This window comes from Ictidomys tridecemlineatus, chromosome 6, assembly GCF_052094955.1.
Source record: "Ictidomys tridecemlineatus isolate mIctTri1 chromosome 6, mIctTri1.hap1, whole genome shotgun sequence".
Taxonomy (NCBI): Eukaryota; Metazoa; Chordata; class Mammalia; order Rodentia; family Sciuridae; genus Ictidomys; species Ictidomys tridecemlineatus.
This window is the reverse complement of record NC_135482.1, coordinates 54,050,976-54,339,333: the sequence shown is the minus strand read 5'-3', so window position 1 is coordinate 54,339,333 and position 288,358 is coordinate 54,050,976. Positions and strand designations below refer to the sequence as shown.

General features: G+C 34.0%; 1 protein-coding gene across 9 annotated transcripts; it reads left to right on the top strand.

Annotated features, from left to right (window-relative positions):
* The first annotated feature begins 101,308 nt into the window (after positions 1 to 101,308).
* Slc16a7 (solute carrier family 16 member 7) lies at positions 101,309 to 271,371 on the top strand. Of its 9 annotated transcripts, XM_013363053.4 has the most exons (8): positions 101,309 to 101,526; positions 105,546 to 105,677; positions 152,887 to 152,987; positions 192,509 to 192,639; positions 199,970 to 200,215; positions 257,341 to 257,484; positions 260,492 to 261,307; positions 264,658 to 271,371. In XM_013363053.4, exons 5-8 carry the CDS (start codon positions 199,999 to 200,001, stop codon positions 264,927 to 264,929), a joined length of 1,449 nt encoding a protein of 482 aa, XP_013218507.1. In that variant the 5' UTR covers positions 101,309 to 101,526; positions 105,546 to 105,677; positions 152,887 to 152,987; positions 192,509 to 192,639; positions 199,970 to 199,998; the 3' UTR covers positions 264,930 to 271,371. The 9 variants fall into 9 exon arrangements, with proteins under 9 accessions (XP_013218507.1, XP_040136333.1, XP_013218508.1 ...); XM_040280399.2 differs by lacking the exon at positions 105,546 to 105,677; XM_013363054.4 differs by lacking the exon at positions 152,887 to 152,987.
* The last annotated feature ends 16,987 nt before the right edge of the window (positions 271,372 to 288,358 follow it).

Below are 288,358 nucleotides of genomic sequence, written 5' to 3'. Positions count from 1 at the left end.
ATTTACAGAAAAATAAGGCATTTTTTAAGATAAGAAAAACCTCTTTCCCATTTAAGGAAAAATGATGTATTTGTTTGGGGGTTTTATTGTAAGTGTTTTATTTATTTTCAAGCACAGAATAGCATAGTTTCATTCACATGTTTTCTGAATATTGAATACAATGTATTCAAAATCAACAAGACCTTTGTTCACATAGAGATAGTGTTGGAGGGAATCAGAGAATGAGAATCAGACATACCATTTCTAAATTATAGACAAGAATCAAGTACCTATAAGCTTTTCATAGTCATTTTTCTATGTTTCATTGCCTAGCTGACCCTCCTAAGGAAATTGGTGGCACTGACAATGGAAAGTACTATTTTTTATCTATCTTCCAAATCTAAAAGCAATCTATTTGAATACAAAGAAATATTAGAAAATGGGTTCCATTTCTGAACAGATTTAGCTCCATAGAGGTTACATCACCAATGAAATCCTTCAGGTGTTGTGAAGAAATTTGTTTTTTTCTTTAGTGAAACTGAAATGTCAGCACAGAAACACACACCAAAAACATGTCTAAGAAAAATAACAATAACTCACATTTTGGAAAATTAAACATAAAATGTTTCTTTCATATTTGATTTCCAAAGTATGTTTCACCTCACTGTAAAACTGTAAAAGCATTTTACTCATAAACCAATAATGGTCTATGATTTATTAATGTGGCAGAAGATTCATTAATATGGCAGAAACTTAAGTGAAAACTGTGGACTACTTTGAAGTGTTATATAAAAATGTAATTTTAAAACTGCATAAAAAACTAAATAAACCCCAAATTAGCAAATTAGACATGAAAAAGGGAGAAGTTTTAATAACCCATTATACCATGAGGAAATTATAATTTTTTCAAATAAATCATGACTGCCAACTATGTCCCAATATCCCTCTCTCCCTTTCTCACTCTTTTCCCTCCCTTTTTCCCCCCTCCTTCTCTCTCTCTTCAATGGGAACATCATTTATAGATCATAAAGCTATGAAAGGATTCATTATGAAAAGCAGGAAGAGCCAAAATTTAAAAGCACTGCTTCTATTTTCCTGAACTCAACACTTCATTATTGAATTAATTGGACTTGCAAAATTGAGTAAGAAAATAATTTTACCTGAAATTAATTAATTTCATGTCCTTTAATTTAAATGTTCAAATTACCTAATTCAACAACAATTATAATGCACATGTAAAAAGGGAACTTCAGAAAAGACATCTTTAAAAATGTACTTCCTAATCTTTTCTCTGTTCATTTCTGATCTTTGTACAAAGAAAAAATGCTATTAATTGAGCCATTTTGTGGCAAAAAAGTAGCTTCCCTAATGCTCACAATGACAAAAAGAAGATTAATATTACATTCGTAAATGCTACAAGGCTTTTAGAGAAGTATTCATTATATAAAGAAGAGTCATTAGTTTTACTTTGTTTGTGACATAAGTAAAATGTTCTATGGTAGTATTATATTCTTAAATATGATCTCTCTAATCCTTATTAATCTAGAATTTATGTTTAAAATCTTTCTATCTCTGTTCCTTCTTATAGTATGTTGGATATATTAACCGATTTGAAATATTACATACAGGAATCCTGAGGCATACTGTGGTATGTACAACCATTCAAGCGTCCAGTTGGATATATTTTTATCTGGAACATGCAATGTATCCTTTTACCTAACAGTAAATGGTATCTCCTGGCTTAGCCTTGAAACAACAAATTTAACAGCCAATAGATGGCACTGGAAGTATTCATTTTCTTTATCTTTTCTGTCTTATTGAGTATGAGTATTTCTGAAAGCAAATGATAATTTATATAGTCCAATTAAAAGCAAAGGCACATTCAGAATGTCCATGTTGAAGAAACTAGTATTTGTCACAAGTGTTGAAAATCTTAACACCCTAATGCAATGAAGCAATGTCTTCATACTCTGCCATGTTGTAACTTACTCGTGTGTCATTCCAAGATGCTTTCCCACCACCTGCCAGGATTTCTGAGGGAAGTCTGTAAGCTCAATTGGTATGTGTGATTTCTGCAGAGATTTCATTTTTGGTACTATTTGCCTGCTTGTGTGATCCTGGTGGGATGAGGATTACTGAGAAATGTAATTAAGTCTTTTCCTTACTGGTCCTTACCTAGATTTTTCTAAAGCCAGCCTCACAAGCAACCTTTTCATTCTCTGTAAACAAGCCGACAAAATGTTCAGTGAATCATGCAGAGTATAATGCATGATAGCACTTCAGCAAAGGCTACAGTGAATAGAATAACACACATATAGGATGGAGCTAATTTCTCTAGAAATTTGGTTAATAATGGGCTGAGTCATGTACACTTGGCTGAAAAAGATCCTAGGTGGAATTTGATACCCACCTATATAGGCAGACCAACTAGTACTGTAACTGTTAAGTGCGATGCAGTGACTATATCTTAATCTGTCTTTAAAAATATTGTTATTTATACAGTTACATCAAGTCTCTCACAAAGCCAAATATTTTCAGAAAAATGTTATCAGCAGGATGCAGCATCAAACATTATAGCTATTCCATCTTCAGATTTTATTTTGATACTTTTTCAAAGATTTGTCTTAAAACTATTGAAAAGTCATTGCTTTAATCTAAATAAGTTTAAATCATATTTTTATGAAACTTCAGCACAAAATTAAGCTTACATATAGCTAAGTGAGACCACATTTGATCTATGTGCTTATGCATAAAATAATAAAACATCTGTTATAAATGTGTTGACATTTTATTAAACAATTTTATTCAGAATATCATGATGAAAAAATGTATACATACATATATTTACATTCACATGCATATTTCATGAGGATGTCTCACTCATGTAAGTATGTATGAAATGAGATCACATACCTAGAGCGCCTAAAACAGTGCCCAGATATTTTTTAAGTGCCTACTGTAATAGATTGCAGGGTGGAAAATCAGTGAAAATCATCTGTTGCCTGTTCAAATACTAAATATAATTTTTAGTAAAAATGTTTGTGCAACTCTCTCCGCTTTACTAAAAACATTCTTTTTAAGCATCTGACTTGAAAATTCTCTATGTATTGTTCCTCCTAGAATACTCAATGCCTGCACAACCATTGTATAAAAGGGATCACATTCCCCTAACTTCCTATAACCCTGGGCTTTTTGTTTTATACAAGGAATAAGTCAGTTTTAGAATTCTTCTCTACAAGATTAGATGTGTTTTCATGAGCTTGTTGACACCTGCTATCAAACTAAGGCAATTTATTCATATGCCTAAGGATGTCTGAAGTTAATATATAAAGGGGCACATAAAAAAGTGTCCACAGGTGATACTCAGAGACGTCTGTAACTCTGCAAGGAAAGCCCCTCATGGAGTACTGCGCACTGTGGCCTGCAGGAACTTTTATCTTTAATACAACAATGTGACTTTGATGCCAGGAGGGTCCAGAATGACAACGTTCATCTTGATGTCTGCATTTTAGACTCAATGAAATTTCTCTCCTTCTAAAATCATTGGGTTCTCTTTTCCAAAGCTTCTGAAAAAGCAAACAAACCACAACTATTCTCTTTTTTTCAAATTAGGTAAAGTTTTTAGAGCAAAAATCATTGAATTGTATGAAATTTAGTAATGAATATTCAGAAATCACACCTATCATCATGTTGTTAAATTAGTGTTTGCAGCAAATGAATGAATGGAAGGATAGATGGGCGGATGAATAATTATAACTTAGACAAATTTAAAAATTGTTAATAGAGTTAAAAGGAAATGATACTCCTAAAAGGAAAAAGGAAACTTGATTCTGAATATTTAGTTCATATTACAACAACAAAAGAAATGTCAACTTAAAATCTGTTTTATCTTTTTCATCATAGAAAAATACATATATGTCAGATTTGTTTTGCTACCTGTTTTTTTAGGGACTCAGACTTATGATTGATGAGGTCCAAGTTTAGTCAGGGAACCAACAAATTATAGGTGCTAATCTTCGGTAAGTTACTTGGCTTCTCAAACCCTCAACCATCTTCCTGGTGTAATAATTTTACATCTCAGGAATATTTTGAGAAGTCTGTTTAAGAATACACATGATGAACATAAAATAGTGCAACCATTGTTGGTAATCATTGGGCAGTATCTCAATAAATTAAACACAGAATTACTATATGGCCCCATAGTCTATTTCTAGGTATTTACCCAAAATAACTAAAAACAAATATACATACAACAACCTACATCTGAATATCCATAGCAATGTTTTTCATAACAGTTCAAAGAAGGAAAACAACCGAAGTGTTCAACAAATGATTGGATAAAATGTGAGATAGATTTTATATATATATATATATATATATATTGGAAAATTCATGGTAGATGATTGGGTAAGAAGCATTTCTCCTCATTCTCAAGGGCCTTTCCCATATTCCAGAAACTGATTTAAAACAGAGAATTAGAATTTATTTCTTATTCTTCTTACCAGTCCCCCTATTTCTTGTAATATGACCTCTATATCCTGTTTTGACATGGTGCTTACTGAGTCTTTTTTTCCTTAGAGTTGGCTCATTTAGAAGAATACTCTACTTTAAATCTTTCCTTGGTGGAAAAGTTTCTCGAATAGTTTCTTGAGGATATCAAACTGATTTCTCACTATGGGACTTTTGATAAATATGTCTAATAACTCATCTGCTCTACTCTTTCATTAAGTGGCAGATATGAATAATTGGATGATTCAGAACTATGGATTTTTCCAGTGCTGAAATAAAGGCAATAATCATTTATGAATAAATACAGCCCATAGAGTTCCTTCACCTTTCCACTCCTCCTGCTGACATTCCTCTTTTGATACCTGACAGCTTGCCTTGCACATAGTTATACCTCAGTAAAGGTTTGCATAATGAACAGAACATTGGATAGGAAATCTCCTTTGTAAGGGAATATAAGGAATATACCCTTTGATCACATCTCTCATCTTAAAGTCAGATCCTGATTTGCACAGAGTATATAGTGTGCAGAACTGTACAAGTTTCTGATTGTCTTGAAATCTATTCCTTAAATCCAGCTTTAATAATGTGACCAATGTCTGCTTCAACAAATATCATATTCCGTAAAAATCTTGCTCAAATTTAACAACAACAAAAACCATTGATTTGACTTGAGTTGATGTTTTCATTGTTATCTGATGGAGACTAAGCTAATCACACCTCAGGTATACATGGATTGATAGTTTGAAGAGTTACCACCCATTATTTTAGAAGCTATCATTACCAATGTCTTTTTAAAATCATTTAGCTTTAAAATAAAATCTAAATGCTTCAAAATAACAGGTTAGAAAATTTTGATTATACCTTGTGCGTAAATATTTTCTTGCTTTAAGTTAACATGGCTATGTGTTGTTAAAGTCAGAACTCAGACGAACAGAAATACTGGGGAAAGGAAAATACACAGTCACATGCCAAATTCCCTGAACTCTGACATGTTTTGGCAATATACTTCTGGTTTTCATAGAAAAAGATTAACTGCAGAAACCATCTTTCATATAACTTACTAGTATATTTCCATAAAGTATATGCTTACCAAATTCAAGCTTAAAGAAACTATAGTAATACTTTAGTCCTAGATTCACTAAATGATTTTGCCAAAGTCCAGGACTTAATCAACCAGCACTCTTTATATGTATTTTGTATTAAGTTAATTACACAACACTAAGATAACATATATCAAACCTGACCAGGAAATTTGCAAGAACGATTTACATGAGTACGTTTTCTTATCTTGTGTGTGCACTCCTGCACACATGTACACAGAAGCATGCATGCATTTGGTATCCACCAAAGGATAAGAGAGTGGAGGTATGGGAACAGGTATGAATAAGAGACAATCTATGTCCTTAAAGCCTTCTTATTTTGCCTCAGAATCAAATAAATTAAAAAAATAAAACTTATGTTCACCTTTGTGTAAGTGGTTTTGATCAATACCTGCTTAAACATAATATGAAAAATTCAGTCACTTTCTGGGCTGAGGCTGTAGCTTAGTGGTCAAGCACCTGCCTGGCATGTGTGAGGCACTGGGTTTGATCCCTCACCACCACATAAAAATAAATAAAGATACTGTGTGTGTTATCTACAACTAAAAAAAAAAATTTCAAAAATTCACTCACTTCGAGTGAACTCGGCATTTCTTTTAGCCATTCCTAACTGACTTACTACTAAATTTCTCCTCAAAGTACTTTCAAAATTTCCTCTAATCTTCTAAATTAACTTGATCTACCTGTTTTTTTTTTTTTTTTTTTTTTGCCCTACAAGCCGATGATGATTTCTGCATTGTGATTTAGGACATCACTCAACTCTTTTCCATTCATCAAAATTGTCTCTGAATTCTCACCCACACATTTCTATAATTCTTCTTGCTAAAGCACTGCCCTTTCTGATCTAAACCCCAATCTCTGTTCTGCACTAAACTTCCTCACTCATTCTTAGTTCTGTGCTCATTATTCTACATTGGCTCCTTTCTATCCCTATATGATCTCTTTGCCTTTTGTTCTCTTTCTCTGAGTTCCAGAGTTTAACTCCCTTGGACAGCATCAGCTATTCAGACCTTCTGGTATTTGACAATGAAAGGAGCATGTGTTTTGGGGAGATTGGGCTATTTATGGGCTTTTTAATTACTCTTTTGTAATTAAGAGAAGCTTGTTTCTCAGAGAACTCCTATGTTTTGATGTTCACATTCAGATCCTTTCCTTTTCTCCTGAGTTGAACCTTTATTTTTGAAGCAGGGACAAATGATACATGTATATGTGAACTATATGTATTTAAAAATTTTTACTTAGGCAATAAATTTAGGGACAGAATTAAGTATAACTTTTAAAGTCAAGTATAAGTATGGATTTTACAAACAGTTTTTTTCCCAACGTAAAAAAGCATTAGTTCAAAAATTATTAAACTGAAAACTAGAAAAAATACATAGTAAATCACTTAATTTTTATCATGCAAAATACCTCATTAAAGATGTTTTTCTAAAGTAATCATAATCTGTGGAAATAGGGCAGTATTTAATGTTTAGTCTGCAAATGATGTTCTTTCTAAAAACATAAGGACAAAAAAATAAAAATCAATACTCTAACTTCACTTAACACTTCAATACAAAGACTAATAATAAACATGATGTAATTTCACTTGGTAATAACTCTAAACATTCTGATCTCAGCTAAGCTCAAGGAATAATTCATTCAGTACAGCTGTTAGAATGAGGGCCACAGAGTTGGGCATGCTGATTAAATACCTACCACCTAGCAGTGTAACAGCCCTTTTAGAAGCAACCCATTTGTTATGTAAATTTAGTTCAGCTTCAGTAAAGCTCCTAAAAATTATGCAGATAGATGGATGTTCCAAGTTGTAGCAGAACAAATAAGAAATAAAAAACAGAGGAGGCAAAGTATAAAAAATTATTAGATATAATCTATCCAGAATAAATACAAGTAAAAAGCTGGACAGGAACTGCCTATTTTTTAATTCTTTCCACTGTAAAAATAGCAATATCTTACAACCACATATCTCAAAGTATGTAACTTAAATCTAGTTATTCCCAAGATCACAGGAAGGGAAAGTAACCACTGTGAAAACCATGAAGTCAGGAAACAAATCTGTGGAAATTAATGAAAATATTTTGGGAATAAGTGCTCCAGGAGAATGCAAACATGACAAATTTGATGGTAATAATTTATTAGTAGGCATGCTTATTAGCTTGGATTTTCTGTTCTGACCACATCCAGGCCACTACTTTTGAAACAAAATTTTATGAGGTACCTTTTAGGGCCTGGAATGAACAAATTGTAACTATCCTGCTCACCCTCAAGTCCACAGTTGTCCATCCCCAAGGACATGATTGTACTTAAATACAAAATTGCATTTCTTGTTACTTATTTCTTGGAATTCTTAGCATGTGACTAAATACTTGACCTTTATCTGACTTCTGAAACTTTTCTAAATCCCTTTCTGACATTTCTCATTCATTCATTCAAACCTTTATGAGAAGTCACCAATGTGCTAGGCACTATGTTGTGTTGTGAGGTTTATTGGCAACTTAAACATTCACCATCGATTTATAAAAAATAATAATGTATGGGATGATTCTTCAGTTCCTGTAGCTTGTCTCCTTTCTCATCCTCCTTGAAGGCATGCATATCCCACCAGACTTATTACTACCTTGCAAGCAGTAAATTTTCTAATATTTGTGTGTTAAATTAATAAAATCAAAATAAATGGTCAAAGAGAATTTGAAGTTCAATGTAAACTTGCTGGAAAAAATTCTAAATTTTCTGTTGCAAGTGTTACCTGTTTTTTTTTTTGTCTGTTCTATATTAGGGATACTAAGGCTTCTCTACTTGTATAGAGCGCCAAGTGCTGACAATACTCAGAAGAAAAAAAAAATCAAACCAAAGTAAACATGATTAGGAGACATTAATTTATTATCAGGACAAACTAGTATCAATATTTTTGCTGTTCCCAGCATACTTCTGACAGCAGGAATCCAAGTGCCTATCATTTATTCTTCCTATGACCCTTAATCTCACTTGAGTTTTTTAGTCTTTTAACATTTATTGATTAAATTTTAAAACAAATTAATTTTAGTTTAGAAAAGATACTTTTATGAGTAGAAAAAAATTACAAGATGATGATTTTACTTATGTGTTGTGATCACTCTTCTGAAAATACTATTATATATAGTTCTCTGGTCTTAATAATTTTTAAAACATGGGACCAAATGATACACTCTTTAAATAAAAATGATTTTTTTAAACAAAAGAAGGCTAATCAGGTACTAAGAACAAAGATGATCTCATACCCAATGTCTCATGCCTGTGATTTGTGGTCTATGCAGGTATGTGAACATCCTACTCTTTGGGTGGTTATAGAGCAAGAAGTCCTGAAGTAGAGTCAACTGCAGTTAAAATAGGAAGAAATTAATATTTTTTTAGAGACTTTGAGGATGTAACATAGTTCTTTTATTATGTAAAAAGATGTTCCATTCATGAAAGGCAAAGAGTAGGAATAAAACAAAAATGAAATAATTTACAGATGAGAAACTGTGGAAGCTTGAATATATAAAACAGCTTCAATTTTTGCAGAAGCAAAGATGAGTGGGGTGTTAATCACAGTACAAGGCTTCACTTTCCCATGGAAATCAGCACATAGTAAGCTCTGTATAAATATTCATCTCATGAATGAATGAATCATGTCAATTCAATTGCATGGTTAATACACACAGTGATGGACCACAACTTTTCACTGGTGGCCCAGTGAAATATAAGTAAGTAAGATAATATAAAATGCTAAGAATAGTATCTGAGACACAGGAGTTCTATGTAATTGTTGGCAATTGTTATTATTGATATTTTAATTATAATGTTACTAGTATTATTAACATTGGTATGGAAAACAGTGACATTCTCTTCTGGAAAATATGGTCTCTCTGAAAGGAGCTAGATTCAATCTTGACTAGTGGAATATAGAAGGTCAATGACTATTTGGGCAATATTGGTTAATGGGGGATGCTGAAGCTAAAATTAAGATCCTTTACCACCTCAATTTTTTTTTCTTTATAGGGATCAACAGGAACATAAGGAATCTTCTCTAGAAAATTTAATCCCATTTAAGGAACAGATCTCTTTCTTTGACTCAGCCTGATAACAAGGAAAAGACATGAAAGGGTACAGAATATTTGGTATACATCATTTGCAAAATGACAAAGTTGCTCTTGTATTAATGCAGAATAATAAAAGCATATTAACATTCAAACATATGACATTTACCATGTGCCAAAGACCATTCTAAGTATTTTACATATATGTTTGTGTCATCCTCATGAGAAATCTTTAGTATAAATACTATGATCTCAACTTTCCATGTTGGAAAACTAAGGCACAGAAACACTGACTTTTCCACCATCACATAGACGGAAAATGAGAGGACTAGGATTCTAGCCCAGGCAATTCAACTCCAGGGTCCATCCTCCTAGTAGATCACAGTTCCTTAAACTTGGGCTCTGGAATAGCAGTCAGCAACTCATCCTTGTTTCAAGAACAATATCCTACTTTAAGGAAGCCATTTTATTTTATTTTAATTATTTTGTTTTCTTTTGAAGTAACTGAGTTCTGCATTTATACTATCCTAAGGTGGTTAGAATATCTTACATCATATATGTATTATAGTGTCCACAAATTATCTCAAACCATATAACAAAACAAAATAATGTTAAAAACAAAATTAATGGTCAGAAAAGGTAAATCTTCATTAGACAGTCTTCAAACATGAGTATCTATAGACTGAATACATAAATTTCAAATTTTATCATGTGAGAGGCCACATTTTTTTTTTAATAAAAACAAGTGCTTGATAAAAAACAACAACAACAACAAAAATCAAAGGCCTTTGGTATGTACTTCAATATGCAGATTTCTGATTTTCTTTATAATTAATTAACTTTGTATTACATAAATATGAATTGGAGATCCACACTACTACTAAAGATATATGAGAAACTAATTTGAAAAAAATTTCTTATTCAACAACCTCTTCCACCTATAAAACAGCAATTTCATATAGATCAATCGAATAAAATCATACATACAAAGATATAAACTCCTTGAGGGCAGAATGTTTGGTTGTTTATGCTTTGTTTTTGGTTACATATCTGGAAGTTTGGGAAATAGTGCTTTAATATAATGAATAATAAATATTCCTTTAATTTATAGAGTAAATGTAAATAGTGGGTAAAAAAGGAAATGTGAATTAACAAATTTAATTTGCAATGAAAATAATATCTTGGACTTTTCTGAGCACTTCCTAAGAAACAGCCATGAAGTTCAGCACATTAGTCTTATGAAGTGGGCAATATTATCAGATAATATTATTATCCAACTTTTACAGTAATTTAGATACATTCAGCCATTTTCTCTAAGTCACAGAGCAAGTAAACCAATCTAGTAAGCTGCCAGGTAATACCTCCACTATATCACAGCAGATACTGTTTCTGCTCTTACCTTTTTTTTGCTAATTTTCAGCTTATTTTTCTGTGTCCTCCCATAAGAATATACGTATAAAGGAAATGAACGTAGAGACTTATCTGAAATCCTGTCGAGCCCATGAATAAACAGCTGCTGAATGAATAAATGGATTAGCAAATTGTATCTGAGTCCAAAGTTATTCAATGCCAGTGCTTAAGTTTTTTATTAATGTATCCTGCCTGTGAAACAGAACCATGAGAGTCTTGTTGCATATCCTCACCCTAAGGGATCAAAAGTGATCAGGCAACCTAGTCTTCCTTTAGGTTCTGATTGCTGAAGATATGGGAAAAGGTATTTGGGTCCCTGTTTTGGAAACACAATCCTGGGTTTAACAACTTAAAATAATATCTGTCTATTGTTATCATTGATTACATAAGATTGCTGGCATGGAAACAGAAGAAAAACCTGAAATATTTTTTAAATCTTTTTATTTGTTTACAAACTAGTTTAATTTAAACTGAAGAACAAAGACTTTTTTGCTCTTACTTGAAACTTGTTGGTTGCTGTATATTATTACTCTTGAGATCTTGCTATTATTTCAAAATTGTGAGCTATATGAAGCCAAAATTAGTAAGGGGATTTGAGTCTCTGCATCCTCCAGCTGGATTTTTTTTAACATGAATAATTTACATGACACTCTAGAGTTTTGATTCAGTAATTTTAATGCTAGTTATGACAGGCAGGTTACAGTGCTAACTTACTAAGTAGAGCCCACAACAGTGTTACAACAAGAGGGCTTTGGTGACATCCCAAAGAACTCAAAAGCAAAAAGTAATAATGTTTGCTTAGATTCAAACTGTGTGGGTTTTTAGAGTAAGTATGTTAGTACTCATCCAACATCAGTATCTTCCTTTGGTGTCTCTGGATGACACCTGGCAATCATAATTAGTTATGTTCTACTCTGCACAATAGTTGTCCCAGAGCTTCCTTCTAGCTGTTTCTTTACATATAAATTTGTTTAGAGCCTGATTTGATACAAAAAGATTCATGAAATTATACGTACTAGTTTTGCAAAGTAACACAGACCCTTAAAGATAGATGTAGGAAAAAACATTAATAAAATGGAGAATATAAGTCATACTATTTATGTGCTCCCCCAGACTATTATTCGTGGTAATGTTTTGACAAACCTAAAGTCTGTATCCTATTTAAAAAAAAAAAGCCAGAGATGCAGGTTTTCCTGTGCTTCTATCTAGTGCTTACCACTTTCTTTATAAAGCAAGCCAAAAAAGACATTTTTATTTTCCACCATAGTAAATGTCAATTACTTGAGACTTACTTGTCAAAAACTTAACTAAAACTATATCTAATTCTTATTATAAATATGCAATAGCAATAATTTTGCCTTTTCTTAAGAAGAAGATAAGACACTTCACTGGGCTTGGAAGCCTGGTTTGTCTTACTACAAGGCATATACAATACTCCAATAGTTAAAAGGCAGAGCCAATAAAACTTGTGGATTGGGATATATCTGGTCTTTTATTGGGTTACCTGCAAGACCTGTTTAATGATGATGATGAGCTTCATGACTATCATTTGGGATTCTTTTCTGAAAATAAAAATACATTCTCTCTTTATCCTTCCTAAGCTTTATTTTAATAGATATCTTGCTTTTAGTAGTCACATGAGGAAAGAATGAATAAATAAGGGCTTATCTTACATGAAGAAGTAGAATACAACTATAGCCAATAGTTTGGAGAATCAAATGGTGATTATTTTTCATGAGACAGCCAATTCTTCTTCCATGCATTCAGAATATTGTGAGCAGACACTGTGACGGGAAAGAAATGCTATCCCATCAAGAAGACCGGAGTCCTAATAGCATCAAAATGGATTCTACTATCAGGTATAACTAAGAATACAAATAACTAAGAATGCAACAAATAATAAACAAATGCATAAAATATAAAGAAGACAAAACTCCCATAGTAAAACCTCATGCTTTCATGAAAATGCTATTTCAACATTTATCTCATTATTTTGCATTATAACACAGCTTAGTGGAGTGAAGTTAGTCTTTGAAGCCAGAGAGACCAGAAGTCCAAATCACCTTTCCTTTAAGTTCAACTGAGAGAAAATGGTTAATTTCCTGGGTCTCCATAATCTCATCTATAAAGTGGAGATTATAGAACTTGACTATTGTGATTACTAAATGAGATGGTCTGTATAATGAACTTACACATAATAAATACAATTGAAGCAGTACTTCATAAAAAAATTAGAACGTTTAGAATGTATTTAAAGTTTCTTGGTAACATCTTTGAGTTATGAAGTGAAGTAGAGATTGTGCCCTTGACTACTGATCTTATTTTGTTTTTAAAAGAGAAACTTGACTCCTCATCTTATTTTGTTTGTAAAGAGATACCCATTCGGTATAGTATGCTCTTTACTATGCCAGATTCTGCTTCCTCTCTCTCTCTCTCTCTCTCTCTCTCTCTCTCTCTCTCTCTCTCTCTCTCTCTCTCTCTCTCTCTCCCTCTCCCTCTCCCTCTCCCTCTCCCCCTCCCTCCCTCCCCCCCATGGCATTTATAAGACTGAAAATTATATCAGAAAGTATCAAAGCAATATGAGCACTAGTGTCATTTTTTGATTGAGAAAATAAAGAGTGGCTCACAAAGAAGTGCAGGGGTCAGCTAACCTCTGAAGTTGGTAACTCCCTCACTTTTTAATCTGTCTTCTTGATCTCCTATTAACAAGAACAGGCTGGATCAAAACACCATAACTGCAGAGGTAATTCATAGCCACATGCTATCGCTCAGATCTTTCTTCTGTTTGGCAGCCTAAAAATGGCAGTCAGCTCAAGTTGAAGAACTCAAAATCATCTGGAAGCCTCTTTCCTACCTTGATCTCTTCTTTCTCAGGAAGCTGTTATCACCATGTTGTCCCTGAATGCACACTGAATTTCTGAGCATTTGGACTCCAGGGAGTTTGGGGAGGTCATGGATCTGGAGGAGCCATTCTTCCAATGAATACTTCTCATCCTCAAACATCTTGCTTCATCATTTGGAAGCAGACACTTCCACACTGGAATCTAATAGGTGCTGTATTTTCTGTAGATGTCATTAAGTATAAACTTTCCTTTTGGATTTCCTTTTGATGATCCTTATCCATATCCTTTCCCTTTTATAATTATTCATATCAATGATTGAAGCCAGACTCATTGTGCCACGATACATTTTATTGTAACATGATATGATGAGAAGTGATGTTCCAAAATTCTGAATCAATACACTGCATCCAGACTTGATTGCAAAAGTCGAATTGGATACTGAGGCTAATTTTTCATTTAAAATGCTAATGTAAGGGGAAGCTTCAATGAATAATAATGTTGCCAGATCAGAAAATTGTTTCTGGATGTAATATTGCCTTTTAGTATTTATTTATTTATTTATTTAGAACAAATATTAATATGTAAATAAGATACATATTTCAGACATACTCTGGTCCTTTAATAAGCTAGTCTTACAAGAATGTGAAAAAGAGATGCTAACATAGGCTGCTTTATAATGTTTATAATTATCAAGGACAATGAAGTTAATTTTTAGTATGCTTGTCAAAAATGGAAAAACAGTCCCATATGTAACACAAAAATGGAAAAGAAGAATATAGTTTTAAGAAGCTTACATTATATTTAGACAAATGGTTCATCATGGTTATTATGTAGAGAGAACTTGCTTTCATACCTAACTCAATGACCATTTATCAAATGATTTGGTACCCCCAATAAAAGTTATAGGCTATAAATCTATAAAGAGCATTTCTCCATTGTATCTGGACATTTCATGTAATTATATTTAACAGAAATACAGAACTATTTCTTATGTGTAATCTTCTAATTCAATGGAATAGCACATAGTATGAGAAAAACTAAGGAGAGACTAATTACTTTGTATTGTCAAAAGAAAATTTTTTTCCCTTTACTGATATAACAGAATACTTTATTGGAAACAGCCATAGTGCATATAAAAGAGTCTGGATTTCAAAACTCAATTCTACCCCCATGACTTTGGTGACTAGAGCAATTCATCTAGTTCCTCCTAAGTACCACTTTCCTCATCTCTAAAAAATGAGGGTATTCAATAAGCACGTTTACATTCAATTACATTTTACTACATGATGTTAGATTTTATGTTAAGGAAAGAAAGTAGGGTTTATTTTTTTTTTAGGACTTGAAATATGCGAACAGGAATTCAGCAGTCATCTCTTCATTGCAACAAGCTTGTCTCCCATCTCCTCCTGCTTTAAATTTGGCCCCATGTTCTAGCAGTAAGTGAAGGAAGCTGGCCATTTACACATCACTGATGATTTTCCCTTCATTCAAGTATAATATTTTGTGTAAATTTCCCTTCATAAATACTTACAAAGGCAGAAGTACTTCTAAATTGATGATATAAGAGCCTCTGAAAAATCTGATCCCCAATAAAGCAGAAAAAGAATGTTGGTGAAATTGTCAAAATCAGCTAACTTAACCAAAGGATTGTAGTCAAGGAGAATTTATTCAAGAAAAATTCTAAATCTCCAAAAGAACAGTGAACTTGGAGGTATTTGAACTTGATCTATTTTCCTAACCTGTCCTAAGCTGTGTGGTACTTAGGGATACTGAACTTTTTAAAAATTATGGTAGCTATGAAGACCTGCAGCCTAGCAATTACTGGAGGGGAGCAGAATAGATTTGGAACATCCTCCAACCCCATCTTTAGAGAATTGTCACTGTTTAAACAATATGACAGCTCTCTAGAAAAGTCTCATTACTGGATTCATCTTCGTTTGAACTGTTCAACAGTTCTCTTTTTGAGAAAAACCCTATATTTAGGATATTTGTGGAAAACAATCTGTGTCAATGTTTGTTAATGCAGCTTCTCATTGTAGTCATAACAATTGGAGCTATCATTGGAATTCTGGAAAGAGAGGAAAAAGTGGGGCATGGGGAAAGACTGAAAGAAGCAGTGACTATATTTGCATCAAATTTCACTCCAGTATATGGATTGAAGCTGAGCAACCTCAACCAAACAGGATAAACTCAAATAACTCCAGGACAAAACATTTTTATTATGCTTATGAAAACAATGTTAAAGAATTTTGACAGAAATTTGAGAAAATGATACCTTCCTATAAAGGACAAATTATTAGAATAACAGCTGAAGTTTTTTCAGAAATCATCATAGTCAGAAAGGTGGTACAATATTTTTCAAACCCTCAAGGAAAAGAATTATCACCCAGCATAATATGCCAGACAGAAAGGTATCCTTCAAGAAAGTTTTAACTACAGGGCTACAATTGCCCCCATGCATACTTTTTGGCAGTTCCAAAGGGAGAACTTGTAGGACACTGGAGAGGTTTTAGACATTTTATTGCTTCCTATTGACAGTAGACTGGGTCACAAGAGCTACACCATGCCAATAAGCATGGGGATATGTAGGATACATTGCATGCCACCTGCATGCAGTGCACAGAGGTTTACTCAGATGTTAAGTACATTCCTTTACTTCACAACCAGGGTCACTCTGTTTAGATCTTCGCTTAAAGATTGGAGATCAGAGAGGTTGCCAGCTTCTCCTCTCTGTTTCTTTCATTATCATATGCTACCAATAGATAGCTTTGGTTTTTCATTTAGGGTAAGTCTATCACCTTAAGATGAATAGTAACCAATTAGAAGAAACTGAAATATCAAGAAAAAACAAAATACAGTAAGAAAAAAATGTAGTTATATTAATAAACTTTCCTTTTTACATGAGTTTTCTAAATTATGTTTGGCAGTTGAGCAAAAATTACAGACTATCTATCATGGTTCTAAATATGTGTAGAAGAACTATTGACAACTATTTTATAAATATAAAAGGATAAAAATACATAAAGGTGAGATAAGTTTTCTTTACTTCACTTTAATTAATACAGTCCCTCAGAACCACAAAAAGTTAAAGGAGTTCTACAGACAAATCAAAATGAAATTCTAAAATATATTCAAGTAGTAAGCAGGAAAGCAAGAAAAATAAGATGAAACAATAAGAAAAACTGATAGACTTAAGTTTTGATGTAGCAATACAGTTATGAGTTACACAATGGCCTTTCTTTTTAGGACAGTCCTCATATACAGCAACACTCCCAAAGACTATAATGGAGCTGAAAACTTTGTATCACCTAGTAATGCCCCAGCTGTGATAGCACTGCACATTGTGCAATTCATTCCTTTAGTTGGTGTAAGTATGTTATTAGTTATATAAAGTATAGAGGAACAAGAACAGTGCATAGTACTTGGTTATGATAATAAACTATGTTACCAGAATAAACTGTTACTGGCTTATGTGTTTACTAGAGTAGACTCTTCATCCTTATTTTAAAGTGTTCTCCTATATACTAAAACAAAACAAAACAAAAAGTTATTTGCCTAAGGCTTATTGTTCAAGGAGGTAGTCCATAAGAAGGCATTGTCATATGAGATGACAGCTCCATGCATGTTATTGCCCCTGAACACTTTCTCGTAAGACAAAATGTTGAAGACTGTCATGCTGATGATCCTAAATGTTGGCAAATGTAGGCCGATGTGAACAGTTGTGGGTTAGTCTTTAATAAGAAAGCTTAAATAATAAAATAAAGTGAAATTTTTTAAAAAGGAAAAATCATATAGACATGATGAGGAAAGAATATTTTTATAGCTATACCATGTAGTCACTTTAAGATGAGTGTTCAAGAGTCAAAAAAGTTAAGAAAATGTTAAAATTCATAAAATAGTTATAGTAAGCTAGGATTAATTTGTTGAAGAAATAAATTTTAATAACTATAGTGTAGCCTAAGTATACAGTGTTTATAAAGACTACAGCAGTGTGCAGTAATGTCCTGGACCCTCACATGTACTTGTCATGACTTGATCAGAGTAACTAGTTAAGAGGTAACTAGTAAGACCCAGTAACTTCTGGTTCTATGAACTTCATTCATGGTTAAGTGCCATGGATAGGTACATCATTTTTTTCTTTTATATTTAAGTTTTATTGCACCCTTTCTACTTTTAAATATGTTTAGATACACAAGTACCATTGTGTTGCAGTCTCCTATAGTGCTGAGAACTATAACATATTGTACAGTTTGGTAACCTAGGAGAAATAGGTTACTCCATAGAGACTAGGTGTTCAGTAGGTTAGGCCATCTAATTCTGTGAACAAAACACTCTGTGATGGTTGCCCAACAATGCACTTCTCAAAATTTTCTTCCTTCAGTATTAAGCAACATGTAACCACACTTCCAATTATGAGAAGAAAATATGATATGTGGAAATTAAGCAACAGACTCTTAACCAATAACATAAACTAGAAGAAACTACTTCCTAGACAAAGAAACTACTAAAATTGACCCAAGAAAAAATAGAGAATCTAAAGAGAGCAATAACAAAAAAGAAAATTAAATCAATAATTAACCCCCCCCAAAGAAAGTTGTAGGCCCAGATAGCTTCAATTGATGAAAAAAATATTAACACCAATATCTTACAAACTCTTCCAAATGAGAACAAGGTACACATTTCAACTAGACTTTGGTGTTATCAAACCAAAGGTATTACAAACCAAAAGTATTACAAAGTATATCAAACCAAAGTTATTACAAAAACATAAAACAATGGACCCCAATTCAGCACCATTTATGGGTTAAATAAAAAAAGAAAAAAGAAACAATACTGAGGAATAGAATGGAAATTTCTAAACCTGATTTAGGACATCTACCAAAAAATGTATAGCCAGTGCAGCATTTAGTTCTTCCCAATGATCAGGAAAAGATGAGCATGTTCACTCTCATGATATTCAGTGCTATTCAACACTGCAGTAAAATTTCTGGCCAGGGCAATAAATGAAAAAAAAATAATTTATACATACAGATTAGACAGGATAAAATAAAACTATACCTATTCACAGATAATAATATAATCTTCATTGTAGAAAATCATAGTGTACAAAAATACAGTTATTGTTAATAAATCAAGTTTTCAAAACACAAACTCAACATGCAAAACTCAATTTTAAAACTAGCATGAAAAATCTGGAAGTGATAGCAATTAAATTTATCATGGTATTAACAAGAATAAAACATTTAGGGTAAACTTAAGAAGTACAAAACTTCCAAGCTGAAACAGCAAAACAATGGAAAGGAAAGCTCTGGAAGAATTAATATGAGGGTAGAAATATTATCTAAATGGACCTATAAATTTCAAAGCAATCCTTATCAAAACATCTGCTGACTTTTGTGGTAGACACTGACTAGCTAATCAGAAAAATTCATACAGAAATTTAAGGGACCTAGGATAGAGACATATTCTAAGGTAGAGAAACAAAGTTGATGACTTATACTCCCAGATTTCAAACTTTTTCTACAATTCTATAGTAATCAAGAGTGTGGTACTAAAGATCAATAGAATAGAACTGGAAGTAAAGAAATAAACTATTATGTTTACTTCATTATTTATTTATTTATTTATTTTAGTATGCTATCTCAACCCATTTGTGCTGCTATAACAAAATACCAAAGCCTAAGTAACTCATAAACTTTTGTTGTCTTCCCACTGTTCTGAAGGTTGGGGAGTCTAATATCATGGTGCCAGCACTTGATGTCTGATGAATGCTACTCTCTGCTTCTAAAAGAAGTTTTATTGCTGCTGTATCTTTACATGGCAACACACTCTTAACCAGTTAGGTAAACTAGAAGAAACTAGTGAATCCAATGTCCTCACACAGTATAAAGGGGTAAAAAATATCTAGCCAGTTTCCTCTAGCCCAGTTATAAGGTGTATTTGTGATGCCTTGATAAGGGCAGAGTCCTCATGATAAAATTACCATATAGAGACTGTACTAATACTATCACATTGTGGGGTAAGTTTCAATAGGAATTTTAGAGGGACACAAACACTTAAGCCATAGCAAATGCTGCGACAACATGCCGGGCAAAGAATAGTCTTTAATAATAATGATGCTGAAATAGGTAGATATCATATGCAAAAGAGTAAAATGAGGTACCTACCTCACTCCACATAGATAAATTAACTCAAAATGGATTATATACCTAAATGTAAGAGCAAAGCATTTAAAAATCTTACAAGAAGTGCCAGGTGTAAATCTTCAAGACTTTTGTGTAGGCGATGGCAATTCTTAGACCTGACACCAAAAGTATAAGCAACCCAAATAAGTGAACTTAATCAGAATTTTAAAATATGTGAATCAAAGGACACTGAGTTAATCAGGTTTTCACCACTGTGTTCAAAATTTGACGTAAACAACCTAAGGGTGGAAAGATTTATTTGGGTTTATGGTTTCAGTTCACGGAGCTGGTTTCATTGCTTTGGGCCTGAAGGGAGGTAGAACATGTGGCAAAGGAAAGATACTCAGCTTATGGCAGCCAGGAAAGAGAGAGCAAGGGCCAGGGACAAGAAATACCCTATGAGGGCATCCTCCAGTGACCTTCTTCCTCCAACCATGATCCACCCTCTCCCTGTAGTTCATTCACTTATCAGTGGATCAATCCACAGATGAGATCAGAATCCTCACAATCCAGTCACTTCCCAGAAGTCCCATCTCTGAATGTTGTTGCATTGGGGACAAAGCTTTCAACACAAGAGATTTTAAGGGACATTCTAGATCCAATCCATACTGAGCGGGACTCCATTTCATATTCACTAGGAAGACTATGATAAAAAAATATAGACAATTTACAAGTGTTGGCAAGGAAATAGAGAAACTGGAATGCTTATACATTGCTGGAGGAGATTTTAAATGATACAGCCACTATGGAAGAGAGTTTGGCTCAAATAGTGAACACTGAATTCCATATGACTTAGTAATTCCTTTCTGAGGTATATACCTGTTGGGGACCGCAAATCAAGTCAAGATGGCACCTGGCAGTTTGCCAGGAGGAGTGGTTTTTGAGGCAACACCACCGAGCCTTTAAGATGGTGAGGATTCCTTATTGGCTGACTGCTGTATCTAGATAATGCTAATTGAGTCAATGTGTGTAATCAGTTAGGTATATATACCTCGGCTGTTCCGCAATAAAGCGGTTCCCGTTACCTTGGGTTCTCCCTACCTTGAGTTTCCACTCAGTTCCTGCTGAGTTCCCCAGCAATCAAGCAGTTCCTGCTTCAGTCTTCAAGTTGCTTGTCACCTCCTGGTTATTTTGCCCAGCCGGATGCGGCATATACCCAAGAGAATTGAAAACACAAGTTATCAAAAGGGCTTGAACATGAAAGCACCATAGCAGCACCAATCAATACCCAAAAGGTGAAAAAAATCCAGATGTCCTTCAAATGTGTGTGTATACAAAATGTCCTTTGAATGTGTATACAAAAATGTGGTGTATCTATACAATATCCAACCATAAAAAATGAGGCACTGATGCATGCTACAGTGTGGTGACACCTTGACAAAATTATGCTAAGTGAAAGGGTTCAGACACACCAGGCTATAAGACACACCAGGCTAAGTGAAAAGTTTCAGACACACCAGGCCATAAGCATATCAGGTGGACAGAATGTAGTTTATTGTTTGCCAGGGGAAGTGATTGCTAACGAGGATGGGCTTTCTTTGGGAGGTGATGAATGTGTTCCAAAATTACAATTGATGATTGAACAATTTCATGAGTTGTACTAAAAAATACTGAATTGTGCCCTTTCTAAGAATGTATTTTACAATTTTATAAATATGTAAAAATATCTTAGTGATACTGTTGTATTAAAAAAAATTATAGGCAAAAATCACATCCTCTGTCATGATTCTTAATAAAATCACTATATACCTTCTCAGTACTCTCAGATACAGTGGAGTAAGCAATATTAACAAAGAATTTTTAATATTACAAAACAGCTACCTCTTTAAGATTTTAATAAACTACAAATTCCTTCTATATTATCTATGAATACAAGAATCTTAAATTTATTACTTGGCCTGCAGTGCCAATAGATGATGACATCAGTAATATTCTTAATGAACCTATTAACCACTTCTGGATTTTAACTAAATACATTTTTCATATAGCCAGTTTTATTTTACTATTCCTTTAAGTGGTTATAATTATGTAATGCTTCTAACAAATATGAGTCATACTCCAAAAAATGTGTTTATCATCCCATTTATACTTTACAGTTATTCCACTGTGTCCTACATCATAACAACATATCCAAACTAATACTCATTTGTGGTATATTTTATGATAAGGTTAGCTGTACTTTATCTTGAAGAAAATAGAAGATGCAACTTTGCGGTGCACTCTATTACTGTTACATTGTTTCTATTTCTTTTAATTCTACAGTAATATTTCAAGTACTCCAAATCTTAGAAAAAGAAAGCCTATTTACTTTATATTCTAAGGTAAGAGAGAAACCCAGAAAACAAGAATTACATTTTTCTATCATATAAAGAGTCCATGGCTGGTACTATGGCCCAAGAACCTATACATATAGTTTTCTGCTTTCCATTTCTGTGTGGTCATCATTTTTTTTTTTTTTTTTTGGTCAGAGATGGATGCTTGAACCCCAACCTTGATATTGTTCCCCGACTCTAACCATTATGGGCCAAACAGAGGTATAAAAATTCTGAGATCTCAGAAGTTACAGAAACACTTTTATTTACATCTCACTACTCAACATTTCGCTACTTGGCTATATTTAGCTTCAAGGGAAGTTGAAGTATATAGCACCATACACCCTCCTCTTGGAAATAGATCACATTATTACTAAAAAAAAAAGGCATTGGAGCAGTCTGTATCACATGTATGCTCAGTCATTTATTATTATTCATGTGATGATTGTTTTATACTGGTGTAGATTAATTATACAGAATGATGCCTTTCATTGTGGCATATTTGTACACACATAAATGCATAATTTGATGAGTTTCACTCCCCACTACCTACCTTTCCCACCCTCCCTGCTGCTGTCTCCCCCTGAGTCTTTTCTTCTACCCTACTAATCTCCCTTTTCCTTTCATGGAGTCCCAGTTATTTTTACATTCAAGCTTCCACATATGAGAAAATATATACTCAAATTTGTGATCTCCAATTCCATCCATTTTCCTGCAACCCATGTGACAATCTTTCAGACTCTGCCCAGACACTCAAATTTCTGTCCAAAGAAATATATATATAAAGGAATGAACATTGATTTCCTAAATGCCAGAGTACCTTAACCTAAATTCTGTTAACTGACAAATTCTATGTGAAATGAAAGAGGGTGTTTTTTAACCTGAAGCTAGCTTCACACCTGAAATCCTTAAGTGTCTTTCATTCAGTTGCAATTTTATACACGATAATTTCAAAAATGTAAATATAAAGAAAAATCTATATTGAAACCATTAGCATTCTTAGTTACACATACACAAGATGCATTCTATTTCTATTTTTAAAAATTTCATTTTAAATAAAAATATTGCATCTACCCAAGTTTAAAAATAAAAGATTATTAATATATTAACTAATATGTTTACTATTTTTAGTATATTTTGAGTAGCAACAAAATTGTTAATTCCTAAAACAGTCCTCTTGCCTTTCCCTCTTTAGTTATCCAGAGGCAACTACTTTGAAGTATTTTATCTGTTTGTTCTCTTCATTTATATTCATTTCTCTAAATGAAATATTTCTATTCATTTTTAATTAGTCATTTTTTTCATTATCAATATCCTTCCTCTTATGTTAGTAGAGAAAATATTTTTCTACTGTAATTCCTCAAAATTCATCTTTCCCATATCATTCTTTCAAAATATTTGTATCATTTGCTCTTTTTTCTCTTTTAATAAAAGCCGTAGTTGGAATCTATATAAAACAATGTATAATCTGTTAACTGATGCTTTCCTTCCTGGAAGAAGTTTATGTTGCATCTTGAGTCTGGAAACAGTCTGGAGGCAGGAAAAAAAAGACCTCAGTTATTTCTCTAAAGGATGAAGACCACCCACATTATGGAGGGTAGTCTGCTTTACTCAAAGACTACTAATTGATCACATCTTAAAAAAATAAAATAAAATAAAAATTTTTAAAAAACCTTAACCACATATTCTAGTCTGGTGTTTGGCAAACAAATACTCACCGTTTCCTAGCCAAGTTCACACATAAAATTAACTATCACAGAGTGTTTATGTCAGGAAAAGTGTTTGTACAGAGATCTTGTCTTTTTTTTTCAATGATGTGTTTCCAAAGAATAAAGATTTCCTCTTAAATAACCAGAAAAAATTACCAAATCTAGGGGCACATATTACCCTTAGCTGCCAGGCTCCTTTAATATGCATGGTCAGTCTTTCTTTGTCTTTTGATACTTCTTAAGACTTTTAATACTGGCTCTCTAACCTTATTTTGGTAATACAATGCTCTCTCTCTCTCTCTCTCTCTCTTTCTCTCTCTCTCTTTCTGTCTCTCATTTTGATGTTTCTTTATGATTAGACTTAGGTAATACTCTTCTACCTGGAAAACTACAAAAGTGATGCTGTGTCCTTCTCAGGGTGTCAAGTCTGTAGGCTCCAGTTGCTATTAATTTCATCACCTCTTCAAAACATTATCTACTATCTGTACTTTATAGTTACTATTTTTTCCTGTAATGAAAGAAGTGATCAGTTGATAGAAATTAAAAGGTCAGATTCCAACATGGCGGCGGGCGCGGAAAGATCAAGTCTCTGACCTCTTCAGCTGTGCAGGCATAGGGAGTCATAAACAGCCTAAATCTGTTTGCTCAGGATCACTAGGCAATGCTGAGCTGTTGTGGATCTGGGGCGAACAGTCTGGGCCTCTCAGAACACACACTGAGCCCGGATCGGCTGAATTCAAGCTCCTGTTCGCCTGCTTCCCGCAGACAAACAGCTGTGACTCAGCACTAATCCATCCGGCTGAAACAACCGGTCAGCCCTTCTGATCCTACGGAGGTAATGCCAACCGAGCCTTCATAAGTAGTGGCCACAGGTTTGAAATGGGGCTGAGCCTTCATAAGTAGTGGCCACAGGTTTGAAATGGGGCTTGGGAGAGACAGTAAGGACCCACCCATTGCATTGGTCACCCAGCAAAGGGAAAGGAACTGTTGCCATTTGCAAGAGATACCACCATGGCAGAGAACTGATGATGTCATCAGACTGTGGCAGAGGAGATAACTTCATTGAAACCTGCGGCTACAGGTGTGTAATTCCCTAGCCTTCCCTCTCTACATATCGGCGAAACCTTAAGGGCCCCTCCCAGCTCTCCCGTGAGCGTGGTAGCCAGACCGAGGGAATTAGAGGTGGCACGGGACCCACGGCGCGGAACTACCGCTCCCACCAGTGCTGACAGCTGAGGTCTCTTGCACCAGCTACCAGGGGCGTGGCTACCGGAGGGCAAGTAAAATTCGCTGAGGATTCTCAGCCCCAAGCTCCACAAACTTAGGGTCTGAGGGAATGGCAGACAGGGAGAGTGTGCCCAGTCGTTCATGAAAACTAGGCTAACAGGAGCAGCAGACCTGGCGTGTACCCAGTATTGTGGTGAGCGGCACCCGTGAGAGGGGCCTGGCTAGAGGAAAAGTGGGGAAGTGACTAGACACAAGAGGAGGCCCTAGGCACTCAGGATTGGAGACTTGCCCAGTCTGGGAGGAGGAGCTGCTGTACAGTGATTGGTTCCCGCCTATTGACAGGAGAAACTTGGCCTGGTGGGCACAGCGCCACCTACTGGAAGAGAAGTTAATCAAACTCTAAGACTGCATTTATTAGTTTTTTTACATTCTTTCTTTTCTTTTTTCTTTTCTCTCTTGTTTTGATTTGGGTTTTTCTTTCATTTTCATTTTTCTTTCTTGTTTTTTAAATTTTTTTTTACAATTTTTAAAAATTTTTTTCTTCCAATTTTAATTTTATGTTTTTTATTATTTAAATTTTTTTTTCTTTTTTTATTTCCTATTTTTTTCTTCTTTTGTCTTTTCATTTCTTTTCAATTATCTTATCCCCCCTTCCTTGAATTCTACCTGCTTACTCTCATTCTCTTTAGTGACTTCTTCCCTTCCCTTCTAATACCTTTCCTCCCAAGCATCAAATTAATTTATAGGAGTAAACAGTAACTCAAGAGTCAAACAGAACAAGAAGTAACATGAGCAGCTTCAAAAAGCAAGGAAGAAAAGGAGTACAAACAATGCAGGACAGCCTAAATATTCAGGAGGACCTAGAGTCATCAGAAAAATGGTCATATAAAGAACTCAAGGAATAACTTAGACAGATGGAATGGAACCTTAAAGAGGATACGAGACAGCAAATTCAAGCAGCGAAAGAACACATTGAGAATGAATTACATAAACAGATAAAAGAAGAAGTTAAGCATCTTTATCAGGAGATAGAGATTATAAAAAATAATCAAACAATAATTCTAGAAATGAAGGAAACGATAAACCAAGTTAAAAACTCAATTGAGAGTATCACTAACAGAGTGGAGCAAGTAGAAGCCAGAACATCAGATAATGAAGACAAAATATATCATCTTGAAAAGAATCTAGCCAACTCAGAAAGGCTGGTAAAAAATCATGAGAAAAACATCCAAGAGTTATGGGATAACATAAAAAAAACAAACTTACGAGTCATCGGGATAGAAGAAGGTACAGAGATTCAAACCAAGGGAATGAGTAACCTGCTGAATGAAATAATTACAGAAAACTTTCCAGAAATAAAAAAGGAAACAGATAAACAAATTGAAGATGCATATAGGACACCGAGCACACAAAATCACAGTAGACCAACGCCAAGACACATTGTTATGAAGATATCCAATATACAGAACAAAGAGAAAATATTAAAAGCTACAAGAGAAAGGAGACAGATTGCATTCAGGGGTAAACCAATAAGGTTAACAACGGATTTTTCATCAGAGACACTGAAAGCAAGAATGTCATGGAACAATGTATTTCAAACACTGAAAGACAATGGATGCCAACCAAGAATTCTGTATCCAGCAAAATTAAGCTTCAGGTATGACAACAAAATAAAAATCTTTCATGATAAACAAAAGTTAAAAGAATTTGCAGCCAGGAAACCAGCATTGCAAAGCATTTTGAGCAAAACACTACACAAGGAAGAAATGAAAAACAATAACCAAAACCATCAGAGGGAAGTGCCTCGGTAAAGACAGAGGGCAAGGGGAAAGATAATCATGGAGAAACAAACTAAATTTTTTTTAAAAAAAGGATAAATAATCAAACATGGATGGAAGCACAAACCATATATCAATAGTAACTCTGAATGTTAATGGCTTAAACTCTCCAATCAAGCGACATAAGCTGGTATTATGGATTAACAAAACAAATCCAACAATATGCTGCCTCCAGGAGACACATCTGATTGGAAAAGACATACACAGGCTGAAGGTGAAAGGATGGGAAAAAATATACCACGCACACAGTCCTCGTGAGCAAGCAGGGGTGGCCATCCTCATATCGAATAAAATCGACTTCAAGACTAAGTTAATCAAAAGGGATAAAGAAAGACATTATATACTGTTAAAAGGAACCATTCACCAACAAGACATAACAATTATCAATATTTATGCACCAAATAATGGTGCTGCGACATTCATAAAACAAATTCTCCTCAAGTTCAAGAATCAAATAGACCACAACACAATAATTATGGGTGACTTCAACACACCTCTCTCACCATTGGACAGATCCTCCAAACAAAAGTTGAATAAAGAAACTACAGAACTTAATACCACAATCAATAACCTAGACTTAACTGACATATATAGAATATATCAACCATCATCAAATGGATATACTTTTTTCTCAGCAGCACATGGATCCTTCTCAAAAAAAGACCATATATTATGCCATAGGGCAACCCTCAGTAAATATAAAGGGGTGGAGATAATACCATGCATTTTATCTAATCAAAATGGAATGAAACTGGAAATCAATGATAAAAGAAGGAAGGAAAAATCCTACATCACATGGAAAATGAACAATATGTTACTGAGTGATCAATGGGTTACAGAAGACATAAAGGAGGATATCAAAAAATTCTTAGAGATAAATGAAAATACAGACACAACATATCGAAATCTATGGGACACAATGAAAGCAGTTTTAAGAGGAAAATTCATCGCCTGGTGGTCATTCCTCAAAAAAAGAAAAAACCAACAAATAAATGAGCTCACACTTCATCTCAAAGCCCTAGAAAAGGAAGAGCAAAACAACAGCAAATGTAGCAGAAGGCAAGAAATAATTGAAATCAGAGCGGAAATCAATGAAATTGAAACAAAAGAAACTATTGAAAAATTAACAAAACTAAAAGTTGGTTCTTTGAAAAAATAAACAAGATTGACAAACCTTTAGCCATGCTAACGAAGAGAAGAAGAGAGAGAACTCAAATTACTAACATACGGGATGAAAAAGGCAATATCATAACAGATGCTACAGAAATACAGATGACAATTAGAAATTATTTTGAAAAACTATATTCCAATAAAATAGAAGATAGTGAAGACATCAATAAATTTCTTAAGTCATATGATTTGCCCAGACTGAGTCAGGAGGACACAGAGACTAATCCACAAAGTTACAACTATCTTATATTTGATAAAGGGGCTAAAAGCATACAATGGAGGAAGGATAGCATCTTCAACAAATGGTGTTGGGAAAACTGGAAATCCATATGCAACAAAATGAAACTGAATCCCTTTCTCTCGCCATGCACAAAAATTAACTCAAAATGGATCAAGGAGCTTGATATCAAATCAGAGACTCTGCGTCTGATAGAAGAAAAAGTTGGCTACGATCTACATATTGTGGGGTCGGGCTCCAAATTCCTTAATAGGACACCCATAGCACAAGAGTTAATAACAAGAATCAACAAATGGGACTTACTTAAACTAAAAAGTTTTTTTCTCAGCAAGAGAAACAATAAGAGAGGTAAATAGGGAGCCTACATCCTGGGAACAAATTTTTACTCCTCACACTTCAGATAGAGCCCTAATATCCAGAGTATACAAAGAACTCAAAAAATTAGACAATAAGATAACAAATAACCCAATCAACAAATGGGCCAAGGACCTGAACAGACACTTCTCAGAGGAGGACATACAATCAATCAACAAGTACATGAAAAAATGCTCACCATCGCTAGCAGTCAGAGAAATGCAAATCAAAACCACCCTAAGATACCATCTCACTCCAGTAAGATTGGCAGCCACTATGAAGTCAAACAACAACAAGTGCTGGCGAGGATGTGGAGAAAAGGGTACTCTTGTACATTGCTGATGGGACTGCAAATTGGTGCGGCCAATTTGGAAAGCAGTTTGGAGATTCCTGGGAAAGCTGGGAATGGAACCACCATTTGACCCTGCTATTGCCCTTCTTGGACTATTCCCTGAAGACCTTAAAAGAGTATGCTACAGGGATGCTGCCACATCGATGTTCATAGCAGCACAATTCACAATAGCTAGACTGTGGAACCAACCCAAATGCCCTTCAATAGATGAATGTATCAAAAAAATGTGGCATCTATACACAATGGAGTACTATGCAGCAATAAAAAATGACAAAATCATAGAATTTGCAGGGAAATGGATGGCATGGCACTAGAGCAGATTATGCTTAGTGAAGCTAGTCAATCCCTAAAAAACTAATACCAAATGTCTTCTTTGATATAATGAGAGTAACTATGAACAGAGCAGGGAGGAAGAGCAGGAAGAAAAGATTAACATTAAACAGAGACATGAGATGGGAGGGAAAGGGAGAGAAAAGGGAAATTGCATGGAAATGAAGGGAGACCCTCATTGCTATACAAAATTACATATAAGAGGTTGTGAGGGGAATGGGAAAATAAACAAGGAGAGAAATGAATTACAGTAGATGGGGTAGAGAGAGAAGATGGGAGGGGAGGGGAGGGGAGGGGGGATAGTAGGGGATAGGAAAGGTAGCAGAATACAATAATTACTAATTGGGCATTATGTAAAATTGTGGATGTGTAACCGATGTGATTCTTCAATCTGCATTTGGGGTAAAATTGGGAGTTCATAACCCACTTCAATCTAATGTATGAAATATGATATGTCAAGAGCTTTGTAATGTTGTAAACAACCAATAAAAATAAAATTTAAAAAAAAAGAAATTAAAAGGTCATGAACATATCCACCTCTTGATCAAATTTTCATCACCTGGATTTAGCATGGATCTATGCTTCTTGGAAGAACCAATGAAAGCTATGATGATTTCAAAATGGTGGTTTTCCAACTCGGGCATTCCCTTCAAATTTCCTTCTCCCTAATTTATTTGTTTAGCTATTTATCTACTTAATACTCATATTTTTGTAGGAATTTCTATTTCTTCAATGATTCATTTAATTGTAGTCTTGAGTGATTTTACATTCAAATTGTCCCAGATTTATTCAGTTGGAGATGTTTTGGGTTTCTGTGTTCTTGGGATATATCCCTACCACTAATTTTTAGGCAATTCTTTAACTTCTGATATAACAGATGGTGGTCCCAGCTAATCTTTCTTTTTCCTTGCCCTAGTACTGAAACGTGACATTTATTTGAGGAATTCTAGTTTGTTTTTTTTTAAGAATAATATTAGAAACCAAATTTGGGGCAGATGTGCTCATTGTCACTGGTGTATCTTTGGTCATAATTTGTTTTTCAGTGGAGAAAGCTAGGGTCTCCATTATATGTAATGCCTATAACCACACATACACTCAATAAATACTTATGCATGTGCACACATGTATGTGCAAACAATTATGAAATAATTTAAACACCAATTATAATTTATTGTCATTGGTTTTCCTTGTCTTTCCTCATTTAACTTTTATCTTACACCCCCCCATTTTTTGGCACTGGAGATTAGAATGTGGGGCACTTTACCCTGAGCTATGTCCCCATCCCTTTTTATTGTTATTATTTTTTTATTTTGAGACAGGGCCTTGCTAAATTGCTGATGCTGATCTAAAATTTGTGATTCCTCCTGCCTCAGCCATAAATTGCTGGAATTAGAGGAATGTTTCACCATACCTGACTTACCTCCCTTTTTCTATAGCAGAACCCCCTACAACTTCTAACATCAACATCCTTACTTATATGCTCATATTCCTATATCAAAAATAAGTTCCAATTTGCTTTACTCTTTCCATCACAAAAATCAGACTAGTAAAAAAGAGCTCAGGATTTATTTGTAGTACCTTTTATACTCTACCCAAAACTTATCAAGTAATGTGTGCATGTGTTATTGGTATCCATTCTCTTTTTTTCTAATTGTTGAATATATGTTATTTATTTGATGTACAATTGGATTTATTTATTTAAGATTGCTTTCAGTTTTGCCTTTCTACCAATTCATATTGATTAAATTATTTTAATACATTGAATATTAACATGCCTCAAATTTTAAAATGAGAACAACAACAACCAAAAGCATATATCTGTAATATGTCACTTCTTCTTGTTTTACTTTCTCCTCTCTCCTTTCTTCATCCCACCCTTTGTAATTTACCAATTTCCTTGTCTTCTGGTTTCCCAAGTTTCTTCTGTAAAGATAAGAAGAGCATGCATATTCCCTGATGTCTCTCTCTCTCTCTTTTTTTTTGGGGGGGGCACCAAAGTAGTATATTCTATATACTATTTTGTGGCTTGATTTTTACGCTTAACAACATTTTCTGAAAATGACTTCATACCATTCCTAACATACTGCCTCAATTATTTTATAGCTACATGTTATTTCACTATGTTTAGTACCATATTTTTTTCAATTAATCTATATTTGAGCATTTAGGTATTTTCCTATGTTGTGCAATTATAAATATAGCTATCATGAATAATATTTTTGCATAAAAGAATTTTGCACCATTGGAAGTATAGTAAGGTAAATTCCTAGAAGTAGAATTGCTGAGTCAAAAGGTAAGTGCATATGTAGTTTTATTATATGGTGCCAAATCATCCTTCATAATATTTGTATTCTTTTGTTTTTCCATAAAAATGTATGAAAATGGTTCTTTACACAAAATTTCCCCAATAAAGTATATTGTCAAACTTTTGATTTTCAGTCTCATTTATAAACAATGGAATTTGAGTATAATTTAATTTGCATTTCTTTACTAAGTAAAGTTGAAAAACATTTCATATTCTTAGGATACATCTTTGTATTTTGGGGATATTTCTCTATGTCTCTGACCCATTTTCTATAGATTTTTCATGCTTTTGCTTTTTAATTCAAAATCTATTTGTATAGTAAAGATATTAGCCCTTTACTTTTTCAATTGTTTTTATTTTGCTTTTGAGTATAATTATTATTATTCATGAAGATCATAATTTTTTAAATGGCATTCAAATTAGAAAATATTTTATAACACTCAATTTTTGGGGGAAATTATCTATATGTTTTCTACCAGATAAATTATGTATTATGTTTTACATTGAGAGCTCATACTTATTTGGAGTTTGTGATTTTTTATAAGATATCATAAAATAATCTAATTTTGTCTCAAACATATACCACCTTTTAGTACCAAGAGTGGTGGCACATGCCTATAATCCCAACGACTTTGGAGACTGAGGCAGGAGGATTGTAGGTTCAAAACCAAGCCTCAGCAAGGGCAAGGCACTAAACAACTCAGTAAGACCCTGTCTCTAGATAAAATACAAAATACAAAATAGGACTGGGGATATGGCCAGAGGTTAAGTGCCCCAGAGTTTAATCTCTGGTACTCCCCCAAAATATATATAAATATATATACAATATATATACACATATACGTATATATACACCATTTTAAAATAAATAACAGACATTTATTTTTTAAATCCATCTTTTCCTAGTGATTTGTGTTATACCCTTTATTATATACTTGCTTTCTATGCATTTGTGTGTGTTTATGCACATTTTGTTCTATTTCATTGGTAGGACACCTTTACCACACTGTCTTAAACATAGATGCTTTACAAGATGCCGTAATATCGGATTGGTCTCGTGCCTCTTTATGCCTTTTTCTTTCAATGTTGTTCTATTTCTTTCGATGTTGCAGTTCTCATGTAGGGTTTGTTTAAATACATAAACTTGAATATCAGCTTGTCTATCAATGAAAGAATGTGCTGAGTTTTCAAACATTTTTAGTTAAATTTGTAAGTAAGTTAGGTAGAATTGATTTCTTGGGACATGCAACCAAGAATGAGAAATGCCTTTCTGTTTGCTTACGCCTAATTTTATGCCTTTCGGAGATTTTTGAAGGTAATTTACCACTAAATGATTTTAATCAGTAGAGTGACATTAAACAGATGAATTTTAGAAAGTGCATTTTCAGGTTCTACTGTAGAGTTATATTTTTCTGTAAACCAGTAAGATGAGGAGGACCTGAACTACAGAATCAATACTTAGGAGATTGTACTAAGAACTTTTGTGTTTTTTTTTTTTTAATTGAAGTTTTTGAGAAGGAAAAGTAGCATTGATGACTACTCAGATTTCTGACTTGGTTATTTTTATTTTTTTTTTTTTTACCAAATAAGATGAAAACCAATAAAACAGAAAATAGAGGGAGAGTAGTATTGAAGGGGAAACAATTTCAAGTTCATTTCTGGCATATTGAGTTTCAAATGCCCATAAGACTGTGATGGTGAATTTGATGTGTGAACTTGGCTAATCTACACAATGTCCAGATATCTAGGTAAACATTATTTCTGGGTATATCTGTGAGAGTGTTTCTCAAAGAAATCTGTGTAAATACATCATGAATCTGTCTACCTACTGACTTAACTATCCATTTATCTATGTACCTACCTACCTACCTACCTGTCTACCCATAAGTTAATATATATCTTATTGGGGCTTTTTCTCTGGAAACTCCTGGCTCAACACATAACCTGCCATGATCCAGCTGCAGGGCCTCCTTGGTGCTTGCCCTGAATTTTGTGCTCACCTCTTTCTCCACCTGGAAAACTGTCCTTCTAAGTAATAGTGTGACTCTCTCCTACACATTATTTAGCTTTTTGCCCCAATAGCAACTCTTCAGACATTGCTGATCATCTGTTTAAAAAAAAAAAAAAGTCTCAGCCATCCTTTACCCAAAACTTGTTATTTCTCCTCAAGGGTTTAATGTCATTCAACATTATAATAAATAGCTATATATTGTTTTCTGTCCTCAGACAGAAACAGAATTGAACCAATGCTATGAAATTTTAAATATTTCATGGATAGCTCCAAATTGGCCTCTTTACAGAAATACGTTTCCCAATTTCTATTTCCATTGGCAGTGTATCAGAATACCTATTTCTCTCAAACTCATTAAAAAAAAACTTAAAAATTTTAATCTTTGTCCCAATCTGATATGTTGAAAATACAGTTTCAATTTCAACTATAACTGTTTTCAAAACACACATGGCTATGTTTTGTTTTGTTTTTGGTACCAGGGATGAAACCCTCAGGTTCTTAACCACTGAACCACTTTCCCAGAGCCCCACCCCGACCTTTATGCTAAATTTTAAGACAGGTCTCACTAAATTGCTTAGGACCTCACTGAGTTGCTAAGGCTGTCCATGAACTTGTGATCCTTATGTGTCAGCCTCCTGAGTCACTGGGATTACAAGCATGTGGCACTATGCCTGGTTCTATTACACATTTTTGTTAATGTTTGTTCTCTTATTTATAAACAATGATTATGTGCACTATAAATTCTCTTTTTAGTCCAGATCTATTATTTCTTGCCAATAACGTTTATGTCTAAATTCCATTTCTCTTTCATTTTCCTTGATTTTTCTCAATCTTAGTTTTCATATTCATGTCTGTTTCTTAACTATTTATATATGTATAATGATAGTGTTGAGTTTTTTATGTTGGCATTCCTTTTTCTTTTATTATTTTCTCCTGAGATCCGCTTCTTTTGGTCACATCCTTCTATTATTGCTATTTCTTTTTATTTCAGCTCATATTTCTTTTCAATGAAGCTATTCAATAAAATTATGATGTCTTCTGTTCCTTAGATCTTTAACATACATGTTTGGTCAAAATGTTCTGTGGCATCATTCTTTTTCTGAGTCTTTTGTATCTTTCTTCTTTTTATTTTTATTTTCTGTATCTATGATCATTGATTCTGAATATTTTAATATTTTTTCATAAGGAAGTTTTAACTGGTCCACATATTTGTTGAAGAACCTCTGTGATGGAGTGGCAAGCCCCAGAATAATGACTTTGTTCATGGAGTGTTTGAGCTCAGCTATGTTGTTATAGAATGGTTTTATACACATTTTCATGATGGGTATTTGGTGTACTCTTTGTTTTTGAATTATGTTCCTGCTGATTATTATCTATGTGGAGATACAAATTTTATTTCCTTAAAAGTAATTTGCTTCACATCTACATATTAATTGCCAGGCAAATACCTTCTCTAATACTTACTCATTCTGCCTCTTTATAGAAAAGAAGATATGTCCAAATGGCTTCTCCTCTTATATAGCTAATCTGATGCTGTGTTCTGTGAATTCAGGTGTAGAGATAGCCCTGGATTTAGCCTTCTAATAAAGGCCTCATGTATTATTAATTCAGAAGCCTTATCATCTATTTTAGTCACACATTGAACCCTTCATTAAATGTATTGAAGATTTTTGCTTACTCCCTTTTTTTTCTCTTAAGTTGATACAATTTTCACAGCTTTTCATTTTAGTTAGTCTGAGTTTATGATGTGGGGTTGTAAATGAATTTTGGTTTAGTTATAACAGTGAAATTTTCTTCTTTTTGCTCTCGGGGATTTTTGAATCTGATACCAAAAATAAATAAATATCACTTACTGTTGTCCCCCTCTTCTTTCATCATAGTATATAACATTTTGAAACATATTTGGGTTACAATTACTGTTTAATGATATAAAAAATAATAATTTTAAGTCTCTAAATTCTAGTATGGGAGAAGAAATGTTTATAAATGCAAGTAATAGCATTATAAATTCATATAAAAAAGGGTTTGTTAAAAATGGTACAGTTTATAAATACCATATACTGGAGAGTAGATAAATTTTCCAGCTGAAATGATCACAGATTTTTCATGGAGGAAAGACACCTGAACAGAATTTTAGAAAGTGAGCAGAGTTATCATAGACAAAATGATATGTAGTCAAGAGAATTTTATTACTCTTTCTCTGTGTTGGAATGTGGACAATCTGGTTTGCACATTTTTCAGCATAACCACTAAGTGACATATCTCAGTTACATACAGTAACTTTTTAAGGACGGAATGCAATTACTATCTTACTTTGTTATGTTCAAAATAATAGTTGTACTGCATGAGCTACTATCCTTATTTAAAAGGTAATACTCATCCAATGAAGTATAAATATCAAAATATTTGCAATTTAAGGAGCAAAATAAGCTTGTTATGAGATTTGTATTTTTCTCATAATGAAGTTTTACTTGAAAACAATTTATCAAGATTTTTAGTTTGGCTAATAAGAACAAATAAAAAAAGATTTTTAGTTTGGGCCACTATGATATTTGAACAGTTAATTTCTATCTAGGTTCTTTTGAGGAACCTTTTTGAAAATGGATAAACGACTTTTTATTACTGTGGTAAGAGATGCTCCTCTCAGAGATGCACACATCCTAAATTCCTATAATTTATGAATATATTACCTTACACAGCAAAAGAGACTTTGTGGTGGGGAAAATGACCCTGGATCACCCAGGTAAGCCCACCTTAAAAACCTTCTCCATTTGTTGTTAGTAGACATGACTACCGAAGAGAACTAGAGAGATGAAAGTGAAAAGAGGATCCATCATCCTTGACTTTGAAGATGGAGGAAGAGAGCCATGAAACAAGAGAGACAGAGAAGTTGGAAAATGCAAGAAAATGAATTCTTCCTTAGGCCTTCCGGAAGGAATGTAGTACTGCTAACACCTTAATGTTAGTGAGATGAAAGTCAACTGGAAATATAAAATAATAAATTTATATTGTTCAAACTACCAAATAGGTAGTCATGTTAGAATAGTACTAGAAAACCAATAAACTACCTTTAGCTTTGCCAAAGATCATAAAAACATTTAACTTAAATTTCTGTTCTTCATAATCCAGACATAGATTATGTTTCTGTGAATATTTCACAGAAGCAATAGTATTGAATTTTGAGGGAGGGAGGGGCAAGTTTTTCATTTGGTTTTTATAAGCCTTCCAGATGGTTTCTTCTGTCAGTTTTGTGTATATAAAATGAAAATACTACTTATAACAGACAGTAGTGGGAAAATTGTTTGACTGTCTTCCAGTTTAACAAGGTTATAACTCATTTACTATGCTACTCAGTTAATAAAAACTATTTATGGAACCATAATTACCTTAAGACAGTTCTGTAGCTACAATGAGAACATAAGTGGAAACTGAATTTTGAAATAATATTTTTCAAAATATCTCTCTACCCTGGTTTTATTTGTGAATAGTGGAAGAAGTGAACTACTCCTTTCCTTCTCCTCTTTAACATGCCTACTTTAGAACAGAACTATAACGGAAGTTATACAACAACAAGACGAATGACTTATTTTCAATTTAATATCTCATAGAGAGACAAAGAATAGCATATGAAAGTGCAATGCCCTATGAATTTTTACAATCATTAATAATATCCTGAAGGTACCACTTGACTTGACGATTCTATATTTGTCCTTCTTTGGATCCAGTAACCTTGAAAAGCTTATATGGACATTCCCTATTGCTATGCTATAAGTTAATCTTCAAAACTAAAAATCACTTTTTTTTCAAGACACAAAGAGTCAGTTTTATCAATTGCTGTGATTTCAACTATAAGTACAAGTAAACCCTGATTCAAAGTGTCTTTTGTGTAACGGGTTTTTTGTACATTTACTCATTTGACAAATATTACCTACTATGCACCAGCCACTATTTTAGACTTTGGAGTTATAATTGTGCCTTTGCTCCATAGAGCATTCATTTTAGTGGGGAAAGAGATAATAAGTAAATAAAATAAATGGGTATAATATATCGTGTAACAGGAAGCCCACTGTGGGGTAAGTTCTCCAAGGTAGGTTAATGCCATAGCCCCATCTCTCTGCTACAGATGTTAATTCAGAAAACATAGGTAAAAGGTGATGGATTGAAAAGAGATAGTTAGACATGAAGAAGCTGTGGCTAGATGGGACATTACCCTCTGATGGAGGAATAATTGCTCAGAGCTAGTATAGCACATTTGTTATATAAATGAGGTTTTATCAAGAGGTTATTTGAGGGAAAGTTTCAGTAAAGCAGGCAATCTGAAGGATGCAGGACTGGCAAGACATTAGGGTTTTCTTGTTATTCTCAGAATTCTCTATCCCCAGGAGTTGGTACTTGACTCAAGGTCCAGACTGATAAAGTTCTGGGCCTTTGCATGGAGCCTCCTCAGGCCAGGCATCACCATAGCAACTGGACAATCTTGATCTGCACCTTTGCACATGAAGTTCTCAATGCAACACAGCCATGGAGGAGGCAGTCAGAGACACCATGATTCAGATCACCGCTTTCCACAGGTTAATTTAGCTGTCAACAATGTCTCCACTTCCTTTGGTCTACATTGTGATTTGGGCTATTGATTTAACTTTGAGCAGGTTGCAAGATGGATGCAGAAGTTCGTGATACCTATTCTACCAGGGAAAGAAAATAAACCACGTTTTTCTTGTTACTTTCATTTTAGATCCCAGATCACTCAATTGACTTTCATAATTTCTAGCATGTAGACCAAAAGGCAAACTAATTAAATCTTGTCTGATAAGCATAAAATATAGATGTTTCATAGTAGAAATGAGTATATTTTTTATGTTGTTGAGATTTTATCATTTATTTTGTTTATCAGAGTACTGCCTTTTGAAAGCATTGAAAACTTCACATTTTCCTTGAACTCACTTTTGATAAATATTAGTTTCTAACAAAGATTCTCATTGCTAATCATAGTGAATATTTTTAAGTAAACTACATTGATCACATCTAAACAATGCTACGTTGTTTTTCATTTGGGGGTAGGAATGAAGAAAACATTAGTAATGTTGTCTAGAAGCAACTGATTTCCTACTCTTTAAAAGAGGGTATTTTTATTATGCTTGTTATTCATATTTATTTATCACAATATTTAACACAATAACTTCATTACTGGATTTTCAGTTCATAAAATGTGTCAGTAGGCTTAGTTCTGGGTAACATGCACATTTTAGATTTGAGCAAAGTAGTAGAACAGCTCTATGCTTCATTTCATCACATGTACTTTTTGAGTACTGTGTTGGGCAAGAGGTAGTGGTACAGAGCTTGTGAGTTCTTGGGGATTGCATCACACATGCATTCCTCCTAAAAATCAATGCAAAAACTGAAAACCAAATGAGCATTCTGCAAGGTATAAAGTCTTCAATGTCAGTAAAATTCAACTACCTTTGTTCCAGCTTTTCATGCATAAAATATGAGCTGAGAAAATGATGGTATTAATCTTATTAGAAACTTCATATCTGAGTGCTATGGAATACCAAGTAGGCATCTTGAAAGACAATGACCCTCCTTCAGGGACCTGCTCTTTTCCATATTACTATTTGGAATGCCTCTTATCCAAATCCTAATTTCATGTATTTTAGATACATACATAAGAAATCTGTCCTATTACTTTAATGTCATATCTTGAACTCCCCCCAATGTTATTTCAGTTTGGTCACCACATAACCATTAGTTTTAAATCTACCACATAATCATTAGAATTAGATCCAAGTGGCATTCAATCATTCAGAAAATAAATAAAGGAAGTCCATCTTCAAAAGAGAAAAGTTTATCTTGGTAATTATTTTGAAAAGAAATGACTCATTTGAATCTAAAAATGTTTAAAGTTGTGGCGAAGAGTCATCCTCAAATAAAACACTAGAACACATTTAAAAATGATTGTCTTAATTATATCATGATTATATATATTAAATACATGTAGATCATTCTTAAAATCATTAATTATGTTGATAAGGAGGATTAGTTGTGGTTTTAGTATTTGAAACAAATACTGAAAGCATCTGACAGGAATAATGAGTCTACACTTCTCTCATTAGATGCTTTAATGGATAGTCTTCTGGCCTTTCCAAGGATTGGGATTTATTGACTTAACTTTTTGACACTTTGTGGCATAGACAGTTGAAGAGAGAGAACAAACACTATTCTATTAATGACACACTTTTTTTAAAAAAAGAATACAGTTAACAAGATATGGAATTGAACAATTTGAATCTCAATTTGATTAAATCTCTAAGTCAAAATTTCTACATAATTCAGAATAAGATTGACTAAGCAGGAATTAGAAAGCTTCAGGAAGAGCATTACATTTTGACTTTTGGTTCCTCCGTCACCAAGGGTTTAAAGTGTAGGAGTTAAAACATTGGCCATTAGAAGAGGAGTTGTCCAGAGGAAGTTATCTATGGATTGTGAGGTGGCAAGGACATTTTAATCCCAGGAAAATGTGCTTCAAGAGACCCAGTTTTTCCTGAATCTTGAGTAATGTATGAAGTCATTGGAGTTCAATTCAAATCTGAAAAATGTAAAAAAAAAAAAATGTTCTAGCTCCTCTTATTGCTAGATAAAATGTTCTTAATGATGGTGTGTGTTCCCAAATGGAGGATCCATGGTTACTTTCTGTGGAACAAATCTGGGCCATTTGAGCAGCCATGCAGTGGGCCATATGGAAGTAAGGGAAAGTAGCAACTACTGGGAGCACACTAGGGTGCCTCTGGGTTGGGCAGATCCAGAAATGACTAACTGGGACAGAGAAATTAATTCATTTCAAGGGATCTGCCAGAGAGAGATTCACAGGTGTGCAGGGTCTCTGGGAAAATCCCAAAAGAAACCCACAAGAAAATGTTTCCGTTTCAAACCTCTGCCGAGCCCAGAGAGCACTATACCAGCTCACAACAATTTCAGTCAAGACAAGACTTAGCTGCCACTCACCTCTCCTATCTCTCAGAGGAATCGGAGGGATGGAATAGTGAGGAAGGGTCATTGTAGGAAGAAAAATAACAAGGCCTCCAGCCCTCTCTGTATTGCAGTTAGTGCCTTGACATAGGTATGTGTCAAAAGTCACCAGATATTCAAAAGTGACAGATCAAATCAAAAGCTCTTTCTAGGGAAAAAAAAAAGAATGAGCTGAAATCAGTGATATTGCTGGAAAGTAGCCAAAATAGAGTAGAAAAGACCTGACACAAATCACAAGTACTTACTTCATATCAGGTCTCTGCTGAACAGTATGTGTGTATGTGTGTATGTATATGTACATATATATGTATATACATCAATATCTATATACATATATGTATATATGAAATCTGATACTTGTTGTAGTTTTAAGAAAAGGCATTATAATGCCCAGTTTATCATTGATAAAAATCAAGCCTCAGGGAAGTGAAGTCACACATTTGAGGTTAAATATCCGGTTTCATGATAGAGAAAATTCTGATACAAGTCTGTTGACCCTTTTCTTTTTAAACCATGGTAGGAAACATGGGGCCCTTTGCATGGCACTTCATGATAATCTTTGTTATCTCCTATATCCTTACTCATGGCCTTTCTAACATCTATACTTTCTATAGAGTTAAACATTTTTTTTTGTTAGTGTTTTACCATTTCTTGGATGTATTTGAAATACAGTCAATCATTCTAGTTCTTGCCTTTTAGAACAAAAATAAATACAGAAAAGGACATGGGCATTTAGAAAAGAAAGTCAAAGGCAAAGATTCTCCTACCTCAGTACCTCTCTGACACTGTATCGTGGTACTGTCTCCATGACTAACCCTCTTCCAGGTATGCTGACCTTTAATGACTACTGACCTTTCTATCTTCCAGATACACTGACCTTTACCTGTATGCAAGTCAGGCACAGTCCCACCTCAAGCCTTGATCCAAGAACCTTCTCTTCCTCAAAACATCTGCACAGTAATTATCTCATCTCCTTCCTTAAAGACATAATATCACCTGGATTCTCCTGCACCTTTTAGACTTTTACTGATGATCCTATTTAAGATTTTAAGCTGTTCCACACTCAGTAAGTCTGATCTCTGTTGCCTTGCCCTATTTCTATATTTCCCACCACACTTACCACCTTCCAATTTTCATTATGTTTATTACTTAATTGTCTCTCCTTTCACTAGAATGTAACCATAGGTTTTTCATTATTGTATCTCAAGTACCTAAGAGTGTGTGGCACATGGTAGGAAAGTACCATAGATTTACTGAAGAAATGAGTTCTGAATACTTATTTTTACTCCCTACCAGAGCTTTCACATATTACATTGATTTCTTGGCACCTTGCTTTTCAATTTTGACTCTGCTTCCTTGCTAGTCTTCCAGTAATCATCTTTGGAAGGGCCTGTTTTTAAGTTTCCTCTTCATCCCATTAGACCTGTCTGGGTTTCTAGATTTCCCTGAGTTTGTTCACCCTCACTTTGACTGAATTTGGCCCTATTCTGACAGTCTTTTTCAAAGTAAATTATATTTTTAAAAATCTCAATTTTCTCCAGGCATGGTAGCCAACACCTGTAATCCCATTGGCTCGGAGGCTGAGGCAGGAGGACAGCAAATTCAAAGCCACCCTCAGCAAAAACAAGGCACTAATCAACTCAGTGAGATTCTGCCTCTAAATAAAATACAAATTAGGGCTGGTAATGTGGCTCTGTGTTCAAGTGCCCCTGAGTTCAATCCCTAGTACCAAACAAAAACAAAAACTCTCAATTTTATAGCACTTCATTGCCAACAGATGCCAGGGTTTATTAATTATAGTCACTGCTTTCTTGTATCTGGCAAGGATCTCTATCTACCAACGAGAAGTGATATTATAGATTCATATATGCTTCAGAAATAACATTGTGACATGTAGCCATGTGTGAATTTCAGTAAAGGTAGTGTATTTCATTGCAATTAATTTTGATAGATGAGTAAATTAGGTGGGCTTTTTTTTTCCCAAATTTTACTTATCAATTTCTGATTATACTTTGAAATTCTAATACAGGCATGAAAAACATTTGCATGTAATATATGGTAACTGTTTGTATAAAACTCAGAAATAAATGTGTGTCTGTGGTTGGAAGAAAATAAGTTTAACATTGTCTATGGCTGTGAAATTCATAATCCTTGATCCTACAATGAAAGATATATAGAGAAAATTATCTATTCAAGACTATTCCCATGTGGATCCATTTAGTGAAACTTCGCTTGCAAGAATCTGTAAAAATGCTAATAAACTACATTCTTCACCAGTTTAGGCTTAGCTCTTTATTTGTTTCTGGCTTTGAGATAACTTTGAATAGGCAATATAGTGTCACCATGGGTAATGAATGATGCATGCATGAAATTGTGACCTTAAAACAGCACATTTCTCTTAAAGAAATCAATTTACACACCACTGCTGCTTAAATTTTACGAGCAATTGTGTATCATGTCTTTCCTATAGAAATGATAGAAAATCCATTTTAATCAACATTAATTTCCATGAAATTGCAACTTTGTTGGTGTCCATTAACAAGAATAAACTAGATATGGTGATATAGCTTTAAGTAAACAAAGATTAAGGGAAAATACAGCAAAAACAGAAAAATATACTTTGCTTTACAAGTTAAGTGCTTTGGAAAAACAATACAGGAAATCTCATCAATGTGCCTGGGACATCATAAGACTAACAATCCTGGAGGATTCACCCATGTAGGAACATTCAGAACATACCTTTGTAACTTAGAAGACACACGAATACTTCTCCAACCAAGTGATATTATTACACTACAGGTAGTTAGCTATGTAGCATATTTTTATTCCCCCTTTTAAATACTTTCTTCCAGTTTCAATCTTACGAGAATCACAATTTGAAGCACTATTACTTTTTGCGTATACCCATACTAATTTAGTAATTCTGGCTGACAACAAAATTCAAGTGACTAAAATGTAGACAGTTTTAAATTTGTACAATGAATTCATTATTGTTTGCAAATATCCTTCAATTCCGTGCCAAAACAACAACATAAACACTCTAGCCCTTAATGAAACCAACCCTCTATTTTGTTCAAAAGGAGTATTGTGGAATGGATTCAATCACACAGTCAGTCAAACTTGTATAATAATTATAGTGCTATTGTTTTTCTCAAAAAACTCAAGTGAATCATTACCCCACATGAAAACCCCGCCATATATCTGTAAGCTTACTCTTCCATTGTCCTCAACCACTGTTTTATACATTCTTAAATGGCTCCTTACCTATTTCCTTACTAGAATCCCAGTACCTTTGAAGGTCAAGGCTTTCACATATCCACATTTGGGACACAGTAATATTTTCATCTCCAATCTCCTCATGTTTGAGTGAGCCACAGGTGATAAATGAGACTCTCTGCTCAAAGGGCACACTTATTTCCTTGTGAGATGTGGGTTTATCCAAGCTTTTCTGTGAAATGAACTTAATGTTAAACTTAGGAGATAGAAGACCAATTCATTTCTCAAAGGCGCTATTCATCAGACCTTGTATAAGTAGTACATAAATCTTGCCTCCTAGACCTGTGCAAACTCTTGTAGCTGGCAAGGATCTCTATCTACCAACAAGAAGTGATATTATATATATATATATATGCTTCAGAAATAATATTTTCTAGAAAAAAAGACCATTATCATTCATTAGAATGACACATAAATTTGCATTTTATAAAGGACATATTTCAGAAAAAGCATTGCGGTATAGTAATAGTTACAGTATGTAATAAAATTATAAATAAAAGGAAGAGTGGTGTAAACAAAAGATTTTTATCTGATTTATTTCAACAAATGCAAGAAAGTCACAAAAATGTTTACAAATTAGAGCCAAAATACCACCTTATTTTTCTTTAATATTAAACATTTTAAATATCAGTAATTTCACATGTAAAATCCATGTAATTGACTCTTTTTTAAGAACAAAAGTGAAAATGATTTAATGTCAAGTTATTAAGACAGTCCAGGTAAAAAAGCATACAAAGACTATATACATGCAAAAACATTCCAGAGTTGCCTGATTTTTTTATAACTATATGATTTATTTTTGCTTACTTCATGATTTATTTTTAAAAATGATTAAAATGCATACATTTATAACACATTGATAAATTTATAGTTCCAAGACACAGAAGATGAAATTATATGTTCCATCTTACTGTGTAAGTATATTTTCCCCAAGATGTGGGAACACTGTACTCTGAGCTTTGCATTTATAACTAAGATAATTCAAAGAGTCATTGTGTGTGGTTCGTGCACTGTCAGAATAAATATTTAAACTCTGAGATACTCTCTTGGATTCTTGCTTCTTGCTGCTAAAAGTAAGGTAAATTTTCACTTGTGTAGATTGAGGAATTAAAAAAGACTAAAAAACACAGGGATAAGGAGTGTTAATCCCCAAAATGAATATTACAGAATGAAAACATGTAATATTAAAATTAAATATTAACTGGAGAACTTTAGGACTCAATAAAGCAAAGGCAAAAATCTTGACTAAGAAATTACTAAAAGTAGACAGCTAAATGTATACAACAGCAACCACCTAAAGAACTAATGTTCCAATAAGGGATATAAAATAAATTCATAAAAATACTCAGTCCAAAAGAAGGAAAAATAGAATTAAGGAAACATAAATAGAAAACAAATAGCAACATATCTGATTTAAGGTCAATATTATCAATGATCAATTAAGTACAAAAAGTCTAATACATCAATTATCAGACTGATTCATTTAAATATTGCCTACAAGACATTCATTTTAAATATGAAGACCAAATAAATTAAAAATAAAAGAGTAGAAAAAACATGTCATATTAACCCAAATGAAAAAATATTTAGTATTTATTAAAATCAAAGGAGTAGATGATATATCAGTGATACATAAATTAACTTTTTCACAGGATATAATTATTCTAAACATGTATATACCCACCTGATAGAACTGGAAAGAGAAGTAGAATGTTATTTATAATCATAATAGAAACTCTCAAACTCCTCTCTCAATAATCGCTATAATAAATAGAGAAACCACTAAGGATATAGGGAATTTGAATATTATTCTCAACCAGCTTTACCCACTTGGAAATTTTTGAATTGCTACCCAATAAAAAGCAGAATATACATTTCTTAGAAGTGCATTAAGAATGTTTACCAAGCAAGAACATATTCTATGCCATAAAAAATTTCAACAAATATAAAAGCTTTCATTAAAAGTCCAAATAGATGCCTACCATATGGCACAGACATTATACTCCTAGTTATTTACTCAAGAGAAATGGAAGAACTGTAAACAAAAGTCCATAACTATTTGTTAATAGTTAAAACCAAAAGCAACCTAAATGTCATCAACAGATGGATAGATAAATTGCAATATATTCTAAATGGATCACTTTTTACAAAAAAAAAGTAATGAATTATTGACACAGAAAATTATGTATAAAATAACTGTGCTAAGAGAGAGAAGCCAGAAGAATGTAAAGTGTATAATTCCATTGGTTCCAATATTACAAAGAATTCAAAGTTATAGTTACAGAAATAGATTTAGTGGTTGCTTGGTAATGAGATAGAGGGTTGGGAAGGGAGAGATTACAAAAAGGCCTAAAAAAACTTTGGAACATGTTTAATAGATTTATTTTTTGATTGTGACAATAATTTTATTGTTGTATACATATATTAAAACTTTGAAATATACTCTTTAACTATGCATAGTTTATTGCATGTCAATTATAAATTCAACAAAGCTGTTACCATAAATGATCACATTTATGGTTTCCAAGAAAATTTCAAGGTGTTACTTGAAATATACAGATAAAAACCTAAAGGGTGCTATGGTTAAAAGAAATTATCAGTAAGAACTAGGGCTTTCTTATTTTTCTGAAGTTTTTCCTCCATTAACTTATCCAAAACTATTAGTGAGGTTTTATCATGATACCTACAAAGCATTCCCTGAAATAATTCAGATTTATAGAAACATCCTTTCATGATTTAAACCTCTGTTGTCATTAAGTACAGAGTAGAAGTGGTTCATTTAGTTTCCTTGGTGACTCAAAAGAATTAATACACTTGTCAATGTTTCTAACCAAGAAGAAGACTGATGGGACAAAAAAAGAAAGAAAAACCCCTAAATTTTAATTTTCACTAATCCTCCTAAAAGGCATATCAACCTAGTATTCATGTATACAGATTTACATGAATTACATACAAATTAATGTGGTTTATTTCTCTTCATGAATTCCTGCATGAAATTACTTTTGCTTTGGAGTTGTATATGACATTTGCTTTTCTTATACATAATTTAACATGTTGTTTTCCCTTAGATTACTAATTTACTTCAGATATTATAATAAGCTCATTTCCTTTTCCTTCTTTAGCTGTCGTGGTGCCAGATGTTAAATTCTCTAATAGAAAGATAAGAAATAAACATTTTTTAACATTTAATAGTAAACAGTCCATCTTTGACCTTTCGTATTTTGGTTCGAGCCAGCAACAAAGATCTCAGTGTCCCAGGAAATCTATTGTGTTTGATTATTACCATGTCATATAAGTTTAAAAGTTTTCCTTTTGCCTCATCTACAAGAAGAAATCTCATTTCATAACTACAGGACCGAAGACGGTGACCGTGAGAGAGGAGTGGGGAGTTGACCTGCTGACATCACTGAAGTCATTTTCATAGGAAAGGCACTCTTTCATAAAAAAAACAAACATAAAATGAGTCTTATCTGTAATTTATCTGAAACTCAACATTTTAAAAACACGTCTTTGTACTCTATGTTATTTGCAGAAGATTTGTTGTGTGCTAAGTTTTCAAGATCAAATGTTGATATGGAAAGTAACAGATACTACTTGGACTGACTTAACAAACTAGGAGGTGGATAAGTAGGACGAGTAGATAGGCAAAATAGGTTTGCCTATATCACTAATTAACATTCTTTTTATAGAGTATGGTAGGTAACAAACAGATGGTTTTCTTTATTGTGCCTTAATATTTATACTCACATGAAAGTTATTTTCTTTCCAAAAATGTAGACTGCTCTTGGAATTAGCCATATATAACTGACCAGAGCAATCTAACAAAACATAGCATAATCCAGACTTCATAATAAAACACTGAAGCCACAAGACTATTTTTGATTGATTCTAAAATATATCAAATCACTTTTAAATTCACAAAAATTATTATAAATTAGAATATGAAAATTATACCTGCTGGACTTTAACAATAAAATTATGATTTTATTTTCATAGATGAGAATAAGCAAACTATTCTTTTATGCAGGACCACACTATTTATTTTCCCAGTTTAAAAAATAAGATTATTATTTTCATAACTCTGCATTTTATTGATTTAATATTTTATTATAAAATTTAGCATATATTTTCAAATTTTTAAAATAAAAGTATTTTAGTAATTTCTACATAGATTTTATGTTTTATTATAACATTTTGGGGGATTTGATAATTTGGTCCATTACAAAACTTATTTGAGAATTTGAAAACATACATTAATTTGATAAACCAAAGGTCTTGATATATCATATTTTCCTACAATGTGCCTCTGACCTTTAGAAAAGATATGCTATTTTCTTTCTGATATCATATCTGATCTCAAAAAATAAATAAATAAACAAAACACAAAAAAGCCTTTGCTCTCTGAATCTCAAGGTGACATTTAAGACTGACATCCAGCTAGCAAAAGAAGATCTTGAAATTTATTCTTGTCCTTTGGGGATAAGCAAATCATTAATATAAGAAGGTATCAGGCCATTAAGTGCTTTAAACGTCAACAATAAAACTTTAAAATCAATGCAAACCCTGACAGGAAGCCAATATGAAAACTGGAGGACAAAAGTGATGTACTTTGAACAGGTAAGTAGCCTCACTCTCTGAATGAGCTGAACCTTGAAGATTGATTTATCAAGAAATCGAAACACCAACATGTTGAACCAGTCCAGTCTCAGTGATTATCACGTTGCAGTAGTTTCAGTACCATTTACACATCTTTACTCAAAAGGTGTGCTGTAGAAGTTTACTACCCCTAGACAAGAGCAGTATTTTATAATAAAATCAATAACTGAACTCAAATTACTAGTAATGCTAACTCTTGTACAGTACTTTAGAATTCATAACATGCTTTACCAAGTAGTGTTCCACATAATCTAGGAACACACAGATTCACAATTGAAAGAATATACCTATGGGTTACTTTGTGCTACCCATTATTTTAATGCTAAATTTTAAATTATGGAATACAAATGTTAAAAAGTGAGTGTAATTTAATCTGCAAATTTTCTAATTTATGGGGATTAGTTTTAATTCCTTTTAAATATATTTTTGTGCATTTGATATCTTACATAAAGATAATAATAAAACCTACTACTACTTTAGCACTTATGAGCCATGCATGGATTGATTTAGTCCACAGTTGCCCTCCACATTTTAAAGAAGAGGACACTGAGGCAGAGATAAATAATAGAAAGTGACTTAAGATTCCATAATGTAAATGTCAGAAGTAGGATTCTTACCCCAGAAAATACTATGCTATACATATCTCATATATACACATTATTTAAATATGCATGCTATGGTATTAATATCTCTCTTCTATGCTGTATATATATATATATATATAATCTAAAAAATCATGAGACTATTGTCACATTGCAAATAGAGAAGAAGCCAAGTGAATGGTTAAATATAGTCTTCAAACAATATCACCTTTCTTAGAGAATAAAATCTTACAATGCCAATATTCTTACACAAGTGACTATTTCAAACATCAATGATGGTAAAGTTATGTTTTTTTTCTCTTTCCCTGAAAAAATAGAAGAGTGTTTCCTTGTATCCAGGATTAGATAACTGAATCGACAAAAAAAAAAAAACAACGACTCCCCAAAGTATATTCACATAAGCCTTTATTAAAAACAAATGGTGTATGTAGTACAATGGGAGAAAGAAAGTACAGGCCATCAACAAGGAGTTCCTGATCCCAGCATCCTATCTCAGTCACATAGAATGCACTTTGCTTAAGATTAGGGAAAAAATAAAAATAAAAGAAATATGGACAAAGTATCTTGATTTTAAGGAAACCCAACAAAAGCTTGCAGCTGGCTCTTTCATGTTTCACTACCCGTGTAAGTAAAGCTAGTGCAACCCACTAAACAAGGTGTAAAACATCAATCTAAACATTTTTACACAATATAGTAGGCAAGCTTGCACCAGGTGTCTCTAGGGTAAGTACAAACTTCTAACATCACATTATAAAGCACTAGTTAATACATCACATCCTTATCCTGACCGAGAATTAGTTTTAAATTTCCAGGCAGCTACAGATATAGGCTTAGAATTGTTCTTGTAAGATAACCTCATTTAACATGTTGCTCATTATTGAATGTAGCAATTTGTTGAGCAAGTATTCAGTAAGTAATAATGGACTTTCTGGACACTTGGCTAAAATTTGATACTTCATCCTCTGTTTGCCCCACAGCCTATTAGAAATAGATTAGACCTCTCTGGAAAAAGTAGTGACAAAAGTTAGAAGTTGGTATATACTATAGATTTAAATTACAAAAATAAATACCCACAAACAATAACAATTTACAAACCTAAATGACATTTGTCAAAGGAGGAAATATAAATGGCCAACAAATATCTGAAAAAAATGTCCAATATCCCTAGCAATCAAGGAAATGCAAATTAAAATTATACTGAGATATTATCTCATTCCAATTAGAATGGCAGTCATCAAGAATACTACTAATAGTGTATGCTGGCAAGGATATTGGGAGAAAAGGTGTACATTGTTTATGGGACTACTAATAAGTACAGTCACTTTGGAAAGCAGTATGGAAATTTCTCAAAAGACTAGGAATGGAAACACCATATGACCCAGCTCTCTCACTCCTTGATATTTGTCCAAAAGAACTAAAATCAGATACTATAGCGATACAGGCACATCAGTGTTTATAGCAGTGCAATTCGCAATAGTCAAATTATGGAACTAGCCCAGGTGCCCACCAACAGATAAATGGATAAAGAAAATGTGGTATTCATACATAACGGAGTTTAACTCAGCCATAAAAGAATGAAATGATGGCATTTTCTGGTAGATGGATGGAACTGGAGAACATCATGCCAAATGCCAGATTCAGATGGTCATTGGTTGAATGTTTTCTCTCATATGCAGAAGCTAGAACAAAATAAGGGGAAAGGGAGGGAGTCATATCCCAGTAAAATAGAGAGGATATTAGTGGAGTAAATGAGGGGGGCTAAAGAATGGAAAAAGGAAGGAGCTGCAGAATGAGACTGACCAAATTATGCTGTGTACATGTATGAATATGCTGCAATGAATTTCCCCTTTTATGTATATCTACCCAAGCACCATAAAAATGAACAAACAAATAAATGAATGGAAGACCAGAGAATGAGGAAAGGGAACAAGAAGAAGGAGGAGGGAAAGAAGAGAGGAAAGAATGGGTACTAAAATGGAAAAAATGATATTCCGTTCATGTAAAAATGAACCCCACTATTATGTTAAATTTAAAAAATTATGAATGATAACATTACAGCCAATAAAAAAGGAAACAGATGTTCTTCTCTGGGATGAGAAGTTAGATGCAACTTTACTTCCCCCTTTCTTCATTTCTTTAGCAGATAAAAGCAAAAGACAAGAAGATGGGAATATCAGGTTGAAGCAACAGGGGATTAGAAAACTTGTTTGAGCAAGCAGGAATCAGAATACTCTTGTTGCTCAGAAAAGCTAATATTTATTTCATATATTTCCAATTTGATTGCTCCCAACCTGAATACCAGTGGCAGCTCAGAAGCATAATAGTTAGTGGGTGCAGAAGAGCTACAGCAAGTCAGAATGTTGTTATGGTCCCATTTTTTCCCTGTGTCATAAGTAATAAATCATATTGCTATAACCATACTACCTGCATCATAATGCTGACTGCTGCAAATTTTAGCAGTTTTGTAGTTTGTTTTTCCTGGAAGAAACTGACTTTTTCCATTATTCCAGCTGTAGGAGGGAACATATATCCATGGACTTTTATATATTTATTATTGTTGTGGTAATGTTATATATCTAATTAATATTTTAATGTAATGTTCTTTTTCTCAGTTTTATATAAAGTCAAGTCCAAAGATGTTGATTATTTTAATGTTACATGCTCATATGGGTTCAAGTCAATTGGTAAAGAAAATAGGGGTTGATGCAGGTGGTGGAATAGGGAGGTGGTACGCATGGAAAAACTGAGATGCAACTACCTGATTCTTCAAAGAGTGAACTATAGAATGAGATGGTCATCTGCACCATCACTCATAATACAGGAACTATACTTTAATTTAATATCTGATAATAAACTTGTCATTTGATAATAAACTTGTCACTTAAAGTAAGGTGAAAATATTGATATCAAGATGGATAGTAAACCGAGGGAGATAAGATAGAATCAGAAAATTATCTTCACTGCTAGAGAACTTCCATATCTTCATTTATATAAAACATAAATGTGAAAAAGCAGGTCATAAAATTACTTTTGCCATCCTATAGCCACACATGTAGCTTATGAAAAAGCTTATAATGCCATGAGGAATGTGCAGAAATGAGGCTTCTAAAATCGTGCTTATCATCAGTGAGCTGTATCTTTCACTATCATCTGTTCATGTTGTTACCTTTTTGGTAAGAAATTTTCTTTTTTTTTTCCAAGCCGTTGGAGGGAACACATATCTATTAAAATGCAAATGGTATCAAAAGGTTTATAAATGCTTTTAAATCTAAATTAGACAATGCTTATTAACAGAGAAGTAGACCACCCAGAGAAGATAGGCCACTTATCCATTAGTGAAGATTATCAAGTTTACAAAATTGTATCACAAATACATTTAATATTTTATTGGTTCACTCATGAATCTTTGACGTTTGATAGAATAATAACAGCCATGTGGAATGACATTGCCATTTCTCAGCAGGAGAAACTAATCATTTGCTTAAATCTGACAGTATTAATATAGTAGGTATTCATGTTTATGCAAGAAAACCAAGGTTCTTTTTAACCTCTAGGCTAATTGCAACACAAACTCATCAAGATGACTAAAGATTATTCTTTTATTTAGGAAATACTCTCTTTGGCAATTTTTGTGGTATCACACATAAATGGTAACAAAGTCAAAGAGAAATATTGCACAAAGTACATTCTAATAAGAATGAGATCTCTAGCCTAATTAGGCTATTAGGGTTTCAAGAAACTGATAATTTTTGGGTGCAAGGACTCATAACTTATTTGTCCATGCTTGATTAGAGTCAGCTTGAGCATGATACTCCTTTCTGAGAGAAAAACTAGTACCAACTACTGGGAGATTATCTACTCCTCTTGGTCATCCAAGTATTTTAGGGCCTTATACAATATGAAATAAATATTATTAGGGAAAGTTCACCTTTATTTATAGTAAGGGAAGTCCAGACCTTAAAATAGGAAAAGTTCTCTTTACCTCAGAAGATGTCAAGTGTGGTTCTTTCGTTTCTGACCTTGCCCCTTGTTGTTCTCAAATACTCAGACAACAAATTAATGCATAATAATATAATTCACTAGAAGGAAAAATATTATGCATGGTGGTAATACAAATCAACGGCACTAAAGTTGGAATAAGGATGGCAGTTTGTAACAACAGGAAAATCAATGTAGCCAAAGTAAAGTGGGCAAGAGGAAAATTAGCTGAAAAGTGTGAAGAAAAAATATATTTGTAAATACATTTGTGAAGACTCGTAGTCACTAGGGGCTTTGAATTTCAGCCATGGGTTCAGAGCAGAGGCATGATGTTATCTCACATTTTGTTTTAAAAAAGGAACTTAAGATTGTCACTGTAAAACATTTTAGACATAAAAAAATGTACAGTAATCATATAATAGTTACTTCCTAACTTTTTCAATAAGTAAACTTGGACAATATAGTTGAAATCTGCTCTGTAAGCTTTCTTGATCAAGTCATCCTCCTATCCAGTTATCCTCTACACAGATAACCATTAATCTGACAATGGCTATTGTAATTTCCATTTCTTCATATTTTTAGAACATACTAAACATTTATTTATATGTCATCAGATTTCATATTATTCAGTATTTTCTCATATTTACTCAACAATCATTCATGTGATTTTGAGTAGCTATGGATCATTCTTTTTTGCTACTCTTCATTATTTCATGGCTATTAATATTGCAATCAGTAATTCTATAAATACTCTTATGTGTTTCCTCATGTATTGTTATTCGTTTTATATTAATGCTGTAACAAATTATCACAAACTCAGTGGTAGCCTATGCAACATAAATGTATTATTTTGTAGTTCTTTGGGATGAAAGTCTGACACAGACCTCACCAGGCTAACCTGTGAGAAAGTGAAGGACTGTGTTCCTGGAGGGTTTGGTGAGACTTTCTTTCCTTGCCCTTTTGATATTGTAGAACTTGATTACATTCCTTGTCGCCTGGTTCTGCTTCCCCCACCTTCAAACCCTGTAATATTGGTCGAAGACCTTTTCCACTAGGCTCTCTCTCTGGTTCTGTTTCTGCCTTTCCCTAGTATTTCCAAGTTCCTTGTATTACATTGAATGTAGCTGAATACTTTGGGATAGTCTCCCTGGTTTAAGGTACATGGTTCAGCAATCTTAATTCCATCTGCAATTCCAGTTTCCCTTTTCAAGGAAATAACATATTTATAGTGCCCAAGATTTAGAAAAGAGACATTTTGAGGGCATTTATTATGACTACTAAATGGGATTGGAAATCAGCAACCATTATTGCCATTGCTAAATTGATTTTAGCAGAGATGATGTTGTTAGGGCCTGGCAAACGTCGGAGGAAGAGACCACCAAGAGACTTGTCTCATGCAAAAGCAAAGGGGTTTATTGGGGGGAGGGGAACCAGCATGCTGGGGCTCAGAGTTCTCCTGAGAGAAACTGGAGCCCCGAGTACAGCTTAACCAAAGTTTTTATACAGTGTTTAAACAGGGAAGTTCATATGACAGTTAGGGTGCGAGAGTGCGATTGTTACAAAATGACCATTACAGAATAATCATGCGTTTTGTCAGGGGGGTGTTAGGTCAGGGTACATTTTAACATAAGTAACTGTTTTTAACATAAGTTTCGGGTTCCAGGAAAACAGAACTTAAACTTACAGAAAAGCAAAACTTAACAGGAGAGAAAAACTTAAATTTAACCTTTACAATGTTCCATATCATTATCAATTTTGTTAGACACTAGTACTTGTCAATTTTCTGTGTGTGAGATGGGATCCCCTATGGTTTTAATTTTCAATTCCCAATGCTAATGAAGTAAAAAATTTCATAAGTATATGGGGCATCTGCTTTTCTGTTTCTATGATTTACCTGGTAATATCTTTGAACAATTTTTTGAATAACATATTTCTTACTGATTTCTAGGAATTATTTACATATTCTGAATTGCAGAAAAATAAATCTTCACTAAACTTTTCAGTGCTCCTGCAAAATGATCTACTCTCTTAAGATCTACTCTCTCTATGAAAATGCATATGATATGAAAATAGTAAATGCTTTCTTTCATTCTTCCCAGAAATATTTTACTCTTCACATACCTTGAGAATTTGGTATATTTCTTTAGTTAATTGCACCGATACAAAAAAAAAAACAAAGTTTCTCCTATCTCTCTGAGAGGGCCAATTTTTTACAGCCTGGGCTTTGTTCCGAAATTGTCCCTAATGTGACAGAAAGACTAGAGTACTATCTCCCCAGGTATTTTATTTCAAGGAAAGATAGGACTCATATCTTACAGGTAACTCTTGAGTTTTACAAAGCAATAACACATTTAGTTATCTTGCTGTTGTGGACATTTTGTTTATATAGTAAATAGCTGGAACAAGAAGGAGTTCCTTACAAGAAGGGTGGGACAACTGCTTCCTTCACCTTTGCAGGCAGAGAAAAGTCACTTTTTCCTCATCCCTCATCTATGGGGCATCTAGCTACTTGAATACAACATTTGACCTGAATTTCATCATGCTCTGTAGGGGTAATGACTAAGAAAAGAGGGACACATTTGTAATTTTGTCTGAGGCATTTAGTAAGAAATCTACATCTAATCCATCACCTAGTATGTATATATTTAGAATAAAATTAACAAAAATATTAGACACAATAAAACAATGTTCCTTTTAGTTATATGCTCTAAATACTTTCACAAAATATCTTGATTTTTTTCACAAATCTTTGTTTCATGTACAATTTTACATAATTATACATTTATTTTTGTTTAAGAATTCCATTTCTATTCCAAATCAATAAAATATTTTCCTCTAAATATTTTACATTTAATTCACTAATTTATTTGAAAGTGTTTTACTACCTAGTTGGATCTAATTCAATTTTCACATGTATAACAAATTAACTTCACCCTTCATTGAATTACTTACCCCTTCCTCAATATAATGTCACATCTTATTTCTCTACACTTATATGTATTGATATCTGGTAAATCAACTTTTCCCATTGTTTGCTGAACACGTTTTCAATGATTTTCTTCGCATAGCAATTATACTTCTCAAAGTTAGGAAATTTAACATGCTGGCATATATATAAGTTCTTTGAGCTTGGATATCATTAGTTTGTGTGTCATATACATACCTCAGTGTACTGACCAAGTCTCTGGGCAGAAAAGACAAGGAATAGTCTCTTGACAATGTCAAAATTTCAAAGATAAATGTTACATGCTAGTTCTCACAATCAATTTAGCCTTCTCATCCTCCTCTTTGATTTTACTATATTTTTTTGCTTTTAATGTTAAAAGAAGAATATGTGGTTAGATATTGCTGCCAGTGATTATTCCTAAACTTCATACCTTAGAACAATAAGTATTGTTGCCCATAATTCTACAGTCCAGATGAACAGTGTTTTGTGCCTCTGTTTGACTCACTCTTGAATTTGAAGGCAGCTGTGGGTTGCGGAAGCTGTACTGTTGATTTTTCTGAGCTTCTTCAAAATTTCTTGGAGCTGTATGGCTTTTGGTCTTTGGTGCCTTTACATAGTTTGCTACCATCATGTTAGCTAGCTGGGGTTTGTTTCCATGGTGATGACAGGGATTCAAGAGAGAAAACAAGCTCACAAGGCATTCTGAGGCCTAGAATTGGAAATGGCACACCATCACTTTTACTACATTTTCCATCACTTTTACTACATTTTGTTGCCACAAAGATTCAGGAGTAAGAAATCAACTCTTATAGAGTAAAGTTATGAAATCATATTACGAAAAGCATGGAATTAGAAACTATAATGGTTAGGGCCATGTTTTTCTAGTAAATCTACCAGAAGGAGAAAATTACCAAAAAACTTTTACTTTTCTCTATAACTGCTTCATATGCGAGTTCAAATATATTTAAAGAAATAATGCTATAGATAAGGAATTGAAAAATATCTGTACTAATTGACCAACTTCATTTCAAACAAATGATTTCTTAATAGTTCCCAATAGGGGAATTAGATGTTAGAGTTTTAATGTGTGGTCACACTGACTTCACAGGGAGGCTAACAGGATAGACCAAGTTGTTCACCTTCATGCAGAGAGGTAAAGTCAATAGAGTTCCAAATAACAGAAAGTAACAAAGAGAATAGGTAAAAAATCATCTGAGCAACAAACATAAGGGAGATATATTAATAGTTGCCATCTGTCCCAAAGACTTGAGTATTGGGCACAATTTATGTCCTCTTAAAGAATAAGATATTGTAAAGAGAATACCTACCTCCCTTCCCATGTGTTCTGGTTTAGCTATGAGGTGTTCCCAAAAGAGACATAAAGTTTTATCCCTGGTGAGCAGAGCTCTCTCTGCTTCCTGGTTCCCATGTTCTGAGCTTCTTTACCACATACTTTTGCCATGATGTTCTGCCTCACCTTAGGCCAAGAGTAAAGAGTCAACCAACTACTGCCTCTGAAACTGAGCCAAAATAAACCTTTTCTCCTCTGTGTTGCTCTTGTCAGGTCTTGAAGTCAAAGTGACAAAAAAGCTGATTAAAATACCAAGAGAATGGAACCAAGTTATTTATTTTGAGCTAATCATTAGAAAAATTAAAAAAAAACTGGATGAGGAAATGGAAATGGCAAGTTTTTTGAAGCAGATAAGAGGAAAAATGAGATGTGAATCCTTCATCCTGCCTGGATCAGAGGATCAAGAAGCAGATGAACCCAGATATAAGTATGGTATGGTGTTTGAAGAACAAAACCGAGATCCCAAATGAAGAAACAAAATGTTAGGAAGTACAGCTGAGTTTTAACTAAGGAAAAAGTGAGTTGGAAGTTGCAAGGGAGGAACTTTATTGGGTACATTGGATGGTAAAGTCACAAAGCTGAGACAGGTTGTAGACCAAAACTGCTATCTCCGAGAATCTAGAACATTGGTGTGGAATCAATGATGGAAAAACAAATAGATATACAGTTAATTGAACTATAGAATAAGTTGAAAAATTTTTTATTAGGTATATTATTCAGGGTGATGTAATTAACCATTAACTCATAGATGTGGAAAATAGAATAGTGTTGATCAGCATCTAGGTAGGGTAGAGAGAATGGAGAATAAAAAGGGGTTGTAATGGGCACAGAAGAGCAGTTTGATAGGAGAAGTGACTTCTGGTGTTCTAAAGTACAGTATGATCCACTATAGTCAACAACAATTAATTAAACATTTCAATATAGCTCATAGAGATTTTAAATGTTCTCAATATAAAGAAATGATAAATGACCAAAGTGATAGATAGGCCAATTTCTCTCATCTAATCATTACACATTGTATACATGCATTCAAATGTCACACTGTATTTTACAAACATGTAGAATTACTATTTGTCTTTTGAAAATATACATATACTTTTTAAAAAACTAACTATCATATCAGGCCAAAGTAGAAGAGCTCTCTTTTGCCTACATAAATATTTATAATACTACGAAGGAAAGATAAAGCTAGTCACTCATAATCCCTCCAATGACTCTATGACAAATCATCCCTGTGTTTAAATAGATATTTCAAAGCAAGAGAAATTCTTATAAGATGAAGAAATTTTGAAGTATTGGTTGCCATTAGATAGTTACTTTTTATTTTTCGAATTGGAAATAGTTATTCTCTGATACTTACATAATTTCTAAGCAGCACAGTCATATTTAGGAAACATATTTGTCATAATATTAAACATGAAAATGATAATATAATTATCTATAATATATGAAAAAATTAAGAAATATATCCAGGTTTAAAGATCCAGGAAAGTTTCTATCTGTTTTAATCGTCTTTATTCCTTGGAGTAATATTCACTTTATAAATAACAGTTTACAACTATTTTTAAAATGTTTTTCCCAGTTGTATTAATCAGAGTTCTTTAGAGGAACAGAATTAATGGAATGTATATGTAATTATAAGAGGAAGTTTGTTAGATGGATTTATACAATCACAAGTTGGGTGTTTCTGCATGGCCATCTGCAGACTGGAGAGCTAGAGAAACCAGTAGCTGTGCAGTTCTAGAAGTTGGAAGCCTTATAGGAAAAGGAAGCAATGATGCAGACTGAAGGCCTGGGTGCTCCCTGGAGAGTTGTTGGAGTGAGTCCACATTCAATGGCTGAAGAACCTGGAGTTTGATACCCATGGACAATGACAGAGCAAAGCATATATCCACTCCAGAAGAGGTGAACATGCATGCATGTGTAAGTGTTTTACACTTTTTCTGCCATCTGGGCTCCCAGCCTATTGAAAAGTGCTACCCACATTCGGGGCAGATCTTCCCCTTTAATTAATTGACCCCAAGGATACCCTCATAGGTACATTAAAAAATGTGCTTTTCTGGCTTTCTAGACATTTCTAAATCCAGCCAAGTTGACAACCAAGATTAACAACTACAACAATTTCAAAGCAATTTAAAGTAGACCTTCCTTCTTTTAAATATGTGCCAAGTGTGAAATTGAAAAGGCAAACTCAAAAGAGTGATCTTTACCATCTTATACTTTGTTACTGATACAGAGAAGGTTAGGTCTAAAGATCATCTGAAATAATGCCATTGAGAAAATAATTAATTAATGCATCCGAAATACATCTGGCACTTTGTCAAACTCAGTGTCCTGTTTTATGTGAAATCATACACATGAGGTTATAAACTATTACTTCAAATGTGGCTATTGCAATTGAGGAATTGAATTTCTACTTTATTTAATTTTAGTTGAAATAGCTACATATTAGACACAGCTCTAGAGAAAATAAAATTTGAGGTTGAAATGAAAAGAGGACACATGGTAATTTCTCTTCCTGTAGAATTTTATTTAAGAATTGACAACATTACAACATGTTCAAAGTTCTCAAAGTAAATTTAGTGGAATAATAGTTTAAAATATACATGTCAAAAATTTTTCTTTTTTGTATACATACTCACATATATGGGACTATAAGAACATTTTCAGAGTTATTAGTAGAAGAGGAAAGAGAGAATATAAAAATTCAGAACATGATATTTATATGAACACTATTGTTCAGGAGGCCATTGATTACACATCTGTGGATTCAATCAACCCCGGATTGAAAATATTCTCCATTTAATTGTATTGAATACATACAGACATTTTGTCTGCTTGTTTTTTTCCCATAAACAGTACAGTATAGCCATGATTTACATATCAGTTACATTGTAGTAGGCATTATAAGTAATCTAATGATGATTTAATGTATATAGGAGAGTGAACACAGATTATATGCAAATACAATACTATTTTACATAGGGTTGTGAGCGTCTATGGATTATCTTTTTTCCCCATGAAAAGGATTGGTGCCTTTATAAAACTCCCATAGAGTTTATTGCACATTTTATAAAGAGAGGATGCAGAGAGAAGGCATCATCTATACACAAGAGGCACTCATTAGAACTTAACCATGCTAATACCATGACCTTGACTTCCCAGCCTGCAGAACTATGAGAAATACATTTTTGTTTTTTATACACTGCTCATTCTATAACATAGAGTTACAGTAACCTAAATAGACTAGGACAAATAGTATATTGAATTAAACATAGCTAACACTTTATTTTAATGTAATATAGTTGATTTAAATTATTTCCATTTGTAAATTTTATTATTAGAATAAAATATTGATTATTTTCAGTTTCTTATTCAAATTCTGTTTTCATTTGTTTTATAAGTTAATGTTCTCCTTCACACACACAAAAAGACATGAATTCCTGTCTCTCACCATCTACAAATAACAACTAAAAATGAATCAAAGACTTAAATTTGAGATGCAAAACTATGAAGTATTAGAAAAACACATGAGAGACATTTTTGGATGTTAGTATAATTGGCATCAGATCAATATTGGCATTAGATTGCCAATTTAGTTTGGGACCATTTTTTATCTAGGGATTCCTAAGTTTAAATTTAGAAGCCATTTTATTCAGAGATTTCCAGGTTCTGATTTAGGAGCCATTTTATCTAGAGATCTGAGGCAACGCTACTTAGATTCCCAGAAGAACATGTGCATGCTAAAGGGTAGATCCCACCCCTGAACATGCTTGTGACGTTGCTCTTGCATGCTAGGAAGCTGCCCTGTGAGTGCAGACAGGCTGCTGCTGTCCTCAGAGGGACAGCCTTGTCAGTTTGCTCCATGCTCCAACAATAAATCTCTCCAGTGGGATTCTGGTGTGTGGTGTGGTCTTTGGACTTAGTGTGGACTCTGCAAGTGTCCTTTCAAGTATGGACAAAGATGTTTTGGTGTATGACTCCAAAGTATAGGAAACAAAAGCAAAAAGTAGACACATGGGATTTTTTTAAGCCAAAAAGCTTCTGTACAAGCAAAGAAACAATCAACAGAATGAAGAAATAACTTTAAACACGTAAGAAAATATTTGCAGAAAATTCATCAAAAACGGGGGGAGGAGATTAATATCCAGAATACATAAGGAACTCAAACAACTCAACAGGATGAAAATCAATTTAAAAATGAGCAAATGATTTAAACAGGTATTGTTCAAAAGAAGACATACAAATGGTCAAGAAGTACATTAAAACCTCTTCAATATCACTAATTATAAGGGAGATGCTAATTGAAACTAGAGTGAGATTATATCTCACCCCAGTTAGAATGGCTACTACCACAAAGACAAAAAGTAACAAAGGCAGGTGAGAATGTGTAATGTATTTCCATACTCATGGTGAGAATGTAAATTAGTACAGCCAGTTTGGAAAATGATATGGAGGCACTTTAAAAAGCCAGAAATAGAGCTAACCTGTGATCCAACTACACTATGAGTAGGTATGTAGACAAAAGAATTGAAATTTGTAGGCCAAAATGACATCCATATTCCCACATTTATTGAAACACTATTTACAATACTCAAAATATAGAATCAACCAAAGTGTCCATTAAAAGATGAATGGATAAAGAAAATATGATGCAAACATGTACCAATGTAATATTATTCAGCCATTTAAAAATAAATCCCATCATTTGTTACAGCATTGATGAAAGTGGAAGGTATTATGGTAAATAAAGTAGCTCAGGCCAAGAAAAACAAATACCACATGTTCTCATGTACCTAAGTTGATCTCCTCTTAGATCCACTGTAGTACAATAAGGAAACTAGTTAACAAGAATTAATACTATATTTCAAAATAACTAGCATAGAGAATATAGATGTTTCCAGTATAAGAAAATGGTAAATGTTTGAGGTGATGAATTTACTTATATCCTGAATCTAATCAATATACTTTGTATGCATATGTATGGAAATGTGACATGGTATTCCATAAATTCACATTATTGTGTGTCAATTAAAATTGTTTAAATATATCAAAAGACAATGTGGCATAAAGTTCATGCTCAATGAGAGTTTATTATGATTTTCATTATAAAAGACATCATTTTCATTAAAAAATTGCTACTATGGGAACTTTGACTTGTTAACTAGACTATACTCTCCCTGTGAATATGCTTTCTGTACCTACCAGGATACTCGCTCCATTCCACCTCCCCAATACTTTCCAGTCTCTAGTAACCACTTTTCTACCCTATCTGGAAGATAAACTTTTTATTTAATGCTGTAATATAAAGTATTACCAAATATCTATTAAGTGATTTATTTAATTTAAAAACACAAGGAAAACCTTTGGGGTTAAAAATAAATTAAGAATATTTAATGAGTGGCAGTATCTATATTCACAATATGAAGAGGTATTCAGGATATATGCTTACATGACAAAAGCAAGGCACAGAACAGTGTATGGTTTGCTATCTTTTGTGAAAAAGGAAGGGGAAATAAAAATACCTTTGTAGAAACACTAGCAGGATACACAACAAACTAATAAAAGTGATAAAAGGATGAAGATAGAAGTGGAAACAAAAATAACTACATACCTTTTTATAGAGTTTTGTTCTTTGAACCATAGGAATGTACTACCTGTTCAAAAATTCAATTTAATTAAATGTTAGTAAGATATAAATAGGCACCAATTTGCCATTGTATTGTTTTCAATGTAAGAGTACAGCTGTAACCAAGATACCTGATTTTAATCATAGCAGTAATTTAGGAAAGAAATTAGACAAAAATATTAGGTAACAAGATAACTAATATTTAATGCAGAGATTCTCAAATTTTATCGTGCATAAGATCACCCAGGTGCTTTGCTAAAATCTAATGTTCTTAGTGCCAGTCTCAGATTTAAATTAGTAGGTTTGAAGTATGGTTTAAAATGTGGTACATTTTCACAATTACCCTTGGTGATTTTTGTGCAGCAATTTATGGAGCGTAATTTTGGTTTAATATTAGGGCATCTTATATATTAAAAATGCTTGTGGTAGTATAACCTTAACAGATTTTCACATATAATAATCATTAGTTTGATAGATAAAAATTATACTTTCTAATATGAACTGTTTTTCTTTTTTAACAAATTGATGATTTAATCATATGCATTAACTAACTTAAAAAGTTAATATTTGCAATATTTATTTAACATTAATAAGAACTTATAGGTGTATAATTCCAGTAAAAAGTAAAGGCTCCATATTAGCCAGAGTTTTCTGGAGAAACAAAACCAACAGAACATGAGAAAAAATTTATTATGAGAATTGGCTCATGTGACTATAGAGGACAAGAAAACCCATGGTATGGTCACATGCAATCTAGGTGCAAAGTTCTGAGAACCAGGTGGGAGAGGAAAAGTTCCACTGGTATAAACCTAGAAGCCAAAGGCTAGAGAACGGGACCTACTATGTCTGAGAACAGAAGACAGATGTCCCCGCTCAAGAAGAAAGACAGAATTCGTATTTCCTCTGCCTCATTTTTCTTTCCCAATTCCCAGCAAATTGGATGATGCCTGCCTACATTGTATAGAGTGGTCTTCACTCAGTACACTCATTCAAATGCTAATCTCCTCCAAAAACACCCTCTGAGACACACTCAGAAATAACATTTTACCTGCTATCTAGGCTTCTCTTAAGCAAGTCAAACTGACATAATAAAATTAAACATCTTGGGCTCCATATCAGTTACAGAATAAATTTTTAAACTAAGTAGTGCCTGGGCATGGTGGTGCCTCTTATCCCATTGACCCTGGAGGCTGAGGCAGGTGGATCACAAGTTCCAGGTACACCTCAGCAATTCAGCAAGACCCTCAGAAACTTAGTGAGACCTTATCTCAAAATAAAATGGACTGAGCATGTAGTTCAGTGCTAAAGTGTCTCTGGGTGCAATCTCTTGCCTCCAAAAACAAACAAATAAATAAAATACAGTGGAGTAGTAGACATTGTCAATCTTTGTACCTGCCCATCTTCTGAACTTTATTTCTATGTTTGGGAAATTCTCTACTTTGTGAGTTTTGTTGAGAGGCAGAACATTCTTTTCAATACAGAAGCTGTATACTCTCTTTTCAAAACATTACTTATAGCTGCAACTAGTATGCACAGATTCAGGAACCAAATATGAGAAACTGTATCCCTGTCTGTAGAGCCTCTAAACCTGATTTCCTGATTCCAAAGGAGACATTATAATCTACCTAAAAGCTTTTTAATATATTCCTTTTTCTACTTAATGAATCAATGTGTGAATTCTGTTTTGTACATCAAGAACCCAATTAATACCTTAGACTTAGGTTTGAAAAATCAACTTAAATATTACATAGGAGAAAAAAAGACCCACTAGCAGTTCAGGCAAAGGAAAATCAAACAGATGTAGTTGATTAAAACTTAACACTAGCTAACACATTAAGTGTGCCCCAGGCCACCTGTGTATAATTAGGGAAGGAGGCTACAGTTGATAGACTAGAGATCAGGATAAAAAGAAAAGACAGCCCGCTGACTCTACAATTCCACATTGGCCCAAGGCCATCCAGCATGCTTCAGCGCTGGACCCCACATTCTAAAGAAATCTCTTTATGTGAATATTTCCAAAGGAAGCCTTAAAATCACAACAAGTGGTGAGTAAACAAATATTACTCCGAAGAGTAAACAAATATTTTTCAGTTTAAAGAAAAATTTTGAAGGATATATAAATACCACTTTAGAATAATCCAACCATTTTCCCCTAGAAGAAAATTTAGAAAGTTATATGTACCAACAGATGATATTTTCAAAATAAATATTTATTTACTTGTGAGGCTTACTTAACTAAAGTTGCATGCTGAAAGATATACTATCATTCAATAGAAGCCTAATGATAACTTCCCAATATGTTGAAAAGACATTCCTGGATTATTAGGTAAGTGAACCTTGCAACTTTCAGATTCATGAATCAAAAAGACTTAAAATCCTTTTTACTTAAATAAAAATAAGTAATATTTTATCTGCAATTTTGGATCTGGTGCAATCTGGTGAATCATTCAAAAACATAAAGTACATAAAGCAAAACAGGTAAAATTCCAAAAGAAAAAAATCTAACCTAGGTAAGTGGAGTCTGTTATTAAGTAGAGTGCTTTAATATTTTCAGTGTTAAAAGATATGTCATGAAAAAAAAAACAAGTTTTTTCTTCAGTTTTTTAGTTAAGATTGGGAACTTCTACTATATGAATTAAATTATAGAGTAAAATAACTTTCTAAAATCATTTTTAAACAATCCAAATGAGTCACATTGCTATTATGGTCAATGTAAAATCAAAACTGACATGCATTTTATTGAGAAGTATAAAACATTACTTATCTGCAAAGTCAGAAATATCCTAATCATCCTTAATATAATCTTTCTAGTCTCATGAAAATTTTTAAAAAATATGCTATGATGATCTAAAGTAAAAATCAATATAATACATAGTTTCTATTCAGTCCTTTTGAAATCCTTAAAGATGAAGAAGAGGAAGGAAGAAGAAGAAGAAGAAGAAGAAGAAGAAGAAGAAGAAGAAGAAGAAGAAGAAGAAGAAGAAGAAGAAGAAGAAGAAGAAGAAGAGAAGAAGAAGAAGAAGAAGAAGAAGAAGAAGAAGAAGAAGAAGAAGAAGAAGAAGAAGAAGAAGAAGAAGAAGAAAGAGAAGAAGAAGAAGAAAGAGAAGAAGAAGAAGAAGAAGAAGAAGAAGAAGAAGAAGAAGAAGAAGAAGAAGAAGAGGAGGAGGAGGAGGAGGAGGAGGAGGAGGAGGAGGAGGAGGAGGAGGAGGAGGAGGAGGAGGAAGAGGAGGAGGAGGAGGAGGAGGAGGAGGAGGAGGAGGAGGAGGAGGAGGAGGAGGAGGAGGAGGAAGAAGAAGAAGAAGAAGAAGAAGAAGAAGAAGAAGAAGAAGAAGAAGAAGAAGAAGAAGAAGAAGAAGAAGAAGAAGAAGAAGAAGAAGAAGAAAGTAGTAGTAGTCGTCTGGTGACATATTTATCAAGATGGTAAACATTTTCCCCCCACAAATTCTAGCACAGACTCAAATTCTTTCCATCAGATAAAAGTTGGAGCTGATAAAACAAGTCTGGGAATATTTCACAGTGGGATTAGAATTTCTTATGGTATTTCTTAGAGAACCCCATAGTGAAACCACAGCTCTGTGATGTATTAAAACATAGTGTGATCCTTTTGAGATAGAGTGCCTAAAACTTTCCCAAGTTGGATGTGTGCTCTTTTTAGTGGTGAGAAATTAGAGGAAAGGATGGAGTAAACATCCCTCAGCCCACTTCGAGGCTATAAATATGAAAAAAGTACATAATAAGTTCTTAATAACACTGAAATTTAAGAACTGAAAGCACTCTTCACTTTTCAATTTTAAAATTCTGTGTATGACCCTAAAAAATGTACTCAACAGATAACAAGATAAAAGTTTAGTTATAACTTCTCTGGCAGCTAAGCAGATATTACATGTTTTTAATATTTCTATTATTTTAAAAAAATAACTATATGAGAAGATAAATACTTGAATATATTTTCCAAAAAGGTTACACTTTCCACTGTAAAGTAAGGCACACACATATATAATTAGTTTCAGAATGGAAATAAACAGAACAACTTAGGTCAAATGACCATATTGAGTGGGCTTGAGTTTTCTTTTGGCTGAGATTCCCCATTTCCCCTTTTACTTGAAACACCCTTTTAGGACTAGTCAGTTTGTAAAACTCTCAATGTATTACTTTTATAAATAACCCAAGCCATAATAAAACCCTAATATCACTATATCCTTTGGTTTTTAGAGGACTGCCCTCTTCATTAGCATCAGACAGAGGCTGAGTCCATCTTCTTGTGCAATGGGATAAGTCCAGGATTTATTATGTCTCCCCTTTCCAACTTTGACTTAAAACTTTCAGGTAATAATGTGGCTGTCCAACACATATGCATTAGTCACTGTCAGTGATCCATCACATCCACATTTCCTTCTGGCCATCTCTTCCTCTAGCGAGATTACCTTTCTTCTACTACCCCATGTTTCTCCACATCTTTGTATTTTCAAAGACTATCAAAAGTGACTTCCTTAATTACCCTGCAGCATGGTTGCCACCATACAGGAAAGTGTGACAACATTTACAGAAAAAGCTTGAAGGTGTGAAAAGGAGGGTGAAATGGTTCTGAATTACAAAACGGAAAAAGAAAGCATTCAAAGGTAGTAACCAAGATTACTCATCCTTTGAACCCCCACAAATCTCATGGATGCATAAATCAGATACAAATAAATTTGTTTACTAAATAGATCTATTGGGTGTTTGCCCTGCCCACAAGAAAGCAATGATCTAATAGACTTACTAGGATGGATTCCCTCTACATAGCATCCAACTTAAGAAACAGCAAGTGATATTTTAATGTTTGAAAGAAAAGGTAAAACTCAATTTTACCAAGTTTTACAGGATCAAAATTAAGTTTCTATCTAATAATACCTACTTTATAAATCCTTATCATGATTTTGTCTATTTATTTATTTATTTATTTTTTTACTCAAAGGCTCATGTGTAACACTGGAAAAGAAAAACAGGTTTATAAATCCTTCTGATTATATTGGTGCTGAGGCTAGGAGAAATGCTCCACAATCAGCCATTGTCTCTGCTAAGTGACTAGTTCAGTCCACATAGACCTTCCCTATGTTCTCAGGAAGAGAGATTCTAAAATATTCATGTGTAGTACACTTATGGAAGACCTACAAGAGATTGATACATTGGATTGAGTTGGAGGAGGAGATGCCATTGCATATAAGGTGATGGGCAGGATTCAAGAGTATTAGGGCTCCAGCCAAAGCAGAGAACACCTGAAAGGTTATGGCTGAATGACTCACAAAACAGAAATCTAAGAGTGGGAGGTGAGAAAAACAAGGAGGGCAGTATTCTAAGATTTAGTGTGAGAAGCAGCCAAACTCATTAAGACGCCAAATGTTGGGCCAGCATGTCAATAAAGGGGTGTCAGGAGACCCCCAATGTCAACCTTGGGAAATATGACCTGAGTTCTTTCACCCACACATATTTAAAAATCAAAACTCAAAAGAAGATTTGAGGTTTGAAACTAGGTTTAATTATTATGTGCCTGGTTCCAAGAATGCAGATTATATAAACTTCCAGAGTCTGGGGTCTTGTGGATTCAGGAATGAGCACAATTTTCTCCTCCATACTTACATACTCCTTCAATGATCTCAGCCAGCTCTAGGATTTAAACACCATCACTAGGGTTATGACTCCTATAAATGTACCCCCAAACCCTACCTGTGTTCTTTGCTCCAGACTTCTGTTATGCACATAATAAACATTTCACAGCTAACATGTCCAGAGCTCCTGAATGCCATCCCTCCTCCAACCTTTGTCCCTCAGCTGTTCTCATCTGCACTAATGACACTACCATCCACCATTCTTTTCAAACCAGAAATTATCTTTGATTCTTTCATTTTCTCATTATCTACTTTTTTAGTAATTTCTATTAGCTCTATTTACAACTATGTCACAAATCTGTTCCCTTTTATTGTATCTATGTTACTGGTCTTGGTGCTTCCGTTTGAAATCTGTTATAACCATGAAAGACAAAAGTCCCAAGAATGATATATTAATTCAAATAAATGCAAGGCTAACCCCTCCCACCCCTCATGGAACTCTCCTGGCTTCCCATCAGTGGTTGCTCTAGAATTTCTATGTAAGTATCCCTTGAAGCAATAATCTGATTGGTGTTATTGTTTGGTTTGGTTTAGAGGTGGTGTCTCACTATGTTGTTCAGGATGAATTTGAACTCCTGGCCTCAGGTGATTCTCACACCTCCTGCTCCCCAAAACATCACGCCTGGTTGAGCAAGATGTCTTAAATGCACTGACATTGAAAGCACATATTTTTACTGAAATTGTAGACTTATTTGAGTGAGAAAAGAGCTTGGGATTGTTATTAAATAGTTTCCCAACTGCAGCTACTGCTAGAATACTTAAGTGTCTTCCATTGAACTTAGGATGAATGAACCATTATGTTATACAGTCTCCATGGCACTACTGCAAGAGCTGGCCCTCACTCTTATTCTAATATCTTCTCAAACAAGTCGCCAGCCAGTCTCCAAACTTTCCAGTTCTATTCTAGCCACAGTACATGACTTTCTCACAATGGACCTGGACTTTTTTTCAGCCTTTTTAATATTTCAGGGACCTTCTTGATTTGGAACCTATCCATGGGCAGTTCTAGCTGTCTGAATTACTTTTACTTCCACTCATAATACAGACTTCTCTACCCTATTTTTTTTAACTCCACATCGTATGTAACCCGTTTTTCTAAAAATATTCTCTTTCTTTAGAAGGGATTTTATTTTTTAAATTTCGTGTTTCAGATTCATGCCATGTACAATAAGTATTACATAAACTTTGCCATTATGGTATTCAATATTTGACTTGGGAAATATTTCATCTGAATTCATTTGGAGACATACAGTTTAGCTATTATGCTTATAAACATCAAAAAAAGGAGCCAAATTAGAAAGTAGAGCTTTAGCAATCGGAATTTTTAATGGGCCCACACATTTTTCTAACTTGCTATTAGGTTAATTGTTACATTTAACATTTACCCTTAAGGTTGGTAAACATGTTAAGGGGTGTTATGAAAGCAATAATATCTTTGGCACAAGTGGTCCCCTGGGTTGTTCTTACTTGAGACCAAAAAAACATCAACACCATGGGCACCAAACACTGTCTGTCTCATTGGTTATAAGACATAATGAAAGCCAAAATGAATCTTTATAGACTGGAGGGTGCAGGAATCCTGTGCTGGATTTTTCATCTCTTAAAAATAGGAAATGTTCTGGCTGCTTAAACTTCTTTTTAGTTATAATACAGAAAATATTACACTAGAATTTGCTTTGCAATATAGTTCTCAAATAAATCGATTATGACAAACATACACTGGCATTTTAGCACAGGGGCAAACTTTAAAAACAATTCTTCATCTTTAAAATTAGGTCATAATATAAAAAAACAGTCTGTGCTGTATTTAGTCCATGCTCCTACATTTAGCAAATTTGTACTAAAATACTCGATTTTTGTAGGATAAAGGCCAAGAAGACTTTACATATGCTACAAGTTTATTACATATATTTACATGACTCTTCTTCCCTAGGTACTTAGAACTTTCACATTATACAATCTCTACTTTAAGCTTTGCAGGGATATGAGGCCAGATCACTGTCTGAACAGATTGTGCAGTGCTATAATTCAAAAGCGTGTTTTGAAAATTATTAGATGATCTTCAATACTATTTCTATAAAAAATGGTTTTGGCACATCCGTTGGCAGACACCTATCCACTGCAATTAAGAAACAGGGCTACTTGTGTATACTGTGCCTCATTCTAATAAGCCCCAAATGCCCTTTACACATTCACCACTGTGCAATTTAGGAAAATACAGCCATTAAGAAAAATTCACATTTCCTTTTGATGGTGCATTAAGTCGTTTTCATGGTAATAGTTTGGCTTTCTAGGACATTAAACTTTTAAATATCCACCTAGTTTTGAATTCTTGTCTAAAATAGATGCATAATCTCATCCACAAGTAAATCAACTGGTCCATGAATCTTAAATTATTATAATCCCCCAACAAACAGTAGAAAACACTTGATACTTTTACCATTTCCAAAATCTAAATTTGAATAGTTTCCACTTAAAAGCTATTCAACTGAGAACACTATCAAGTACAGTTAGTTATTTTAAGTTGCCCTGATAACTACCTTTACATCACAGTGCACACATAATGTAAAACAAATGAGATGAAGTCTGATTAATATTCTTGCATTAATGAGTTTGATACAAATAGATTAATTCCCTAGTGAATTTGTAATTCATTTCAGACCAGCTGAAAACCATTTATAAACATAACTTAAATTAAACATTAGTACTTGATCTTATTTTATACCCTGTACTTTAAGTTTTAATTTGGAATATCAATTTTTCTTTGTCTGAGGACTGGAGTTCACAGCAACCCAGTGGCCTGGTGGTCTGTGAAGAACACTTGGTGATTGTGACCCATCACATTTGGCTCCAGTATAGTTCTGATTAACACATGACTTAAAAAAGCAAGTTTAAGAATGGTGCGGTGGCACAGGCCTGTAATACCAGAGATTTTAGAGGCTGAGACAGGAAGATTGCAAGTTCAAAGCCAGCCTCAGCAAAAGTGAGGTGCTAAGCAACTCAATGAGACCCTGTCTCTAAATAAAATATAACATAGGGCTGGGAATGTGGTTCAGTGGTCGAGTGCCCCTGAATTCAATCCCTGGTACCTCCCCCACCAAAAAAGCAAGCTTGGATTTAATAAACAAGTGTTCCAATTTAAATTATTTGGAAAATTTTTGTCCTCTCCTACTTTGCACAGCCTGTCCCGAAGCTTCTGCTAAGTCAAACCCATGTTCTCTTTCTCTTTTCTTATGAAAAATCTCATAGGGAAAGTATCATCCTTAGTCTTCTATTAGGGCTGCTGGTGTTTCTTTCTACCATTTCTAGATTGAGGGGCTGGAATTTTATACCTCTCTGCACCGCCCACCTTCAGCTTCTTTTTCACCTTTGAGTCTGCATTTCAGACTGCAGGATTTCCACCACCTGTCCTTTCTTGATGCCAAGCCCAGGATAACAGATGCTGCTTTACTGAGGAGTTTTTTTCCTTTATCTCATGACAGAAGTTTTCATGGGACAATCTGCTGGGTTCAGCCCATAGGCTGAGGTCAACATCTGTGTCTCCTAAGCATACAAGTTTGAAAGCAGTCTAGAGACTTCAAGCTCAGACTGCCTTGGCTCCTTCTCCGCATCACAGCCTCTCTCCCTTTCCAGGCAGAGAAAAGGCACAGATGAAACAAAACCCACGCAGGAAGGTGAGCTGGCTGCTCCTGAGAAAACATTCTCTATTCATCTCATTCGAACTCTCTCCTCCCTACATTTTATTCTTGAACCCTCCATTTCTATCTGATTGACTTTTGTTTATCTTAGCAGTGATTTATTTTTGTATTAACTAGTGAACTTTTCTGTTCCTTGATTAGAATGTAAATCCAATAGCAAAGGGATCTTATATTGTTTAACATTAGACCCCCGAAACAGAACAGTCAATAATAGATATTCAACAAACCTGTAAACAATCAGGAAGAGCAAAGGTATTTGAAAATACAAAAAAATGTGAGCAATTCAAAATTTAAACATTAATCAAGATTTATTACAATATCAAATTTTTAAAAAAGGTCTAGATGATTGAGTGAGAAAAGCCGACCCCAAAACACATAATACTGCCTGATTCCAACTATATGATGTTCTGGAAAAGTCAAAACTATGGAAACAGTAAAAAACACAAGTAGTTCTCAGGGATTGGAGAAAGATGAAGGTGAAAGATAAAGGTGGAGCACACAGGACTTTTATGACATTGAAAATACTCTGTAGGATCCTCTAATGAGGGATACATTTTATTATCTATTTTTCCAAACCAATAGAATGTACAACACAAGAGAGAACCCTAGTGTAAACTGTGGACTTCAGGTGAGTAAGATGTGTCAATGTAGGCTAACCAGTGACAATATTTGGACCACTTGGGTGGAGATATTCATAACTGGAGAGGTTATGCATATATACCGGAAAGAGTGAATGGGAAATTTCTATAGCTTCCCCTTAATTTTGATATGAACTTAAAACTTCTAAAAATTAAATATTTTACAGGAAAAGAGTAATAGTTGTAGCACTATTGCATTGGAAACACATTGATTTGTGTTAAAATAATGGACAGGTGATTTCTAGTAGTAATTTGCTTGGCAATGTGACACCTATTACTTGAACATTATTTCAGAATATCATTTCACAATTATTATTGCTGCCTAATAGTAAATTAATTTACATAAATTATTTGCCTAAAGTAAGACTTTAAATGTATGATTTATCTTCCCTTAAAAGTAATTTCTAGCCAGATATGGTAGGGCATACCTGTAATCTCAGCAACTTGGGAGGCTGAGGCAGGAGGATCTCAAGTTTGAGGCCAGCCTCAGCAACTTAGCATGGACCTAAGCAGTTTATCAAGAACTTGTCTCAAAAATATAGATAGATAGATAGATAGATAGATAGATAGATAGATAGATAGATAGATAGATAAAAGGGGGCTGGAGACATGGCTTAGTAGTAATGCTTCCCTGGGATAGATCCTGGTGCAAACAAAAACAAAAAAAACATAACAGAAAAGTTTTCTTCATACCAGGTTAAGTAGCTAATTACAACCAGTGTGGTGTTGCACACCTGTAATCCCAAAAGTTCAGGAGGCTGAGTCAGGAGGGTCACAATTTCAAGGCCAGCCTCTACAATTTAAGTGAGGCTCTAAGTATCTTAGTGAGATCCTGTTTCAAAATAAAAATCTTTTAAGTGCCAGGGATGTGGCTGCGGAGTGGTTGCATTCCCTTGGGTTCAGTCCCTGCTATCAAAAAACAAACAAAAAAAAGAAGTTAACTACATGAAAATATTTAAATGTATAAATGTACTTTTATTTTAACATATTTTGTTTTTGTATTTTTGCTAAATGGATTTCTCTGCAGAATTTATGGAAGCATGTTTCACAAATGTTTTCTTAAAATTGTTTTTATAAGTTAGGGTTTCTCAAAAGAAGAACAATCAATATCATATATTACATTTCTAAAAATGAATATGTCCATATGATCCAGGAAAACATGAATTGTTATAAGTATTACTGATTAAGAATTTTCCCAGACTTATAGAAATAGGAATAGTGTTTCAAAAGGATTTCAATTTAATAGGTTTTCAATGTAGTGCTTTATTACAGTCTTCACAAGAGTTTTTATTGAAGAATTTTTATTGGAAAATAAGTATATATTAACAGAGCCTGGGATAAAAATCCACTTAGACTACCTTGAATATAATACTAGATGTTATTAGACATTTATAAAGTGATTTATGTTGACACTCAGGAGTTCAGATTTGTTTATTTTATAAAATAAAAATATAGCTTTCCATGAAAATTTGATACAATATAAATAAATAAAAAAATTGAAAATTCAGTTTCCCTAATTCACAATATTCCAGTTGAATTAGACTTTCCAGTAGAAATATTCATAAAGTTGTCAGTTTTTTTCAATCAGTTGCAAGAGATAGATGATGTAAATTTTCAGAGAAAGTACCTACTTGTAGCACCTTTTGTTAAAACCATACTCTTAATGTTCTGTTTCTCATGTTCACATTTCTTAGAATACAATCCTGATGCGATACAGGCTAATAAAACTTATGGCTAGACATATAAAATAATGACTAAGTCAATTTTGGCAAAAGTTAGCAAGTAGAGTTAGTTTATGAAATTCAAATTCCTAAGGGGAATTCCCATCTACGAAACATTAATCATTGTAGCTAGTGGAAGGGCCTTGGTCTAGTTAAGTATTAGGAAATAATATTTTCATATTCTTATTCTTTAAGGAAAAATGTAATAATTATATATTGAGTAACAAAATTCTAAAATGTTTGTCTTCTACAGTCTATTCTCCACAAGGTATAATAAAATTCAGGACTAAAGTTCAGGAAGTCTGAACTCTAATGTATAAAATCATCTTTTAATAGAATACTCTGAAGAAGCAACTTTAGCTTTATGTCCTGTTCCTTTCTCATCTACAAAATGGTAATAGCCATATCTGTCCTTTCTAACTCATAGAAACTTTCAGTGATAAAGTTATTGTAAGGATCAAATAAATGTCTATCACTGATTAAAGGAAGGACGGATGTAACTTGTGAAGAATTTGCTATTTGTTTCAATGATAAGAAAGAAGACAATATTTGGGCTGTATATTTCAATTTCTATTTACATTAAAGTAAAGGAAAATGATGGGTGTGTATGTTTTGTGAGTGTATGCCTGTTTTACTGAAAAGAATAGGTATTTGTAGTTTCAGGTAATGCATTCTATGTATATTAGACCATAATTTCCACATGAAACAATTTTTTTTAAGTTAGACAAAATATATCTCTTTTTTCTTAAGCACATAATAACTCAGGGACTAGCTAACAGCAGCAGACTGAGAGCTATCCAATCAATGGTCAAAACATAAGTCAAAAGACTGGAATGATTTTTTTCTTTAAAAAATTATTTTACTTATTCTTATTAGATATTCATGACAGTAGAATATATTTTGGCATACTATACATACACAGAATACAACTTATTCTAATTGAGATCTTTTTTTTTTGTTCAAGACTTTATTTTTATTTCTTTTTTTTCTTTTTTTTATTGGTTGTTCACAACATTACAAAGCTCTTGACATATCATATTTCATACATTAGATTGAAGTGGGTTATGAACTCCCAATTTTACCCCAAATGCAGATTTCAGAATCACGTCGGTTACACATCCACAATTTTACATAATGCCCAATTACTAATTGTTGTATTCTGCTACCTTTCCATCCCCTACTATCCCCCCTCCCCTCCCCTCCCATCTTCTCTCACTACCCCATCTACTGTAATTGAGATCTTATTCTTGTGGTTGTACATGATGCGGAGTATCCCTGGTTGTGTATTCAAATACAAGGCTAGGCAAGTTATGTCTGATTAATTCTACTGTCCTTCCCATTCTCATTCCCCCTCCCTTCCCTTTATGCCCCTTTGTCTAATCCAATAAGCTTCTATTCTTCCCCTCTCCACCCTCCCTTGTTGTGGGTTATCATCCACATATCAGAGAGAACATTTGGCCTTTTGTTTTTGGTGACTAGCTTATTTCACTTAGCATGATAGTCTCCAGTTTCATCCATTTTCCTGCAAATTCCATAATTTCATTCTTCTTTAAGGCTGAGTAATATTCTATTGTGTGTATATATGTGGAGATATATATATATATATATATATATATATATATATATTGCCTTTTCTTTAACCATTCATCTGTTGAAAGGCACTAGGTTGGTTTCATAGCTTCACTATTGTGAATTGAGCTGCTATAAACATTGATGTAGCTGTGTCACTGTAGTATGTTGATTTTAAGTCCTTTGGGTTTAAACCAAAGAGTAGGATAACTGGGTCAAATGGTAGTTCCATTCCCAGTTTTCTGAAGAATCTCCATACTGTTTTCCATAGTAGTTGCACCAATTTGCAGTCCCACCAGCAACATATGAGAGAACCTTTCTCCCCACATCCTCACCAACAGTTACTGTTCCTTATGCTCATTGTAATTGCCATTCTAACTGGACTGAGATAGAATCTTAGTGAATTTTTAATTTGCATTTCTCTAATTGCTAGATATTGAATTTTTTTCATATATTTCTGACCATTCATATTTCTTTTTCTTTGAAGATTTTGTTCAGTTCCTTTGCCATTGCTTCTTCAGAGCATTCTATTCTTGATTGGCTGATTTGGGTTTTTTTGGTGTTAAGATTTTTGAGTTCTTTGTATAATCAGGAGATTAATGCTGTACCTGAGGTGCAGGTGGTAAAGATTTTCTCCCATTCTGTAGGCTCTCTCTTCATATTCTTAATTATTTTCTTTGCAGTTAAGAAGGTTTTTAGTTTAATATCATCTCATTTATTGAGTCTTGATTTTATTTTTCAATGTGCTGGACTAACCATTTTCTATTTGAAATAATCTCCTTCAAGAACACACCTAAAATAAAGATATTTAAACAAAACAAAAAGTGAAAGAATTCAACTCTAGTAGACGGATCCTGACGGATGTCCTACCAGAACATGCCAGTAATGCAGGGAAAAACAGAATCAGCAATTAGTAAGTATGTGAAAATCTAAATGTATATTGACTTAAGAACCAGTAATAGATACAATAATAATGTTTAATGATATTTAATAAAGTGATTTTAGCTCAAGCATGCAGAAATAGATCAGTAGGATCAGGGACCAAGCAACAGACCCAGTGATACTGGCATTTGACAGGGATGACTTTGCTAGGTAGTAGGACAATAAATAGGAACAGGGAACTCAGGGTGGGACTCCCTGGCAGAGCACTGGCCTTGAGGGTACAAGGCCCTGGGATCTATCTCCATCACATAAAATAAAATAAAACATCCTAGGACAATTGAGTATTCATTCATATGGAAAAATGAAATTGGATTCTATTTCATATTCCTAATACTTACAGAACTAAACTTTGAAAGGAACATTACAGACAATATTGTTTTTAGAAGATGCTAATACAGAATATCTTCATGATATTAAGACAGGAAAATATTTCCAAAACAGGAACAAAATAATTAATAAATATAAAGAGAAGATGTTTGAATTAGGTTACACTGAAATCAAGAATCTCATCTTTCAAAAGTATCACCACGGGTTAAAAAATGCAAATCACAGAAAAGTAAAAGATAATTACAATATGTATAATTGACCAGGAGGGGCTTATATTCAGGGCATATACAGTATACCTACAAATCAATAGGAAAAGTCAACCCAGTAGAAAATTGGGAAAGATGAAGAAGTATAATTTCACAAAAAAAGAATATTTAATTTGCCATTACAAATAGTAAAAGGTACAACCTTGTTATATAGCAGGTAAGGTCAAATTGAAATCTATAATGAAACATCATTATGCAGGCACTGAAATGGATTTTTAGCAGATTTGATGGTATCAGGTGTTAGAAAGTACGCAGAGCCAACAGGAACGCCTACAATACCCATAGGACTGTAAATTGGTACAATGTAAACAGGCTTTGGGAGAAAATAAGGCCTAACATAATCTACTAAGGTAAAAAATGTGCAAAGCCCATTCCAATCTATTTAACCAGGAAATAATGGGTATCTAGTGCATATGTGCACTTGGAAATACAACCAAAACTGTTAATAGTAACATTTAAGAAGTTGACTAAAATTTTGTGGATAATGAAGTAGATTAGTACATTTTGATTCATTTATATAATGGAATAAATAAGATAAAAAAGTGAACAGCCCTGAAACATCACTGGGGACATTGTTAAAGCAATGTTAAGCAAAGAAAATCAAACAGAAAATATACATACTGCAGCATTTAATTTATGTAAAGTTATCAAATAGCACAAGTTGAATTATATTGCTTAGGAATTTATTTTGGGGTTATAGAAATATAAAGCAAAACAGGGAAGCAACGATTTAAAGGTTGGGAAAGCAGGGGCTCAAGAATGGAAAACAGCAAATGAGAAATTTCTGAGGAATTCACATGTTGCCTTGACCTAGGTAGTTTAGTTGTTGTTCATGTTTTCATAACTTGAAGTTATATACATGTTTAGTTTACATGCAAGTTTATCACATTTTAGAAACGTAAAAATTCTAATAAAAATGACTAAACTTAATAAATAAGGTACTAAGACAGAAAGGTGAAAAATTAAAAATTAGTATAAAGATTAGAAAAGTAAGGGACATCTAGAAATTTTATGCTAAATGTTTCAAAGGTGATTTATAGATCCCAAAAGATAAACGTCTACTTTATCTAAATAGAGTATTCTAAAAATCCTTAAAATGTCGCAGGGAAATTTTAAAACTCAACAAAGCTAGGAAGTAGACTTTTTAAATTTTGTTTTTTAAAAATCTCAATCTGATTTATGTTGATATTAACCTCCTTGTAAAAATAAGCATGTAGGAAGTCCCTATAGCACCTACTTCTGAAAGCACAGGAGAAAATTAATGTCTCCCATTATGAACGAGGTTTATTCAGCAGCAGAGTAAGGGAAAAATGCAATATTTAGAAAAAAAGTGTTTATGGTATTAATATTATGATTAGTTGTCAATGTGGACAACAAATAATAAACAATCATAACTTTGTGATTAAACAGCATTGGAAAGGGGAAAGTATTAGATCACAAATGTGCAAAAGCTTGCTGTTGACCAGAGGAGGTAAGACACACTGGCAAAACATCATACAGTAAGAGAACAAGGAAAATCTGCATACCATATGTTATTTTCTGCAAATTAAATACTAGTATTTTATTTTTGCATGTCATATCTTTAGGAAGTAGGATGTAGGATTGTTAGTTGAATTTCTGTTATTTTCTTCAAGAATTAGTAATTTCCTTGTAAATAGGTGTAATATTAAGCCTTTTACAGTTGGAAATGTGAACACTGGGTGAGGATGAATGGGGCACAGCAGCATCAGCAAGGAAGGGCCAAAGCAAAACTCTTCCCTGTCTTCCGAGGCATCAATCTCTATTTCCTCCCAAAGACCTGAGTTCTCTTTTTAAGGGGTTTGTCCTCCTCTGCCACTCCTTAAAGGCTAATCTATTCCGTGGTTCCACCGTTGAGTGTCTTTCATTTTCTCCCTATCTGCTTTACTTGGCAAGCTCATCCTTTCTAGTTATTAAAATTACACACATATCAGCAGCTCCCACACACAGTCCTCGTACGTAGCTTTGTCTTATTTCAATTGCCTGCTGGACATTTCAACCTAATGCCTCAAATTTCCAATTATAAAAAGGAATGCGTAAGTTTTCCATGCAACCAAAATTTCTAACATGCCTAATTTTGACAAACAGCATCACTCTTCAGACAGCAATCCAAGTGAAATCTTGGAAAAAATTCCCTTGGCTCCTTATTCTCCTTCAGTAACATGTTCAAGCTTATCCTCCCTATACAAACACATACATCGTCACCATAATTATCATTGTTATTATCATCATTAGTCTCCCAATAATGTTGTTCCCTATGATGTTGCCAAAGTTTTTGGCTTAAAAGGAAAGCCTGAATATATAATACAGTTACCTATTTAACATTCTCTACTACTCCATAATTCTACTTGTCACTAACCGAATTTTTAATACTTATAGCATATAATAACCTAGTTTTAATATCTAGCTGTATTCTGTGTTTACATGTTTATCTCCACCAGAATACAAATTTCTCAAGAACTGGTGGTCATAGACTTCAGTCCTCAGAATAATATCAAGTACAATAAATATTTATGGAATGAATGCATTCTTTGTTTGACTACTTGCTCTGGATTATGTTTTCAGGCAAGAATTATTAACATGGGATCCATAGAATTCTTGGGTTGGTGTTTTTTACTAACCTCCAACTAAAGTAAGCATTGTTTTCAAACCAACAAACCAGAGAAGTTCCTATAACTTTGGCACTAATGGAATCACTGATTTGTTCACGTTAAATTTAAATGATTGAAGATATAGTCAAATATTTTAATATTTTTATGACCCTAAACTATTTGAAATATAGTGATTATTAGATCCATTGCTAGATCATTCTCTATAATAGGAAAAGAGATACACTAGTATAGGGTAATTTCAAATATTTTAACGTATTTTAATATAATTATTTTCCTTGGTAATCTTTTATAATTTATTTTATCCACTGGAATCCAAGAGAGAAGCCGCAACAGATGGCTAAACAGTCTATGACCCAAAGCGACATTAGGAATTGTGTTTGGAAAATGAAGTGAGCAAAATACACCATTAAGAAATATACTGTGGGAATGGGGTCATAGCTCAGTGGTAGACCATTTGTCTAGCATGTGTGAGGCACTGGGTTCAATCCTCAGCACCACATAATAAACAAACAAACAAACAAACAAACAAACAGATAAATAAAAAGAAATATATTGTGGTTATGCATGCGTGGCACATGCCTATAATCCCAATGACTCGGGAGGCTGAGGAAGGAGGATCATGAGTTCAAAACCAGCCTCAGCAAGGGTGAGGCACTAAGCAACTCGGTGAGACTCTGTCTCTTAATAAAAATAAAACAGGTCTGGGGATGTGGCTCAATAGTTAGGTGCCCCTGAGTTCAATCCCTGGAACCCACTCCGCCAATAAATAAATAAATAAATAAATATATTGTGATCCTCTCATTAGGTAAACAGCTGCTCCTGCTAAGCAGGAAGTGAAAATGGACTAGTGGATCAGTGGAGAAAAGGAGAAAAGAATGTGAAAGCCCCAGTACAGGTAGAAAGGAATCAAGTGGTTGAACCAAGAAATAAAAAGAGGCTTGAGTAAAAAGAAAAGTAAAATACAGAATTAAAGTTAGAAGATAAAAATTTATAGGAAGGGGTGAAAAACCTTGTATAATAGAAACATGAAAAACACTGGGCAAGTTGATAAGAATCTCTAACCTCTATAAAATACTTAACATAGAGAAAGTTTACCAGAGATAATTGTCTGGTCAGATAGAAAGATAAAAAAATTAAGTTAGAGGCACTTAAGAAGAATACAAACAGAAATGAAGAAAGTTATATACAATAATCACATCTAATTTATAGTTTAGTGAACTATTATAAATTCCACATGTGAGAGAAATAAAGTCATAATTATACAGAATTTCACTAAGTAAAACTGTTAAAAAGCAAAATTTCAACAAATTTACTTAGTAGGTCTAATTGTCTCTTGTTAGCAATTTATTAATCTGGCAGCAACCTGTCTAAAAATAGAAGAACTTCTGATAAGCAGGAAGAACAGTTGGTTTGTGTAAGGCAGCTTGAGCAGGAAAAAAGAGAATAATAATAGAAAAGCAGGTTGGTTAATATGTCAGTGTGCTTTAGGTTACTTTCCCTGTAAGGATTAAAGCAGAGAGGACTTCCTTATCATGCCAAATCAGGTTGACAGAGCCTTTTCTGGCTAGTTGCTGAGAATCTTCTTTTAAAATTAACACACACACACACACACACACACACAAACTGGACTGTTTGGGGATCTTCTAGCTTCCTTAACGTTCCAATTTGATTACATAGTACTAAACACAAGGGGCTCCATTTTGGTTTGTTCTGTTGGGACCTAATACAGAACTCAGTCCAAAACTGTGGGGCCATATAATTTTAATGAAAAAAAACCCCACACTTTTTAGGTTTGTGCATTTAACTGATCTGCTTAGTAAGTTCCACTTCAATTTTATTATAAATATGTGTGTGAGATACAGTTATTTTCATATTTCTTGCTGTAGTTTTTATCAGATTCTATTTACCTTCAAAATTTAGGTCAATCCCTCTCAGCATCTGGCATCTACCTGGTTACTAGGAGCCAATAATGAGGCACTCTTGAGTTTTTCACCTTCATGTCTTACCACCAAATAGAAGACAGAATGGAGAAGGCAAGGAGACATGAATACAAATAATAAAACATAGGCTAATTCAATCATATAGGGAAAATATGCGACATTGTACTAAGTTATTATAGTAAATACATGCTACACGTCATTCTTTGAACATTGTTTACTTATTCATTCATGATACAGGTATTATTCTGTGTTAGGCCCTGTGTTAATTACTGATGGTAAAAAGAATGATAGACACTATCAGTGTCTTCATAAATCTACCATCTAGATAGAAGGAAGATTTTAATCAAAATTATAATTAAGTATAAAAAGTGCCATAAACACTATGAAGGAAAGATTATTTCGAGTTATGGTTGAATGTAAGGTGTCTCCCAAAAGCTCATATGTGAGATGATTTGAGAGAGTTCAAAGAAGAAATGATTGGGTCATGAGATTCTTAACCCCATCAGTGAATCGATCTCCTGATAGGAGTAATTGAGGGGCAACTGGAGGCATGTGGGGTATGACTGAAGGAGGGGGGTAGTGGGGACATGGCTTTGGGTCATGTATTTTGCAGCTGAAAGTGGAGGCTTTTTCTCTACTTACTGATTATATGTGAGCTGTTTCTCTCTAATATACTCTTCTGTCTTGATATTTGCCTTGCCTAGAGCCCTGAGGAATGGCAACAGCTATCCATGGACTGAGACTCTGAAAAAGTGAGCCCTCAAATAAACTTTTCCTTTTCTACAATTGTTCTGGTCAAGATATTTTTAAAAAATAATTAACTAACTAATAAATTTAATTTAATTTGTTCTAATTTGTTATACATAATAGCAGAATGTATTTTAATTCTTGGTACACAAATGGAGCACAATTTTTCATATCTCTGGTTGTACACAAAGTCACATCATTCATGTCTACGTATATGTACCTAGGGTAATGATGTCCATCTCATTCCATCAGCTTTCCTACCCCCTTGACCCCTCCCTTCTCCTGCCTCATCTTTGCCCTATACAAAGTTTCTCCATGCTTCCCATGTTCCTCCCACAACCATTATGGATCAGCATCCACATATCAAGAGAAAACATTTGGCCTTTGGGTTTTGGGGATTGGCTTCAATTAGCATGATATTCTCCCACTCCATCCGTTTATCTGCAAATGCCACAATTTTTTCTCTTTTAATGCTGAATAATATTCCATTGTGTATATATACCAAAGTTTCCCTATCCATTCATCTACTGAAGGGCATCTGGGTTGGTTCCACAATTTAGCTATTGTGAATTGTGCTGCTATAAACATTGATGTGGTTGCATCACTGTAGTACACTGTTTTAAGTCCTTTGGGTATAAACAGAGGAGTGGGGTAGCTAGGTCAAATGGTGGTTCCATTCCAAGTTTTCTAAGGAATCTCTATACTGCTTTCCAGTTTGGTTGCACCGATTCGCTGTCCAACTAGCAATGTAAGAGTATGCTTTTGTCCCTACATCCTCACCAAGCTTATTGTTGCTTATATTCTTAATAACTACCATTCTGACTGGGGTGAGATGAAATCTTAGAGTAGTTTTGAATTGCATTTTTCTAATTACTAGAGATATTGAACTGTCTTTCTCATATATTTTTTGATTAATAGTATATCTTCTTCTGAGGAGTGTCTGTTCAGTTACTTAGCCCATTTACTGATTGGATTATTTGTTTTTTTGGTGTGAACTTTTTTGCATTCTTGATATATCCTGGAGATTGGGGCTCTATCCTGATGTTCATGTGGTAAAAATTTGCTCCTATTCTATAGGCTTTCTGTTCACCTCACTGATTCTTTCTTTGGCTGAGAAGAAACTTTTCAGTTTGAATCCATCCCATTTATTGATTCTTAATTTTATTTCTTGCACTTTAGGATTCTTTTGAAGGAAGTTGGGGCCTAATCCAACATGATGAAGATTTGAGCCTAATTTTTCTTCTATTAGACTCAGTATATCTGATCTAATTCCTAAGTCCTTGATCCATTTTGAATTGAGTTTTGTGCATGGTGAGAGATATGGGCTAAATTTCATTTTCCTTCATGTGGATTTCCAATTTTCTCAGCACCATTTGTTGAAGAGGCTATTTTTTCTCCAATATACGTTTTTGGTGCCTTTGTCTGGTATGAGATAACTGTATTCATGTGGGTTTGTCTTTATGTCCTCTATTCTGGAGCATTAGCCTACAAATCTGTTTTGGGTCAATACCATTCCATTTTTGTTACTATTGCTTTGTAGTATAGTTTAAGCTGTGGTATTGTGGTACCACCTGCTTCACTCTTCTTGCTAAGAATTGCTTTAGCTATTCTGGGTCTCTTATTTTCTAGATGAATTTCGTGATTGCTTTTTCTATTTCTGAAGAATATCAATGGGATTTTGATTGGAATTGCATTTAATCTGTATAGTGCTTTTAGTAGTATGATCATTTTCACAATATTAATTCTGCCTGTCCAATTACAAGGTAGATCTTTCCATATTCTAAGGTCTTCTTTAATTTCTTTCTTTAGCATTCTGCAGTTTTCATTTTAGAGATCTTTCACATCTTTTGTTAATTCCCAGTTATTTTTTGAGGTTATTGTAAATGGAGTATTTTTCCTAATTTCCCTTTCAGACAAAGACACATCAAGGAAAGAAAACTTCAGACCAATATCTCTAAGGAACATAGATGCAAAAATTATTTATAAAATTCCAGCAAATTGAATACAAAAACATATCAAAAAGATAGTGCACCATGATCAAGTGGGGTTCATCCCAGGCATGCAAGTTTGGTTCAAAATACAAAAATCAATAAATATAACTCATTACATCAATACACTTAAAGAATAAGATTATCATCTCAATAGATACAGAAAAAGCATCTGACAAAATACAGCACCCCTTCAAGTTCAAAACACTAGAAAAACTAGGGATAACAGGGACATAGCTTAATATTTTAAAAGCTATCAATGCTAAGCCCAAGGACAACATCATTCTAAATGGAGAAAAATTGAAAGCAATCTCTCTATAAACTAGAACAAGTCAGGGATACCCTCTTTCACCACTTCTATTTAACATTGTCCTTGAAATTCTAGCCAGAGCAATTAGACAGATGAAAGAAATTAAAGGGATATGAATAGGAAAAGAAGAACTCAAACTATCACCATTTGCAGATGATATGATTCTATACTTAGAGGATCTGAAAAATTCCACCAGAAAACTTCTAGAACTAGTAAGTGATTTCAGTAAAGTTGCAGGATATAAAATCAACACCCATAAATCAAATGCATTTCTGTACAACAGTGATGAATCCTCTGCTCAGATGAATCCTCTTTTAGTCACAGCAGCGAAAAACCTGATTAAAACACTTGGTTTATAACACGGAGAACTATCCTAGTCTGGATCCCTAAGAAAATGCTATTTGAGTTGAGATCTGAAAGATTACGTATATAGGGAATGAGGGAAACAGACTAGGATGGCGAGTTGGATAGCATAGACTCAAGACTTTGGTATGGTCTAAGAAATTAAGGTAGTCAATGATGTGTCTTGAGCATAAGAGAGATGAGAAGAGGTAAAGCAGCTAGATCATGTACAGCTTTACAAGTAGGGTGAACATATATCTCAGTTAATTAGAATAGTCCAGGTTTAAAATAAATAAGAAAAAATTATAATAAGTAATAGCGAATGGTACCCATCTCCCAGAGGTGTCTTAGGTTGGAGACACATTATTATTTAATTTCTATAAATAGGTAGGGTAAGGATCATTGTGTCAGTTAGTAATTATGCTTGACTGCTAGTATCACCTGAAAAAGCTTTCAAAGATACAGGTTTAGTTTTCTTTCGGAAAAAAAAAAAAAAAGGAATAGAAGTGTAACGTCTTGCCCTGATCTCATAGTACCACAAAAATTGTCTTTGTGTCTCAATAGATAATGTTTCCCTCATCCATCCCTGGGTTCATGCCGACATTCCTATAACAAGACAGGTTAGCAGAAGAAAAGAATAACAGACTCACTTAATCAAAGTTTTACATGATGCAAGAGTCTTTAGAAATGATAACACAAAGACCCAGAGAAAACATTTTGTTATTAAATCTGATGAAATAAATAGATAATTGTGGAGAAAAACCTTGATTAGATTTTTAAAAAAGTTGTGATCTAAAGGTGATGAACTGAGAGGGCATTCAAGCAATGTCTGTTTTCCTAGATCCTTTTTGGCCTCTCTGTAAAGTACTCCTTCCTCTTGGGTATAGGGCAAGGTACCTCTGGAATGATTATCTTATGACATACTTTCAGGGAAGATAGACCAGAGAATGATATTTTCTTTTTAAATATATATACATATATTAATTTTTGATTGGCATTATAATTTCACGTATTTATAAGGTACATTGTGATATTTTATTACACATATATAAAGGGTAATGATCAGATCAGGGTAACTGATACATCTATCACCTCAAAAATTTATCCTTTCTTTGTGATGGAGATATTCAAAAGCCTCTATGCTAGATATTTTGAAATACTTTATTGTTAGTCATAGATATCCCATGCTACATATAGAATATTAAAAGTTGTCCCTCCTATCCAACTGTTAACTACCCTCTTTCCATCTTTACTCTTTCACACCCTTTGTAGGCTCTTGTACCACTGTTTTCATTTTTATTCTCTTATTTCTTCGAGGTGATTTTTTTTTTTTTAGCTTTTACTGGTGAGCAAGGGCATGTGTCATTTGTCTTTCTCTGAATTATTTCACTTAACATGTTTTCCAGTTCCATCCATGATGATGCAAATGACAGAATATTCCATATATTCTGTCATTTGCATCACACACATATACACATATATATATATATATACATATACATATATATATACACACACACACACACACACATATATATATATGTAATTGTTTGCTATACTGAGTTGTTTGAATTCTTTACATATTCTAGATATAATCTCATATAGGTTGAATAGTTAGCAAATATTTTCTAATTCTGTAGTCTTTTAAGTCTCTTGATTATTTCCTTTGCAGCACAGAAACTTTGTAGTTTGATGTGCCCCTATGGGTCAATTTTTGCTTTTGTTGCCTGTGATTTGGGGTCAAATCTAAAAATACCTTTATCCAAATTAAAACAATTAAAAATTGTTTTCTCAATATTGTCTTCTATAGTTTATTAGTTTGAGACTTATATTTAATTCTTGGACCTATTTCAAGAATAGGTTTTCTTTAAACTTAGTGTAAGAAAGGGGATTAGTTACTTTCTTTTGGATATAAATCTCCATTTTTCTTGTCACCATTTATTGAAGAATATTTCCTCATTCCAAAGAATGTGTGGTTTAATATTGGTTGGCTCTATATATGTGAGGTTATTTCTGAATTTATGTTCTGTTCCATAAGTCTACATGTCTATTTTTATACCAGCGCCATGTTGGTTGTGTTATTTATAGTTTGTAGTATATTTTTAAATAAAGTATTATAATAACTGCAACTTTTTTTTCAAGACTGTTTTGGCAACTTGGGGACTCAGGGTGCTATAAAAATTTTAGGAATATTTGTTCTATTTCTGTAAAACATATCATTAGTATTTTGATAAGAATTGTATTAAGTATGTAGATTATTTTGTGTATAACAGCATTAATTCTTCCAATCCACATACATGGGTGAACTGTCTTTCAATATTTTGTGATTTTCATTACAGAAATCATTCACTATTTTTGTTAAATTTATTCCTGCTTTATTTATTTATTTGATTGTCTATTTATTATGATGAAATTAATTGGTGTTTTTATTTCTTTCTCAGCAATTCTATTATTGTGTATGAAAAAGCTACTGATTTTTGTATGTTGATTTTTGTATCCTGAAATTTTACTCAATTTGTTTTTAAAGTTCTAAAGGTTTTGGTGTAGAGTCTAGGTGAATATATATATATACTCATGTCATAAATAAGAAGTGAAAATTTGACTTCCTCATTTCCTGTTTAGATGTCATATTTCTTTCTCTTTTCTTATTGCCCTGACCAATACTATATTGAATAAGAGTAATGAAAATGGGCATTGTTAAATCATTTATTCCATTATTGAGATTATATATGGACTTGGCTAATAAAAAGCGTGGAGAAGTGTCTTAAAATGTCATTGAAATCAAGTATTTCTACCTCCATGACTAGGTAATAATCCAATTTAAGTTTTAACTTGTAAGGAACAGCTATCATTATCATTAAGTGTTTTATTTCTGTTCCTATAAAATGGTATTCATAAGATAATTCTCAAGAAGTGTTAGAAAAAGACATAGGGATAGATTTATTTGGAAATTTGTCATTAATATTGCAATATTTCCATCTGTAAAGTGAATAATAAATCAAAACCCTTGATTACAGCTAATTATATTTGTAAGATAGGAAATTAAAATAACAATTATTAGGTATAATCATTTTAATTAAATTAACTGGGATTGAGAAATAATTGTTTTATGAGCTGTTTATTATTTTCATCAGGAACAATGACACAAAAAACTCAAATTTTCCCCTAAGAAATAGGAGATAGTTTTATCCAACCTTGCATTATAGACTTTATAGTTTGCTCTCCCTGGATTCTCATGAGGAAATTTTCATTGGAGGATGTCGTAACTTGATAAGGCAAATAGTACCCCATACTTTAATCTCTTCACTCAGACCATGGAAAGGCACAAAAACCACAGGGCTTCTTTAATATCAGAATTATCCTCTCCTGTTACAACATGGGCTAGATTGGAAAATGTCCTAAGAACTACAAAGTGTTGCCAAAGCAGAAAAGCAAACATGTCTCTATACTTCTTTCTTCAAAGTGTTTCCCAGAAGAATAGCTATTGCATTTTGCTGAGTTGGGAACAGAGGCACTACTTTAAATAAATGTGCATAATACTTTAAATGCCTCACCAGCTTCTAATATGTGGTTTCTATTTAGCCTTCACTGTTTTTTTTTCTGAATTTATTTATTCTCAGTTGACAGACTTAAAATGTACAACATGATGCCTTGAAGTGCATGCACACTGTGGAACTGTTAAATCTAGCTAAGTAGTGTAAGTGTCACTCCACATAGTTGTCATTTTATATTGAGAAAACTTAACATCTAATCTCCTAGCATTTCTCAAGAGTACAATATATGGTCTTTAGTTGTAGTCACCATGGTTTACAGTAGATACTTTGAACTTAATCTTCTGAAGTGTAGTCTTGTACTTTTGGAGTAACACTACCCAACGTCCCCAGCCTGTGGTGATTACTGGTCTACTTTCTATTTTTGAGAGATCAGATCAGCCTGTTTAGGTTGCACATAGGAGTGAAAGCAGGTGGTCTCTGTCTTTCTGTGCCAGGATTATTCACCTAACACAATATTCTTTAGGTTCATTCATATTGTTGCCAGTAACTAAATTTCCTTCTATATATACAACTGAATAGCATTCCAGTGTATGGGCCAAAAAAAAAAGCATAGATACACCATGAAATACCTGTTAGCTTTTGATTTTTAATCCTTCACTTTCTCTGGAAGAGTTTCACCAGAAGAAAGATAATTCTGATGCCTTAACAAAGGATGAAATGCTGATGAAGAATAAGATTGCAGGGAAATTACTCTGAGGAATATTTTTTATCATTTTGGTAAAGCTTGATGAGGACTGAAATTAAGATTAATATCTATTGTCCAAAAAAAATCCTACATTTTTATCCTTAATTTTTCATGTAGGTTCTAATAGAGAAGGTATTCTCATTAAATGAACTTAGAATGTAATGAAGCAGTAAGTCATTTAAATCTAAAACTTCTAGGGAGAAGGTAGTTGATATACTCTGAGGTGGTAGAGTTGAAACATAAATTCATTTGAGTTCACGAGTCCTGGAGCCTCTCTGTGATTACTCAGTTCAAGTGGGGAACATTCGAGGACCTTAAAGCAATGAACTTGAAGAAGGAGGGAGCTAGCTTGACTGATTGGAAAAGGCAGAAAGTAAAGCCCCAGAGCTAGGCAATGTGGAAGCTGGATTAACACATCATGTCAGGCGGCAGTGAAAACTTTCCTCAGGTGAATATAGATGTTTCAGAACATGCCAACGAGCCATTTCCTGAGGGTTGCTCTGATGCCACTAAATCAGAGCCAGCCTAAAATACTAGGCATGATGGTGAAAAGGGATAAAGTCTTAAAAGAAAGAAGGAAAGTTAGAGAGTTAAAAAATGCCTACAGAGTTCAAAACAAAAACCTGACTCAGTGGTTGCCAGAAGTTGGGAGCGGGGTGAATAGACTGACCACTTGATTGTGTTGGTAGTTCCAGGGATGTACATACTAGTTGAAAAGCATGACCATATTCCTGTAAAAGGCAAGTTATTCTGGAACCAAATTGTACTTCATAAAGTCTGAACAAAATTTTAAAAATAAAAACAATTCACTTAGAAAAATGAGCATAGTACTAGAAGTCAAAAAATACATATATACATGAGTGATTTAATCCATATATATGTGTGTGTGCATATGCATGCATGTACGTATCTGTTTTACTGCTGTCTTATTGCATATTCTTTATGTGCAAGAAGTTCATATAATTCTGTATCTTCTTTTGGTGAGGGGTACCAAGGATTGAAGTCAGGAACACTCGACCACTGAGCCACATCCCCAGCCCTATTTTGTAGTTTATTTAGAGAGAGGATCTCACTGAGTTGCTTAGCATCTCACTTTTGCTGAGGCTGGCTTTGAACCTATGATCCTTGTGTGCCTCAGCCTCCTGAGATGCTGGGATTACAGGCATTTGCCACCATGCCAAGCTAATTCTTTGTCTTTTACATGGATTCTGAAGGCAAAGATTACAGGACACTTGCCTTTTTGCATTTCTTTACTCATTTCTAAATTTGATGTCACAGATTGGTTTCTTCAGAAGAGAACAAAGGCACAATGTTTAGTGGGCAAGTTGTTCATTAGAGAGGGTAAGGGAGGGAAAGCAAGATTTAAGAGAAAGAAAACAAATTGTGATAGGGACACAGCACTTTGGCAAACTGTCTCCATGGAACACTGGAGAAAACTTGGGTGATTCACATGTGCATTTTCCATACTCCCTTGATCAATGGTGATAGTAAACAGGTTCACCAACCCCTCCGGCTGATAAAAGGAGCCAGTGATTGGTGGATAGATGGCTGGGACTTTATCCCCCTGCCTTGCTTAGTCATTAGATGTGGGGGAAGTAGTTTGCTGTGGCTAAGATAAAATCTAAAGTAGCTGACACTCGATGCTGTCTGCTAATGACACTCCCCACAGCAAGCTTTCTTGGAAGGACATCAGGTGGTGCATCTTCCTATTTATCACATCCATTTCAGTTCACAACACTGGCACCTACTTCCCTATATGTGCTCAAGAAGCAGCTCCTGGTGCAGCAGGAGAGCAAATCAAAGTGTGATAGAGCCACAGTTCAATCAAAACCAGTAGAGATCTCTGCAGCAACCACTATCCACTTTGGTATGCCACAGTGAGCCAAAGTGACTAGGTCTTTATGCATCCGTTGCATTCAGTCACCATCGGCAGCTACCCCAGGAAAGGGCTGATATCAGAAGACACGATTTCCTATAGCAAAGCAGAACTTGAAGTTGCTGATATTTGTAGACAGGCTGCTAATCACATTATAGCCTGGGCTACAAATTCTTTGAGAGGAGACCTGGGAAACACAGTTGTATCTACCATGTGTCTCCTCCATCTAAAGATGGAAATAAGGGCAGGGTTGTGGCTTAGTGGTAGAGTGCTTGCCTAGCACATGTGAGGTACTGGGTTTGATCCCCAGCACCACATAAAAGTAATCAAATAAATAAGGTATTGTGTCCATCTACAAATAAAAAAAAATATTTTTTAAAAAGATGAGAAACAAACAAAACAACAACCAACAAAAGAAACATGCTTGGTGTTCCTCCTATACATCCACATGATTTTCTTAATGAAAAGTGTAAAGTCCATTTTACAATTTTGCTATTTCTACTAGTATTCTAATACTGGTTTCCTATTAGAGGGAAAGATACAGAGAAAAAAAGCTAAGGGGATCAATGCAAGGGTGTGGATATGGTTGAATGTGTTCCTCAAAGGTCTGTGTGCTGGAAACTTTTTCACCAGTGTGGTTGTTTTGAAGCAATTTAACTTTTAAGAGATGGGGCCTTGTGTATGGTGACTGGGTTTTTAGGAGTGCTACCCTCAGAAGGGATTAATGTAGCTCTCCTGGGACTCCAGTTAGTTTTCATGAGAGCCAGTAACAAAATTAGCAAGCCTGGACCTTGAATCTCTCTGTCTTTCTGTTATGCAATGTAATCTCTCTCTCAGTTGCACACACTCTCACCATGATGCCATCTACCATGATGTGGTAGAGCTCCAAGGCCCTCAACAGAGCCCAGCAGGTGCTACACTCCAGAACTTCCAGGTCTGTGAGCTTAACTAATCTCTTTTCTTTATAAATACTAGCCTTAGGAATTTTTTTTTTTGCAACAACAAACAGACTAATACAGTGTAGTAAACTGTTTTCTAAAAATGGCAGTAACATCAATCGACGTATTCTCCTGAAGTCTGTCCTTGTCATTTCCCACCCAGATGAGTAGTCTTATTTCTCTTACATGACAGGCAGAATGAATCTCTTCCCAAAGATTTCCACACCCTAATGCTTAGATCCTGTGAATATGTTGTTAAAGGAGAAAAGGGATTATGACAATATAGAGAGTGTAAAGGACGGAGTCTATCCATGTAGGCCCAATTTGATTATGCGAGCCCTTAAAAACTATTTTCTCTAGTAAGTGGCAGAAGAGATACAGTTGAGGTCAAAGAAATTCAAAGCATAAAAAAATAAAATGCCAGGCTATGTTCCTTTTAAAGAGGGAAGAGCAATATGACAAGCAATTCATGTAGCTTTAAGAATCTGAGAGGTTCCTAGATGACAGTCTCCAAAGAAAATGGGATTTCAACCCTACAATTGTAAGTACTTGAATTCTGCCAGCAAACTGAGTTTGGAAACAGAGTTTCCTCCAGATTGTGAAACAAAGAACTGAGGAACTAACCAAACTCACTTAGACTTCTGACTTATAGAACTGTAAGTTCATAAATTTGCATTACTATAAGCCATTATTAGTGATAATTTGTTATAGCAGTAATAGCAGACTCTTACTGACTTATGATTTCCCTTGTAATGAGCAAAATGCATTGAAAGAGACATCAAGAAATTTATGAATCTAAGTGAACTACTACCTTGTTCTTGGAAAGCTAGCTTTCAGTATACTATATTTTGGAACAAAAGCAGCATATTGAAAGAATCCCAAACCACATGGAGAAGCCATGTTTAGGTATACCCTTTGAGTCACTACAGCAGGTAGTAGTCAGATGATCAAATGATCCTCTAAATGATATTAGGAGCCTTGTGTTCTTGTTTTCTAGTCATCACAGCTGATGCTACATTATGGATTAGAGATGTCCATCTCTGTTCAGCAAACAAAATCAATGAGCATGATAAAACTGTTGTTGATTTATATTCTTTTTTGTTTTCACACAAAAATAGTAACTGGAACAGAATAGTAAAAGAAAGGAAGGAGGAAAAGCTCTTTCAAATAAAAAGAGGAATGATCTTTAAAGATCCCCTACCCACAGTGGAAAACAAATATAATTGTTGTCTCTGAAATAGTTATGGAGAGAAATTTTGTTCTCCAATTATAATTTGGTGAAAGACAGAAAGAAAATATCATTTTATGTACTGCTCTACAACTGGATCTCTACCTACTACATAAGTGTTTCTTTTTATAGTTAACCAAAGTTATCAACATTATGTTAACTTAATAAGCAATTTAGTTGACAATGTCAGTGAAGAAATTACTTTTTCTTTTGAGAACTATTTCTGGATTTTGCAGTTATTCAATTTATCCTTTAAAAAAGCTTGAATTATTTAATTTTATTTGATAGACAATTTATTTCTTAAATACACACATTATAGATGATATTATCATCTTCTGTTTCTATTAAGCTTAAATTCACAAAGCAATTCCATTTATATTATCTGGTTGATTCTTCTTAATAACTAAAGAAGTTTGAATTTCTTATGAAGAAAATAAGATTTACACGTTTTCCAAAGCAGTGCATTAGTAAAGTGTACAATTAGGCACATATCCAATTATTCAGAAGCCTAATAAAATAATCATTTCAGAAATCATATTGTTTTTTAAATAGTAAATCTATGTTTTATTTTATGTACCACAAATCAAAGTTGATAACCCATGCTCCCACAAATATTTATATTTAAATACTCAGAGAAATCAATGATACAAATGATCCAAAAATCCATCAACATGTGAATTTATAATTTATGATATTTTTATATCATCAAATCCTACTCAACAAAGACCACATTATTAGTGCATACATTAACTACATAGATAAATTAAAAATATGCAAAACCAAAGAAGTCAAATATAAAAGCATACTTATTGCCCCACTTTTATAACATCTTAAAATAAAAAAAAACCCTACTAATGTATAATGATAAAACCAGATGTTTAGTTATCTTTTTCCTTGTTGTGACCAAAAGACCTGACAAGAATAATTTAGAAGTGGAAAAGTTAATTTTGGCTCATGGTTTCAGATGTTCAATCCATGGTTGGCCCATAGCTCTTGGCCCAAGGCCCAAGATGAGGCAAAACATCATGGCAAAAGAGCCATGGCAACCCAGATACAGAGACCACTCGCCAGGGACATAGTATAAACTGCAAAGGCACATCCCCAGTAACCTATCTCTTCCAGCCATATTCTACCTGCCTATAGTTACCACTTCCTTATCTTTATCAGTGAATCCATCCACTGATTAAGTTACATCTCTCATAAACTAATCATCTTATCTCTGAAAACTCTTGCCTTGTCTCACACAGGAGATTTTGGGGGTCACCTCATGTCTAAATAATAATACCAGAGCAGTGATTTTTTTTAAGGTGCAGAAAAGATTGAAGACAAAGACAGAAAGGAATTTTCCAGGATGATTGAAAGGTTGTCTATTTTGGAGTGGGGGTTTAATGGATATATAAATTTATTAAAAGTTGTTAAACTATTAAAATGCATCTATTTTAATGCATTTGAGCTATATTTTGGTAAAGTTTATTTAAAATAAATTAAGGTTGGTATATGAAAAAAATCCACAGTTTCTCTTCAAATTTTTGACTTCTTGATCAAATCTCATTCTCTTGAAGGCTACTAGAAAGAACTCCATAAATCTTTTAAAAACATATTTTATACTATCTGGGTAAATGTTAGTCAGCTTTCAGTTACTGTTACAAAATAACTAAGACAATCAATTTAACAAGAATGCTCAAGGTTTTGGAGGTTTCAGTCCATGGTCTGTTGGTCATGTAGTGAAGCAATGCATTATGTTTTCAGCTTCATTGCTGAAAGTGAACAAAGAAAGATAGGAAAGGGCAGGGGTCTGGATATCCTCTTCAAGGACATCTGCAATGATGGAATCTTCTACTAAGCCTCAAGTCTTAAAGGTTTCACCACCTCTCAAAAGCACCAAGGATCAGAGACCAAGTCTTTAACACATAATCCTTTGAGGGACATTTCAGAAACTCAAACTATAGCAGAAATATTTCAATTCAAAAACTAGGCATCTATTTCAGTTAATACTCAAAATAACTTATAAGAAGTATTACGTAGATACTTAAAGTATCTAAAATTTCCCAATATTTATACTCTATATGTGTCTGAAACATTTATTTGATGAGTGTTATAATAGCATTTCTATTATAATTAGTCTGAAAGTTAAAGAAATGGTGTATAGTCTGCTTAAGGCCGATACTATTTGCATCTTAAAAACTTATCACAGTGCTTTGAATAAAATCATTGCTTTAAAAATATATATCAAATGAATGGCTGAAATTCAAGAAAAATAAATATTCCCAAACCATCACTGAATTTCTTAACTCTGAACCTGCATTCACAAATGAAGTTCTGGTAAACCAAGAACAAAACAAAATAAAACCAAAATACACTTCAAGTGATCACTTATAGGCTTACAGTCCAAATCATAGGGTTAAAGAGCAGAGTCACAAACAAATGAACCTGGATGTAATGATCTCATCCAGATTATTTCTTAGGAAAAAAAATTATGATAAGTGATAATTCAAGATTCCAATCATCAAACTCCCAGAAAAATTAAGTAGCATGAACTTGTATAGTGTAGCAAAATAACACACTACTTCCTGGCAGATGGAAAGCGAAGGAACAGTTTCCTCATTGGAAAACAGAATGGCAATCAGTTTTATCTTTAGGCAAAGAAGTAAACCAACCACACCAGAAAGCTCAGCTTACTGAGATGCGTGGAGAGAGTATTTTGCATGAAACTCTCTTGTAATCTACAAGGTATAAAGTTAATGCAAACAATGACTAAACCTTCAAGGACATTCTGGACATATGGATAGTTACACAAGGATTAAAAGCTAAGTATCTAAATTTATGGTCACATTTTATAAAGCATCTTGATTTGCATCACATGCCAAAATATGAGAAACAAACTTATTTTGTAAATTTGCAAAGTAAATTTATTTGGGGTTTAGTAGAAAAGAACTCTACAGAAGTGTTTTTTATTTGGTCAGATATTCATAAATTTTGTGGACTTTTGTACCCTTGAAATGCTCGCAAGTATCATAAAATTTTAGAAAGTCAAGTTAGTTAATAAGGTCTCATAGAAAAGTCCTACAACTCAGAGATGTTAAGGGCCCTTTCTACACCACAAATACATTACAAGGCACTAAAACATAAGTTCCGTGGTAACGTATTCAGTTATCATAGACTCATTTAATAAACCTCATTAAATATTAAGTACCATAAGCCACTGTTTACAAGATTTCTGTCTGGAAAATTTACAGTCTATTATGAGAAGCTTTTATCCAAGTATCTAACCTTACACATTTTCAGAATAAACACGATATTCAGAGGAAAGCATCTACGAGACATTCAGAATTAAGCTTAGTTTATGAATAACAATAAATAAAATATAAAATTAGAAAAATACCAATAGATAAGAATTTTAATGTATAAACCAAAGAGAGATTTTTGGAGCCCCAAATTAATTTCTTTTGGCAAAAGATCCCTTTATGTTATTTTATGGTTGGTGAAAGGCATAACATACAGTGATGTTCATGGCAATTCTTTTTTTTTTTTCCATGCTTTGCAAAAAATTTGACTACGTTTGCATTCCCCCAAACTATGGATGGCTTCCACAGTAGACATTTCCGAAGTAACCTATGCAGATGTACTCAAAATACAAAACTGGAAGCTTTGGAAAGATGCCTTTCATAATTTGTACATTCTATGAAACCGGGTCATGGCAATCATATTCACAGCTTCTCGTCAACTGCAATCTGAGTCACAGTACGCTGTCACTGGATCGCAGGTGCACATTTATTTTTCCCTCCAGTTTAGGGAATATTGGGATATGTGCTCTTTTGTCCTTAGTTAAAACCAATCTATTGTGTGTAGTTTACACACACAAAAAAGCCCACTCTGGACTCATAGACTATTCCTATGAAAAAGGCTATTAAATAAATTTGGGGGTCATGAGAATATATTTTCAGCTTTAAGAGAACATTGGAGCATTGTCATAAGTTCAAGGTTTCATTGGGCTTTTAGGCCACTCTGATATAAAGTCTTATTAAATAAAAACTTGTATTGGTAGAATAGGATAGGATATATTCTCATGACAAAGCAAGCCTTGAGTCCTGCAAGTCTATTTGCTCTTTTTTTATCTTTTAGTCACTTCATTTGTAGTTGTCCCATGAAAAACATGGCCCTGTGTTAGGGAGAGGAAGGGATAAAGAAGGCACACTGGGTCTTGAATCTCAGGCTACTTCAGTTTGATATAACTGTAAAGGAAGCCAGGAAATGCACAGTCATGTGGATTGTGGTTACAATGAGAACCACAAGCTTCTACCATCTATCTGTGTTTAAGGTCATACTATCATCTCTTTCTTCCGTTTGTCAAACATCACAGGGTAACTTTCTGTCTTTCAGAATTTGTGCTGATTTAGATTCCAGAGATGAAAAAATATTTGTCTTTACTCTTATACAGCCTAATACATGGAGACATGAATAATATATATATAGAGAGAGATAGATAGATATAGATATATATAGTCTACATATGTATTTAATGCCTGTGAGGTAGAAAAAAATGCCCCCAAATAGAGGCATAAACCATTATTAAATTGTTTATGGGAACCAGCATAGAGGAAAATGGAATCAATCCCTATAGATTAATAGGGAAGTTTTGAAATATTATAGAGTTGATGGCTTATTTGCTGGACCTTAAAGGAAAAAATAATTGGCTTAGACAATTTTGACATGGACAAAAGTGCAGAAAATGAGAAAAGACAGAAAAATGTGAGAAGATAAGACACAAAAAAGAAAAGGCAAAGAACCTGGAATATAAGGGTGTAGGTCCATAGATACATGGCTTTATTAATTTTTATATTATTGATGTGTTTAGTAGTTTGTTTATTTGTGGAATATGAGTTGCTAGAATATTAAGTTTATTGCTGTTCTTTGTTTTTCTCACTAGTTTTCCTTTTGAATAGAAACCAAGGGGGGAATTTTACCAGAGCATTCCAAATTCTGAAAATTACATTTTCACTAAATTTTTTTCCATTTCTATTTCTGTACAATATTAAACCACAAGTCATAGGATTAATTGGTAATTAATAGGTAATACTCCTTTCAGATTCTTTTCTAATCCAACCAAATTTACATAACATACCTAGCTATAGCAAAATGCAATTTAGAAATGAGTCCCAAAATGCCAACTCTAGGGCAGTAGGTAAATTAGATCCAGAGTTTTAATTATTGGGAAAACAACACTTAAAATGAAAACTTCCTAAGGTTATAATAAAATGTTATGAGAAGTGATGTTTGGGAGTTGGCAATAGTTAAGTAGGCCCCAAACAGGGACTGTTCAGAACAGGACATAAAAGAAAAAACAGAAAAGGAAAAGGGAGAACAGGGTGAAATTCAGGAAGTATATGTTTTTTCTTCTTCTTCCTCCTCCTTGAAAAGAAAGAAAAGTAAGGAATGAGTAGGAAAATGTCAACAGCAAACACTCAAGTACATGACTTGGAAATTGCCTTTATGTTTTCTTTTCAACGATTATCATTCTTTTTTATTTTGCAACTGTAATGAAGGGTTTATAATCACTGTTAGACATTATATCATAGACCTAACCTGCTTATATCAAAATATCTAAAAAATATTTTTAGTCTAAAAAATTTAAGTCCATTCTAGAAATTTCAGCCTTTGCTTTTTAGTTTTAAAGCTATCACTTACTCCCAAACATTTTGAACTTATTAATAGCTACCATTTACTCCCTTCACATTATGTTCTAGCCACTCACATATCATCTTAAATCTTATAGAAACAATGACAAGTTGATATTATTTCTATTTTGAAATTGTAGAAAATAGAATTCAAGTTTTGTTCATGCCCACAGACTCACTGTGGCAAAGTAAGACAGTGTAAATTTACTCAAGTAATTTCACCTGTGGTTTCCAAATGTCTAAAATGTGAACAATCATAGAATAGATCTAATAAGATTATTGTGGAATCAGGGTGGGGAAAGCGAGTTAAATTGGCAGAAAATTGCAACACAAGTTTTTAAATCCAAGTATATGTTTATTATTCTGGGCATTTTATTTTACTCTAGGTAGCAATTCAACTTCAAAGTATCAAAGGAACCCAGTCTCTGGAGTAGCCTAAATGTTGATTTCCAGTCCTTCCTCTTTACAACTTCTCTGAGAAGTGTATTTTGGACAGAGGAAGGAACTAAACTAAGGACTGTAGAATTACCACCATCACTAATGTTATTCATTGTTAAATAACTAATTCCTCTTTCGAAGCATTAAATCATTTAATAAATTAAATCGAAAAGCAATCATTTACAAATGAATCCTTTTTTTTGTTTCGTATCTTCCTATTTTCAATATTACTGTTTTCTGTACTCCTCCAATAGTATAAACTTTATTTTCCCCTTGGAGGGGATTGGTTGGTCAACTTTATTGCCCAAACTGACACCCCCACACCTGTCACCTGCTTCCCTCCCCCCCAAAATCCTTAACTAAATAACCGCTCAACCCTTTCCCTCTGAGTTCACAATGAGGATCTTCTAATTTCTCTCATTCTTCATGTTTCCTTTGCTCTCCAATAGGTTGCACACTTCCCTGGGGTATCTAAACAGACCTACTACACCTGTCTCTTGGGTTAAGCGCAAAAGTACTTTGCCTAAAGCACTAGAGGGCTGATCAGGAACAAAAGATCTCACTTGGTCACAACTAAAATCCGAAGTGGAGTTACTCAAGCCATAGAGAAAGGGTCTGCAGCGTTGACAGCGGCTTGGAGCATGCTCAGTCCCGTCACCGGGCGGTGCCCCCACCCCCCACGCCCCAGCTGCACCCCACCCTGCTCCCGGCGGTCCTCTGACACAACCTCCCCCGGACCCCACCCCCCCATCCCCAGCCCCGGCGCGCGCTCCTCGGCACCCACAAGGGCGTTCAGCAGCGCGCCTCCCCTGCCCGCTGCCCCCCTCCTCCTCCGGCTGCTGCAGGCGAGGACACGTCAGGGGACATAAATAAATAAATAATTCCATTCACCGGGTGACAGCGAGGCGAACCGGCTGCGACTGGGCGGGGGAGGACCCAGAGCTGCAGCGCCCACCCTGTGCCAGAGATCAGATAAAGTAAGTACACTCCGGGAAGAAGGGAGGAGGAGGAGGAGGAAGAAAAGGAGGAGGCGCTGGTGGAGAGGAAGGCAGCGTGCGTCTGTCTGCAACCGGAGCTGCCCAGGGAGCCGCTGCACGCGTGTGTACAAATAATGACCAGCTTGTGACAAACGCGCCAACGCACAGTTTGCCAGTGAGCCCTTATATAGGCAAAACCCCCTGAAGCTGCCGCAGCAGAAGAACTCTGGTCCGCCGGGCGCGCGGAGCGCAGAGCGGGAGCGGCAGGGGGCGAGCACGTCGGGGTGGTGGGCCTGCGGGGTCCCGGGAGGGATAACCCTGGGTGGTTTGGGCCAGGAGCAGCCCGCGCTCTCTGTTTTCGGACAGACTTGACCCGCAAGGGACTGCCCAGTCTCCTTGGCCCACGGGACTCTGGGATCTGGTTCCTGTCAGGCGTGTCCCTTGTGCGCGCCTCCCCAGCATCTCGCCCCTGGGCCCCTGAGCACCTTGGGGTGGTGTCGTAGCTGCAGTAGGTGGAGACAGGTAGTGAGAATGCGTGCAGGGAGCGGCTGGCTACTCTTTTAGCAGACGATCTGGGCTTGGAGAGCTGGGAGGAAGGGACTAAATGGCAGGGGGCTTCAGTTGCGGTATGCTGAAAGCATGGCGGAGGTGGAGGCAGATGGAAAGGTGGATGCGGGGCGAGGCCTGTGGCTGAGCAGAAGGGCAGTACTGACTTGGCAGGGGCCAAGAAGGGCTTGCTTCTCTCCTGTGTATGCTTGGTTTCCTGGGCCGCTGCGCCACGCTTGGGGCGCCAGGCCCAACCAGGTTGCTTGTGAGGCTGGAAGCCCTGGAGCCTGCTCACGTGCTAACTGCCTCCTTCCTCAGCAGATGCTGCAGTGCAGCTGCCCTCTCCATCCTTTTTCTCTTCCACTTGCAAGCTCAGGTAGGATTGCTGGCTGCCTTGAGAAGGGCGGTTTTGCCCAAGGCCACTTTCTCTCTACAACCAGGGAAGGGAATTTTGTGGTTCCACCCCAGAGAAATTAAAACATAAACACAAATACACACAGGAGAGGAAACTAGGGACAGTGTTTCTAGAAGTGTTTCTTTAACTCCCATTCCTAGAGAAGTAGGACTGGGTTACATTAAGTGAGGCTGTTTAGAGGCAATAGGAAAACTAATACTTCATGTACTCCTCCTTTCTCTGGTTCCAAAAGAGACGAAGCAGATGAATAAAAATAGCAGGCAATGATAAACGCGTCGTGAAAAAAGACTGGGCAAGAGGAAGTCATGGGCACAAATGCCCTTTCTTGGCACTACAGGCTTTATGGTTAAACCCAGTCAGAGCTCGGAAGGTTGCAAACTTTCAGCACACAGTTTAGCTTGAATGTGCTGTGTCATTTGAACCACAGTACTAAATGCTCATTTGGTCTAGTGTGGCTGAAAAATCAGAATTGGGTGGGGGCTGCAGAGGGCAGGGCAGATGAGGGTTGAATAAGGTGACTCTTATTTAGTCCCGATGAAGCAATCCTAGCTCCACTTTCTGCTTCTGAACACATTACATTTAAATCAATCTAAGTGAGAGGGCAACTGAAAGATTTCAGTGAAAGTTAGATTATAACAGCAGTCAACTAAGTATATTGGGTAACAAATCATAAAGTCAGAAACTACTTTTTGCAAAAATTCACCATAACAGTGTCTAGTTACAGGCTTCTCTTTCCCCCAAGGACTTTTGATGATGGTTAAATGCTCTGAAATTTTAACATTAGTTTCCAATATCCAAATTCGTGAATCTTTCTGTAAATGCTTGGTTTATTTCTAGATATATACTTAGTCTTTTATGATATTTGGCTTACAGTTTTGACCTTGAGTCCTTCTAGAGGGAAGGAGCAGAGTGAACTAAAGAAATGTCTCTAGTCCAGTTATATTCCTGGATCATTTAGTTGAAATAAAAAAGAAATGTGTCTCCTGAATTTACTTTTAACTTTATATTCCTTTACCAAATGTTTTTGAGAAGTTCACAGGGGAGAAGGGAATTAATTGTAGAATCAGGCCCAGAATTTGAGTTGATTTCTGCACTTGTGAAAGAGTAATTTATTTAATAATCTGGGCTTTATTTTTTCCTTAGTCATAAAATTGGATTACTAGTATCTACCCTGAAATCCTCTTGTGTGGAATAAAGAAAGTGGAAATAGCTAAAATGTAGACCAGCTATTTTGAGCCTGTAAAATCATCATCAGCTCAAACATCCTAGTGGAATCACCAAGATGAATGAGATTGGAGTTCTACTCTTAAGAAATTCACATCTATTCATTCAGGTTGATCCTCCTATTCCATTTGTTTTTTAGTTTTTCATTTTTTTATTTTCTCAGTGAGGGAGGGATACATCCCAAATCACCTGAAAATAATTCAGTAGTTGTTTTAAGAAATGTTTGTATGGTCTGCCAAAATGAAAATTTGAGAAGGGTCCCTTGTCTTAGGAACCTGTGTATTCACCCCAAGCTTTTGTTCATTGAGAACGACCATGTACAAACAAGTAATTGAAGGTTTTCTCCCTGCTCCCAGGGGAGATTGCTCCTTCTTTGAAGATTATCTTGGCCACTAAATTGATTTCCACTTTTTGAGAGAGGAGATTAAGCTCTGAATTCTTTGACACTGTGAATAGACCCACTCATACCCATAAGCCCAAGAATATGGTAACTTAGAATCTCTAGAATGCTTGCCATATTCCAGACACTGTATTTCTGCTTTCTGGTAGCACACAAACCCCCTATAAGGTAGGTCTGTCCATATCCTTGTTTGCAGAAGAGGAATTTAGCCACTTGTGTCTGTGGAACAGCTCATGTCATAGTCCATTTTGTATTGTTATAATAGAAAACCTGATACTGGATGATATACAGGATAAAGAAAGATTAATTTGGTTCACAATATTGGAAAGTCCAAACAGTTTGGTACTCTTGTCTGGGGAGTGTTTCCTGCTGGTGTTACAGTATGGCAGAAATATGGAGTTGGAAGTTGGTGCATACAAAGGAGGCCAAGCACAGGCCTTGTAACAACCCACTATCACAGCAACTAATACAGTCCCCTCTGACCTAAGCCACTCTTTTGAGATAAGTATTAATCCCTTATGAAGGTGATGTCCCCATAACCCAAAATGCCTCTCAGAGGCCCTACTACATTTGAAGACCATTTTGTGGTGGGACCAAACCTCAACAAGAGTTTGCATAGGGACAAACCATATTTAAACCATAGCAGCTAGTAAGTGACTATCCTGGGAGATAGCAACCAGGCGGTCTGTCTGGCTTTAGCCACTACACAGTACAACTTCTGCCTTGTATAAAGCTAAACAAGGCCAGATTGTTGTGTTCTTCATCACTTAGTGCAGTGCCTAGCACACAGTAGCACCGGGATCTTATAATAGAAAGAATGAAGGAGTGAGGGAGGCAGAAATGCAGGAAAAGGGGAAGAGAAGGAAATAAAAAAGGAACAAACTGAGTCTCTTCTGCCTTCAACTCTGAATCTGACAGAAAATGCTACACAGACTTCCCTGAGGACAAGATAGTTGCCATTAAGGCCCATTTGTGTGAATTAGAAAAGTACTCTCTTTGGGCTGAAAAATTAGCAAAAGGTGTCTATATACATCAAATAGAAACCCAGTTAAAATGGCTGAGAAATAGAAAAAAAAACTACATTCAGAGGCTGTGAATTTAAGTATCACTTCATAAACTGGTTGACTTGGTCTTATTCAGCACGGAGATAGAGCTTGTAGTTGAATCCTGAACACCAAAGAAGAAAACACTGTCAAGTGTCATAGACTGTGCCTGACAAATAGAATGGCATGCAGCAATCACTAACTGCAGCCCTTTACTGTTTTGACCCCCTTTTCCCCAACCCATCTCAAGGAAGAAGCCCCCTCCTAGTTCCCACATCTGGATGTAATCTGTGTTCATCTGAACTGCCTTGTAACTTGATCTAGGATGCTCTTATTCTGATTTTACTTTCCACCATAATTCTTTGGGTAAGCATCCTATCTCTCTTCCTAGGCTTCATGGTCTTTGAGTGTAGACCATTCATCTGGGAAGCCAGATTACTGGACAGGGCAGAGGTAAAAGCAGGAGCTCAGAAGTCTGGCCCGTCTGGGTTCTGATCTCAGCTCTGCCACTTGAGCATTAAGGGTAAGTTGCTAAATGTCTTTAAATTTTGGTTTCTCATTTATAAAAAAAGAAAATAATAACCACTTTTACATATTGATCGTAAAGATTGAGATAGTGAAATAGTACTTGCCTAAAAATAACTCAATACATGGTTGCTGGTTTGGGCTATTAAATATTTGGCCTGAAAGCTTTTAGGGTGCTATAAGGATCACTGGCTTATTCTGACCAGATTTTCAGAAACTCTTTGAAATCTCAAGTCTCGAATTAGATGACATAATAGTGTGGGATTGCATAATAAACCACTAAATAACTTCCCCTGAGAGGTCAACCTGGTTTGTCACAGGCTTTCTTAAAACTGTTTGGATCAAAGGGATTAGGAAATGTGTTAGAAGACAACTGCTCACTAATTCTTAGTGAGTAATAGATTCTTTTCTTTTTAAACTTGCAGGAAAAAGCATTTTTTAATTGCTCTCTTGGATGGTGAACCTAGGAGCCTAATCTACCTACCTGGGATATTCAGCAGTTTATATCTCAGTATGAGAGAATAGCATAATATAGGCCATTGTTTAGAAGAATAAATCACATTTACCAAACATATTTGATAATTAGTAAATATGTAGGGTGATATGTGCATTTATATATGAAATAATTGAGAATACTGGAAAAAATGTGCATTTATATATGAAATAATCAAGAATACTGGAAAAAAACACAAGTTAAACAAATTGAACTTAAGTATAATAAAACTAGTCCGGCTAGACAAGTTGGACTAATTTTTACTTGGGTGCACTAGAGACACTTTCAACATACTCACAAATCTCAGTTTTGATAAATGATGCAAATATTTTTAGAAATGGTTTTCTTGACCTAATACCAAAACTTTCTTGCAAATGTTTTCATTAATATTCATTGAAATTCCTAAGGAGTTCAAGAAAACCCAACAGGACATTTGATTGACAGCTATATGATGCTGGTCTAAAGATTTTTCTGTCAATGGTTCTGTGCAGTTTGGATGGTTTCACAAAATATCTGTGGTTTAATTATAGAACCAGTGACTAATTTTTGGTAATGCTTGGCATTAAAAACCATGACTTTCAGTTGAAAATATTTAGTAGTAGTGGTGAACACAAGTGAAACATTTGTTTAAATAAAGATCTGTGTAAAATGCTGGTGTTTTATAAAAAGCATTTTCTACTTTCTCACCTAATAATACGATGACATGTATTATTACTTAGTCTTGATTCCTAATCATATTTTGATTAAAGCTGTTGGCTGAAGAATCATTATTAGTGAGCTTTACATTACTAAAATGAAATACCTGAGGCAGCTAACTTATAAAGAGAAAATGTTTATAATTTAGCACACAATTTGAAGATTTAAAGTCCAAGATTAGATGGGGTGAGGGTGGGATGAAGGTGTAAGGATTGGTTTGACATTTGGTGAGGGTGGTAGATAGTAGCACATTATGGCAGGAGTGTGTGTGTGTGTGTGTGTGTGTGTGTGTGTGTGTGTGTGTGTTAGCAGGGTTAGGGGGGCAAAGGGTCACATCTCAAACCAGAGCAGAGAGAGAGAGAGACTGGGAATCCGTAATCATCCTTAAAGGTCAGGTTGCTATAACAAATTGTCAAAGATTGTGTGGTTTATAAACAACAGAAAATTATTCTCATAGTTCTAGAGCTGGGAAATCTGAAATCAGAATACTGGCATGGTTGACTGGTGTTAAGAGTTTTATTCCAGGGCACAGACTGCAGGTTTCTACATCTTCAAGTGGTAGAAAGAGGGTAAGAGAGCTCTCAGGAGCCCCCTTTATAAGAGCACTAATCTAATTTCTAAGGGCTACATCCTCATGACCTACTTACCTCTCTCCCTGCCTCCTGCACAGCAAGGGATCAGTGAACTGCACAGGAGGGATGTAAACAAGCTGAGAAAAATTAATCAAAAATTGTAGAAATAAAATAAAAACTCACTTATTAATTGAAAGTGGGGGGCACAGTGGGTGATCAGCTCTGATGGAGCCTGGGTCTAACAAAGAAAAAGAGCCTACATTTTATTTTTATAGATAGGAACATCAAAGGATTTCAGTGTGGCAGGCTTCTTGAGGAAAATAGGAAAAACAAGCTGTATGAGGCTTGGCAAGTTATGCTCACCTCCTCTCTCTGGGTGACGACGTTTTGAAATCAAGGCCTCTTGAACTAGTGAGTTCCATGGCAAACACAGAATTTCACCCATCAACAGGAATCACCTTGCAAATGAGTGTTTCCAGGGCACCCTGGCACTGTGGGGTTCCCAAGAGCAGTGTTTCACTGTCCAGGGCATTACATAGTTTGAAGAAATGATTTATCAACTGCCTATGACATACCTTCAAAAGCCACCACCTATTAATAGCATAACCTTGAGGGGGGATAGGATTGCAAAATTTGAAATTTGGTTGGTGGGAAGAATAAAATGTAAAACTAGTAAGAAGATCCTTTTTATACAATATAACCAAAAATTGACTCTGAAAATGAGAGACATTTGGAGCTCAGGCATATATTGGAATATACCTTTAGAAATTTAAAAGTGTCTAACTTAACCACCACATGATAAAGCTTCTGTCTTGTCTGAAGTTAATCAAGGGCCAAGACTTTTGTGCTCTTCATTGCTTAATGCCGAGCTCCGGACATGGTACTACTGAACATTTATAGAAAGAATGAAGGAAGGAAAGAGTGTCACCCTGTGACTAGAGCCTTTCATACCTTGGCTCATTAAAAACTTACAATAGCCCAATGAAATGTATATTCTTTTTCCCATTTTACAGAAGCCCACTCTAAGAGAGAGATAGAAGCAAATAATTGTCACACTGGGTCCTTAACAATGGCCTTTGACCTCTATATGACAATAGTTTCCTGTCAGTCTTTATAACAACAACAACAAAAATCCCTCTACATTTTAATTTGCCTCTGAGTAGAATGGCACTAGATATTGGCCAATATGATCAAATTGAGAATGTTTAACGGCATAAATTTATCCTTGGGATCAGAATATTCTCAAATAAAAAAATCAATTTGTTTTTTCTTGAAGGAAAAAAGAATAATCTAGTATGAAAACAATTCGATTTGAAAAGATGAATTTTTTATTTATAAAGTATAATAAACATTAGCATTTAATAATCCTAGATCTCCTGGCTTCCAGATCTTCATTTGCTTTGAATTATCAGCAGCTTTTGGCAAAGTTGGAACTTGCTGCTTCTTGAATTCCTCGTTTGGCTTCTGTATGCTTCTGGTCCTCTCTGGCTGTTCTCATTTCACTGGAGTATCTGTTTCTAAATTTCTGTTTTTGGTTTTTCTTCTGTCTTTTTTCTGTTGATTGTGAAATTCCTCAATGCTTGACCTTCATTTTCTTCTGGTAGGAATAACTCCCAAGTCAGGGTCTTCAGCTCTGACCTTCCCTAAGCTCTAGGCCTCTCTAGACATTTCCAGTTGTCTGCTAGACAGCTCCCTTTATTTTGCTGCAGACATCTCTGACACCCTGTGGTCTCACCTGAACCTTCTAAGTCTTCTTCCTTCTTTTTTTAACCTGCACTTATTTTGTTGGTATCAGCATTATTCCAGACTAGAAGTTTTGGAGAACTCCCTCCCTCTAGCCTTCTATCTCACAATTATATTCCCACGATATACCTGTCTTCAGAAACTCCCATGGCGGCATATCTCCCCTACTATGTTAGTAACACTTTGATGACCACCATGATCTAGCACCAAAGGACCAACATTTCAGTGCTTGCGTGATGTAACTACAGACAGCTTTTCCAGGCCCATCTCCAACAGCCATCCTACGCAAATCAATTTGAACTGTCCTCTGTTCCTCATTCATTCTCATTTTATTTCCTGCACTGCATCTGTGGTCATACTCTTTCATATTGACATGCTCTAACTTCCTACTATTTCCATTTCTAACTTTAACTTTACTTTCAGAGCTGCTTATATTAAAAATTCCTCTGAAGCCTCTGGATTAGGTAAAAGAAAAGTTTTCTAAAATTTCAGTACATTGCATTTGTAATACCTTAGTTGTTCCAAACATGGTATTAGAATTGCCCTTGTATAAGTCTTCAGTTTCTCACTATACTTTAGACTTCTGATGTCATGGATAATAAATGTTAATATTCATGCCTCCTTTAGCAGTTGGGTGGATTTTGGAATTGCAAGGAATTTAGTGTACATCTGAGTGTTCTGACTTTTGTGTATTGTTTCTATTTTATCTTTGGCATCTTTGATAACTATCATTTGGGGTTTATTTTAAGGATACACATAGTATACACATGGAAGCAGCCTATTTTTTTAAAAGGTAGTTCTAATTTGGGATACATTTTTTTGTTGTTGTTCTAAGGTGTTTATTCAGCTCTCTGTGGCTGAAGTAGATTACTTTTCCAGTTGAGTGGCAGCCTGTACATACATGGTGACAGTTCACATGTCTTATGTTTTCTTTATCAATTTAACATATTTAGTTTTTCTACCTGTCCTTTATTTGACCTGATTCTTTTTCAGGGCTGTTGCATTTTTGGAGGAGACTTTAGGAAAGTCCAAAAGTGTGCAGAATACTTACTGGAGTACAGTGGTTGTTTGTGACTATAAATATTTGAACTGTTGTTCATGACACAACTGATCAGCAATACACTCTTTTCAGGTGAAGTCAAAAGGTGACAAATCAAGGTGTGTATATAGATTCACCTCTGCCAACTTGGGGATGAACATTTTTTCTCTGTGTAATGAATTAACAAATGAAGAAACCATTAAAAGATAGAGGGAATTTAATTTTAAATTTTGATTACAATTGGAGATTAGCCATTCAATAAAATGATCCTCCTCCTTTGTAGATTAATAGAATCAGAGGTAAAAACAACAAATATACCATGTATGTATAAGATAAATGAGTTTAAAGATAGTAGACCAAACGAGTTAGCTATTAGGTAAAGTTACAGAGTTAACCTTTGTGTAAAAATTAAGTTGCCTTTATTGAACACTTCTGTATGTAAGGCATCCTTTTAGTACTTTATATGTTTTAACTAATTTTATCCTCAAAACATTCTGAGGAAGCATGGTTATCACCCTCATATTCCAGATGAGAGAATTAGAACACAAGGGTAAAATATCTTGCCCAAAGTTACTCATCTTGCTAGGGGAGGGGTCTGGATTTTAATCTATTAACCACATACAATTTTCACTATTAGTATTTTCAAATGATTAGTGCTTCAGTGAATTTTAAGACATTCTAGAGGAAGGAAATTTGAGAACATCTAAAAACATTTTTAACTAGTCAAGAGACTAGTCAAATATAATAGGGTGGGTCTGTTAAAACACTCTGACAGAAATAATAAACGTTCCTTAACATTTGAATTAAGTATATAGAACCAGGTAGGAGGCTTAGAGAAAACACTGACCTCTTATGAACTCAGGGAGGCTAGAGAACCATTATGGACTAAAGAATAATAAATATGAGATGTCATTCCCTTAGATTGGTTGTGAGTGGTGGGGGTAAATGTGTATGGGGTGGCAGGACTCCTAAGGATGTCCTGGACTGTTGGTACGAGCAGATATATGAACAGAGATGAACAGAGTAGGAAAAATATATGTCACTTTTCTCATGGAAAAGTATATTTCAAATCTACAATGAAGGGGGATTTTTTTAAAAAAATATTTTTTAATTTTAGTTGTCAATACCTTTATTTTATTCATTTATTTTTATGTGGTGCTGAGGATTGAACCCAGGGCCTCTTGCGTGCTAGGCATGTGCTCTAGCGCTGAGCCATAGTTCCAGCCCCTGAAGGGAGATTCTTGAAGAAAGCCTCTGACATATTTCAAGCCAGAGAATGCAGTGCTTTAACCAATAGCATTCATCTACTATGTTGTTCCAGATACTGTTTTAGATGTTAGAGAAATGACTGAAAAAAAAATTTGTGAGTCCTTTTTAGTCTTCAGTCACACAAATAATCAGAGATATTCTTAAAGCAAGATTAAGCATTTAGTGTCTGGGAGGCAGCTTTTTGTGGAACATCAGAGTTGTTTCCCTGTAGTGGGTTTCACTCTATAGTTCTCACTTTTTTCACTTCCCCCTTTCTCTCCATCTGTCAGAGGCTTTGGAGGTAAGCAAGTAGACCTCCATGAATTTTGACTCAGCCACTGTTAAACTGTTTGACTAAAATCATTATTTAAATTTCCAGAGCTAATTTTTCTCATTTTGAAAGTGGTTAATAAAGTCTATTTATAGTTTTTCATTGGAGAGTAAATAAATAATGCTGGAAGCCAATAGATGGTAACAGTCATTTCGTTCTTATCCTGTCTGTGTATTTGGTGTGTTTTCAGGAAGAGTTTCCTTATCCCTGGGGATTCTATTTTCTACACAAGTATTTGTGGGTTATAATATTACAGTTTACAACTAGAACCAAGAAGGATGTTCAGAAAACAAATAATGTGTTGACTTTACAATAATGTGCATCTTTCCAATATATACAAAATTCTGGCTTCTGAACATATAGAAAAACACTCACATATTGACATCAATGCTGCAAAAGTATTTAAGTGATGAATTTTTCACTTAGCTACAGAGTTAGTAGTGTCAGTTGGGAGTATATTCCAAGTGAATTTTAAGATAAGAATTCCATAGTTTCCACCTAGATATAATAGTGCATATAAGCACATTTAAAAGCTGCCACAAATAGAAAGACTTTATATCGACTTTACAGATATTTTTTTCATGTTAAAACATAAATATTCACCAACATGATTCATGATAATATTCCTTTACAGATAGGGAGAATAAAGACTCAGGTTGCTGCCTTTTTAAAAATAAAAGTATTATTGGAATACAGCTATAGCTCTTTCTTTTCATATTTTCCTGTAACTGCTTTTCTGCTACAGTAAAGTTGAGTAGTTCTGACTTAGCCTGTAAAAATCTAAAATATTTACTATTTGATACTTTAGAGAAAAATATGTGTTGACCATACTCTAGGTAGGATTTAGAAAGAGGGACATTTTGTTTTGTGATGAAGGAATGAAAGAAGGCTTTAATTAATGAAGTAGAATTTGATTTGGAGCTGACAGATGGAGAGTCTTTGGTTAAGTGAAGAAAGGAGATGCCTCTTGTAAGTGCCACAAAGCTCAAAATGGAAAGCAAACATTTATAAATAAAAGTCTGCTTAAGTATAAGAATCATATATCTATATCTATCTATCTATCTCTCTATATATTATATAATGTTAAAACCAATGTACTTTTTAGAGCATTCATCCAGAACACTGATCCTTAAACTTGATGAAACATTTGACTCAACTGGTGGACTATTTAGGAGTTCTCTTTTACTTAACAATTCGTGATGCTAAAGTATAGAGTCATGTGAAAAATCCCTGATCTAGTAGATTTATTACTTTGATAAAATTGATTATTTTATGTTGAGGGCAGAGACCACTTTTTCCTTCCATGTTATTTCTATTTTCATAAACTGAGGGATGAATGGGCATAACACCAGCATTTTTTTAAATCAATACTTACGATAAAATAAATACTAGATATTGAATGTACAACTAAGTACTAGCACTGTGACAAGAGATTTTCATACTTTATACCATTAGAAACTCAAAATAGGCCAATGAAGTTGATGCTCTTATTCCCATTTGATAAGAGAATACTGAGGAATAGATAGAAGAAAATAATTGGCATAAAACCACAAAACTAGTAAGAAAACCTTCTTTACATGACCAAGAAATTGACTCCTTGAGAATCACATACTTTTAAAGCTAGTATATAAATTGAAATACACTTTTAGAAATTTTTAAAAAGTGAATATTCCAATTTGTTCTATCATGTGACCAAGTTTTTTTCTATTCAGAGCATTGTGCCATATATTAAAAAGTTGAGTTAGTTTTCTCTACAAATGCTTTTGCAATTTTTTATTGAAAATACTGTCTTTGTGTGTGTGTGTGTGTGTGTGTGTGTGTGTGTGTGTGTGTGTGGTACTGAAGATTTAACACAGGGGCACTCAACCACTGGTCTATGTCCTCAGCCCTTTTCATTTTTTATTTTGAGATAGGGTCTTTTGTTTCTTTCCCAGGCTGGCCTTGAACTTGCTATTCTGCTGCAGCCTCCTGAGTAGCTGAGATTACATGTGTGTAATAGGAGGTAGGCAAGTAGACCTCCATGAATTTTGTGTGACAACAGGCCTGAAGAAAATATTAACTTATAATGGGGCTAGAACTCTGTGTGTGTGAGACTCAGTTTCTCTCTCTGTTACTCTTTGTTTTGCCTCTTAATGTTCAGTTGTTTGTAGTTTTCCTCCCTTTTCTACCTTTTCCTGTTGTCTCCCTTTCTCATAGTTACATAGGTTCCACTGATCTGTTTCATAGTGTCTTTGATGTATGTAGCTATAAAGAGCTGAGTATATTTTCCTAAGTCAAGAACTGCCTCAGAGTAAAGATAAGAATCAATGAAACTTAATAACAGTTAGTTCATCCTTATCCCCAGGGATATATTCCAAGATATGGATGGCTGAAACCAAGGATAATACTGAATCTCATGTGTACTCTGATTTTTCCTCTACACATATACTTACGATAAATTTGTCCCTTTCACTTCAAAGAAGGATTTCATGATTTTTTCTTTGGTGTAATTGAACTACCAGCATCATAACTTTTGCATGTTAGGACTGTTATTAAGTGAAATAAGAATTAGCAAGCACTGCAGTACTGCCAGTAGTTGATGTGGCAGGCAAGATGGCTACTATGACTCAGGAACATATAGTTCATGTAGCAAGGATACACTGAACAAAGGGTCGATTCCTGTCCTGGGTGGGTTTATCACTCCACTTAGAAAATACTGCACAGAATAATGAGTTGTCTATTTCTGGGACTTTCCATTCAACACTTACAAACAATGGTTGAACACCGGTAACTGAAATTCTGAAAAGTAAAACTGACTGAGGATGACTACCGTACCACTTTCTTTTTCTGAACACAAGGGAGAAGATACTGTAGAACAATTTGCAACTCACTAATGGATATGGCAAAATAATAAAGGGATATAAAAAAGTAAATGACTCAGAGGAAGCCACAGGGAGTCCAAGAAAATATTAGTATGTTGTCCCTCATGGGCCACATTAGCATCTCCCATGGCTACTGTGCCATGGGAGAACATTAATTACACACAGTAATGACCTGATACAGAAGGATTCACAGACATCAGATCTACAGGTCACACAAAAATTATTTCATTTTTCATCATTCATTTTAAAGTAACACATACTGGGCTGGGGATGTGGCTCAGTGGTAGCGCACTTGCCTCTCATGCGTGCGGCCCAGGTTCGATCCTCAGCACCACATACCAACAAAGATGTTGTGTCCGCCGAGAACTAAAAAATAAATATTAAAAATTCTCTGTCTCTCTCTCTCTTCTCTCTCACTCTCTCTTTTAAAAAAAATAAAGTAACACGTACTATTAATTTGAGAAAAAATACTTCAGTGACAAAATAATGGATTCTTATATTTTTATGTGATTTTTATTAATAATGTAAATTTATTACTCTTTCTCCCTAAGAAACCTGGGTCTGTTTGTTTTCAAAAGTTCCCCGAAAAGGAAAGACACATTTCTGAAAGTATCATCAATTTAGAAATTTAATTATGACTATTCATTGGGATATCTCAGTTTTTATTATCAAATTTATTTGGTATTTGGTCTATAACTTTCATTTAAGAGTGTCTGAACCGACTCTTTTAGTCTATAAGCTATTTTGGATTATTTCACATTTTATTAGTCCTTTTATCTTATAGGTTCTTGTCTTGGAGCAATAATACTTAATATCTGTTCAACTCTACATTCAGATAATGATTTGTAGTCTTTAAAATCTAAATTTAAAAGCAAAATTATTTGATACTCTTTTGGTGTCTGAGAGATTTTCAAGATGATTTACACACCCAGATTTTTGGAATTAAAAAAGGGATGAGCAAGGCACTGTGACAGACACAGGTTCGTGGGGCTTTTACATGGATCACTTAGTATAATCCCGAATGTCATCTGATATTCTGAACAGTCCTATAGAATGGACATTTTCATCACCAATTTAGAATGGAAATGTAGTCTTGGATGGCTTGGATGGGTTAGGTAACATGACTCTATTTCCAAAATCCACTCATTCTTTGGTATTTCACATTATCTTCTCATGTAAACTGGGAGCTCCCCTTTGCTTTCGCACACACATTTCATGAGAGAGTTAAATTGTGGGGACAATGATACATAAACACTTAGGATCCTATTCTTTTAAAATGTGCTCATTTAAAACAATATGCTCCTAAAATAATCTTATTTTTAAATGTCAAAATGTCAAAATCATACCTGGAAGTCTTCCCCAAGAAACAAACAAATGAAAAAACCTCAAAGAATGTGTTATTTTACACTCTTCTACACTCATAATCTTTTTTTCCAAAAATGTTAATTCTATATAATGCATGTTGAGACTAATGTCAGTACCAACAAATCAGGTAGAAATCAATAACATTATTAAATTAAGACTTTGTTTAAATCACTGAAATCTGAATATTGTTTTACTCCTCTCCAAGTATTTGAATATACTTTATCAAACAGGTACATTCAACTCCAATTATATCTTAATAAGAAGACTATCCATTTCTAAAAACATCTTAGTAATAATTGTTTCATTAAATTACCCAGAACTTCATTATGATTTCAAATTCAATGTAAAAGTCCATTAAACCTATTTCAAAGCAATTTAGGAGGTTTCTCATTGTAAACAATTTAGGTCTTAATGCTAGCCCTGTGTTCAGAACATTGAGGAGGATGCTCTTATGAAATTCCAACATACATATTTGAAAATGTGTTTCTTTTATAACAATATGCAATTTCATACTACATGATTGAGATAATATGTGTTCTGCATGTGAGGCACTTCAATGAGGCAACATTGAGCTTTGTTTACCAAGTTTTGTCTGAGTTCAGGCTGCTATAACCAAACACCACCGACTGAGTGGTTTATATACAACAAAAGTTTATTTCTCACAATTCTGGAGGCTGGGAAGTTCAAGATCAAGGTATTGGCAGATTTCATGTCTGGTAAGGGACTACTTTCAGGTTCATAGACAGGTGTCTTCTGTCACTCACATGGTAGATGTGGGATCTCTTATAAAATGTAGCATCCCATTCAGGAAGGCTCCATTCCATGACCTACTTACCTCCTAAAGGCCTCACTTCTTAATGACATTATCTTGGAGGTGAGAATTCAACGTGTGAATTTCAAAAGGGCATAAACATTTAATCTGCAGCAAGATTTTATAGTATTGAATACTCTTACAAGGTCGGTGGAACTCATTGATGACAAGAGAATCGAATTCCTGCATTGCCATTAAAATAGCTCTTTCTTGACATCAAAAAGATGTGTAATCAAGGAAGTGATCAAATAAAAGGTACATCCTCCTCTCTGAATGTTTTATAGGGAAGAGTTGATGAGGAACACAGGAAATACTCCCATATTTAATTGGATGCCTTTATGGACTGGTGAAGAACATAGGTCATCTATTTTTCAAACAATCCATATTATTTGAGCAGTAACTTTCTGAAGCCAAGAATCAAAAGCCAGTAATTCAAACAAGAGGAAATATGTATATCAGATATTCTTGAGTGCATAAGACTTCTTTCATAAATATTCAGTTAGAGATTACAGTTGAAAAGGTGCTAGGATTACCATTAACAATCTTGTTAAGGTTCTTACTAAGCTAAATACAATATTCAAATAGAAAGTCCATTTGGGTCTTTAAGCAACATATATTCCCAGTTTCTTGGGGTGAGAAACACTTTTACATGGACTATTTTGGTTTCTGAAAAGGACCATCTTTTGTAATCAAACCATTAACCAAAGGAAGTGGTTTGGATGTGCTTTCATGTTATTAAAGGGTATAATATAAGATGATTGTAGTGCCATGATTCTTTATTTTATTATACAATCAACCTTTTTAAAAAATAATGTATTGTTTTCTTATCCAGCTGCAATAGTTTAAATGTGTCTGCTCTAAAATCTATATGTTAAAATTTAATAGTCCATGTGATAGCATTAAGAAATGTGGCCTTTAAAAGGTGATTAGGTAATGAGGTTCCTTTTTCATGGGTAGAATTAAGGCCCCATGCTGATTTGGGGCCTCTTGCCCTTCTGTCTTCTGCCAAAAGAGGACACAGCCTTCCATCCTAGGAGTATGCAGCAGCAGGGCACCACAAATTGGTGGTGGACAGAGGGCCTGGTCCAGACACTGAAGGACAGAAGGCCTGGTCTAGACACTGAACTTGTCAGTGCTTTGATCTCAGACTTCGTAGTTTCTAGACAGTGAGGAGTAAATGCTTTTATAAGTTACCCAGTCTGTTGGATTTTATTGTAGAAGTACAATTAGGCTAAGACAACAGCCTTCTCTTTTCTATGTTCCTGAGAAATCTCTCAAATTCCTAGACCTCTGAAACTAAAAATACACATAATGATAAAAGTTCATAAATTTTCAGTTTCCTTCGCTCCTTCCTTCCTTTCTTTTTTTTCCAGTGATGGGAATTGTGTTCAGGGCTTTGTGCATGCTAGGAAGATTCTCTATAACTCAATTGCATCCCCTTCCCTTTATTTTCTATTTTGAGACAGAGTCTTGTTAAGTTGCAGAGGCTGGCCTCAAAACTTGAAATTCTCCTCCCTCAGCCCCCCATAGCTGGGATTATAAGCAGATGCTACCATGCTCAGTTTATAATTTTGTTTTAAATATGGCAGTGATCACTAATAAAATCCTTCTCTTTCTTCACTTGACATTGAATTTCATCTTTTGTTTCTTTTTTTTTTTAGAGAGAGAGAGAGAGAGAGAGAGAACTTTAATATTTATTTTTTAGTTTTCGGCAGACACAGCATCTTTGTTTGTATGTGGTGCTGAGGATCGAACCTGGGCCGCACACATGCCAGGCGAGCGCGCTACCACTTGAGCCACATCCCCAGCCCCACCTTTTGTTTCTTTATGATCTCTTGTAAGAAGGATTTTGTGATAGGTTTGAAAACAGGTGTATGAAGAGACTTATGTGTCAAGATTGGCGAAAGTTCAGATGCTGAGTTTACCACCTCTGTGAAACCAACACAATGTATAGTCACAGTTAAACCAATATTACTCCTTCAAAGTGACCAGGCTTCTTCTCTTGGTGACTCTTCATGCGCTTTGGAGTGCCATGGATGATGTTACCATTGTGCTAGAAATCTGCACCTGGCCAGTTGTTCAATATTGAACCAATCAACATGAAGACACTTGTGTAGCTGCTTATGTTTTCTTAAATTCATCTTACTTATAACAGATGAGAATTTATTCCAGAGAGCTCCCAAGTCCCAGAAAGACCAAAGGGGAGACTGTTGGAACCTGCATGTTGCCTTGTTTTACACCCTGACCTGGTTCCTGCTCTATGACTTAACTCTGTTGGATCTTGGCATAAACTCTGGCCAAGACCTGGTGACTGTTCTCTGAAATGCCCTTCAGTTTTACTGGAAGGAGAAACTACAAATAACAGTCATGGGAACCTAACAGTTTCCAGAAGCCAGACTGACAAAGAAAAGCATAAAGGACAAGCAACAGCATGATACCTAAAGTAACTGGCTTGTTGCTTTACCACCCTGGGCCTGTAACCTTTAGGTTTAAATAGAGTAGGCGTTTCATTGTATGGCATTTTACTTGGCACCAAACAAGAATTGGAGGCACTTATTAAAGTATTTACTGAAGGTGGATGTGCCTTGATAATACCTAAATAACATCATTTTGTAGATATCCTTTCTTTGCTCTGACCAAAGCATTTCATCATTTATTTGGAGCAAAACTAAACAAAACAAGACACCAACAACAAAAAATAATTTCTTACACAATACACATATTCTAGGTTGAGCATTTAAAGTGTCTAAATTTGATTTATTCTTTATGACTCTTTCCTTCACATTATTGCAAACTTAATAGGCATTTTATTTAGTGAAAAACATGAGTGATTCTTTTCAAAAATACTAAAAGCAAATATTACTAGTTGAATTTTAAGTTATTTTATTTTCCTGCAGTTGGATAAAAATAACCCTATCATCTTTTTAAGACTCAGCTTGTCTCTGTTCCTTAATTTTTTAATTGTCTCAAGTCAGCTGTTCATGAGAGTAAAAATAAGGAAGGTTCAAAAGAATGAGGAAGCCAAACTAAGTCATTTTTATTCTGGAGAAAAGTATAGTTCATAGAAATTAAAGAAATTTCATCATTTCTAGAGGAAGCCCTTTATATGAGAACTATGATACATGCAAATTATTTCCATAGTGTTCTTAACATTCATAATTTAAAGGTAATTAGAACTCTTTTATATTATTACAGTTAACAGCATATTTTGTAGTATCATTATCTAGTTAAAATCTTATTCTAAGAATTTATTTTAGATAAGTGATATTTTAAAGGTTTTAGTTATTATGTGTTGTGGCATAAATGCATTCTTTGGGTAGTTAGCTGACTAACTTTATTAATAATCTATATTTTCTAGTGAATAATATTTTGATTTAATATTAGGGGATGAAGACAAATTTTTTTCTTTTTAAAAAATATAATTGTTAGGCCAATTTCTTCACTAAATAGGGAATAAAAAAATTAAGCTTCCTGTATTATTATCCTATTCTGCATGCCTTTAATTATATGAATATATTACTTGCATTAATCCTCATTTATGATATTTATAAAGGCAAAAATGGTTTCTTCAACATTAATGTACTCATAAATGTGTTATTTGGTTTTGGACTAGCAGAAAACCCCACCTGTAGTCGACATTTAGGCAATGCCTAAGTTCAAAATTTTCCAAATTTGATATGGATATCATTTTTAGAGATTTTTTATGGCACTGGAATTTTGAAGAACACTGTTTAAGAGACATTGCCTTGAAGAAGGATCTTTGTCTTCATAGGCAAACTACAATTCTGCAAGCATTATTTATAAAACTTTGCATATACCTGAAAATTAATTAAATTTAGATTTGAGTTTCACTGTTTTAAACATATTTCATATTCTCAAGTGTTTTAGAATACATTCAAAGTAGATAAACTCTGTCCCCATTTTCATAATAAAATTATAAACACCAAGATCATGTGGTTTATTAATATTTTAATGTTGGTATAAATAGTAATAATAGCAGAAAAATAAATGGATTACTAGGGTGTGAACTAACTCCATAATTACTATGTGAGGTCATTATGGTCATTTTATTTACTGTTGAGAGAATCACTTTGTCTTTCTAAACCTTGGGGTATCAGTGACGAAAAGTATTTTATTTTTCTTGCATCCTTTCTTTCTGTGGATTGCAACATTATATGTCTCTACATATAATTCCACATAAAATTCTAAAATTTTTAAATCCCTTGGTAGTAAAAGCTCTTAATTGTTGAACTCTATCTTCATTTTACCATTTTTAATAGCTGACTAAATTTTATGTAGAACTTCAGAATTTTGCCTCTTAGTAGCCAGACATTGAATATCTATTGCAGAATATATGAAAGGAAAAAAAACACTGAAATTATTCCCTGACATGTGTAATACAAATTATCTTTTATAGCCATAGTATTGTAGCTTGTAACCACATGGTTGTATTGCTTAATTATTGATAATATTTATGTTTGTCTGCTACATAGTTAACATTCTATAATCATTTTTCTCACCATATGCTAACACTTTATTCCATATACTGTGTACTCATACATGTATTAAATAGCATGGCTGACATAAATTGCTAGAATTACAGAATTGAAAATATGGCTATTTCAGTTATTATTTATTTTTATCAGGGATTGAACCTAGGGGTGCTTAAACACTGAGCCATTACCCCAACACTTTTTTTTTATATTTTATTATAGACAGTGTTTTGCTGAGTTGCTCAGGGCCTCGCTAAATTGCTGAGACTGGGTTTGAACTCCCAATCCCCCTGCCTCAGTCTTCTGAATTGCTGGGATTATAGGTGTGTGCCAAGGTGTGCAGCACCTTAGTGCTTTTTTGCTAATTATGTCTTTGTATTATTTCATTTCATTCTTTCTAGCATGATTGAGATTTATGAAATAAAAAAAATGTAGTTGTATTGTATTCAATAACAGGACAAAAAAGGTGAAAAAAGTTACCTCTATTCAAGAAGCTCAAAGAACAAGTTTCCTAATTTTGACTAATTTTTGCCAATCTATTAAAATGGCACAGTGATTTTTCTAATATTTGTGTATATTCCCATTTGTAATGTGATTATGAAGAAAATTTCTAGAGATCTATTTCTCAATTATAAAAACTCCATGTCAGATGCATCTAATGTGAATATTTTAACAGTTGGAGTGACTTTCTTTAACATGAAGATTTTTACCAAATACTCTCTATTCCAATGGACATTTAGCCTTTACCTAATCTGCTTTATAAAACATGGTTTTTTCCTTCATAGGTGTATAGGACTCAAAGTAAAATTAAAATTCTAGATTCACAATAAAGACTTCAGTTCAATTTAGTATCTTGGATTGTATTACATGGTCTTGCTATATAAAATTGAATCCTGATCAAAGGAACTAGAAATTATTTAGCCCAGTTTTTTATCCAGTGAGTTAATCCTACTTAATGTATGGAAAGTGACAAAATTTCTTCAGTTAAAAAGTTTGCAGGCTTACAGTCAACCTGCCACCTTACAGGAGTTCATTTCTTCTTATCCACCTTCAATTGCTCATGAATTTACTTTAATATTATCCTGAGAAGGGAAGTGCCTATTAATTATATTCTCCATTTTATTTACGTTTTTATTAATCTATGAATTAGAAACACTTATACTAGAAAGTCAGGTCTTTGACTTCCCTGGTTACAAATTTTAAGAGAATCTATTCCTGTCTGCAGACACAGTGACTGTAGTGAGGTGTACATTAAATAACATCGGCTAAGTAAATCATTAGTGGACCCTGAAGTTAGGAGACAGACTTCTCTCTGAGCTGGAGGTTGTATTGGTACATGTACCAATGAAGCAGCTGTTGGGCAGGGAGAGGAATGGAGCATGCACACAAAACAAGCCAATTCTACAATGACTTATATTTTATTGGTGCACACTAATTACACAGAATTTTGGGTTTCATTGTAATATGTGTGATATATATATATATATATATATATATATATATATATATATATATATTTATGTATTTTGTACCAGGGATTGAAAAATTCAATGGCCCTTAACCACTGAACCACATCCCCAAACCTTTTTATTCTTTATTTTTTGAGACAGTGTCTTGCTAAGTTGCTTAAGGCCTTTCTAAATTGTGGAGGCTGGCCTTGAACTTGAAATACTCCTGTTTTAGCCTCTTGAGTTTCTGGGATTATAGAGGCAGGCAGCACTTCACCTAACTCATTTTGACATATTCTGATATATATATATATATACATATATATATATGTATATATATATATATATATCATGCTTCATAAACATCCTTTCTACTCAAAAGTCCATGTAATGGCTTGCATTTTGGCATATTCTGATAAGTATTAATGGCTTGCAGTTATTGAGTGCCTACTTTTCCAGGCACTAAACACTTAGAATGTTATCTGTATAATCTACACATATAAGATCAGGACCATTACTACTACTAATACTTCTTTTTTTAATATATAGATCAAAGAATCATGGCATTAAGTTGTAAAATGACTCATTGAAATCCACAAAGTTAGTAAATTATACAGATGATATTTGAGACTAGATACTCTAACCACAGTTTCTCATTTAACACTTAGGCTGTATGCTTAGCATCTAAACTGTTCAGTTCTCTTTGGGAGACTGAGAGGGCAGTACCCTGACAACACTTTAGCTCTGCATTTTAGTTCTGTGTTGATACTTCAGGTGCAAAAAAGGCTGATTCCTGCTTGCCCATTTTAAAGGGTCAGCCTAAACACAAGATAGGTTAACAAGAGAAAAACATCAGACTTACTTGATTATAGTTGTATGTGACACATGGAGCTTTCAGGTCGAAGACTAAAGACCCAGGGTGAGGTATCTATTTTTATGCTCAGGTTTGAGGAAGCAAGGATAGTGTGTAGATATATGCTTGAGTAAACAGGGTATGATTTTAAAGAAATAGGCACAGCAAGTCCTGTATGCTCGTATTCTACTTGGCCTCTTTCCAAGTATGAAGCAGGACCCTTTCTGGAAAAGGGGTCTTCTGATCTACAAACAAGATCAGATAATTTCTTTTATGACCAATATTGCATGGAAAGGTGGAGAAAGTTAAGGTAATATTTTAAAGATTTTTTTGCCGGGGGAGCTGATTTTGGAAAAAAAGGATTCTGGTTTCTATGCTCCTCCTTGAGTAAAGAAATTCTAGTTTCTTTGACTTTCCTGGGCAGGGAAGGGATAAGAGACAGAAGAGTGGGATACAGAGAGAAACTTGCTTTTGAGGCCTTCGTATGGAGAGATTGTTTTTGAGTCTCACCAATACTGTTGCTGTTGTTGTTTTTCCTTAAACCACATTGAATGATTTTGATTTCTTGCAACCACAGATAACTACCTATGAAAAAAATTTGATGATTCATGTTAATCTGTTTTGCCAGTATGAAAGCACTCTGAGTATTATAAATTCATTTTTGAGATTATAGATGCCAAACAAAAAGGATCAACCTGGAAATTATCTCATGCTTCATATAAACACCCTTTCTACCGAAAAGTCCATGTACTTTCTTAATTTGCAATGAGGTATGCTTATAAAGGAGGAAGAAGGCACAATGTATCTGCATTAGAGTGAATGTTAAGGAGTCAGGCAGAAACCAGGCAACCTTATGTTTTCAAGACACACCTCTGGCCCAGTGCTGCAGAGAAGTGATAGCATTTCTCTTGTGGTTTCTATTAGCCTGGAAAGTTGGTGACTAAGACCCTTCTGACACTCTGGTTCTTGGTTTTTTGAAAAGAACATCTGTACTTTTACTCCCATGACAGCAACATAGGATAAGGTGTGTTTTTCCATGGGATAAAACATAAAATAGAAAATTGGCAAGAGAAAATGATTAAGATCCTTGTAGCAGAGGAGGATGTAGGAGGCAAGCATTTGTAAGGAAGAAAAATCAAATGTACAATAAGAAAATGGCTCAAAAAGGAAATGTGGGATAATTAATCACAAACAGATAAAAGTATGCCACAAAAGTTCACCCCCTTGAAAGTAGGAGAAATACTTACAGTTTTTATTATTTAATATATTACTTGTTTTAAAAAATCACCTTTCACAGCAGTATCTGAGCTTATGGCCTTTCTATAGTTTTCTTTTGCTATGCAAAGTTAGGCCCGATTACATTTTCACACCCCAATACAGTCCAGTTTGAGGTAGGATATATAATTATCTCTGCTTAGGCTCCTAGGAAGTGGGAAAGCTACCTGTAATGTAGTGCCTGTTAATGCCAACTGCAGGGGCTCATTTTTAGTAATGTTTCCTAATAGCAAGCCTGGATCAAGACTTGGAGAACCCTCGTTGACCCATGGGTCTCCCCCATTGTTCTAGGCAGACTAGACATCCCTCCTTTTATTAGGGAAGTTACATGCCTGCATTCGTGACTTTTGATTTTACAACCCCATGTTCATCTTTTATTAGGGCTGGTTTATACCTGTTCCACACACTGATTATTCATTATAGAAATTTCTGGCTCCTCCATCCTGTACAAATACTGAGGTACTGTCATTTTTTACAACTTCCTTCCCTAGTGAGAGGAGTCCTTGAATATACCAGCCCAGGAGGGGAAGTCCAGCTATCTTAGAGTGGGTTATGTTTGGGACAAAGCCTGGACTTTAGGCTGCCATCATCCTGCACTCTCCAAGTGTGTGGTAGAGACTCTTCCTTATTATTGCATATTTCCTTTAATGTTTAATCTGATTTGGATGCTTCATCCTCTGTGCAAATATCTAACAAGCTCCTTTTTTTGTACCAGAATTGATAAGTCACTCATTGTTTCCCCCTCAGATTATAGGGATCCAAGAAGGTGTACTATTTCGATTATTTTGATATGAGGATGGTTTTGTTTCAAGTTCTAAGATATGCAAACATGTGTTTTAAAAATTTAACTTTTATTAAAATACGAAGACTTTTACCTTTATAGAAACTAGGAAAATGTGGTCTTTAAAAATCTTATCTATGTTTTTGTTGGTGGAAGTAGGGTAGGGAGAGGTGATGGTTCAGAAGAATATATATGTTCACTCAGTGATAGAAAGTTGTCTTTGCTTTGAGGACAGTGAATTTTTGTTATATTTACAGCATTTTCTCATAAGTTTATAAACCTTCTACATTCCATCATCCAGTCCCTCACAGTTTTGTGTTCTCTGGTTGTTCAGATTGAAGCAAATATGAGATTGATGTGTTGAGTCACTATCAAATGTAAAAATCAGAGTGAAGGGTAGTACAAATGTACTGTGTGCCTCCCTGTACTGTACTGTGTGCTCCAAGTAGGGTAAAGATAAATTGTTAAGTAAGCTAGAAAACCATCTTTTAATGAAGGATAAACTAACATTAGAAGTATCTATTTAATTACATGTTCAAATATTATTATCTACCTACTCCTATGTTGCTGGGCTACTGTGTAAGCTACTCTTCTTTATCTTCCAGACTGAAAAGAGATTGTTTTCTTCCCTCCCTTACTTTTGGTTATTTAAAATAGAATATAGAAAAATTTTAAGCATTGCAATCACAACTTATATGAATGCAAAAGTCACACTATAATTATCTTTTTTCTGCCATCAGAATAAATCTTTGGTCCATTCTTATATGGGTTTTATATATATATGTTCTATATACACACATTATAAATACCTTCTCTTACATTAAGGCGTTGTTATTTTCTGTATTACGTCTCTTGATAAATGGCTCTGAATTTTAATAGCTGGACTTATCAGTTATTTTTATTATGGTGTTTATGTTTGTTTGCCATGTTTTGTTTATTTTGTTGTTTGTTATTTAATACATCTTTCCCAGCCCCAAGGTTATAAAGATATAATATTAAATGTCTCTCAGAACTGCCCAATAGATTTTTCCATACTGATAAAAATGTTTTCTATCTAATATTGTCTAATAAAGTAACCACCAGTACATGTGGGTATCGAGTACTGGAAATATGGATAGTGTCACTGAGGAGATGAATTTTTTAATTTAATCTCAATTAATTTAAGTTGAGATTTAAATAGCCTCATGTGGCTATTGACTATTGTATTATATAGCTTAGTAGCAGCTTGGTTTTATCACTTGTGGTGCTCCATCTGGTGTTCATCTTTTAGCATGGTGTGAGGTGGAAGTCTGTGTCATGGTTTCCCATGAGAATGAAGAGTTGGCCTGCAGCAATGGCTTTGTTTTACTGATTATTCTCTCTCTCTCTGTCTTTCTCTCTCTCTCTCTCTCTCTCTCTCTCTCTCTCTCTCTCTGTGTGTGTGTGTGTGTGTGTGTGTGTGTGTGTATGTGTGTTTCTAAGCTTTTTTTCCTTGTTCTTTGAAAAATTAATTTATCCTGGAACTAGAAACTCCCACTTCCATAATCACCACAGCTTTATATTAACCTTTCTATTTAGCAATGCACACAACTCATCCCTTCCTTTGTTCAGTTTCAGAAATGGCTTTGCCTTTCTGTGTCATTTGTTTTTATCTTTCATATGCATTTTCAACTCAGGTTATCAAATAGAGAATGATGAGAGAAATTTCCCCTGAATTACTATTCCAGTAAGATGTGACTAGATTTTTTTAAATCAGACTTCAAGAAATTCCTATTAATTTCAAATGTTTGAGTTTGTTAGTTGAATTAGTTTGTGCAAGGTTCTATCCTTTATAATATAAAGTCCCTCCACTGAGAGCATTGAACATTTTTTTTTCTAAAGTAGGGAAAATAGAAATCAATGAAGTAAGAAATATTCAGAGAATAAAGAAATAATTTAAAAGAGAAGCTGGATGGTGAAGACAATTACTTTATTTAGATTTCCTCTTGGAACATTTTATGAACTAGGTGAGTTGGACTTGAGGTTTCACAGGCCAAAAATTGCATGCAACAGATCACAAAGTCCAAAGGTGAAATATCTAAAAGGTGACATGTCCTCCTGAGATCAACTGAAACTCTATTGCCATTGTACTAGAAATAGGTTGTGATGCACGCACAGATGCTCACATGCACATGGGCACATAGCTGGAGACTGCAAAGAGACCAGTCTACCTCTAAAGTTGACTCTACTAAAGGGGAACAAAAAGTACCTGAGAATTTTTCACATGGCTGTGCAGCCCAAGGTGGTTCAAAATATCTGCAACTTAAAATGTCAGATAATCCCCCAGGTTTTAGAAGAAAATATAAACTCTTAACTAGGAATCCAGCCTAACATAAGCTTTAAGTAATTCCCACACGATAAAGATCCCAGGACTGCACCTTTATAGGACATTATTATGAAAGAACCAGGAGAAGCTGCAGGATAAAGATCCCAGGACTGCACCTTTATAGGACATTATTATGAAAGAACCAGGAGAAGCTGCAGATAGAATCAAGTCCATAAAGACATCAGATAATAATTTTCCATTCTGTTGCAATGCTAAGTGACCTCACACTTCCATTATCCAACATAGAGCAACTGATTCTGTCTCTGCAAGTATTACTTCAAATACTTGAGATGGAAAATAAAATCAACTTTGTCTCACCTACAGGTGGTAGTAACACAGATATTATTTAAGGATTGGATTTATATGGTTAGAACTCAAACTCTGTAATTAGATTGGCAAGGTTTGAATATCAGCTTCAAAATTTTCCAACTTGTGACCTTGGGTAACTTCTTAATAATTTTGTGACTCAGTTTCTTCACCTATAAATGGTGTTGAAAAGAATAGTACCTACCCCATAGTTGTGGTGAGGGATAAATGAGTTACTATATGTGAAAAGTAAAAAGTAAAAGTAATGCCTTGGTTATAGTAGCTGATCAATGAATATTGTTTCTGTTTTCCCCCACTTAACTTGAAGTTACCCCGTGTCTCATGAGATATTGGGATTAGGATCATGTTGTAAAACAGCTCTACTTAAATATGTGCATTCAACACTATGGAGAAACAATAGAAAGAAAGAGAGGCAAAAGCAAACATGCCTAATGCAGACAAGTGAAATAGAAACAAAACAACTTGTCAGTTTTAGGAAAAATCATTACATGATTTTTTTACATAAAAATATACTTGAATTTAAAGAGGCAGATTTTTAATAAAAAAATTACTATGTGTAAAATTTCACAACTGAAATTATGTAGGCCTAGTATAAGGAAGCAAAAGAAGAATATATTGGTAGAAACACTACATTTTATAAAAGTAAAATTCTGAGCATTTTACAGAAGTCTTTATTTTCCACCTAAAAATTTTAAGAAAAAGTGTTTCCTATCTCAAATAATACATTTCTTTGGTCTCCTTTCAGGTACTGTAGGGTTTTGTTGTGACTTTTTAGGGGAAGAATGTACAACGTAAAAGTCAACTTTCTATCTAATTTCCCATGAATGAGTACATACTTGTTCTGGATAATTCCTAGATCCTTTGTAACTTAAAAATGTCACTAGCATTGCTTTTCATTTATGTTTTTTTTTGTTGTTTCGTTTTTGTTTTTTAGTGAACACTGTGCTTTCACTGACTGCTCATTAACCCAGGGAAGGGGATCAATGACTCACTTAAAGTCACATAACAAGTACAGAAAAGAGCCAAACTCAGACACAGGAGTCCTGATACCAAGCAAGAGGTCCTTCTCTGACAGCAAACCAGTTGAAAAACCCAGAAATGAATGTCCTGCTATGTACTTGAGTACTCTCCATAGCCTAGAGTATCTCTAAAATGCCAGTTTCTAGTCACGTTTCTTTTGATTATTTTGTCTCTCAATCACAGTTAATGACAGCTTGATCAGATTGAGTAAGAGGAAAAACAGGTTTGGTAAAAACAAGGGGGTATAGATTTTAACTGGGAAGCAGTTTTAAATCCTTTGCTACTGAGTAAGAGATTTCACCTTTTCCTTTGAATATGGAGTATGTGAGAGTCAGCATGCACCAACAACAGAGTCTTCTTATAACATTTATAAATATTTATAAATATTATCTAATGTAGCTTTTTTCCTACCCTCACGAACACAGAGAGAAGTTGTTAAAAGTACTCGACCTTTAAATGCAGAGTGTTTAAGTTAATTCATGTTATTACTTTAGTTTCACAGCTGACTTGTCTTGCAAATAAAACTTTTCCCTCATTAGAAATGAAGCCAATCTTGCAGTTCCCCACAGGTCTAATATCTTTTACACCGTGCTATGCTTCATACATTGACCTAGAACCCAGGGGAGTTTATGCGCAATTGGTGAATTAAACCAGAAATAATTTCCTGTGGCATTATGTCACAACCTCAGTGATGAAAGAGAATCCTTTAATTTCTTTTGCACTTAATTAGAAAAAATAAAATAAATTCTTTCAGAAATACTTAAAGTTTAATTGACCACTATTTATATTCTTGTGCTATATAAATTACATATCCATTTCTTTGCCCACCTAATCACCTTCCAAAGGCCCCACCTTCTAAAAGGATCACATTGGGGGTCAAGGCTTCAGTATATAAATTTTGGGGAGATGCTAACATGAAGTTCATAACATTTTTCATCTGACTGCACTTATTTTTCTCCATTTCTTGTCATCTACAATGGTAGAATGGTGTTCAGAGGCCTGAGTAATCATTCATTGTTTTTTCAAATATTTACAATCCCATTTTCTGTCCAGAAGCAATATGCCTATTAAAATCACATCCTCTTCTCATATTGTTTAAATGTTAATAACATGACCAGGGTATATATTATGCATCAAACTATTAACATTTTCTACTCATAAGGAATAAGATGGAAAAAAAATTTATAAGCAACTTTTCAGTGGAAATGGTTGACTACTTTTATAAGCTATTGCTATGAAAACCTTTCACTTACGATGCATTTAAGAACATTTGCCTATGTAGCATTTCTCACGCTTCAAATTTTATTGTTGTTCCTTAAATTTGCTGTACGACTTTCTGTGTCCTTTTAATCTCTCAATTTATTTTCTTTTACAAGCTGAGTCTATTGCTATTTTGCCTGTTCTTGAAGGGCAGCTCAAATTCCACTCTCTTTAATGATGCTTTGCTCAATGACTCCATCTAGAAGAATGCTACCCCTTGTGAATTTTCATAGCAGTCACCAATCAAAAAATAATTTTGGAACTTATTGTGCACTATCTTGCTTTTTATATTATGAGTGTTATTTGAACTCTTTGTAGAAAGCATGTTTACATCTTTTTATTCTATACAATAGACACCAGAAGACTACACATGGTAAGCCCAAATCAATAATTGTGGAAGTAAAAAACAATTGAGAGAGAGCTGGAGTAGCATCCTGGGACTTGTGACACACTCCTGCTCTGGCTCTTCCTTCCTTCCTTTTGTTTATACCACTGAAAATCCATCAGAAGGATGGCCCTCCATTGTGAGCACTTTACTCCATGTAGTATATTTCCTTTTTGGGAAGTTAAGACACCTCAACCTGAGAACTCCCAACTTAACCTCAAGCTGCAAGTTTTGGTTCACTTAGGGTATACTCTAAAATATCAACATATTTATTGTCTTTCATAGGTCGACATGGAATGCAGAACATTTTGCAGGTGGTAGTAGGCATAATTGAAAGATCATTTTTTAGAAGCTCTGGCCATTAACCAGTGGTGTGAAAATTGGTATCTTGCTAAACGCTCTTTGAAGCTATTTCCTCATCCGCAAAGTGTGGGTGGTAAAACCTCTTTAATCAGAGTTGTTACAAGGATTAAATGAAACACATATGGAAATTTCTTGGCTCACACTGGGTCTTCCAAGCAAGTCAGTTCCCTTCTCCCAACCAATATTAAAGAAAATGATTCTTTCTTAGCAAAGAGTCAAATAGCACTGTGGGGAGACTGAACAGATTTGCTCTGTGACTTTGAGTTTTGAAAATTATTTTGTTAATGGGATATATTTATTTTTCACAGTAACTCTTTTATAATAAACTTGAAAAGTTATAATTCAATCTTTTCAGGAGCTGGTTAAAGGATAAACCAGTTCTCTGATAAGATCAAAAGGATTAAAATCAATGATTTCATAGTGTCATGGGAGAGGGCCTCTGTCATGGGTTGCTTAACAACAGGGATGCATCATGAGACAATTTTGTTGTTGTGCAAACATCATATAGTATACATACACAAACTGGGGCAGCTTCTACATCACAAAATGATATGATCTTTTTTTTTTTGCAGGGGGTGGTACTGGGGATTGAACTCAGGGATACTAGACCACTGAGCAACATCCTCAGCTGTATTTTGTATTTTATTTAGGGACAGGGTCTCTGAATTGCTTAGTGTCTCGCTTTTGCTGAGGCTAGATTTGAACTTGTGATTCTCCTGCTTCAACCTTCCGAGCTGCTGGGATTACAGCCTGCACTACTGCGCCCAGCTGTGATAGGATCTTAAAGGATCATTGTCATTTATGCGATCCATCATTGATGGAAATGTCCTGATGTGGTACAAGATTATATTTGTTTCAAGGACAAATAGCCAAAAACTTTGTTTTGTATTCTTTTCTATAGGAGATATTTATGTCTGTATATTAACCACTTAGGTAGTTTCAGCTTATTTTGTGATTAAAGTTCAAAATTAGACAAGTCATTTTAGGGTCAAGGGTAAGGTAGAGATTGATGAAATGTGCTTTCAGGTTGCAATTATTTGGTTTCTTGTAATTGAACATATGCTATAAATCTATTCCTTTAATTGTTACTAGTAATTGAATTTATTTTCTTTCTGAAGAAAAGCTCAAGCATAGACATGATGTCTTCTACTACTAGATTAGGCCTTTGGATAGAAAATAGATTCTATTCTGTACTTTTGTTTGTAGAAATGTATCAAGTCAGTTACCTTCCACAGATTAACCTCAAGCATCTAGAATATCAAATTTGAAATAGATGGAGATACTTTCTAGGAAAAGAAAATTGGTACTGAGCTCAAAAAATTCAGTATTACATTTAGATTTACGCAGCATCCATGAAATATTATGGTTCCTGCTGTTTGTTAGGTATTATTGTGTATACTAGCTTTACCGATCCATTGAAAACACAAATTCAGTGCTTTCCATGTTCAATACTGTTCTACACAGAGGTGGTTCATGCCTATAACATGCTTAAATTCATGTGTATTTGTGTGCATGTTTGTTTGCATGGAGCCGGTGGGGAGAGAGAATTCAATAGGAAAATAAAATTACTGTAATGCAAGACTGCATACTATAAGGGCCACAAAAGAGAGACTTTTTCTTCTGAGAAGAGAGCAGTCCCATTTTGATGGGAAGATATCAGTTGCAGGGCATCTTTGCATCTGGACTTTAAAGGCAGAGGGATGAGTAAAAGACTCTACCAGAGGGAGGACAGAACAAAGGCCAAGAAGGAAAGGGTCAAATTAATTCAAATTCTTGTAGACTGTGAAAAGGAATAAAGCAGAATAAACATATGATTTCACTTTTAGGCACAATGAACAAAATGTGATGTTAAATTTGTGATTTAAATTAGAATCCAACATTTGCAACTCTGATTAATTTTAGATTCTTTAAACCTGTGTGTGTTTCTCAGCATTAGCACTACTGAAATCTTGGACTGGATAATTTCTGTTGTGGTGGATGTTTATCACCATTCCTGGTTTCTATCCAGTGCTGAGACTAGGATTGGGCAAGGAGACAGCAAGGGCACAATATTTAAAGAGGCACTCATTCTCAGCATCATATAAATCTTAGTTCTGTACTTGCATGACCCCAAGAATAAGTGCCTCCTTATATTTTGAGCCTTATGCACCCTAGTCCAAGAGGTTTTCTGTTCACTAGGAGCCAGTAACACGCTCTCAGTTGTGACAGTCACATGTGTCTCCAAACTTTGCCAAATATCCTCTAGAGGACAAATTTGCCTCTGGTTAAGATCCACTGTAATCTAACTGGAATAACTCAGCACATTTTTTTTTTTTTTTTGTAAAATACCAAGAAGAGCAGACAGCAACATCACCTTTTTTTGTACTTAAAGTAACAACTAAATACAGGTATGAGTAGTGGGTCACACACTTGGGCAGGACAATATGACAAGATGTAGAAAGAAACTTGAGTAGATGGCTTTGGTCTTGGCACTGGAGAGAAAAGGGCTTGTGTGGGTTACCTAGTGGTAAGGGATCCATTCTGCTATTTATAATACACCTGCCTTCAGGGCCTTTGCTGTGCTGAAGAAGAATAATTCTGTTATGCATCATGGGGCATATTTAACACAATTTTGAATACATTTGTCTGATTATTGTAGAAATGTTAAAAAATCTATAATATGCTTATACTTTTTCTTTTTAAGAAATTAGGCAGTATTCCTGGTTAGTACTTCATTGTTCTCAATATATTTGATTAGAAACCCTACTTACCCTACTCATTCTATTTTCTTGAACTTTGAGGGAGTATGGGGCACTTGGGGAATTGTGTTTTGTGCAGCTTGTGACTTCCAAGTTTACAGGTACATCAGACACTACTAATCATATCAGTTAGTGCAAGATCACAAAGCCACACTATATTATGCACTGTGTACAGGTTCAATAAGAGTATGTCCTTACTTCATGTTTAGCAGTCAAGTTCAATCCCCTAAATCCCAGGTGTCTAACATTGAGTGATGTGTCACCCAGCATGTTGCTCCATGGTTTTTATGGCACTGACTACAAAAGTTGGCCCATGGTAATAACAACAAATTAAACCATTCAGTTTAACAGCTGATGACCTTCCACCAGACTGTGTACTATTTTATTTGTACTTCATGTTCAGTAACCTTTAGTGGTGGCTAATAAAATTATCCTTACCTTACAGATATGTAAGGTTCATTAACTTGCTCACAGTCACATGGTTAGGATCATGTGATTCCAGAGTCTGTGCTCTGACATATTCAGGGCTCCCTACAGGAATGTCCTTGTAGATTGTGCCTCATGCACACTGTGGGCATTTTTGAATACCCTGAGATTTTACTGATAGGTACAATTAAGTGCCAAGTGAATTTCAAATTTTAAAGTGTTATTTACTTGTTTAAAGAAAAAATATTCAGTGGTACTTGTTAAAATATGGTAAGGAAATTGTTATTTGGGGTTATTGAGATAGATGTATAGATCATTACAATAGAGTCTTGCAGTGGAATAGAGAATTTGAGCTGACTTCTGAATACAGCATAGGCCAAGTGGGATTTTATAGCTAAGGAGGAGTGGAGCATTAGTGGGTAGAAAATGAGTAAGAGGATCCCCAGAGGTATAGGGCATTTTGGATAAATCAACCTAACAGGATTCTTGTTGAAGACAGGACAGGGTGGTCATGCATTACTTAGGGGATGGTGGAGGATGAAGAAGCTGATTGGCTATCTGAGATTAAATGTGCAGGTTTCTTGTTGAACTGACAAAGTAGTGTTCTTTGCTGAAAGTAAATTTTACAAGGAAAGGACTTAGGTTCAGAAACGTGAGTAAAGTTTGGCCAAGCAGAGAATTTCTCACTTTTTAAAATTTTATTCTGGATGTTATACAGTGGGTAATGGGGAAGTGAGCAGTGGTTTCTTTTCTTCCTCCCTCCTTTCCCACCCTCCCTCCCTCCCTGCCTGCCTTCCTCCTGTGGAAACTTGCCTAGATGTAAATTCATTGCGGAAAGAATGAAGTTCAACTGAAAGGTTATTTCTTGCCTATTGTGATTTCCGCTTTCCAGTGCAGCCCGTGCACTTAGGAGAATGAAACCCTCTTTTAGAATGGCTCCTTCAGTTAGTGAAAATTGTGTAATGCCACCAGAGTTCTCTCTCCAAAGCCTAAGGCTAGAATATTCTCTCACTATTATTTATTATTGTCATGGAGCCATTAGCTTTTGCCATTAGAAACTATACTTATACTAAAGGTGTTACAGCTAGATGTATGTGCTCCAAATTCTCATTACATGCTGCTGACCTCTCCCTATAAATCTCAGCTTGGAGTTATCAGCTTTCTACTTGTTGGCCCTAATTGGAAAGTTCTCTGCTATATACAGGTACAAAATGTACTATCAGAGCTTGAATTTCTGCCCCTTATTAACATTGCCTTTGTGACTTATTTCCTCAATTCTTTTTCCATTGGAAATTCAGCTGAAACAAATTCCTCAGTTTTATATACAAAGTGAGCTCATGGTAGAACACATTACAAATCATGCAGTGCTGTAAATGAGAACACAGTCTAATACTTTTGACATTAGAGAATATTAAAATGTCCTTTGCTAATTAATTACTTGCCCATGATTTTTTAACTTAATAATTTTGAAACAAAGTATATGTTTTTAAGAAGATTGAAACTCTTTTTTTTTTTTTTGCTTGAAAATGAGAGTATCAGGTATACAGCAGTAAATTCCATGAAGGGTCTGCAAGGAGTTATAATTTTCTAAAATCTTCAGATGGATTCTGTATTGGCAGACTCTTGTGTAGTAGTCCAAAGATGGCACAGTGAATGTTTCTGACTTGATTCGTTTGTCCATCAGAACAATATTTCCCAGATAGAATCCTTTGAATTTTCCATTGAAGTCATGTGTTCATTTTGAGGAATTTCCTGCATCTATCACAATTGTTAACCCTTTTAAGAGGAGGGGAGGCACCATATTTAGAAACATAAGGACTCAGATGTCCTGGTTTTAGATTTTCTACATATTATTAATAGTGACTTAACTTCAGCAAGGTGTGACTGCATATGCCTGTAATTCTAGCAAATCAGTATTTCTCAGAACAAGTCATCTTAAGAAGTATTTGTGTTTTCAGTATCTATTTAATATTTAAACAGTTATTTTACCAATTTCAATTTAAATAGCATTTACTTTGAAACAGCTGTGTAGGGTATGCTAGAATAAATTTTGTTCTCCTCACAATTTAATTTATTTTTTCTATTAAAAACTGATTTAAGCAGTCTTCAAATAAATGAAATATGAGCTTTATAAGACCATGAGATAAAATGCTCAAACTACATAGGTTCTAAATTGAGATCTATGCAGAATTATGATGTTTCTAAGAAATTAAATATAAATACTTTTCTTTCCTCAGATCAACTTGTTTTTCCTAACATTCATGTCAAGAAAGAATTATGAGGAAAACATGAATGTACAAAATTTTCATCACAGAAACTTGAGGTTAAATTATCATCCTCTTTTTTTCTACTGCATGGGACAGAAATTGTGTCACAGATATTCAATGTTTTTTAAAGTACATATATTTAGCATACTGTCAACTGTTCTCAAGTCTGTATTATCCCATTGTGTGTGCCTAGTGCTCAAAGGAAAATAACAGATCTATTTGAGGACAAAGGATTTTTCTCCCAAAATATCTTCATTATATAATATAATCATCTGATATTTTTATGGTGATCAGCTATTTCCACATTTTGTGTCTCCCAGCTTTTTTTTAAAAAAATATTCTTTCTGTTTTAGCCATCATCTATAAATAGGTACATATTCTATTAATATGGTTGTTGCTGTTTTTTTTCTTTCTTTCAAGTTTCCAGTGCCTACCAATCTTGAAACCAGAATTAGAAGCAAAGGAGTATTTTAAAAAGTAAACATATTATCGATACCCTTATATTCCAATCAATTATTTTTTAAAAATTAATATTGCTCTGTGACATACAAATGCAAAGCTGCCAAGAAATAGTATATCGTTTTATTCTTTCAATGACCTATGAGATATTTTCTCATATTTTTTTTAGAGATGAGAAGGCTGATTTTAAAAGGCTAACTAAGTTTTCCAAATTCACACAGCTCATTAGTGGTTGACCTAAGAAGACAGATCTGACACTTAGTGTCTTAAATATTCTACAAGTAATTCTTAAATCTCTGAGAATTTAAACATATACTAAATACTTTCTTCAGTCTATTATGTATAATAAAAATCTCTTCTACATTCCTATCCTAGGAAAAAATTAGAGTTTTCTATAAAAAAGGGAGTACTAGAATCTTTGACAGCTATATTGTCCTATAATGAACATAGGAGACATTGTACTTATTACATGAAGCAATATCAAATTATAAGAAGAATGTAGGTATTTTCATGTATTCTAATAGGTTATTAAATATTTCTCTACCCTTTCTATTAACAATTGATTTGTGTTATATGTTGTTGGCTGGTCCATATTTGAGTTATAGAACTTTTTAAATTTTAGCATCAAACACTGATTTAATATGTTGCAATACTATCCAATCTTTATCTATGATTGGGAAGTATCAATTCAGTAACACACACATAAGCACACTTTATAATTTTTTGGTTGATGGCTTTTGACTTTGAATAATTCCTTTAAAAATATCTTCATCTTATTTTCTAAAGATTCTTAATTTGTCATAGCACTCTTGTTACTGTTACCATCTTTCTTTGTTTTCATCATCCTCTAATATGAAAATTAATTTTTAGTTTGTGCCATCAATTTCTGTTTCACAAAAACCGTACATTGCTATACTGTTTTCTTATTCCTCTCCCTAAAATGTTCTTAGATATTACTACTTAAAAAAACCAAACAAAACTAAAATCACCTAAACTTACAATACAAACTCTTTCTGACAATGAGGAAATTGAAACTATGCTGTATAATTAAGGTGACCAAAAGAGGAATAAAACAAAACAGAAACAAAAATACTTCTGACACTTACTGTGTGGGAATTTCATCCACAACAACTGATTCTCTCATTCTTGGCCAACACCAATGAGGTGTTCTTCGGTTCAATTCTGACACTAATTACCCTGAGTTAATTCACACCCCACAGTTTGAGGGTTCAGTTCAACAAGAGCACCCCGCCACACACTCTTGATCCCAATCACAAGTGTGGTTTCCAGGTTATCTACCACTCTGTCCAACCTCTTTACAAATCGGAAGGCACCAAGATTTCTTTCTTAGGTACAATAAGTTGTTAGATGAACTCATGTAACTCAGAAAAAAAAAATGTCATGCTTACCAATGTAGTGAAAGGATGTGACTCCGCAGCACCCTGGTGGAGGTGATACACAGGACAAGGTGGGAACAGGTGGCGGGGAGGGTAGAGCTGGCAGGGCCCTCTAGGCAAAGCACCCTCCCAGCTCTTGGGACAACAAAAGATAACTTTTTCTTAGCCCTGTCCCAAATTTAAATGGTTGTTAGGAAATTCAATGCTATTGCCAGAAACAAAGGAGTTATTAGACTTGTATACTTTGTAAGCAGAATTTATGACTTTCTCTATGTTTTCAAGAGTTGACATTTGGGGGGCATTTCATGATGACAACTTATATGTCCTATTGGAAATTTTTGATCATCCACATTTTGTCATTTGAAATGAAATCGTATGTTAACTTGAATTCTTCCCACCATTGGGGAAAAATATTAAATTTTTACTTTTTCAAACATAGTGATTGTTATTTTTGCTTGCTAAAAGAAATTAAATGACTGTGATTCTGAAAAAAAAAATGTAATGCTTTCCTGAAAATAGTCTTGGACTCTATCTACCCAAACAACAAAAGAAACCATGCCACTACTGACTACTGAAACCATTCATCATGCCAACTGTTTGCAAGCGTGTAAGATTTTTTTCAATGATTTTTTTCATTTTTAGCATCTGACTGACAGATATAATGAATGTTGTTGGCAGCCCTTATCAAAAACAAGAGCTGCCACGTATTAACAACTTAAAATAGCCACCTTTCATCTTGGCAACCTGAGAAAGAGTCTGGTATTCTAAATGTCTTTTCCAAAACATTATAAAAAGTTAAAATAAGAATATTTTGATGTTTCGCTAAGTTTCCTCAGGAACTTTTAAATTAATATTGCATACATGCTATTTGAAACCCTTTGGTCGAACCCTTTAAGCTATTCTTTCTCTGTAAATATGAGCTAGATGGCTGACAGGATGTGGTAGTGAGAACTGGGTGGAATAGTACATACAAGGTCCTTCTGTCTGTAGATCACTATCCCACTCCCACCGTCTCCATCACGGAGACCTTCCCTGATCACAGCGACTGGAAGAATTGTTTCCCATTTCTTGTTCCTATGATTCTTTCATTTATTTTATATAAAGCAGTTCTTTTGTCTATATTCATGTTCCCTTCTACAGCAGACACTATTCATTTGCTGCCAAATTCTCCTATTATTATATCTAGTTTCATTTATTCATTCATTCTGAAACATTTCTAAGAACCTACTTTGCTTTTGATGGTGATATTGTGTGAATAAAATGAAGCTATTGTCTTTTTATTATTTTAAATATTGTTTTTAGTTGTAGATGGACACAATCTTTTTATTTTATTCATTTATTTTTATGTGGTGCTGAGGATCGAACCCAATGCCTTACACATGTGAAAGGAGCACTCTTATCACTGAACCACAACCCCAGCCCAAGCTGTTGTCTTAATAGGACAGTCAAAAGTGAATTTCTTTTTGAATGAGTCCAAATACATACTATAATTGTACAGAAGCTTCTAACAGTTATTTTTTTTAAATCAAATTCTGTTTGTTTTATTAATTTTTTATTTATATATGACAGCAGAATGAATTACAATTCTTATTACACATATAGAACACAATTTTTCATATCTCTGGTTGTATACAAAGTATATTCATACTAATTTGTGTCTTCATACATGTACTTTGAATAATAATGTCTAACACGTTCCACCATCATTTCTAACCCCATGCCCCCTAACTTCCCCTCCAACCCCTGTGCCCTATCTAGAGTTTGTCTATTCCTCTCATGCTCCCACTTTCTACCCCACTATGAATCTACCTTATATCAGAGAAAATATTCAGCATTTGTTTTTTTGGGATTGGCTAACTTTACTTAGCATTATCTTCTCTAACTCCATCCATTTACCTGTAAATGCCATGATTTTATTCTCTTTTATTGCTGAGTAATATTCTCTCGTGTACATATGCCACATTTTTAAAATCTATTCATCTATTGAAGGGCATCTAGATTGGTTCCACAGTTTAGCTATTGTGAATTGTGCTGCTATAAACATTGATGTGGCTGTGTCCCTGTAGTATGCTGTTTTTAAGTCCTTTGGGTACAGATCGAGGAGAGGGATATTTGGGTCATATGGTGGTTCCATTCCCAATTTTCCATGAATCTTCCATACTGCTTTCCATATTGGTTGCACCAATTTGCAGCCCCACCAGCAATGTACGAGTGTACCATTTTCCCCACATCCTTGCCAACCCTTATTGTTGTTTCTCTTCATAATAGCTGCCGTTCTGTCTGGAGTGAGATGAAATCTTAGAGTGGTTTTGATTTGCATTTCTTTAATTGCTAGAGATGATGAAATTTTTTCATATATTTGTTGATTGATTATATATCATCTTCTGAGAAGTGTCTGTTCAGGTCCTTGGCCCCTTTATTGATTGGGTTATTTGGTTTTTTTTTTTTTTTTGGGTGCTTAGCTTTTTGAGTTCTTTATATACCCTAGAGATTAGTGCTCTATCTGATGTGTGTTGTATATGCATCAGCATAGAAAAACATTAGTGTGTTGCAAGAGAAATACTAAAGCAAAATTAGTCAATTTTGTTTGCAAAATTTTGCCTTAATAACTTTTCTACTTTTACATTCAAGGGAGCTGTTTTTGCACGGGACTTTCTGGTTTGGATAGAGCTGCTGAACAGTACTGGATATAATTGTTTATTTTTCCACTTGTGAAAAGGAGAAGCCAGTGCTAATGCTCTTCTGCAACCTAGAGCTTAGTTAATTGTTAAAGATTGCACTTTCCAAAATGTGTGTCAGTTTTTCTTTACAGAGAACTTTTGTGGTCTTTTCCTCATCATTACTAAGGCAGTTTAGAGTTTGTGTTTGGTGGGAAGATGTATGGTAATGAAAATACTCCACGGTATTGGAATATCAAGACTGAATAACTAAGTAACACAACCTAAATTAAATCCTTCCCTACATATTTTTATGCTGTAGACAAACTTTGTGAATCTTTTTTTTTTTTTTTTTTTGGAGGGAGATACCAGGAATTGAACTCAGGGGCACTCGACCACTGAGCCACATCCCCAGCCCTATTTTGTATTTTATTTAGAGACAGGGTCTCACTCAGTTGTCCAGTACCTTGCTTTTGCTGAGGCTGGCTGTGAATTTGCTTTCCTCCTGCATCAGCCTTCAAAGCTGCTGGGATTATAGGTATGTGGCACCATATCTGGCAAACTTTGTGAATTGAACTGATGATATAGTTGTAGAAGCTATTTTCTGTGTTAGCCTTTCCTGTGTGAATGTACAATCATCTGTTTTGGTGCTTCATATCTAGAATGATGCTCTTCTCATCCTTTTTATCCTTATCCAGGGATTACTCCTTATCTTTTAAGAATTGTTCCAAATTTTCCTTTCTCTAGGCTCTATCCCTGTTCTTCATTCACCCAGCCTGATGAGATATTGTTATGGTTTGGATGTGAGGTGTCTCCCAAAAGCTCACAAGTGAGACAATACTAGAAGGTTCCGAGGAGGAGAAATGATTGGGTTGTAAGAGTCTTAACCTATCAGTGATTTAATCCCCTAATAGGGATTAACTGAGTAGTAAGTGAAGTGTAGAGTGTGGCTGGAGGAGGTGGGAATTGGAGTGTGGCTTTGGGTTTATATCTGGCAAGTGGACTTTCTCTCTCTGCTGTTTTCTGATCATCATGATGAGAGCTGCTTCCTTCTGCCACACATTCCTGCCATGATGCTCAGCCTCACCTGGAGCCCCTACAAATGGAGCCAGCCTTCTGTAGACTAAAACCTCTAAAACTGTGAGCCCTGAAATAAACTTTTCCTCCTCTACAATTGTACTGATCTGGTCATTTAGTCACAATGACCAAAAAAAAAAAAAAAAAAAAAAAAAGCTGACTAAAACAGGAATCTCATATTTTCACAAACTCGTGCACATATTATTTCCCTTATTTTTCATAATCTCTTTCTAGGTTTATACCTCTTAAATAGACTCTGAACTTTTGGATGCCCCAGGACCTTATCATATTTATTTTTTTAACTATATGTCTTGACATTGTATGTGACATATACATTGTTCTTTGTAAATGCTTCTTTGATGAAAATATGAATAGATATTAATAATTAAGATCAGATCAGCTTCTGCATGCAGACGATAAGGCCTCAAGGAAGGTATAGTTCAGAAGGGAAACGCAATCCAGGAGTGATTACTTTTTCCAACTATGATAGGAGCCAAAGCTATAGAGTAATGTGGCAATAGTATAATAATAATGAGGAAGAACATGCAATCTAGGACAGAGAATTGAGCTAACCACAAACTTAATTATGGTTATGTGAGTCCATTGAGATAGAATCCAGAATAGTTGTGAACAATTTGGAAACAATGTATAGAGTAGAGCCTGCTGAAATTTAGTTGAATGTAACTTGTGCAAAAGGCTTATAATAATTGGGAAAATAGGCACGGAGGGTGTTGGGAAATTCATTTTATTGCTATAAATTATTGATGGGTTATCACTGCTTGCCTATGTTCTAAATAGACTTATGTTGTCAATTTTGAAGAGCCCTTGGATAATTTAGATTAATATAATTCACTTACAAGCTATATGAAATATTAATAAATGTTATTACCTACCTTATGTAGACCTTTCTCCCTACCATGGACTGTAATGCATACTTTTCCGTGCATTATCTTTAGTACTTATTCCAATATAATTATTCAAGTTTTACAGCTGAGGAAACAGAAAGTTAGAAAGTTTAATCCACTTGTCTTTGATCACAGAACTATTAAATACCAAATCTGACATTAAATCCATTGCATTTGAAATTGTCTGTCTCACACTACATTGTGCTATGACTCTGAGCCTAGAAAATACATGTAACTTTTCTGTACAAAATTAACATGAAAAACATAAACGTCTATAAATTCAGTTATCTCTTTGGTCATTCATTCATTCACTCCATTCATTTGTTCACTGAATATTTATTTATTGACCATCTAGGCACTCTGCTAGCTATTACAAATGTGCAACACATCCACATTCCGTGGTGGGATTTACAGTGTGAGATTCAGGGATGAGAAATATAAATAACTGTATAATAACAATTTTGATAAGTACTTTGAAGAAAACCATAGTGCCTTTTGTTAAGTGGATTACAGAGCAGAGTTCTTATATACTTCCTTCCCTGTGGGTAAGTGTAATTAGATTTACAATATAGCTTACTGTAACCCAAGAGGATGCTTAAAATAGCTCTAGATAAGTGGTACCACAACAGTGTAATCAAGCTGAACAGTTTGAAAACATTGGTCTTCCAGCAGCCTTTTCACAGCAGAAGGAATTTTGGTGAATTGTTTGGTATTTTTGAAGAAAACCGTGGTGCTGTATCTAAATAGGTTTTGAAAATTTTCCAAGTGTCACATCTGCTTTCTTCAGTTTTGGAGGGTGACTTTGGAACTATCTCAACAGCAACCTACATCAGTTCACAAAATGCACAAATATCTATGGAGATGAGTATCCCTCTGCCCTTTAAAGACCAGTATCTGTCCTGCTGCGACTCTGAACACAGAAGAGCTTTTGAACCAGAAATGTGGATGGAGTATTTGCCGATTATGGATTATGAATATTTGGCTATCCATATAGATAACAGTTGGCATAAAATCAAAATAGTAGTAAAATAGAAGACCTCACTTGATTTAAGAGTTAACATTAGGTGCTCAATATAAAATAAAATCTAAGACAAAATGCAAACAAAGCAAAACAAAACTGTGAAACTTTGCCAGATGTTCATAATACCCTAAACAGGATAGAAATCATAAAATCTTAGGTTCAGCTTCCAAAATTACCTTAAAGCCTATATTATAATATCATAAATAATTGGTATTTAAGAAATTTGTGAACATTGTAGAAAAATTAAAATCAATCGTTTGTTTTGTTTTTCTCTTCTAAGAAATGTCTGTTATAGCTCAACTTTCCTTTCCTCCCTCCTCTTTCAAAATCTCTTCATAAGCAGATGGAAAACTGGTCATTTCCCAATAACTGGAGATACTTTTGTAATTATCTGCAAATCTGAAAGGTCAGGACCCTATTTTTCAGTTGTCAGGGAATGGTTGAAATGCTTTTCATGAAATAAGTGGAAACATATGTGAAAAATAGAAGGTAAATCAAGAAATACGGTATCATAATTGAAATCTATTATCATCTATCAACTTTAGGTATTGTGAGCCTGCCTTATTATCACCTTCTTGGAAGTTCCTTATCCTGCTAATACTTCTCATTACCCTCACCTTATGTCTTTCTTTTGTGCTGCTCTCACAGAAGAAGAGCTCTTCAGGTGGGTTTTGAGGAATACATAGGAGCTTGCTTAACAGAAAAGCAGGGAAGAGGATTCCTTAATAGCAATAACACCTATTAAGATATTTAAAGACACAAAGATAGGCGCTAACATGGAGTGAGCTGGAAACTGAAATTAGTTCAGTGTCGGCAGAGCACGTAGTGGTGCAAGGGTAGTCATGACATTAGAGGAGAATAATGAAGTGAAATGGGGTCAGATCAGATGACAAAACAGTCAAAACTCAAGTACAAATATTTCTACTAGTGAGTTCGTATTTGATAACTAGTAAGGAACTAGTCCACCTCAGGGGAGGAAGGAAGAAAGGACTGATAGAGACCTGAAATATGCACAGGTAACCAAAACATTATAGGACTCCACACCTGATCTGATGATTTTCATTTTATCCGTGAATAAGAAGCTAACTTTCAGGGGGTGACTGAGGATGTTTGGGGGACTTGAGGAAAGGAAAGATGTTAGAACTGTAGTAGTGAAGGAGAGGGGAGGATACCAAGATCTGTGTAATAATTGTATCAGAGAAGCCTGGGATCTTGCCAAAATTGAAATCTGTGAATGTGAAAAGGCATCAGTCTATACAGTTAATCCATTTCCCCAAGCTCTGTAGATTACTAGAGTTGTATATCCCATTCCAAGTTTGAAATTTTTAGGCTCCTTATTGCAAGAACATGTAAATGCAAGGTACTTGATATTGTTGTTGATTGATTATAGATTATAATAATATTATCCACCTGCTAAGAATGTGGTTAGTGCATTGTGTAGTTGCCACATTTATACTCTTCTTTTCTATAAGGTATAGATTTTAAAAACCATTGAGAATCCACTTAGGAAATTTTCCAAAGATATTTTTGCCAATCAGTATCAGAAATGGAATTTAATGGAGACCAACTTTTTCAGCTGAGCAGAAAAGAAATTGGAGCTAAAGAAGGGCTAAGAGTTTGGGAGAAGATGTGTCAATGGATTGGACATTTTCAAGGAGATTCTAGAACAGGATAAATGGAATAACAATTTTTTAAGATTGCATAAAAGATAGTAATAGTAATTGGGATGTGGAATATCAGTGTTTAAGACCCCAGTAATAGAGGCATTCCAAGTGGCCATTAAGTTCAAATTGGAATCAAGTTACTGGAATAAAAGTAATAGTGGAGGTCATGGATTTTATAGTTAGGTTATGGTAGGATTTGGGAATGAGGTGAAATGAATCTTAAAGGGATGGCCTAAAAGCTGGTAAGTCCCCATGAATGTGATATATCTTTATGAGCTGAATGTTAAAAGATATTTTTTTTTGCATGAAGGTGAAAAATAATGATATAAAAACCACAGAGTGGAAGTGGATTATGCTGAGCCTCTGTCCTAGACCTGGATGTATGGAGAAGGCAACTTCTGTAAATCAGATTTGAGGAGAAAATATGTGGAGACAACACAATGTCCAGGCCAGGAATAAGGAATTTTGTTATATATATATATATATATATATATATATATATATATATATATATATATATATATATATATATAAAATAAATAATGGGAGCATAGAGGGCATAGAAAGTATTAAAAACATGGAGAAGGACATCAAGAAGGGTGTGATAAAGTGGAAAGTACAAACAACAAGGGAAAAAGGGCTCAGCTGTTTGCAGAACAGACTTAGAAAGAGACTTGTGATTACAGAAAACAGTTTATTTGAGACTTTAGAGTGGTGGAGACAAGAGGCATCAGTGGAACTTAATGGCTTCAAACTTCTAAGTGGAGCTTTGGCTTAAAGGTCTTTTGCTGTTTCAGATCCAAATAATGCTATGCCCTGATTTCAGTCACATTTTTGTTTGAGCCAAGTGAGAGTGACACTGTCCAAAGTTCAGTGGGTGTTGGGGCTGAAATACACCCCTTTTTGGTCAGTTCATATCGGATTTGGATGAAATTGATTGGAATTCATCTGATTTCTTGACTTTGCTTAATTGGATTTTACTTTAAAAGTACTGAATTTGATTTAAGTAATTATTTCATTGGCACATTTTTAAATATTTTTTCAAAGCACTGTACTGTATTAGCTTAATATTTGGAATTTATGATTGTGTGTCATCATCTTCTGCTTATTAGGACAGATTTTTGCCTGATGATATTAATTCCCACTGTTGTATTTTAAAATAACATGGCCTTTTTTTTGAAATGCTTAAATATAAGGATTTATTTTATTTCTGAACACATGAAATCTATGAGGCTCACAATTTACTCTATCTTCCAAAGGAATAAATAGTAATAAAATTCATGCAAACCCAATAACCTCTTCATTCAAATGTTCATTTTCCTTTCCTTTGACTTCAAACACCAAGGTTTGTGTGTGTGATTTCTTTTAAAATTTTTTTATTCTTATTTGTTATATAAGACAGCAGACTGCACTATGATTCATATTACACATATAGAGCACAGTTGTTCATATCTCTGGTTGTACACAAAGTATATTCACACCATTCATGTCTTCATACATGTACTTAGGGTAATGTTGTCCATCTCATTCTACCATCTTTTTTTTACCCCCTTGCCTTTCCCCTCCCTCCCCTTTGCTCTATCTAGAGTTCATCTAATCTTCCCATGTTTCCCCTCCCAACCCCACTATGAATCAGCCTCCTTATATAAGAGAAAACATTTGGCATTTGGTTTTTTGGGACTGGCTAACTTCACTTAGCATTATATTCTCCAACTCCATCCATTTACCTGCAAATGCCATGATTTTATTCCCTTTTATTTCTGAGTAATATTCCATTGTGCATATATACCATATTTTCTTTATCCATTCATCTACTGAAGGGTATTTAGGTTGGTTCTACAGTCTAGCTATTGTTAATTGTGCTGCAATAAACATTGATGTGGCTGTGTCCCTGTAGGAGTATTCTGTTTTTAAGTCCTTTGGGTATAGACTGAAGAGTGCCTGAGCATTTTGAAACTAATGTAAACTAAGAAATTGGGACTGTAAATTTACTTATTTTACCATATATTTAAAAAGGTAAGCCTTATATAAAATAAAGGAGGTTTGATATCATTAAGTGAATTTTAACAGAAATTTAATGAAATAAATGTAAGAAATGTTTTTATATATCACATAGTCCAACTACCCATCTATTGCTGATATATGCATTGGGTGTTTTTTCATTAAAGATGTTTCTCATAACTGGTATTATGGAATAGGTAAGTAAGATCAAAGTTAGAAGGATTCCTGTCATTAAAGCTATGTAACCTTGAGAGCTTGACTTCTCCAAGCCTAGTGTTTTCTTTTCTCTAAAATGGAGATTATCAGAGCATTTGAGAGGATTGAGGCAACATATTTTACTTTTATATACTTATGTCTATCATGTTACCTTTATATGAAACAAGCTCTTCTTCTGCAGTCCTAGCCTACCGGCTATAGTTCAGCATCCATTAGATAGTTAAATTTTTTTTTTTTACACACACACAGAGAGAGAGAGAGAGAGAGAGAGAGAGAGAGAGAGAGAGAGAGAGAGAGAGAGAGAGAATTTTCTAATACTAATTTTTTTAGTTTTTGGTGGACACAACATCTTTGTTTGTATGTGGTGCTGAGGATCAAACCCGGGCTGCGCGCATGCCAGGTGAGTGTGCTACCTCTTGAGCCACATCCCCAGCCCAATTGAAAATTTCTAAAAATTACATTTCATACTAAGTTCAATTTTTGGTATCTTTGCAGCAGTCTGGGCTTTGACAATGCAATAATACCAATATTTTTCATTTTCCCAAGGTAGTTATTGGATAATTACAATATACCAGTCAAGGTCATCTAAGTTCCTAGCCAAAAAGTCATCAGATATGTCCCATGCACCTGCGGTACAGGTCTGCTTTAGCATCCTGATGTACTTAGGCATGGGCTGGCAGCTGCCCATGGAAGTATACATTCCTTGTTAATCCAGCAATTAATTTCAGAGCTTGGTCTCAGGGTCAATTACACTTCCTCTAGTTGGAGTTCATTCAGGCCCATTCTTAACAGTTCATCATGTTTGTCTATCCTAATCATATAAAAATAAATTTTTTAAAGACTGTGATGTACAATTTGCTTCAAAGAATAAATGTCAGTTTGGCTGTAGGGTGAATACAGCTGATAAGGACTCCTATCTGTGTTGCTCTCTTCACCTACCCTCCTGTTGACCCCTCACAGCTACCCATACCTGTAGGGTAGTAATATGGCAAACTGAGCACAGTGACATTTCAACAAGAGAAGCTCAAGTGATGATTTCTCAGTGTGTTTTGGTTTTGTGATTTCTGCATGGTTGATTTTCAATACAACACCAAACCAATTATACATGTTTCCAACACCTACGGATTTTCTTTCATCTTTGATGTCTTCAATTAGAAGAAAGGCAGGTCATTTATATCTCTATGACAAAGATATGTAAACAAGATTAGTTCATTCAATATTTTTGCTAAAGTTCTAAGATCAAAACTTTTTTGGGCTAGTGTTTTCTCACTTTATTTTCAGTCTATGATGGTGAAATTTTATTCTCTTAGGTTCAATTATAAAACACAGTTATATAATTGTGTTGTGCTTGTTTAAAGATTTTAGATTATATTACTTTTTCAGGTGTGCAAGTAGAATTTCCTCAAGAGACTTGGAATCCCTGTACCTGGAGATGTAAAACAGTGATTATGTAGTTTTATATAACAAGGCTTTACAGAATCTGCCTCCTGTGACTTTCAAAGATCACCTTTGGTGGTTGGATAAACTTAAAACAATGGATTTGTTTTGGGATGTCAGAATAGGACATGGTGTCTCCAACCTGTCACTTGACAGCAAAAGGAATGTTATGCTTCAGCCTTGAATAATGTCCTCACATTCTTCAACCTTGGGTTAGTCATCCACTCATCAGCTGATGTGATTTTGCATTTTTGCCTGTGTCATTAATCACTCACCTTAAGTTCTCTTTTGGCACTGGAGGCCTGTTGCTTCCAAACCAAACATATTTTCTGGGCTTCTGTGGAAAGGAAAGGAGAAGGAGCTTTAAAAGAAGATAATAGATGGGTTCTCAGTTATTTTGGCTTTGTTATTAATGCTAACTACTATCATAAATTATGGACTTATGATTGAGATGTTAATGAATATTTTATTCAAGGAACTTTTTATAAGTCTTAATGAGCACTGAGAATTCACAAACATGATTGGAAGATGCTGCTAAATTAAAGGGAGAAACTCTTGTAAGAGAGTAGATTATCTTCTATTTCTCTTGAAAATTTGAGTGTTAATTTACATAATATTAAATATTCCTTTTAGCTATCCTTTGGCTTTTGAAACAGTTCCTTGTTTTGTATCTTTTGTTAAGTGTATCAATAAAATTATCTTTGCCAGATGACATTTTTCATTTTTATCATTCTTTAGATAATTACCAACCATGTGTAAACATGAATAATATATTTCCCCAATTACATCATACATTCTTAGCTTCTTTCCTAAGCACTTTTGTAAAAATATAGTTTGTGATTAAAATTTCCTCATGAGTTAGAAAATATCAGGAGCCCTTGCAGTTCATTATGAGATACACCAGAAGTAGAATTTTATGAAACCACAGAGTATTAAAATAGCAGTGTGGAAAGGGCTGCTGGGCCTCTCCGAAAAGTAGGGCTATTTAATTGCCTAATAATGGTCTCCAAATTTATAGAATTGAGTATACCATATATTTTCCTACCTGATTTTGGATAAGAGATTACACATTGCTTAGTCTTCCAGAGGCCTAAAGATTTCTGTGTAAGGGTTTTCCTTTTTTTCCCCCTTTTTATTTGTGTTGATTTCTGGTATAATGGGTAAAGGAATTATATGCCCATTAAGAAGAGCACCATACAGCCTATAATTTTTTGCAATTGTTTTTATATAAATGGAATTAAAAAACAAGTTTTTTTTCTTTTTTTTTTTAGGAAGTCAAAGTCTGTTAAGCTTATTTATGATTTAAACATACATGTTTCAGAAGGTCAGATATATTAGCATTTGTGCAAGGTGAAAGTGATTGGGAAGGTCAAAAGGCATGCCAGAACAGATGAAAAGCATTTCACTTTATTTTATTTTTATATTAACTACCTTGCTTTTTAAAACATCTTAATTTGGTATACCTATTATGTAACTCTCAAATTACTCTATTTTTTATATATATGTCATCAGCATATAAATACCTTTTAGGTTCAGTGTATGCTTCTTCCTCAAAAAAAATAAAAATAAAAACAATTTAAAACAAATGAGAAAACTTTCACTATAACAAAATATTTTAAATTAAAATTGATGTTTCAACGTTGTAGTGGAAAATCTGGAAATTTCTAAGTTTACATTGTCAAAATAAGTTTATAGTTAGAGAAAAAAATAAGAAGAAAGACTTTCTTATTATCCCCAAATATTTGTAATATTATTTTATCTCAAATGAGAATCAAAATAATGGGAGAAGTTGCTTTTAAGGGATGAGGTAATAAATATATAGACAAGAGTAATTGTAGCAAATAATGTCAGTGTTATATATATAAATAAAATAAATTCAGAATTACATATTTTAGTGTTAGTCACTGAAGTAAGAAAGTTAATTATAGCAAGATGTCATACCCTTAAAAATGTTTACTTTACTATGTATTTTACTGATTGTGTATACTAGGAAATTTGTGAGGAACATTTTAATGCTGTTTCTAAATTAAAGTGAATTTAATTATCTCTCTAAGGAGGTTCTATGCATGCAAAATCGACAAGTTTTTTGTGTGATTCTTACTAAATTGGGACAATTTCATGTAAATAGTTGGTTTATTATCATCTTAGAACTTACATAGTAAACAGATTGATTGTTTATATAAAATCCCTTCCATGTTGGACTACAAGGTCAAGGTTCTCTGGTCAAATCAGGTAACATCATAAGCATTAGCAAACTGAACTCATAGTACCTTTGTTCTCTCCTCTTTGTCCTTGTTCATGTGAAATATATTTAAACAATCTTTGCACTGTGCTATTATAAAAAAAAATTCTTGATCATATCTGAAAGTTAATTATATTGGTTTAGTAGTAATAGAATTATCAAGATTTACTATTTAAGTCTCTTATTTTTCAAGTAGGAAATCAGTGGTTATCTAATATTTATTTATCTATAAAACTAATAATTTTTTTACTAACTTACGTAACAACTATTAATGTTCATATTTATTAATATTTTATTTGTTTTTGTCTAATACCAAACACTAACACTACTTTAGTAGATATATTAAGAGTGTTAAATGAGTCAATTAATAGTCACACGTTTAGGATAGAAAGATATATATATATATATATTTTTTTTTTCTTTTTTTGGTAAGGAAATTAAAGAGAGAAGTCAAATGTTTGTTTCAAGGTTCAAATAATCAAAGAACTGATGATAATTTTATAGTATTTCTAGTACATTAGTTACTAAAGTTATACTTAAAAATTTTTTGATGTAAATAGTTTTAATATTTTTATATAAAAATCTCATGTTATTACTTTACAAACTCTCTACCTCTTCCTCTCTTCTCTCTCTCATACACATTATCCCACCCAAAGTAGAGGGAGCTTTGTTTTTGCAGGAAATCCTCTGTATTTGCAGAAATTTTACTTAGGACAGAAAATATGAGGGCAGGCACAAACACTATGATTGTCACACAGGGTTATTGGTTTAATTAATTTAATTAAATAATCCATATATATCTGAATAGGACTTTAAATATAACCTTAGAATTTTAGAGAAGGCAAATAGCAATTTCAGCTATTTTCCATTGCAATAGAAAGTATAAAACTACATTCTGGGGAATCTTTTAGATTTGGAATTGGATACCTTTTTTATTTTTTAAAACATGCATCAAATATTTAGGTGGTTGCTCTGTTCTTTGATTCTTCTAGGAGTTAGTCTTAAGATGTGATGCTCTTTTTTTGTGAAGACGTAGATCAAGAAATTGTGGGAAACCAAGAACTCTAAGACTCTGAGCCAATAGAGCTACTCTGTGAGTACCCTCAGTGTTCATTTTCTTCGAGATACTCGAAGTCATGCTGTTTGTGGAACTGGTGTATCTTCATGTAAAAGTACCTTTAATGGCCCCTTTGATTTAATTTTGTCCAATACTATTGAGTGAGGTTGTAATATGTCAAATGGCTCCTATTGGACACATGCTTTCCAGGCTTATTCTTGCCTCTTCCTTGTTATGAGCACAGACTGTAGACCCTAGCATATCTAGGTTCAAGTCCTAGTCCTGATGCTTACTAATTAAAATTTGCTCAAACATCAGTGACTTCATCTGTAAAATGAGACCATAGATGGCATCTTCTTCACAGTGCAATTGTGAGAACTGTGTTAATTTCTGTTAAGTGCTTAGAACAGAATTTGGCACATCCTAAGTGCTACATAAGTGTTAGCTATTGTTATTATCATTATATTTACATCTTAAATACTATATTCTCTGGATTCATTCTCTTTTTAGATATGGACATAAAAGTTGGGGTAAACACATTTTAATGTAAATAAATCCTGTCAATTGTATAATTTGTTATGTCAATTGTTAACATTCCTTGTATTTTATATAACTCTTTGTTCTTGTTGTTATAAGTATGTAGATAATGCAAATGTTGCGAATTCTTTAATTATATCTTTTGTAGAATTCACTGATTCCATTGTCATGATTTTACCTTGTTAGTCTTTAGGTATGTTTTGATGTAAGTGGTTAAGTATCAGATGCAGATGCTTTGGGACTAAGAAAGTTATGCAGCACCCTATAAAAAGAAGTGTTAAATAAAAAAACTTACAAAGTGAGGAATGCCTAGTCTGAATATTGTTTTAAAAATGATTGTCTTGAGAAAAGACTCTCTTAGGGGGACAGATAGAAATTGCTATTTCTATGAATGCCACATGGTCTGTCTAGTAAGGGTGGTGGGCATTTCTTTAGAAACACATATTTTTAAATTTTTTTAAATTTTTTATTTTTAGTTATACATGACAGTAGAATGTATTTTGGCATATTATACATACATTGAATATAACTTCCCATTCTTGTGGTTGTACATGATGTGGAGTTATACTGGTTGTGAAAATAGGAAAGTTATATGAGATTAATTCTACTGTCTTTCCCATTCCCATTTTTCCTCCATTCCCTTTATGCCCCTTTGTCTAATCCAAAGTACTCTATTCTTCTTTTCCCCATCCCTTATTGTGTGTTAGCATCTGCATATCAGAGAGAACATTCAGCCTTTGTTTTTTGGGGGACTGGCTTATTTTACTTAGCATGGTAATCTCCAGTTCCATTCATTTACTTGAAAATACCATAATTTCATTCTTTTTTTATGGCTAAGTAACATTCCATCGTGTATATATACCACATATTTTTTTTACCCATTTATCTGTTGGAAGACATCTAAGTTGGTACCATAGCTTGCTATTGTGAATTGAGGTGCTATAAACATTGATGTGGCAGCATTACTATAGTATGATGATTTTAAGTTCTTTGGGTATAAATGAAGAAGTGGAATAACAGGGTCAAATGGTGGTTCCATTCAAAGTTTTCTGAGGAATCTGCATACTGCTTTCCAGAGTGGCTGCACCAATTTATAGTGCCACCAGAAATGTATGAGTGTATCTTTTCCCCCTGATCCTTGTCAACATTTATAGTTGCTTATATTCTTGGTAAATGGCATTCTGACTGGAGTGAGATGGAATCTCAGTTTTGTTTGAATTTGCATTTTTCTAATTTCATCTGGAGTTGTTGAACATTTTTTTCATATATTTGTTGACCGATTGTATTTCTTCTTCTGTGAAGTGTCTATTCAGTTCCTTACCCTGTTCATTGATTGGGTTATTTGTATTTTTTGGTGTTAGTTTTTTTTTTTGAGTTATTTATATATACTGGAGAGTAATGCTCTGAGGGGAAGCACATAATTGATCAGCCTTTTATCATCAAAATAGCCATATTCCAAGGCACACAGTGTAATAATGAATTAGGCCAACATTTGTTGCATACCTTCTCAGCTAATAGATAAATGATGGCTGTTCAAGGAGGGTTTCTTGGTGCAATGGAGAAGAACCACCAATCTGTGAAGTAGCAGATTCCAGTGAGAGAGTTAGGCAGGGACATAAGATCTATTTATTCAGAACAAAGGCCAGCAGGAGCACCCTGTGATGTCCTATACAGTTTTAAATTGTGCATTGCTCTTAAAAAACAGCTTGTCTGTGTCCTTGACTTTCTAGGTTTTCTGCAGTGGGATGGAAAACAAATCAAAACAAAACACAGTCTTCACACACACATGAAAGACAATGGATACCACGTCTTTAAATTGGTTACTTAAACACAGGCCTATTGGGCATGTGGTTGAGAAACAGACACCAGTAATGACACATGTGCTTTTAGTTAAATGAGATTTGTTTTTCCTCAAATACATCTGGCATCTTTGTGGTATCCTGTAGTCAAATCCTTCTGTTTCTATTTTATGACCCACTTTTCCCACATTTCACTGACCAGCATTTCATCTGACGGGATGCAGTTGAAAACCACAGAACATTAGAAGAAGCTCTCTCAAGTCACTTACCTTTGTAGAAGTGTATGGATCTCTGATTGGCTTCAGAGAACATTTTAAACACTGAACCCACAAAGGATGTCATTTTCTTGCCTCTGCTTAAAGTTTAATACTGCAGTTAACTGAAGGATTAAAAAAAAAAAAGAAATGAAGATCTGGACGAAAACGTCTCTGTAATGAATTAATGGAAAGTGTCAAGTAAATTACATACCAAATGCCATGTCTGCTTTATCTTTATGTATCTCTCCCTTCAAATTATTTCAAAATTAAATAGGTAAGCTGAACATACCCAGTTATATTCTCCCTATTATAAATACTACTAACCTACTCACTGTGTTCATGTTTATTTCACAGAGAATGTGGATTGATAGCAATCCTAATAATCAAATCATTAGGCTTTTACTTTAGACCAAATTGACCAGCTTTGATTTCCACTGTATCTTAAAGCTAGGAAAAATTTTTAACTAAATTTTTGGTCTTCTCCCCTCACAAATAGTTCAGATAATAATCAATGGACAGTACCTATATGACTAAATCAATCATATTTGCTAATCTGTCCTTGGAAAATCTGGTTAATATTGAGGACAACATTTTCAGACATAGGAGAACACTTCTATGATGTTGTGTTGATAGCATGCTTAACAGCCTTATGATGACACAGAAGATGTATGGAGTAGGTACCTTTATTATTTACCTCTTGCCTACGGTATAGTTGAATGTATGAGTTAAGTTATGCAAGGTTCTACAGGATATGACAATGCTAATAATTCTGTATGTAGAATACTACTTTAGCTTGTTGACTCTGTTGTTCACCATGAGAGAATGACTGTGTTCATACCATGATGTATTCTTTTTCTTCTCTTTGTCTTTTTTATAATGGGGATTGAGCCCAGGGCCTCAAGCATGCTAAGCGTGTGTTCTACCTTTAAGCTATAGCCCCAGTCCCATCACGGCTTTCTTATTCTAGCTACTAACTAAATATTGGTTAAACCAATTAAATAAACAGAAGAAAAAGAATATATTCAGCCAGCCTCTTTGATGCTGGGCCAGAGAATGTGGCTTGGATATATAGTCAAATGGAGTTTATATTTTGAGTTTATCTCTAAATGTAGGCTTTCCCTTTGTACGGGTAGAACCTGTCCTAGTAAAATTATCACAGTGGAGAACAAATCAGAATATATCTCTCTGTAGGAAGACCCACCTGGGGAAAAAAGAACAGACAGTTCTCTACACCAGATTTGCTTAGTGCTTTTTGTTGTAAATCAGTAAGCAGACGGGAAATAGATAGATACTTGTTAGTAGAGATATTAGATACTTGTTAGTAGAGATATTACTTTTAATAGGTGGGTTTGCAAGGGAACATGAAGCTACTAGATACATGGGAATCCTGAGAATCAGAGAGTCAGATAATTTCCTCAAGGTGACAAGTAGAGTGTAGGTTTGAACTCGAACCTCCTAAAACTAAATCAAGTACTTTTTATGTTTTAAGAATCTCTTAGAGCTGGGCACGGTGGTGCAGGCCTGTAATTCCAGCGGCTCTGAAGGCTGACGCAGGAGGGTCACGAGTTCAAAGCCAGCCTCAGCAAAAGTGAGGCACTAAGCAACTCAGTGAGACCCTGTTTCTAAATAAAATACAAAATAGGGCTGGGGATGTGGCTCAGTGGTCGAGTGCCCCAAGTTCAATTCCCGGTTACCCCCGCCACCCCAAAACAAAGCATTTCTTAGAGTAAAGAAGTGCAGCAAGGAGTTATGCGGCAGTGTCCTAGGAAACAGCAGGTTCCCCAGGGGAGCGAAGACTAGTGAGCAGACTGAGGCCTGGCACAGGCAGACAAGGACAGTCCATGTCCTCTGCCAGCTGTTAAGGAGCTCACCAAGAAGGTCTTGTCCTCACAGGGAGCCACCCAGAGAGGCCTTAAAACACGCATGCCGTAGACTTGACGAGGTCGTGGGGCATGGCGGTGAGTCCTATAAACTGTCTTTCCATGTGACTTTGCATTATTTTTCTTGTTATTTCCTTGGGATTCTCATATGTCATTTCATCCTTTTCCTTTAAAATAATTTAAAATACCAACTACCAAAGATTTTCATTTATAATACCTTACAATGACTGAAGAACAAAGTTTTTTCAATATAAACTTTTCTTTGGAGGCATGACAAGAATCTCGTAGCCAGTGAGATGTGACTGAGTCAGTAGATTGAAAGTGGTAAACTCTGTTTATTTATATCTTGTTAATGATTAATACCTTTGTAGTTTTAAAAACCAGAATAAATAATGGCTTCTTATTTTTTAAAATGGCAGTGAAAACCAAACACATTAAAATATCTGTACTAATTGGCTCTAGCAGTATATGGCATTACATATTTGATCCTAGGATATTTCATCACATATCCCCCGTGGGTATTCCTGTGTGTGGTGGAGGGGTAGCCGGTGGGTGGACAGACACTTGTTAGTAGAGATATTACTTGTGTAACAATTGGGAGGCTACTGCATTTGTTGAAGTTGCCTGGCATCTGTGGGAATGAGGGAAAGGAGATAGAATTGAGTCCTGGTGGAAGTAGAATCTTTAAGGATTGGCAACTGTGATATGACAGTGGAGAGCAGGAAACATCGTGGGCTCTCAGACTTTGTGCCGAGTCACTAGCAGAATGTTGGTGCATTTAACAGAAGTCTGCTGAAGGTGATGGCAAAGAGCTAAGTGGAATCATGGATTCTGAGATAGAAAGGTATTTTAGAAGCACTTTCTCTGAATATGTTTCCTCAATTAGCTGAATATACTAAGAACTTCTGTTGAATGGATAACAGCCAGGAAAAGATCTTAAATGATCCATGTACTCAAACCAAGAGAGCTGCTGTTGTGGGCAAAAAGAGGAAATCACTTAAGATGGTAGAGTCCTTGTATTGTTTGTGTTTAGGACTGCCTTCCCGCCGTTAGCCTTTATGTTTTCCTGTGATGTATTGAAACTTTAAAGGAATTGCTCTATAATGCAAATTTGACTGGAGACTTTTTTCTTTTGTTCTTACCAAGGTTAAAAAAAGAATTCCATTTTACATTATGACTCTGGGCAATTACCTCAAGTAGTGAACTTGGACTATTTTTTCTACTGCATACTAACTTTGAGCTCCAAGATAATTCTAAACTCCAGAATATAGAATCCCTATCAGTTTTATTCAATGAATGTTAAGACTGTGGTACTCTTTCCAGTAAAACAATAGGAAAAATATTTTATCTAAATGAGAAAAGCAAATAGAAGATTCCCCTTATGTTTGTAAAACAATTAATCTTTGTATTTTTCTGACTAATTTATTGCTGTTTCCCATCCAAAATTTATACCTGAGCTTTCTGTTCTTTTGAATTTCTTGCACTTTTTTTATGCTTAATTTTTAAATTTCTTTATATGCGGTGCTAGGGATAGAACACAGGGCCTAGTGCATGCTAGGTAAGCACTTTGCCACTGAGTCACAACCCTGGTCCTGGACTTTTTATTCAGATTAAAAACCTGGATTTTGCACATTAATCTAGATTTATTCAGAGTCATAAAGTGAGAAACATCAAAATCTCACAAGGGAAATGTGATAATGCTGCATGAAACTTGGGAATAATGTTATAAACAAATCTATTGCCAAGAACTTATTGTTATGTTTTAAATGCAGAATTAATAACCGGTTCCAAGACCACATATGCTACTCATCAGGGTTTTCTCCTAAGACTATCTGTATTTCCTATCATTTCTGACTCCACATTAATGAGAATGTTAGAAACTGAAATTTAAATAAAATCTTTACATGGTCCTATTTTTGGCTTTACTCTTGAGAATGTGTAACCTTGGCAAAGGTTAGTCACCTTCAGGCATTTTCTCCCCAGAGCTCAGGGAACAGTTCTTTGGCTTTTATTTTCTCAATGGTGCATGTAGCAAACACAATTGTGTGTGTTTATCTCATATCCTACAGAATATAGTTGCTCAACTTTAGTAACACAAGTTCTTTGTGCTTTAATTATGATGTGTTTCTTGGTAAGAAAAAGAGAGGGTTAGGATGTAGTTCAGTGGTAGAGCACTGGTCTAGCATGTACAGGCCTTGGGTTCAATCTCCAGTTTGGGAGTGCAGGAAGGCCAACTGTTGAATGTTTTCCTGTGATTACAAAGTCGCCAGTTATATTTTCTTCTGTTTCAAACACTAATCCATACTTCGCTGCTATAGGTAATTTTGATTTTATTTTTTGAAAAGATTTGTTAAAAATGTGTGCTTAAGATGCAAACTAATTTAGTAGAAGTCAGCTGTGAAGAAAAATAAATTCTACATTTAGAAAGTAAATATACAATTTAAAACTTAAGCTTTTTAACCTTTCCTAACAGGCATTATGAACCATGTATTCAATCAGTGGATAGTATTTTTTAAAGATTTAATATTGTAATGGCAATAACCAAAATAATAGTAAATAAGTACAAACTATATTATCCACACTCTTGCCAATTCTAATCATTGTAGGTCATATTTTATGAAATTGTGTTCTTGGTTACAGTATATTTTGACATATTAAACTTAGATTTTTGTATTTCTCCTTTATTTAACTTTAGAACTTCATATAATAATTTTTTTTTTTTTGGCGGGGGCGTATCAAGGATTGAACTCTGGGCAGTCAACCACTGAACCACATCCCAGCTCTATTTTTATATTTTATTTAGAGGGAGGGTCTCACTGAGTTGCTTAGTGTCTCACTTTTGCTGAGCCTGGCTTTGAATCTCTGATCCTCCTGACACAGCCTCCCCAGCCACTGGGATAACAGGTGTGCACCACTGCCAGAACTTCTTATAATGATTCTAAGTAAAAAATATTAATTACACATAGGAAGCTGCATAACGATAACATTCATGGTATACTTAATAGTGTTTATATTTACTAAAGGTGGTAAACATTCCTGTATATAATTTGAGTCTTGTTATATTTTCATTATGTATAAGAAGTTAATAAATCAGATATCTTTATTGAAATTTTGTTCCTTTCTTAAAAAAATACTTTGAGGTGTATCTCTACAGAGTACAAAGTGAAATTATTTTTAATTGTTTAATCACTTTGTATTACATCAGTACTTCTACTCCAGATAAGTGTGTCAATACTGTTGGAAACTACAGGAGGCCTTTGTTTGGGACTAAGCTCCTGCATTGGCATACAACAGACTGGGCTAAAAACGGAGTACTCACCCGTGCTACTAAGGACTAGTAACCATGGGCTTTCAATTGGAACCCAGGACCCAATATTTCCAGGTCACTAAGGGGGAAAATAAGCTGTCTATCTGACCTCCTACAAAATCAAAATTAGAGAAGATAACATCCAAATTTCCCAAACAGTACAGTGTTCATTGGCTTGAGAATGAAGTTCCCTTGTCTTATTTCTTACACAAAAGAGATAACCTAAAGTAACCTGATGATAAGCAGTCAGTTGTTTTTCTATTGTTTTGTCTCCATGTCTCCACTTTAAAAGGAAAGTAACTTGGGGCTGGGGATGTGGCTCAAGTGGTAGCGCGCTCGCCTGGCATGCGTGCAGCCCAGGTTCTATCCTCAGCACCACATACAAACGAAGATATAAAAGGAAAGTAACTTTAAAATGACCCATCTACCTTCTGTTCTTTTGTTTCTGCTTTCTTCAGACTTCCCCTATCTGTAAAATCAAGTGTTGCCTGACTCTAGAATTGAAAGTAAAGCAAATGAAATTCATTAAGCTAAATGGTTGTAGTCTGTCTTTTCATCCTAGCTACTAAGCACTCTGCTGTGTTGGGGCAAAGGTGCACTTGAAGAGTTCTCTGTAAAGATGCCATCATCTCCTTTTGCCGGATGTATACCATATAATTCTAAATGCCACAGTACAATTTGTTCATAGTATTATAGAAGATAAGAAGATAAGAAATTTTCTTATGTTTTCATTTCTTTTTAGTTGTAATGTTAAGGTTTTGATAGAAGGGATAGAAACATACCCTGGATCTTATTTCATAAAGATAATTGCTTTAGTTGGTTAAATAAGTGAGAAGAAATTTCTGGAGGTTATTTATATTTTCACCTGGTTATTGTAACAATTATATACTTTTAGAAATGTAGCCTATTAAAATCTTTGGGAATCACTTTTTACACCCAACTATTGATGCTTAGTTCCAAGTAATTGCATTATTCCCATGAGATATCAAATGCCCCCTTACCCACTAATTAGGAAAAAACTGCCAAATTAGAGTCAAATCCAGGACCCAGAATTCTCCAACCATATGAGCTTGTGTAAGTGATTGAAGCTCTGAGCTTCAGTGTTCCCATACTTAACATAATGTCCATCTTATATAGTTACAGAATGAGGAAATGGATGCAAATTGTTTGGTATAATGTCTACCTAGAGTGTGAGAAACACCCAGCAAATGAAATCTCTTATTTCTCCAAAGGTTATTGTGGTTTGTTCATATACAAAGATGGCGTTACTGATCGATGGTAAGATTCACTGTTAGGTGTTTAGGTTGGGGACCTTTCTCAACTGAGGGCATGTATTTACAGAATTGCTGACCAAGTAAGGAATGTAGTATGTAATCGGGCAACAAAGGGATTCAACACATGACCTTAGCCTTTTGATATTGTTTCCCTTGCCTCAGACTCTGTGACAGATTCACTTACCCTGTGATGTATATAGTACAGTACTCTAGCAGTGTGTTCCAAACATGATGTTTAATCACATGATGGAAAACACACTCGAAAGTGTGGCTACATCAACTTCAGAGAATCGGAAGATTAAATTTAGCAGTTCTAACTGCCAGGCTTGTTCACCTTCTTTGACCCAGGATATAATTTAAGCTCCGCTCACTTTATACTGTGAAAAGTATGAACTAATTGTGCACGTCAAAGCAAGTTCTTCAAGAAGAGAGAGGGCTACCTTTCCCCTATTTGAAAGAAGAGAGAAGGAAGGGCAAAGCAGAGAATCTCTGGAGACGTGTGTGCAAGTTTGCTTCTGGCTAGAAGTTAATGATCAATTGCCTCTCTGCTCAGCTCTGTGCTCAGAGAAAGAAGGAAACTTGGGTTCTCTCTATTCAGGTAACTTTCAAATCATACTTACTGTAAAAATATACAAGCTGTGCATGTTAACTGTACTTTATAAACATGTGATTGTTTTTATTTCTTCAGTTTTCTCTGATATCATATTCTAAATTTATTGAAAGAAAATGAAAAACTCAATGTTGGCTCAGAAAACTATTTCACTTTTAAAGTGTACTCAGTTAATACTAATGAGGAATTCTGTGCTTATATTAGGGAAAGGGAATTTTTAAATGTATTTATGAAATGAATTATTGTGATTCCTAAGTCTACTGGCTGAAACATGTGTTAATTATAATTATTTATAATAATAAATAACATAGTACATTATTTAGTCTTGGTAAGGAAACTCAAAATCTCTAACACTGAAATTCTGAAAGTAAGAGTGAATCACTAAAATTTATCTTGATGTTGTAAAACAACGAAATATCTTTATTTTTCTTATTCTAGATTGCTACATTTTATAAGTATCTGTGTATATTGCTGAAAAAATACTATTTTTTTATTGTGGAACTTAAGTAACTTGGTCCCAATATATTTGGAATGGTACTATGACAAACAATGAAGTTATAATGCAGGTATATTTCAGGTGACACTACTGTATAATTTCAATGAAATTAAAGGCCTTTTTCACTCAAATTTACAACTTTCAAAGCTAGTTTCTGAAAATAAAAATATCTATGCTATATGTATACAGAATGATTATACTTTGCATTGAGCTTCCAACATGAAGGATACATTGCTTATGTCACTGCATCACAAATTGTTTGATTTCTTTTTAAAGTTTCTGGTGACGGTGGTTATCTGTATTCAACAAGTATCCAAAGCCAAGGGAACTTGTGTTTGTTGGATTTAGACTCAAGTCATAAAGACAAGTAAATATTAGAAGTTAAATGTTTCCATGCTACTACATATGTAGTTTTCTCTATATATTTTTCCTGAACTGAATTAGATGCCAGACAATGATTGATGATTTTACAACTGCAATTTGCAGCTGGTAAAAACCTAGAAGAACATCTATTTTAATAAGAAGAACTATGTCTAGAGAGGGGAAGTAACAAAAACTATCGGGAGCTCTGGGGCTGGAATCAAAGTCCCTATTTACTGGATGACAAATAGAGTTAATAGCTTATTAGTCAATGTTTGTGCTGTTTTTTTTTACTTCCTTTTTTTTTTAAAAAAGGGAAGCAATATTTTATTCCTTAATACATTTCTATTTTGAAGTGCTGCAAGATAAGCACTGGCAGTTAAAGTGTAGTTGCATAGTGATTTTTTTCCAGATTCACCACCACTGCCATTGCTAAGTTTCTATAACACTGTAATTTATATAATCCCTTTCTTCTGTTCTGTCTGTATACAGATTTGCTTAGGTATATCTAAGTTCTGTTTACAAAAGTAGTTCTTCAAGGTTAAATAAGAGAGTATTGCCAGTTCTTATTTTAGTAAACACTAAAGTCATTCTGAAAAGTTCATGCTTTATAAGTTAAACATCCAGATGGCTAAAATTTCATTAATTATGGAAATTTAAAATATGAGTAAAATCAAAGTATGCAAATAAATATGACGAGTCTTAAATTTTAGACGAATTAATATGCAATCTAAAGTTAGAACAATTATTTGAAAGGATGATAAAAATTGAGACTTTAAACTGTTAGATATGTACAAATTCCTTACTATATTATAGTATACTGTGCATCTTTTTAATATTAGATATTAATATAGAACCAAGATTATATGTATTAATGACTAGTTGCTATTCTGATTCACTATGGCCTTTGGATATCTACTTCTCAGTTTCCTATTAACCATATAAAAATCAAGTTACTATAAGAAAGTGTCTTTCTTTCTTTAGCACATTATTGGATATCCTTCATGAATGAATTCCTGAAAAGTTCACCAAGTCTTTTTTGACAGTACATGTAGATATTACACATACACACACACACACACATACACACACACACACACACACACACACACACACACAATTTAAGATTCTCAGAGACAGGGAGAGAGAATCAATGCTTTCAATGCAATGAAGTGTGCAGGTGTTGGAAAACCTAGCTTTGCAAATCATGGGTAAATCACATAACCTGTAAGAACCCTAAAAGATCTAAATGTAGGCTATAACAATAAGCGAACTCTAAATGGAGACTATAACAATAATAATGATTTTTTATTTAGTATGAGAATCATGTGAATTTATGTATGACTTGACCCAGTGGATTATAAATCATTACCGAGCACTTCCTAAGGCTGTCGTGACAGTACTACAAACTGGTGGTTTAAAACAGCAGAAGTTCATTCTGGCTTAGTTGTGGATGGGTGCAAACACCCAGAAACATGGGGAGAATGCTACATGAAGATGGTGGCAGTGGGACTCCAGTCTGTGCCTCCATCTTTATATGGCATTCTCCCTGTGTTTCTGTGTCTTCACATGGCAGTCTTTTTTTATGTATGTATGTATGTATTTATTTATGTACTTTAGTTGCCAGTGGATATTTCACTTTACTTGTTTATTTATATGTGGTGGATCAAACCCAGGGCCTCACACATGCCAGGCAAGTGCTCTACCACTGAGCCACAACCCCAGTCCCACGTGGCAGTCTTCTTATAAGCATATCTATTAGACTGGATTAGGAGCTGCCCTATTCCAGTACAAACTCCTCCCAGTCAATTACACATACATTGGCTCTAGGGAATAGTTTGAATCTGGAATATACCTCAAAAACCCATGCATTAGATATTTTCTCCTCAGGTTGGTGCTGTTGGGAAGTGTTGGAAACTTTAAGAGGTGGGTCCTGGAAAGAGGTGTTTGGTTTATTGTAAGAATTCATTCAAAGGAAATAGTAGGACCGCAGCCTCTTCCTCTTCCTCTCTTTAGCTTCCTAGGAATGGAGTGAGCAGGTTTGCTCCACATATGTTCTCCCCATGATGTTCCACCACAGGGTGAAAGCAACAGGGTCAAATGATCATGGACAGTTACACGTGAGCCAAAGTGTGTTGGGGGGAACCACCTTTTTTTTTTCTTTTTAATGTGATTATCTCAGCTCTTTTTGTTATAGTTGTGGAAAACAGACTAACATCCCATTTCCAAATAAGGTCACATTCTGAGATGTTAGAAGTTAAAATCTCAACTTGTCTTTTTTGAAGGATGTAATTAAACCAATAATAGTTTGCCTGTGACTCCTTTCCCAAATTCAAGTCCCTACCACATGCGTACCGCATGCAAAAACGTATATTCAAGCTGATCACAACATTTCCAAATATCTTAGTTATTCCAACATCAGCTCTAAGTCCAAATTCTATTTAGATCAGTTATGGATGACACTTGGAATGTAGTCTATCCTAGGACAAAATTTCTTTCCATCTGTCAACCTGTGAAATCTTAAGAACAAGTCATCTACTTCCAAGATACAGTATGAGAAAGAATAGACATTCTCACTCTAAAAAAAAAGAAAAAATAGGAATAAACAAAATAGAAAGGTTCTACTAATCTAAAACAACTTCAAAACTTATCATAATGTAAAAATTCCATGATGTTATAAAACTTGGGAATAATTCTCTATTGCTTTTTTCTCTGTCTTCTGGTCCTGCCAGAATGATCCTGCCTCCTGTTTTAGTCAGCTTTTCTGCTGCTGTAACCAAAAGATCTGACCAGAACAATTTTAGGAGGAAAAGTTTATTTGAGGGCTCATGGTTCCAGAGGTCTTAGTCTATAGAAGGCCATCTCCATTCCTCAGGGCCCCAGGTGAGGCTGAACATCATGGCGGAAGAGTGTGGCAGAAGAAAGTGGCTCACATCTTGATCAGGAAGGAGAGCGAGAGGTCTCCACTTGCCAGATACAAATAAATACCCCAAAGCCACGCTGCTCCATCCCCACCTCCTCTGGCCACACTCTACCACTTCAGTTATCACTCACTTAATCCCTATGAGGGACTAATTCACTGATTGAGTTAAGACTCACACAACCCAATCATTTCTCCTCTGAATGTTCTTACATTGTTTCACTTGTAAGCTTTTGGGGGACACCTCACATCCAAAGCATAACACCTCCTTTCCCAGGTCTTACCCCCTTTCTCCTCAGTCCTGGGTGGTGGCCCTGCTCCCTGAAAATAAGGACATGGCCCTGTTCTTTGGAACTGTGGAAATCCCTTTTCCCAAGCCTCTGTATACATTTTTCTCCCTATAATTCTTCCTTTGCTTTATTCTTTCTTTACTTCTTTCAGTACAGACTGGCAGTATTTTTGCTTACATAATATTTTTAAAAATCTCTCATCCTCTTGTGGGCATCCAAGACAAAAGACAAGAGAGTTCTTTTAAGTGTCTTCCATATGCCTGCATCTCTGTTCTCAAATTTGAAGTTTATTATTCTCATTGCATGGTTTTAGGTTATTATTATGAATGTATGCTTCCATAGAGAGTATTTTATATAGTTTGCAAGTTCTCAGATTTCATGTATTGGTTTCATACTGAATAAGTATTTAAGAAGCCACACACGTTATTTGTTCAATAATGTGTTTGAAATAATGTGACTCATAGTTTTAATCCATTCACTGTATTATTATTATTATCATTAGTAGTAGTAGTAGTAGTATTTTTCATTGACTAACATTATTTAATTATAATTCATAGTACAATCCATGTACATATGACAGCCATGACTTCTCTAAATATATTCTCTGGGTCTGTGTTCAATTCTTTTGATTTGTACTCTTAACAATATTTGAGCATTTATTACCACCTGCAATTTCTCTAACAATTCATTTACATTCTGTCTTCTCCGATAGTCCCAGATCTGGAACTTAATAAGTGGAGTCAATTAACACTGTTAACATTGTGTGATATTTCATTCTGGTCTCTATGTTGTATATATTTTATTCACAGATATTAATTATGCATTGGGGTTCAGTGTGATGCTTTCATATATGCTAAACTGTACACTGATCAAATTCTCCCCCCCCCCACCTTACCCTTCTCAATCCCTAGTAAACATAATTCTGATTTTAGGTTGACTTTTTATTTATATTTTGGTACCAAGTATTGAACTCAGGGGCACTGGACTACTCAGCCACATCCCTAGACCTATTTTGTATTTTATTTAGAGATAGGGCCTCACTGAGTTGCTTAGTGGCTCACTTTTGCTGAGTCTGACTTTGAACTCTCTATCCTTCTGCCTCAGCTTCCTGAACCTCTGGGATTACAGGTTTAGGTTGACTTTAAAAAATTTTTTTCCACATATGAGAGAGAACATAAAGTCATTATCTTTCTGTGTTTGGCTTTTTTTACTTAATGTCTCTAGTCCATCCATTCTACTGAAAGAGACGGGATTTCATTCCTATTTATGGCTGAATTGTGTGTGGTATGTATAAATACACACATACACATATATACATAAAACATTTTCTTCCCTCATCTGTTGATGGGCCTCTAGGCTAATTCCATATATTAGCTATTATGAGTAGTGCTGTAATTAACATGGGTCTGCAGTCTTCTCTTTGGTATTTCTTTGGATATATGCCCAGAAGTGGGATAGTTGGATCATATGGTAAATCTATTTTTAATTTTTTGAGGAACCTTCTTACTGTTCTCCTTGAACAGTGTGAATGTTTGTACTAATTTACATTCCAGAGTGGTATTGAGTTCCTTTCTCTGCACATTCTTCCTAGCATTTTAAAAAATATACCAACTATTCTATCTGGAGTGAGATGGTATCTCATTATAGTTTTTTTTTTTTTAAAGAGAGAGGGAGAGAGGGAGAGAGAGAGAGAATTTTAATATTTATTTTTTAGTTATTGGCAGACACAACATCTTTGTTGGTATGTGGTGCTGAGAATCGAACCCGGGCCGCACGCATGCCAAGCGAGCTCGCTACCGCTTGAGCCACATCCCCAGCCCACATTATAGTTTTTTAAAGTTTTTTTTTTAGATAGACACATGCCTTTATTTTATTTATTTTTATGTGGTGCTGAGGATCAAACCCAGTGCCTCATACATGCTAGGTAAGGGCTCTACCACTGAGCTACAGCCCCAGCCCTCATTATAATTTTGTTGTGCAGGACCTTGATGGCTAATGATAATGTTATTTATTCATTTTAACTCCTATACATCCCAGCCTATGAATATGCAAACTTTTATTATTTATTCTCCTATCAAGGTACATTTAAAGTCTTTCTAAGTTTTAAATCTCTATGTATTGTGCTGCTATAAAAATTTCTTCTCATGCACAAATGTGCACACCTGGGAGAGAGTGGGTAAGATATGCACAGTTTTGATTAGCAGTTTTTTTTTTTTTTTTAATTTCGAGACAGTACCTGTGGCTCCACATCCTATACTTGTTTGGAAGCTGTATAAATTTAGGCTTTAGGCCATGCAGTAGATTCAGTTTTTGTTGCAAAATCATACCTCTGTTCCACTGGTCACAGTGGGAAAATAAAAATTGTTCTGGTTGGTAGTGGGCACTAGTTTTGGTTTTGCTTCCTTCAATCATGGGTTGTTGAGAGGGTGGAGAGTGGACCCAGGCCTGCACCCAGACTTGCATCAGCAGTAGGCTTTCTCATCTCTCTGCTTGAACGGAGCTCTTGGAGCCCTCTCTACCAGCTAGTTTGCTTCACTGATTGCTCTCCCAGATTCCAGCAGTTCACTATTTTACTATACCATGTTTCCATTCCATTTCTAGGCAATGGAAATGTTTATGGTTGTTTTGTTATGATTATGATTTTGGTTAGTTATATCATTTGGTTTTCTTTTTTTCAGATTTTGTTTTTTATCACCTCAGGTTTGTAGTAGAAAAGTTACATGCAAATGTAAATTTACAGAATTGTCTTGATCTGTTGATTGACTTTTTACTAAAGCTGGGTAGCAAACAATCGAGTCTGAAGTAGTTGGCAGTAGTACCTTGCCTATTGAAGTAAGATAGATCTGCTTTGAAATCTAATTGTGCAGGGTGCAAAAATGACATTCCGATGTAAAAATCAAAGAGACTTATTTTTATTCTTACCTAGATGGAAGACTGTTTCAGCTCTTCATGAAGATGGTTCTGCAAGTATACTTTACAGTAGTCCAAAAATTTTAATTCAAATGCAGTTTTAGATCTAGTCAGCTTTTGAACCAAAGCTTTAACAAAGTCCTGGAATTCTGTAGTAAAAAACATTCAAAAAAAAGTTGACTTTGACTTGGGATCTTTTATAGGCAGAAACTCTTGTTTCTTCTATCACCCCTATCACAAAATAATTTTGAAGTCTCATGAAATTTAGATTTTTGAGCAGTGTAATGATCATGTCAGGATGATTTTTATACATTATACTTCCACATACAAAGAGGCTAACCTGTTGGATAGAATTTTTAGCACTTTGTATCTGTATGTGGAAGAAAATTAATGTTGAACTGGTTTTTTATTTTTATTTTTTGACAGTAACTAGCAAATAGATTTGGTTATTTCCTGAGGCTACTTCTAAAATATTACGAGAACTATGTGTCACAATACAGACAATAAATACTGAAGATGTAACTCCCATGATATTGAACTAAACGAAGCCCTAACTCAGATGATGTACTGCATTACTTAAAGATGTCACAATTTGCCAGCAAATATGTTGGTTTTTTGTCTTCTGGCAATTTCTAGTAAATTTCATTTTTGTTAGAAATAAAACATTTTATACTAATCTTTAATTAACTCATTCTCTTCTCCTTAATGTAGTCTTAAATCATAAAAATAGTTACTGTCTCATATAATCAAGAGGACACTGGCAAAGATGAAGAAAATATCACAACATTCATTTCTTACCCAAAACCCTGAACTTAATATTGGAAAGTTATTATACAGATGAAACTGTTTCATTGTTTGCATGAGTTCTTCCAAGTGACTTCAGTTTCTATTGGATTTGCTGTGGTATTTGTTCAGCTATTATTAGTCATCTGTCTGGAAGAGGGGATTGACTGTTAGTACTTCAAGGGTATCATCTCTCTTGATAGGAACCTTTGCAGATATTCTTATTGGATCATTTTTTTCCTTCTCTGTAAATTAATTGAAACATGCACATCATTCAAGACTAAAACAAAATTTATTTATGATCTCTTAAGTTTGGTTAAGTTGTACCAATTTATACATTAATTATTACCATAGACCAGCTTGCCCTTCCATCCGTCTGTCCTTCCTTCCATTCTTCCTTTCTTTCTTCCTTCCCTCCTTCCTTTTTCTTTCTACTTTGTCTCCTTCTTCTTCTTTCTCCTCCTCCTCCTTTACCTCCTTCTTTCTGTTACTGGGAATTGAATCTAGGGGTGCTTTTCCACCAAGGTACATTCCCAGACTTTTTTGTTTGTTTTTAAGTTTTGATTTTGTGACAGGGTCTCACTAAGTTGCCCAGGCTTGCCATCCTCTCTAGCCTCAGAATTTGCTGGGATTATAGGCGTGCATCACTATGCCTGGCTGAGCTTTTCTTAATAGAGCTTGATAAGGAAATTATGCCTTAATGACATTGGTCTTAGGACCTAGAGCATTCATTGTCTGTATTGAGTTAACTTTTCTCCTATATATAATAGTTATGTAACATAGGAGAACTAAAGAAGTTGTCACTGAAATCATTTCCTGTTTTCAGTGGTTTACATAACCACAGTTGAGGTAAGCTGCCATGGAGTATTATAATATTTTTTCCTTATTTGTTTTCTCTTCTAATGATTATGTACATTGTGAAGGCATGGGCTACATCTTGCCCATCACTGTACCCTTTAGTGCCAGCACACTGAACTCCTTCTAAGTAGGACTTGTTTGATGAATCTTTTTTTTTTTTTAAGAGAGAGAGAGAGAGAGAGAGAGAGAGAGAGAGAGAGAGAGAGAGAGAGAGAGAGAGAGAGAGAATTTATTTTTTTAGTTTTCGGTGGACACAACATCTTTGTTTGTATGTGGTGCTGAGGATCGAACCCTGGCCGCAAACATGCCAGGCGAGCGCGCTACCGCTTGAGTCACATCCCCAGCCCCTTGTTTGATGAATCTTTATGAATTAAATGACAGAATAAGGGATGCTTCTTATGGCAGAACTTTGCTGATATAACTGTTTAAGTTGAGCAGTAATTCATATCATAGTATACAGGGACCTAAGGTTATATATCAAATAGCATTGATATTTGAAAGGTGTAGGCAACTTGGAAGAGTGGCCTAAAGCTCTGAACAGTGGCAATACTTATTGTCAGGGAACCAGATTATGTTTTTGCCATTTGGTCTGTTTAGCTTAAGATAGAATCTCATACAGTATTATCAGTTCGTTGCAGTCAGAGGTGGGGGTTGTAAAGGGTAGAAAACAGAGGAGAGCAGCAGAAATAAGGCAGGAAATCTTGGTTCCAAGAACAAAGGCCAGGATTTGGGTAAGGTTTGTAATACTTTGGGAGCTGGAATGGAGTTCAGCAGATATGATAGAAGCCATGCTACAGTGATAGGATACATTTGGGAAGGCCTTGTCTCAGACGACATTCAGGTATCCCAAATCAGACTGGATGACAGAGGACAGAAGATAGATTATGTTTATATTCACTATCGGGCATGAGAGTTAATGAAATACCAAGACTCAAGTTATAATCATCTCAGAGAATGGTAGGACTGATCTTTAGCTCTCCAGACATCTTTCTTACAACTGAGCAAGTCTGGGTTAGCAAAGCTGTTGGTGGAAGGAAGCCACATGTCTCTCATTATCCAGCAGACTAGCTCAGAATCCTTTATAGTGTGGTGGTCATGACAAGGTTCCCAAGAGACCCTTGAGTCCTGTCAAGATATGACGGGGCTCAAAGGCATAAATTATTTTCAAATATTTACTTTTTTCATATTTGCTATTGTCTCATTCATTTGCCACAGTGCTGTGAACTGAATGTTCAGATGTTCTCCCATCCACAGCACCCCTGGGCTGGGGATATAGCTCAGTTGGTAGGGCCTTTGCCTCATATGCACAACATCCTGAGTTCAATCCCCAGCACCACCAATAAATAAATAAATAAATAAATAAATAAATCCACAGCACCCCAAATGATTGTTTTTGGAGATAGTGCCTTTGGAAGGTAGTCAGGCCATGAAGCCATGAAGCGGGACCTTAGTCTGATGGTTAGTGTCCCATCTCAGAGGACTCAATCTTTTTCACTATTTTCTATACCCAAGACGGCCAAGTGATTACACAGGGACATTGCTGACACCAGAACCTAACCCTACGAGCGTCCAGATTTGGACTTTCAGTCTTTAAAACTGTAAGAAAATAAATTTTTGTTGTTTATGCCCCCCCAGTCTATGGTGTTTTATTATGACAGCCTGAAAAGAATTATACATAGTATAATGCAGAATAATGCATAAGTCAAGCCCTGGAGGAAATGTAAAAGGAAGTTAAAATAAAGGAAGAGTAGATAAAGAAAAGGGAATAATTTGTAGCCTATTTTTCAGACAACCATAATTTCATGATTGTGGAAGAAATAGAATGCATAATGTGATAAAAAGTCATACAGAGATGATAAATGAACAGATTCTTTCATTTGATTTAAAAAATAAAATTTCTACCCATTGGGAAAAAAATGTTCTGAGATCAGATGTTCTGTTACTCGGCATTTCCGCCTCACACATCGTCGTACATTTACTTATTAAGTGGACTTCAGGACCTTTGTGTGTGTGACTAGTTTTGCAGGCTGTCTCACATTACCCAGTGCATATGTACATAAGGCATTCAAATGACAATGCAGTGTAAATATTCATTAAAGCCACCTTCACATAATCTGTTCAAAACTCAAAATTTCTATTATTTCATTGCCAATTGACCTTCAGGCAAATTGTCAAGAAATTTATGATGGTAACAGCATGAATATGTGTACCCAGGTGTCTCTTGGGTAAAATATGACTCATGGCTTTCTTGCTCCTGAAATGATTAAGCCTCACACCTGAAGTTGACAGCACAGTCATTGCATAGATTGATGTTCTCAGTGACTAACATTTGACAGAGTTTGCCTCTGATTTATGATACCTCCAGATAAAAACAATTTACCTCATTTTTTAGTATTTTTAAACTATGCTCTTTCCCTAATTGGATAAAAAATAAATCAGTTTCTTTTATATTGAGTACATACGCAGTTTGAATAAACTAATCTTTTAAATTAAATTTTAGGGTTTTTCCAAAAGCACAATTTTAATTGTTTTTAGTAGGCTCACATGGTTCTGGTCTTTTCTTTTCTGAGGTCAAGTAACTCCTGATTTTGAAAATTGTACCTAATAGTAAACTATTACTCATATATAATCTATTCAGTAATTATCAGATTTTTGTTACCATTTATCCATTGAAGCACAGCAAATGTTCTTGAAAAACAATTATAGAGAATTAGGTACAGTGCCAACTAATTGAATTTGTAATTTCTAAAAAATATAAAATTAAGAAATCCCTTTCCTTTTATTCCTCAGGAGTTATTATTATAATGTTTCGAATTTATCTTTTTAAGAATGAAAGTATGCCATGCTAGCTAAGGAAACAAAGTGAAAACTGGAGACAGTAAATTCCTTTCCAGATTATTTTCATCTTTTATGTAGGTAAAAGAACATTATTCTATATTGCATATTTCTATATCATTTAAATATATTTGATAAATGCAAAAAAATTATAATAACATTTGCACAAGTTAGAAAACATATTAATATAGTAAATATCCAGTAACCCACCAAAAGAAGTGACCAGAATTTACCTGGTCACTAGAAAAGGCTTATTTCTCTCCTATTTCATCCCCAGTCTGTTCCCCACAGAGGTAGCTATTACTTTAAACTGTGTGTGTTTTAGCCTATTGCTGAAGTGTGTGTTTTAGTGCTATGTATAGTGTTTTCCCTTATAATGGAAAGATTTAATAAAAAATCGTGTTTTGATTCTTTGAATTTGTGATGCAATCTGTGATAAGATTGTGGAACTCCAAGCTATTCATGAACTACATTTTGCTTTATAATATAAAGATAAAATTGGAATTGGTGAGGTGATAGCTTCAATAGATCATTAGTGGACAAGCCTGAGGCCTGTTGGAAGGGTAACAACCAATAAACTTGGATATATAGAGAGCAAATTTTTTTTAAATGAACTATAAACCCTTGTATATGAGTGCTTTTTCACAAAGCCAGTGGTATTTATAAAAATTATTACAATCAGGAATTCATTCTAAACTCTACAGGTTATCTTCTTCTACCCACAGCTTGCCTTAATAAAAATTTTAGGTCAAAATATCTGTCACATGTTTAGTCCCTCTCTTTTTCCACTGTAATTTTAATATCCGGGTGCTTTCCAAGTACATGCAAGGTTCTAGTTCCTAACTCACTCTCAGATCTGCCCTCTATCTGTGTCTTTGCCCAAGGCTGCTGCTTTGTCCTGGCTTTCTAGATCACTGAAATAGGATCTAACTAGTTTCTTGCTATACTCTCTATCACCAATCATCTTTTTTTTTTTTTTACCCCATCTCTAGGATCATTTTATAAAATGCAAATTTACCAAATTATCCCTTTGCTAAAAAGCAAAACAAAACAAATAAACAGTATAGTTTCCAAAGCTTTAAGATGAATGAGCTATGTGTCTTTTCAAGAAATAATTCTTTGCAACTACATATATCACAGTGTCATGCTATCTCTTACTTTCAGGACATACCAACTGGTATTTTATAGTTACAGATTACTACTCACAGTCCTACCACATACCAACACATCTCACAAATTAATCCTATTTAGCTTTCACAGGTCTGCTCATCCAGGTCAGTGTGACTGTCAGTCTGTTTTCTGCTGCTGTAACAGTGTACCCCAAACTGGGTAATTTATAATTAATGGAGATTTATAAAAAGCTGAGATGTTCAATATCAGTCAAGATGCTGACATCTAATGAGGGCCTTCCTGCTGCATCATGATAGGACAGGAAGTCTTGTATGGTGAAACAGCAAGTGGGCAAGTTCAAGTTCAGGTCTGTCTACCTCTTCTTAGAAAGTCCTAATCCTGTCTCTAGGGACCCACCCTTCATGACCTCATCCAGCCATCATTGCATCCCTCAGGCCCCATCTCTAAATACCATCAACTATAAGAATTTGTGTATTGGATTTTCAACAAATGAACTTCAGGAGGATGCCTTCAAAACCACAGCAGTGACTGTTAACTCCTCTTGAGATAGTTTCTTATCTGTGACCATCTAGGTTAGGTTTTCTTTTTCTTAAACTAATAGGGGCTGGGGATGTGGCTCAAGCGGTAGCGCGCTCGCCTGGCATGTGTGCGGCCTGGGTTCGATCCTCAGCACCACATACAAACAAAGATGTTGTGTCCACCGAAAACTAGAAAATAAAAATATCAAAAAATTCTCTCTCTTTAAAAAAAAAAATTAAAAAAAAAACCTAAAAAAAAAAACTAATAGAAACCTGAATTCACCTATCTCTTGGTATTTGTCATGTATCTACTTCTTAGTTACCTCCTAGGTTGTGTTCTTTTATAGATCAGAAGCTATCTTATGTATTAGTTATTTTTGTGTTTCTAGTGTCTGGCTTATCCTTTGGCATAAACTGAGATACGTATGCAGTAAATTGTGGCAAGAAGGGTGAATGCAGGTGTGCTAGAAGCAAGAGGATGATAAGCACAGTGTTCCTCCTTGATTTCATCATAAGGACAGAATTAGTATGAAGAATGGAGCTTGATGATGCTGACATCTAAGAATAAAAATCAGGTTAGAAAGTCATTGTCAAATATTATCATCTCAGAGAGAGGTAGAATCAGTAATCAGAGCTAACACAATTAATACTCTGTAAGCTGTGGAACTTATCCATGTTTATCAATTTTATTACCCCCATAAGTTTCTTCACAGTGATAATTAGTAATAGTTTGAAAGAGAAAGTAGTTTTCTACCTAACTTTTCAGGGATCAAGGAAAAGTGGATTAGGGAGGATAATCCACTTTGCAGTCAAAATTGCCAAGAGTTGAAATTTTACAAAGATAGAGAAACAATGGACAAGAAAATTAGAAGCCAGGCTAAATGTGCAGGACACACAGAAAAGAAAGAATAAATCAGGGATATGGGAGTTGGTTCTGACTGCTTCTAAGAACCCCAGGATGAGCAATACAGAGCATGAGGATTTTTTTTCCAACATAGTACTTTCCTGATTTGAATTAATGTTAATGTTAATTCAAATAATATATTAACTTGATTTGAAAAAAAGTGTTAGAAATTAAAAGACATATACCTAGTCTTATTTCTGAATTATCTGAATGCTATTGTGTTTTGGGTTGAGAAGAAAGCAGAATAGAAGGAGATTGTTTAGCTTCTATTTTTCAGAAAGTAGGTAAACTAAGATGCCTCCACATTGTATTTTTTTTGGCCACTCTTCATTTGCAAGTCTTTTTTTTTCTTATAATTTCTATCTCCTAGTGATTAATCTTCTTCATAATACCCTGTTTATTTTATTTATGCAGAATATAATCTTTGATTATTTGCAACTTCCTCATCATCTCCCCTCCACTGAAATATACCTCCATGGATATCAATGTCTTTTATTCAGCTCTGTAGCCACTCTGCTTGGCATGTAGCAGGCTTTCAATTGTATTTGTTGAACAAACACTCGGATGAACTAATGACTAAAAATTGAGTCTGGTTGAGAAGTTCTTCTCTTAACCTGTCATCTGCCTTTTTTGCAAGGATCTTGATTTCTCTCTCTTTTTAAAATTTTTTTTTAGTTGTAGTTGGACACAATATCTTTATTTATTTTTATATGGTGCTGAGGATTGATCCCAGTGCCTTACACATGCGAGGCGGGTGCTTTACCAATGAGCTACAGCCCCAGCCTATACCTTGATTTCTCTATAAAGTCAGCTTCAAATGAGCTGAAACATCAAGTGAGTATTTTCACTACTGCTTTCCTGCCATTGCTAATGCCCTTAGTGAATAAAACAACAGCAACAATAAAGAACGCTGTCTGCATAAAGGGCCTGTGTTCCAAAGCTTCCTAAGTAACTGAGTCCCAAAGACCCAAGCTGAGATGTAGACAGAGATGACAAAAATGCCACTTGTCCAAATCCATGCTGTGCTTTGTCATCTGTAATAACATATTGTTCAGAATCTCACAGTTTTAATGAAAACAGCTTGTTTAGCTTCTGTCCTTAAATGCTCTGACCTCTCTAACCTCTTGTCCTGCAGGCTGGACAAACATGGGTACCATGCCATCAAGCTTACTGTATTTCATTGCTTTACTCTCTCCTGGACCTTTATGCGCTTCTCTCCCTCCCTATAGCCACAGAACAAAAACAAACAACAAACAAATAAAAAAAGATCGCCAATTCTTGCACATCAACATTATAATAACCTTTAGTCAACTAATTCTAGAAGTCTACAGTAGGGATCCTTAGTTTTACCTCTTTAAAGAATAACCTTCGCTATAAATCTGTTCTTTGATATTAGGGACTTCCTCCCATAGCACATTGGAAACTAGCTTTTAATGAGCTGCTTCCAAATTTGTAGAAATATGTTGATAATATTTTTCCTAAGCAGATTCTCTTCTTTAATTATGTCCCTGTTCACATGAGTACATAGAATTTGGTCAGGTGTAAGCACATTGAGGGATGAAGAGGGGTGAAGAGTGGTCTTTCGCACCACCTTTCAAGTTCATCCGTGATGGAACTTAGTATTTCAGAAAGTAATTCAATCTAAGTTATTTCTTAATTGCTCATATTTGGGTGAGGATTGCTGTCACTGGCTACTTTAAGGAGGACTCCATGAGCATAGATGGAACCAGTTACATTCTGTACATTTTTTCTTTGATCCACAAGCATGGTGGCTCAGTTCAGTGGAAATCCTCTTAGAATAGGATTAGATTCACAGATCCAATTATTTCCATCCCCTGCGAGGGATGCCTTAGAGCCAATTAAAGTCCTGAGATTCCTGCAGGTCATATAACACTGATTTATTTTGCAGGGTCCTTGGTAATGAATTTTACATAATGGGTTAAACTGATCATAGAAATTTTAAGTAGAATATGACTGGTCTTTAGAAAAAGGATCTTGTGGGTTTTTTTTTCCTTGGGGGGTGGTGGTTCTGGAGATTCAATTCAGAGCCACTCAACCACTAAGCCATATCCTCAGCCCTGTTTTCTATTTTATTTAGAGATAGGGTCTCACTGAGATGCTTAGCAACTTGCTTTTGCTGAGCCTGGGCTTTGTACTTGCCATCCTCCTGCCTCAGCCTCCCAAGCCACGGGGATTACAGGCTTGTGTCACTGAGTGTGCAGTGGATCTCACTTTTTTGATATCCAAATTTCTTTATCTGATTTTACTTTATATTCTGTGAATACTGTACATCATTTATTGGAATAAATTAAGTCTTTTAGATTGAAAGCATTGAGTAGATCTAAATTTTATCATTGGCTATAGGCAATGTATCAAGTTTGATACATGAGTACAAACCACATGTTAGGGCTATGATATTATTTTATATGCTTTCTAGTTTAAGTAATTAAATTTACATGAATTTCATTATCCTGGGGCTTGGAAGCAGTAAAATATTATTTAAAAATGTAAATTTTTGCATATCCCAGCATGAAATTATTTACTTGGACTGAGCTTACTATGGTAGGCATTACAAGAAGTATATATAAATGGTCTCAAGATCTAGGATGGGAGAGGGACATAGATAATTTTAAATTAAGTATAGATGGTATAATATAGTTAACTGAGAGTTTAAAGAAGTGATATTTTCCTTTCTCAGAAATTATTAAAAATTATCCCATTATTTTATTTTATATTACTTATTTGGAAGAATGGGCATGGATTCATCATGTGACAATGTAGGAGGTTTCGGTAAATTGAGGGAAAGTAGGTTTCTAGGAAAAAATGTTCTGTACTAAAGTCTAGAGGCTCTGTATTCTACAGCTAAAATGAATTGCAATGAATATTAATATATTGAAGATGCTGATAAACTGTGAAATAAATGTACCATTCTCAAATCTACCTGGTCATTTCCATGTGCAATCCTTCATTCCTTGGGATAGGTGTTTCCCGATACAGTGCTACGCTACATGATTTAAATAAAATGTAAGGAATTGTTAAAAATTGTTAGAATTAGAATATAATTTAAGACCCTAGTGTGCCATTGAAGATTTCTGAGTAGTAAAATGACTTTCTGAGAAGTACTTTTGGGGGATTAATTCTGCTGTCATACATTGGAGGCCAGATGTGTGAGGTTATAGGAAGCAAGGATCAAAAATGGAAAGTGAGAGTGTTTCTTAGGGGACTATTGCAGTTGTGTGAAAAGTTATGAATCATGATGGTCTGAAGTGAAATGGAAAGAAAGATGCATTCACCAACTTTGAAAGAGGAATGACATAAAGAAGAAGAAAGGACTGTGATGTTTTAGGATTTGTTATTCTAATTAACAGACTGAATGGGATTTAGGTGCCCATTTAAAATGAGGTGTCCATTTGATAATGTCTAGAAAACAGTAATAAATGAAGATTTATAACTTAGGAAAAGGATTACTTCAGGTGAGCAAGAATTTGAATGCAGCACAAGTAAAAATGGTAGCCAAATCTACAGAGGTAGGGGATATGGCAAAGAGTATGTAAAGAAAAAAGAGAAACAGTCAAAATATAAACTTTTTGAGGACCCATATATGTTGGCCCTGATGAAGAAAAATTTCTCTGGGAGAAATAATGATGTAGTAGGACAGAAGCCAAAGACTGCAAAGTTTCAAGTAAAAGGTAGAGTTAAATACCATAGACAATTTTAATGAGGTGAGAACCAATGGCTTTGGTGAGTAGGAAGTCACAGGTCATCTTCAAATGGATTCAGTCAGAATTTCAAGAGAAATACCCATTGTAAGAATCTCACAATTTCTAGGTTTCCTTGTAGATCCTACAAGGAAATATTGCTTTCGTGGGAAGTTTTGAAATGAACATGAAAGAAATATAGAGGCAGCACAAGGGAAAAGCAGGTCTAATTGAGGTTATTTTTTCCTGCTTTTTTGGGGGGTGGATGGTGGTAGAGAGAAGAGGTTAAAGGAAATCAACAGAAAAGACCAATATATTACAAAAAAGTGTCAAAATTATTGCCTCTACATTCTTTATAAAGTCAAAGACAGCTTCATTTAAAAAATCTTAAATAAATGTATTAGTATGAAAGAAAACTTAAAAAGCAGGGGAATGCTCTTTTCTCCAGCAAGAAGGAAAGGTTTTCTTGAAATGGAGGCAAAAGACAGGGATCTCCTTTCTGCTATTCTCAGATTTGACTGATATTCCAGCAAGGAGGGCAGGAAGAAGGACAGCCCAGTGCTGCTGTCTCATCTGCTGCAGTACTCGGGTCAGACTGGACTGAACGCAGTCAGTAAGCAAAAAGTCAGAAAAGCTTAGTGCTCTCTGGTGGAGCATGAAGGGGTGCCAAGGAAGCATTAGCAAAAGAAACAGAGCTGTTTATCCAAGCTGTAATGAAGTCAGAGGAAACATGAGTGAATAGCCTGGAACAGAATGGAACCCTCTCAGGCTTGTGAATCACTGGTCTGGGATGATGGGTGGATAGCAAGATATATGAGCAAAGGACATAGAGGAATGGAAATTAAAGAACAAAATAATTAAATCATAGAGAAATCAAATTAGGGTCAATTTGATGCTTGGCATTGTTGATATCTATTCCTTCTAAGCTGTGAAGAAATCTGCAAGATCCCAGCCCACAGCTCTCTAGGAGAAGGCAAAGTGAGAAGATGGGCACCCTGCAAGGCCAAGGTTCCCAGTGATCACATCACTTCTGTTTTGGTGTGGTACAAGTTGTCATCAATTCCTAGAGCTCTGTGTTTATCTGATTATGTGTTTTTGTGGACTCACAATCTTGATGAGGGCAGTAAGGAGTAGGTAAAAGGAAAACAGAGGTTTTGTTTCTTTTCTGATTTAGGGATGATGTGTGTTTCTGGTTATCTTCCAGAAGTGATAAATTGGATGAAATCAAATCAATAGATTTATTTTTAGCACCCCCCATAGCACTCATCTAAGCTACATTTAACTGGGTCTGTTTTGTTTCACTCAGCACCAACTCCATCATCAGTGCTTAGTGATTATTACAATAACATCAAGTTCTAAATGCCAGATGTTGAAGTTGTGAATTCCATGGTGCTTCGTTCAGAGTGGTAGTTCCTTAGAGAGGATCTTCATGGAGGATCTTGAGGATATCAGAAGGAGTCATAAAAATGTTCCCTTTTATCCCCTTCTACTTTAGCATGGTTTGTTGCTCCTTTTCAAAAAAAAATGCTTATAATTAATAGTTTTACCAGTGTTGGTATTATAAAATTTGTATGTTTGACATCCTTTTTGAGTGTCTGTAAATAGTCAACTTTTATGCATTTTAATGTATATTTAGTGACTATTTAAATGCTATTGAACATGGTATTTTTATCCAACAATGTGTGATTAACATTATTCTCATTTGGAAGTTGTGTAGTGTAATTTTTTTTTAAATTTTAGGGTTAGAAGTTGGGAAGATATAAAGAAATAGATAAAGCATGCAGTTTGTGAGTTGAAATATTAGTTCTTCTGAACATTTTGAATATATGATATTCATGGTGCTATTTTCATTCTGTCTTTGAAAAATGTCTTCATATGATTGATTTTCAACATTGAGCCAAAATGGGCCTCAGTTTTATGGGAACATATTCTTTTCAATAGCAACAAAATATTCTTCGATATTTTAATTTTAATAAATGAAAACTATTCAATATATGCCAGATTCTCTGAGGATCTCCCATGGTAACTTTTATGGAAACGTAATTGTGATTTGGGAATGAAATACAATTCTGAAAACTCTTAAGGAACTAAGACTTGGTTTTTAGGAGACTTTAGTATCAAATTTGTTAAGCATAATCTCTGTCTGCTTATTTAATGGAATTTCTTCAAGTGATTCTTTCAAAAGAGCTTTTGTCATTCAAGTCATAGTTTATAGAAACTTAGAAAAGTTGTCAAATACTATCTATCAGTTAATTATTTATTTTTGAATGACAGTAGCATTTTTTTTCAAAAGAAATTTATGTTTCATGTGCAAAGAAAGTCTACTTTAGTTATAAAGGAAGAATAAGTTAAAGGAGTGGATTATTTTAGTGTCATAGAATCAAAGAATGGTAGTTCAAAGGGACCTCAGAGAATATTTAATCCTGCTCTTTCTTTATAAAATATGGAAACTAATATCCAATATAGTTGTCACTTGTGCAAATGGCTCAGACAATTTATTAACATGTATTGTGATATATATATCTATATATATACATATATATATATATATATATACTAAATATTTTCATAATGTTTTATTTTTGTGCATTACATAAATCAAGTTATTGGATATTGGAGTTATTTTAATCATTTTTTGTCATTTTACTTTTCTAATAGTCACTATTCTTACTATCTAGGCTGGGAGCACATTTTGTAGTATAATCCTCTTGAAAACATTTTTAAAAATTGGATTCTAGCTAATATGAGTAGTCATACCATCCGTTCTTTGTGATATATGACTCTCTACATATACTCAATTATAGAAAATTTGAGTTTATCAGATCTGCATGAGTCCTGCATTGATCTCTTCTTCTGTCTTCCTCTCCCAACTAATTTTTTTAAACTGACAGGATTTACTGGTTTCTGCATTTCATTCTATAAAAGATTTTTTTTCTACCGTGTTCCCTCTCCCTACCCCACTATGAATTAGCCTCCTTATATCAGAGAAAACATTCCAGCATTTGGTTTTGTAATGGTTATCATTATCCAATGTACATGTGTGAAGACACAAATTGGTGTGAATATACTTTGTATACAACCAGAGATATGAAAAATTGTGCTCTATATGTGTAATATGAATTGTAATGCATTCTGCTGTCATATATAAATTTTAAAAAATTAATAATAAAACATTCTTTTAAAGATACTAAGTCTAATTTTAGTTAGAAAAGAAGAATAAGTTCAAGAATTTCGTTATTATTCATAGTGATTGCAGTATATTGCACATTTGAAATTAGAATAGATTTTAAGTAGTCTTACCAAAGGGCAGGAGTAAGTATGTGAAGTATTGAATGGGATAAGTAGCTTGATTTAGCTGTCCCACAATGTACACATATACCAAAACATTATGCTGCTCAGCAAAAATATGTATGATTTTTACTTGCCAAAACCTGTTAATAAAAAGCTTGTAACTAAGAAAAATTAAACAGATGCTAAGACCACACTCATTCTTTTTTTTTTTAAATCACTCCTATGGCTCCATGACCTTGCTTTTGATTTAGTTTTTGCCTGAGGCAGTGTCTTAACTTCAGAATCTTTTTATCAGGCTGAGGATTAAAAAAAAATACAGGTACAGTAGTTCCCTCTGTTATCTACAGTTTTGCTTTCTGCCATTTCAACTACCCACAACCAACTGTGGTCCAAAATTAAAAAAAAAATAAAAAATAAAAAAGGAAAATTCTAGAAACAAACAATTAGTAAATTTTACATTCCACACTTTTTTAGTGAAATGATAAAATCTCACACCTTTCAGTTCCACACTGTGGGGAAGGAATCATCTGCACCATAGGTACTAGCTTCCTGTCAGTCACTAAATAGCCACTAGCATTATCAAGTCCATTGCTGCAGTGCTGGTGTTTAAGTATTGCTTATTTTGTTGCTGAACAATAGCTCCAATGCTTCAGAATAGTGATGCTGCTAACTTGAATTTGCCAGAAAGAAACTGTGCGGCCAGGGTTCGATCCCCAGCACCACATACAAACAAAGATGTTGTGTCCGCCGATAACTAAAAAAAATAAATAAATATTAAAATTCTCTCTCTCACTCTCCCTCTCTCACTCTCTCATAAAAAAAAGAAAGAAAGAAACTGTAAACTGCTTCCTTTAAATATAAAGGTGAAAGTTCTCAATAAGTAAGGGAAGAAGATCATGTCGTGAATGTTAAGAATATTCTCCTGTAGCCTACATTCATTCAAAAATGTTTCTTTGTATTCTTAGGAAATATAAATAGGAAAAATCTAGTATATAGAGAGTTTGATACTCTTCAAGATTTCAGTACTCCACTGGGAGGCTTGGAATATGTTCTCCAATGATAAGTGGGGCTACTATAATTTTCAGTCTTACAAGTCCTGTAATTCATGTTCCTTTCCACTTTTATCTTCATTCACAAGCAGAAAGGATATGTTATGGATTTATAGTTTCTTATAGGAATTTATTAAATGTGGCTAATTACAACCAACTCCTGCTACCATCATACTGTCTCTACCTCTTTTCCCAGAGCCCCAAAATTTCTTGCGTGCATTTTCTGCCTTTCAGATATCGCAGGCAAGTTTTACTGAATATTTTACCTCTGCTTAACATAAGTTGCCATGTTTCTAAACTCATTATTTTACCTTATAATAACCATATTAGAATCAGCTGTAGACTAACTTATTTCTCAAGGCAGATATAAAAACCAAAATTAGGGGAAAAAAAAGTAAATGTGTAATATTAAAATAGTATAATGATACTCTAATATACCAAATTAGTATAATTAAGGAGACATTTTTTTCTACAATCTCACCCAAACACCATAGACTATGTATTTTATTTTTATGCATTTTATCACATAAGTAGAATTTTCCTCTGATACTGGTTTATATCACCATTTTTTTTCTGAACATTATATAATAAATGCCATATAATTTTTATAGTTATTGTTTAGAGTATATAAAAATTCTATCAAGTGGAAGACCATGTATTTTGAGCTCCTTTAAAGAGGTGGGAATTTAGATCATCTTTAGTTTCCTCCTATATACTGTAAGTATGATCATTCGAAGGGGGTGGGGGCAGAGACCATGGAGTCATAAGACTATAGTTGACAAAATGTTGAGTGACCAGGAGCTGTGTCATAATTAGAACAAAATATATTCAGGATTCTAAAGCGAGCAATGGTTCACAGGGGACTGGAGGAATCAATAGACTAGTGAAACTCATCTTTGTCAAATGGAAGATCATGTCCCTCCATGCCTCTGGCCAGGTTGACCCACCAGGCTGTGATGCTTTTAACTCTGCCCCAGAACTAAAAGTAGCCTATCTTATAGAAACTTCTAGGAAATCCTAGCATATTTATTAATCTTATCATTGGGATCAAGAGATGGTATGGATTTTTTTTAATGATTTGATTTCTTTTTTTCAAACAGGCATTTTAATAGAAAAACCAGAAACATATTTTCTGACTATATAATCTCCCTAGAAATATTCAGGAATTTATTTTAAGTCTCCTTCCCTAGGGCCATTAATGATCTAATCCTTTCAAAACACCAGAAAATCTTTGAAGACTAGATACAAAATAGAGGACTCAAAATATCTTAAATATAATTTCACTTTTTTCTAAGTATATCAGAGAATATCACTAAATATGAAACATTAGAGATATATTAGAAATGACTTTCCAGTTATGATCCAAGGAATTTTAAGCATTTTGAGAAGAACCACAGGGACTATTTCAGAAGGAGTCAAGGATAGCTGATAGGTGGAGATCCAGGCTCTGTGACACCCCATGGCCTTAAAACACAGAATCTGGTTTGGGTACTAGGATTCTGAGTAAGATTTGATTCTTGAAAGAATTTTGTGGATTTTAAAACTGTGGTGGTGATAGCGGAGGCACAGAACAAAAACACATTGTTTACATCCACTCTCATTGTGGAACCATCTACAGTGTTCTTAAGTCCTGCTTGATCAGGAGAAGCAAAAGCTGCCAAGAAGCCAATAGCTAAAACTCTCAGATGAATGCACCTACTATGTTGTGGGGAAAAAGTAAACTAAGCTGTAGATCTTAACCTCAAGAATCAGAGCTCCAAGCAAATATGTTATGTCTATTATAATAAAAGCATGTGCCAGGAGTTAGGATTGTGGTCAAAGTCATAATTCTTGCATGAGAGAGGTGATACTTGTACCTCAAATTTTTAACAGGAGTGAGTCACATGGAATAGTGAAGGACACTTCAATTGGAGGTAGTAGCAGTTATGATATGAGGTTATGGAACATCATGATGACTGAAGGACTGCAAATAGCTTATTACAATTATTATAACAAATATTTGCAGGTAGATGTGTTACAAGATCCCAGACCATGATTTTCAAACATTAGTGTGGATGAGAATCACCTGGAAGACTGGTGAAACATTTATGAGCCTCACTCCCAGAGTTTCTCATTCTGTAGGTCTAGGGGTGGGGATGCCCCAGAAGTTGCTTTTCTAACAAGTTTCCAGGTAAATCTTGTGATGCTGGGGAACAAAGCATTTAGTCCTTCCATGTAAGGGAGGGAGGGAATGATAATTTTCTCTCCTTGCTTTCTGAGTTCTTAGCTGGAACCCCTGTAACTAAAGACAGAATAGCAGGAGAAAAAGAAACAGAAGTTGAGTAATGTCTAGCTCACATGCACACAGGTAATACTTGGAAAGTGAGTAAATCTCAAGGAGTTGACTTTGAATTTAGGCTTAAATACCATTGTTTACCAAAATAAAGAAGTCTTCTGGGAAGGACCATGAGGAATGATGCTCAGAAGAGCAGGGAGAACAAAGATAAGGCTTCTTATGCAGACTTAAGTCCTGTGGTCTCCACTGAAGAGCCTCCGGTGAGGTAGTCCTCCTCCTTTCTGTACAGGGAAACACCACCTTTACAAATGGTGATTACCTTTGTAGATATAAATTTCTCTTATGACAGGATAAGTTTCAGAGTTTCCACTGTGTCTGCTATTTCTCAAAATAAATATACTCAAAATAATCCTTATGCCAAAAAAGGCATATTTTGATGTAACATATTCTGGTCTTCTATCTTTGTGGTTTCAGATAGCATTTTTCTGGTCTATTACAACCAGTAGCGAATGCCTATAAGCAAGGTCTGATTTTTTTTTCTAAGTATGATGTAAACCTACTATCAGGAGAAAAGCATTAAGAAAAAAATATGAAAATTTGACTTGTATTATAAATAGAAGTACTTGCAAGAATAATTTAACATATTAGAAAACATGTGTGTATATTGTTTTGTATTTTAGCATTTATCTGAAGTTTTTAATAGAAAAATAAGATGTATTCATTTTACAATATTTAAACATTCCAAAAATGCACAAATCATACATAGCAACTTTCCAAAGCTACTTGCTATTAGTAGTTTTTAATGCATGTTCTGAATAATTTATATTCTTTTGTGAGTATATTATATATATATATATTTATATTCTTTTGTGTGTATTTATAACACACACACACACACACACACACACACACACACACACACTGCAAAAGTGAGGAGAAATCTCATTCTGCTCCTTCCAAAGTTTTACTGGAATGAACTGACAACAGACAGATTAATAGGAGAAAAAGACTTACAAATTTATTTCACATGAACAGTGGGAAATCCCAGGAGTGTGATTATTGACCATATTAGTAAGGTGTGGACACTTAGGTATCTATCTCATAGACAGGGACATGTAGGGGAATGTTGCATTCTTTTTGAGAGGTAGTAAATGGTTATTAGGAAGGAGGAATGTCTCCCTAATAAGGGAGACATTTAAAAGACATTTAAAAGATTAGCTTTTAAATGATTCTTTTAGAAATTTGAATGAACCCCCAAAATAGACATCTTGTGACAAAACTCTATCTAGGTATAAATTCCTCAGTGGTCTTTTCTGCCATTGATAATTAGATACTAGGGAGAAAGAAGAAGGTAATTGTGTTTTCTTCGGCAAGTCCAGTTTCAAGGCCAATAAGAGAATGTCAGAACAAAGTTTTCCTTATGCCTTTGGAAAATAGAGAATCAAGAGAAAAAAATAGCCGGTGGTGGAAGAGTGGAGGTCAGAAAGATATTGATCCTCCAGCTCAGCATGTCAAAGCGCTACATTTTGGGATGTTCGGATCTGCTCCATTCCTTTTACATTTGTGTCAAATAGTACTTTGTTGTGAATGTACAATGATTTCCCCATTTGATGGTGACTTTCTCTGGACGTTCTGCATGTCTTGGTATGCTTAAGCAATTGTGCCTGGAAGAAAATCCTTACAGTGTAATTGATTGTTCATGACTTTTAAAAATGATATACCACCACTATTGTTCTAGTCTCCCAGGGTGGTTTGTAACAAATTACTATAAACTTGGTAGCTTAGACTAATAAAAATTTATTCTGAAATTTCTGAAGATCCAGGTGCAGGACGAAACTTCTTAAGGAGTCTTTGTGGGAGACTGCTCCTCTTTAACATCTGATGTCAGTAGTTGTTCTTGGTATTTGGGGGCTTGTGGTCACCTCTCTTCCTATTCTGCCTCCATCTACATATCAACACATCTTTTTCTGTCATCTTTAATGTCTGTCACTCTCAACTCACTCTGCTTTTCTCAGTTGTAAGAGTACATGTGTTTGAATTTAGTGCCCACCTGGATAATCCAATATGTTTCTCTGTCAAAATCCTTAACTTAATCATATTTTTTACCATATAAAGTAAGATTATAGGTTCTGAGTATTTGGATATGGACATGGTCACCATTCAGTTTGCTCTAAATGGTGTTTTTACACAGTTCTAAAATTAAAATATTAGAAAATATGGGAATTGTTTTTAGAAAGTTTCAGCTCCAATTTCTCATAGATAATCACATGCTGGTTCACATTATTTTTCCTAATTGGCCAATTCTAAAATAATGTTAGTGAGCATGATCCTTATTATCAATTAGAATTCTCAGAGTCATTTTAACTACAGCAGTAATTTACATCTAAAAATAGGTTTTGTATTAATGACATTGTGTGGACCATGCTCGATGGATATCTTTCTTGCCTGGATGTCAAAGTAAATCAGTCCAACAGATTGAAAAGATGGTTTACTCTGAACAATAAAATAGTCTCCCAGGACTAGATTCCAATTTTAATTCAATTACAAGTTAGAAAAGAAAAGATTTGGTTCAATTTAATTCCTGTTATAAAATTGGGCAAGTTGTCTCCTAAACTTAAACACCATACATTAGTTTGACATTGCTAGATTCTTTTGTGTAAGAAAGTAAAAAGATCCATCTATTATTCTTTAAATACATATTAATTTGTTCAGGTACAAACATAGGACACTGTTTAGGTCAGATGTGAAAGAAGACATGTGCTTTAATGTAGAGCATCCAGATGAATTTATGGTGAAGTCAATAGTCTCCTAGCTCATATTGATTTAATCTGGTACTTAGTTTTCTGAGTACATTATTTCTAGGCAGTATATTGAAAGATAAACTTCTGGACAGTGTAGGCTATTGATAAGGCTTCCAAGAACTGATGCATGCTTGTTTAGGTTTGGGAAATTGAAGAAAGGATTATTCACAAGGTTAACAGAGGAATATTTCAATATTCTGTGCAACTAAATGAGTCTTGAGTAAAACTAGAGTCTAGCATTGCTAATAGTTTTATTACTTTTGGATCCTGCATCTTTTCCATAAATTAATCAACTTAACTTATCAACCCATATTAATTACAGAAGACAAGAAAAAGTTCTTGGGCATTAGTATGTGTTCTATCATATAAGTTGTTGAAAATCACTTGAAATACTCAGGTTTTTTTTATTAGCCTTCAAGCCTTTCTTTTGTTAATGATAGCAATACATTGTAGCCTCTAGACTCAAAACGATAATAGAAAGCACTGATAAATATAAATAAGCTAGAAAAAAATGTTGAATTTTCAAATTACTTTGAAGGATAGTTGTAGTTTTTGAATTCCAAAAAGTAAGTATACTGATTCTGATGGACATGATAGCTAAAGGATATATAATAATTGAATTTGAAAATTCACCATAGTAATGAAACTGAAGAAGTGTAATTGTGTGGAGAAGAAGCAGCCTCCAAGTTGGTGTGTTAAAGTAGAATCAGCCAGAGTGACCCTAATAGAGAGATAGCAGTCATGGTACCAATTTGGTTACCTACTGAACAATACACTTGGAAAAAATCCCTTTGCACCTCTGATCCTTTATGCCTTCATCTATGAAATGGGATTCAAAATAGCAGTTTCTCTGAATCTGTGGAATTATCAAATATCAATAAAATTTTAGACAAAAATTGAAAGATGTAAAGCATTATTTTTCTTGCAGCCAGTGATAAGTAAAGTTTGTCATAAAACGTGGCATATAAGGGGGACAGCTAAGAAGCAAAATTAGCACTTATTACATCCCATCTGTTAGGTATAATAATTCACATGGCTTTTGTAGTTGGAAATAAGCCTTATGCCTACTTCGATTTTAGGAAGCTGTCCCTAGAAGAGTTATTTTCTCAGATTAAAAAAAAAAGTCATTCCATTTGCTAAAAAGTTGATATTCTACTGGATTTTTTAGTTAGATGCAGAGATTCTAAAACACTACCTTTCCTTTTTAAGACTAAAGACCTATATATTCATTGCATGAGTAGTTGATATCGATGTGTTTAGAATAGACCATGATAGTTTAGGATATGTAGAGAAAGAGATGTAACATAAATTAACCTAAGTGTAACTACCACGCAGGGAACTTCTGGCTCATTGCCCCATTAGTTGAAAAGAACCTAGGGTATGGGTTGCTCTTTCTGGAAGAAAATGGTCTCGTTAAGGCAGTGTGAAATTTCATAGAAATGATGAGCATGTAGAATTTGAACTTCTTAAGATCTCTTTGTTCTGGTTCCTAAAATCGTGTGTAAATTGAGTGTAATCAAACATAGACTAAAGGGGGAGGGCCCGGTTTTCAGATGTGCCTCCCACTTTCCCTTGAGGCTCTGCCCTGAACCCAGAGAAGTTCTCTCTCCAGAGGAGTTGAATAGAAAACACATTTGTTCAAAACATAAAGGTCTTCCTCCTTTGCATGGTACTTGAGGGTGGGATGAGGCTGCATTCTTGAATTAACAGCGCCCCCCTTAAAAAAGCTGCAGAGGCTCCCAAGTTCCTCGTGTGACTGGAGCTGCTATGATCAAAGCTGTCTTCAATGCCGTTGCTGTCAGATTCTAAGATTTTATATGTGATTTTCAAATTCCTTTACTCATCTTTTTCTAGCCACCACTGTCAGTTTCCACCAACTTAGCATTTAGATAACATTTTCTCCATCCTCTAATATAAACCTCCCTTCACCTGGTGACTGTTGTCTTCATTCAGGACTTTAGAACATGTGGCTCTGGGTGCCAGGCATGTGACTGTTTATTTAATTAAAAGAACTGACTCCTTTCTAACTTTAATTCAGTCATATGAAATTTTGGCCCAAACAAATTACCTCTTAGTATCTAAAGGTCTACATATTCAGCATCATATTGAGGTTGAAATAAACATATTTGATGTGTCATAGACAGCATATTCATCTAGCACCCACACCTGATTAAAGAAGTTTTAATTCTGAAACAGAAGTTCCATAAAATCATTTTTGTTTGTTTACTGCCTATTTTATCTCATTACTAACACATGTATACATTATCAATGCTATTTTTAATAATGTTATTTTAAACTTTGTATTTCCATTGTTATTGGGTATTTGTTTAGTTGAATTTTATAGCAATCTGTTCAGTACCTTAATGGGTCTAGAGAATTACTTGAATGACAATGCCAATCAATTTTCTTTTTCATAATGAAAGATATACAATATACTCATGTACACATGTATGTATACATGTGTGTATAAATATATATATATATTCGTCATATATATATGTCTGATTCTTCTTTACCTTATAGTTTTTCACTCATGCACACATTTTCTCATCAAATCAATCCTCTCTCTCTCTCTCTCTCTCTCTCTCTCTCTCTCTCTCAGAGTCAGTTTTTTCTATCTATATATAGATGTACACACATACATATATAAGCATATTAAATTTTACTAATTATTAAAAGATGGTCACAGTTATCAGAATTAGTTAATGCTAGTGGCATCATTGAGGCTGTGGAATTCAATTATACATGTAACACTTGTTTTTCTATTTCTTTAGATAACGCAGAGCCTGTCTACCTCTCTTTCTTTGCTTTGCCTTCAAATATTGCACTTCAGCACAAAGCGACTAGGCTAAAAGATTCCACAAAAAACCCAAAGAAATCTATTCAAGAGGTCATCTATCAACAGGTAAAAGTATATTTTAAATTCTGTTTTTTCTTGGCTGCACCCACAAGTGAAAGGAACAAAGCACAACAGCCACCAGTTGTATAAAATATTACAGAATTGTGCACAGGAAGAAATCATGAGGCCAAAGAGTGTGTTTGAACTGTATCCTGAGTATTCATCAACTCAAGAGTTGCTAATAAGGAAGAGATGACAATCTTGGTGACAACCTTTCCAAGGGCTAATTGATCTGGCCCCACTTTCCAATGAGTTAGTTAAGAGATCAGAAGATGTTGCGTCATGTGAAAGAAACAAAATAGGTACTAGGTTAAGAAAGTGAAGAGGCATATGAGTGGTGACTTGCAATCTGGAGCGTGCAACTGTAATTAAAATCAAGGAAATATGGGGGGAACAGAGAATAAAAGATTATAGACTAAGATAGTGAACTGATAAACTGTGACAAAAGTAATACAAAAACAAAAAAAAATTGAAAGACTCAATTTAATAATGCTATTTTATAAAAAGGAAAGAAAGCTTTTGAAAAGATTGAAACATGTTAACATCTGAGAAAATGGATTGACTTCTATTACAAATAATATAAAATTCAAATAGTTAATGATCTGAACATCAAACCTGCAGTTTGAGGCTATGAACATTAGAAAAACATGAATGTAGTAGGGAGACGAAATCAGACCTCTTTTCAGGTCTTCCTGGAGGATAGAATCTAGAGAAATGGGAAGTAGTTCATTGTCTATGGAAGGCTGATGTGCAGATCAGAAATTGTCTTTCAAAGTTGTTAAAGACTTTTCATTTGATAAATGACATATGTAGAAATTATTAATTCCTAGAGTAGATGAGTATATGCTTGTGTTTCCATGTGTTGTGTGTATTTGCACGTGTGTATTGGAGGTAAAAATAGGAGGAGTTAAGGGAAAGGAGAGCTAGCATAAGTCATTCCTATGCATTTTTACTTCTGTGACATAAAGTCAGCCACTTCTCAGGCACTTACACCACAATTGCTATCAGCGTTAGCTACATGGTGTTGCTATCTCCTTGTAGAAAACATTTAAATTAAAAAAAAAAACCTATCTCAATCAAATGTATGTGAGCCCACATTTTGTTTGTTTATATATTTAACTTATTTTATGGCAAAACAACAGATTATATCTCATTGTTATTTGGAAGTGAACATATTCATTTTTAAAGCTAAAATTATAATTACAGAGAGAAAATTACAGCAAGTAGTACAATTGATAAAATAATTTCTTTCCAAGCACAAGTAGTTACAACTAAAAGTGTCCTACTACACATCAAAAACAATGCTGAGAACTTGAGATACAGTAAACAACTTGTTATCTTGGACTAATGGCAAAGACATACATTGAATATACCATTAGAAATGCTATTTGAAGGTAACAATTTCATAGAGGTTTCAAAATTATTAATTGAAAGAATGAGAAATTTAGAGCAAAAAGTATATATTTTCTTATGGTTTAGATTGAAATAAGAAGTGCAGGAAAAAAGTACTCTCTGAAATATAACTTAGAATATCAGGATACAATGAACATTCTACCATCCCTAGGTTTAGCAAAATTACATAGGCAATAGTAACTAACAAAATACTGTTAAAACTGGTCATGTGGCTATGTATTTAGGAATTAAAAATAATAAATGATAAATTCAAATGATAGAAATGTATCTATATGTAGCACATTTATTTATGTACATTAAATTTATATACATTAAAATACATATTGAACATACATATAAAAGTGTAAATATTTGCTGTATTCATTATTTCATCAATTTCAAGAAACACATTGCTTCACATCTTTGAAGTGAGGATATCTTACACTGGATGGCATATTACCATCAGTTTTGCCAAAGTGGCAATCATGACAGGGTCTTGGCCTATGCATATATAAATTTGGTGCATAGTCAATTGATGATTGGTCAATTTTAATTCCTTCATATTTGAGTCAACAAGCCATTTATTGCCCTTTAGATAAATAAATATAAGTTCTACTTTCTTTTTTATTTTTCCTTAATATCTTCTGTTGATACGTTCTGTTAAGATCAAAAAAATATTGGTGTCAAAACATAGAATGTCCTGAGCAGCTTGGAAGAAATTGCTGGTGATATTGATGGGGCACTCTGTAGAGATGCTCTTGATAGCCCAGGGGAAAGTATCTTAGTATCATTGAAAATTATTATTCAAAAGGTGATTCAGAAGAATCATCATCTGATCATGAAAATATTTATGAATATATAAACCAGTTGGAAGTTTTTATTTTTCTATTGGTTACATATTGGTAGGTTCAATTTTGATAGAACTTGAAACTGTCATTTCCAGTTTTGCAACACAATTATGTACAATATTCACCAACATGTTTGTGATAGTTTAGTCCAGTGTTAGGACTCTGGGTGATTTTGTTTTTCTTTATCATCTCCATTTTTCATGTTTTTAAATTTTAAATTTCAGGCAACACTCTGTCTTCTTGTTTCAGTTACCTACTGTAACCATGTAACCTTTGTGTAATCTACTCAATGCCACATGTTTTACATTTTTGTGCCTCTTTGTTAGTGAATTTGCAGTTTAGAATGGCCTGCCAGAGTGCTGCTGATGTTCCCCAATGCAAGAAGCCTGGGATACACCTTATAGAGAAAACATTTGTGTTAGATAAGCCTCATTCAGGCATGATTTACAATGCCATTGACCTTCAGTTTGGTGCTAATACATGAACCATCTTTAAGTGGAAATACACATCAATGAGGTTATATATTGATTGATGAAAATGTGATTGGAGTCGCATATAAACTCAATCCCATATTTCCTTTACAAGCAAATGTTCAGAATTTGCTAATACTGGGTTCAAGATAACATCATAGAACATACCTCCAATGAATAATAAGAATCCTCTATACTCCAAAACATCAGATTAAAAAATCTTTAAGAATATTGTCTACATGTAAAATTATAATGTTAAATCAAAAATCTATTTCTGGGAATACTTATAAATGAATCTATGAATATAAGTATTTGTATGTAATATATAGAATAAAAACAGATTTACATGTAATGCCTTCATTAAATTACTATTAAATTTTGCCTGTTGGACTTATACATATATATTCTATAATCAAAATCTTACATAAAATATAAAATATTTAGTTCATATATTACATACGAGTTTGTGAATATATACACTAGACAGCACATGCCCAAATACATATACTGTAAAAATATAAATACAATTAATTTAAAGCTTCTCATATAATTTGGAATAGTTGTTTCTTAGAGAGCAGGTGTAATCTGGAAGGGCAGATAGAAAGCATCATATTAAAAAGGTCTATTGTTATTTTTCTGAAGCCCTAAAATTATTCAGCATTAGCAGAAAGACTGACATTTCACATTCAAATTCAACTACAATTTATTTATTTATTTAGGGGGGTTCCCAGGGATTGAACTCTGGGGTACTCAACCACTTAGCCACATCCCCAGCTCTATTTTGTATTTTTATTTAGAATCAGGGTCTCACTGAGTTGCTTAATACCTCACTTTTTCTGAGTTTGGCTTTGAAACTCATGATCCTCCTGTTTCAGCCTCTGGAGCTGCTGGGATTACATGCATACACATAGAATCTAGCTGGGATTTATGACTTTTGAAATCACTAAAAACCGAATCATCCAGTTGAATTTCTAAGTGTTTACTATAGCAGATGTGATAAAAACTACAAAAATTTACACTCATGAATTAATAATGAAAGATGTATTGGCTTCTTTTATGCAAGCAGGAAAATTACTAAATAACATATTTAAGTCTGTTAATTGTTTTTACACTCTACAATAAACAGTAGTTACCATAAAAATGTCATTTGGTATTTCTTCAGTATTTCTCCAGAAATTTTTTTTTATTGTCAAGCAATAAGAAAATCGAATATTTCAAAATACAGTAAAATTTAGTAATCTGTTGATTCGGATGCTTTAGACAACTTTCAAAGGCCAATTGCCATTTTTAGCTTATTTAACTAATACATAAAATCCACCTCTTTATTTTTTTTCTTAGTGTTAATGATTTTTAAAGAAATTATTTCTAGTGCGCATGTGTTATAAATTGATGAGTAAGGAGAAATAAATACTATAGAAAAAAAGATGGATAATTTTAATTGTTTCCAAGAAAGCAAAAATGATTATAAAAGCACAATATAAATATACTGCTAACATTCATATTTTTTAAAAAAATAATTATTGATAAGTTGTGGGTTGCTTTTGGAAATTTTAGCATCTTTGATAAATATTAAGTTAATATAAATTATTAACTTAATAGAAGTGTTTTTGTCCTGATAATCATGATTGACCAAGATATGCATTGTATGCATAGTTTGTGGTTAAAGCATTTTACTTGGCTTTGTTATAATATTTTCCATGGTATTTTTGGTAGATTTCTTAAAAATGTGTCCTTGTGTTAGTTTTCTATCACCATGACAAAATACCTGAGAAAATCAATGTAAAAGGAGAAAAGGTTTGCTTTGACTCTGATTCATGGTTTCAGAGACTTCAACCCATGGCTCCTTAGTCAGGTCCTGTAGCTTTGAGTCCAAGGTAATGTAGAACATATGACAAGGAATAAATGATGGAGCAATGCAGCTCACCTCATGGCAGCCAGGAAGAAAAGAAAGAGGAAAGTGTTGAGGTTCCAATATCTCCTTCAAAGGCACACCCCCACTGACTAACTTCCTGCCACTTGGCTCCACCTCTTAAAGGTCCAACCACCTCCCATTAACACCAGATGCTGGCAATGAAGCCTTTACAATGTGAATCTTTAGGAGATACTTAACATCCAAATCATCCAACGGTCCCTAGGGAAGAGAATTTTTCAAATTATTTTCTTAATGTTTGAAAATCAAATGTTATTGATTATTTTTATTCTTAAGAATATTATAGATATTCAAAGAAAATGTGGCAAAAATGCCTAGGTTTTTCTTTTGGTTTGTTTATTTTGCTTCATTTTATTTTTGAATGTTACCATTATTTCTATTTCTATTTATGTTACTAATTCTATTTATGTCAGCAGTTATTAGTGAAATTTATTCCCTGATATTATTATTTTACTTAGATCTACTTTCTTAATATGTCAGATTTTTCTCATTTAAAAAAATAAAGTACCTTAATGGGTATTTATGAAAACTAAATTGAACAAGTACGTATTTACTGAAGATAATAAACACACACTTAGCAAAATATATAGTCAATATTTACTGAGGTAGATTCTTTGTTCATTAATTGAATTATTGGTTAATTTGAATGTCATACATTTAAGTCTGTTAAGAAATGAGCAGTTTGACCTTTTGAGACTATTCCATTTAATTAATGTTACTGTATCTAGAGCCATGCTTTCTATATGTACCGACTAGAATAATAGGTACATTTGTCATTTATACCCTAACTTCTTTTAAAACAGTAATCAGAGATATTTTTTAAAGAAAGCCATTTATCAAAAGAAGAATATGCAAATAATATATGTAAAATAGACTGAAAAAGAATATATAGTGTAAAAGAAGAAAAGTTTTCTGTTGACCATGGTGGCAATTGAAGGTTTTGATCATTTAAATTTGATTTACTCTTTTTGCAACTTATTTTAAGAACTTGTCTCTAAATAAATATAGATAGATAGATAGATAGATAGATAGATAGATAGATAGATAGAGCTATGGATGTGGCTCAGTGGTTAAACATTCCTGCGTTCGATCCTGGTGATTAAAAAAAAATAACACAATAGAACTCTTATTTGTCACAACATCTATGAAAGTAGAAAATAAGGATCAGGTCCTATTCCTCAATGTTGAAGACTGAACACCCAAGATACACCAAGTAAGAGCAAAAAGGTTTTAATAAACTAATCCTGATTTTCAAGACTGGTTTCAAAGAAGACATTATATTAAGTGATGCAAGCCAAACATAAAAAGAAAATTACTGCACAGTCTCATTTATATTTAAAATTAAAGAACTTCAAACTTATAGAAGCTAATGGTGAAACAATACTTACTGGAGTAGAGGTAGATGGTAGAAATTAGATTTCGTTCAGGAGTATAAACTTGCAGTTTATAGAGTGAATAAGTTTATTGTATAATGTACAACACAATGACTGTACTTAATAATACTGTATATATTCTGGAAATTTGTGACATGAGTAGCTTTTAGGTGTTGTTGATAACAACAAAAAACAAAAACAGAAATGAAAATGGTAACTATATGAGGAGATATGTTAATTAAATTGAAGGTAATGATCAGTTCACTCTGTATATGCATATTAAAATGTCTTAATTTGCACCTTAAATATGAATTTTTAGGCAAAAAAGAAAGTTATGACCATATTCACAATCATCCAAAAGTGAAATAACAGTAGGCAATAAAAAAATAAGTCATTTTACAAGCTAGATTTTCTGAAAATGTGTGGCAAAATTAGGTCTTTTTTTTTTCAATTATTTCTGATTTTTCCCTCTACCTTTCAATTAAGGAATATCTACATATAGAAGATATTGTATTTCAATCTAAAGAAGATACTTAAAGTAGTGGCAATTGTATATATCCAAGAACTAAGCAAGCCACATCACTCTCCAAAAACAAACCAACAAACTAAGGAACCAAATATTTTTAACTTAATCATGTGGTTTAATATTATATTACTTTCTTCCATGGGAAAGTGGATGTTCTAAAGCCTCAACAAACAAATGTATTTCGGAGATTTTATTTTATGTATCTTTCATAAAATGGTAGGTAGCACCAGTACTAGAAGTATATTAAAACTAGTATAATTCCACAGAAGCATATAATTTTTAGTTTAATAGTTTAGAAAATAGATTCAAACAGAAATGATTTTACAAACTGTCACTTATTAAAAATAGAAAAATTCCAGAGTATGCCTATTAAATGTTTTATAATTCTTTATATTTATTATCTAGTCCTTTGAAAACTTTGTATACATAATTTTAAAGTCAATATTTTGAATGTAAAAAGTATTTTATTTTAAGTGGTGGCAGTTTCATTTTCTTTATGTTTGGAAATAAAATTGAAATAGTTTTTATTTTTTGGTTGATTTAGATCTAAATTCTTAACTTCACTTCAAGAAATTTTTGTCCCATAAATTAAATGCTTTCAATTTTTAGTTTATAATAGTCCAAGTTATATATTTCATATTACTTTTCATAGATTTTCTGAATTCATGAGTATAAAATATTCATTAAAAATTGTATTGTAGTTGTAACTGGGAAGTACTATTTTAGTAACTAGCAAGAGTGACATACAAAAATGCAAATAAGGTTAAACTGTTATTCATTTTTTTGTGTGTATGTAGGTTACTTGAATTTGAAATACAGGAACGAAATGCCACCAATGCCAAGTTCCCCACCTTTATACCCACCTCCTGATGGAGGATGGGGCTGGGTTGTGGTTGGAGCATCTTTTATCTCCATTGGATTTTCATATGCATTCCCCAAAGCCGTCACAGTATTCTTCAAAGAAATTCAGCAAATATTCCACACCACGTACAGTGAAATAGCATGGATATCATCCATTATGCTGGCTGTTATGTATGCAGGAGGTAAGGTTCTTGTCTTGGATTAAGTAGAATTCTGGATTAGGAAAACAATTCCTTCATGCCATAGTTCTACCGTGTGATTTATATGCAGTATCCTGGTATATATTAAAGCCCTGTTTTCATGGTACAGTCACAACCAATCAAAAGTATTACTAAGAAATTTTAAATGATTTTAATCCAATATCTCAAACTATTCATTTTGAGCCTCTGGCATTGTTTGAATGAAAATTTATTTGTAAAACTCAAAATTTACTAACTTATGAAATTTTCAAGGTAAATACTTTTCTATTTAGATTGGATTAAAGCTGCACTAGTGTTGGTATCATTTCTTTTTATTGGTCTAGCTGGGAGAAATGTTTTTGTTTTTTTTTTTTTTTTGAATGAGAAGGAAACTTGTTTAAGTTGCTGACAATTCATAAGCTCTGAAAGTACTTTACCTTACACTGCAAAAATGGAGTGTTATTCACATTCTAGAGTCTTTCAGAATCAGGTAAGAAACAATTCCTTATTATTATAGGTCTCATTAAATATGACATATTTTTATTTAAATGGTTGCCTGATAACATGTTTTTATATTCTATATTTTAATGATGGGTATGAGTCATGAGGAATAATGAATATATCAAAATATCATCTCACTTCTGAATGTTAAAAAAAATGGAATTAGTACATTTTTATGTGGCTTGTCATCTTTAAATCAGTCTCTTTAGCAGACCAGACTGACTTACAAATTTTTTTAAAGCCATTACTTAAAATACATGGATTTTAGAGTTTTCATTTTCCAAATGGATTTTTAACTGCAAGATACAATTATGGACTCAGAATATAAGAATTTAAACAAATCATATAAATTAGTATCATTTTTTAATTTTAGAAGTAAAGATGATGTGGCTCTTACTGACAGAGATATAACATTATTGCTATGTGTCCAATATTTATTAATATTTAGTTTCAGCCAGGGCCTCCCTCATCACTTGATATACAGGGTATGACTTAATCCTCTTAACCTATGAAATAAATGTTATTTTCTCTCTCTAGCTGATGAAATGGAGAGATAAAATAGCTTTACTGAGTCAAACATTTCACTAGTGGCTGATAAAAGTGGTACTTCAAATATTTAATCACTGTATTCTCTGCCTTTCTCGTATCTTCCTCTTTTCATCTAGAAAGCGACAGAGTCAGAGCTAACTCAGGCCTTCTACAAGCCCAATGCAATGTTTTTTCCTTCCTTGCAATGTAGTGACTATGTACTACACCCACCAAGGTCATTTGTTCAGTGACATAATAATTATTTTTAATGATGCTATCTTTTCATTGCACTATCAACGTAAAAAAAAATCCTGAAATAATCCTACTGTGTGTGTGTGTGTGTGTGTGTGTGATGTGTGCATACACACATATGTTGATATTGGTGTTTTCTATTTTTTATTTATCAATAATTTTAGATTGATCCAACATGGGACTAGTTATATTAAAATAAAAATACATCAGTTTAACCTAAGTGGTATCTTCAGAATGCTACTTGGACATGTCAATAAGAAAATCTGCATCTAAAACCCTTTCTAAAAATCTCTTTTGTATAGTTGCTGTAAGCATTTAGCAATTTTTTTTTTTATGAAAAAGGACAAGAAATATTGTGCTTTGGGGTTTGTTCTTTCAGCCAGAGGGTGAGGTGTTCTTTCATAATGCTCTGCTAGAACAACACACAAGTCATCTTAACTTGAGCTCCAAAAGCTCTTAATATAAAGGAATGTAATGTTTCAATCCCCTCTTAAATACACAATACCTTTATTTATTTTTATGTGGTGCTAAGGATCGAACCCAGTGCCTCACATGTACAAGGCACACGCTCTACCACTGATTTATAGCCCTAGCCCTCCCCCTCTTAAATACAATGAAAAAAGAACCTTCTAAGTGACTTAATGTCACTATATTGAATTTAATTGGACTTCAGGTCCTATTACATTCTTAATTTTATGTTGTCCAAATTGTTGACTAACTTATAGATAAGACAAAAATTGATGTTATTAAATTAAGACTTGACTTAGTTTTTTGCACACAAAGCCAAAGACTCAGTGGCTTAAGGCAAAGAAGATTAGTTTCTTACTCAGCAGTGTTTCATCTTGTGGCTATGCCATCAGTTAAGTCTTTGTAGATTATTCTTTCAATCTTCTCTGTTTGCTGGACAAAACAAAGGTAGACAGCATGGATGATCATAAACTTCATTTATGCATACATTCCATTAGTCAGAACTCTTAAAAAACTTCCCTACCTAGATTTAAGGACTATGGGAAAGGCCAGAATTCTAGAGGAAAACTCAGAGCTGCATGCATCCAGCCATTGCTGGACTGAACTTTATACCTCACCACTCATTTTTCATAAACAAAAGGAGAATGGGTTTATGGACTTGCCATGGACATATGACAGCCTTCTACTCCCTGGATGAATATAAAAGCATCATAGAAATGAAGAATGATATGAGTTTAAATCACTATAAAATATAATTTTAATTTCCTCAAACCACTAAAACTTGGTATGAAATGATAAGTAAATACCTACATTATATTTGCCATTAATATGTTTTCCCTTTTATTTATGCATTTATTTTCTTTTTTAAAATGTATGGTAAAAACTCAAAAAGGTCCAAAAAAGATTTTTTGAAATTCATAAATAAAATGATAGTTTGGTAGTTACAAATTTTTAAAAAGTTGCCTTAAACTATTTAGGATAGTAGATGAATAAAATTCATCTAAGTTAAAAATTGACAGATATTTGCTTCCAGTAGTTCAAGAAAGCAATGCTAAACATGTGAAAATATTTAGTGTTTAGTAATTGATGATGGTAATATCTAGGTGAGATCCTAGTACTTGGAGTATTTTCCAAACTCCTCAGTTTTCATGGCCAAAACATTTGGTATGTCATCTGTGATCATGGAAGAAAGTTGGGGATTTCAGAAATTTTGCTACGCTTTTTTCCTTCCCTTAAAACTGGAAATATAGTTTCAGATTCTTTGCTTAGTGGGTAGAGATGATTATAACTGCTATATCTACCGTCTGATCTAGATCTCATGCATTTACATGGCTTGTTGGAAATAAAATTAATGTATTATCCTGGTAGTTTTTAATCTTTTAAAAAATTAATTTGCACATTTTAAGCTATAATCCCAATGTGAAAACAGTCTTTGTTATGAGTGTGCATGATTTTTTCAGAAACACAAATAACCATTTAGAACAAAAAAGCCTGATAGATTCAGTTACTCTAAGGTGCAGGTTATTAGTTCTGCTACTCAGATTGCAGTGTTTTTTCCAAGGGCAGTCCATAGATTTTTCTGTTTGGGAATAGAGGGTCTCTTGTTAAAAATGTATAATTGTAGGCCTTATCCTCAATCCCCTCATACCAGAATTTTTGTTGCTAGAGTCCAGAAACTTGCATTTTTAAACAAGTATATTTGAAAATCATCTCACTTTATGTATAATGTATGGGTTTACTGCTATAGAAAACATCAATGCTTGATTGAAAAATATTTACATATTTCTCTGTAAGTTTTGAAAGATCTTCATGTTAGAGAAGCATTTTTGGTTGATGGTTATAAATTTGAAGACCATATGAGGTCTTTGAGGTGAAAAGGCACATCACTTACTATGAAGTATAATGACTCTCCACCAAGCAACTGAAATATTCTGTTCAACATAATGCTAATTACATTAGCCTGGAGAACATTTAAGATCTGACACACTCATTAGGGCTTAGCACTCAACCTATTAATCACTATGGTGGGGTCATTGAGTAAGATGGAGCGTGTTCTCAGGCCTGGCCTGTGATGTCAGGGCTGGAGTCTCTTGTAGTAATTAGTTGGCATCTGGGCCTTGGTAGCAAGGTATTATCTTTTCTTTTGATGTCTGAATTAAAAATGAAACTAATAAAAGGTAAGCAGGAACGATGGAAAAGAATGCAAATTATGTTGATTTCTTACTTTATCCTTAGAATAATGGCACTAAATTACAGCAACCCATCTGGCTATCCATATGGTCTCCTGGAGTTCTAGCAAATTTCAGCAAATAGGTCAAGCAAAGTGGTCACCCTATTAATACAGTGCCAAATAGCAGTAGAAAACATATTATAATTTAAACTTTCTACATTGTTTAGATGGAAACAGGGATTTATTTTGTAAACAGTGATTACATAGGATAATCTTTTAGTGTGGTGTTTGTCCGCTATTCTGTTGAATGGGGATCCAAGTATGGTTGTTTAACTGCACAAGTACTGAGTTCACACGTTGGCCTACCCGTGTCTCTTACAGTTTTTCTGGTAATATCTATTCTGCTTTGAAAGAATCAGCTATTTTGGAGAGCAGAATTAGCTTTTTTTTTCTGCCGGGGAACTTATTCTTTTGTTTTATGTAAGCACTGATTGCCAGTTGTGCTAAAGTAAGATTTTATGATGGACCACAGAACACAGGGGAATAGAGCATTAGACCACTGAGCTTATTTTACTGAAGGCCAAGAAGCAAAAAGATTTAGCATAGCAGGTTGGTGGCCTAATATTTACCGGATATTTTTTTGCTCTCTTTAAAATTTAAATAAGGTCACTATATTATTATATTTTGTGCTCTAAATATTTTGTAGACTGAGAGAAACTATTAAAATGATTCAATACTGCTCTTAGTAGCAATTAAAAAAAAAGTGCATTCCCATTCCCATGCTTGAGATAGATTGGGCTTTCTTCTTAACTTTACAAAGCCAGAAAGCCCAGCAGGTATACTTGGACAATCCTGTGTAAGCAGTCTTGACTTCCTGTATCTATGCCATTTAGTTGTTTTGTTTATTCGGTTTTTGTTTGTTTGTTTGTTTGTTTTTAGCATGAGAATAGATGTTGCTAATTTTTTTCCTAGGAAATAAGGTATGGTGTGGCAAAAACTATCATGCTCAACTTTTATCCCCTTAGAATGAGATCAAGTGACTAGTTTTGAAACTTGAGTGGAAGGACATGTAACCCCTGCACACCTCCTGAAAGAAACAGTGTGAGCTGGTGTGCACATTCTCTTCCCTTCTTCTCTTCTGCAGCAGCCAGGTTACACATGGCATGGCTAACAGTGGAGGTCCCTTTCCTACTCCAGACATTGAATAATTAAACAATGCTTATTCAGTTTCTGAAGATTGTTATAGAGATGAACCTAGGATGTATTGATCATAAGAGGAAATCTTTGTTGTATAACTACCATATGACTTATGTGAATTATTACACAGGTGCTGGAATAGGTTATGAGATGTCTTTAGTCAATTCAGATTATATCATAAGAATGTGTGCACATGGGGTACTTCGTTAGATCTCTGTTGGAGAAGAGAGAGTCTTTAATATTTAAAATGAAAAAGCAGTTGTACTAGATGTCCTCCTCGACAGTTTTCATAGGTGTAAAAGTGAGAGAGACAGGCACTTCAAAACACAGTACAGAGAACAAATCATATCCCAGGAGATTTCTCTGATTAAATGTCCTTCATCCATCCCAAGACAAGGCAAAGGTCAAGGACATATGAGAAGTATGCTTAGGGCTTTGAAACTGTTCCAGAAGATTCTTTGCCTACAGAGGGCTGATAATGTACTGCAAATAATATCAATTTTTACTAAATTTTTATTAAAATAATGCTTTCTGACTAACATATGTGCTTTAGACCTTGAATCTTTCACTTACTGATTTCTAAAAGACACTATTTTATGTGGTTGCGTTTATTATTGCAAACGACTGTCACCTGATTCAAATACCCTTCAGCCTAGAGAAATGTTGGCATATACAGAAGAGAAGAACAGATACCACTGTCCTCCAGGTCAGCTAGCACCAGTGATTCTATTTGTTCAGTATGTTGCTTTCTTGCCTCTTTCTTCTTCTGGAAGGGCAGCTTCATTTATTTATTTTGGTATCTTTCCCCAGCATAAGGAAAATAACTGTGAGCATCTCAGTCTCATGTTTCAGGCTCAAATTTATCTTGACAGAGTCTGTCCCTTTTCTCTATATTTCACTTTGGCAAATTCTAGGGAAGATAAAGAGTACCTGACCTGGTTTGCTGGTGCCTGCAGGCAGAGGATCATGGAGGGGCTAACATTGGCAGCCTGAGTAGAGAAGTTCTCTAGTGGAAGGATGATACTATTTCCAGAAGAAAGGAGGTTACAGAAGAGACAATAGGGCCTTACTATTGAACTCTTTTTCAAAGATTAATATATTATTTTTCAAAAGTAAAAGCATGTGTGGGATTTTACTAATCACTCATGTATAACCTTTCATTTAGATACTTTATGCCTTTTGGCATACACTATGTGCCCCATGGCACATAAGGTATTTAGACACTCTGTTGCCTAATAACATACAGTGTTTAGTAGCCACCCAGAAGTCTCAAGTGCATCTTGTGGAAGTTGATGCCTAGAGTGGAATTTAGATATGGACAGTCTTGGAATCTCAAAAGGCTTAATTAATGACTTACTAGTCCAACGAGAGGCAGCAGAGTATTTTAAGTAAGATAATGAGCTTCAAAATTTTGAAATTGAGACTTTGCCACTTGTTTGTTCAGGCTTTTTAACACTGAACCTTGGAATTTCAGTTTCTTCTTGTGTAAAATCACAAAAGAGAGGATGTGTGTGTGTGTGTGTGTGTGTGTGTGTGTGTGTGTGTGTGTTTTAATATATACTCCTCTGGTCAGGATGACTATCATTAATAGATATCAAAATTTGAATTATAGGAAATTACAGTGTATTAGGATGGTTACTCAGTTTCCCTGAACTAGGGCCATGAGTCAGATTAGAAATATTAAAGGTATGAGAAATTTAAGAAATGAATACATGGAAATAAGTGAAAATCGGGGCCCAGTGGGATGATCCAGCTCTGGTAGAGACTGGATCTAACAGCAAAATACGGCCCTTGCTCTTTATTTAAATAGGTGGGAGCACCAGTAGGATTCAGAGTGAAGAACTTCCTGAAGGAAACAGGAAGAAGGTGGCAAAAACAAGGTGGTTAGGGGTTGGCAGGTTATGCCCACCTCCTCTACTTCCGGCTGTTGCCTTGCGTTTGCACTTAGGGCTCTGTGAGCCAATGAGCTGGGGGGTTCAGCATAATCTGAGCAGTCTCCAGTAAGAGTTCTCACCAAAGCAACCCCCCTGCCTTGAGATGGCTCAGACAAACCTATAATTCATTCAAGGCCCTCCAACAACAGTGTTTTGATTTTAGTGCTTGTTGCCACTCCTGTTCTTGGTATTATCCATTATGCAATGAAACCACAGATAAGGAACAAGAGAGTCAGAGAAAACTGTGCCAATGAAAAATTGGGAAATGGGGTAAAGCAAGAAATATAAGTAGGTCAGTAGTCATTCCTAAAATAAATTCCAAGGCCTTTATTTATATGTGCTGTGGCCTTCTTCCCCAGGCCTTCTCCTAAGTAATGAAGTGGGCACTGGTCATTCATTTGGGTCATCCTTTGAAAATCTAGTTCAGAGAATTCCTAATTTTATCATTTCCCACCTTTCTAAGGACAAAGTCAGACATTCGATTTCTCAGAATTCCTTGTACTATGGACACAGACATATGACCCAGGCCCTAACAATTTGGTGCAACAGGTTGGTTTTGATTTAGAAACTACTGATGGGAAGAAGCAGATACGTCTTATAATACATTCAGATGGAATGATTATAGATAATCCATAATCCATTGGCATTAAAGTAGCATCAATGTTCAGGGTCAGTGGGACTTGTGATATAGACTGTGGTATGAGCTATTTGTAGCTCATGTCCCTAGTGGAGCAGTCAATAATAGAGCATGATTTGGGCAGCACCCAGGTTTGGGTTTTTGATTCTCCCTCTTGTTCTGTGACTTACTTTTATGTTCTTATTGAGTACTTTCTTCTTTAACTCTGGGTAGAGGGTAGATATATGTGGAATTGGGCTCCTAAAAGGTCCTACTGAGGGGAGCATGGAATACTGACTTGCAATTGTTGTTTTGAAAACTTCCTATGAATGTTTCTTCTATAAAAAGGAGCTTTGCAACTCCCCCTGAAAACATTTATATTAGGATTGAAGAATTAACAATAGTTCAATTAACTATTCTGAAAGGGTCTTCTAAAATAGAAATTAAATTTCATATTTTCACATGCTGTGAATGACAAGTTTGATGTATCATGTCTATCAAATACACTTTAAGTACTTGTTTCATTATTATAATACTAGTGCCTTTGGCAGAGTAATTGCACTATTCCAGAGAGGTTTTCAAGTGATTAATGTAGGTGGCTGTCCTTAAGCAAGAATTTGCCCAGCTAGTTAGAAGTATATGCTGCAGGAGTACGGTTCATACTTTTAACCCTAAGGTAAGACCACAATGATGGCAGAAACTGGTCCTGCACATTTATTACTCAAGTATTTATAGTCACCAGAGGTAAATATGTCCAGATAATTCAGTGTCACAGCTGGAGAGAAAAATCTTTTAATAGTTTCACTTATTTATTTATTTCACAAGTATACATTGTGCATCTACCGTGTACAAAACACTGGTGTGGCCCTGGGAAAGTCACATGGAGCCATAAGATACTGTTTTCAGAATATGAAATAGCTATTTATATGTTTCCTTTTTAATTTAAATCATGATACGTATTAATAAAGAAACAGGAGGTGTCATATTACTAACATAGAAACACATAGCTGAGACATCAGGCTATGTCTTCTTGATATCTGATTTAATTATAATGTTGATTCACTAACATTGAACTTATGGCCAAACAAGATAAAATAGTCCTGAATGAAACTCATCTAACTAATATATTTTCTGTACAAGGCAACTCACTGTCTTCTTGTGCTTAAGAAAACTAACAAGTACTTCAGCATTATACTTAGGTGCTCTTTTAAATAGTAGACTCACCAAGACAAAAAGCAAAAAAAAAAAAAAAAAGGAAGAAATTGTGGCATAACATACAGCATGAAAAAAGACACATTTGTAGCATGAGAGCTGTACTAAGAAAGCAGAGCATTGCCTCTACTGACAACATATATCTCAGGCAGTGTAAATTCTTCACTTTGCACATACCCACTAGTGATTTTGAAAGCACTGTGAGTATTGATTTGGGGGTTATAAATAAATTTTACTGGGTGGCAAATTTGCAAGTAAAGAATCTGGAAATAATGAGGATCAACCAGGCCTATATAACCTTTCTCTGATAGAATTATACCAGATACATTGTATTTCCTGAGCTGTGTGTAAATATTCACAAATATTCAGCATTTTTATTACACTTGTTTTATCTGTTGTTTGTTGAGAGTGGGATAAGTCTGCAGAATAACGAAGCTAATTTACATTAGCAGTTATGTAGAAAGTTCTTAAAGGCACACAGCTTTTCTAAGCTGTTAAAGTAGTAATAATTACACGTAGACTCTTTTCAGTTACTAGAAGGACAGGGTAGTACTTTGGAAAGCTTCTATGGAAGCAGTGATGGATTTTTGAAAACTGATGAACAACTAACTGATGATCCACAGTTTTGAATTATGTTGATTAGAATGTGCTGTGTTTGATGACTACAGCACTCTCTTGGTTCATGTCATTTTGCCTTGGCTTCACCCCTCATGCAATCAGTGATTTGATTAGAAGCACTAAATAGAAGCGATCTGTATATTTTCTCAGCATGCCAGGAAATGAGTTTGCATTCCTAGAAGGCTGAAAAGGAATAGAACCATCCAATACAACTCTGATCTACTTCAGATTTTTCTCTTCTCTTACACGATGAGTAAAAAGCTTCTGTAAATAATACAATATTTGAAATATGGATAGTGAACAAAAGGGAACAAAAGAAGAATCACCATGTGGGTTTGATATTTCAAATTTTTTCAGTCTTCCACTTAGTAATCCAATGTTCATGTTAATAACTGACAGTGATAAAGAAATGTAAGAATCATCTATAGACTAAAGCAGTGAAGGTATCCTTTTGGTATATTAGGAGGGAAAAAAAAGCCATACAGTAAGTTCGATCCATCAGTTTCTTGTTATCTATAAAACTTTTGAAATCTATTCCAACTTGGGTAAGCTGTTGTGATATTGAAGAAATATGAAACGGTATGTATGTGTTTTGGCAGTGACAGTTGTAAAATCTACATAGCACAAACAACAGATGGCTGCTAAGTTGACTTTGGGGCAAGAACTGGGCTGCAGAAGCTGCTGTTGAAACAAGCCTTAATCAATGTTTAAAATTTCTATCCTTTTCCAAAGAGCAAACCTGGATCTGGAAATGGGATTTTTTTTTTTCTTTTTTTGGTGGTGCTCGGGATTGAACCCAGGGACTTGTGCTTGTGCATGCTAAGCAAGCACTCTACCAACTGAGTCATATCCCCAGCCCATAGAAATAGGAATTTTTTAAAACCTCCCTTGGTGTTCTTTGTCCCTTGTTGTCTCCGACAAACTTTTCCCCCTCCATCTGGAATATGCAAAGGGGTGAATTTTAATAACTTCATTTAGGAAGTCCTTGAACACTTGGAGGTTGTCATTAACCTTCCAAATGCCTCTTGGGCACCAGAAATATTTCACAATTAGTTTAAAATATGTACAAAATATCTACATAGAATTAATTTGGCACTTTCAGATAAAGGAAAACAAATTTAATGCAATGACTAAGATAAAAAGAACTGTAAGCCTTTCTCATGAACACTGATCCATGCTAAAAATATTAAATACCTTTATGTTGTGGCAAAAATATTACTTAGATATTTTTCTTAAGTCAAGCACAGTATGTTGTAGAAGCTGCCTAAAACTTTATAAAAGCAGCATAACCTCAGTCCTTAATGTTGGCTTCCAGTTTGGATCAAGCACAGTTAACTAGGAGCTTGAGGTGAGTTGTGGGTGTTTGTGAAACCAATTTCCCTAACAAATATTCCTGCCCCTGCACGTGATAAACATTCCAAAATACACACGTGTGGAAAAAAAGAAAAGGCTTTATTTGCTTCTATTTTAAGTACATATTTGTGACCTCTTATTTTGTCTGTATGGTATTATTCTCTTAGAATGGTGGAATGAAGCAGCAGGTAATGTTGTACAATTATTTGACAGATTATTTTCATCTACTTGTAAGGAAATAAAATCGAACATAGACATTCTTTTTGTCCCCCTGTATATATCCTGCAATCAATTATCAGGAGGTAGTCAGTAATAGCAGTCAGGAAATCACATTTCACAAAGTATCTGAATTTCTATTTGGTTCCAAACAGTACTATTTATTGCTTTAGCAAAATTATATATATATATATATATATATATATATATATACACACACACACACACACACACACACACACACACACACACATACACACATACACACACACACACACACACACACACACAGAGAGAGAGAGAGAGAGAGAGAGAGAGAGAGAGAGAGAGAGAGAGATACAAAAGGGACCAATAGTATTTAATAAAAATTCCTTATCAATTCACCTTTACTGGGGATTATTATATTGTGAATCCTAAGAATAAGATAGCATGCTAATTTTCCAAGGAAATATTGAAAAATTAAGTCTTTCAGACTTTAGAGCTCACTTTTCTGTTCACTTTTATGTATTTATGGCATTAAATTTATTACCACCATATCCCTTCCTTTTCTAATCTCTTCAGGTTAGTATCATGTACAATTGTCATGTAGTCCATCAATTTCTTGTTATCTATTATGGTATCACTGTCAAAAGAACATAGAACTGTAAGGAAAATAAATTTGTCTCCATTTGGATTTTTCTTACATCATTGTTAGTTATATGTTTTTGCTAGACCAAAAGTTTTTATTAGTTATTTTTAAAAATATTTTTGGTTGTAGATGGACACAATACCTTTATTTATTTATTTTTATGTGGTGCTGAGGTAAGTGCTTGGTAAGTGCTCTTACCTAGCCACAGCTCCAGCCCCATACTAGTTATTTTTATTTATTTTTTAACTCACCTTCATGAACTTGGTTTATGTTTTTTGAAAGAGATTTTAGTCTTGTGAAAGAATAATTATTTTTCATACCAATAAAAATATTTCTGTTATTGAAAAGGATCAGTCATGATAGTTTGAGTTTCTTGTATCACTGAAATAAAATAGAGAATGAGAATATAAACTTTTAAGTCAGAAAGATTTAGTAATGACCTGTTTCCAGTATCTCCTTAAGCATATTGTCTATCTCATCTATACCTTAGTACTTTCTTTACAATATGGTGAAAATTATAGATTGCAAGCCAACATTTTACTGAAAATTAAAAGGGAGTCTATTAAATAATACTATTATTAACACTACCATCATCTAGTCACCTCTCTTTTAATCATGTGGCCTCTCAGTACTTAAGCTCCTTATCTCCAGGAAGACACTAAAACTCTCATGTTTATTCCTTAATCTTGTCAATACCACTAATTATGAAAACTTAATAAAATTTTAATTTTCTCACATCTGACTCTCTAACCACCAGGTTCTATCTTCCAGACTATTTCTTCTATGTATTTCTTCTAGTATTATAATTCTAGTATTATAATTCTTCTATGTATTTCTTCTAGTATTATAATTCTAATAATCTTTCAACCTTATTGGTACTATCAGTCTATTGATACTGTCACATTTATCACCATTCTTTTCCATATTACATTCCCCCTTCTTATCTAGATAAATTCCCAGTGATTACTACTTTTTGGGGTAACATTTCAATTTGCCATCCTACTACTAAATTTCCTCTACCAATTGATGAAAACAGAACTCTGATTAAAGCTAGCTTTCCATCTGCTCAGTCCCTGCATCTCCATACGTGAAAGTAACTGAAGAAAAATAAAATGTAGGATTCCCTGGTCTCCTTTAATTAATGATTTATTTGATGCCATTAACCATGCCTTCTCAGGATTTATTTCTAGTTCTTCCTAATTTCCTTAAACCTTCAACCTTGGGAAGCTTGGAACCTTTTCTCTCTGCACTTGATTTTGATTTTTAAATAATTTTATGATTTCAATTTCTTTTACATTTCCAGTTTGGTCATTTACTTCTCATTTCATTGAATTAATTCTTTGTATTTTTTTTTAAGTTCACAGAGCCTAATACAGTTATTTTGAATTCTTTGTCATGCAGTTTCTATAGCTCTGTTTCTTTGGGGGATTACTGTGTTCTTTTAAGGGTATTTTTTCTGATTTTTCATGTTTCTTGTTGCATTACACAAATGTCTGCACATGTGAAGAAGTGGGGACTTAATCTGGTTTTTGCAGTCTCAACTTGTCTGGGAAATCCTTTCATTAGTCAACCAGTCCAGAGATTCTGGACAGGCTGTCCAGCATATCTGAAGAAAAGTTTACTGCTGGAGTTCTTGGGCAGACTCATCTAGTGCCTGGGTTAGCAGGTGGATGACCTGGTACCTGGATCTGAAATATTGGTCCTGAAGCCTGTATCTCTTGGTTGGACCTGCTGATTGGATCTGAAGAGGTGGCCCTGGAACATGATCTGTAAGAGGATATCGGGAGCCTGTGTACATACAGGCTGGAGGCCATTGTGAATCTGTGTCTACAAGGGCTGACATATTCTGGGGTGAACCTGGAGTTAGTCCTCAGGTCAAGGTCTTGGGTCTATGGGGACTGGTCTGGAAACAGAACCTGTAGGACTGGTCTTGGAGTCTCAGACCCTGTACTCTGACCTGGCTCCAAAGTCTACATGAAGTAGGTTTGGATCCTGGATCTGCTGAAGTGGGGCTAGGCTTAGGATCTCAGGAATTGGGGATTGGCCTAGTGCTGGTCCTAGAATACAGCCAGGGACCAGTGACCGTGTACTTTCTCACAACTTTATTATTTATAGTTCATTACCTTCTCAAAGTCTATTTCCTTTCTTGAATTCTAGACCTGTATGTAAAGTTTTCTTCAACATATTCACTCATATGCCTAAGCTACATTTTTAACTTGACATATCCAAAATTTATCTCCTAGAATTATCCTACAAATGTGTTAAATAGACCAAAAAACATCGGAGCCATTCTTGGTTTCTGTTTCTCACTCTCTCTTTTACCTCAACTATCACTCTGCAAATTTGTTGCTTCTGCTTTTAAATATATGAAACATTTTATCACTTTTTTCACTATTTCTGCTGTGATTACCTGGTCCAAAGAACTGTTATTTATACTGCAGATTATTATTGTCTTCTGTGCTGTAGTGTCCCTGTTTCTGAATATAATTGCCAGTAAAATACTGTTGTAACCTAAATCCAATCATGTCCTAAGGCTTCCCCATCTCTTTCTGAATATCTGCCCTCCCACATTTCCTGCTTGACTTAATATCTCATTATTCACCCTCTTTCTCATTCTTCTGTAGTTATACTCTCTATCTGCTGTTCCTAGAATATGCCATCTATTCTTTTACCTTTGTACTTAGCTTTCCCTTTACCTGAAATGATTTTCCCTTGACTTAAAAAATGTCTTTACCTTCTGTCCTCACTAGTTTCAGATCTTTATTCAAAATTCCTCTTCTCATAGAAGATGAGCTACCCCATCGAAATTTCAATACTACATGAACACAATTCCATACCTCTTTTATGCATTATATTTTTTCCTCCATAAAACATTACTATCAAAAAAACCTATCACTATCTAATTTACTTTTTCTAAGGATAGTACTGTCCTATAGAACTTTCTGAGGCAATATAATAAATCTGATTATCCAATAACTGTCATCCACTATCTACATATAGCTATTGAACACTTGAAATGAAGACAGTTTGTATAAGGAATTGAATTCCTATTATATCACATTTTAATTGAATTAAATTTTAAAAGCTGCAGTTGGCTAGTAGTTACTATATTAGACAGTACTCATTTGGGATGTAAGATTTTAACTTCCAACCAGGATATAAGCTTTATGAAAGGATTGATTTTACTTAAGGTTTGCTAACTGCACGTAGTAGGTCTTAAAAATATTTCTTAAGGGATGATAAAATAGATCATTATCAAAATTATTATAGCAATGATCAATAATCAAGGCTCTTATCCTAGATACATGACTCAATAATGGCTTATTGCTCAGGAATCTTTCATTCATATTTTTCTCTGACTTAATAAATCTGTATTGAGATTCTCTTATGTGCCAAGAACTGTACTTTATGCTGATGAACAAAAATGAATAAGAAATGATTGCTGATAAAGACTTTCTTCCAGTTAAGAAGAAAGAGAAGTAAAAATTATTGAAGCCATGTTACAGTCTGAAAGAAAAACATTAATTACCATTAAGGAAGTGAACAGAAACAAAAGGCAGCCGTAATAGTTTAAGGTGTGTTTGATGGAAAGAAAAATAGCAATATTTCCTGGAGGAAGGAGGAGATTTGGAATGTTTAAAAGAATCAGCATGTTAGTATAAAGGCAACAGAGAAAATATTTAAAATTAATTCCTGAGGTCACTATGTAAAGATGAAGAGAATACTCAAATTCTGATAATCCTTTAGCTTCCTGTTACAAACATCTAAAGCAATAGTTGTCATCAACTATTGTTTGACTGTTTGCATTGTTCTTTCATTTCCATTGCCTTTCCTTCTGTATAGTAAGTGTTTTTCTGCTTATAGTCAAGGAACATTTTAGAGATTGTTATGATGTGGATATGTCATGTCCACCAAAACCTTATTTGTGAGACAGTGCAAGAAAGTTTAGAGGTGAAAGGATTGGGCTATGAGAGCCTAGTCTAATCAGTACATTGATTCACTTGAATGGATTAACTGGAGGTGACTGTAAGCAGGTATGGTGGCTAGAGGAGGTGGGTCCCTGGGGGTGTGGCTTTGGGGTATATATTTTGAACCTGGTGAGCAGATTACTCTCCCCCTCCTGGTGGTCAGGTCCCGACCTGCTTTTCCCCACACAATTCTTTGGCCATGATGTGCCTCATCTCTGGCCCAGAACAAGGATGTCAGCCATTTATGGTATTAGACTTCTGAAACCATGAGCACCAAATAAACTTTTCCTCCTGTAAAATTGTTCTTGTCAGGTCTTTTAGTTACAGTTGCAAAAATGCTGACTAAAACAAAGATCGTACTTATTTTTTTACTCCTAAATAGGTATGGAGGTTATAAGGACTCAAAAATGAAAAATATAATGTGGAGATAAAAAATACATATGGATATTATGGATATATAATGTCTATTAAATATATGTTTGTGATGCTAGGGATTGAATCCAGGGCCTAGTGTATGCTAGGCAAGCATTCTACTACTGATCTATACCTCCAGGCTTTATATTATTTTAATATTATAGGTCGCTCACCAGGATCATAAGCAATCAGATGCACTTCCCATGAAAATTTTGGAGCACAAGGGCCTGAATGGCAGTAGAAGTGCAAAATAGATTCTCTTCTTTTAAATCCTCAGCAAAATACAGCTTTTATGTACATCTTTCTTAATACCACTGAGGATATAGTGATAGTGGAATAAAGAATACTGGTAGTATGATGAAGCAGGGTAACTTTATACCCTTCACAGCAACCAAAGAACATATTGGGCATTTCCCCTGAAAACTAAGCTTAATATCATGGTTGAGTACTAGCTTCAGAATTTATATATATATATATAAATTCTGATTTATTTGTATATAATATATATGTATATATTCTCCTATATACAATATACATATATATAAAAATAGATAATAAAAAAGAATTATAATTTATTAATCTGATTTATTATTTCCTAAGTAAATAAGTATATTATAATATAAACCTATAAGCAGACATCCTGGAATCCCTTAGATGCTTACATCTGAAATGTTTGCCAAGGGGCACAACAGAACAGGGATAGAGCTTAAGGCACAATTGTATATTTATTTATACAGAGCATTATTAACTAATTAGTGATTTCACTGAGAATACTTTCATTAAATTATATTTAAAGGAAATGGTAGAACTTTTATTTTAAGAGTAATTCCTTTAAAATTAAGTTATATATGGAGCTGGGTGCAGTGGCACATGCCTGTAATCTCAGCAGCTCAAGAGGCTGAGATAGGAGCATTCCGAGTTCAAAGCTAACCTCAGCAAAAGTGAGGTGCTAACCAAATCAGTGAGAACCTGTCTCTAAATAAAGTACAAAATAGGGGAGTTGGCTTAGTGGTCCCAAGTACCCCTGAGTTCAATCCCTGGGAACTCCCCACCCCTCAAAAAGATGTAGATGGAATTTGTATATTTAAGAGTACAAAAGTAAAAGAAAATCCCATATAAGTTTTGCATTTATGAAATGACAATAATAATACAAAATCTTGTGCTTATGAACATATCGATAAATTAGATAAATTGTACTATGTAATAAGTTGCTCAAACATATAAAGATGACTATTCATATTTTAGTAAGGAAAAATAATGGAATATTGATAAATATATTGTTCAATGAATGCTTTTCCTAAAAAAAAATCCATACATATTTAATTACAGAAATACAGGAAATAATTCTTTATATACACTCATAACTAAATGGAACATTGCTAATGAATACTTAATGTCAGGCTATTGGTATAGTTTATCATCCAACAGCTGGAATCCAATTGAAACTTCATATAATAATATTATTTAAAGAAATATCCTATTTATATGAATTCATAGAGTTTTACAAAGTGAAGGAAAGTTTCCTCTACTGCTTTATTTTACAATTTAAGAAAGTTATGGCATTTGCCGGATGAAGCCATTCTCTCTGACTTCCAGGCTTTTATGACGCTATTCTTTTAGAATTATTTTTCCTTTTAAAATTAACACAGGGGCTGGTGGGTGTAATTCATGATAGAGTGTTTGTTTAGTATGTGTGAGGCCCTGGTTTTGGTTCCCAGAACAACAGCCCCCAAACAAACACACATCACCAGAAAAAGTAATAGTCTTCTATTAGAAATAACTTGCCTCAAATTATTTCATAATAAAAATATTATATAGACTTACAGTGTTTTCTGTACAACTTAATTATACTCTGTTATGTAAGACATATTCTGAAAATTATACTAAAGAAAGAGAAACTATCTATTGATTATTATGTTCTCCTATGTGGTAAGTAGTAAATGTTTTTATTTTTCAACATATTTAGTGTTTTCAAAAATATGAACAGTTATTCCATTATTGTTTTAATAAGCACAGTCAGAACTGGGGACCAAGAAACCTTATTTCTAGTTTCAGATCCCTGTCTTTGGGCTCTCCGGGTTTCTGGCTGTGGTAGTATAGCTGTGCTCTCCCTCACTGTCCTGCACTGAAACCTATCATTTTCACCTCAGCCCCTCTCCAAACTCAATGATCATCATGTACATAACTGAAAAAATGGGAAAAAAATTGAAAATAAGATTATCCAAACATTGATACTTTATGTTCCATACCTAACAGATCAGAATAGAGGTATTTTAATACACCTTAAAGGTACCCAGATTATTATAGTAACCATACTGAATTCATTTACTTATCTAAAGAATTATATTCAAAAGGAGTGGACATCAGGCAATATTTGTCAGTATCTACCCAAATGCTGTCCTGTGGTGGAGCAACTTTAGCCAACTGATACTTAGTATTAGAGTTGTTAGCAACTGCAGAAAATATGTAGTAGTTATAAATGTTGTACTGAGAAAGACTAAGAATACATACTCAGGAAGAGTTAGTTATTTAGTCATGGAACATGAGTTAGTCCTTGATGTAACTTCTCTGGTCTCACTTTAGGCTGACTATGATAATTTAGTACTGAAGAGGAGAGAAAGAGATGCTCTTCAGATAGAGGAATGAAATTTCAGACAGTGGGGAAAGTAGATTAGTAGAAAACCATACAGTAGTATTGGGACTCTATCGAGTTTCCCTATGAACTGCGAGATACTGAAATTTAAAGACAAATCAGTATAGTTTTGTGTTTTCTCCAGCAATTTTAAGATCTTCCATATAAATGTAAGAAAGGGAATGGGTTCATTCTGGGTTGTGTATTTTTCCAAATGAATATTATGGAGAGAAGAACAAGTGAGTCAAAGATGCTTTCAAAGGAATTCTGTAATAATTAACCATCCAGTTTAAGTTCTATAACAAGGGATGGGATGTTGGAGAAATTGATAAATGTGGGGAATTGGTAGAATAGCATTTGACATGGCCGTGTGTGTCAGAAACCTTGATGTGGGTGAAAAAAAAGTTAATAGAGTATTTGAACAAGTGAAATGAAGGCACAGTGCTCCAAGTTAGTGAGGGGAACATCTGCATATGAATCAAGGTCCAGGCTGTGGAGCCATATGGGTTGATGACAAATTCCAGTTTATGATCACTCAGTACATAATTAAGGTAGAATGTGTCAAAAAAGAGAAGGAGAAACAAAAAGGGAACTTTAGAGGACACATGTAACTAAGATATATGACGGGAAGTGGAAGAGAAAGAAACTCTTGGTCATAGGCCAGTTGGATGAGAGATAACAGCAGCAGAGAGGCTGGAGAGGGTTATACAGCTTGATAGATATAGCTTCAAACAAGCACAAAGATTTACACAAGAGCAGGGAGAACACTTTTGCCATTTCCTGGCTCTCGAGTATTTGAGTGTGGGATAAAGTGTTTATATGGGTTCAAGAGAAGAAATTTTTTTGTCATGAAATACCAATGGCACTGAAAAAAGAAGCCCAAAATATCAAAAAACAAACAAATAAAGAACAAGCAACCAGCCATACATACAAGCAACGAAAAAAAAAAAAAACCTGGGAACTCCAGAGTACAGTATAAAAAGGTAGAAATTATAGATAGCATGTCAGGTGGTAGGATTGACAGACAGCCTGGATATAAAAGATCACTCTGGGAGTGATCAGGATCAACAGGCATTTGAGGCATAGTATAGAACAAGCAAGATCGGAGAGAGTGAGCACTCAGTTGTAGTTCTGTGGTTCCAGATATTTCCTTTACTGATTCAACAGCATCCACTGCATTTGCTCCCTGTAACTATATGCTAGGATATGGCCCTGATGTCTGTGTGCACGTCTTTAGGCATCCCAGAGCAATTTGTCAATAAATGATAGTGTCTTGAACTAGGGTGGCACGTGATCAATAGGAGTTTACCCTTGAGCAATGGGAATGTCTCAAGTGACTGGCAAAATATAGTATTTGGATTTTCAAGACTGAAACCTATCATCAAACAATGTTTAGATAATGAACACCACACTGTGATACCAATGGGATGATATTCAGCCCTACCCTGTGAGAGGACAAATGCTTCCATAAAGTGTGGTGTAATTTTTGAAAAATTTCCATTGAAGACGGGAACCTAGAAATTCTGAAGGTTTGCCATTTTCTCAAATAGGAAAAAGTCAAACAAATAGGTAGATGCCCTACCTGGATACTTGCTTGAGATTATTTTTACAGCTTCTATTTTCATCTGAAAATTTATTTTCCTCAATTAAAAAAATCACAAAATACTCTTCCATTTCTGATTATTGATGGTGCCATTAAGTTGGGTGAAAGGCGTGCCATGTACATGTAGCTACTGGATGCTCAATATATTTTAATTAGTTGTGCTTATGGGTGATTTTGATAATTGAGTTCATAATTATCCACTTTTCCCTGTAGTCATTTATTCGTACTATTCAACTTACTGTTTGTTCACTACACAATTTCATGGAATCCATAGAAGGTGAGGGAATCGATTGGCATAACAACACATCAGGTCGATGACCAGGCTGTGCCTTTCCTTTCCTACCACCTCATTTTGTCTTTTTACTTTATGTTAATCTTCTTTCCAACAAAAAGTTGGAAAAAAAAGTTTAGAAAAATGGTGTTTCTCTTATTTATTTAATCCCTTAAAAGTTCTCTCTTCTAATTCCCATACCATTATTTGTCCTATGTTTTCATTCCTCTCATTTGATTATCATTTATAGGACTTAATTCTTTAATTATACTCATAAAAGCCAGAAGCTTTATGACTCATCCTTTACTATGTGTAAGTCAACTCTTCTTTCCCCTTTAATTCTGCTATATTAGAATTGCACAGATAAAAGATTTTACAAATGACATGCTTTTGTGGTTTTTAAGATGATCATATAAGAAGGAAATAGATCTTCACCCTGTAAACAGATTAGTTTTGTTAGTTTGTGGCTGATATCAAGTTGTTTTTTGCCTCTTAAAATCGGCTTTCTAAACCAGGCACAGTGTCACAAGCCTGTATTCCCAGCAGCTCAGGAGGCTGAGGCAGGAAAATGGCAAGTTCAAAGCCAACCTCAGCAATTTAGTGAGGCCCTAAGCAACGCAGTGAGATCCTGTCCCTAAATAAAATATTAAAAAAAAGGTTGGGAATGTGGCTCAGTGTTTAAGTGCCCCTGGGTTTAATTCTAAGAGTAAACATCTGAATGAATACAGAGTGACAGTTCAGGTAAAGTTAAGCACAGCTTTCAAACAGCACAATGAGGCTTGGTGACAACTTAACTGATTTTGTCCCTGAATAAAGCTCTCCAATTGTCTGTTTCTGAGGAAAAGTTAAAAGTAGGTCTAGGAGGGGATTCATTCTTCTCCACTTACAGAAAATTATTGAGCATCTCCTTTTGTTATCTCTGGTGGCCTGCAAGCTTTCATGGCTGCAAAAAGATTGTCCAGTGTCTACAGAGGTCAATTATGACCAAGCTATTTATAGGAAGCTAGACTTGAAATTTCAAGACAAGGGTTCTTCTGAGCATTAGTTCAGAATGCACCAGGAATTATTGAAGCCTTACCTTTCAGGCCTCTGCACCAGTTATTGCTACTACATTTCCTCATTATTGTCAGGGTTCTTTAGTTTCCCAACATAAAAGGCACAAAATCTTCTCTCACATTTCTATGTCAAAGAACTCTTCATCTTCTACTCCCATGCACATTGAAAACTGCTTTAAAAGGGTGGGTTCTCAAAAATTAGAAATAGCCAGGAAACACAACTCCTAAAGTGAAGAGCTGCCGCAGTCTGGGTGCAGTAAACTAAGGGGGGTGGGGGTGACGAGGAACTTGTGAAGGTTGATACAGCAGGAGTGGGAGCCATTTATTGTAGGACTGGAGGGGTATATATACATAACTGAATACACAGCTTAACTTAATTAACATAAACTAGATACAGCAGTCAACTAATAAGGAATCCTCATCATAATGATTACACACAGCTTAACTTAATTGACATAATCTAGACACAGCAGTCAGTCATTAAGGAATCTCCATCATCTTAATGGCTCGCTAGCGTTACTTCATAAACCACTCCCTCTGGCAAAATGCCAAGCGCCATCTTGACTTGTTTAGGGACCCTAACAAAGAGCTACTGAAGTTTCCAAATTTTTCTGCTATTTGCTACATTAGTATATAACCTTACAAATGCTGGATATGTGTTAACATATGAGTGTATGTTTAACTTACTCAACAGTAAGTTAACTGTTGAGTAGTTGTGATTGAGTACAAATTTTGGTAAAGCAATGTACTTAGTAAACCAAAGAAGTCACCCAAAGATATGGGAAACTGCTTGGTTAAGGAGGAGCAGACAGGCAGCAGGACATTTTCCCTGAGCATCTGGGCAAAGTCCATCGATTTTTGTTCTTCTTTTCCTAATTTATTTTGAGAGACATTCAGATTCCAAATGACATTTTTATGCTCAGCAGATGTCTCAAAATATCTGCTTTTCAGAATGGACTGGTTTAGTAGTCTTCTAGTTTACTAAAATACAACCCAGTTTATAGATCAAAGGAAATTTCAAGGTCTCAAAGTCTCTTTATCACTTGTACTTATCAGTAGTATCTTTATCCATACATGCCACCAGACCCATGAGACCCTGTGCTATTTTAAAAATTAAAAATCAAAGAGGTTGCCTGGCACCTGTAATCCCAGCGGCTACAGAGGCTGAGACAGGAGAATCGTGAGTTCAAAGCCAGCCTCAGCAATGGTGAGGTGCTAAGCAACTCAGTGAGACCCTGTCTCTAAATAAAATACAAAATAGGAGTAGCAATGTGGCTTAGTGACTGAGTGCCCCTGAGTTCCATACACAGTACCTAAATAAATAAATAAATAAAAATAAAAGAGGGAAGTTATCATTCCATTAAAAAAAAATCATTGTCATCATCATCATGAAACTGTATCTAAAGCAAATATGTTGTTCATTGAATTTCTGCCTAGACAAATCCTAAACATCATTATGCCAAGTGCTCTTGTATTCTTGGCCTGGGTCAATTTATTTTATGTAAATAAGTATGCATACTGTAAATTAAATTAAATTGAAGCATTCAAGCTCACACGTCTATATTTTACCCTTTATTCATATGCATGTTCAAAATTTTTTTACAAACTTACCAATCAAATATGAAAGTACCCTGAAGACTTTTTCAGAAAATTCTAACCTAAGAGGCAGAAAACAGTAACATTTTTACATTTGTGTAGCATTTTAAAATTTATACCACCCTTTAATAAGTACTAGTTCATTTGAATTTTATACAGTGTATTAGTTTCAGGAAGGACATGGCCTTCATTTTTCCAGATGACAAAACTGAAGTCCATAAAGGTTAAAAGACTGGCAAAAGATCACAGGACTAGTTTGTAGAAAAGCAAACCTGGTAGCTCTCAGGTCAGTGCTTTGAAATGTTGGATAGTGGGAAAAGAGTCCAAGATAAAGTCTTGTTAACCTTTCTCTCCGCGTTTCAAATCACTGAATCCCTTGGTGAAGAACATTGGATTTGATGTAAAAGAATCAAATTCTAATCTTTATTCCATTATTTGATAGCCATGTGAATATTGCAAGTCATTAAATTCTCTGAGCCTGATTTCTTCCTCTGTGACATGTTTGTTTATGTGGCTCCTGGCTCTGTCACACAGAGGTTGTGTGACCCACACCAACACAGGGCAAGTGCTCTTAAAATGACTGAGTGCTCTTCTACAACATAAACAAATATTATGCAAGCCACCCTGGCATATTGTAGTAAGGATTTCACCCAGGAGGTAAAAGACAGGGTCATGCCTCAGGTCCACTACCAGGACTTATGTGATTCCAGGCAAGCATTGAACTGCTCGCTGTGAGAATCTGTTTTGTCCACTGTAAAATAAAGACTTTTGAGTGATATTACATCAGTAAATTAGTGATGCAAAACAAATTTTTGTGAGAGACCAAAGGGGATAAACAGAAGCATAAAGGTCTTTATACATTGAAAAAGGGCTATGCATCTATTCAGATATATGAAGGAAACCCTCATTACCATATAGTATACTTAAAAATATTTCTAGTCTTATGTCAGAAAACACAGTGGTTTCTGAATCTCTAAAAGTTCTAAAGAAAATAAACTAAAGCAGGTATAGGAGAAAGCAAGATGCATGAGATCATCATATGTGACTAAAAACCTTGCTTATAACTTTTTATGTGTTTATGTTCACAATTTTACCTTTCACAGGAGTTTCACCCCTTTTGTCCAAGTGTTTCTTAATTTTTCCCAATACCCATGTTCCTTATTGTTCTGCTACTTTATAAAGGATTCCATAGAACTTGAACTAGCATTCCGTACTGACTTCTCCCTTCGTGTATCACTCCACTCTCTCCATTGAATTGACTTGATGCTTGAGCCAGATCTAGTTAGACTTAGGGTCTAGTCAGCTCCAGGATCTTTATCTCCTCCCTTCCGACACCAGTCTTGAACCAAGAGAATGTGTTAAGAGTTGATATAAGAGACCACTTTTAAAATGGCATTGTTGAAAAGAATGTGTAATTTATTCTTCTTAGAAAAGGGTGAGGCAGAGAAGGAGAGAGAAGGAAAGAGAGGAAGGAAAGAGGAAGGAAGGAAGGAAGGAAGGAAGGAAGGAAGGAAGGAAGGAAGGAAGGAAGGGAGGGAGGGAGGGAGGGAGGAATCCCAAAGTTGTCAAAACAAAAGAAACCCAACAAGGGCTCTGACGAGTTCTAATAAGTGAGCAAACATGTTTAAATGGTAACTTTATTCCCTCAATGTGCAATTTCTGTGGGATGCCTCAATTTAAACATGAGGCTCAGGCCATTGTCACATTATTGCTGAAGTTCTCTTGAGATCATAGTTGATAAAATGGATTTGGAGATTTTGATGATTTAGATAACCATCATTATTTTATTCATGTAACAGTATTATTTAGGTGTTTTCTTAGAAGTAAACATGATGAAAATAACAGATTGAGAAATATTATTTCATTAGGTTTATAATGACATATTTTTAAAAATATTCACATATTGCTATGCATTTATACAAACATGTATTACTCTCTAGTTTCTTAAAATTCAACTTGAAGTTTCCATTTCTATGGCACTAACAATAAAACCCAATGCATTTCCATATAACTAAATCATTTTGATTGGAGACTTATTTAACTTCTGTCTCATAGTTTTTATATTTGAAAATAAATATTTTTTGCTACTAGAAAACCTCAATTCTCATCAGAAGCATAATGTGTTATATCTTTCCTGAATTTGGTGTATTTCACTGTATCATTTTAATGTGCTCTGGCTGAAGAATATCAATATCACTCTTCACATGAAAGGTGGTTCCAGTAATGCCTGATGTCTAAGCCTCATTTGTAATACCGATGATGGGGAGCCTGTGGTTTAATGGCTACTAATTTATTTTGAATTTATGATGCATTGCAGCCATTAGTAGTGAGCCACTTTACATCAGTCCGTGGGAAATAAGAGTTCTGTTGGTGGTGGGTTTTATTTCCTGATGTCAGATGGGAAAATGTGCCAATTTCAAGAGAAATAAAAAGAATTATGCAATGAAGTAGAATTAGGTCAGAAGTCTACCAATTCTATGTAATAGGTCTCATACATCATGGATTTCATGGGCCTTATCATAAGTAACTGTGGGGGTGTTTTTAAATGAAAAACTGTAGCGCTGCTGGTTTTGCATTATATCCAAACATAAATTTAAAATTCAATTTCCACTAAGTTTTTTGAACACTTTTAATATATATTCATCATGAAATTTTTCAGAGTAAGTAATATAAATTTTATACATTGGAGATTGCCATAAATTTAAATACATACCAGCTTAGATTAAAATGCCAGTGTTTTGGTTGATTGCATTGTTGAGAGAGAAGAATTTCAGACCAGTTTATCAGAGTTCTCAAAAGTTATTTTTCTTAGTAATGGGCCTTTTAAAATAATCAATGCAATCTCTAAAACCTATTTCTTCTTGTTACATCATTAAATAATTTTAGTTTAAACTGTGTCCTCATAGGCATTTGATTACTAACAAAGTGTTGATGTTCCTTTAATTGCTTTGACTGGGAGAAAAAGTGGTGTGACTTCTTGAGTAATGGGGTAAATTGAATGGGACTTTTCCTACTTTTCTTTTAATGCCATGATGGTATGGACTCTTCATTATGGATTCTCCATCATGAGGCTCCTCGCTCTAGACCTGTCTCTGTCACAAACTTTCTGTAGAACTTTTCTGAATCAGTGTTACTGTCCCTGGTACAACAGCAGAATCGATGGACAATTTGATTACAGTTCTGCTTCTACCCTGCTAACTCATACACCAACCCAAGAAGTAGAACAATTGGTTGCTTCTCTAATGGTTTAATATTCCAGCTTATGTCTTATAGGTCAATACTAAAAACTAGTGAAGCCTACGTAAAGACTGTGGATTGCAAAAACTGATAAGGGTTTGCCTCTGGATATGAGACAGTGACCAGTGACCTCTGTTCTCATATTTCAATTCCTATTCTTTTTTATGAAATTTATATCAAATTACATTCTCAAAAATCTCTAGACTGTGCTTTCTTCTGAAGCCTTGTCACAGAGATACTTCACTTTTCAAAAAATGTTTTCTTATCAACTCCAGGGTAGGTATCAGACCTAGACTATTTTACTCAGCACATTTACCATATTTGATTTGGGTGGCTGCAGGTTTGATTTGGAGACACTTTAGCAGTCTATGCCATAACATCACAGAAATCTTTCTGCCAAAGAGTAAATAATTTTATCTATGAAGTATGAAACTATTAAGATGTTTTTTTAAAAAAATCTGCTTTTTACTAACAAAATTGGAGTTTCTGGAAGCATATACACAAACTATTATGAAATGCGCCTGTATTCTTGAACAGAATTTGGAACTTAGGTCAAATGAAAAATAAAATTAAGGTGTCCAGAATAACTTTCAAACATCTTAATATGTCTTGAATAGGAAAGATGTAAGAAAGCATGTGGGTTTGCTCCAGTGGCGGTGAAAGTTTTGGTGATTGATGTCTTCTCTATTCTCCAAGTAAATAGTTTGAGAAGGGCAAATTGCTGAGTGATGATAAGCAGGAAAAAAAGAAGGATTAGAGATTTGAAGAGATTTAGAAGATAAAATAGTCATTGTATAGAATGTACATGATTTGATTTAAACAACTACAGTAGAATGGCTATATAGCTTGGAAAATAGGTATACCCCTCAAAAAGGCAGGTGATTGTAAATTTCAGTTATTTAGTTATGATTTCTTACTACAGTCTAAGGGATTAAGTATTAACATCAGATGACTCAACCAATACTAATGACTAACTGGTGACATTGTCAGATATTTTGAGTGGGCAGCTTGGCAACAGAACAAAGAATGCATTCAAGCTGGACTACTATCACAGTTGTAAAGTGAGGTGAGTCAACAATAGGAAGACTTCTGCTTTGAAAACAAGCTAGGGGATTAAACTATTTCTCAAACATTATCACCGTTTTGGCCTTAAGATCTGCTGATAGACACGTGACTTGTTTGGCTCTACTTCTCAAAGGTGAAAAAGAGACACCAGGGAATGAAAGCATTTTATTTTTATGAAACACACATGACTTACGTGAATCTCAAAAAATAAAAAAAATACTGTAGGCTATTTTTGCACTAGGATTTTTCTTTCTCAACTTCCTGTTTGCCCCTGTGACTTGTTAGAAATACAGTGACATATTTACATGTTACTCACAATTATCTTGATGGATTTTTAAAAATATTATTGACTAGCTCGAAATTCCGACATAGACAGACCAAGTCTCTAACCTTGTTTGTAAACTATAGACTGTCTTGATATTCATCATCCCCTGACAGATTAGTCTGTACCTGCCCCTGGTTTTGACTCTAGCTTATTCAGGAGAGCTGGCAGCCATACTGCAGCCTTGCCTCAGAGGGAGAAAAATGCTGACAACAGGTCTTAGGTGAAGACTGAGCGCAAATTTTAAACCCCAAGAAATGTAACCTTTAAGTGCAAAAGAATCAGTTGATGAAAATTAAAATTTTCTAGAGCAGATTTCTATTTCTGGAATATCTCCAAAGACCCCCATGCAGTTGGTAGAGAATGTGACTCTTGGTATGTCAGAGCACTTTAAGAAACCTTACCCAGTGTGTTTGCAATCATGGCATGAGAAGAATAAACCTCTCAGCGCTGTGCTGGCCCACTACTAGAACTGACTCCTTCTTGGCTCTTAGCTCTGGATGGGTCTTAGCAGTATGGGTTTGCTGGGGTTTTTTGGAGATGCTCATTAAAAACAGCACAAGAAAGACATCTGGAGGTAGAATGAAAGGTGTCCTAGGGACCGCACCCTACCACTTTTAGTTACCACCATCCTTTTCACTTAACTAGATAGTTTTCTGAATAAACAAGAAGGCATTAGCTTGGACTTCAAGAAAACCCCAGGGGTTCCTGAGGCCAGCCAGTGGCTAAAAGGAGTAACTTTATGCTATTGATTCTTGGCTGACTGCTAGTTTTAGAACACAGAGGAAAGGTGTGCCTATTTAATGTGCACTGTGCCAGCAGGCTGTCCTTTACAAGGTCCCCAAGTACCCAACTAGGAAGAAGGTGAGAAAGAAGAAATTCAGAACTGTTCCACAAGGGAAAGAAGAATTAAAGGCAGAGGAAAATACCGTACAGAAATCTAATGAAAATGTTGTGAAGAGATTTAAAACAATCTAGCAATCTCTAGAGAACATCATGATCTGAACAATAAGCTCAGAGGGAAAACAACACAATATCAAAAGCTTATAGAAAAATAAGTGTTACTTATCTATACGAACTTCTCTATAGGTATTTTAAACCATGCTAACATAAGAAAGCAGAATGAATGACATCCTCGGGCAACTCCTTTATGTCTATCATAGATAAAAAGACATTTTGGAAATTTTCAGTCCTTAGCCTGTTTTTCTCTCTGTATAAACCCATGCATGGTTAATTTCAATTTCCTTTATATTTCACCAATTTTAGTTTAGTGACTAGAGCTACATTTATTGGATGTCTGAGAAAATATCTTTCATCCCACAAGAAATCACATCTATCTGTGTGTGGTTAAATAAGTAGGTGATTGGATATACAGAAATTATTGATAAATAAGTAATCATTCTTTCATCATTTAATCTGTATAATGCTAGAGTACAGGAAAGTGATGCTTATGTACTAGGGGAAAAATACATGTGAATATCAGTTGCTCAAGGGACCCATTATGCTTTTTCACTAATAACTAGCACCAGTGAGGTTATAAGATAAATTTGCTATGTTTGAACTAAAATGAGATACCGGGGTGGGGAGAGAAATTAGAATAATTACTGAAAATCAGAACAAAAAGCAAACTTTCAATGCAGAATGAATATACAGCTATTTATTTTCTAGTCTCAGGAGGAATAAAATTATATAACAAATGTAAGTTACTTAGTGGATTCTTTGTAATTTGGTAAGAACTCAGTGAGTGTTAAAGTATTAGAATGTTTTTGACATGAGGAACAGAAGTGAAATCCTGTTAGGTTAAACAATTTGAACATTTATCATCTGACACAGTTAGGAGAGCATTCTTTCATATGGATTGAAAGTAGCGTAGACCCTAGGGTTAGTTGATTTAGGAGTTCAGCTTCTCTCATCTCCATTCTCACCTTCATCCTTATTCTCCATGCTTTCATAATTATAAATTGGCTTTCAGGAGCAACCTAGTGACTTAACTTTGCTTTTCACATCTGAAAGGGAAGACAAATCTCTTGTCTATTCTAGAAGCCCTAAGTAAGTATTTTGTCCCATTTTATTGGCTCATATTGGTTTAGTTCTAGCTATTCCCACATGGTACTGGCTAGGAGGTGAAATTGCTGGCACTTGCTTCAGACATAAACTTCATGGAGATGGAATGGATGCTGAAAAATCACAACATCCACTACAATAATAACAGCCATGAGTATGATAGATAACTGCCTTATGATTTACCACAAAATTAGTTGAATATCAGGTTAAGATTTAAATCAACAGATAAAATAATGGAAGAAACTCTGTACATAGGCATCCAAGTAGAAATTCTGTGTATTAGTCACCAAGTACACAATGGATGATACTATATAATCCACATTATACTGAGAGAGACAGAAGTATCAGGACAAAAGTAATGTATGCCATTACACAGAATTGTAGAAGTTATGATATATGTGCAAATAAAGAGGCAGATATTTCTTCCTCTGAAATCAAGAATATTATGTACATAGATCTTTCATTTAGGATGAATTTCGCAATTTTATAGTTATTTCTTACATCTTCAAAAAGGCATTCCAATCAAAAAGAATTGGAATGAAAGTAGTAGAAGTCATGTATAAAGCATAGTAGGCACTTAATATTTATGGGGAAAGTAAACTTTATTCACAAAGATCATGAAATGAATGTAAAAGCCAAAGTGGAAAACTGTGAAGTTGGAGATGAGTAACATGATAAATGGGCTATGTTGCATTTTAAAGTATTTCATCTTTATCCTGAAGCTGAGAGTCAAGTGAGGGTGTTAGGAGGGAAAACCGTGATTGATATTGTGCTCTTTGAAGATCATGCTAGTGATCTATTTGTGTTCGGTAAAAGATGAGCTAAACATCAAAAGATGAAACACCAACAAGGCTGAAAAGAAGCCACTGGATTCAGGGCCTGTTTAGGTACTAAAATTGGCAGTACTTGGTACTTAATCTGATGTCAAATGTGAAGCTAAAGGAATAATCTAAGATGTTGTCAAACTTTCTGACTTCATTGAAAGGATAGCGATGTCACTATGAGATCAGTTATACAAGGAACAGAAGCTAGTTCTATTTGAGAAGCTTGAATGAAGCAACATTTGTGACTTAACATTATTTTAAGACATCAGTGATATCTGTACACAGCTGAAAATTGCTACAAAGGACTGTCCTTTCCTACAAACAGAAGACTTTGAAATTTTGAATTCAATAACTATGTGGTAGAGTCAGAATAAAGTTTGGCGAAAGAGATGAGGTGATTTAACATTTAACATTGAGTAGAGTAAGGGGGACTATAAGTTAATGCATTGTTATTTATAATTATCTTTTCCTAGAGCATCATTAAGTGCAGCCCAGTTTTGTTCTAGCCATATTGACATTCTTCATAGGATCTTCTCCAGTGCACCTGTGCCTAGCTGTAAATTATTGTATTTTTCCCTTCAAAGAATATTGACAAAGTGGACAACAAAGCAATTAGGAATTTTATGGGTGAGAAAGTCCTTGAAATCTGATTTTCTCCCAAAGTCAGAAAGTGTTCTTTATACTTAAATTAAAAGACAGTTCACTACCAAGAAATATACATGCATATACATATATAAACACACACACACACACACACACACATAATGAGATAATAGTTGTTACTATTTAAGCAAAAATTACAACTATCAGACTGTATTATAAAGTTATCAGACTGCATATTTGAATAAATCAGTAATCAAAACTAGAAATATAACAATGAAATTATTTAATATAAGAATTCAAATTACATTTGTACAGAAAACAGTAAATATTTATACTTATTTTTATAATTACAAAAATTATAAAAGATCTCCTAAGTGTTTTATAACTCCTTTTTCTAAAATTTTAATGGTAGGTCATATCATCCTATATCCTGATCCCCACCACATATCTGGATCTCATGATCTTACCTGCTTCTGTTTGGTCAAATGAAGGAACAAAATCCAGTGAGAGAAGAGGACAAAAGTAAGACACTGTGAATGAGAGAGGGCAAGGTGTCTAATTCACATCATTTAAACTAGATGATGCTATCCACAGGAGTAAACTATTCTCAGACTGGAACCAGTCATCTCAACAATTTTTTCTCTCTAGCCTTAAAGTAGGTAATGGGTAGGGGGAGTGGAACTGGAAAGTAGGGAAGCAGAAATTATCTTGATGTGGAAGGAAGAAATGGAGCTTATCTCTTTAATATTTGAAAACCCTTTTTTTTTCACTGATGAGAGAACATTACCTTATTTTATTTTCCAAAGACCCTGTGAAATAATCTGTGAATGATTAACAGAGATATGACTATCCTAAATTGCTAAATTATGAAGTCAGTCTTAGATTTGATCAAAAAGTTTTCCTGAATTTTTCAAAGGATTATGCCAGAGGGCTTATTCTGTGTAATATATTACATATGGACTTCAATTTCTACCATACCCATCGCATCCATATTTTGCACTGAATTTGTGCAGTTGATACATACAGCCTGCAGATAAACATTTAAAGCCAGTATTTTGTATAATGCCATATGGTATTGTCTTCTAATAAGTAGACAAATTGACAAGGATTAAGATTAGACAGCTATATTGTGTGTAAATTCTATTTGCCCTTTGATATCCAAATTAAAAATAAACATGCTGCATCATCTCACTTATATGTGAAATCTAAAACGGTTGAGCTCATAGAAGGAGAGAGTCAAATGATGGTTACTAAGGGCTGGTGGGGGAGAGAATTTGGGAAGATGATGGTCAAAGAATACAAAATTTTACCTAGGCAAGAGAAATAGGTCCAAGAGACCTACTGTATGAAGGTGCTAACTATAGTTAGTAACAATTTATTCTTGAAATTTTGTTAAGATGCTAGATTTTAAGTTTTCTCACCACACACACACACAGAAATTTTTTTTACAAGTTTGTGTGGTAATGCCTGTTAATTAGCTTGATTAAGCTATTCCACAATGAGTGTATATATATGTATATATATATAAACAATCAGTTGTACACAATAAATATATACAATATTTATTTGTTGATTAAAGATTAATTCTCTTCGACTTAATTTAAAAAAATACAATACTGTATTAAAAAAAGTAAGAGAGTAGACCTCATGTTGAGTATTCTTATAAAAATAAAATTTAACAAAATTTAAATGAATTTAGAAAAATTGTAATGATGAATAATTCCTAGTTGGATTTTAATTTACTAAAGAATAATCTATTGTCTTAAAGATGCTGTATTTTTCTCACGTGCTACTCACATTACAAAGGAAGAATGGAATTATATGAATTCAATTAGAAACTTATAACATTGTTTAAAATGAAACCAGCACCAAGGTATTCTCAAAACGAAAAGTTGAGTCTCTAGCATACAAAGCACAATTATTATAATTAATTAATTCCGTCATGATAATATGTCACATAAATTGAATAAAATGATAATATTGATTAGAAAATAATGCATGGAGAAAGGAAAAAATAAGCATGCCCCATTGAATAGAACACTGGTCACTAATGACTACACTGTTTACCTGTATACATAATGCATATTTGAAAAGAATGTATATCACTGCCTACTTATGAGTGACATTTCTGGATCTTAAAAATTTAACACATTTTCTTAAATGTGGTAGTTATTTATTACTGTTAAAGCACCATATGCACATCTCTGTGCCTCCCTATTTTAAGTTAGGCCTCCAATTCACAGTTAACTGAATTTCAGGCATCAATTTATGAGGAATAAACACATCTTCACTTGTCAGATAGCTTAGGATAACATTTATTTTAATGAGTGTATTATTTTTCCGTTTTCAAGACTTGTTGACATTTTAAAATAACAAGGCTGTCAGTTTTATTATATAATTTGACATGGAAGATATTTTGAGGTCAATCATCAGTCTTTATCATGACTCTTCTGAAGAATTTATATATTTAAGGAGTGACTTCTGTACATTCTGAAACTAGATTAAGTCCACTAAACCTAATCTACTTTCTGGTGATTTTTAACCATGAATATTTTAGCTTAACCTCATCACATAAGAAACTTTCATCCTTCTTCAGAATAAAACCAAGCAAATATCTTACAATATTTATGATAAAGTGCAAAGAAGTATCTGTTGTGATATCTATAATCAATACAATTTACTTACCTATTTCCTTATCTACATGTCTGTCAAGATCCATTCTTCATATGAGGATATTAGAAACATTCAAGAGTCATTAAGATAGTACCTGAAATTCTTATTTACAGAATTAATTTTACTTCATATTTATGGTAATTTATACTAAAACCCCTTGACAATAATAAAATAGACATTATTATTGCTGTGGGTATATATGTGACTGCATGACCAATGTAAATCTGCAAACTGTACACTCAGAAAAATGAGAAATTATATCCCATCTGATTCAAATATAGGATATGTCAAGATCATTGTACTGTCATGTGTAACTAATTAAAACAAATTTAAAAAGATGTAAGACAGAAACAGAAAAAAATAATGAAACATAGTAATATATATCCTTTAACTAATTAGAACAAATAAAAAATAATTTTAAAAAGTAATGTATATTCTTGAAGTTATTTTACAAAATAATAATTATCAGCTACTTTTTTATTTTATCAATTGCTTTTAGACTGCAAAGAGCTTTTCATTCATGCTCCAGTGTTTCTCTACAGATTATAAGACTAAGAAAAAATATGCATACTCTAAGAAAAGAACCCGTTTTTCTAATGGATGTAAATAAATACCTCTTTTGTGATGTATGGGTTTAAGACTCAACAAAAATATTTTGTGGGATATATTTTGGATAAATTCAGGGGGAGATATTTTATTTTAGAACACGTTGATGCTCTGTCTTTTAGAGAGAGAACAATATAATGGTGTGTTTAGGGATAAAAATTATGCAAATATTAAAAGCCCTGTCCTTTCAGCTGAATTACTTTACGTCACTTCTTATAAACTCAACTTTTTTGTTCCTTAAATTGTTCTAGTAACTAATATTAGCATGACATTTTAAACCTAGCCGTTATGTTTTTTTAATGAGATTTATGTGCAGATCAGAAATAGATGGCCTATGTTCTCAGTGGCCATAGAGAAACTGAATTAAAATTCTTGTGAGCACCATGGAACTTCTCCAGTTCTGTGGATCATGTTAGTTTAAAAATAATAGATTTTAGTGGCCAAAAAGTACTCAGACACTCTTATTTCAAGGACAAACAATACAGAGTGAGGCCTTGTGAATCTAAACCTCTCTCAACTTGAGAATTATTTAGAATGCAGCCAAAGAGCATTGGCATTTTAGGAGTGAATCTAGATTTGGTTCCTTGAAGGGGCGTACCATTTAGAGGAAAGCATTTAAGAAGAAATATATATATATACACACACAAATACATATATACATACATACATACATACATATATATACACACACACACATGAATGTATCTTTTCAAACTTATGATCCTCCCTAGGCCTAAAGTGCAGCACTTTAAGATAAGCTGCTCTAGTTTTATAGTAAACCTGCATTCGGATATAGTAAAAAGAACATGAAACAAGCAGGAAATGGACTAAGGACTTCATTATCGTTAATTAAATATTGTATGACATCATATGTGGATTCTCCTGTTAAATATTAAACAAAGTATAGTTTTCAAACAACTAGTTCTTTACAACTTTCAATAATTAATCCACTTGAAAAAAACTCACATGTATCCTGCAGTACCAAACTTAACTGGGGGGTTACTGGAAGATGTGTTGTACTCGTGTTTACAGGAAGTGTGTGGGAACTTTTTCTCCACCTCTGTGATATCTTGATCACTCAGGTTTCAGTGCAGTTTTACCCAGAGTGAATCTCATGAAAGGAGAGATAATCTCATAATATATGGAACTATTCATTGTTAAATATTTGATAATATTTAATTTCTCTTCTTCATGTTAGAAAAAATTGTGTTCTCTTGATGTCTATTTTTCTAACCCTTCAAGTATTTGGGTCTGTGAATTAACTGCTTAAGTTATACAAATGCTTTATTATCTGTAAAGGAATGTATACAATTTCAGTGCATTTTTTGACTCTATAATAATATATTCTATAATAACTATAGAAAATGGTAATTTATCATAAATTCTTTGTGGTGTTTGGATTTATTTTTCATTTTTATGACTTTTATCCGTGGCTAAAAATTATTTTACATTTCTTTTTAATAATATTAATAATGAAAGATCTTAGAATACAGTCTTATTTATAGCATATATGTCTCTCTAAAAATCATACATGTATCACTGAACCTTTGTCATTTGGCATTTCACATAAACAGTAAATATTTCAGGTGAACAACACATTCTTGCTAAGAAACAACTGCCTAATGATAGGCAGAGTTTTATGGAAATGATGATTCCAGAATGGCCAAGAAAACTCTAGACAAAGTTACACATTTTTTCACATGTTTATCTATTTATGTCCTTGCTGTCAAGACTCTAAGCATAAATTCTCAGCATTTTCATGGTGTCTGAGGTAGTTCTGGTATTTATCAAAGAGAAGTCCTGAAGGTGGTCATTGCATTGCAGAGTAAGTAGGAGATTGGACTTAGACCTTGATACATTTGATCTTACCAGTTGTACTCACCATATTCTAAATTTGTTATATATGATGGCAGAATGCAATTCAATTCATATTACACATGTAGAGCACAATTTTTCATAAAATCATGGCATTTTCTCACTGTGTTTCTTAAGGGGCTTTTGCTTTTCTATGAGCCCTCACTAGGTGACCTCCATATGGGACAGGTGTTACATGTAAGGCCTGGCTGAATTGTTCTCTAACACAATCTGAGTCAAGGTAAACAGACGTTCTTTGCCCATCTGCTGCTCTTTGTTCATTGTCTGTGTCTGCAGTTGAAGTTGCTCTGGCCATAACCTGCAGTATGAGACATACCTTGCCTTACATATCCCATGCCAGAGACATAGAGGTGTGAGGAATCCTTCCCACTTGAAATATTCCATGAAAAGCTTTCTTTTTAAGTTATTTCATTCTAGCTTGAGTATCCAAATGGAATACATTAAGATAAACTTATAATTCCATCTCCTTTATACTGTTATATAATTTTGATACATGGTGAACTGAATGAAAGTTCTTGCAAATTTTTGAAAAGCTAGGTCATGCCTTATGTATTATTTGCATATCTAAAATTAGCCACTGACATTGCAACATGTACCACCAGGGATACATTTACCATCAAACAAGAATTTCCAGAACTAAAAGATATCTAAAGGTTTTTCTTTGAATTTTCTCTTACAATGTTTGCATAAGAATAATATGCAGATAGTAATATGTTTTTGAAGTAACACTGGAATTTCAGTATCAAAACGATTTGATGCCTTTGTTAATTTAAAAATAAGTAAATGAATGATTATGGGACAAGACAGTGATAAAGTTTGCATTTGATCCTAGTTTAAATTTATATTTCCATTATACTTCTACAAAGTGTTTTCATCATTTTAAGTATTTTTAATCCTTTTTTATCTTACTTCCCAGAAACATTGTATCCATATCTAATTTTTTAAAATTATCTGGATTTATAGGTCCTACATGTAGAAAAATTATTGTACTTGATTTTTATATTACTGTCATAGTTGGTTTAATCAAATAATTACTAAATAAAATATAATCATTAACTGCAAAGGTATCTATAATGAAATGAATGAATCCCTGTATATCTAGATGAATATTCCTTATTGCTAGGTAAGCAGAAAAATATTTTAGTCTCAATTGTATTCCTCCTTTGTTTTTATAGAGATAGCTGATAAGTAACTTATTGACTAGAAAAGAAGATGATATTTGTTAAAGTATTTGTTAGTAACGTCAGTCAAATCTTTGAACTTAGCAAAAACCATGTAATGATTAATTATGAAAATTATTTGTAATTATCTGTCAGCTAACAACAATTTCACTGTCTTCCCTCAATTTTGTGAAAAGGACAGACTTGAAAGCAATCTCATTTATAAGAAAATTATTCCCAGGTTACATACTTCCTAATTTCTGAGTTCACCAAAAACATTCACCACAATTTACCAAATGATAATTAAGTATATTACTTTTCTTAAATCTGAATCCAAAATACTCATAAAACATAGAGGAATCAAATATACACCTTTGTTGTTATGGATTAAATATTTGTGTTCTCCCCAAATTCATTTATTGTACCTCCAACCACCTGTTATATCTGTGTTTTGTAATGACACCTCTAAGGAAGTAATTAAGTTTAAAAGAGGTCATAAGAATGTGGCCCAGATCCAAGCATTCAGTGAGATGTCAGTTTACCCACACACTGAGTGAAGAGGACCAAGAAACTGATCTTTCCAACACCTTGATTTTCAACTTCACAGCCTCCAGAACTTCGAAAAAATATGCTTCTGTTGTATAGGGCATAGAGTCTATAGTATTTTTTATGGCAGCTCTAGAAGAAAATAAAACTTTGAAAATAAAGTTTTACCATATCACATGCTTTAAGTGAATATTTGTGAAAACATTGGAGATTCAGACTTAGCTCATTTAAAACATTTAAAAAGGATGCCTCCTAAATGAATTATCAAAACCAATTCCCACTCTCAAATTAATCAATTTTATAAGATTTAGTTTTAGGCAGAAAATGTCTGAATTGATTTTTACGTTCAAATAAACATTTTAAATGAATTTGAGTATCATTGTAAAAGCACTGAAAAGTAAATTATATAATGCATCATGAAAAAGCTTCATCAAATTAAAATGCTATTGATCTAACTCTGACACTTCTTTTGAAGTGTTTCAGTATAATATGCAGCAAAGATTATAATTTATTTATAAAGTAAGGACACAATTAAAGACACAGTATTATTTTAGTAAATATGTATATGAGTATTTTAAACCTCAGGTATAAATATTCAGGAATGCCTCACTTTTTTTTATTTCAACTATTACCAACACTTTCTATAAACTAAGTGAAAGAGAAAAGTACATGCTGCTGGAATATCACAGGCCAAATAATCACTTTAGTATTTTACCTTTTTAAAGTAGGAAATTAAAAAAAAATTTTATAAGACAAAATGGGGACTGATTGTAATTAGAATAAATGTTTTATTACATGATTTTATAAAATTCATTTTAAATACCTGACAGCATAACACAAACTGATTCTACATGGGGTCATGTAAAATATTATTCATAAGTTCAACATAAAACCTTGGTACTCTAGAAAATATTTCTGTTACAATTATAAGAATAAGCTTCAGTGATCTGAGCTATTCCCAGTGTTCACAGATTCTTTTCTTTCCAAATAATGACATGTTTCAGGAATGAGCAAAGAGAATAGCTAAAAAGAATTAATTTAAGTCATATTTAGCAAATGCTACTTTTTATCAATGCTCTGTTTATTTTGTTCTCATTACACTCTCCCTTAAGAGAATTGCATTTTTTGAATAAAATGAAAATGAAAAAATTGAAGTCAGTACACAAAAATTCCATCATTTTCTTACCACACTACAATGTATTTGGTTTGATAATTTTTAAAAAAGACCCCAAGCTGGGGGAAGTGGTGCACACCTGTAATCTCAGTGGCTTGGGAGGCTGAGACAGGATGATCAAAAGTTCAAAGACAACCTCAGCAACAGTGAGGCACTAAGCAACTCAATGAGACCCTGTCTCTAATAAAATACAAAATTGGGGTGGGGATGTGGCTCAGTGGTTGAGTGTTCCTGAGTTCAATCCCCATACCAAAAAAAAAAAAAAAAGAAGATCCCAAATACCTGATAAATAAAAAGTCTGCATCACCCCACCTCACCCCAGTAACATAAATACGACAGAGAAAGTCAGGGGGCTATATAGTGTTTTGTTTTAGTTGGATTGTTGTTGTGTTTGTTTTATGCATGTTGAGGGGTGTGAGTTGGTTTTGGCTTTTATTTTTTTTACCTTTACTTTTTGCGTTTATTAATCATTAATTATTATTTTTTTAAATCTAAGAAAATTGTTCTTTCAGTTGTCTGTTTTTGACCTTCAGTTTCTAAAGTGGATTCCTATGAAAGTAGAGTTAGGAAAGAAGACCTTACTTAATGCTTGGAGTTAGTATGTGTGGAAGATGAGGATCAAAACAATTAAATTCCTTGAAATATCAATACCCTTTGGAAATTTTTCATCGTGTTTCAAGAGTAATTGCATCTTAACTTAAAAACTACTTATCTAAATGGTTCCCATGTTACTATGTCATGCCACTGTTTTCTCTGTATAGAATATCATCTTCTTGACCACTGTTCAGCTTTCTCTTAACTCCCGAAGGGATGTCAAGTTCTCCTTTTTCATAACTGTCTTGAAAGCTCCATAATAGTATGAGACTGCCATTGTATTTTCTCAAGTGTTTGAACCATCCTCATTTACTTATCTCTGGTTTACTTTAAAGTGACCCTCACCTCCCAACCTTGGGATAAGGTTAGCCCCAGCAACTGAAAAACATTTAAAATGATTGGCAAACAAATAATACTCTCTATATTTTTTAAATGAATGAATGAATTCCAGAACAAGTTACCGAAGCATAGTATGATCAAACTTTACAAAACGAAACCTTTAAAAATCTCTTGGCTGAGTGATTTTCCATAATCAATTCTTCCAAGTGATCAGAACTTTTCATTGACACAGATAAGAATGTCTGCATTATCTGAGAACCTTTTTAGATGTGAGGATCTCTCCCCCTCTTTGAAGGCAGTGTCACCATGACTGCTACAGCTCATGTCACTCAGAACTACAAATGTTTAAAGAGCTGTACAAAGTTGTAGAATTACACCTTTCTTTTTTTTCTGCATTGACAATTGTTTTCCATTTCTCCGTTTGAAGTGAGAAAACAGCCATCCACCATAGAATATTTAGAAGAGCATCCCCCATACCACCTTCCCAACTTAGAATTAAACATTTAATTTTTGATAAGCAATTAATTAATGGGGTCAGTTCTTCTTACTAATTTAAAAAGGAATGGACTGTGTATGTTTCAGAATGCTGAAATTTGTCCTTGCCAACTAAATATGAAGTTCTGTACTTTTCTAGCCATCTTTCATACCTATGTTATTTAGAACACATTCAAACAAGGAAAATTACAGATGTTATGAACAATGACTGTTCATACTAGAGTAACAGAATTAAATCACAGGAGGTATAAAAGTTGATTTGACACTTTACTCAAAAATAAATCTATAGGTTATGCGTTTTTGATAAGGAAAGTTTTCTTTTTTAAGAAACATAAGGCTTTCTAGCAAACACCATGGTGATAAAATAGCTTCAAAATGTAGACTGGAATTAAACATGAGAAACTTTAAATTTAAAATATTTTGAATTGTAGCATCTGTTTGTAAGAAATTTGAAATATTATAGCATTAATAAAAACATAGGAATTAAAGAACCATAAATGTCTGACCATCACTCAGCCCTTAAGCTCCTCGATGATATGCTGAACAGATGGTCTTTATAAGTTATGGTTAATCAATTGAAAGGCAATTTCAAACCTTAAAGAATATCTTTTGTATCAAAATCAAAGTTCTGTAATTTCTGTCTATTCTAATAATTTTCCCACTTGAAAATTTTTCAAATAAGGAAGAAGTTGTCATGTTCTTCCTAAATCTTTACTTAAATCAATATAGTTATGTCTCAATATCCATAGTGAATTAGTTCTAGGATACTAAAATCTATGGTTCCTCAGGTCCTTTTTGTAAAATGGTGTTTTATTTGTGCCGCAGCCTGGCTAGGCACAAAATAACGGAGCCACCCCAAAGCCTTGTAGATTCAAACAGCAACTCTTTATTCCCGAACTCTCACCAACACTCTACCCACACTCTACCCACACTTCCCGTGAACACCCTGCCTCCACCCGGCACCAATTCTCTCAGAACCTCAGGAGAACTCCACAGGAACTCTGAAGGAGCTGGCGCCTGAGGCAGCAGGATACACCCTAATCCCAGCAGGATCCGCCCTAATCCTGGAGCCACCCTAATCCCTGAGCAGGGTCACCTTTCAACCCAAAATGCCATGCATCATTCCTACTTGGCTATGGCTCTCAGCATATTTGCATATAACCTCTGCATATTCTCCTGTATACTTTAAATTATCTCTAGATTACTTATGTTTATAAAGAGATGTCATACTATATTATTTATGGACAACATCTGCTCAAAACAGATGCATTTTAAAAATATTTTTGACTTGTGGTTGATTTAATCTGTGGACACACAGAGGACCAACTACAGGATTGTATTAAATGTTCATTGTGTGAATGAACTATGCTCTACAGATAACCCACTTCTATTCATCTAGTGACCCAAGTACCTCAGTGGGAATTTTATGTCCTTCAGGATTGGACAGATCTTTACAGTGTGGGTCCTGCATATTGCAGGAGGTTTAGCACTGTGTTCTCAGTGCCACCACATGTCCCCCATAGATACCAGACAGTTAAGACACTTATGTTGTAGGGTTTTTGTTTGTTTGTTTTTCTGCTCTGTTTTGCTTTGGTAGTCACATGGTCCCTATTACTTGAAGTCAGTACAGAAATGTTGATGTGGATGTAACCTATAGCAGAGCCCACTGGCAGACCACGAGAACACTGACTGTAAGCTAGTTTAGGACTCTTTAGTCCCTCTCCTCTATTAAACCTGCTGGTCTGAAACTCCATCTGCACCTTCCATATTGATTGCTAGAATTTCATTAGCCATCTGGTAAAATATCTTCAAAAAGGCTGATGTGTTCTTTTCTATATTTATTTGACAAGTAGATAGATACAGAAAGAAATGTGTTTAGTTTACAGTGATAAATTTGCTGACTTCTATTGATCATGGATTTCTGTTTTAGGTTTTATAATAAATCTCTTAGTCTATTTTAGTTTCTTCCTAGAATCTTCAGGATGGATGTCAAGCTCATTAATCTACTAAAGGCATATTTTTGTTTGTGATAAATAGGTTTTTATTTCTATAACTTGACTTTTCTCTCACTACTGTGGTGTTTACACCTCCCCTGAACACATTAACTTAGTTACCCTGTCAGCATCTATCAGTGCTTAGAGACCCTGACACTCATTACTTATTTTTATATTTTGTCCTCCAAAAAATTATTATCTTTTTTACATGAGATTTGAATCTCCTGCCTGTCAAGCCTCTCAGACATCACACATTTACTCTCCTCTCTAGACTGTTCTTCATTAGCCTATCTAAGTTAATTCCCTCAACTGTATTATTACTCTTCTCTTGGGCTTTCTTTTATGCTTCCAAAAGCTCAAATTTGCTTTTCATTTTAATGATCTGAAGTCTATTTCATATTTGTATAATTTGTTCCCTGTCTATATCAAACAAGTTTTCATACTTCCCAATCTTTTGATTTTGGTTTGAGTCTATAATTCCAGACATTTGCAACTATTCCTTCTCTTTTTATGATCCTCCCCGCATTCTGTCTAGGGTATTTTAAATCTTCAGTAAGTTGAAGTATATTACAAATTCTTTGCTCTTTTTCTCAAAAAGCTTGCATTCACTGCTCATAGGTCTACATGCTCCTCTCTGCAGATCTTAATTGCACATACTATTTCTACATATTATGTATGGTATTCTTAGGAACTTGTTGATTTCCTCATTTAAAAGGATATGAAGAGCATGCACAGTTCTTTTAGACCATTAAATGGTGGGTTTTATTCATTCTTTCATTTTTCATTTCAGATGTGCTTTCTGAACACTAATATAGTTGAATCTGTTTACAGAAGTTCTAGATGGTGTCAAAAGATATAAATGGCTTATTGTAATTTTTATAATGCTGTATACTGCTTTAATAGTAAATTACCTAGATTAGAACACACAGACATATATACCACAATTAATAATGACTTCAGAAAGCATTCATAACCTCTAATAAATTTTTACAATGATTGTGTCTGTAGATAAATATAATTTGTTATTAAGAACTTAACTATATGCTGACCATAATAACATATCTAGGTAGTGTCATATATTTTACTTAAGCCTTCATGAAATTTAGAATGTCAATAAACTCTTGTCAAAGAGTTTTCATTTAATTTACGAGTGTATGTAGTGCAATAAATTTATGATTGTCACTTATTTCAGGAAACTTGTAAAATAAGCTATTAAAATACTCAATTCTTCAAAGTAAAATTGAAAACAGGTTCTTAGACATTTTATTGAATAATTTTTAAACTAATAACTTCCAGTAATTCCAAATCTTATCCTTCTTTGTACCATAATGTTTAAGGAAACACATTTAAGAATAATACTTTTTCACTGCACGTTTATTTGCTGCCAGGCTTTTCAGCTTAAACACCCTTGGGTGGCTGAACATAAAGTACATACCTTACTTCATAGGAAGTTTAGAGAAAGAGTGACCAGATTGGCCTCACTGTGGCTCCACGCCCATCCCACTGTGATGCTCTTGAACCGCTAGGGTTTTAGTCAGCTTTTCTGCTGCTGTGACTAAATGACCCAACCAGAAAAACTGTAGAGGAGAAAAAGTTTATCTTTTTAGATGTGTTGGTGTGCGTTTGTGTTTTGAATACAAGGGACAAAGTACCTTCCTTCTATTATTCAGAAGTCTTAATACACAGAAGGCTGGCTCCATTCCCTGGGGCTTGAGGTGAGGCACAACATCATGGCTAAGAGTGTGGCAGATGGAAGTGGCTGACTCCATTATAAGGAAGCAGGAAGTAGAATGAGAACTCTCCACTTGCCAGATACAAATATATATCCCAAAGTCACGCCCCCCCAATTCCCACTTCCTCCAGCCACAGGCTACCACTTCAGTTATCACTCATTTAATCCCAATGGGGATTAAGTCACTGGGTTAAAACTCTCACAACCCAATCATTTCTCCTCTGAACCTTCTTGCATTGTCTCATCTGTGAGCTTTTGGGGGATACCTCACATCCAAACCAAAATAGCTAGCTACTGTGGTTCATCTTTTCCTCCAGCCATCTCTCTCCAAGGGTAATATGGCTGCTGTAGTACCAGGCAATATATGCATAAAGAAAACATCTTGTAATATTAAATCTTTTTTAAAACTGGGGGACTTTTTCCCAGAAATCATTTGTTGACTTCCACTTATGTCTCACTGGTTAGTATTAGATCCTAACTTGGCTCTAAACCATTCACTAGTAGGGAGAATGAAATTACTATGATTGACTCTCTTAGTAAACCAGAATTTGCTTCCACCTCAGTAGAGTGTAATTCTCTGAGTATGTGCCTGCACAGTGAAAAATATGTTGCTACAAGGTACCATGTAGTCTCAACCAAGGGAACAGGCAGGATACGTCCTAAGTGTCCTTAAGTGTATTCACAGATTAAACAATTAGGGCATATAGAATATTAGTCAACCTTAAAAAAAAGAAGGAAATCCTGCGATTTCCAACAAAATGGATGAACCCAGAGGATATTAAACCACACACAGAAATAATATATACTGCAAGATCTGACTTATATGTAGAATCTAAAACAGTCAAATTAGTAAAAGTAGAGAATAGAATGATTGTTACTGGTGGAAGAGAGGATTTCAGGGGAAATGAGGAGATGTTGGTCAAAGAGTACAAAGTTGTAGTTTTATACAACAAATACTTTCTAGAGACCTAATGTATAATATGAGGGCTGTAGTCAATACTACTATGTTGTACTTTAAAAGATCTTAAGTGTTCTTGCCACACACAAATGCGCTAACCATGAAAGGAGATGGATATGTTATCTTGACTATAATAATCTTTTCACTATGTACATGTATCTCAAACTATCCCATTACCATTGTACACCATATATGTGTGTGTGTATGTGTGTGTGTGTGTGTGTGTGTGTGTGTGTGTGTGTATTTACAAAAGAGGAAACAAGAGAAAGTGTTTGCCCGGTCCTGGCCAAAAGTATTAGATAAGAGAATACTGGTTTGGACATTAATTATTACTTCTCTAAATTATGTTGATTCCCTGGAATGAATATACAGGACTAATTACTTAAGCTTTGTAGCACTTTACAATATACTAGAACTTATGTAAAAAGAGCACAAGCCATATTAGAAAGCACATTCTCTTGGTACTTTGTCCCTTGTATTCAAAACACAAACATACACCAACACATCTAAACCTACACTAGGTAGAAAATCAAATACTGTACTGCACAGTGGCAGGGAGACTGAGGCAAGTGGACCTTATAATTTGGTTAGGAATATTTGCTCATAAACTAACACTCTTTTAAAGAGACACATTAAAGTGAATGGAGAACATATACACATTTCTAAAATGGCCTTTAGCTTGGAATATGTGTTGTATATTTTTTTTGTTTTGTATGTGGTTTAGAAAAGAAAAAAGATTAAGAAGATTGAATATCTTCTTTTAAAAAGATATTCTACCTATAATGTATGATATAATAAATGTTGGCATCATGCCAATGTAGTGATGGTGGCATCCTAAGACAATCTTAAAGCTATTCAGAAAATAAATTTTTTGAATTAAATGATATTTATCATCTACTATGTGAAATTAAAATTTTCTATGCCTAACTAAATTATAAATATGAGAAACCTTCAGCCCATACCACACTTGAACTGAAATTCTAGTAACACAAATATGCAAATGAATATAACATAATACAACATAATATATAACAAATATATAAGTGAATATAACATAATGTATGTATTTAAAGAGAGAGAGAACCAAAGCAATTAAAAGGTTAAGGAATTATATTAAAAAGATGAGTATATAGAATTCTTTAAGGCAGTATCATTTAAAACTAATTGTGAAGTGCAGATGAAGGAAACATAGCATTTTTAGCAAATATATAATGTTTTATAGGACTTCATGTAATATTCTATGCATAGTAATAGATATGAGAAAAAAATTCTCAAGAGTGCAATGTTTTTGCATCCTTTGGAAATGGTCATGTTGCTTGTTATTTGCCTAAAACATAATAATCCTCAATTTACAAATTCCTTTTCCTGACTTGTTCATGGAATATTTAAGATGTTTTCTTTTCTTTCTTTCTTTCTTTCTTTTTTTTTTTTTTTGAGAAAAAGGATAAAGAAGGTTTATTGCTTTGCTAGCAAAGGAGAAACACAGGCACTCAAGTCACAGAGACTGTGGTTCTGCCCCTCAGCAGGAACTGGGGGGTGGGGGAGTTTTTGAAGAGGTGATTCAAAGGCTACATTCCACATGTTCTCTGTCTGGAATTGTAATTCATTTCTTAATTTGAGAGTCATTTCTAAGATCTTCTGGTACTATCCCCAAATCTGGATTACTTCATTCCTATAGTGGTGTGAATTCAAAGACAGAAAAATCTGCCTAAAATGGGGAAGAAAGGTAATCCTATTTTCCTCTGTGATTAGGGACAGGGGAGAGATTAGGGAGGAACCAGGAGAAAGGAAGAGAAAGAAACGTCCATTTTAAAAATCAGTTCTAGTGGCCGAACAGCAAGGGCTATATTCAAATCATAAAGTGGAACACAGTTACAGTTCCCCACTGTGAATTTTTATATTCTATTTCTATGGAAAAATGGGCAATGACTTCTCCAACTTGCTTTCTGCTAAAAGAGGACAACATTGAGGGAATTAACCAAAAGTCCTTATTTTCCATCAGGTATGGACAGTTAAGGATGTTCAGCATCATAGCAGTTCAGAGGTCCACAATGGCAGATGGCAGATGGCAGGACAAGGCATACATAGGGAAAGGATCATGCTAAGATAACAGTAAACAAGACAGCAATGCATTCCTTTTTTGTAAACAAGTAGCACAAAAGCAATTAGTATTTCAGCCAGTCTCTGAAAACCATGAAGACAGTAACTCATAATCAAACCATGAAAATCAAATCAAGTTTATCAATGTAGGAGGTTAGGAAGATTTGTAGGCCTATGAGATCAGGCTCAAATTAACTCAGGAAAAACTTAGGAATCCAGAGTCCTCTGTGATTATTATTAGGCACTTGCACATAAGAACCATTCTTTTATAACCAGTTTACTTACTTGTGGTAGGGCTGACACAAGTGTACATCTTAAGTTACATGAAACAAACAAACAAAAAAAAAAACCATTCTTTTTTCTTTTAATGGCCACTTAGGAATGTGCTTAGGCTATATTCTCCTCCCTGTTGTGTAAGACCAAGTTGGTTAAAACTGAGATTCCTCAGAGGTCACCCTTAGGGACCTGTGCAAAACCTCTTGGCTCCTTTCTGTTTTTCTCTACCAGTGGTGCCATCTGCCAGGGTGGATCAGGGTCTTGTTGGACAGACTCTCTGAATTATATATCCACATTTTAAAAACTCTGTAGAGATTAATATATTCCCACATTTAGTTGAGCATGATAAATTTGAAAAATATCAGAAGCACTTTAAATTATCCATGTTAGATCTACTGAGATAATTCTTTGAAACTAAATAAACTTTCAAGCTTTGGAAAAGGAAATATATAGTAAGTAGATGTTAACTACTTGTTTAGTATGAGAGTATTAACAGATTTTGTGAAATTATTGATATGAGCTAGATTTTTCTAATATTATATTAGGATCTTTTAGAATGCAAGTAAGGAATAACCCAATGTCCATTGGTAAATAAATAAAAAAAGTTCAGTGATGTCTTCTCACATTGAGTCTGTACATAAAGCAACTCCTGGCTTGGCTGATTCATTGACCTTTTCATCTAATCAGGGCTTCATTATCTATCCCATCTACCTTCAGGCTAATGCTTCACAGTTCAAAGATGTCCATGGCATCTCCAATACCATACTCTCACAAAAACATCCAGAAGCATTTGCTTTCTTTTTAAAAGTGAGGAAAGTCTGTTTAAGAAGCTCCCAGAAGAATTTATCCTATATTAATTGCTCCCAAATGCATACATTCAAACCTGTGTCTAGTACTGATGCTGAGCCATCATGATGAGCTTATGGTACTTGTGATTCACCTCTCAGGTTGGGCCTGGAGCCTCTCAGAGAAGTATAGGTATATAGTAAAATGAGGATTTGATTAGGAAAAAGGAAAGGTTTGTAGCTCTTGAGAAGGCAACTAGCAGTTGTTGCAACACAGTCTTTATGTTTCCATTTTCTTAAAAATTATTGCAAAGAGCAGCAAATGCAATGTATAAATAATGTGAAATGCAATGTTACATGTAATACTGTTTTTGAAATGAGCATCATACATGTAAAAGAGAGTGAATCATTTCTTTCCCCCAAAAAGTTCAGAGAAATGATAACAGAATACTTGAGCAATCTTTCCAAACTGTTAATTTGAACCTGTTTCCAAATGTACAAAATAGACACTAAGTAATAGTACCAACTTGTAATGATGTAAGATTTTATGCATAAAGAGCTCAGAATAGCATCATGTGCTGAAGAAATCTTGTGTTTATTACTACCTAACCATTGTACCAGCCTCAGAGAAGGGAAAATCTTTCCTACTGGAACATAATGTAGCCTGTAAACACTAGGAAGTCCTTGCTGTTGTTGTCCGTGGGTACAGAGAATTAGAATGGTCACTTTCACCACTCTTTGAAAAAAGTGGTTTGAAAAAAGTGGTATTTAATACAATTTATTAAATATTTAAATTTATTAAAATTTAATGTCAATTTGTCCTCTTTCCTCCCTTCTCTCATACAAATAGCAGATAATCCCTTTTAAATTAGTGGACAAATGAATTTAGAATTTCTTATAAGAGAGAAGAAAATAAGAAAAACCCCCAAATAACTATGCTTTTATAAAGCAAAATTGAAGAAATCGTCTCACAAACAGGCCAATGACTTTGAGATTTGTGAAGAAAGAAAAATATTCAGGGTGGAAAATATGGCAAATGAGCTAGATAGATAGATAGATAGATAGATAGATAGATAGATAGATAGATAGATAGACAGACAGATACATCTTAAAATAGCAGTTTAGATTTAGCATTGAACTTTGGAAGCTTCATCTATTTGTATGGTGAGAATATGCTCCCTGAGGAATTGTTATGTCTACTGAGACCTGATTATGAGAAAAATAAGCCATTTCTATATTATATATGGCTTCCAAGATCCCCCATTCCAGTTATGCCCCAAGTGTACCTAGCACACTAATCCCTTTCCTTTCCCTGCTTTCTATCACTGTCCACACCATTCATTCAGAAATTTTGTATGTTGTCTTATGCACTTGAAATACTAATTGAATGTTGATTAATACACTACCAGTGTCTTCAGTGGACACGGAGAAATTTTTTCGTCAAACTGAATGAGCCCTAGTAAATCACATTGAGGCAATTATCCTTAAGGATGTCCCAACTGAATATAATTTACTGTATAGTATTTTAACTCCATCCTTTGTAAAAGCAAATGCAATACCTACTTCATAATTATTCCCCCCATGTTTTTCATTAACCTAAAATGAAAGATCATATATACAGAAAAATAAGGTGAACTTTCAATCCCAGATCAAGGCAGGATAAAACTCAATAAAACAAATAATGAAGACAATCTCATCCTCCATTCAAATAAAAATAGTAAGCTTCCTAATTCAAAACATCTGTTTGAAAAATCTTTAAAATACAGAAAGCTACTGTTAATAAGCACACATGCTTACACACACACACACACACACACCCTATTGTAGTAAACACAAATAAATTTCTATAATTGCAAACCACTTTCTCCCAGTCCTGCACTAGTGCTTTTTGTCATTTGATTTGACAAGATACCACATATACAAATTTGAAATAAAGCAAATGGAAAATAAATTATGACTCTTTATCATTTCTTCTGTTAGTATTTATGCCATGCATAAATATTTTATATAGCTCCAATTGATGGGGAATTCCAATTCATAGTTTCAGATTGATAAAATATATTTTATGAAATGTTCATTACATTACATACAAATTTTCTTGTAGAATTTATCATGTAGTTTTGCACTATCCAGAAGAAATAAAAGCAAGCACTTTGAATTCAGATTTATAAAACATAATAACAATATATGAAACAGACTTGTTCATTTATATGTAGGTCAGACATTTTTAAAATATGTCACCTCAAGCTCATCTGTTTATAATTATATGCATAACTCTAAATTCAGCAGTAGGAAAGATATGGCCTAGTACTTGTATTCAGAGTCCCTAAGACCACTCTTAGCTTCAATGATTTGTTCAAAGTACTCATGGACTTAGCTGACCTATGAGGCTACCTCTTTCTCATGGCTATGATTTATTAGAGTGAAGGAATGAAGAAAAAATCAGCAAAAGGAAAATATGTAATGAAAAGTCCAAAGGAAACCAGGTATAAACTTATCAGAATCCTCTCTCAGAGGAGTCACACTAAATGGGCATAATTCCTCCAGCAACCCATTAGGACAACATGTATGAATTGCTTTCTGTCAGAAAGCTATTGAGACTTGGTGCATAAGGTTTTTATTAGTGAACTGGTCACATAGATATTCTCTGCCTTCCATGAACCAAAATTTTAGACTCCCAGGAGGAAAAATTAGCATACATACATTATATTATTATTTTAATATAATAAACCACATTGCTTATTTGATGGTGAGCATGAAACACATTGTACAAGCATTTTTGGTGTAGTCACCCCTCTTACCATTTAGAAAATCATAGGTTTGCTCCTGAGATTCAAGCTCCCCACTGCCAGACAGGGGCCAACTTTGCAACAGTCCTTTCTCTGGATAGCAGTCTTAGTCCTGCTATGCTAAATCTTTTCTGCTCAGTAGTTAAGAGCACAGTTTGGTAATCCAATGACCCTGGGCTCATATTTTACACTTAACTACTTCATATTAATGTGACCTTGAGCAAGTTATTTAAACACTTTGCACCTCAGTTTTATCAACTGTTAAAAAGCCTTAATTAGGCAATTATATCATAAGAGTGCCATGAAAAGTATATGTAATTAAAGCATGTACAATTCTTAACACACTGTCTACAAAGAGTAATGCTCAATAAATGTTGATGACTAATAATGGTGTATGGCAACTGCCTGCAAAAAGCTTGGAATAGGATGCATTAACAAGATTCATAAAATATATAGAAAATAAATTCTCTGTGTGTGTGTGGCGTGTGTGTGTGTGTTACCAACTGTAAGTGCACCAAGAGTGTTGAAAATAGGCAAACAGTTTTGAAATTTAAAGGAACTCACAAAATATTTCTTGCTGAGATAAATGAGCAATATTTTAAGTGCTGTGAAGCCACAGTAGTAAAAGATGATGATTGCTTATCTTTCAGAAGACAAGGACCTAGCTGATATGTGGATAATAATATACTTATCCTCGTGCCACTCTCTGACAAAGTCCTTCTTTATGGTTTCATGAAAGTGGCTGTTATTCTTGAGAATAAAATTCTGAGATGGATTGGAAACATGAATTAGAAGGATAAGTGTGAGTTAGAAGATTAAGTGGCTAGCCGGGTCTGGTGGCACAGGCCTATAATCCCAGTTACTCAAGAAGCTAAGGCAGAAGGATCTCAAGTTCAAGTCCAGCCTGAGCCACTTGGCAAGATGCTCAGCAACCCTGTCTCAAAATTAAAAAGCAAAAAGAATGGGGGCATGTATTTCAGTGATAAATCACCCCTGGGTCCAATCCCTAGTACTAAAAAAAAAAAAAAAAAAAAAAAATCGGGAATCGGGGGGATAAGTGGTTAGATAGATCAGTCTTAGACACAGCCTTACTACACTTTTATGAATGTTCTTGGAAATAAAAGATTATTATCCTGGTACTCTTGCACACCTTTGGGTGTAATTCATTCTTTTCTTATAGCTTTGTCTTTCTAATTAATATAATAAACTAAACATCTAGTAGAATGCAGAGAGCTGCTGGATAGTGGTGTGTTTTGCATTTAATGTTGGATGACTCCTAATAATAAACATTTAGAATTTTTTTTAAAAAGATCACTTTCACTCTATATTATAAGTTTAAATTGCACTCAAAACTATTACCAAATAGAAAAACTTTATGACAATTTATAAGCATTAAATATTAAGGAGGAAAGAGCTTCAGTTATGTTTAACTAGATCACTTATAAAGCATATCTCATTTTGCTAGAAAAGGAGTATAGATGACTTATATAAATACATCCTCACAGGACATTATTTAACCAAAGTACATAATTAAAAATAAAAGTTGGGCTGGGGATGTGGCTCAAGCGGTAGAGCGCTCGCCTGGCATGCGTGTGGCCCTGGTTGGATCCTCAGCACCACATACCAACAAAGATGTTGTGTCCGCCGAAAACTGAAAAATAAATATTAAAAAAATTCTCTCTCTCTGTTTAAAAAAAAAATTAAAAAATAAAAATAAAAATATTTGTTAAAATTAGACCTCTCATTGGATCTTTTTTTTTTTCAATTTGTCCTAATTAGTTATACATGACAGTAGAATGCATTTTGGTTCATTGTACACAAGTGGAACATAGCTTTTCATTTCTCTGGTAATATGCAATGTAGAGTTGCAACATATGTGCAGTCATACTTTACTGAAGCCCCCTAGAAGTTATAGAAGTGTACTCCTCAAAAGAAAAGAAAGGAAAAGAATTAACACTGTTAAACATTTTCTTTAGTGATTACCCTTAGTTAAACATAGTAATGAGGAAGAAGCCTTGGTGTGGTTATCCCAAGCTAAAGATGTAATTATTCATCATACATTGCAAATTAACTTATGACTCATAACTACATTCAAATTTTAATTTATGTAGTTTAAACCAACACATTTATACAATATTGTAATTGATTATACCATTCATCAATTTGTTAATTATTCAGCTACCACATAGAAAATGAAGTACATAACATAAATAATATTGAGAATACATTGTTTTAGTCCAAATAATTAATAAATAACTTTAAATCTATTCTGAATCTAGTATTTATCGTATCATCCATCATAGTTCTTAAAATCACATTGATTATTTCCTCCTCTGTTCAACAATGTATTGAAGACTGTAGTTGTGTTTTATTTATTATTTTCTTCTTGATGTGCTTCGACTGGTTTATACTGGAAGCTCAAGAAATGTTGCATTGAATTGATTTCAGTTAAGTTGAATTGAATTGAATCAGTTAAGTAATTTTGAGAAAAGAATTGGTGTGGAATATCATGAAACTGCCACACATAAGTTTAATAATTAATTACAGCCAATCAATTTATCATGACTCTTCCTTCCTCACAGAAAGTTATTTTAAATTATTGATATGCTTTTTAATGAAGATGCACATTTCCTAAATCATGGGGTGGTATGTTACATATAATATATATGTGGATAATTTTTCTTCTTGTCTGTTCTTCAAGGGAATTTTATGACATTAGGTACAAAATTCTATTATTTTCACTTGTGCATCTTTTTAAAACAATTTTCCCCCAACCTGTACACAGAGCTGTCTTTCATATGGTTTTATAAAAGTTTTAATATTTTGTACTTTATTTTTGAGTTATCTCTGTCTAAAATTATGTGTCATTCTTAGTCATTGTGACATATTAAATCTCATTAGACACTGATGTTTAATTTCAAAATTATATTTAAAGAATAAAAATAATATTTATATATGCATGAAATAATATGGACATATTGATGAGTGAATCTCAGTGTGTTTTAAATACTATCCATGCAGAAAATTTTAAATGCAGAGAAACAGTGCTTAGCAAATTTGTAATTTATAGTATAACTAAAAAAAATCCCTTTTTTTAATCTTTCTAGGTCAAATCTAGTCTGAGTATTTGGATCTAATGTAGTCTTTTTTTCTTTAAAGTGGTATCCCAAGTTTCAGATGACGTATAAGTTTAAGTTCAAAAGGAAACGTCAAAGCAAATCATTTACCCATTGACAGGTCCTATAAAATAATATGAATTTTCACTGACTTGAAGATGAACTCAGTTAAGTTGTACTGGTGTTTAATGATACACCAAGACAAAAAAAAATGCTGTACACAAAGTAAATCACAACACTTTCTTAATATTTATAACTTTTATAACACAAAAAGTAGACTTAACTAAAACAGATTATTTTAATGATACTAATTGTTTCTGAATGTTTTATACCTGCACACACATACACCCATGATATATACTTTTTAAATATACGTTAAATAAGTTGGATAAGCCATTCTTAGAATTTTTTCTCATTTAGTATCTGAGTCAGTTCTCAATGTTTATGTTTCATGCATAAGATTGTTCTCTTTGCTGGTGAAGCAACTATCCACCATTTTCTTTAGAAATTTCATTTGAACTGCTACACTCATTCTATAAATTTTGATGCTGCTACTTTCTTTTTTTAAAATTAGTTCTTTTTAGATATAATGACAGTAGAGAGTATTTCAACATATTATACATACATGGAGTATAACTTATTCTAATTAGGATACCATTCTTGGAGTTGAACATGATATGAAGTTATATGGCTGTCTATTCATATATGAACATAGAAAGGTTAGTCTGATTCATTCTACTGTCTTTCCTATTCCCATATTCTCTCCTTTCCCTTTATTCCCGTTTGTCTAATCCAGTGAACTTCTATTCTGTCCCACTTTTTATTGTGTGTTAGCATGTGAATATCAAGAAAATATTTAGCCTTTGTTTTTGGGAGGATTGGTTTATTTTACTTAACATGATAGTGTTCAGTTCCATCTATTTACCAGAAAATGCCATAATTTCTTTCTTTTTTTATGGCTGAGTAATATTCCATCATATATATATATATATACAGATATATATATATATATATATATATCACAATTTCTTAATCCATTCATCTGTTGAAGGCCATCTAGGTAGATTCCATAGACTTACTATTGTGAAGTGAGCTGCTATAAGCATTGATGTGGAAGTATCACTGTAGTATGCTGATTTTAAGTCCTATGTGTATATATGGAGGAGTGGGATAACTGAATCAAATGGTGGTTCCATTCCAAGTTTTCTGAAGAATTTCCACACTGCTTTTCAGACCAATTTGCAGTCCCAACAGCAATATATGAGTATACCTTTTTCCCCACATCCTTGCCAACATTAATTTTTTGGATTCTTGATTGTGGCAATTCTGACTGGTGTAGTTTTGATTTGCATTTCTCTAATTGCCAGAGATATTGGACTTTTTTTTTGATGCTGCTACTTTCTTTTTATCAGAATGGATCAACAGAAGACCTTTCATGCCTTCAGGGTTTATTTTTATATATTCCTTTTCAAATGCTCCTTTAAAATGATTAATTGAAGTGTGAGGGATTAATCATAGTTCTCTCAAGTCACAGGAAATAATAACCAAATGCAAACATGCATAGGCCATGATAGCTACATTACTGCCTACGACTGCTAACTGATGAACAGAGTTTGGAAGAAACCATGAAGTATAAACCATTCTTGTTACTAAGATAATATGATTCGAAAACAATTGGCATTTTAGAAGTAGTGATATATGGTATTAAAGAAAAATCATTGTTGAACATAATTTAAAAACTGAGCTCTAACTAATGGCATGTATGTGTTTGTATACACACATTATTCTTTTATTCTTCAATATTTTTATGAGTTCTTTTCAGTTAAGCATGACAGTAAAATCCATTTGACATAATTATAAAAGTATGGAGTGTATCTGTTCTAATTCAGTACCCAATACCACTCCTTCCCCTCCTCTCTCCCCAGTTCCTGCTCTTCTCTTTATTGAGCCTTATGCCATTTACCCAGTTATTTTTTTAAATAACTTGTAGATATAAGAGATGGTGAGATTCACATTCACATATGTACCTAGGAAAGTTATGTCAGATTCATTCCACTGTCTTTCCTTTTCCTGTCCCCCCTGCCTTCCCTTCATTTCCCTTTTTCTACTCTACTGAACTTTTATTATAAGATTCTTAGACAAGCCATTTTCACAATCCCTAGATTTTTATTGTATAAACTTACCTGCATTTTAAAAGACAATTTGGATTTCTGAGCTAAGTTTCATTTAAAATTTTTTCCACAAAAGTTGAATAGTTAGGGTCATAAAAAATCATGAACGCTTCTAATTCATTATTTCATGTGCTTTCTTATATAGAGTTATAAATAACTCATCAGCTGAAAGTGGTGGCAGATGCCTGTAGTCCACATAGAGACCTCTATCGCAAAACAAACAAAACAAAACACCCATCTATTTGTGAAGTTTTGAAAACTCCTCATTATATTCCATATGAACTAATTTTTTTCCTTGAATCATGAAAATATGCTTTTTCAACTCTCAAAATTAGCAACTATAAAGTATCAATAAATGACACCTAACTGAATATTTCTTTATCTTCTCTCTACTTTAGGTCCCATCAGCAGTGTTTTGGTGAATAAATATGGCAGCCGGCCAGTGGTGATAGTAGGAGGCTTACTCTGCTGTTTGGGAATGGTGTTGGCCTCTTTCAGTTCCAGTGTAGTAGAGCTTTACCTCACTGTGGGCTTCATTGGAGGTAAGCCAAGTTTTGTTTTTAGCTTTTATTCTTAACATTTCTGTTGTTTCAAAGTTCTGTAAAAAGCATGAACAACAAAAATACTTATTTTTTTAAATTTACTTTTTAAAACCATGTTAATTTAAAGTATTTTATCTGATCGTGCATTTAAGTACTAACTACTTTAGACTGGCTAATTTATTTCAAGAAATGAAAAAAGTTATTGTACGCATTAACTTTTAACTATTAAAAGTAGTCACTTAACTATTAAAAAACAAATGGCTTTGAATTATTTTCACTTGACTTTTTGCTCTACAGACAGTTGAGGTGGAATTGAGAAACAGACTCTCGGCTATAAATAAGTTTTTTATTTTTAAAAAACTTATTTATAGCCGAGAGTCTGTTTTTATTACTCAGAGTATTTGACTTACCACTGATAATATGTTAAAACTTGTATGAAAGAGATATTTTCTGTATGCACTGATTGAAATTCAACAATAAAATGACTATGTCTGCTTTCGGATTAGTGGTAGAGCTTTTTAGTCCTGTCCTTTCTTTTCCTCACTCAAATGAACCTGTTTAAAAGTTCAGTGAGGCAGTTTGCCACAACACAAACATGCTGAATGGCACACTGTCACTTGATTATCATGGTGCCGCATGCAGAATATCTATTGACTCTAACTAGAAATTGAACATTTAAAAGCACCAACTTTATATGCCTGAACAATAAATTATATTTAAAAATCTACAAAGTTTTAGCAAAAATTGTCTTCAATGTATTCAAGAGGCTGAGTCTTCCCTTATGCTTAGAGATAATAAGTAAACATTTCTCTGTTTTATAATGATCTGAGATCAGTCTAACCTGCAGTCATGTATCATTTCATGAAAATATAGGCTACAGTAATACTAATGTTACAACTCTTCTCTTTGCAGCCTGTCCACTTTTCCATGTGATATGGCAAAACACATTTTGATATTTTAAATGGCAACTTTCTTACATCTAAGCATTGTCATGATGAAGAGAGTGCCCTTTGCTTTGTGCAGACTATCACTATATTGAATTTGACCATGAAATGTTAGGATGGGCCTTCAAGTGGGCAATACTTAAAGATAGGATGATTACATCACCCTGTATCAGAAATACTGATTACACTATTATATTCTAATGTGTAATCTCATTCCTTTGGGCCTTGAAGGCCTTAGTAGCATCTGAAGTTGATGCTATATATATATATATATATATATATATATATATATATATATATATATATCTATATCTATGAGGGTTTTACCTTGTCATTATCAGCCAGCTTGGTTTCTGACTTTGATTTACAGAAAGCATACAGTACTAATTTTTAAATTGGACTCAGCACATACATGATGTGGGATCAGAGATAAATTAGCCTCCTTATGTCTCAGTCTATAAAACAGGGATTTTGTTGAACAATTAATGTGCAAAGTGAATACATTGTACTTTGCAGAGTACTCAGCAAATTGTTATTTATAAATAAATATTAGCAAATAATACCAATTACACTGCCGTGTGTGCAATGTCATGAAAGTTCTAGAACTTGACTTTGGCAAAAGACTTTTTGTTGTTGTTGCTGAGTGTGTGCACTCTCAGGAAGTCTGTTTCCTTCAGCAGCGGCAAACAGGTCAGTTACGGAGCCAGATTCAGATCAATTGATTTAAAGTCTTGTGTTCACTGTACCATGCCAGAAATTGTCAGCCTGGGATAAGAGCTAAAGACAAAAGTTCCAGGCGACAGAATGGGAGGGAAATGACGTAAGATAAAGAAAGTCTGAAACACAATACTTGGATTTTAGCTTAGGTTCTTCCACTTACAAGCTATTTGATCACAGGCAGGTCAGTTTTATTATTTATGAGTGGGATATAATTACACGTACTCTGCATATCTCACAGGTAGAGTTAGAGATCATGCTGTTCTGTTATTCCCCAAGGCATGTTCTTGGTTCTTTCCTGAACTTTTAGAGATCCTTCTATTCATATAAAATGTCTGTTTGAAAGAGTTGGAGTAAGTATTTGTACTTAAACCTGTAAGTCCCAGAACTTACATACTTAACCACTTTACAATACTGTTTCAATTTAAGTGAACTGTAAACATAGAAAAATGCTCACCTCTCTAGCCCCTAAAATAACCGAATAATGCCTAGGGTGCGGGGGTGCAGGGGAAAGGTACCTCACATGAATCAATTTTATGCACTTTCAAAAGTACTTTATTCATCAATAGTGCTAAATATTGCTTCAGTGGGACACAAAAGCTAATTCATTTCTCAAAGGCAATAAAACACTGCCAAGGAGTTCCCTAGACTATGGGAACACTGGCTCATAGAAACAATCAGCTTATATCCTTGAAATAAAAACATATTTCAAGTAAAGCAAAACAAAACAAAAACTTCTTTTTTATTTAGCACTTGCGTATCTACATGCATTAAATTTGGAATGTGAGGGATGTGAAGAATGAGATTAATCACTTAAAGGTTTTACTCTTTTTTATTATTTGCATAGTATTCAAAGAAATGCCTCTGGGGTAATACAAAATTTTTACAAATTATGAGCATTTTAGTCTGTCCACATTTCTTCAACTCTGAAAAGACAAATTCTTTCCATTTTTAAATTTCACTCTTGTCCACACAGAAGAAATCTATGTATTTGCAAATAAATGTATATTAAGAGGAAATGTTAATTTATCTGTGGAATTAAGTGATTTTTTAATAAGATCTAAATTCTGTCCTCCTTTCCACCTATCCAGTGATTTTTCATACATAGGTGGAAGTTCTTGTTTTTATATCTGTGCTTTAAAACATCATATGATGTGTCCAGTTATGACAACATTTTTAGATGTGTACAATTACATTTATGCTTATAATCCTCAAAAATCACTACCTGCTGCTGCATTTTCATTCACTTTTCCCCACTTGAATGTGCCTTCCAAAAATAATTTCTTATGTGAGTGGTGTAATATGTTTGTGTTTTCTTTTTTCTTCTTTTGTCTTGTTCTTTTTAGGTTTAGGTTTAGCCTTCAACCTGCAACCAGCCTTAACAATAATTGGCAAGTACTTCTATAAGAAACGACCCATAGCGAATGGATTGGCCATGGCAGGGAGTCCTGTTTTCTTAAGTACATTGGCCCCTTTCAATCAGTTCCTTTTTAATAGTTATGGCTGGAAAGGAAGCTTCTTGATTTTAGGAGGTATATTTTTGAATGCCTGCGTGGCTGGGGCCCTCATGAGACCCCTTGGCCCCAAACAAACTACTCAGTCGAAAAATAAGATCAGCATAAGAGCAGAAGATACAGAATCAAAGAAAATCCAACAGAAGAAATCGACATGGAACAAAATTAACAAATATTTAGATTTCTCCCTTTTTAAGCATAGAGGATTTCTGATCTATCTATCTGGAAACGTCATCATGTTTCTGGGTTTTTTTGCCCCTATCATCTTCCTGGCTCCGTATGCTAAGGACAGGGGAATAGATGAGTATTCCGCAGCTTTCTTGTTGTCTGTTATGGCTTTTGTTGATATGTTTGCCAGGCCTTGTGGAGGATTAATTGCAAACTCCAAACTTATCCGTCCCCGAATCCAGTACTTCTTCAGTTTTGCGGTCATGTTTACTGGAATCTGTCATCTCTTGTGCCCCCTGGCACAGAGCTACACAAGCCTGGTGGTATATGCTGTATTTTTTGGCTATGGATTTGGGAGTGTTAGCAGCGTCCTCTTTGAAACTCTCATGGACCTTGTTGGAGCTCCAAGGTTTTCCAGTGCAGTGGGACTCGTCACCGTGGTAGAGTGTGGTCCCGTTCTTCTTGGCCCTCCTATTGCTGGTAAGAATATTTCTTATCAAGGAGAGCAAAATGAATTATGCAGATAGTCATTAGCTGAGAAGTTCTTTACAGTAAATAATGTGCTTTAAATAATACTAATGGCCGAAAAAGACTGTAGGGGGATTAATTTTCATATTTTATTATGCATTTTAAAATTTCATAATTAGTTGATTTTATACCTGACTCTGTTTCAGAACCTGGACCTATGAATTTGAGAACTTAAGTTAGATTGGTAATTAGTTGCATGATTTTCAAGACTTCTATCCCGATTAGTTGTTATTTTGTGCTTTTAGGAATATTAAAAAAAAAATGTGACTTTAACATTACTGAACAGATTTCTGTTCTGCTTATATAAGAATGGGTTCACAATGTAAAATCGTGTCCTGAAAATTTCAGAATTCGTTTTTTATTCTGTTAGTTATATTTATTTGTAACTAACTGCCACGGAAGCCATACCTTTATATCACTAACATATAATACAGGGATAAAGAAAAATCCACTGAAAGTTGTTCTTTCGACTAGATAGTTTATGTTACGTATTTACAATTGATAAGGATTACCTTTATATTTTAAGATTTGAAATATTTTTAAAGATGTCTATAAAAGTGTCTATGCTAAATTAACTCAATAAAGAAAGTAATACAAGTTTAGTGCACCACCAACAAAATTGAGAAGTTGGTCTACTATTAAAAAAAAAGAAACAAAGAAAGGTAAAATAGTCATCACAGAAGTGTTAGATTTTTGTTGGACTTCCTTGTCAGTATTTTATGGCTTCCTTTTGAAATACAGTTAAGAGTACTTTTGAAAGGAAATTATATTTAGATTGAATAATGCTTCTGAACCCATGGTAAAGACACATGCATAATTACATTCTGACATCAAGACTTGTCTAGTCTTAGATTTTAAATGTTGTTAATATTAAATTATTTTCTGTGGGACAGACTTTTCCAGCAACTACTGTATGTTATTTTGGTCACTGTGAAGCTTAGATTCTTGGCCTGCCCCCTAGTGCACAGTCAGGTTAAATGCAAATTTCCCCATGTATTTAGTCAGTTGTTAAACTGCTTTCTGTGTGTCATCAAAGAACCATTTAAAAGTGGAGACATTCATGTCAAAAATGTTACTCTTAATGCCCTCATTGACTTTTGTCTTTCACTTTTTCACTTGGTTAGGAGGGCCTTAGAGCTGGCTATAAGATCTTAGTGGTGTGATTGTTGGTTTTTCCTATCCTCTAGTATTTAGGGAAGATTTTAGGTGATATGTTTCTCAGTATTGATAAAGCACCATATCCAAACAATTGTTGAAAAACAGTGAAAGCCATTAGGTCTTGTAATTTATCAGCCAGCTGATTTTCTTACAAAACAAAGCACAATTGGACTATCTTTTCATATGAAATTGATTTGACCAAATGAATTTTAGAGTTTATGCATTAGCAACAAATTCTAACTATCAAAAGAGAAAAAATTATACATTACCATGCCTGGTGATATGAAAAAAAATTAAGTCTAATCAAAGACATAGTAGATTGGCTCTAAGAATTTTTTAAAAAGTGATATGATTTTGCCACTTCTGCACATACTAAGAACCTGCATCAATATATTTTTAAGGCAGTTTCAGTTACTCTGAGTTCCTGTTGCATTAATTGGCAAATCATCATGTCATTTGATGCCGATTTGACGTAATAGATCTGGAACTCATTGTTGAAGCTTTCAGACTGTAGCATAGATATCCATTTTTTAATACTATTTCTGCCTTGTAATACTCCTTGACTCTCAGGCAGGAGTATCCTTTTTAGTATTTGATTACTACTGAAAATGTCTGGCACATAGTAAGCACATAGTAAATATTTTTGAATACTTTGGTGATTTTTTTCTGACATACTGCTGCTGCTGCTGCTGCTATTAGCCCTGGTAGTAGACCAATGAGAGGTAGGGAGTGTGTGGGTTTTATTTCTATTGATTTTTTTCAGACTGATCTTTAAGTTTTATACTCATAAAAAACTGAAGCTTTAGCTCTAGAAATCATATCTGGTTTCCTGATGCTGAAAATTTCCCAAAATACTTAGAAAGTACAATTATTAACTAATGAGGCCATGGGTCTTATGTTTTCATATTTATATTGACTATCACACAGACAGAAATATTTGACTAAAATTAGAAAGGAAAACAAAAGTTATATATACATATATAACATTTTTGTTATATATACATATATTTTGGGCTTACTCAAATGAGCTCATTCTAACACCTACCTGTTTAAACCAGAGAATTTTATTCAAATAGGTAAATATTATAAGTACTTAAATTTAAAATTGAACCTTTGACTACATTTTTAGTTAGAATGCTAGAAACTCTTGCTAAATAGCCTGACTTCAAGGGTCTATATTGGAATCACTTGGAATGCATGTGATAAGTAATATAGCTTTGTACACACTGAATTTGCTGTTAATAATTATTAAGAATTAAATGCCTTCATGAACAAGAGGAAAACTAATTACAAGCTGAAGGATTTTTAAGTCAATAAGGCTTCAGCTTATGTGGTACCAGCCTAGTTCTTCAAGGATCTCAATAATCAAATTGAACTAATGGTTTCTTCCTGATTAGTTTGGCATTGATACTGCAGACTTGGATAAAGTAAAAACAAACAAACAAGCAAAAAAAAACCTGTAATTAGACTAAAAGTGATATAACACTTGAATAAGAGTTTACGTGAAACCATATTGTAGAGTTGTTATGAATATGAAATTCAATGGACCTCAGAGTCCAAATTCTGCCGCATACTAGCCATGTAACCAGATTACTTCATAATGAGATATGATAGATCAAGTTCTTAGCCTAGAGATGGAGATAGGGAGCCATTTAGTAAGTTGTAAGCCCTGTCAAAAATAGTGTGAAAATCTTTGTGTCTGTCCTAAAGACTGCATTTTTTCCTCTTTATTGAAGAGAAAATGAAGTATGGGAAAATGACACAATCTTGATGGGCATGCTATAAGTAAATAGATAAATATATCCTTACTTACAGGAATGAGTTAAAAAATATTTTTTTCTGGTAGTTATCAGTACACAAACAGATATATACCTAATTTGTCTTAGTTGTATATTTTTATTGGAAGGAATAATTTGTAATAAATTTAATGCCCTACTATTATAATGCTCTAATTTTATGTACATACTTTTATTAAGCTTATATAGACATCATAACCTAGAATGTTTTTTCTTTGTTAAAGTCTTGTTTAACATTAATTTAAATAAGAGGTGTGTAATTTGTCTAGAGAAGAGTTTCTTTGAAATTTTTTATCATTTAATAACTGTTTTTATATGTCATCCTAAAAGATGTTCTTTGTCTCTTAGGTAAATTGGTGGATATAACTGGAGATTATAAATACATGTACTTAGCCAGTGGGGCTATTGTGGTAGCCTCAAGTATATGGCTGCTCATTGGTAATGCTATAAACTATAGATTGCTTGCAAAGGAAAGGAAGAAGGAAGAGGCAATGAAGAAGCAAATGAACACAGAGGAGTTCAGAGAATCGGAACCCTTGAGCAATGCTAAACAGGATGAAGTTACTGTCAAAATGCCAAAAGGAGAGAGTGCGCCCTCAGAAAGAGAAACTAATATTTAACAAGAATCACGCCTCTGATTTCAGTATTCCTGAATTTACTTAGAAGTTTGCTTCTGTTTTGCAAAATATTGAAAAGGTTTTTAGTTGAAACAGGCAGCCACAGATAAGAATGGAAATGAGATTTTACTCAATGGCAAATTGTAAACTAGTTCCTAAAAATTTGTTTGGATAGTTAAATTTTGAGGTTATGCATACAAAGAATCCATGCAACGAGTTTATTTCCATACTCAACTCAGAATGTGGTGGTTGAAATACAAATTTTAAAGTCTTCCAGGCAGGGACTTCTAGTGTCCATTATAGAATGAGATCTAAATCTCAAACCCTGATATAATTACTTAAAAAGAGAATCCCATAAAAAAGCCCTCTTCTCTTCACATTTCATTTTTATTTGATATTAAAGTTTAAAATAGAGGAAAAATTATTTTTCTCCTCATACATACTCACACACAGAGAGACGCACACATACACACATATACATAAACATATACACTCATGTACATACCCACTTGAACACAGAGTATATGGAGAACAAAAGAAAATAAATAAATTTGAAAAGGATATTATTGTAGTCACTTGTTCATTTTTTAAAGTAAAAAAAAAGTCCATGGAAACAAAAAGAATGTATATTTGCATACTGTTTTACAATGTGGATTTTAAAGACAGGCACATAGATGAAAAGGAGGGTGGTCTTAATTCAGAAATGTAAGTGGCTGCTATTTAAAAAAGCACTTCTGTGTATAAAATAAGTCTGAGAAAAAAAGAAAGACTCCATTTTATACCATTACTTTTGGGCATTCTTAGACTTGATTGATCCACACCCAGGATTTCTTTGAAGGGGTTTCACTAGTGCCTGGTGCTAGAGAATAGAGCCCTCAAATAATTTTCAGAATTCTTACTTAATATGTAAGTCAAACTAAAGATCTGAATGACAACTAGCAATGAGCTACATCCATTAATCTTAACAGGATTTTAGTTTTTAATCCACAAATTAAGAACCTGGGATTTCTTTTAACTAGGCCTCAATTTAGTTTCACCATCATACTGAAATATCAAAGAAGAATGAATCTGAATCCTAGCTGATAAGTTCATAAACAGACCGAATCCTAATTTTTTCCAATCCTTAGCAGTGATCTAAGGTTCCTGTTATGCGCAATCCACGTAGTATAGCTAACTAAGATTGTGAGGTCATTTTATTGAGCCTTCTAAACTCCCTTCTAAACTTCCTCCCTTCCAAAACAAACAAACAAAAAATAAATAAAAGCAAGATCAAAGCACAAACAGGTCTTTTCCTCAGCCACTGAAAATGGCTATAGGAATGGTAGCTCTTGAAAATTTTGCCCTCTTACTTATTACACTATGCTGCCTGTGACTCTAAGCAGGAAACTATTAAAAAAAAAAAAAAAAAGCCCTAGAAGTATAGACTGTGTGGCTTGGAATTGTGAGTGTGGTTAATACATGATGGCAAGAACCTTGGCAGATTGCAGCCCAGGTTAACTCAGCAGTTTGTCATTTTCCTGTGTGAAAACATCTGAGAGTCTAAATTTCTCTTTAATACAGGCACATTTGATAGTTCTGTGCTTTCAAAACTACAAATATCATAGCTAAAATGATAAATATTTACACCTACAAATCTAAAGATTAATATTCTGATTAATAAAAAGCATTTGTAATATTATTATTGAAGTGATGTCACCCTTCATATGTCCAAAAAACTTTGTTTTTCTTTTTCTTTTTTTTTTTTTATTGCAGTAGAGGCAGGTGCTATTCTTATTTCTAATGAGACTGTACCTGGACACCATGCTTTTGTAAGAGTTCACATTAAAGATTTGATCTTTAAAATTTTTGCACTCTTTAAGCATGTGGCTCATATTTAGGGAGTGATATAAATTTTTTTTTCATTTCAGATTTGCTTTTTTGCATATGATAGGATGTTTATATTTTTCAAATATTGAATAAAACAAGATGTGCCAAGATCATAGATAAATAAATGAAGAAAAATGTGACATTATATGGCTGTTTTTCATTAGTTTCACTCAATCTTGATTCTCAAATTAACTAGTTTTATATTATTAGTGCTTTTGTATTCAATTCTAACTCATCCTATGAAATGCAACATGGTTGCTGTGTAGTATTTCTCCAGTTATAAACACTTCCGTAAAAATACCTTGCATTCTCTGAAAATACACATCTAAACTAATACAGGTATCAGACTCCAGGAAGGAATAATTAACAAAGTAATGATCTTGGAGTTTTGGTTCTTAAAACCATATCCTTATCACGGGCTAGTAGAGACTTTCTGTGGGGTGCATTCCATTGCCTTCTCCGTGGGAAGAGGTTTATTTGCCAACTGAAGAGTCAAGTCAAACCAATTTATACTTGCTTTGCTGCTCTTTGGTTGCCTTCCATTATCTCTTCATTTTTAACATTGATTATATTAATTTTTTAGGGAAAAAAAGGAAGAAAATTTGCAGATTCAAAGTATGATGTCATATATAGAGTCATGCCTGAGAGTGCACAGTCATAAAGTCATAAAAATACATGCATATTACCCCGAAAAATTAGTCCAGAACACACATGAAACATAATATAAAAACATACTGGATTAAGAATTCTTTCGGCATATTATAAGTCATTCTACTTGTTCACTTTTATTACTTCACCTCCAATCATTGGAAGAATAATTACAGAATCAAAGATTGAGCAAAGAATATTGGCCCAGAACTTTCATTTATTGCATAGTCACACAAGTGGAGGAGTAAATATATTTAGCCTCTGTGTCTGAAAAATTAGTGCTGAACATATTTCTTTGCCTAAGTAACAATAGAGTTTAGATGTTCAAGATAGGAAGCAAAGTCAATTACTGCTAAAGTTCCTACTAGACTCTCTTGCCCACCATGGAATTTATAGGAGGATTGTCATAAACCAGTGTACCAAAATAATTTATGATCACTGTCTATTTTGCCATTTGTGTTAACTTAGCATCCCTTATATTTCAGTATTTATCCTTAAATATTTCTTCACATTTTCTGACAGATCATCGGGTATAGACTTGTCCTGACCTGTCCACATCCTCTTTCCTAATGCTTTTTAGGTCAACTTAAAAAAGAAGGGGCCAGGTTATAGTATATTTCACATGGGAAGACCTGATTTTTTTCTCCGTATTAATTCATATGACTCATTGATTTCACTTGTTTGGTACCAGATTCCAACTAAATTAGTTCATGGGCCCACAGGCTTCACCTGGACACCAGAAAATAAGTGAAACACTTAGGTTTGATAGGTCTAAACGTGCATTTTAAAATCCTGGCACTTTATACACATCATTTTCTGCCTATAAAATGACAAGGGTATTTAAAAGAGGAAAAGACACCATATAAATATTTTTTATATGGATGCTATAACCTTGATAAATTAGTTAAAACTTTTTTCATCGAAAATCTTTTTTTTTAATCTTATTGTGTAGAATATTTCAGACTTTTAATAAAATTAAAATAATAAATGTAAGACTCAATTTAATTAGGGAGAAAGAATACAAAGTGAGAAGGAAACTAATATTTATGTATCATATATTTTGCTTATATAATGCCTTTTAATATTCAAACCAAAGCCATGGTAGAAGTAATTAACTTGATATAATTAATGAGTGGAAACAGAAACAGACATAAAAAGAATCTCAGAAAAGTCCCCAAAGTTAAAAAGTAGTACATGACCAAACCAAAATTTAAACTCAGGTTTACCTAAAAGCAGAAAAGAGCCCCTCCCTGGGGTATTCACTACCATGTTGCTTCCAAATAGAAACTACAGAGGCAAAAGTAGATAAAGTATAGATACAAAAATGTAAACATTATATGGTAAACAAATTAGATTTTACTGAAATTTGTATTATTTATTCAGTGTTTATTAGAGAATATGTTTGCTATAAACTGAATATTATTTCAAATTGCTTGCTTTTTTTAGACAATGAAAATTATCCCAAGTTATGGTGATGATTATGTAGTAGCCATAATTATTTTAAAGTGACTTTTTTTCTCATAAAAATAGCAGCATATTTATATGACTCAGGCATAATAAATTTTCCCTGAAGTTGGATTTAGAAGGAGAATGATATTTACTGTGGATAAGGAATTCCTATACTGGCTGCTATTTATTATAATGTAAAAAGTGAAAACTACTTACTATAATAAAACAGTATATTTAGAATTTTAGTGATTATCCCCATTTGTAGGATTATCCAAAGCTGCCATAAAAGGAGTTAAGAGATTCAGAGTATTTGATTTATCCTTATAATATGTATTTCTTTTCATTGTTCAATACTGCTTCCCCTGAACATATTACTTTTCAGGTTTCTCTGAACATCTATGTCATCATTCATTTTTTATCATTGTTGCTTCATCTTCTCCCTCTGGACTCTTGAAATCCTGAGAATGTGTTTCTCCTACCTCTATTGAGGGATGCACTTCTAATGCACTGCTTTCTTTATGACCTCATGATGAATCCGGTCCTATCTATTTGTGATTTGGAAAATAGTTGTCCTGACGCCAACTGTATATACTTATCTTTCCAAATAAGGGAACTCCTGTGACTATAGATATGAGGTTTCCTGGACAGTGAATAAGCTTATGTTCTAAGTGTTTTATTAGTATAGTTTTCCTTACGCACAATAAATATATAATTGAATGTGATTTTAAAGAATCTTTTAAAAAAAAAGTCTTCCTATCCTTGGCACTTATTATCATGAATGTTTCTGTTTTTCTTGAAGTGCCTGACACTTTTAGAAACAAAGCTGACCATCACAGCATTGCTGTATATATCAACCTGTAGGCTTTGGCAATGCAGTAGTATCACTGATAAAACATATCAAGTAAATTTCTTACCATAGTAGTTTATAAAACCAAACATTAAATTTATGGATATGAAAAACTAAAATTAAAATCTTGACTTTCTCATCTCACCTTTTTTCTTTTAAGATTTTTGACCTCTGCATATCCATATGCATGATCATGTTTGTGAATCCACTGAAAAGCTCAGAAGCCCAAATATCAGTATTTAACTATAATGTCTGTGTTATTGAAATCATGTTCATTTTTGTTGATGCAATTAAAATGAGTAATTTTCTGAGTTCACGTCATTTTTTATAGTTCTGATTTTTATAGTTTTGATTTTCTGTTCTGTGTTATCAGTTGTTCTTATGCTGTAGATTTGAGCTCATTACAAATTTCTGCTATGTGATTTTGGTCTTCTCTCTCCAAATGCTTTTTCCTCAGTTCAGGTAGGGACAGATTACATAGGAATTGCTATAGTTATTTTATGAATGATAATTTTTAAATGTCTACCTTAAGAGCAAAATTAACATTGACTTTGGTGGTGTATGGAAATTCTTAGACCAAGTTACTTCTCCATTCCAACCCCCTGCTGCTCTACCTTTTCTCTCCCTTTTACTCTAATTATTTTCCTTTTTTTTTTAATGTTGAGATAACTTTCTTTAACCTTTTTACTTAATCATAGACAGTTTTGCTATGGAATTTTGTTTCTTTGGTGGATTTGGTTATACACCCATTATTTCCCTGATCTTTATGTTTTTCTATCTTTATCTGTACTTCTTAATGAGATGAGCCATGTTCAGGAATAACTAGGTAAGCCAGCATTCACTGATCATAAATTTATTAACATTGCAGCAAATATTTTTCTTCACATGATAAAACAGTTCTTTTGTTTCTTTGTTTTTAATTCAAAGATAACAAAATAAGCTAGAAAAACTCTGTTGTATGAAAACACTGGTACTGACCACTCTACTAAGGCATCATAAGTTGGTAAAATGTTCTGCTCAGAAAAAGAAAAGGATGGGATTTTCATCTCATGAGTTTCTGGGTAGAATTTTAAAACATTATTTTTATTCAGACTTCTATTGTGTTTTATTTTTTTTTCCTTTTTTTACTTTCATATGTATCTAACAAGTTTTTTTAGTTAGACCAAATTAATTTATATATTTTGTTCATTAACATACATCACCAATATCCGACATGTTATTCATAGACTTTATTTTTCTAAGACCTATTATTTCTAGTTAAAGTATGAATTTCTGGATTTAGTAAAATAAGACATGTGAACTGAAATATTTATTTTCCAAACATTAGATATAATTGTATTTTGATTTGTATTTTGTTTTAACATATTTATACACCGAAAGATGTACTCAATTAATTTGTTACATCTTCTCAACCCTCCAAACTAATTTTGTTAGACATCCACATTTTAACAGTACTAGACCATAGCAGATTAAGGGCTTTGCCTAAATATACACCAATCCTCTGAATTAATGCAGGGTTGGAGATGGAACCCAGGTCCTTTGACTCCAAAGACATTTTCTTCTGTATTGCACTATGTAAGCCATTCTGTTTGAACTGATGACTTTTATAGAGTGAATAAAATATTTTCCTAGAAACACACTTGATAAATTCTTTCTATTCCATATGGATATTTTCTCCAATCATACTTTGTAAAATCATGTTTCCAAACTTAGTTTGAAAATATTTGCTGATTGCAATAGTAGATAATTCTGGATAAATCAGAAGTAATATCTACTGGGATGAATGATTTTACACAATACATGTTGTTATAATAATATCAAAGTAATCTAAAATACCAATATTATGCTAATAGAAATAATATTTCAGTATTCCAGTAATTACTTTTTTGCTTACATTTATATTTTAAAAGTAGCATTCATGCATTTGTTCCCTAAATTAAAATGCCAGAATATAGAAAATAAAAGTTTGTGAATTATTAAATTGCATGCCAGAAATTATTGTCATTGTATTACTTGAGGAGATCATGCCTACAATCTTAACCTAAGAACCTGAAGATATGTTAAGAAAATAATTAGAATATGGTCTATCCCCCAAAAATATTGGTTTTGAAATGGTAATCTCCCCTAATTACCAATACTAAAATGCACAACAAATGTTTGGAAACAGTATAACTAGAGCTTCTTTTGTGCTGGAAATACCATCTATCTCCAGATAGATAGATACTCTTTCTAAATTATCTCTGTTTCATATGACCTCAGAAAATAACAAGAACAACAAAAATAATCAATTATTTTTAAAGGATTCTTGGAGGAAGAGTGGTTGCTTTTTAGAGCTTTGTTCCAGAAAAAACGTAAAAACAATAATCAGCGCTTAATATTTGTTTGCTCAATTCATTGTTTGTCCCTAAACACATCTGAGGTCAGTGATGTGTTCAATTAGATTCAGCCAAATTAACATTCCTTTACTGTTTCCAGTACATTGCCATTGTGATAGGAGGCAGTCTCAGTACTTTCAATGTGTGCATGTAATAAATATAAGGCACCTTCATTTATAATCAGGACAAAAATGATGTCATATTTCCGTCACAGTCTGTCGGTATAGTAATTCCTATGTGGGAGATGAATGAGCATAGTCTTTTGAAATATTTACTAAAATTGGCATGTGATTTGAAGTTTTCATATAAAGTATTTCCTCCCAAATATGTTAAACTCATTTTAATTAAATATTTCCTAGATTGAATAATTTCCCATTTTTAAGAAATTTTTGAAAAATTTTATTTAATAGTTTACATTCTTTCAACAAATACTCCTTTCTCATCCCAGTATAAAACTGGAGCAAATATTAAAAATTAAGATTTTTTTTTTTTTGGTATTGGGAATTGAACTCAGGGGCACTCAACCACTGAGCCATACCCCCAGCCTATTTTGTATTTTTTTTTTTAATTTAGACACAGGGTCTCACTGAGTTTCTTAGCACCTCGCTTTTGCTGAGGCTGGCTTTGAACTCTCGATCCTCCTGTCTCAGTCTCCTGAGCCCCAGGAATTTTAGAAAAAGTAAGATTTTTGAAATAAAAGTTATACATAGCATGTTACTAATATTAAAATACACATATGTAAGACATTCCTTGGCCATAGCCACACCCAGCTACCTTTTCAAGAATTCTTTAAGAGATTGGATTTAAGGGTTAATCTGTGCAAGTGTTTTTAAAATATAAATTATATCTTGTGTTGTAATTTTATGACTTTTAAGTTTAAAAAATATAATGAAATTTCTTTGTTCTATAGTATTTTAATGACTGCTGAACAAGTTGCCACATGGCTTATTGACTGTGGTTAGTTACTCTGATAAAATAAAGAGTAGTTTTGCTTGACACATAAGAGGATTCAATTAGTTGTTTTTATATGATGTGAATTTTGATTGTCCTATTTCATTTCTTTTAAAAATTAATAAAATATAAAATAATTAATTTAAATATTCGCCTGTCAATGTTTAAAAATATAAGGTAGACCATCTTCCTTTTGCCTTCTTACAGATGAATGTACGTAAAGTGATTGTGATTTGATCTCCATAAATTTATTTATTTATGGAATTTTCTTTTGAAATTTTTTGTGTCTGTAGTAGTTGTAAACCTAGCAAATAAGACATATGTAAGAAGCTAACAAAAAATGAGAAAAAAATGGCATTTTCATATAAGAACATATTTTTGTTTTAGCTAAATTTTATGTTTTATGTAGATTTATTTAAATGAGGAGTTTATTCTGTTGTTCATCAATTAATTGTTCCTGCTTCCTTTTAAAGCAGATTTGTTTAATACTGCATCATTTACCACTTGAATTTCAGTTGATTTACAGTGTTACATGGGAATAATATGTTAGAGAAATATCTGCTGTAATTTCTAGGTCTTACTACACAATAAATTTACAACCAAATTGTCAAATTCCTCTGTGGGAATACATGTTTTACCCGAAGTTTTGAGTATATTTTCCAATTCATCTCTTTCTTACTAGACTGTGAGCTCCTTGTGGATAAGGATGTCATCTTAGTTAGAATGACAACAACTTTAATGCCTAGCAAAGTGCCAGGCATAGAGTAATCTTATTGAAATAACATGATGGATCTAGATAATTAAAATATACTACAGTATTCTTTGATGCAGCTTGAAATATATAAGACTTCTCTAATATTAAAAATAAGACACAGAAACACCTGTAACATTTTATTTACTTAAAATTAATGTTCTGTATCAAATTCATTTTTTATTTTCTCAAACATTCTATGCAAATGCTGAAATATGCAGCAGCAAAACTTTATGGTACATATCAACTAGTTTTATTTTCTTTACAAAATCAGAATTGCTCTTTAGGCTTCCTAGAGTTGTTGACAATCATTTTAATGACTAAAGGTGCTACTTATTTCCAACATTGACCTTGATCATAAGTGCTCCTGTCTGCTAAGCTTTATTTATGCTTTCTTGGGGGTAAGTGGGGAAGAGTGCAATAAAATTAGAATATCCTTTTTGTCTGAATTATGCAATTTGTGTTCCTTTGTACTCTATTATTATTGTATTGTAGTTATTATTTCTTACTGCTCACTAATTTTTATTGCAAGCCTGTGCTGTTTCTTAGAAAGTACATGCATATATATTTCTATGATGTATAAGAAAAAACTGTATTGCTTATTAAAATTAAAATTAAGATAACAAATAAATTTACGTGTTAAATTTTTTAAATACAATCTATATTGCGTTTTCTTAAGGTCCATGAAATGCTGTGCTACACTCTACACTAATCAAAACATAATGTCCAACACAAGCCCACATTTAGGAGCACTTCTCCTTTTGTCTGAATGTATGTAACTGATAAATGTCAATGGAAGTCAGAGGAGTGAAAAATACAACCAATTTATTCTGGCTGAAATGAATGTGTATGGTTTGTTCTTCATGAGTATATACACATGTGATTTACACAGAATAAACATACAGGTCAAAAGAGAACACTACCCACATCACAGAATTACCATTGTGCCCTTCCTCTCTCACTGTCTTTCCCTTTACTTGCTTTTTAAATGAACTTTAAAAAAAAAGAGAGAGAGAATTTTTTTAATATTTATTTTTTAGTTTCCGGTGGACACAACATCTTTATTTTTATATGGTGCTGAGGATTGAACCCAGTGCTCCATGCATGCCAGGCGAGTGCACTACCACTTGAGCCACATCCCCAGCCCAAAATGAACTATTTTTAGAACACTTTTAGGTTCAGGGCAAAATTGAGAGGAAAGTACAGGATTTCCCATTAACTACCTGCGTCACATATGCATAGCTACCACTACCTACATTCCTGAACAGAATGGTACATTAAACAAACCTCCATTGACACGTCATTTTCACCTGAAGTGTATAAGGTTTACATTAGGGTTCTCTGTTGGTGTTGAGCTTTCTAATGTTTTAGGCAAATCTTTATTTTGCAATCATCATAATAGTATCATTCAGAGTAGTTTTACTGCCCTATAAATCCTCTGTGCTCTACCTATTTATGCCTTAAACCCCAGCAACCATTAGTTATTTTACCATCTCCATATTTTTGTCTTTTCCAGAATGTTATATAGTTAGAATTATTTAGCATGCAGCCTTTTCAGCTGACTTCTTTTATTTAGTAATATGCACATAAGTCTCTTCCATTCTTATCATGGCTTAATAGTTCATTTTTTTAGCACTGAAAAATATTTATTGCCCAAATGGTCTGAATGTACCAATTTATTCACCTACTGAAAGACATGTTAGTTGCTCCCAATATGTGACAATTATGAATAAAACTGTTGTAAACATTCTTGTGCAAATTTTATGCACATATTGGGTCATATGGTAAGAGCACATTTAGTTTTGTAAGTAGCCTCCGAATTGTCTTACCAAGTGTGGGTTCCATTTTGCATTCCTAACAACAGTGACTCACAGTGCCTATTGCTCTACAACTTCATCAGCATTTGGTGGTGTCAGTGTCCTGACTTTGGGACAGCAAATAAAGATGGTGATATTTCTATTTTAATTTTCATTTCCCTGATGATGCATGATATGGGAATTCTTCTCACATGTTTATTTATTATCTGCATATTTTCTTTGGTGAGGTATCAGTTAAGGTCTTTGGTCAATTTTTAAATTGGATTTTTTGTTGTCTTGATAAGTTTTAAGTTTTTTTTGTTGTTGTTGTTTATTATTTTAGGTATCAGTTCTTTTCAGATATGTCTTTTGTAAACTTTTGATTCTGTTCTTTTCTCCCAGTCTGTGGTTTCTTTTTTTTTCAAAAAGCTAAATTTTTATTTTTAATGAAGTCCAGTTTATCAATTTTTTATTTCATGAATGGTGCCTTTCATGGTATAATTAAAAATTATCTCTGCGTGCAGTCACATACGCCTGTAATCCCAGTGGCTTGGGAGGCTGGGGCAGGAGGATCTCAAGTTCAAAGCCAGCCTTGGCAACTTATTGAGACCCTATCTCTAAATAAAATATAAAAAGGTCTGGGGATATGGCTCAGTGGTTGAGTGCCCTGCGTTCAGTCCCCAGTACAAAAAAAAAAAAAAAAATCACCAAATTCTAGGTTATTTAGATTTTCTCTAGATCTCCCAAGAGTTTTATAGTTTTTCTTTTTACATTCAGTTAATTTATATGAAGGCAGTAATTCACATTTTTCCATGTTAATATCCAGTTGTCTCAGTACCACTTACTGAAGATTATTTCTTTCTCTACTTCTACTTCTTAATTATTTTGTCAAAGACCAGTAGATACTCTGGCTCTGTTTGAGGGCTTTCTGTTCTATTCCATGGATCTGTCTATTTTTTGCCAGTTCCACACTGTCTTGATTATTATAGTTTTATAATAAATTTTTAAACCAGGTAATGTCAGCACTCCAAATATGTTCTCTTTCAACACTGTGTTGTATCTTCTGCCTGTCCATATAAACTTCAGAATTTAGTTTTTGAATGACCACTAATTAACTGGCTGGGATATTGATTATGATTCAATTGAACCTACAGATGACTTTGGGAAGATCTGACATCTTGATAATATTAAATCTACTATCTATGAACATTCAATATCTTTCCATTTATTAAATTAGAAAATTATAATGATACAATATATTTGGGTTCATTTTGACAAATAATACATGCAAGGAATTTGAATTCAATACCTATTACCCCTTTACCTTCCCTCTTCCCATGCCCTCTTCTCAATTAATCTTCCTTTTGCTCATTTATTTATTTATTTATTTTTAAATTTTTAAATTTTATTTGTATTTTCTGCATATACATACAGGTGAAATGTAATTTTACATATAAATATATAGACATTCATGACAGGATATTTTGTTTAATCTATTCCATATTTCTATCTCTTCCCCTTTGTCCCTCCCCTCTTCTTGTTCTCCTTCTTCTACCCCCGGATCTACTCTATCCCCTTCCCCACCACCTTCTTTGGTTACTTTCATTAGAGTTTTTTAGTTTTCCTCATATAGATCTTATACTCATGTTTTGTTAAGTTTATCCCCAAGAATTTAGTATTTGGGAGTGCTAATGTAAATGATATTGTGCTTTTAATTTCAAATTCCACTTGTTCTTTCCTAATACGAATGGGCTATAGATTATTAACTGTGTATTGTACAACCTTGCTGTAATCATTTGCTACATTCGTTTTAGGAGGGTTTGGTGTTTGTTTGTTTGTTTTTGTCAGTTACAATCATGCACTGCATGTTTCAGTCTATGGCAGATGGCCTGTAGCATTGTGATCCTATGAGATACATTTCTTAGAACTTATATGGCTCTCTTAGTATGTGAGTATACATTCTATGATATTTGCACAATGAGAAAATCACCTAATGACACATTTATTAGCATACATCCCTATTATTAAATAGTGCAGGACTGTAGTTCAGATTTTCTACATAGATTATCATGTTGTGTATGAACAGTCTTATTTTCCTTCTCAATATGTGTACATCTTTTTTTGTTCATCTTTTATCTTACTGTATTAGCTAGGACTTTCAGCATGATGATGAAAAGTGGTAGTGAAATAGGACTTCTTTGCCTTTTTTCTGATTTTAGTGACAATTTTGAATTTCTCATTATTGAAAAGACTTAAATATAGGGGGTTTTTGTAGACATGCTTTATCAAGTTAAGGAAGTTCTTTACTGCTAGTTTACTGAGATTTTTTTACTGTGAATGAGTGATGGATTTGCTGAATGCTTTTTCTCCATCTATCAGTGTTATCTTTGTGTGTGAGTGTGTGTGTGTTGTGTGTGTGTGTGTGCACACACATGCGCCATTGTGGGGTACCAGGGATTGAACTCAGGCACTCAACCACTTAGCCACATACCCAGCCCTATTTTGTATTTTATTTAGAGACAGGGTCTCACTGAGTTGCTTAGTGCCTAAAGTTGTGAGGCTGACTTTGAACCTGAGATCCTCTTGCCTCAGCCTTCCAAGCCCCTGGGATTACAGGCATATACCACCATGCCTGGCTATCAATGTTATCTTTTGATTTTTCTTCTATAGCTTGTTGATGTGATAGCTTACACTAATTGATCCTTCAATGTAAAATCTGCCTTGCATTCCTGGGGTAAATCCCACTTAGTCACAGTGTCTATTTATTTTTATGCATTGTTAGATTGAATTTCCTCATCTTTCATTGGAGATTTTTTCCATTTCTATTTATGAGAAATATTAATTTGTACTTTACTTTTTGTATTATCTGTTTCTTTTTTAAATTTTTTTTAGTTATAGATGGACATGATACCTTTATTTTATTTATTTATTTTTATGTGGTGCTGAGGATCGAACCCAGTCCTCATGCTTGCTGGGCAAGACCTCTACCACTGAGCTACAACACCGGACCCTGTATTATCTATTTCTGATTTTCAGTGATGCTAACCAATCTGGCAATCTCTTTTCATTGGTACATTTTAGACAACTGACATTCAAAGTGATAACTGATTTAGTGGATACAGTTATCTTAATATCTTTCATATGTATTGCTATTTTCTATTTGTCCCCCTGTTGTTATTCTTTTTTATTTGTTTGTTTGTTTAAATTGAGCATTTTTATGGTTTTCTTTATTCCTTTCCTTCCAATTTCAATAGTACTTGTTTACTTTAGAGAATAGTTATCCTAGAGGCTGGCAATCAAAGCCCATGTTTAGAAACAACAGTTTTTTTTCTGGAATGTGTGAGTATCTTATAAAACAAAACAATTCTGAACCTGAGGATGTAGCTGTGGTACAGTGTAAGGCCCTGGATTTGATTCCCACCTCTGCAAAAAAGGGGAAAAACCAATTAATTGCTCCTTCTCATCATTTGTATCATTGCTATCGTTCATTTCAGGTATATATAAGCATGCAGAATCAAATACATTGTTACTATTATTATTTTGAACAGTTTATTATCTATTAGGTAAACTGACAATAAAAGGAAGAGTTCATTTTACCTGCAGTATTCTTTTTCAGATATATTTTCTGTAGATCCAAGTTTCTGATCTATATCATTTTCCTTCTCCCTAAAAAAAAACCTTGTTTTTCTTTGAATGTTTCTTTCAAGTAAGGGAATTTCTTTCTGGCAACAAATTCCCTCAATTTTTGCTTGCCTGAGAACATGTTTATTTTGTCCTCACTTTTGAAGGATAGTTTCACAGAATACAGAATCCTAAATTGGTGGGCATTTTTCCCTCAACACATTATATATGTCACTCCACTCCTTTTGCTTGCATGGTTTCTGAAGGAGAAGTCAGATGCAATTCTTATCTTTGTTCATCCATAAGTATTTTTTTATCTTTGGCTTCTTTTCACATTTTTCTTTAATTTGTAGTTGGCAAATTATATGTCTAATTGTAGTTTTTATGACTTTATCCTGATTAGTTGTTCTTGGAGATTTCTCAATCTGTTGGTTTGGTATCTGACATTAATTTGGGAAAATTTCCAGTTTTTACTATTTCAAATATTTCTTCTCTTTTATTCTCCTTCTGGTATTCCCATTATGCATATGTTAGACTTTCGTAGTTATCATGCAGTTTTTAAGCATTCTCTTCTTTTCTCATATCGTTATTGCGTTTCAGATTTTGAAGTTAGTATTGAGATATAATCAAGCTCAGAGAGTCTCTCCTACCTGGTTTCCTGGCTACCGTGAGCCCATCAAAGACACGCTTCATTTTTGTTATGGCATCTTTGATCTCTAGCATTTGATTTATTCTTTCACGGAATTTCCTTTCTTCTGCTTATATTGCCCACCCATTCTGGCATGTGATTTACTTTATCCACCAGAGCCCTTGGCATATCAATCATGGTTATTTTATATTTCCCAATTCCAACACGCCTATAGTAACTGAGAAGTGTCAACATTTGCTCTATCACTTCAAACTGTGTCCTTTGACTTTTATTATATTTTGTATTATATATTATACATACATATGTATATAGATGCATATATCATATTATATATATTGTATTATTTTGTATTATATATAATATATATATATATATATTAGGTGTAGAAGAACAAAATACCTAAAATACCTTTATTTTATTTATTTGTCTTTGTTTTTTTCAATGTGTTGCTGAGGATCAAACCCAGGGTCTCAAACATGGTAGGCAAGTGCTCTACCACTGAGCCACAAACTCAGCCCCGCATTTTAGACATTTCTTTGATTGCCACACATGATGTCCTGTGCAAAAGGAGTTGATAGTGAGATGTTGGTCAGTTGTGGGGAAGGTGAAGCCCTATGATTAGATCAATCTATAGCAAGCTTGTCTTTCTGCATCATGATCTATAACATATATCTCATTCTTTCTGCCCTGGTAGATGAAACAAGTTTGGCTAGAGTGGGTTGAAGTTGAGAATTTTCCTTCCCTCAGTTCAATTAAGCTCTGATTAAAAGCTCGCCAGGTTAGGCTCTGGTTAATCAATTTCTTCTGAATGTAGAACTTATTAAGAAGAATTGAGTGGCATGTGCCTGTTATCCCTGTGGCTCTGGAGGTTGAGGCAGGAGGATCTCGAGAGTCCAAAGCCAGCCTCAGTAACTTAGTAAGGTCCTAAGCAACTTAGTGAAACCCTGTATAAAAATAAAATATAAAAAGGCCTGAGGATGTGTCTCTGTGAGTAAGCTTCAATCCCTAGTACCAAAAAAAAAAAAAAAAAAGTTCAGAGTTCTTTGATATATTTCAAAATGCTTTATTTTGCCCTCCTTCTGCCAGAAGCATAAAGGAAGTTTTCTTGAATACTTTACTGTTAAGGCCAGGTAACGTCCTGAGGTAAATCTCATGTAGGTGTGAGGGCCTTTAATGACCAGGATCTTTGCAGTTTTCCATCTCCGCTAGCTGTCCTCACTGAGTCTGTAGTGGCTCATCAACTGCAGTGTGATCCCCTGCCCAGGCGCTCATGACTGTGGTGTTGCTGCTGGTGGGCTTCTGCTCCCACACACTGGGGTTCCTTCCCTTTACCTGGTGGTCTCTCCATTGTGGGAGCCAGCAATTGGCCTTGTGACTTAACACAAAAAAAGAGTGAACTTTTAACACAATATTCATTTTCCATTAGGGATTGAAGCTACATTTTTAGAATGTAAAAAAAGGAAATGACTCTGACAGGAATCTGAAAATAGTAGGTCATGATAATTGTAAAACTATGAGCTTACATTTAAGGTACATATTAATGAGATACTGATATGCAGTTTCTGCCAATTTCATCTACTGACCAAGCTATCTTGATACAGTCCTATCATGGTTAATTAATTATGTAACATTTCATAAAATTAATATAATCATTAATATTAATTATTAGAGAACATGTCCTTATTATACACAGGATATTCTATAATTTGGAATTTAGAGAATCTTTGATGGGCACTTGATACATGTACAACAAAGAGAACTTGAAAAAATATTAAGTATCATAGATTTACATTTTATTTCATAAAAACTAATATATTGTCATGAGAATAGAATGGAATATTAAATTTAAGTTACCTAGAATTCTACTTCACTTATAATAAGGTATGTATATTGCTGTTATTATCTATTGCAAGATGTTCCCTTTTCGATATAATTTTACCTCATGAAAATATTAACACGTTTCAATAAATTAAAATTATAGAAGACGTTCTATAATACCCTATTATTACTTTAATAGCAGTCATTACTATCAAATACAATATTTCTCAAAGAATATATTATTGCAAATAAGCAAGGTGTATATCATAATTAATATTGTTTTAACCCTAGCTGTCCACATGAATATATCTGATTCAGCATGGCATCAATTAAGAATACATTTAGAAATTCAGGAAACTACAGCCAGCCATCCTGCATGTGCCCCATCCTGTCTCATCTCTGAAGTTAAGCAGGGTCAGGCCTGGTTAGTGCTTGGAAGGGAGAAATACCAAAAATCCAATCATTGTAGTTCATCATAATAATTGTCTCCCTCCTCTCCAAGTAACATGAAATCCAGAAATAGCTGCCAAAGTCTCTCTTGGGTACAGTGCTGCCATTAGATTCCAAGGTTCTTTTAGGCTCTGCTTTGTGGGTCTCAGCACTCTGGCTTTCACTGTGCTTATCATTGGACTGCTCTAGACCCCATCATCACATTGACATCCTGGTAGGACAAAGGGGAAAAGAGGATGACCGGCAGAGGGGCATAAGGCCATGCTAATTGAACTTGACCCTTTCAATATTTAAGCAGGGACTTCCCTGAAGTGCATTTCAGGGGCCTCCCAATGCCATTCCACTAGACACACTGGGTGAGGTGATGATTCTTCCCCTTGGGCTTCAGTAGACTCTATCTTTCCTGTGCTAAAGGGCCTTTCATTTATTTCTAACAAGTCAGTAACAGTATGAGGGTCACATGAATATTGAATACCTGCCACAGTGTGTTCTATATTCATTCCACTTAGGAGAAAATATAGAATAAAAACACCATGCACTATACTAGCTCATAAATCTTCCATCTACAATTCCATTCAATCAGAACCAAAAAATGTTTTCTTTCCTTATACTCTCTGAGAGCGAGCAAGAGAAAAGGAGGGGGAGAGAATTGTTTCTGTAGTGGACAGGCCCTTGCTGAGTGAGTTGAATGTGGTGTTAAGAAGTTTTCTGTGCACAAATTTGACCAAATTGACAAAGTAGTGATTTTTCAGGGTATAACTGACAAATGAATAAAAATAGAAAGAGTATATGAGAAGCTACCTACACCACAAAACACTGCACTTTATTCATTTGACAAATACATTTGAGTGCTTACAATTCTGAAGATAGTCTGAATGCTTAGTTTATAGTAGTCAACAAAATAGAAAAAACATTCAGACTTCATAGAACTTACATTCTAATGAGGAAAATCCTAAAGAAAAAAAAATTAAATGATTTCATATGTTAGATAATTAGAGCTAAGGAAAATAATAGACCAGGGAGGTTACGATTTTAGAGAAGATAGAAAATTAGATAAGATAAAATTTACATAAAAAGCTAGAGGAGGTGAAGAGACAAGCCATGAAGATTTCTGAAGGAAGAACAACCAACACAGGAACCAGGTAAATGCAAAAAGCTTTGATCCAGGAAGGTACAGGGAGGGGCAAAGTGTTCAGTCTGCTTGAACAGAGACGTGGGAGAAGTAAGGATGAGATCACAGAGGAAATTAGGGATGGTTTCACAAAAGACTGGTCACATAAAAGACTGCGATCTGCACAAATCGGGAAGTAGCATTTGTTATGATTATTTTTCATCAAGATAGAAGACAAAAGTAAAAAAAAAAAATGCCATTGCAAGAGAAACCTATGTATTGGTCAACTTTCCCTCACTGTGACAAAATCAACCTAAAGGAGGAAAGATTTATTTTGGCTTATGATTTCATAGGTTTCAGTCCATGGTCCCTTGACCTATCACTGACAACTTTTGGTGAAGTAGAACATCAGGAAGCATGTGGCAAAATGGAACTGCTCACCTCAGGGCAACCAGCAAACAAAACCAGAGAGAAAGAGGTCAGAGTCCCAATATAACCTTAATGACAAGCACCGAGTGATCTACTTCCTCCAACTAGGCCACACTCCAAAAATTCCCACTTCTCCCATCATGCCACCTGATGTGGACCAAGTCTTCTATACTTGAGCCTTTGAGGAACATTTGTGGTCCACACTACAACACCTACAGCCAAATCCAGGTTGCTTTCCTATCTTGATAAACATTGTCACACTCCACCTATGGTCCCTCTTTTAAATCATGTGGGTCTTTGTGTGTGTTTCCTATTTCTAATCTCCTAGTTCCTCATCTCCCATAACTATTTTATACCTAATCCTCCATTCCGTTTCCTTCCATGATTGTTTATTCTTTGTATTCTAGATAGGTTTTCTTCAGAACACCACTCTCCCAAATGTTCATTGAATTTTCTATTTTGTGAAGGCTAAAGATGAAAATCCTTATTTTCATTAAAAATTCTCAGTGGTTATTACTGTATATTTTTCACACTTATTTGTTAATAACTTTTTTAAAAATAATTTATGAAGTAGAAATCCAGGTGTGGTGATGTACACCTGCCATCCCAACTATTAGAAAGGCTAAGGCAAGAGGATCACAAGTTGGAGACCAGCTTCATCAACTTAGCAAGACCCAGTCCCAAAATAAAATTTAAAAAGAGCTGAGGGATCAATACCCAATACCAGAAAAAAAACACCACGTTTTTCTAAAATAAAATCACATAGTTTTCTTATTTTTATAGGTCTGATTGTTTTTGTTGTTGTTTATTTGTTTTACCTCATGCTATTTTTTAAGCCTAAAATCCTTTCTATCATTTCTTTATCTGATGCATTTCTACTTACTGTGATACAGTGAATGATTTCAGGTGCTGACTTTTTCAGTAAGACTAAATTACTAATTGAACTTTAGTTAACATAGAGGCTTGAATAGAATATGTGCATATAATTTTACCCATTGTAAATTATGAATAAAATTATCATAGGCTCAGAAAAAATAGTATACACTTGCTGTAGCAATATGGAAAAATCATGAAAACATGCCAGAAACCAAAGTTTCTACTAGAAAAATGTAGAATGACCATGTGCAAAGTACATAAGAACTTTTTGATATCTGCCTACTACCAAATATTCCATAGTCCTATAAACTCTGACCTTATTTGTATGTTGATCCAAAGAGCAAGCTTACAATCATCCTCTCTTAACTAATGTCTCTGGGTTCCAACCCTTTGTGCAATTCCTATTTCCAGATTCTAAACTTACAAAAATGTTATTCTCTGACGAAACTCCATAATGAACAGAAAATGTAATTACATGCGAAGAGTAAGGGGTACAGACAGTGGGAGAAGTGCTTAACCAGAGCACTTAATTCTAAAATACAGGGATAATTAGAGGAAACTTGCTATTGCTTAATATTGTTTTCTTCCAAAATATTCTATAACTTCCTTAATGATAAGCATCATGACTTCATCCTTCTTTTATATTTCTTGATACTGAGCATGCACTAGATGCCTATACATCCATGATGTACTATATGTCTCTACATCCATACTGACTATTTCTAAAATATGCAAAAATTCTCAATTATCTCTCTTGAATACCGAGAGTACTATTGCCCAGGATTATGCTTCCATTTAACTAATATTATGAATTAGATGAACATCTATAAAATGTAGGAACTAATTTCCAGATGTTTTTTGTTGTGGTGGTTCATTTGTTTTACCTCATGCTATTCTGTAAGCCTATTATTCTTTCTATCATTTCTTTATCTGATGAATTTCTACTTACTGTGATATAGTGAATGTTTTTTAGTTTATAAGTACAGACTCTTTCACCTTTATTTGACAGAAAACACACCCACACTAGGTAAGTGGAAGAAATTATTTTTTCCCAGAACTGACTTGAAGTGCAATTTGATTCAGGGGTTCAAATTAAGTTACTAGGACTAAGTCATTTTTCCATTGCTCAGTATTGATTCCTTTTTTACTGATTATATTCTAAGGCTTCTTGTGGTTGCAAAATGTTCACCAGTTGTTCCTGACTTACATATCAGCAGGTTCAAGTTCATCCTTCCAAGTCCTGGGTTTAACCCTTAGGTTTGGATAAATTTTTATCAAGGGCTCATCGTTGAACCAATCCCATATGTATGACAATTCACAACTTTGCTCAGACTAAATTTCAAATACAGTCTGAGTTAGGCCTCAATAGAACTTCATTGCTTGAGTATGGGTGGGGGATATTTCCCCAAAACAAATTTCAGATTTTGTACCATAGAAGAGAGGATACTGGGTAATCAGAAACAAAAATGTCTACAATAAATTATAAAGAAAATTAATGACACTAAGATGCTGTGCTCCTATTGATCGTATGTCTTCATTTCTAATTTGCTTTGAGATAACAAGTGTCTCATAAGATTAAAATTAAAAACTCATCATCACCTTCCTCATAACAAGCTTATTGACTTCTATGTGAAAGCACTAGACTAAAATGAAGTTTTCTCATTATTTAAAATGAAACTAATTTAACAATTTTCTATTTTAAGTAATAAGCAAATATAAAGCATTATTTTATTCACTACCTCAAAGTCAAACTGTCACATTTTATTTTATTTTTCAATTATAAGAAAATCTACTTAAAATAATTTTCTATAGTTGCCACTTTCTAGAATTTTATAAATCCCACTTTATAAATATTGCTTGTACAACTTTTGTTTTTAAGAGAATCTAAAGCTTAGAGTTGTTAATTTCATATTAAAACTTGAAATTCTATCAGTTGGAAATATAATTATACAGCATTAATCATTTAAATACTATTTTGAGAAAAATATTATAACCAAAATTTTATACGTACATTAGGAAAAGAATAGAATCATAATATTTCTCTAAAGTGCAAATTCTTCTATCACAGATTTTTTGTATAACACATTTGGTAAAAGATAAAATTTTAAAAAATATATAATATGAGGAAAAAGGTGGCCAGAGATATTACTAATTGAGCAAAAAATGTAACAGTGAACCATATATATAAATTTATATATATATATATATCAGTTATAACATCATTTATAATAATTTAAATATAAATTATTTATATATACATAAGTATGGATATATAAACCATTTATATTATATATATATATATATATATATATATATATATATATATATATATATATATAAACCACTTATATTAACCAAGTAATTGTAATCCATCTTTATCCACCTTAAGTTGAACAAAATTTTTTGAACAGACACTTAGAAACTTCATAGAATGGAAGGAAGGACTATAGGCATCAGGGCATCTCTAACATTAAATCACTGTCAGGACTGTTCTCCCTGTGCAGCTTTGTTCTGTCTGAGTGATGTTGTAGGGAAATATACTCTAGGATTATAGCCATACAACTCTGCAACATAGGGAAAAAGAGATACCCTCTATCCCTTACAGGTAAGTGTGCATAATGGCTCCCCATCCAACACACAATAATGTGTCAACATTAATTCTAGTTAAAGAGCTGGAAAAGTATGCTGGACTCACTGGTAGAGTGCTCACAGGTAGAGTACTTTCCTACAAAGTTCAATCTCTCACACTTAATACAAGGAAACACTGGGCAGGTGATTTCAATTATCCTTTCTTGGATTTTATGCCCAATCCTCTACTAATCTCGTGCAGTCTGTTTTATAGATTTTGAATCTTCCACCCAGGGTTATACACCTGCCCTGGGATCAGGAACCAAATTGTGTTACTAGAAAGGAAAGAGGATTTCTGAACAAAGACATCAGGCATCACAATAACCAAAGGAAAAAGAATTGGTTAGACTAGTGTAAACAGTTGTCTATTTTTGTTTTCCTGTGGAGGAGTATAAAAATATTTTTTCAATTACTGGTTAGCTTTGGCATTAATAAGGTCAAGGCCTGAGGGAAGTGAGCCCTAACAAAAATGTATTGGCATCTTTTGGAGCCAAATTAATCTCCAATAGTGTTTTCAAAATTTTCAGTATACTTAATGCTTATCAAATACTCAAATTTTTAGAATTTCAAGTTATATTAAAGAACTTAATATTTTTATCAAGATTGACTATGGGTTTGTAAGGATTTAGAAAATCAGTGTAACATGGCTTGTTTTGTTGACAAAACATCAATTCCTAAATTGATCCCAAGGTAATGCTTCAAAACCAATTTACTGAATTTGAGCAAATGAATAAGGATTAACTTTCTACTTAATTGCCATCCCATATCAAGGGAATATCTAGTACATCATTTGGATATTTCATCTTGATGAACTCTAATTTCTAATTGAATTTGAGATAACATCTTCAGTTTCTTATCTTTTATTCTCATCCCATCCTTAACTGAGATAGAAAGCAGATTATTAGCAACATTCCCAACAGACAGGATTCTCAACTACTTTTTTCAGTCAGCGTGTATGTATGTATGTATGTATGTATGTATGTATGTATTGTAGTAGGGATTGAACTTCATCCCCAGCAATTTTGTTTTTTGAGACAGTAAATCCCTAAATTACTAATTCTAATTTAATGAGGCTGGTGTTGAACTTGCAATCCTCCTGCCTAAGCCTCCTGAGTTGCCATCGTTACCATTTTCATTAGAAGTGCTTGCTTTCTTCTCTGTGAAATT

Coding starts and splice junctions, on each gene's coding strand:
- Slc16a7 (XM_040280400.2), top strand. CDS start 199,999: ATGCCACCAATGCCAAGTTCCCCACCTTTATACCCACCTCCTGATGGA. Junction 200,216..257,340: donor GGCTGTTATGTATGCAGGAG/GTAAGGTTCTTG, acceptor TCTCTACTTTAG/GTCCCATCAGCAGTGTTTTG. Junction 257,485..260,491: donor CACTGTGGGCTTCATTGGAG/GTAAGCCAAGTT, acceptor TGTTCTTTTTAG/GTTTAGGTTTAGCCTTCAAC.